This window comes from Candoia aspera, chromosome 4 (assembly GCF_035149785.1).
Source record: "Candoia aspera isolate rCanAsp1 chromosome 4, rCanAsp1.hap2, whole genome shotgun sequence".
Taxonomy (NCBI): domain Eukaryota; kingdom Metazoa; phylum Chordata; class Lepidosauria; order Squamata; family Boidae; genus Candoia; species Candoia aspera.
The window spans coordinates 93,380,919-93,645,362 of record NC_086156.1 but is presented as its reverse complement, the minus strand read 5'-3'; the positions used below and the strand labels follow the sequence as shown (position 1 = coordinate 93,645,362).

The window sequence follows — 264,444 nt, the reverse complement described above, 5'->3', positions numbered from 1 at the left end:
ATTGTAGTCCACACATCATAGAAGTTGCTGAGGTTGGGAAACACTGCCTTAGAGCCGCCTTTCCTCCACGGGCTCCGCGTCGTCCTTGGAAATGCCCAGTTACCCCGCTCCCCCCTGCAATCCAATAAGGACGGTGGGCGACAGGTGTCCCACAATTCCCGCATCTAACCCTGATCGGCCGGCTACAGGGGGCTCTAATTCTCCTAATCCCCAGACTCTGACTCTGCTGTCAGGGCTTGACCGGAGGTGCAGCCCCAAAGGGCTGAAAGACAGCAAGCTGTCGACACATCGAGGGCAAAACGGAGATCTCACGCTGGGTCAGCTTCCCACAACCCGCTTTGTGGCCTCTTGCGGACTAACTCTTCCCTCCCTAACGCCTTTCGCGCGGAGTAATGAGCACAATTTGCTTGTATTTTTTTTCAGAACGACTCTGCATCTTCCTAACCCCACTGATGGTCCGGAGCATTGTGTCACGTTTGCTGAGGAAGCTTAGACGAAAGCTTGTCTCCCTCAGCCAAATGGCTGTGAGAAGTTGTACGAGGGTGTGATAGAACCAGGGTTTGCACATTTGCACCAAAGGAAGTAAAATCGTAATATGATTGGTTCAGTTTGGGTTTGGCAAGGTATGGAAATTCAGTTAGAGAGTAATTGGATTCCCACAACATCTTAAGACAAATCAAATAAAGCATGTGAAGGTTAATAGAATGTGCAAACCCAGCCTATTGTGTGTCATTCAGTAAAGCACAGCTAATCTAATCAAATCTTTATGGCGGTCTTTGACCAAGTCAAGAGGGGTTCAACAGAGAAATGAGAAACAGTCATACTAAAATCCAAATTAAAAACTGTAAGATTAAAATTAGAGTTACATTAATGTTGGGTCCATGCACAGAATAGTGTAGTATTAATCGATGTCTAAAGTAATGGTAGTAATAACATTTACTACATGTTATAACATTTCTAATACATAAAGAGGAAAAAGGATGTAAAAAGTAATACAGATACATAGATATAGCCTTCATCTAACCTACTTAACGGACCAGATATTAAATTATTAAGAATTAGGAGAGTAAAGAAGAGAAAAAATGTGATTGTTGTGCTGTTTATCTTTCCTTAACTCATCTGTGCCATAACTCTCTAGGCCTTTGCTCCAAGTGCCAGTAATGCAATTTTAGCAACAGTATATGTTATTTTATCTCATGAAATATCAAACATAGAATTCATCTGGGTGGCCAGGGAATAGCTGAAGTAAGGGTTCCAATAAAGAGCTTCTGAAATCTCTACAGAAGTTGTAATATAATAGGGTATGAGACAAGGATTCAATGGTCCCTGAGCTACGTGGACAGAATCTTTCTGCATAGGAGAACTTCCTGTATCTGCTTTTGAGAACTGCTGATGGAAAGATATTTGGTTGGAACAATGAAATAGCCGTTTGATATTTGGCAGTCATTAACCCGAACCCTAACCCTAACTGCTATTTTCTCTGGATTCTACATCAAGGATCCTTTTTTTTTTCTTTTTGGAGTGTTAGCATGGCCTAATCTTATCCCAGGGCCAACAGAAGAATAATAGGAAAGAAACTATAATAGTGCATTTTATCTTTAATTTTTTTGGCTCCAAGGGCTAAATGTTTGTTACAAACTCAGCTGGAGCAGAGGGGAGTGAAACAGCAGATATACACTGCCAGACCTCATTCAAGTAGTAGAAATAGAGTCAGAGTCAAAATACCTCCAACTGGATTTCCAAATCTTTTGGATTGGCATGTTTTCCCATTACTTGATCAGTGAGTGTTGAAAAAGATTGATTAATTACTAATCACCCCAAGATACATTATATTCTTTATAGAGTATAAATTAAAAGCAGGACTGTTCTAAGGAACTGCTGAGAGAGAAATGCTATTAGCAATAATGCAGTTCAATCAAAGAAAGTGTGAGATATATAAACAGATGTGATCAATCGGTAACTCTTCTCCAGAGCTTTGCCAAAATTGCTCTCTCTTTTGACAATGCTTTGAATGATGTAGTGTTCTGATCTTCAGAAGTGGTTTGGAGTTTCAGCATATTGGCTTAAAACAGGCGCCCTTTCCCTTAGCTCTCTGGGCAGCCCTTTGCAGCTGTGCACAATTCAGAAAAATGTGCAGCTTCTTTAAAATGTGGTAGAGAGGGGTTGTGTTCACAAACCTGTGCATTGTCAAGGGTTTGGGGAGACTGAATCCAAAGGGCTTCACAGCTCTAAATGTTGTAACACCGTTCATTTTTCAAAACCATGAAAAATGGCAAGAAATAATAATGCTGCTGAAAATGCTTCTTCTTTCTCCTTCATTAATAAAAATGAAACTGGGCTAGGTATTGACTCATCCTGCCGATATTTACAGAGAGGAGGAAACTCTGTGGTTTGAAGTAAAGCTCAAAAGCTGCTGGACTTTTAACCAGGAAAAATGAACAGTGAAAAATGAAAGCAATGGTAATGAGTTAAATATTAATTGGAGTTTACGACTTTCAGTAAATGAAGTCCTGTTATCTGTAATATATATACCACCACCATTTTCTACAAATAAACTACGCCTATCCATTAGGTCAAAGATCAGCAGTTCTGTCTTTGGGTGTCATGTCACTTGTTACCACTAGATGTTGTTATTTATTCATTCAGTCGCTTCCGACTCTTCGTGACTTCATGGGCCAGCCCACGCCAGAGCTTCCTGTCGTCATCAACACCCCCAGCTCCCCCAGGGACCAGTCCGTCACCTCTAGAATATCATCTATCCATCTTGCCCTTGGTCGGCCCCTCTTCCTTTTGCCTTCCACTCTCCCTGGCATCAGCATCTTCTCCAGGGTGTCCTGTCTTCTCATTATGTGGCCAAAGTATTTCAGTTTTGCCTTTAATATCATTCCCTCAAGTGAGCAGTCTGGCTTTATTTCCTGGAGGATGGACTGGTTTGATCTATTTGCAGTCCAAGGCACTCTCAGAATTTTCCTGCAACACCACAGTTCCAAAGCATCGATCTTCCTTCTCTCAGCCTTCCTTCTGGTCCAGCTCTCGCAGCCATATGTTACTACTGGGAATACCATTGCTTTAACTATGCGGACCTTTGTTGTCAGTGTGATGTCTCTGCTCTTAACTATTTTATCGAGATTTGTCATTGCTCTTCTCCCAAGGATTAAGCGTCTTCTGATTTCCTGACTGCAGTCAGCATCTGCAGTAATCTTCGCACCAAGAAATACAAAGTCTTTCACTGCTTCTACATTTTCTCCCTCTATTTGCCAGTGATCAATCAAGCTGGTTGCCATAATCTTGGTTTTTTTGAGGTTTAGCTGCAAGCCAGCTTTTGCACTTTTTGAACAGTTCAGCTGGGATGTCATCTCCTGCTGCCTTGTTATTAGCAATGCTTCTTAAGGCCCATTCAACCTCACTCTTCAGGATGTCTGGCTCTAGCTCACTAACCACACCGTCAAAGCTATCCCCGATATTGTTATCCTTCCTATACAGGTCTTCCGTATATTCTTGCCACCTTTTCTTGATCTCTTCTTCTTCTGTTTGGTCCTTGCCATCTTTGTTTTTGATCATACCCATTTTGGCCTGGAATTTATCTCCAATGTTTCTAATTGTCTGGAAGAGGTCTCTTGTCCTTCCTATTCTATTGTCTTCTTCCACTTCCGCGCATTGCTTGTTTAAAAATAATTCCTTATCTCTTCTGGTTAACCTCTGGAATTTTGCATTTAATTGGGCATGTCTTCCCCTATCACTGTTGCCTTTTGCTTTCCTTCTTTCTTGGGCTACTTCTAGTGTCTCAGCAGACAGCCATTTTGCCTTCTTGGTTTTCTCTTTCTTTGGGATGTATTTTGTTGCTGCCTCCTGAACAATGTTGCAAACTTCTGTCCATAGTTCTTCCAGGACCCTATCTACTAAGTCCAGTCCCTTAAATCTATTCTTCACCTCCACTGCATATTCCTTAGGAATATTAGTGAGCTCATATCTAGCTGATCTGTGGGTCTTCCCTAATCTCTTTAGTCTGATCCTAAATTATGCCATAAGAAGTTTGTGATCTGAACTACAGTCAGCTCCAGGTCTTGTTTTTACCAACTGTATAGATGTCTGCCACCTTTGGCTGCAAAGCATGTAGTCAATCTGATTTCGCTGTTGTCCATCTGGTGAAGTCCATGTATAAAGCCGTCTCTTAGGTTGTTGGAAGAGAGTGTTTGTTATGCAGAGTGAGTTGTCTTGGCAAAATTCTATCAGCCTATGTCCTGCTTCGTTTTGTTCTCCCAGGCCATGCTTACCTGTAATTCCAGGTGTCATTTGACTGCCCACCTTAGCATTCCAGTCTCCTGTGATGAAATAACATCTCTTTTAGGCGTATTGTCCAGTAGGTGCTGCAGATCCTCATAGAACTGCTCTACTTCAGCTTCTTCAGCATCTGTGGTTTGGGCATATATTTGGATCACTGTGATGGCTTGCCCTGAATTCGAATTGAGATCATTCTATGGTTTTTTGGATTGTATTCAAGCACTGCTTTAGCCACTTTACTATTAATTATGAAGGCTACTCCATTTCTTCTGTGGTCCTCTTGTCCACAGTAGTAGATCTGGTGGTCATTTGATGTGAAGTGGCCCATTCCAGTCCATTTCAGTTCACTGATGCTCAAAATGTCTATCTTTAATCTTGACATCTCACCAATAACCACATCCAATTTGCCCTGGCTCATAGATCTTACATTCCAGGTTCCGATGGTGTGTTGATCCTTAGAACATCGGATTCGCCGTTCACCACCAGCACCGTCAGCCGCTAGCCATCCTTTCGCTTTGAGCTAACTGCGTCATCACTCTGGGGCTAGTTGAACTCATCCTCTGTTCCTCCCCAGTAGCATTTTGACCATCTTCCGACCTGGGGGTCTCATCTTCCAATGGTATACCTGTCTCCATCTCCGTTGGTGTCACCGCTCTCGTCCTTTTGGTGATTTGCACGGTCAGAAACAGCGAGGAATACACCGGCTTGGCTGGGGCTGGTGGCGACCCATACAAGGGTCCCTCCGTCTTCTTGACTACCACTGACTTCACTGCCTTCTCTGTATCGCAACTGGAATCCGTTGCCTCGGAGAGGTCATCCAACCCTGGCGTAAGAGTCCCCTCTCTCCGCGGTCCCATGGGCTCTTGTTCCCCACCTCTGGAGAGCTGACTTTCCCCCGAGCCGGTGGTTGAGGTTGGGGCAGTTTCAGTCATCGCTAATTAAACTCCTCACAGGAAACTGGATGGATGCTAGCAGACTGATATTAAAGATTCTCAGCTTTATGTAATGATTGCCTATTCCAATAAAAGGAGTCTCATCAGTAGTTACTAGAGAAAACTAATTTATTGAATGAATAGTATGCAAAGTACGAAGAAAGCTGAGAATGAGCAAAAGCGCGCCAAATGCAAACTTAAAAAGCCTTGCTCCCGTTGCGAACCCTCCCCTCAGGCTAGCATAGCAACCACCCCCCCAGATGCTAGCAACCGTTAGAATCGGCCTGAGAAAGTAACCTTGAACAGCAGAGATAACCCAAACATACATTCCAGAAGATTACAAGTCAGCACAAAGGAAATTTACCAGCGTGGCCAGGCAGGCACACAACTGCAGATATGACATGTGAAACGTTACGAGGAACCATAAACATCGGAACGGGAACATGACATACTGCCCCCCCCACCAAGAAAAAAAAAACTTAATTGTTAAGGCGCAGGTTTATCAGGGTAAGCAGCGTGAAACTGAGCAACCAAGTGGGGAGAGCGCACATGTTGTGCAGGGACCCACTCTGGATGAGAGAAATGCTTCCAGCGAATCAGATATTGCAGAGTGGAATGGAAACGTCTAGAGTCTAGTATTTCCTTGACTTCGAAATGTTGACCCATCAATCATTATGGGGGGAGGTGCAGCTGGCTCAGGATGCCAATGGGTAGACTCCACGAATGGTTTAAGCAAACTGCAATGAAAAACAGGGTGTAAGCGCTTGAGATTGTGAGGTAAGTCCAACTTAAAGGTAACAGGATTAATCTGAGCAACAATAGGAAATGGACCTATGAACTTGGGCGCCAGTTTTTTGGATGGTTGAGGGGATTTGATGTATTTGGTGGAAAGGTATACTCTATCCCCTATTTGAAAAAGAGGTTGTGGTGCCCTTTTTTCGTTGGCATGTCGTTGATAAGTGGCTTGAGCATCGGCTAAAGCTTGCTGTAGTTTTGGCCAGGAATCTGCCAGTTGTGAGGCCCAATCGGTCGGGGAGGTGGGCGAGGTAGACGGTGGCGGCAATTCAGGAATAGGGACAAAGTCATGGCCGAATACAGTACGAAAGGGCACCGCCCCAGTACTTTGATGCAAAGCATTATTGTAAGCAACTTCAGCAAATGGCAGGAGGTCTACCCAGTTGTCTTGTTGATAATTAACAAAAGCACGTAAATATTGCTCCAACGTGGCATTAACCGCCTCAGTATTTCCATCCGTTTGGGGATGAAAAGCCGTAGATAGCGCCTGTTTAGTGCCCAATAGTTTCATAAATTCCCGCCAAAAGCGTGAAGTAAATTGTGGTCCTCTGTCAGTCACCAAGCGGGCGGGGCTACCGTGTAATCTGTACACGTGAACTAGAAAGAGGCGTGCCAGCTGTTGTGCAGATGGTAGAGACGCACAAGGGACGAAATGAGCTTGCTTCGAGAAAAAATCCTTAACAACCCAAATGACAGTCTTTCTCTGGCTAGGAGGTAGATCCACAATAAAATCCATAGAGATTTCCTCCCAGGGGTGGGAGGGATTGGCCACTGGCTGCACAAAGCCCTGAGGTTTCCCCCCTTTTCGTTTTGCAGTAGCACAGACAGGGCAAGACTTGACATAGGCTTTTACATCTCGCCGCAGGGTTGGCCACCAGAACTGTCGACGCACTAGATGAATAGTTTTTGTAAAGCCAAAATGCCCAGCTGTTTTATCGTCATGAGACCTGAATAGCACGGTTTTGCGCAAGGTTACAGGGACATAGAGGCGATCATCTTTCCATGACAAACTTTGCTTCAAAGTAACCTCGCTCTGATTGTTTTGCAACCAAGTATCCGATTTCAACTCTGCCAGAAACCTTTGTTGCAAATCTGCAGGAACGGATACATGTATCGCGCTAGGACCGGCAGGAGTGTCAGGTTGCTGCGCTCGCGTCTGACTGCGAGTGACTGCTGCTACTGCCATTTGGGAATCTGTCCAGAGGGTTCCCACCACATCTGGGGCTGTTCCCGAATCCTGGGGTTGGCGCGACAGTGCATCAGCTAAAAAGTTTTTCTTTCCCGGAATGAATCTGAGTTTAAAATCAAAGCGGCTGAAGTACTGAGCCCATCGCACTTGCTTAGGGCTGAGCTTGCGAGAGGCAGTAAGGGACTCCAAGTTTTTATGATCAGTCCACACTTCAAAAGGGTGTGCCGCCCCCTCCAATAGATGCCTCCAATTCTCCAAAGCGGCTTTCACCGCAAAAGCCTCCTTTTCCCAAACATGCCAGTGTCTCTCTGTCTCAGAGAATTTACGTGACAGATAAGCACAAGGCTTTAATTGTCCTTGCTCATCGCCTTGCAATAAGAGGGCACCAATAGAAAAGTCTGAGGCATCGACTTGCACCACAAATGGTCTGTTAGGATCAGGGTGTTGCAAGATTGGTTCAGAGGTAAACAGTCGCTTGAGTTGGTCAAACGCCTGTTGACAAGCAGGCGTCCATTTTAGGAGTGCCCCTGGATTCTTTGATTTGCGGGTGTCTCCCACACCCTTTGTTTTGAGTAATTCAGTTAGGGGTAAGGCAATCTCAGCAAATTTTTCTAAAAATGGACGATAGAAATTCGCAAGTCCGAGGAAAGATTGTAGTTGTTTGCATGTGCATGGGGGTTCCCATACTAAAATAGCCTCAATTTTGGCAGGATCCATTTCAATGCCTTTATCTGAAATCCTATACCCCAAATAATCAATTTGTGTTTGATGAAATGCACATTTGGATAGCTTGGCATATAATTCAGCATTTCTCAATTTGGTTAGCACCTGCCTAACCAATTGCACATGTTCTTTCATGGTTTTTGAATATATTAACACATCATCTAAATAGACCAAAACCCCATTGAATAAGTGGTCGTGCAAGACCTCATTTATCAATTGCATAAAAACCCCAGGTGCCCCAGCCAATCCAAACGGTAACACTTTATACTGAAAAGCCCCAAATGCACAATTAAAAGCTGTTTTCCATTCATCCCCCTCCCGAATGCGAATGCGATAATACGCCTCCCTTAAGTCCAATTTAGAGAAGATTTCCCCCCCCCCCCCAAGTGGGCTAACATTTCCTTGATGACCGGGAGGGGAGATTTGTTTAATAGGGAGACTGCGTTTAACCCACGGAAATCCGTGCATAGTCTTAAAGTTCCGTCTTTCTTTGATCTAAAGAGTACTGGAGCACCCACTGGTGAATTGGCTGGTTCTATGAAGCCCCGCTGTAAGTTTTTGTCTATGAATTCACGAAGAGTAGCCAATTCCTTTGGGGTTATTGCATATACCTTTGGTCTGGGCAACTTGGCATTGGGAAGAATTTCAATGGCACAGTCAGTTTTCCGATGAGGCGGCAGCCGATCTGCCTCCTTCTCCCCAAACACATCGGCAAAGTCCTGGTATTGGTCCGGTAGCCCTTCCAACGGTACAGCGAGGGTATGCAGCGTTGACACTGCTGCCCTCCCCACATTGGTATCCTCCTCCTCATCATCCCCAGGAGGGGCTTTATAGAACCCATCTGCAAAAGTAACAGTTCGGTGTACCCAGTTTATACTAGGGTACTGTTGAACAAACCAAGGCATCCCCAGAATGACCAAGGGACCACCCACCGGTGCAACCACAAAGGGCAACTTTTCCCAGTGGCTACCCAGTTGCAAAGCCACTAACGCTGTAGACTGGGTGACTGGTTTCCCCCCCGATATAGATCCATCCAATTGGGTGAAAATCATGGGACGTTTCAACGGGAAGGTGTGTAACTCCAAAGCAGCTACGACATCAGGATGCATTAAGGAACGTGAGCATCCAGAATCAATCATAGCCCATAGTTCCACAGTTTTTGTAGGGGAACCGAGCTTAAGTCTCACGGTTAACGTTGGGAAATTTCCACTCACCGAGACATGATCGCGCCCCTCTTCTTCCACCTGCTCCTTGGTGCTTTTTAGAGCAGGTGGCTGGAGTTTTCCACCGGTTGGGAGGCTTCTTTCTCGTCTTGCCCACCATAAAACAAGTCCACATCCTCCACCAGCTCTGCTACTGTCGCTTTCAGCTTCCTCGGTGCCACTGGTGATTTCCCCCCCGATCTGTCTCTCCGTTCCTCTGGTTTCCTGCGGGGACATGCAGCTGCCAGGTGCCCCTCCTTACCACACCGCAGGCACAATCCTTTGGCAAAATGGCTTTCTTTTTCTTCTTGCCACGACCGTCTCACTGGTTTGCTAGCAGTCGCTGCTGGCCTTGTAGGTTTCCCCATCGCTTGTTGTTTGGGACCTCTTTTAGTTTGAGTATACTTAGCTTGGGCTTGCTCAACCTTCGCAGCCAATTGTATCCACTCATACAGCGTTGCTGGGTCGTCCCGTACAACTGCCCATCGTAGTATATCTGGTCTTAGTCCATCTTTGAACATCTCTACAAGGGTGGTGGCAGACCAATCCTCTATTTTGCCGGAGAGTGCTTGAAACTCCAGGGCATAATCCGAGACTGATCTGGAGCCTTGAACCAACTCCCTTAGGGCTACCTTGGCTTTTTCCTCAGCTAGATGATCACCAAAATGCATTTTCATGACAATACCAACATATCTCTGGTTGTACTGATCCATTTAGTTTTCACGGCAAGAATACTGGGGTGGGTTGCCATTACCTTCCCCAGGGATTCCATTTAGTTTGACCTCTCTGTCATGACCTTCCCGTCTTGGGTGGCCCTTCACGGTTTAGCTCATGGCATCATTGAGGTGCTCAAGCTCCAGCACCATGACAAGGTAACAATCCTTTGCTGAAGTACCACTAGATGGACCTCCAAAATTAAATAAAAATGCCCCAGATCTCATGAGACAGCTTAAATCTTGTGAAATATTCATCATTTAAATTTTTAAAAAATATTTTTAAAAGTTTTTTTAAATAACTAGAGTTGTGACCTTGGGTGAAACTGCATATAGGTGACTGCTACTTGAAAAAGCTGGTAACCCTGCATTGACAATGAAATCTTGAAATCATAAATTTCTACACCCACAAAATTTCTTGAGATGTGGGGCATTGAATTCACTAGGTATTAGAGGGGTGGAAAGAAACCACACTTTGTACACTTTCTTCTTAAATATTTCTTTAACTTAAAAAAATAGGTTGTCAAATCCCTTAATGGCTACAAGAATAAGAGAATAACTTATAATGGAAGCATTTTTCCCCAGTACAAATTTATATGGACTGCAATTGCAAGTGCAGATGGGGAAAAAGAATGAAAATATTCTTTGCTTGAAATTTATTTATTTGAAGTCACATGATTGCCACCTGTGGGATTGCCTCTGTTTATCCATAAGAATTAGAGGACGTAATCAGTGCCTACAAGTTCTAAAATGGCACCTGCCCTTTGGAACATCACCCACCCCTCCCTGCACTGATCTGATTTGTCTTGATCCTGCTGGCCTTTCACAAGGCAATGAAAACTTGGCTCTGCCACCGAGCCTGGGGCCCTGATAGTGTGGGTGAGCCTGCTTTTTGGTTATACTGATTGTGAGATGTTGTGATTGTTCTTGATTGCTGTTTTAGGCTGTTTTATGTTATTTATGTTTTTAAATATTGGTTGTGTTTTTACTCTGTTTTTACTCTGTTTTAATTGTTAGCCATCTGGAAACATGTATATGAGATGGGCGGCTCTATGAAATAAATGCACAAACAAACAAACAAACAAACACAGTTACTGGAGAAGCAGGTATCAGCTGCTTTATTGCTGATATTTGAGAGCAAAATCATCGAACATCTACCTGCAGATGTCCACTTTTAGGAAAAAGGCCAGTGGAAGGCATGGGTGGGGCTAGAAAGGCAGCCTAGAGGTTAGTATAGAAAATCAGGGCTGTAGGATTCTCAGTTTTTTTCCTTGGAAATATTCAGGAAAACATGCTCTTTGCTATAAGAATTTCCTCTCAATTCATAATGGAGTTTGATTTTATCCATCCTGCCTCCATCCCATTTTAGTCGCCATTGCAGATGTTCAATTGCCTCCTCTTTTTCAAACACACTCACATCATCTAGATCTGGGAGAGAGAGACAGTAGCAGTACATGTCCTAAAGTAATAACCAAGAGCTCTGATTCTGCTAAATTAATAAAAGGTCTGCAAAGGATGGGGAAGCTCTGAATACGTATCTTGCCATTTTGTAAGCATGATGAGCTGTAAATATTTATTTGATTTATATCTCACCTTCATTTTGTACAACTCAAGATGGCATACTTAATGTTCTTTCCTCCTATTTTCCCCAGAACAGCCATCTTTGAGTGGGTTAGGTTGAGGAAGAGCGATTGGCCCTAATTTTCTCATCTGGCTTCCATGCCTAAGGGTGAAGTAGAATTCTTGGTTTCCTTTCCAGCATCTTTACTACTACACCAGACTGCTGTTACTGTTTCTTTGCAATGAGCTTTTATGAAGAGTTATACAGAAGAGATGATAAAAGTAATTCAAAATGCAGCATGATGGACTATTGAACTGAGAATGAGTGTATACATTTTAAGAATTAAAGAATTAAATTGTAAAGTGGCACTGCAAAAAATGAAAGCCGGCATTCAACTAATTGATATAAATCTATATGTACACATGCTAAAGCCAATAGATGTGGGGGCTTCATGAAGTGTGAAACCTCCATGACTGTCCATCCCTGTTCTGTGGGATTGGGAGCCAAGATCATGCAGCAGCTCTGATCGTATAGAAGGACTGAAGCACTTACGACCCTTCAGATTTTCACTGATGGCAGATATGGGGGCAGAAAGAAAAATAATGTTAGGGATTTAGTCCATGTAGTCAGAGGACTGTTCTTTCCTGTAGCACAGGAAAAAAATGTAAGGAATAAATCAGTAAAGAGTAACTGGGATTTTAGAATTAACTTTCAGTTTAAGCTTCATATAGTTGGTGTTCTAGAAATCAGGATACGATCAAGAAATGTGACATACAAGAAAATGTTATGATTTATCTTTTGCCCTACTCAGTAAGCTTGCTTACTGCTCCTTGGACTGTTTTTGTTTCTCCCTCTTTAGGGTTTGTATATATGCATGTGTAGGGAGGGATGGTCCTACTGTAGATGTTGGAACTCTGCAGAGCCTGGTGGTACATGCATTGCGCCACTTCAGCACTGCAAAAATTGGCACGAAGAACGATGGCATTGAGCAATAAAGGGAATGAGGACCATGCCGTACTATAGGGAAGGAAAATGTAACTCCCTGAGACAGTACTTGATTTTCATGTGGAAATCCTTGGCATTCAATGCACTACAGGTAGACCTCACTTAATGATGGTAATTGGGATGGGAATTTCCATTGCTAAGCAATGCGGTTGTAAAGCGCTATGTCACATGACTGCATTGGTTAGCAACGGCAATCTGGGCAGTCCTCATTGCCATCATTAGCCAAGAGCCATGGGTTGTTAAGCGAGGACCTCCTCACAACTTCCTGCCAGCTTCCAACATCAAGTCAGTGGGGAAGCTGGCATGAAGTTGCAAGTCTCAGGTGGCTCACAAGCAAGCTGGTGGGCAGGTAAATGGCTGCTGCCAGGTGAGACAGGGTGTGCAGGCAGCTGTGGAAGCGACTTTGGGCCAGGGGTGGCTGCTGCCAGGTGAGGGAAGGTGTGCAGGTGGCCACGCTAGCAACTTCAGGCCAGGGGTGGCTACTGCTGGGGGGTGGGGGGGACACTTACCTGAGTGACTTGCGATCTTCCCTGCTGGCTTCCCCATTGACTTTACTTGTGGGAAGCCAGCAGGGAAGGTTGCAAATGGTGATCATGTGACCGTGGAGTGCTGCAACCATCATAAGTGCTAGCTGGTTGCCAAGTGCCCAGGTGGTGATCACGTGACCATGGGGGTGCTGGGATGGCCAAAACCTCAAGGACCGGTCGTATGTAAGCTGTCGTAACTTTGAACGGTCACCAAACAAGTGGCCTTTCACTGAGAACTTTCAATAAATATTTCAGGTAGCAGAACTTTTGAAATGCTGGCTACCTGCTGATAGTTAAGAGTAAAAGTAGCGAAGGCCATTATTCACTTCTGAGTTAGAGAGCTCTTCTGCTATCCTCAAGTCAGCAGAAAACAATCCCAGAATGACAGGTGCCATCCCTATTGTTGATCCCCATTCTGCCTCTCTTGCCTCTGTTCCCAGTCAGGAAATGTAATGCTGAGCTTTCCACCACTAGTTGCTTCTTTCAGTGAAGAAAGAAATCAAGGCCTGTCTGCTTGTGTGTGTGTGTGTGTGTGTGTGTGTGTAAGAAACAGCCTAAGAAAGGACTGGGGGATATAAGAAATGGCAGCAGCTGGCACGCTCTGTGGCTCTTTGGGTAACAGGAAGGGCAACCAGTGATTGGCAGAGCAAAGATAATAGCGAGGACAGAGCTAGATGTCAGCTGTTTGAGGAAGTCCAGACAGGAAACCAGACCTATGGCTAGTAACACTACCTTTTATTGTAAGGTTACAGTAACAGAATCATGCAAGCCTGAAGCACTTCCCCTCCCCCCTGCCTTTACTTTCCAGAAACACTAAGGAGGGTCCCTTCTGAGATGCCTTTGCCACCCCCTTCCCTCCTTTGCACTCAGATTTCTCTTCTCAGACCATTGTCCAGGCTGCGGCTCTTCCTCCTGTCTCCTGAGGTTATTCTCATGGCCCATGACGCTAGTGGATACCCCCAGGAGAGCAAATGGCAAATCTGCTTTGCTTGGTTTCCTTCCTTCCCTCCCCGCCCACATTTCATCCTGAATATCACTGAGGCACTGAGGAATGCCAGAGAAGGGTGAACAAAAACATACATTTAATTGACAAAGAATCATGCAGGTTTAAACAATTAGTTGAGAAATGTTCAAGGGAGTGGGATGATCTTGCGGAAAGGGACGTTTACTATTCCCTTTTTTCATGATGTGCCTTTCCCCATGCTTGACTCTTCTGATTGCTAAACAGCACTGTGGAGTGGGGGGAAAAGGGAGGCATTTCCATGTTGCTCAGACCTTTTCCTTTTGCTCTGCTGATGGGGCCAGGAGCAGGAGAAGAACAAGAGCAGAGCAGCAGGAAAGAATCTTGGCGAATCGGAATGTGTCCTGGAAGGGTGAGCATCATTTAAAGAGACAGTGTATAAATTACTGTCACGAGGAGCATAATGGGGAGCATGATCACTGCAAGCTGAAGTCCCACAAATGCTGGGGACAAGTCACTTGCTGGGGCTTTGCAGGTAGAAAGGATAATGTTGGGGAGGTGGATTCTGAAGATGAGAAAGATCCATCCATACCAGTTCTAACAGGAAAGTATTGTTGGGAAATTATTGTAGGTAAGTCCCCTATACTCAGATCAGAGAAAGCGACACCTGCTACTCAGTTCTGCCAGCAAAACATCCTGCTTAATATTTACTTATGAAACATCAGCAAACATAAAAAAAACCCCATGTGCTGAGAGGGATGAATAACAATCAAGAATTAATACAAGCTATCTCTATCAATCAAAAAGCACAGAACTTTCCAGTGCCGCTGGAAAAAAAATACTGTGGGTAATTAGCATGAACAATCCTAAAGGGACTTGCTTTTGATGTTCTATTCTAGCATGAACAATCCCAAAGGGACTTGCTTTTGATGTTCTATTCTCTTCTGTGCTGTGCATAATGTTGCTTGCCCCAAATTGAGTTGCATCAAGGAGATGTATATATGTTGCTTTCCCCACTGCTGAGTTGGGCTAGCCACTGCTATTAAGTCAGCAGAAAATTATACCAGCAGGAAATTTGCTTCTCCACTGCTGATCCCCATCCTGTCTTTTTGCCACTGAATCAATTCATGGCCAATCACTTGATTTTCATCCAAGGTGATAATGCCTAAGAGATTGTATACACCTTCAAGATGCCCCTGGATGTTGTAATATCATTATTGTTATTGTTATTATATTACTGTAGTTTTGTCTACAGAAGGAAGGAAGGAAGGAAGGAAGGAAGGAAGGAAGGAAGGAAGGAAGGAAGGAAGGAAGGAAGGAAGGAAGGAAGGAAGGGGAAATATCACTTTACCATCTGTACAGTTAAGGCTAGCTCACTCACAAAGTCATACTGATATTGCCTTCATCTTCGCCAAGTGATTGAGTTAGAGACAAGATGAAAGTAACATCATGATGGCAAGCCAAAGCATCTTTGTACTGTGTTAGGGCAATTAGGAATAGGGCCCATGTGAAGCTTATATTACAGGTTACAGTACAGCATTCTTCTCTTTGCCTCAGTTTTCAGCAGCGATATTCTGCAAGTGATCTGAGGGCTGTGAAAGGGGTTTAGGGGATGTATGTGGTATTCTTTGGCTTGGCCATTGTTGGTCTAAAATGTCACCTAGTAGTTTGGATCCAAATTCATACTATCATAAAAGAATTTCTGAATGAAACATGTTTTTTTCACCAAGATCAATAGACAAGAACTGACAGCCTAATTACAGATCTGAAACAGATTTGTTGCCCATAAACTAAGAAATTATGAAGCCACAGAGAGAATAGTTTCATTAAGGGACACATTTACAAAGTGTTCAGTGTTTATAAATCCTACCATCCTGCCAAATTTGCTCCACTGACATTTGTCCTTGGCTTCCAGGTGAGTAGGAACTTGATCATTGCAAGGAATACTTGTTGAGAGCTCCACAGCTGTAAAATCTGAACAGCATTTCACATAAAAGTGGTAGTGATCAGATGAAAGAGTCTTCAGATCTTTTCAGGACTCCTGAATTCCTCCATTATCAATTCCCATTCATGCTGAGGAATCTTCTTGTACAGTGACCAAGGTTTCCAAAGCAACTGTATCATCAAAGTTAAGATGTTTGCGCAGTGGAGCCATAGGCAGATATATATCTTCTGCCATAGGCAGAGATATACCTCCTGCCATAGGCATATATATATCTTCTAAATTCTGGGATGCTGGTTCCTTGGAAGTGAAATTGACAGAAAATAAGTCATCTCAAAACTTGGAAAGCACCACAGAAAGTATTTAACATTTTTAAATTTTATTCTGGCAGTAGAAAAAATTGCACAAAAAACTTCCTGTTCTGAAAGGTGCATTTCAGATAAAGAATGAACCATCCCAGGAACACTTAGATTTTTGATCTATTGTTGCATGGCAATATTGTGACTTTTTTCCCCATCGCTTTTTATGATGCCTGGAAGCCCTCTGAATGAAGAGCAGTTTAGGCATTTTTAAAATACATGTATTGATGCTTATCTCCAAACTTAACAGTTCAGAACTTGAAGTATAACCCTGGATTAGTCAGAAGTTAATAAACTACATTGCTGCAATTTATGCCTATAATATTAATTGAAAGAATTACTCACCAGAGCTTTGCTGAATTTCACAATCTCAGCATCTAAGAAGAACAGTTACCGTGAATATCCACAAAGTATATGACATGTATGAGTAAAGAATTTCAAGCCAAATTTTTGATTAAAGAAAATCCAGAAATTTAGAATTTCTGTTTCAGTTTGCATTGCTTCAGTTCTCTCTAAACGTATGGCAGGTATATGTCTGTAAGTTTTAATTTTTGGATTAGTTATTACTGTGGATGTTTTAATAATTACTGTGGCATTTCTAATTGCATCTTATTGGAAGCTTGCCTGTATGATTTGACAGCACATAAAGCCAATATTTAGATTACTAGCTTGTCTCTAAAATCAAGGGATTTAAAACTTAACCATTTAAGTTGAGAAAAAAAGATGCTCAAAAGTCTATGGCATGTAGGCCCTGTGACATGCTATTGAATTTGATACAGATAACAGGTTTCATTGTCTTAATTGCAAGTAGGGAGAGAATTGCTTTACAATAAATTTGTTCCTCAGAAGCCTCAGTATGTTTCATCTTGATTGGAGCTTCTTCCCTGTGAAAAGTAGGAAACTAATTTCATTTGTGTCACTACAGTATCTCTGTCATTAGAAAGTTCCACTTTTCTTGTTTTGGAGGGAAAGATCAGTTACAAATGCAAACTAATTATTTATAATAATTACAAATGCAGAGTAATGTAGGGCAGGCAAGGAATTGCAGGAAAATATTTTCTAGCTGTTGTGGTCAAAACCTAGCGCACTTAAATCAACCAAATCACTTTGAAGCTACAACATAAATTTGGTAAGCATGCGAACAGTGTACATCTAGCCTGCACCAAAGCATCGGCAGCTTGCTGAGCAGCCCTGAGCAAAAGCAGAACCACAGCTTATATATCTTTGGCCGATTACATTCACAGTGTCAGTTACAGCGTGACTGTTGGGCTGTTCTCAATAAACCCATCTGGATTGACCTAAAGTGTCCATTTATCCCTTCCCACTAGGTCAGCATGACAGTTACACTATCTTTGAGACATGGCCAGTGAATATCAACAATCTGGTTTACTGGGCCACTGGTTCTTATCTGGTTCTTTCTCCTTTCGCCATCAGGGTCAATTAAGCTTGCTGTGAATGTTTTATTGTAAGAGCACTTTAAGCAGTTTTCTTGGGGGGGGGGATTTCATAGGTTTGGTGGTGAATGCAGCTCAAATGTGTCTGGAGGAGTACCGTTTCCTACCACAAATCTAATCCTATCTTTGTGGGTGTGGTGAAACAACATACTAAACTAATTTCTGATCATGTTGTACTAATAGATACAGTCTTGTTCTATATTAATTTATGGTGGTTTGGAGATGATCTAGACTTGTAGCATCAAGTAATCCATAAACATTGTCTACGATTATTAATCTGTGATGGGTATTATGCATCAAAGTACTCAATTAATTGAGTAATCAAGTGATTACATGCATGCCTGATCTAGAATCTCAGTCTTCTCCAATTGTCAGAGTGGCAACAGGTTTTTTTTTTCATTCATTTCAGACCCGCCTTCAAGTAAACTGCAAGAAAAGCCATGAAGTCCACCACCAAATATTTCACAGAATCCCATGAAACAAGATGAGCACTTTTTTTTCCGTACCATGAACATCTCTTGGGCCATGCATCTAAAATGAAAGGAAAGAAAGAAACATGAAGTAATCCCCAGCTCCCTCATCCACACTAAAAAGATTCAACGAGGCAGAGAAATCAAACACAGGAGAGCATTTCAGGAATAAGAAGGTTTTATCCCCCTTCTGTTTCCTGGTAGAAGTAATCCAGCAGGGAAACCAAAGATGTTCCCAGGCCAAACCAGGATCAAACCCCAGGTGGGAAGAAAACAAAGTAATATGTTTCAACTCAGAGCTCCTTTCACTTACATTTTTTAAGCAGGAAACAGAGCAAGAAACCCAGAAATAAAATGATGACGAAAGCTGTAATTCGTGCCAGAACCGGCCTTTTTGTCTCTATGAAAACAAATATTGACCTGAATCAGATTAGGAGGAAAAATTAGCTCCTGACATGGACTGCCTACTTCACAAATCATGCTAAGCCAGATGTTGGCAACTGAATGTCAACATGTGGCATGCAGCCTCCAGCACCCCATTTGTGGCTGCCCAAGACCCTGAGATTGTGCTCCAAAATTTGGCTGATGATGTGATGCCACCATCTACACCCGCTCGTCCTTTCAGGCCAAAATAATTGCTAAAGCATGAAGTGCAGCCCCCAGCCACAAGAAAATGCTCCATAGCTGGTTTTTAGTTTAACATGATGCACGGATGCATCCCAAGAAAGAAAGCCTGGTGTAGAGAGGGTGGGTTTGGACATCATGCTAAGCCAAAAGGAAGCAACACTAAGCTTGATGAAATAAATCTGTGAATCCAGTAGGAAAAGTTCTCAGTCTCTTCAGTGTTATCAAGAAGCAAGTTCGTTGGCCATTTGGTTTCATAAAGTAATAGGCAGGGACAAGGATTGGTCAATGCGGGTCATTGATAAGCAGTTCCTGAGAAGAGTTCTAGAATCTCCCTATCATCCACCAGATTATCACCGTGTACCCTAACAACCATCTACCCTATGTTCCTGACAAAGGCAAAATTAGAATTTGGAACTTCCTTGTGAAAGAAGAGACAGATAGACAGACAGAGATACCCATGCCCAAGAACTCTCCATTTTTTTTTAATGTTACAAACAAACATCCTTTGAATTGTATTTATTTGCAAGCAAGCTCCTTCTTAAGGCCTGAAGCACCTCCTCCTAATTGGATGTGAAGCATACGTAGTCCTAATAAAAAAGATTTAGCTCAATGCACAGCTGAAAGAAGAATCCTCATATATGGTGAGGTGCCTCATATCAGAACATTTAGGATTACGAATTTGGATGGTCTTTTAGGTTACTTTGGTTTAAGATGAGTGGACAAGGTGTAGCTGTGAACTTGCAGCCTGAATCAAATTCTCTACATCCCTTTGCCTAATTTCAAAAGCTCATAAAGAAGTTCATACTGACATTCAGGAAACACTGACTGTTCATTATTTGCAGTTTTGAATGTAGAAAAAAATAGGGAGTCAAAAAGAGAGAAAAAGAGTGTCTGTGAGACAATTGCACACATTTAGCAGTCTTCTGGGGAAAGAATCAACTCTCCTCTCCGCAAGCTAAGATGCCCTTGATTCTTCCCAATTGGATCATTTCAAGATTCTTACCTGATAAGACAATCAGATTCTTGACAGTGCTGTGGGCAAACTTCTTCATCTGGCTCTCCCTGTCCATTCTTTGATACCCACAGCTATACTGGCCTGCACTTTGCTGCGAGATCTGGAGTGACACCTTGTAAATGCCATTATATAAGAAGGCAGTGGGAGTTGAAAGGGGATGCCCATCTTTACAGAAATAAAAGTTTTTCACCTCAAATTCATTACTAAGCAAGCATTGCAAGAGGACCCACTCTCCCTCTTGCACTGGAGTTCCATTCATAACAAAATGTGGGGCTGGAAGTTCACCTAGAACAATAATGGGAGAGAGATAGAATCAGGCAAGAAGAAACACTTAAACTCACTGAAAAATAATGTGGAGCTCTGTAGATTGGATTTCTAATGTCTCTCATGGAGATCATATGCCATTTCATTGTTGGAAACAGCAACGTCTTTCAGCTGATATTACTACTGATTAAAATATGTCATATTTTATGCTGTGATTTCATATATGTGGTCCATGTCTTCCTTTAGAAAGTTGGAACATTTCTTTGATACATGATACCTTCCCAAGTGGCCATTCATATTATAGATGCATCATCATTTTTTTTTCAAGATAATCAATGTCCCAGATACATCTAAGCCCTGGAAAATTCTAACTTAGATGAATTAAACTTAGAATTCCTTGGCCAAGTTTTCCCCCTTGCATTTATAATAAATGTTTTAGTCATCATTAATGGTCTTACATGAACTGCTGCAATAGTGGCAAAATCACACAGAGGAGCATTCATGAGATTTTAAACTCTACTATTAATCAGACTAAGAGCCTCGTGTTGCGCAGAGTGGTAGGCAGCAGTATTGCAACTGAAACTCTCCCCACGACCCGAGTTTGATCCTGGCAGACGCTGGATTCTTGGGTAGCTGGCTCAGGTCGACTCAGCCTTTCATCCTTCCGAGGTCGGTGAAATGAGGACCCAGCTTGCTGGGGAAGGTGATGACTGGGGAAGGCAATGGCAAACCACCCCGCTATAGTCTGCCAAGAAAACATCACAAAAGTGGCGTCCCTCCAAAGGGTCAGACATGACTTGGGGATTGCACAGGGGATCTTTCACACCTTTCACATTAATCAGACTAAGAGGGAGTCCATATAAACTAATCAGGAAGATAAAAATTTAGCAAAATGTGAAACTATATCTCTGAAGGACAGCTAAACAGCCACTGCACTGGGATTAAGCATCTAGGAGACAGGATTTCAGATCAGTATATCATTTTTTAATTTACCCTTTTTAAGAACAAAAGTAGTAAGTGAGCAATATTCCCCTGCCCAAACTTTTAGGATGCTTCCTAGCATGACTAACCAATCAACGAATATTGACCATAATTTTGTTTTGGGGAAAGGATTAAAACAGAAGAAGATAATTAGAAAGCATTACAAACGGAAGATGACATGGTCAGAAGCCTCCAAGTGCTATGAAATTCCGTGAACCAACCAGGAAGATAGTGGAATACATTTGCAAACATCATTTGGAAGTCCGTAATTTCATACTCACCTGGAGACTTACATTGTCTTACATAGTTGCCAGCAACACTTTTGGCGAAACAACAGGGAAATAGAAGCTGAGCCACTGTAATAAAAATGCACGCACTGAGAAAGATTCAAAATTCAGGACGTTCCCCTTTTGAGAAATAAAATCTATCTAAATGAAAGGTTTGGTTCACAAATGAGCACACTGATAAAATCCATGACCCATTTGATTTGATTCTTTATCACACTGGAACTACTAATTCAGATTCCTATTCAGACGTAAACTGTTCCCAGTAAACTGTAGTCATAAGGCTTTGTTCTATCCACATTCGGAATAGATCACACGATGGATTGATGAGTGCCTCAAAATAATGCTATTACAAAAAGCATTGCTTTATCCATCATTGTCAGAAATCACCACTTCAAGTTGAAATAATATCTCATCATTTCTTGGAAAGATCCAATTCTCTAATTCCATACATTTTAGTATGGGGTGGAGGTTACCTGTTCAGGAGGCAAATCCAGATAAACACACACTCACAGACACATACATGCATATACAGCCTCATGGGGAAAATATCCCGTCAAATAACTGGAGAAAGAGATTTTTCTACCCCAAAATATTCATACATAGGCCTTTTCTATAAGAACATGGTTTCTTCCAACTCACAGAGCATCCAAAAGAATTTCATAATTGATGTTTCACTCTTCAAAGTTCCAACATAAGCAGCTATTTCATTCTTTTTCCATCTCTGCTTCATCAGAAAGTCGTCAATTGTGTAATTGTGCATGAGTTTTACATCTCCAAATTAGGAAAGAAAGAAGTTCAGCCAATTTTAATGCTCACCTCAGATGAGTAAACACTTCCATCCTCTGTGGGTTTTTTGATCACTTTAGATGAAGGCAGTTCCGTGTGAACAAACAGAGAGGTTTGTATATACTTATGAGACCCTCCTCAAAGAGTGCCACACACAGAGTCCCACTTGTTAGATTTCTTGACATTTCTGCCCTCAGGAAAAGTAAAACTAGTGGGTACTTTTTTCAAGATGTTCAGCTGACCATGTATGTCCACAGCTATAACAACCTTGATATCAGTTTTGAGGTATCTTATTAATTTATGTGGAGACACATTTAATCCTAATGAAAATCTTTATCTTACATGTGTATAGTTTTGCTTTTGTAGCTTTTTTTTGAAAAACTTTTTTGAACAATTCACCAGAAGTAGATCCTAGACTTGGTTTAGCCTGAGAATTCATTCCTGTTTAGTTTGCTGTATTACTTAAGGCAGCAACCGTCTGACCAAGTTTGCACAGTTCGCATAACTGGGTAAGCTGCCTTTGCAGAATTCACCAAGTTCAGTTAGGTTAATTTGTCTAGGTTTCTTTATGATGCTGTGTGAATCCAGCCTTTTGTTACATTATCACTCAATGTACCGAGGTGGATTAGTGGAATAACCAAGCTGTCTTGTGGCAGTGCAGGCCAAGCTGCTTCAGCAAATGACAGCTTTACAGAGATAAGATGAATGTTAATCAGATTGGTATCTAACGTTCAATAAGGGGAACAGGTAATCATACATACATCATCCCATCTACCAAATTGTTCACCAAATTCATGGTACAGAATATAGAAGAGATCACCTGATTTCCTACTTTCCTTCTCTATTCTACTGTCATTATATACATAAAAGCATTAATGCTGAAACATCAAATGCAAGTCCCTTGGGGACTGTTCATGCTAATTACCACAGTACAGCTTCCAGGGTGCTGGAAAGGTCTGTGCTTTCTGATTGATAGATATAGCTTATATTAATTCTTGATTGTCATTCATCCCTCTCAACACCTAGTTGTTGCTTTTTTATATTTACTGATGTTTAATAAGTAAATATTAAAGCAGGACGTTTTGCTAGCAGAACTGAGTAGCAGGTGTAGCTTTCTCTGATCTGGGTATAGGGAACTTATCCACGGTAATTCCCCAACAATACTTTCCTATTAGAAAAGCAGTTTTGATATAAAGGGTGATTGAACTCCTTACCAAAGATAGGAACAAGGCTGTATTCATATTCAGTAGTAAAGTAAAACACTGCATTCTGAAACAACATTGTGGTGTGATCAGCAAGTGAAGAATAAGATTCCTGATGTTCATTAATGGATGCTTCTTTGATGTTTATTGCCATGTCTGGACAGTACTCCAACATTTTCACATTTTGCCATTGTCCAGTTCCAGAGCAAGAAAATAGCTTTTTAAAACAGAATGGGGACTAGAAAGTATTTTAATTTGAAATACACATTAAAAATGTATTTAGGTATATTTTAAATGATCTCTAGAGGCCAGTAACATACAAATTAATTTTAATATTTTAGTTGGATTTGGGAGACAGGAAAAATTAAAATTCATCATTTAATTGATACATTGAAAGACGACTTCAGAAAAGTCAAACTCAGCTTCTGGTGATTGCAGGTCTGTGTTAGTACAGCCTTAAAAATAAATATATAAATAATGGATATATGCCTAATTTTGCATGTTGTTGCGTATTCAGTGCATCAGAAACTGATGATGCGGTGATAAAACAAGAAGAAATAGGATATAGAATGAAAGGGTGTTGAATAAATGTGGACTGAATACAAAAATGTGGCTAGTATGAAAGAAGCATTTTGAGTTAGTTGGTCATATAGAGAGAAGGAATGAGGATCAGATTGCCAAAGAAATATACAAAGGAAGAGTGAATGAGTTGAGAGGAAGCGGAAAACCAAGAAAAATTTAATTGGATGTAGTTGACAACCTTCAACGTAGAGAAGCCTGAAGTGTGAAGTCAAAAGGCCATATAGGAATTGGTACAGGACATGGTGGAAGCGAGGACAGAGAGGTATGGTGAGATAGTTAATGGTGCTGGTGAAAATGAGACTTAGCTATATTTCCTTTTCCTTTCATTAGGTCGTGCCTTAATTCCTTTGGCTTATTACTTGTTACCCTCTTCTGTGCTGTGCGTAACGTTGCTTTAATCCTTTTATGCACATAATGGCAGTAGAATAGAGAAGGGAAGTAGGAGACCAGGTGACCCCTCCTCTATTCTGCACCATGAATTGGGTGAACATTTTGCTGGAAGGTATGATGTATCCAGCAAGTATGACTTCCTGTTCCTCTTATTGAAAATTATGTATTTAATATAATTTTTATTGAAGGAAGTTTTAACAAGATAAAAACAATACAGATATTAGACAAGAAACAAAGAAAACAAGGAAGAATAGTGAATAAGAAAGAAAATAGAAAAAGAAAGAAAGAGAAAGTGAAAGAAAAGATTATAAAGAAGCGTTTTCTGATCTTTTTGACAGCAGTTCTAAATGCGCTTATATTTTAAATCAAGAAAGCAAATGACTGCAGAGGGATTTATTTTTCAACAGTTTTTGTAGGCAGTTAAGAGAAAGATAAATTTAAGATAGGTTATAGGACATTTGGAACTGAGCAGCAGAGGACAGAACTGAAGTGTGTACAAATGCTTGGTGTGCTTGTAAAAAAGCCAGAAATGTCTGGGTTCATATATATATAATTATACAAAGGATTTTAAAGATTGACGTTCAGTTGAAACGAGAACTTTTCTTGCTGGGATTAATGGACAGTCAATTAGAAAAGAGCCATGGAAGATTATTTTTATGTACAGCATGATTACTGCTGTGAGAAAGAGCTACTACGGTGGGAAAGAGTTTTCTTAGTTCATATTAGCTCTGATCGGTATACAAACCACGGTGTAAAAATAGATTTTGGTTGAAAAATAAGTGTGTACACAAACCTCTCGTGGTTTGTTCACATGCAACTGCCTTCATCTAAAGTGATTGAAAAAAAACCCCCACAGAGGATGGAAGTGTTTACTCATTTGAGGTGAGCATTAGAAATTGGCTGAACTTCTCTCTTTCCTAATTAGGAGATGTGCAACTCATGCACAACTACACAATTGATGATTGTCTGATGTTTTATCTACAATAAACTATAGAATAAGCTTTTTACCAGAACGTGTGACTATTTCCCAAGGACGTGAAGTAGAATTGTTAGCGCATATTGTTCAATGTGAAATTCAGGACAGAATCTTTGAAAATGGAGGAGATGAAACTGAGGAAGGGACTTGCTTGTACCACTCAGGAGGGTCTTTAAGAGTTTACACTTGACAGGCAAATGCAGAGAATACAGCAGATGAACTTGTTCAAGGTTTGTTAACGAACTGCAGGCTGAGTACGGGACAATGGTCTTGTGCCTTACGAAAGAGCTAGTCACTTCCGGCAGTTTGTGACAGAAGCAGAGATGGACAAAAGAATGAACTAGCTGCTTATGCTGGAACTTTGAAGAGTGAGAAACTAATTGGTCGTTCCTTATGGAATTCTTTTGGGTTTTCTGTGAGTTGAAAGAAACATTGTTCTTATGGAGAAGATAGATGATAGATAGATAGATAGATAGATAGATAGATAGATAGATAGAGATGGTAGATAGATCCCTGTAGCATAATCAATGGAAAATGAGAGTTGGCTGTTTGCATACAATGATAAGATATTATGGATAAGATATTATTTCAACTCAGAATGACAAAGATGGATTTTATAATTTGTAATACTGTTTTGGGAGGCTTTCAATCCATGGTGTGATCCGTTCGGAATGAAGACACAGCAAAACTGTATGCATGCACTGGGAATTGTGCGCTTTGGGTTAGCTAACCCAAGATATAAATGACTAGATCTAGGAAGGTAAAGAATAAAAACAAATGCATCATGGGTTTATGCATTTAATCCATTTATTTACTTACAATTTCTTTTTGCAAAAGAGGTGGTTTTAAGCATGCCGAATCTTAAATCTTTCTTGATATGTGAATTTTTAATTGCAGTGGCTCTCCTTGTAACTCCCTGCTGTTTGACTGAAAGTGTTGCTGAGAAATATGTAGGACAATGTAACTCTACAGGTGAGTATGAAATTACAGTCCCTCTAAATTACATTTACATTCTTATTCCACAATCTTCCTAGTTTATTTATGGAATTTTATAGGATATGGACACTTCTGTCATTGTCATCTTCCATTTGCAATATTTTCAAATAAGCTGCTTTTCTTTTTCTTCTTTCTCCTTTTCTCAATAGGAAATTAGATGAAGTGTTCATTGATTTGTTGGTAGGGCTAGGAAGCTTTCCAAGACACTGGGAAGGAAATATTGCTCATTTTCTATTTTAGGTTTTTACAAAAGGGAAATAAAAATAACATGGTGGTCCAAACTTCTGAATGCCAGATGCTTAATTCCAATGCAGTGGTCATGCAGTTGTGCTTTTCAGAAATAGTTTTAAATTTTGCCAAAACATTATCTCCCTGATTATTTTCGATGGGTCTCCCTCCTGGGCTAGTTATTAATATACTTTCATTCTTACAAAGATTTCCTTTGTGTACTTTTGACACTATCATGGCACTCATGTAGGACTTAATAGTCCTGAATGATGACAGATTAATAATAAATGTAAGAAGAAAGCCTGGCTAACAAATTCTTCTTGAAGTTAGAGTTGTTGAAGAGTCACCTGCATCAAGGAGATTGTTTTGAAAATGATATGATACATCTATAATGTTAATGATCACACTGGTAGAATTGAAAATGATTGTTTAGCATCGTGTATTAAAGAGATGTTTAAACTTTCTGACTTTGTTCTGATATAGGCTACATAAGTTAAATAATTTAAGCACTAATATGTGAGCAAAAAAACAACAACACAAATTTTCCTGGAGAGAAGCTAGAAATCCAGTATACAAAGCTCTTTATCACTTTTATTGAGTTCAAATGCTTGTTCTTTTCCTGCTTCTATATCTGTCCCCCATTATCTATATCTCTCCCATTATTGTTCTAGGTGAACTTCCAGCCCCACATTTTTTTATGAATGGAACTTCAGTGCAAGTGGGAGAGTGGGTCCTCTTGCAATGCTGGCTTAGTAATGAATTTGAGGTGAAAAACTTTTATTTCTGTAAAGATGGGCATCCCCTTTCAACTCCCACTGCCTTCTTATATGATGGCATTTACAAGGTGTCACTCCAGATCTCACAGCAAAGTGCAGGCCACTATAGCTGTGGGTATCAAAGAATGGACAGGGAGAGCCAGATGAAGAAGTTTGCCCACAGCGCTGTTCAGAATCTGATTGTCTTATCAGGTAAGAATCTTGAAATGATCCAGTTGGGAAGAATCAAGGGCATCTTAGCCTATGGAGAGGAGACTTGACTATTTTTCCAGGAGATTGGTAAACATGTGCAATTTGCACACATGGTGCCCTGTCCGTGTTTAGTGTGAGTTCAAATTTTTCCGTAACACTCCTGTTCCATAGACAGCGAAGACACGGAGCTCACAACGGACCACAGAAGTCAATCTCCCAGTATGAAATAAATCAACAGTCAAGTCTCTAGTGACATAACTGCCTTCTTAAAGATGAGCTATCGCTCTGACTTTCCCCTAGAAATTAGAGTGGGCTAATTTGGGATAAAACTAATGAGAAAATACCATGAGTGCATTCACTGTTTCACTGATTCTGTAAATATTAGAGTCTTGCTTTTGATATCCTTCAGTATTAATAACATTTGTCACAACACCATTCTTGGTTTGGGAACTTTTTTTTGGTGGTCTTCAAGAGATACCATTGTTGTCTCACAGACACTTCTTCTCTCTCTTTTTGCCTTTGTTTGTTTGTTTGTTTGTTTGTTTATTTTCAGTGTACAAAACTGCAGAGAATGGAAAGTCAGTGTTTCCTGAATGTCAGTATTAACCTCTTTACAAGCTTTTAAAATTAGGCAAAGGGATGTACAGAATTTGATTCAGGGCTGCAAGTTCATAGCTACATCTTGTCCGCCTCATCTTAAACATCTTAACCTTAAAAGCAATCCAAATACATAATCCTAAATACAAATGTCCTGATATGAGGCACCTCACCATATATGAGGATTCTTCTCTCAGCTGTGCACTAAGCTAAATCCTTTTTATTAGGACTACGTATGCTTCAGATATAATTAATAAATAAATATAAATAGGAGGAAGTGCTTCAGGCCTTGAGCAAATACAGTACTTCTAGAAGGAGCTGGCTTGCAAATGAATAGGATTCAAAGAATTTTCTCCAAACCACTAGGTTATGTTCAGTGCATACTTGCACACACACACCACACACACACACATATTTGAATGAATTAACGTCATGCAGAAGGAGTCTCCAAATTGACTGAGTGATTGATTTAACCAGTTTGAATTGCACCTCAATCAGGGAGGCAATTCTGGGTGGCTTACATATTAAGATTAAAAACAATAAGAAGAAAATAAGAAGAAACAATGGCACCCAATGGAAAATTGGGAAAAACCAAACCCAGTCACAACCGTAAGACATAAATCCAGCATCAGGGAGTGAATCATAACCCACCCTCCTGGTCTTCAAAGATGTGCCAAAGCATGGATGCACTGGGGCTGTACAGACTGCTAATTTTTCCTGTCAGGAACTCAGGGTAGTTTGATCAGCAGGATACACAGTGATAATGTGATGATTCATAGAGAATTTATGGGATTGCTTATCAATGACCCACATTATTTGATCCTTGTCTGTTCCTACTACTTTATGAAATCAAATGGCCAACGAACTTGCTTCTTGATAACGCTAAAGAGACTGAGAACTTTTCCTACTGGATTCACAGATTTATTTCAACAAGCTTAGTGTTACTTCCTTTTGGCTTAGCATGATGTCCAAACCCACCCTCTCTACACCAGGCTTTCTTTCTTGGGAAGTGTCCGTGCATCATGTTAAACTAAAAACTATGGAGCATTTTCTTGTGGCTGGACTATTGCAATGCACTCTAGGTGAGCCTACCTTTGGAAACCAATCAAAAGTTGCAAAACATGTAACAAGAATGGATCATGGATGTTGGAAACTGGATGCTATCTTAAATATTAATAGAACAACGATCAATTAGCTGAACATTGTCTAATCTGAATAGTTTGGACTTTGTCTATACCATATTCTTACTCCTCTATCCATAAATTAGCCAGCTATTTCAGGTGCAACGGAAGTCACTGTCCTATTGCCAGTATTAAAATGGCATTTATATGCTAGTCCCCCTTGTCTCTCCTCAGAGACAAGGGGGACTAATTTAGGATAGGAAGTCCCCATCCTTTCCTTTATTTCAAATATCAAAATATCTTGAGAAATTCAGAGGGATCTGCCATACAAACTAAGACTGCATGAAGGGCAATTTGTGGACTTGTACAGTTTTTTCTATTGCCAGAAAAAAAAATATTTATTTATTTATTTATTTTTATCCCACCTTTATTATTTTTGTGAATAACTCAAGGTGGCGAACTACCTAATACTCCTTCCTCCTCCTATTTTCTCCACAACAACAACCCTGTGAGGTGAGTTGGGCTGAGAGAGAGTAACTGGCCCAAGGTCACCCAGCCGGCTTTCATGCCTAATGCGGGACTAGAACTCACGGTCTCAAAATGATTTCTGCTGTGGCCTTAGGGTTTCCAGATGACTCATTTTCTGTAATTTTCACTTCCAAGGAACCCGCATCCCTGAATTTAGAAGGCATATATCTGCCCATAGCTCTACTGATCTAAGAACCTGACTCTTAATGATACACCTACTTCAGAGACTTATGTTGAAGAAGATACCTCAGCATGAATGGGAATTGATAATGGGGGAATTGGGGAGTCCTGAAAAGATCTGAAGACTCTTTCATCTGCTCCATTTCCTCCTTTATATGAAACGCTGTTCAGGTTTTACAGCTGTGGAGCTGTCAACAAGAGTTGAGTCTGCATAACTCTTGCCTTTCTGCTGATATTGTGCAACTATCAAGCTCCCAACTCACATGAAAGCCAAGCACAAATGTCAGTGGATATATCACTGCAGAACATTCTGTAATAAATAGAATTGTAAGTTCTTGTCTATCGTTTCTGAGTGAAATGATCTTAAAAAGCCAAATCAAGTTTCAACCAAATCAAGTTGTATGAACTTTGGATCCAGACTAAGAAGCCACATTTCAGTCCAGTAATGGGCAAGCTAAGGAATTCCATGTGCGTTCTCACAATCCTTTTTTATAGTCTCAGATCCCTTTCAGATTATCATTGCTGAAAGGGGTAAGAAATGCAAGACAACTGTATTGTAATTTATAAGATAAACTTAAATAGGGCCTTTCCCTGATTGCCTAACCATAGCACAAAGGAGGCTTGGCAACATTTTTTTCTGGCTTGTTATCCTGATGTTGCCTTTACCTTGTCACTCACTCTGTGAGTGAGATAGCTGTAGTAATACAGGTAGTAATGTGATATTCCTCCCTCTTACCCTCCTTCCCTCCATTCATAAGCTTCTCCAATCCAGTAGAACACTGAGCAGCTTACATTCTTTTACAGTGAAAAGGTTAACATAATAAAAAGGTATAATAACTGTAATATAATAAAACTACCAATTTAACCCTTAGACATTTTTCCTCTCAAACTATGTTTCAGGAAAGTTTTTGCAGGTAAAAATTGACAATGGGATACCTGAAAAAACTTCCTTGTATTTTACTCTGACTGTCTTTTAGTTGGATTCTAGAGTAAGCATGGGGAACTATAATTGCTGAAATACAGTTCTCTGAATCCCGCCTCATAGGGCATGGTGACTTAGGTTTTTCAGAGTTGTACTTCAGAATCTCTGGTATCTACTGCTCCCTTTTTCATGTTTCTCTTCCCTGCAGATGAATCCTTAGTACAAATACTTCCCCCTTCTCAATTTATTTTACTTGATAAATATAAGAAATAACATTTGGCTCACTTAGAACCATTAGGGCCAATTATGATAAATGGTGCTTTCAGATATGGAATATCATTTTTATTTTTTTAAAATAAGAATTTTATTAAATTTCAGATAAAGATAAAAGATACAGAAAAACAAAAAAACAAAAAAACTAAAAAAGAGTGAAAACACAAGAATATTTCTTTTTAAAGGTTACAGAAAGAGGTGACTTCCAACTTCTAACAGCAAGGATATACAACAATCTCCATAATCAATCCCTTACTCTATATTAAACCAAAATCACATTATTTCTCTAAATCATTCCATTGGCACAATATAAAAATCACTAAATATAATTGCTCCCTCCCCTTATATTAAAAAAAGAAAAAATATATAAGCCTCCTAATCAACTTCCCCTCCCAAGGATAACATTTATTTAATTATTTCCTTCCTATTGCTATTCTATACATTCCTGTCTGCTATAATAAAGATCAAACTAAAAAACTTATAAATTGTCTGCCATTGTAATTAATAATACAGCAATTATAATAATCTTAATCATATTAAACCTAAAACCGAGCATTTATTTTTCTTTTTTTATGTATAGTAAAGGTAAAGGTTTCCCTTGACGTAAAGTCCAGTCGTGTCCGACTCTAGGGGGCGGTGCTCATCTCTGTTTCTAAGCCTTGGAGCCGGCGTTGTCATAGACACTTCCGGGTCATGTGGCCAGCATGACGACTCGGAACGCCGTTACCTTCCCGCCGAAGCGGTACCTATTGATCTACTCACATTTGCATGTTTTCGAACTGCTAGGTGGGCAGGAGCTGGGATTAACAACGGGAGCTCACCCCGCTGCGCGGTTTCGAACCGCCGACCTTCCGATCAACAGCTCAGCGGTTTAACCTGCAGCGCCACCGCGTCCCAAGCTTTTTTATGTATATACCTTAATAATCTTAATCCAAATAAAGATAAGTAAAGTCGACCAAACCTTAGAAGCAATCCAGATAAATATTCTAAAACCCTTACCCAACTTCAAAATAAACCAAAGCATTTACATATCTCCACAAAACACACATAGCTTTTTTCATAAAGAGATCAAACAGCCCAACTGCCCCCCTTAAAAACTCCGACTGCTCTTCAAAAAACCTTCCATACATAATAACCCCTTCTTTTCTATGGCATTGCATCAGAAAGTCAATTTCACTTATAGCTTGTAATTCGATCCCTCCATTTAATTTCTTCAACTTGACTAATTGATCTTCATCCAGCATTTCAACAGAAGCCCCAATCTCACTATTAGAAGAGACATTTCTGTCACTGTTAAGCTTTTCAATTTCTTCCACAACATCTCCAGTCAGATGACACATTTTAAACCTCATGTTTTCCACAATGTCCTGAATACTTTGCATAAAAGCTTGGCAGGAATCAGAAAGCATCTGTTTAAAGTCTTGGTGGAAATCAGAAAAAGTCTGGTTCAACTCTTCCATGTCTCATGAAGTAGATTATGGCACTCTCTAGGTACTTAACCAGTGAAAGTGGGAGATAATAGAAGAATTTCCAGAATGTGTTTACATGTGAAAGTAAGCTAGCCGGCAATTCCCCAGGGAAAGTAGAAAACTGAAAGTTCCAAACAGCAGATTCAACCTGTAGGAAAATGCTAAAATCTTCAAATTTAGTACAAAAATAATTACAGACAGACGATTACAGAGTCTCAACCGTCCTTAATATTTGGATGGAAAGTAAAACCTAAAGCTTAAAAAGAATTTTTAAATTGGGTAATTTAGAAATGGGGTGGCTGGTCTTAATGTCCCTTTAAGGCTACAGCATGGCTTGGAAATGGTGATACCCCAGCCTCCCGGTTGCTCTTTCCACTCAAGCGTGAACTCTGTTTGCAGTATTCTGGCTACAAGCAGCTGTTCTGAGGACAGATGGGGTAATTCCAAATGTTTTCCTTTCTCCAGAAAAATGCTCCTGGGCTTCAGGAAAAACCTGCCTGATCCCCCCCCCCCCCAATCCTGCTGTGTTGTCAGTTCTGCCCACAGAGCCCACAAGCACAGCTGTTCAGACCGCCATATCCCCACTGGAAGTTGGAGTACCATTTTTATCAAGCTTCACTCTCTAGAATAATATATGAAGCTCTGGTAACATTTTATAGTTATTAACACAAAATCACAAAAACACTAGTTAATTTAAAATGCAAAGACAGCCACCATGGTTTAGTTTAACACCTGCTCTTAAATATTTAATAATTCAGCTTTTCTTTCATTGTGGGTTATCTAAATGCTCTTCTGATACTGAGGCTTCTGGGTGGAGGAAAATGGTGGACGAATGTGTCTCTGAAGAGCCAGGACAATGCTGAAGTGGAGAACTGTGACCAGGTGGCAATCCCAGACCAGCGGAGGTTCTCCAGACAAGAAGAAGCCAAAAGTCACCCACATGTGCTTTGGAAGGCAGCTCCTCGTGAGGAAACCTGCAGAGACCCTGCAGGCTACCCATGAGGAAGAGCAACAAAGCCAAGGAAGAAAGATCAAGTTCATAGCCTCAAGTGGAGCTTGTAAAGGACACTGGGTCCACCCAAGCTCCACTTTCTAAAACACATTTGCATTTGCATTATAATTATTTAAAAGCTATAGAGATCTCAGAGCAGCAGAGTAATTTGACCTCCTGGTGAGTGCTCCTATGACCTGGGGCATGAATAAAGGTAAATGGAAAGAAATAAGTACAAGGATTTAAAATAATCTACAGCAAAAAGTTTGCCAAGAATTTGGACTATGGAAAAGGATAAAGGGCTTTATTTTGCTTATTTTAAAGCATTTCCGAATTAAACAAATTAATTAATTAAATAAATAAATAGCACATATCTTTGTGGGAAAGAGGACTGCTTGGGTTCTCAAAGTGAAGTGATTGGTGGATCTTTCCAAACAAAAAGTCAAGGGTTTGTCATTAAAGTGCATAGACTGTAAAATGTGTTGAACGGGACTAAGGAGTTAAGAATATAGAGAAAGGAAAAAGAAAAAGAAAGAAGAAAGGAGAAAGGCTCTCTTTTGGCTGTTGCTTTCCCTTTTTGAACAAATTACGAAAAAAGAGAGAAATGTCTATTATTAGCAGCAGCAAAAGAAGTGGGGAGAGGATTACTAACACAGCCAATACCAGGAAAAGGGATGTTTATTTATTTATTTATCATATTTCTTCCCCATCTCATTACAAAGGATGCTGATGTTTGCAGAATGGGGATAACATATTGTAATGTCAGTGCTACACAGGGTACACAGAATTCGATACAAGATATATAAAGATAAAAAATGTTTTAAGAGATGTATCTGTGTACTCTGTCAGGAAGATGACAACAGATCAAGTTACACAACAATACTTGAACACCAAGTTAATTCTGCCAAAAGAAGATTGCCTCTGAGGAAAGAATACAAAATAGACTTGTCTGATTGAGGTAAAATAATTACATTAATGTAAGATTGAAAACCCTTTATGGACTTTTTGCTGAATATGGTTAACAATGACTGGGCTGATTCCAGCTTTTGTTAATTAAAATGGTTGAATATGGGGAGAGAAGAAACATGTATAACAGTTTAAAAGGGGAGGATAAAAAACTAAGCTTGGTTATAACTGCTGTAAAGAGGATCGGAAGTCACTTATTTTTTCCAATATTCTTTTCTCTTTTCTTTTCTGCACTTTTTCTTTCATCTCTTTTCTTTGCTTTAACCTTATGTTTTATATTTTTTCATGTTTCTTTTATTCATGTAAAAATCTCTTAATAAAAATTATATTAAAATGATATGATATTGATGGTCTTGTGGCTATATTTTCCTCTTCTTTTGTTCCTGTCTGTCCTACGGTCTGCAGAAGTGAATATCACGGGAAATGAGCAGGATTCAACAAACCTGTGCTCCTCCTTACTGTCCCGCAAATAATGTGAAGAGAGTATATTTTCATCACTATTTAAAACAGAAACAAAAACGTGCACGGAGGAACTGGAAAAGGAATTATTTAAGGAAATAAAATATCTTTAAATAATGGAAAATGAATTATTTAAGATTTTAACGGCATACTCTACTCCACGTGAGGCTTCAAGGGAGATTCTTCCATTGCTTCTTTCCTAGGACGTTGATACTAAGCTCCCTAATCCTTGTCTTTTTCCTCTTTCAGGTTTCAAACACACACACACACACACACACACACGGAGTTGCTTGGTGATTAGCAATTTGCTCAAGATTAGCAGACAAGGAAAGTAACATAAATCAGAGTCTGAGATAAGGCTTGCCTGAGTAGTTTCACTTTCCACAGAACATGCAGAAGAACAGTCAATATTAAGTCCGGAGTTCAGAGAGCCAAGATAGGTTTGTCAGCCAGCCCAATGGTCAGAGTTTCAGGTTTCATACACGAGCAGAAGACACAGGAATGATATGCCAGAACAGAAAATCAGACGGTTGTTTCCTTTTTTTAATAAGAACTTTATTCAATTTCAAAATATATAGTTAAAATACAAGATAGAAAATATAGGAAAGCAAGAAGATAAAGCTGAAGAAAAAGAGGAAACTATAAAAGTGAAGAAATGAAAGATGGTTTCTGACTTCTCCAATACAGATAGAAATACAATTTAAAATATAATCTCTTACCAGCACTTAAACCATACTAATATTATTTCTATCGGTGCAAAACATTTAGTCACTAAAACCCACAATTAAAGCTTCATTCCCCCCCCCCCCACAAGCAAGTAGTCTAAAAATGGTAGCCAAGTAGAGACTAACCCAGAGACAGTCGGATAAATATTCTCTCTTATTAACTTCACCATTTGGGCCAAATCCATTGATTTAATAATCCAATCTTCCACTGTAGGTATATGTGGATCTTTCCATCGTTGTGCATATAAAAGTCTTGCAGCTCCAATCATATATAAAAGTAGATTTCCATGTTGTTTCTCTAACTCCTTCTCCATCAAACCCAAGAGAAACATTTCTGTTTTGTGTGTGTGTGTGTGTGTTCACTTTGAGAATCTTTTGAACAATATTACATATTTGGTCCCAAAACTTTTTAGCTTTCTCGCAAGTCCACCAAAGATGATAAAAAGTTCTGTCACCCTGTAAACACTTCCAACAAACATTCGTTACACCATTATACATTTTGGACAACTTATCAGGGGTTAAATACCAATGATACATCATTTTATAAAAATTTTCTTTTACATTATAATTCAGCATAAATTTCAAACCTTTGTTCCACATGTTTTCCCATTGCTCCAGCATAATGTTATATCCAAAGTTCTTAGCCCATTTAATCATATATTCCTTGATGTGTTCATCTTCCAGATTGATCTGTAATAACATCTTATACATCTTAGGAGTAACATGTTCACCATTCATGCAGAGTTCCCTTTCAAATTGGGTTGTTTCATTAACAAATTTATAGTTCTTTTTATCCACTTTAAAACTTTCTGACAATTGCACATAAGTAAACCAATGGCATGTAAAACCCTCCAACTCTAACGTTTCCCTTGTATTAAGTTTCAGTTTCCCCCTTCAAAATTTCACAAATCTTTATACTTTAACCAACTTATTCCTCCCATATTTTCTCTTCTAACAAATGCTTCCTGAGGTGACAGCCATAACAGTACATTAGGAGACAATCTTGCCTTATATTTGTTCCAAACCCTCAATATAGCACACCTGACAAAATGATTTCATTTAAACAATGGCAGAAAGATATTTTGAAGTTTATCTGCACGGCAAGAAACTTAGAATTAAATATAAATTGTTACAAGATGCCAAAGAACAAGGAGATCTGGGTTTACCTAATTTAAAACTGTATTTTGATGCTGGTTGTTTGCTTTGGATGAAGGAATGGATAAGAGATGGGTTTTAAGATTGAAAAAAAGGTTAGATATTTGGGGGTGATTTTGTCAACTGAGAAGAGATGGTTGTTTCCGACAGAGAAACATGCATAGGAAACCTTAAACCAGACTACGGCTAGCTTTCTTTAATTAGGGCGGACATGCCTTTGCTTGGCAGAGAATTCCATTGAGTGTCTTTGCTCTGCTTTCCACTCTAATTGCTGACTTAGAGGGTTTGGGGGCTGCACATCATCATCTGACTGCCCCAGCTATTGTGATGGTGCCTGTGTTTGATTAACCTCAGGTGACTCCTGGTTTGATGTCTCCTGAGGCTAACATTCCACGGGTTCCGCTGGAGCAGCTTTTTCGATTCAGGGTCCTTTGGGCCATGACAGTCCTGAAATGAAGGTGAATGATTCAGCCATTAGAGAACATCCTCAGAAATACCAGGAACAAGTGAATCTTTATGCTGATATTACACATACAGTAAAATAACAGTACTAAATTTAGGGACCTAATATAGATTGCTAAGAATTTGGGTGATTTAAAACTTAAGCCAACATACAAGTACAGTATGTTCACTGCATATCTTTCTTTGAATTAGTTAACACTATATTGGCACCCAGTGGCCAGTTGGGAGCCATTAAGGATTCAAAGGCAATAGTCTCAAACTAGGGTGAAATGCTAAAGAGGATTTTATTGGAAAAATATACTAATCCATGTCCCTTCAGTATTCTAGGGCCCCCAAGAATGGCAGTGGATGGTTGCACAGTACCCTCAAAGGATTTTGGAGCTGCAGTGAGTTGGGATGTGGTGGTTCCACTATACTATGGTGGTTCCACCCCAACTTGGATGGCCATTTCCAAAAAGTAGTTCTAGGGGATTATTCTTCTGTCTCATGGTAGTTGGGCTATGGACTCCATTTTATCCCCTGTGCTCTTAACATCTACATGTAATCAATGGGAGAGGTCATCTGGGGATGATGGCTGAGGTACCTCTCCTTTTCATCTACTACATGTGGAGTGGTTGCTTGGGCAGGGTAATTGACTGTGTGAAGGCCAATAAACTGAAACTCAACCCTGATAAGATGGAAATATTGTTTGTTGGTCTGTGGATCTCATCTGTTCAGTGATGCCCTCCCTGCCCTGGAGGGGTCATCACTCATCCTAAAAGAGCAAGTCTGCACCTCATCTTAGAAGGCTAATTAGTGGAATCTGTCCTTTCCAGAAAAGAGATCTGTTATCAGTGATGAGTGACATCAGTATGAAGCAGTGGTAACTCTCAGTCTGAATTATTGCAGTGTGTTATTTGTGGGATGCATCATGAAGATGACCTAGAAGCTGCAGCTTGAATGCAGTAACAGATAGTGAGTTGCACTCCTAGGATGCCCACATTGCCCCTACTCTTACATTGACAAATAAGGTTTACTGATTGCTCTAAGCCCAACTCAAGATGCTCATTATGGACCCCAAACTAACTTAGTTAACTTTAAAAATGTGCATGATGCCCTACAGAACCACATTTTCCCAGATAATTACCTCATACAGTTTCATAGCTTATGTTCGTTCATTCATTAATTCTTCCACACAGTCTTCCCCATGCTTTAAGTCATCTAATGTGTACCTTTCATAGGTCCTTCCATGGATACATTTGTCACAGAAAATTTATTTCACTTTTTCCATGGTAGGACCTATATTACTGTATATAATAAACTAGTGAAAGCTTCCATCCCAGTTTAGGGGTAAACTTAAAACCCTTTGCTTTATTTATTCATTTATTTGGATTTGAAGGTCACCTGACTGCCAGATGATTCTGGGTGGTTATACAGAAGAAGAAGAACCAATAAAAATATAAAAAAGAACCATGCACATCCAGAAAAAAAACATTATGTGCCAAACAAGACCAACAAAATAACCAAGGACTCAGCAAAAACTCTAATCCTGGGTCTGGAAATAAAGGCAGGTTTTCAAAGATCTCTGGAACAACTGAAGGGTGGAGACATATGGACCTCCAAGCCATTTCAAAGGTTGTAAATTTCATGACAATGAATTTTATAACTGTAATATTTATTATACTATATTATATCAGCTGTCTCTTGCTGGAGGAAACTGGATAGCATATTAATTTATAAATTCATTGACATGCACTGAAAACTTGGTTCACCCTAAATAATGGGAGCTTATTATTTCTTAACAATAATTACTTAAAATAATGAGTTTGTCAGAATGATAAAATCACTCTCTTTCCAGTCCATAACATAACTTTATATTAGAATTATACAATATTTATCTGATTGTGAAGAAATGATTTGCTCCCCAAATAAATATCATTGAATGGTGGGCAAGGTCCATTTTACATTTACTATGAAAAGGAGGTGCTCTTGAAAACAAGTGAATGGGTGAGAGGTGCAAATGACTTGGGACAAGCAGAGTTCATTCCCTCCTTTCTTACAAGGTGAATTTTAACTTAAAAAAAATACTTAAGCAATATATGTCTCTCTTTTGTTTCCTGTCTGTCCAGTTACGACTTCTTGTCCCCTCATTTCCCTCCAGTTGTATTTATTTACCTCTTCTCAATTTATTTTTTTTTCTCCTTTCTTTTTCTTGCAATTCCTGCTTTAATTTTTCTGAAAAAAGAGAAGAAAATATAATTTTTTGTACTATAAGCTTTGGACTTCTGTGTGACAGCCCCAGTACCAGGATCTTAAGTTAGAAATTTTCCAGACAGTCCATTATGAAGCTTAAAGAATTCATTTATTAAAATCCAATTATACAGGGCAGTTGCAAAGCACTGAATAACATTCAAATTAAATCCTTCCCTCTGACATATTCCTTCCTCCCTGTCGCATCTAATAAACAAGCCCATTCTAACTCCTGATCTTCCCCTTCCCATCTCCTTAGACTTAATTAGAATCCAGGTGTCTTATCAGCCTGTCCTTGGCTGCAATGGCTTGTGAAGGAATGTGATTAATGATCCTCTCTGTCTGCAAAACTGTGATAACTGACATGGGTTTGCTTTCGTCCTAGCTGGTTTTTGTAAACTCTGCAGCTGAGGTTGCTTTTTGACAAGTCTTTTCCCCTTCACTAGTCTGCCTGTCTTGTAGCACAAAGGAAAGAAAGAGAGAGAGAGGGAGAGGGAAAGATTGACTCATTTCTTGGTATCAGAAGAGGACAGAAAATCAGAGAGCATAATATAAATGAAAATCCCAAACCTTGCAACAGAAACAAGCCCCCACCCCCAACTATTTATAAGCAATAACAAGTACATGTAATTTTAATATGCAACATATTATTGCAACAGAGAAGCAAAGAAAGAAAGGCTGTCTGTCTGGAAGCACTCATAGTTTCAAACCAGAACTGTGTATGAAGGAACTATATTTATGCTTTGTCAAAAGTAGCAAAAAACGTGACACACAGTTCTATTCTGTTTGGTTTAACTGATTGATCACAAGGTGAAATATTTTATTAGACTTACCATAGTCTTCCTTCAGGTTTCCTGGAAAGAAAAGATCCATACAATTTCCACATAAATACAACATTTCAAAATAAAACATTTGAACAAGGATGTCCTCTAGAAGCCTCCACATACATTCTCAGGATGCTCTGATCTTCTTTATTCTCCCCTCAAAGTTTAATAAATGAATTCTTCATTTATCACCACAAGATGTGTAAAAAAGAATTTGTAGTATATGTGGGATAATTGTCTACAAATATTAAAGTAATTTTATTTTTTGATACAAATGGTGTTTCCCTAGTGTGTACTGCACCATTGAAACTTTCTGAAAATTCCCATGGAAAAATATAGGTTTTGCCCCTTCTTCTATATACTTGGTGGAGACAGAATGTTGCATCAGTGTTGCATCAACTTTTTCAGGCTATTAGCCTCAAGCAATAGCTGCTCATGCATCATACAGCTAACAATTATGTCATTTTGTTATTCAACCATTCCTTGATTTACCTTCTTCTTCTGGTCTATGAATAATAATAAAAATTTGATTTGATTTGATTTAAGACTTACCACGTTCTTCCTTCAGATTTTCTGGAAAGAAAAAAATCATACAATTTTCACATAAATACAACATTTCAAAATAAAACCTTTGAACAAGTTGGTCAACAGGATGTTCTCTAGAAGCTTCCACATACATTGCTAGGGTGCTCTGATCTTTGGTTTTTCTCCCCTCACTTTCCCTCTCCTGTAGCTTTCTACCGAACATTTGTAGGGCTACATTTTAAAGTGCTGTTCCCAGACCATGATGAACCAGACTAACTGATTCAAACTACTCTAAATTATGAGACTTAGTTTTCCATTCAAAACTAAAATCCAGAATTGACTTCCAGTGGGAACATATCCAACTGAGCAGCTGTATCCACGGGCTCTGCAGGCATAGCTGGCAACACACATTTTTTGAGGGGGCTTGACAGGCTTTTTCCTGGAGCCCAAAGCTTTTTCATGTGAAGAAAAAGCTCAGAATCACCCCATCTGCTCTCCAAAATGCCATCTTGCATCCAGAGAATCAGAGCGTTTGCAATGATCCAGTAAGAGATGATGGGAGGCAGGGGATGCCATCATTTCCAAGCCACATTTGTAGCCTTAAAGGGACAGTAGGTTGAGCCATCCCATTTCTAAATCACCCAGTTTATATATTTTTTAAAGTACATGTACCCCGAGAGAGGTTTTCTACATCAAGAAGAAGTGGACTCTCTTGGTACTGATCGTTATTTTTGGATTAAATATTTATTTTCTTTTAAAGTTTGGGCTTGTTTTCCCATTTAAACATTAAGGATGACTGAGAATATATAATTGCCTTCCTGTTATTATTTTTGTACTGAATTTGAAGGATTGAATATTTTCCTACACACTGGATTTGCCATTTTGAATCTTCAGCTTTCTGTTTACTTTTTCTGGGACTTACTCGTTAGAGCACTTTCTCTTGCCAATTTCATTTGGAACTCTTTCATTAACCCATCAACTCCTATCTGCCTGAGTCAAGTATCTAGGGGGTGCCATAATCTACTGCCTGAAAAATGGAGGATTTCAAGGAGATTTTTTTAAAGCTTTGCTATGAGCTTAAGCAGACTTTTAAAGAGACTCTCTCAGAGTGCTGTCAAGCTACTCTGCAGAATATTCAGGACATTGGGGAAGATATTATTTTGGTGTTTTTACTGACAGTGAGATTGAAGTAATGCCAGGTGAAGACTACATTTTGATGTTGAGGGGGTTAAAATGACAATCTGAGCTGCAGACTACACAAAGTTGTTTTTCTGGGGATCGTTATGGCTTTCTGGGGAAATGTTATGGGAGAGAAGAGAACTTGTTTTGTGGGATTTTCTTTGGTGAGAAGGCTGAGTTTTTAGGGGTGGCAGTTGGGCTGCTTGATTCCTGTATGAAAAATGCCTTGTATGTAAAATGGAGATATGTAAATGTTTTGACATATTTCAAAGTGGGGTAAAAATTTAAGAATGCTTAATTGGATTGATAATGAGTTTTTTATGATTGTATGTCTTTCTAATGATTTGGATTAAGATTTATTGGTTTTTTTAATAAAGATTTATAAATTTTAAGATTTATAAGGTATCTATAAGGTATAATAATAATAGTTTGGTTTTTAGGTTTAATAAGGTTAAGATTGTTGTAGTATTATTAATTAGGAAAAAAATAGGAATGTTTAATTGGATTGACAATGAGGTTTTTATGATTGTATGTCTTTCTAATGATTTGGATTAAGATTTATTCATTTCTTTTTAAGGTTTGTTTGATTTTTAAGATTTCTAAGGTATCTATAAAATAATAATTGCTTGGTTTTAGGTTTAATAGGGTTAAGATGGTTGTAATATTATTATTATAAAAGTAGACAATTTATATGTTTTTATAATTTGAATTTTATTATAGTAGACAGAAATACATAGAATAGTATTAGGAAGGAAATAATTGAATAAAGGTTGTGTTTAGCAGAGGGAGGCTGGTTTAGACATTTATACATTTTTTAAAATTTAATATAATGGGAAGGAGCAAGTACTTATTGATTTTTATGTGTGCTGTTGGATTGATTTATAGAAATAATGTGATCTTAGTTTGATATAGAGTAAGGGATTGATTATGGAAATTCCTATTTATTCTTATTGAAAGTCAGAAGTCACTTCTTATGTAATCTTTAAAAACATTTTTTTCCTGTTTCTCACTCTTTTAGTTTTTTAGTTTTTTCTTTTTTTAGTTTTTAGTTTTTTTGTAGTTTTTATCTTTGCTTTAAACTTAATAAAATTCTTATAAAAAAGAACAAAACTAAAAATGAGAATTCTTTGTTTATCACCCCAAGATGGTGCCTTACAATAAAATACAATTAGTTCATCTAATTGTGTTACCCACTTGGTTTACCTAGAAGGGCTAAAATTTGTCTTGCAAGTCTGAAAGTACAGATTTCCTGCTTTGCCTCTGTTCTCCAAGGTTGCCCTCACATTCCATCACAGATTATAACATTTTGTTATTAAGGCATCCCTTGATTTACCTTCTTCTATCTGTGAGAGAAATTACTTTAAGTGACAAGTTTTCAGAGGATCTCCCTTCCTTGGAATATTGAAATTGTTTTTGAACGATTGAGTATATTTAAATAGTTATCCAAGGATTGCCTGTTCTGAAAAGAAAAGGAGTTGTGGCTGTCTACCAGAGAACATGGTGAAAAATGAAGTCACAGAAGTGTGTGTGAAGTAATTATATTTATGTTTCATCACAAGCAGAGAAAACTGCACAGGATTGTTTTATTTGCCTCAGCCAGCTTTTCAGGAACTGAAATGTTTTATGAGATTTTCCATTATGCTGGTCTATGAATAATAATAATAATAATAATAATAATAATAATAATAATAATAATAATAATAATTTGATTTGATTTGATTTTTTTTTTCGGACTTACCATATTCTTCCTTCAGATTTTCTGGAAAGAAAAAGAAATCATACAATTTTCACCTAAATACAATATTTCAAAAGAAATCTTTTGAACAATTTGGTTAAGAGGATGTTCTCCAGAAGCTTCCACACACATTCCTCAGGTGTTCTGATCTTCAGTTTTTCTCCTCTCACTTTTCCTCTTCTGTAGCTTTCTACGGAATACTTGTTGGGCTACATTTTAAAATCCTGTTCCCAGACCAAGATGAACCAGACTATTTGATTCGAACTGCTCTAAATTTTGAGACTTAGTTTTCCATTCAAAACTAAAATCCAGAATTCTCTGTTTATCATCCCAAGATGGATGAAAAAAGATTGTATTATGTGTGGAAAAATTGCCTATAAATATTAAAGTGATTTTTTTTTGGAAAGAAATTGTCTTTTTCCAGTCATCCCATGTCTAATGCACTGATTGAAATTTTTTGAAAATTCCCAGGGAGGAATATAGATTTTCCCCTTCTTCTAAACCCTTGGTGCAGACACAATGTAGTTTCCTCTGTGTTGGGAAGACAACTTTTTTGGCTATGTCCCTGTTAGCCTCATGCAGTGGCTGCTCATATCAAATGCAGGATAGAGCTCAGATCATGTCATTTTGTTATTAGACTATCCCTTGAGTCACCTTCTTCTATTTGTGAGAGAGATAATTTTAACTGACAAGTTTTCCGAAGACCCCCCTTCTTTGGAGTATTGAGATTCTTTTTGGAATACTGAGTGTATTTAAATAGTTATCCAAGGATTGCCTGTTCTGAAAAAGAAAAGGAGTTGTGGCTGTCAACCAGAGAACATGGTGAAAAATGAAGTCACAGAACTGTGTGTGAAGTAATGATATTTATGTTTCATCAGAAGCAAAGGAAGTTGCACAGACTTATTTTTTATTTGCCTCAGCCAGCTGTTTAGCAAGTGAAATGTTTTATGAGATTTTCCACTATGCTGGTCTATGAATAATAATAAAAGTTTGGTTTGATTTGAGACTTACCATGTTTTGTATTCAGATTTTCTGGAAAGAAAAAAAATCATACAAGTTTTACATAAATACAACATTTCAAAAGAAAGCTTTCTAACAAGTTGATCAACAAGATGTCCTCTAGAACATTCCACACACATGCCTAGGGCGCTCTGATCGTTAGTTTTTCTCCCTCCAATTTTCTTCTTCTGTAGCTTTTTACTGAATATTTGTTGGGCTAATTTTAAAGTGATGTTCCCAGACTAAGGTGAACCAGACCAATTGATTCAAACTACTCTAGATTTTGATATCGAGTTTCCATTCAAATCTAAAATCTAGAACTCATCCTTTTTCACCCCAATATGTATAAAAATGGTATTATGTGTAGTAAAATTGTCTATAAACATTAAAGTAATTTTTTGGGGGAAAGAAATTGTCTTTTCCCAATTGTCCAGTGTCTAATGCACTCATTGAAACTTTCTGAAAATCCCCAAAGAAGAATTTAGGTTTTGCCCCTTCTTCGAACCACTTGGTGGAGACACAATGTAGTTTCCTCAGTGTTGGGAAGATGACTTTTTCAACTATGTCCCTATTAGTCTCATGCAGTGGCTGCTCATATCAAATGCAGGATAGAGCTCAGATTATGTCATGTTGTTATTAAGGCATCCCTTAATTCAACTTCTTCAATTTGTGGAAGAGATTACTTTAAGTGACAGGTTTTCAGAAGACCCCCCTTCTTTGGAGTATTGAGATTATTTCTGGAATATTGAGTATATTTAAATAGTTACCCAAGGATTGCCTGTTCTGAAAAGAAAAGGAGTTGTGCCTGTCAACCAGAGAACATGATGAAAAATGAAGCCACAGAACTATGTGTGAAGTAATTATATTTAAGTTTCATCACAAGCAGAGAAAACTGCACAGGGTTATGTTTTATTTGCCTCAGCCAGCTTTTCAGGAACTGAAATGTTTTATGAGATTTTCCACTATGCTGGTCTATGAATAATAATAATAACAATAACAACAACAACAATAATGATTTGATTTGAGACTTACCATATTCTTCCTTCAGATTTTCTGGAAAGAAAAAGAAATCATACAATTTTCACCTAAATACAACATTTCAAAAGAAAACTTTCAAACAATTTGGTTAAGAGGGTATTCTCCAGAAGCTTCCACACACACATTCCTAGGGTGCTCTGATCTTCAGTTTTTCTCCCCTCACTTTCCCTCTTCTGTAGCTTTCTATGGAATACTTGTTGGGCTACATTTTAAAATCCTTTTCCCAGACCAAGATGAACCGGACTAATTGATTCAAACTGCTTTAACTTTTGAGACTGAGTTTTCCATTCAAAACTAAAATCCAGAATTCTTTGTTTATCACCTCAAGATGGATGAAAAAAGATTGTGGCATGTGTGGGAAAATTGTCCATAAATGTTAAGGTAATTTTTTTTTTTTTGATAGAAATTGTCTTTTCCCAGTCATCCAATGTCTAATGCACCCATTGAAACTTTTTGAAAATTCCCAGGGAGGAATATAGATTTCACCCTTTCTTCTAAACCCTTGGTGGATACAAAATATAGTTTTCTCAGTGTTGGGAAGACAACTTTTTTGATTATGTCCCTATTAGCCTCATGCAGTTTTTCCTTATTTTAAAAAATGTGTCCAGGATATAAGTTCATCATCTAAAAGATAATACAATCTGTTGTTATATAGTCTAGATGTAATGATAAGCTTAATGACTGACTTAACTTTTTATATGTAATTACAGTTATTGTATGAATTGTTTTTGTTAATAGGATTCTTTTGGTTAAGTTTCATTTATTTTAATCACAGTAACATATTTAGTTTTCTGTTCTTCATTGTATCATCACTATCTTTTGCTCTGGTGATATAGACTTTTTTGGCATTTCTCCATTAAAAATAATTAAAAAAAACTTACTGTATTTGGTCTGTAATTTTTCTGGAAACCAAGGAAAGCAAAGGAAAAAGTATTAATGCAATCAGCCTCTGAATGTTAAGTAAATGTAAAAATCTGTCTCTTTGGCTTCCTGCATTTTAGTATATGGCAAGACATTTCTATCTTTATATATTTCTGAATAAATTTATTTTTAATAAGTGAATAAATACTGCTTGTACTTCAAATACAATGATTTTCTCTAACTAGCTGCTGATAGCCAGGCTAAGTCAATAATCAGCACCAAGGTAAGTATATTATAAACATTTCTTTAAGTGGGACATTTTGCTGCTTAATTATATGGTATTCTTTCACCACTCTGCTCTGTTGAGTATATTCTCTCACAAGGACTTCATCTGAACGCAAATCCTAATGTCTCCTTACCTTCTGTCCCCTCCATTTCCTATCTTCTGTCTCACTGATCTTTCTTTCCTCTTGCCAAGGTCTATAGCAGGAGGCTTGGCAAGCTTTTATTTGCCCTTTCCCTTAACTTTTAAAAAACGTTGGATGAATTGTTGAGTGAAACTGCAATTGTAGCCTTTTTCAGGGGCCACTGTGAAATGAAGAAGAGAATTTTGCAGTACTGGGTTTGGGAGCCTGACAAGCTGCTGAAAGTGGAGCAGTGGGCAGTCGTCTGATTGTAGGAACAGCTCTATTTGGTGAACATGCAAATCTGCATATTTTGAAATTCAAGATGGATATTTTTGATATCTCTAATTGGAGGGATAGCATTATTGTATTTCATAATTGAAGTAGAGATGATCCAAATATCATCAAATTGATAGAATCAACTACTTGAAACCAGTCATATCCATCTCGACTCTTTTCTGAAATCACTTCCTTTTACTTTGACCTTCCTTTGCTACCGTGCTTCCTTCCTAAAGTAGCTGTAAGCACGTCTAGTTCAGCTTAAACAGGGCCTTGAGTGAGAGAGTTTTGGTTGGATCATATTTCCCAGACTAATATGAAGTCAGGTTAAATATTCTTCATTGCATTCAGTGGCTGACTAGGATAATAGGAAATCTTTGTTTCTGTTTAATCCATGAGAAATGGTTCTCTTTGTTCTTTCTTGGTTCAGCTAGTTTTTGAAATACACTCTGACTGAGGTTGCTGGAATGAAGCTTTAAGCTATGCTATGGTCCTCTCAGCAGACAGAACAGCCAGGTGCTTAGGTAAAAAGCCCTCAAATAATTTTGTAAATATTGGGGGGGGGGGTTCATCTAGATGGTGGTAAAGTGATTGAAAGTAGTACTTCCACACTGTAGCAGGAACATGGCAAACCTACTCTAGAACATAGATCCTGGGAATCTGAAGGTGATGTCACTTGTGTTTAACTGGAAAGGAAGACAGACATAATCCCTCAAGTGATTCTGAAGACTTACATTAGGCACTGGTATTTTGAATGGAAGAATTATAATTGGCATAGATCTACTTACCCAACTGGTCCTGTGTATCTATAAAATATAAACCCGAAACAAAGCAATAAATCAGTTACAATGTTTGAAGTAGATTAAACACATTGATTTTATGGAATTTGGCAGTTAGAAAATGACTAAACCTAATTCAGAATCATCACAATTGTCGTAAGTTCTGGATCAAAGTTTCTGTCTCTTTACATCTATTGTTTGGAGTCCATTGTTATCTCTAGTATCTGACTATATGATGCTGAGTACCAGATCAAGATATGGCGAGTACAAGCCACCCCCTTGCCCCTTTTATTAACTGGATTTGCCTGGAGAGCATCACTATGTAATGAGATTCTTAACAACTAAGACCCTCCTCCTTACAACAGGGAACAAAAATCTGCTTTTCCAAACCTTGAAAATAAGTCAAAGCTACAATTATACTTGTGTTTTTCTTCTTTTTACATCAGACCTTGAAATAACAGGGTAAGTCATGTATTGACTTATTTTAAATGGTCTATTACTTTTTAAAAATCACAGCCAGTATCTAATCATGACAAAGCAAATGTCTTTTTTTTAAAGGTATGCTGCTAAATTCTTAAGAATTAACTGGTTGATTAATTATTATGCTACGACTCCTATTCAGGATCCACCTAGGGATTTTATGATGAGTTTGGTACATTTTAAATTTTGGTGTCCCTAGAAGCATGGAGATATTTCTCCTTTGTTTGTGAGTGATCCTGCTTTCACCCCAGGCCTACTGTATATGCATTCACCATTGAAGTTTTCTTTGGAGAAGTAGGGAATTCGGGTCAAGTTTCGTATGTCTCAACTGTCAACAGTGTCTTAAACAACTGAGGAATAAGCAGCTGAGTTGGAGGATATATGACCAAACAGAGATATTATGTGTGATCGTATTTACATCATGGTTTTGAGGTGCCTATTGTTTGGTTGTGTGGTATATTTTGTTTGGCTTATATGCAGATCATGAATGGCAGGACTCATCATTGTTTGCAGACCTGGTAATATTGTTTGTTGCATGCTCAGCCATGCCATCTTTTTTGGACAAATGCTAAATATATTAATTCTCAAACCTTGTATTTTGAATGGTGAAAGCAGAACTCTGTTTTCTTGGGGTTGTTCTGCAAAGAAAAGGTAGGCAATGATATCAATTTCATTTATTACTGTCACTGTCCAGAATGATAATAAAAATATACAGGTGACAAATAATAAAAGTTCCAGGGCACAAGGAGAGAGTGAAAGAAATGGTAACAGTTTGCGGTTTAGTTTTTCATGGAGCAAAACACCATGTGAAAATATATTTTAATTGGGGAAAGGCTTATTTAAAATTAGAAACATTTCATAAGGTTTACCTTTTTCTAAATGTTGTCAAAAAGGGAAAATACATATGATTTACATTTGAATAATAACACTGTACAAAGGTAAAGCATTGTTTCAACTTTGAAGTTTTGATTAAATCACCCCACTTAAAGAGCTTAGCAAATAAAAATGGAGACTTGCTTCAAATCAGAAAATCAAATCAGCCGCCTATTGTGTCTTTTGCATTATTTCAAAGTTGCTGATTTTTCTTCTGCTTCTGGAGTTGTTACAGATGTAATCCATTGGGTCATCTTCACTTCTATATACAGAGAATGCTGAAGTGGGTGGAGATGTCAGATGGGCTGTTTGACACTGATGAAAGCAGCCAGCCAATGAGTTCTCTCATCTCATTAAACTCTCAACCTATTAGAGCTCTTTTGGGGTACCAAGTCTAAGAGCAGAGTGAGTATTTGAAATAGTATTACTCCAGTGAGGATAAAACCCTGTGACCTTGCCTACCTTGAACTGGGTCCATATATAGGGCAATTCTGTGCTGCAACCCAAGCTGCTTCTCTCTTATACTAGTCCTGGTTGTTTCTTAAGCCAGCTTTAGAAATCCAAGTCCAGATTGCTCTGGGTTGGCAACAGGACTGGGCTGGTGCTCAGTCCAGACTGTTGCCACTGCATGACCTGATTGGTTGTTCCCACACTTCTTTCCCCTGCCATCTATTAAAGGAAGACAAGCCTCATTGAATGACTTCAGTGTGGACCCATCTGCCAGTGCCTGCCTTTTCCCTTAAGGGGTTGTTCCCTCCTCCCTAGTCCCTCTGCCTTTCCTTTCCTTTCCTTTCCTTTCCTTTCCTTTCCTTTCCTTTCCTTTCCTTTCCTTTCCTTTCCCAGAAGATTACACACATGGATGACTTTACCTCTCACTCCTTTCCCAGACTTCCTCATTTGATTGACATTGTGTGGAAATTTATTTTGGCTTTTCCTGACCATCTCTCTGCTTTTTGACCTTTCTTTTTTTTACTAACAGGCTCCAGATTTGACCAATGGAATCCTTCTGATAGGGCCTGTTTCCTCTTCATATTGTGTGACGAATGCTACAGGACAATCATATCCCCAGTCTTGTGAAGAAAGACTCCCTAAATTCAATGGAAGTTACTTTCAGGGAAGCCTGCATAAGACTGCAGAATTAGAGAAAGAGGAAACCGAAGATGGGCAATGATCTATTTCTTTGGGTTTCATACATCTGTGAGGAGCTGAATGTGGGCTTTCTGTAGGCTGCAGGACTGATGCACCATGCAAATTTGCATTCACTGAAATCTGTGGGAGAATTTTTTTTCCTCCTCTGTAATCCCAGAGTAGTTAGATTTCCCCCCAAAAAAACTGGAGCTAAGGCAGCGGGATGTTCCATCTTCAATCAGATTGGATCAAACAGTGGTGCAGATATACTCTCTGAACTCCTTTTCTGCCAAGTATAATTCAACTTTTTAAACATTCATTAGATTTATCCAAGATTTATTTGTTTTTTTCTTTAAGATCTCCAAGCAGATTACATAGAGATCTCCTTCATTTTATCTTTGCAACAAGATCCCTGTGAGGTAGACTGAACCAACAGAGAATGGCTGACTCAAGGCCATGCAGTGAATTTCCACGACTGAGGATAAACCTGAAATTGGGTCTGCAACTTCATCATACTTTTTGAATAATGATAGAGCATTATTTCAGATGATTTCATTCAATTAAGCACTGACGATGTTACCTAGTTGGGTAATGAAATGTCTGCAAGCAAACAACCAAGCTCAGAGAACACCAAGGACTCCACAACTCAGAAATAAGCCATTATTTGTAAATAAGTAAGTAAGTAGCATGCCTGTACAAAGTGTATGTCAGATAAAGTATTTGGTAGCAGGGATAAATCAATGCCTATCAAATTTCATTCCGCAGGACAGGGGGCTAGATGTACATTTATGAACAGTGGTATGTTTTTTGTGTATTACGGCTTGTGTTTATTTTGAAAGAAAAAACCACATCTAAGGCAGACATCTTTACTCATTTGACTCTGATGATCTGTCAAACATAAATCAGAAAGGAAATAAACTCATAATAATTATTCAAATATTTTAGATAATATTATGGAAGTTTGCTAACCTGTATAACAGAGGAGTATTATATTGTTACCTTAATAATGACGACTAAATTTATATTAGAAGCAAAACAGTAATTATAATTCTTTAATGTCTTTAATTGTAGCAGGAACTTACCTACAAGTGGATTTGGATTATTTTCTGAATTTTTCATCTGGGCTTTCATCTGTTTTTCTGAGAGGAAAAACACAACATTCAGTATGTGCTGATAGAGATGCAGAATGTCTAGACATTTTGAAGAATTAGTTTTGGTTTGGGTTGTGATTTTATTTTTTTGGAAAAAAAGAACTGTGATGGTGCGAGACGGTATTAGTAGTACTTTTAACACTTACCAGAAATATATATTTATCACATGTAACTGGGTTTGCTAACAAAAGGATGTTTGGCATATAACATTAAAAACAATAGTAATTTAGACAAGAATTAAAGTGTAGTCATTACCCTTACTTTAAAACTTTTGTTTACTTCAATACTTTTGTATTCATTTTAGTAGTGTTTTTAAAATACATTGCACAAAATACTTTAATTACAATACTTCTTAATCATGCTCCAATTTGCTGTACTCTGACAAACAGCTTTTTTCTTCGTTTTCATCTGTTTAGGAGGATCAGGAAGACAAAAAACTAACACTGAGATTAGAAGACATCAGAATTAGAGCAAAACCCATTAACTATGGATTCTGAATTTTGTCCTCCAGTGAATTGAACATATATTCAAAGTACTGAATTTCAAACAATACTGAGAAAAAGGGAAGAAAACCAAGGCTCATAATGCACATTGCCATGTGAAACAATGTCTGGCCAGTCTGATCGTTCTGACTTTGAATAATTGTCACTGGTAGCAGTTTCTAATTTAATTTGTGTGGTTGTGTATTATTTTATTATTCTAGCAGTTCCAAGGACTGATGATAATTGAAATTTTGCCTATACTCAGTACAGTATTTGCAATTTGCCATTTAAGCTTATTATTTGAAAATTAGCATTTTCAAACAGAAGTTATTTTTTTCATGTTAAGAATTTTTTGTATTAGCAAATGTTTTGTAATGGGGAGAAAGGCAACTACAAAAACAAGAACAGCAAAAAGCCTAGGGGGAAAAAAGGGGGAAAACAGTTTTTTTGCCACCTTTTCTCTGCTTTTATTCCAGGACATTTCATCTCTTTATGCGATGGAGTGGAGTGGCATCAAGGTGTGATTTTGTGATAATGAGTACCTGAACAAAATACGGCAACTGCAGGTCCCTGGATGTATGAATGGGATGTACTATTTCAAAGCCTATATTGGCAGAGGGGTAAAGTAGAGGACAGGATGACAGGATATTCAGTATTTGAAAATCAGGCATTTTATTCTTGAATCAAAGTCAAAGAGTATCAAATTCTTCTTCTGCCACTACTGTATAAATCCAGGGATTGAGTTTGCCGTACCACTGATTCCTTTTTCTTTGGGTTAATAATTGTGATGCAACTATCCACAATAGTGGTGGAAACTTCCCTTTCACCACTCCAAAGAACAGGACCCAAAATTGGCTTTGGAACCCAATGAAGAGTAGGGTGACAATAAAGGGCAGAGGATGTAGTCTTTGGAGGTTACCAATCTTTGAATTGGGGATCTTACCCTGCTGACATAATTTACAGGGAGGGACTGAATATCTAGAAGCACTGTTTTCTTTTACAAATGATCCTGCTAGTACTACTAATCTGATTAGCCCTAGCCCTAGTCCTATCTTGGACCTCATTTCACCTCTATTCAGCCTTCCTCAAAGAGAGCAATCCACTTCCTACCCTGCAACCCCAATACTTTTTGTTTCCAAGGAAAACATTCAGGGCCTTCTCTTTTCTTCTTACTTGTTTGCCTTTAAAGATTTTACATTTTCTGCAAACCTTCAACTTCTTCACCACATGCTGATGTGCTGCCTTGTTTTCCACTGGCTTTGTTTTGCCTACAGTCCTGCCTGAATTCACCACTGAGTTGCTATAAATGAGGGATTTGCACAATACCTTTTCTTTTGCAATAAAAAACAAATCCAGCTATTAGAACAAGAAGTAGTAAAGTTAAGATGCAAAGTAAAGGAAGAGCCCAGTTCAAGCACGATGGTGTTGATGAATTGCCTGAAAAATAGATATAACAAAGATTAAGTCAGGACTGAGGGAAATATTTATAGAATTTGTTCATGAACTTCATGGCCAACCATAGATCACAAGAGCATGTCAGCTGTTATGTTTCATTAAGTTTTGTTTTGATGAAGACTGTATTTTCTCCCATTTGATCCAAAACTAATGTTTAGAGTACTCAGGCACATTCTCACTGGTGGGCCAAAACTTTTTGGTTTTATGTTAATTTTATAAAAGAAAAAGGTAATGAAATATGGTCAGTTCCAGGGAGCTTTGGTCTTGGCATCTATGTGATCAGATGAAGCTATAGCTTCATGTCAGACTGTCAAATCGTGCCAGCAAATCTTTTTAAAAATTCAGAGAATCTGGAACAGGTTCAGAAAAAGGCAAGAAGGATGATCAGGAGACTGGAAACTAAACCTTCCAAGGGGAGCTGGGGTCACTTTTGCCTTGAGAAAAGGGGGTAGAATATGACAACACTTTTTAGTACCTGAAGGGGAGTCACAGAATAGGCTCCAGTGATCTTCTCTCTATCATACCAAAGTGCAGGGCTTATTACAAGGATCCTGAGTTACAGAAAAGCAACTTTGTGTTGAACGGTAGGAAAAACTTCCTAACAGGAAGAGCAGGTTAATAGCAGCCCAGTTCCCTTAAGAGATTATGTGCTTCCCTTTTACTGAATGTTTCAAGTGGACAGCCATCCATCTGGCATGTTTTAATTTTCATTCTTTTCCTTAATTGGAGATTGAATTTCATGGCCTAAATACCCCATTCCAGATCTGATTCTGTATTTCTAACTATCCTAATTCTGTATCATTTACAGATAACTTAGTTAAGATATCATGTAGTTTGATGATGGTAAAAGCTCCTTTAAGGAGAATTTTTTTCTGTCACACAATATATCAAATAATGTATGTATATTAATTTTTGTACAATATAGTATCTATAATTAAGGTAGAGAGTTCTAAGGAAATCCTTCCAGGGTAGAACTGTATCCTTATGGTTTCCCAAAATCTGTGCTATTTCTTCAAAAAGCAAGTGTAAGATGCTGAATTTCAAAAAGCTACCTTTCCTTGACATATTTTGTTTGCTGAATAATTAAGAAATGTTTATGTTTTCCTTCATATTTTGAAAACATATTTTTCTTTAGAACACAATCTGTAATAATGGATTGTTTCCACATATTAGGAGACATTGAGTTTTGAAAAATATCCACAATTTCAAACAGAATTACTTAAAAAATTCTAAAGGCTATGCATATTTAGTGGAGCTGAAGGGAATAATGCTAGAAGGGAAGAGTTGGGGGAATAATTGTGCCTCCCAAATACAGTTTGGGCATTCATGGCCTTTCAAAATTCTCCATCAACCTAGTAAGCAAATCATCTGTGTAAATGTTTGCTGCAAATTTCTCCAGGGAACAGAAATAGGGAGTTTTCAAAGGCAGAGTACTCTTCATAGTGAGCCAATCACTCAGCTACTAATAATTTTAATTTTATTTTATTACAATGTATACCTCCTAACTTTTCCACCTGAAGAACTATTTGGACCTGATCAGCCCAGCCTTCAGATGATTTGACCGAGCAACTGTAGCTTCCTTCATCAAACATCTGGACCTTTTTCAGCTTTAAGGAGACATCTCCAGTGTTCAATCCTTCTTTGGAAACAACTGCTCTGGCTGTATAGTTCTGCCCATAGATAGCCTCACCAACAGATGCTGTAAATTGGTAGATGTTCTCAATGGTACTGTTGACTCTTTTGTTCCATTGAATTGTGGTAAGTTTTGCTTGAGTCTTAAAATTGACATGGCATGGTAGGATGACATCTTGGCCCACATTTCCAATGACAAATAAGGGGGAAATCAATTCAAAATTGTCTGGAAAAAATGGTTACAATTAGTTTTTTTAAAAAAATACCTAATGCAGCAGCATTTTACATTTGAACCTGAAAAGTCTGTCAAAATACTCTAGCTCTGTATAATTAATTACTTTTGTCCCTGTAAATAACTGTGCATATAAGACATTAGAAAAGGAGCATGATGCCTGAATCATCAGTCAGGAACATTTCACAACTTCCTTCCTGTCAAAAGGCTCCTAGCTTTGCTAATTAGTAGCTATTATGTCTTTCCCTCCATAACTGAACTTTGAGATTAAAAAAAAAAGGAAAGAGCAGCTGCAACTTATCAGAAAGTTACAAACAGAAGATACATGTGCTGGGATATCCTATAAAATATCGTGAGTAAGATGTGATGATCGAACAATAAGATGCTTGTCTAGAATCTCCCTTGAACTTCCAAGCCATGTCTTCCACTAGACTGAGCATTCCATTATATGCACAATGCATTAGACGGCTTGGTTAACCCAATAGTCACCACAGAAACTGTTTGGAGGTCTTCTTGCACTAAAGCCCTTCCATTTGCAGGCCTGAAATCTCCTTCTTCATCTTTAAAATTTTGGAATAACAAAAAATATTTCTCTAAGCAACATTTTCTGAATAATGGTAACCCTATATATACATCATGGTTTCTCCCATTGCCAGCAATGGAAAGCGAATGCGGCCAATGACAAATTAAGGTTTCATCTCCTGCAAAGCAATAGGACCATAGAAGCACTAGGAGATGACAGCATGCATATAAATCCTTCCCCCAGAAAAAAACCACACTATTGAAGGTTTTCTTCATATTTTACCTGATAAAGGAATCAATGACAGGATTATGATGCAGGAGTAAACAGGAATGAGATGGAGTATTTCTTTACTTCTATGGACTCTCATATTTTTTCAGCAAGTTCTGATCTGAAACACACATGACCGCAAACAAATAATTTGAGTTGTGAAGCTCTTTGCCTTTGTACTTACAACTTTTCAAATAAAAACCCATGCAATTCAAAATTAAAAGCATATTACTTGGCTCGCTGTATAAAATTTCAATCACAAGTACCATCCATTTCTCTCGCAAAACATCTCAGCAATAACCCATTTTCTTTGAATTCTTGGGACCTCATCATTTATTTAATTTAATTTAATTTAATTTAATTTAATTTAATTTAATTTAATTTAATTTAATTTAATTTAATTTAATTTAATTTAATTTAATTTAATTTAATTTAATTTCATCATTTCATTTCATTTCATTTCATTTCATTTCATTTCATTTCATTCACCTTCTTGGGAATGATCTACCTTGCAGGTTGTGAATTTAAATGCAAATTGACCTGACTGATACTTTCTAGACTAATGTGCAAATTGTAGCATTAAGTATGCAGGCATAAATATAAATAAATTCACAGAATTATAAATAAACATGGTTAAACACTGTTTAGGCTGAAATATAAATAATAAATACGATAGTTTAAAATATAAATGAATACATATAAACACAAAGACAAACGGCTACTGTTTATCTTGCTGAATTTAGCCCTAATAATTCTGGTGCTGTATACTTTGAGGCCAAATTTTGCCTAGGGTAAGCAATAAATCTTCATATATATGTCTGATTTTTTTCTTTTTTTCCTCTTTTTTTGCTTGCTCTGGTCTCTTACTGCAGTCGCCTCATTTATTTATCTTCCTCAGTGCTACTACAGTTATTTCAAGAGAGTGCAGCAGGAGCTGGTTATAATATTCTGTGCATATTCTCCATTTCTGCTTTTCTTTGTCGTTACCAAGATGTTTGCAGTAAGATAAAGGCTCTAATGAGGCAGCATAAAACCTCATTAGAGGCTAGCTATCCTAGGCCTAAAACTAGTACTGCTCTGTCACACCAGAAGACCACATAGGAAAAGGGACTATGCTGGTTAAAAGAGAAATGGCATCAGTTGTAAGAAAGGTCATGAGATTGTTTGTTCATTAACATTCTCACTAACTAAGGGATGTCCTGGCTGTACGATGATTATGGGAATGTAAGCAATTACTTGCATGGCTTGGTCATTTCAGAGGCATTGAGCGATTGCTTGCATGGAAGCTCCCACTTCCCCCAAATTTCCTTTGCATAGAGACAGATAACGTGGCATGCCGAAGGCCCTTTTTTCCTAATAAGTTCATGTTCTACATCTTGGATTTGGGATGTTTTGGAAGAGATGTGTTCTGAGGTGGTTAGAGGACAATAAGTACTTTCTCATACAAAGAAATGGGGCTCTGAAGCAAAACAATAGATGTTTTTAGCTGTAATTAGGAATTCTGCACTTCAGATGACATACGGGCCCTGTCTACCAAGGAATGTCATCTGACAGGACCCAGGAGGAGAGCTTTTCCTGCTGAAGCACCCGCCCTTTGGAACCTGTTAGCTAGTTGTATTGTGAGTCATTGTATGGATTGTGCTCTCCCGCAAATTACGTTTCAACCATTTTAACTGAATTTAATGGTTTTTATTTTAGTTGCCTATTTGTAACTATTTATTATTTTCTGTCTAAGGGTGTGAGCCACCTGGAGTCACATATGTGAATGACTATATAAACTGAATAAATAAACCAAATAACAAAGAAATATTTTTCTTCTTTTTATCAACAATCTGAAACTCTTTCACCTTGTACTAAATCATGCTGAAAACCTCCTTGATTTTCCCCTCCCCTCCCCATCCCAGCCTTTATTTATAACATTATGGAAGAGATTGTAGTTTTTTTGTTTTTTAAGATGCATATTGCAATCTGCTATGGCACTGCTGGAAATCAGCTTAATTTATTTGTTTATACAGACCTTTATAAACTAACTACTTCTGAGAACTCAGGGGGTATTTGCATGTGCCTGTGGTATTTTATGTGAATAATTCCCCTCTGACTTAAAGACGCCATCTTTCTCTTGCAGGAAATCAGCTCCCATCCATGTTTATTCCTCACCAACGCAATACGCGCCAAACAGCTCTTGTCATTTGGAAGCTCCAGAAAGCGGCTGAGCCTGCTACCTCAGTCCTGGTTTGTCATTTTAGACAAGGCATGTAGACATGGTGGTGCTTTTCCAGTTTTTGAGATAGTTAGAAATATAAAGATCTCCCTCCCTCCAGATTTGCCAAATTTAAATTTCCTTTTGAAAACCCTGCTAATTGTTTTAAATTATACCTATTTAAAAGGCAAAAAAAAAAGGCATACCTTTTCATGGAAGAAAGCTGGAAATGCCCTCTTTATGCATATGGGGATTGAATTTGATCTTTGCGTCCTCTTTATTTCAGGAAGTGAAGATATAAGTGAAAGAAACAACAGCACTTTGGCCAGATAAACAAGAGGTATGAGTAACATATTAACCACAAAGCTTTTTATAACGCAAATATGTATACCTGTCCCTGTACAGGTGCCCTGCTACCTGAAGTCATGTACTACAGTATTTGTTCTCTCTCCAGTGGTCCAACGGTTTCATTGTCTTCATTTCCTTAGAACACCAAAGGAGTAAATCTACAACAGGGGCTTCTGAACTTTTTCAGGCTGTGGCACGTGTGTGTTTAAAGAATTCTAAGCCCCCACTGTCTTCTTTCAGGTACACACAGAGATTGTCATGAGTAAAAAAAACCCTGGGTTTGTGGGCTTCTTAATGAGAGCCAATGAGCTCTGATCTTTCTATTCTTAGAAAAACTGCTTCTGATACCTCTTGCTGCATTTGAGGCATAGGGGAAGGGGCTTGGTCTTTCCTGTAACCCCACAGAACAGTCTGAAAAGCCCTGATCTGTTGTATAATAGTGATTTCTGTATATTCAGTGCCTGAATCATTTCTTCATTTCAAGAAGAGGATTGTGATGGGATAGTAAAATTTCTCAGAGCTATTTGGAAACCATTCAAAGTCTTAATTTCCATTAAAGTAGACCACAGTTTCTGCAGAGAGGTAAGAAAATATGTAGTCCAAACCTACTCAGGAATGTATGCAACCCAGATTCATCAGGACCTGGATCAGGGATCAGGACACTAAAAAGTGTCCCACAGATTACTATCTCTCACACCTAGATAGAAATCTGATCTGTTCTATAATCTTTTATCTGCATTGACCCAATAGAATTTGAGGCAGGGTGTTAGGCTTTGACCACAGTGAAACCCCAACCTGCTCCAGATAATTTTAGTGCCTTTGACACAACCTCTAATGCCACTTCTCTCATTCTGAGCAGGGAACAGAAAGCGGGTAAAGTTACATACTAACAGAATCTCAATTTTGTCTTGTGATCGTTATTCTGAATTTAGCAGTTTAAATTCTTACAGTTTAGTTCAGGCCTAATAACAATTATATACAGTTTTGGACAAAAGATGCAAACAAGTAATCCAGCACTGGAAGCCACGATGGAGAAGACTTCCACAGCCACCATACATTTCCCCTTGGTGCTCAGGTAGGTGGGGACAAAAGAGACCCAGACCCTGCAAAAAATGCATAAGCTGAAAGTGATGAACTTGGCTTCATTGAAAGCACTGGGCAAATTCCTCGCAAGGAAAGCCACAACGAACCTAATGAGAGCCAAGAATCCCACATAGCCCAGAACACAGTAAAACAGAATGGGAGATCCTTCATTACATTCCAGCACAGATTCCTCAGCCAAAGAATGAGTGTCCCAATCTGGGAATGGGGGAGCGATATAGAGCCAGACAAAACAAATCACTGCTTGAATTAAAGAACAGAAAAGAACTGTAGAACTGGCCAATCGTTTGTCCATCCTTTTCCTCATCCTACTTCCCAGCCTGGTGGCCATGAAAGTGACAACCACTGTGATGGTTTTTGCCAGTACAGAAGAAACAGCCACAGAGAGGATGATGGCAAAAGATGTTTATAGGAGGTAGAAGGTCACAGCATGTGGCTGACCAAGGAATAGGAGGGGGCAAAGGAAGCAGAGCAAGAGACAGATGAGCAGGGAGTAGGTGAGGTCTCGATTGTTGGCTTTGACAATGTGAGTATTCCTGTGTTTAATAAATTCCTAGCACAAAAACTGTGATCAGAGAAAAAAACAGAGCCAAGAAAACTAATGTGATCCCCAAAGGTTCATGATGAGAAAGAAAGTTTGGGATCTTAGGAAGACATAGATTTCTGTCCTTATTTGGATATTGACATTCTGGGCATCTGTAACGATCATCCAGATCTGAAAAATGGAATACATGGTGTGGAATCAAACCCAGGATCCAAAGCAAATAATCAAGGCTGAACTGCAGTATTTATTAAACAGTGCACACTGGAGGGGTTCTCACTAAGATGGTGGGTGCCTCCCCTGAAAACAAAAGGAATGCACTGATAGAAAAGGATTGCACTTACAGAGAAAGAGATGATGTAAGCATACAAATTCATATGATGATGCAGGCATACATACATATTCATAAGCAATAGATCTCAAGTTACTTTCTGCCCTACTTATCTACTCTGAAGAAAGTCATTGTCTTAGTGAGAAGACGGGAGGGAGCAAACTTGAATATAGAGATTCATGGGTTTCTATGGGGATCCACTGATAAAACTTAGCAAATGCTGCAGAAGCTGCGGTCAGATAGTTTCCAAGGTTGTTTGCCACATTCATTTATGTTTTAATTTGGTTTAAGCGAGACCATTCGTCTGAAAACCCTGAAAAGTTATTTTCTTCACAATGCCATTGTTGTTCCTCGAATATATCACATGGAGATTGGCTAAATAGGTAGAATGGAAATGGAGAAGTGAATGTTTATCCCTCTGCCTTCTTTCCTTTTTGATTAAATAGATCTTCAACAGAGATCAAATTTCTTGGATATATCAAGATCATAAACTAATTGCAGTGAATTCAACCAGTCTCAGGCCAAACATTGTGACTGGGGATGATTTCACAATTTCAGTAGAAAAAATACATTGATTCTTATCAAAGAAACTCCCAGATGGGCAAATTAGATGCAACTGGATATTCATGTACATCTGTGGCCACGTTACTTCCACATATATATCTCTGTTTATCTGCATAGTTTTCCCTTGCTGGATCAACCAGAAGCCCCGAGAGGGATGGTTGCATTTAATGGACACCTTCTGCTTCATTTACAATTTTTAAATTAATATTACTGCAAGTTGCCCAGAGTCATTTTGGAGTCAGGCAGCCATTTAAGTCTTACAAATAATAAATAAATATACAAAATATTAAATGTAAATTGAGAATAGGACTGGGATTAAGAGTGGAAAGTGGCATAAAGGAAGAAAAACAGTTCAGCAAACACTCTTACTTGTCTTTCTTATGCTGAGGACTGTAAGCGTTCATGCTGGAGTTTTACAATGTAGGATTGTAGACATCATTTCACTGTCTCTTACCCTTTTCATGTGATAGCTTCCCTGTTGGGCTCTGGGTACAATCATAGCAACAAAATGGCTTTCCTTCCTTCTTTTTCCTGCTATATCCTGGATGGCATTTATCATTGCACACTGCAAGGGGCAAGACCTACGCATAAAAAATTGAGAGCTTTAGACAGTTTACAAAGAATCAGTATGCCTTGAATTAAGATCAGTGAAAGAATATGGTATATTTTGTTCTCTGAATTGACAGCCCAAAAGTTTGCAAACCAGAACATTGTTTTAATGGCATTTTCTATATTGTTGTTCCCTTGTGCCTTTTACTTTAATGTGACAGTTTCTGTCAATACTGATTTTTTCCCCCTTGATGACCAGTTTTTATCCCTTCTTGTCATGAGTACTGATGGTGAGTAGGAGGGGGCCCCTATCCAGGGGTGAAAATGCATGTGTAGTTTGGATCTAAAAATTCTAGAAATCAAATTACTGTATGGACAAAAATGTTTTAATTATGGTAAATATGCCATTAGGTAAAAAAAAAATGTAGTCAGAAGAGAGAATAACATTTGATATTGTATCCTGGTGAATGTATATGTCATACTTTGCCAGTTAGATTTTTGAACAATATAAGCAATTTTAGAAATGTTACTTTGTACTTGGAAGCATTCCATTTTTTAAAAAGATCATGTTATTTATTGCTAAAACTGAAATGGAGAAGCTCCAACCTTGCAATTATTACATGCTAGTCTAGCTTCATAGAAAAACATCTTCCATTGGTTACTTGCTATATAACATCAATAAAAGCAGATACATCAATAAATGCAGATAACATCAATAAAAGTAATCTCCAGAGAAAATGCTACTCCCTAATGAATACTGTATCTCATTTAGCCATGCTATTTATTGGCGACTTTGGTTCTGCCACTTATTCTCAGCCTAATCAACCTGAATTTATCAAAAGAATGGATAAATATCAAAGAGGGAAGGATTGGTATATCCATCAATTCACACTTCAGTTTCCAATTGACCATGTATTCTTTAAACAATATTAATTTTTCTGGAATATTCACAGCAAAACCTCTTCCACTAGCTGCATGATATATTTGTAGGCATCTTCAGGCCATTTAGAAACACAAGGAATCATCACAGTGACAAACTCCATAGCCAACCAGGTAGTAAGTCAGCCTAGGATGCGTGAGATCAATGTACAAATCCTTACTCATCTTTGAAAATTATTCAGAGACACTGAGCCCTTTACACATCCTCACTTGTTAAACCACAGCATTTTGTGGTGGTAAAAAAAAATGACATGTTTCTACAGTATATACCAACAGGCGCATCTCAGAAGAACTGTGAAATCAAAATGTAATTTAAAGCATCCCTAAAGGTAAAGGTAAAGGTTTCCCTTGACGTAAAGTCCAGTCGTGTCCGACTCTAGGGGGCGGTGCTCATCTCCGTTTCAAAGCCTTGGAGCCGGCGTTGTCCATAGGACACTTCCGGGTCATGTGGCCAGTATGACTCACGGAACGCCGTTACCTTCCCGCCGAAGCGGTACCAATTAATCTACTCACATTTGCATGTTTTCGAACTGCTTGGTGTGCAGAAGCTGGGACGAGCAACGGGAGCTCACCCCGCCGCGCGGTTTCGAACCGCCGACCTTCCGATCGACAGCTCAGCGGTTTAACCCGCAGCGCCACCGCGTCCCACCGCCAAAGCATCCCTAAGTTTCAAAAATTGTTAGTTTCTACTACCACACTTATTTTTTAATATTTATCACTATCAAGCTTGTTGATACATTCCTTCTTTTAATTATCACTTCAGTGACATAATCAAATTTCATTTGATAGTATTTCACCTATCAGTTGATTAAGTCTGTATAACTGTTACATGCCCAAGTATAATCCAAACTTCTATACCAGGATCAATGCTTTCTTAAAGTATTTGACCTACAATGAAAGAGAGATGAACACGGATATTACTGGATCACTTTTCCATTCAATTTAACGTCACCTGGTTAAATTGTCCTTGCCATGTAATGATCTCCTGGGAAATGTTGACCTCTTTGGCTGGTAAAGCTGTGGGATCCATTCTTCCAACTTTTATTCTAAGGATGGTCTGGTTTGGGAAAGTGATCCAGTTGATTATGTCAAATCCAGTTGCTAATTCTCCATTGGCATTAAAATATACTTCCTCTCCAGCACTGTTGTTAAATGAGATGCTTTTCAGAAAAGGATGAAGCTGTGTAAGGAATAAAAAAAGTGAAGTCTCTCTACCATACTGAAAGGTGATGAGTAAGTGTTTCTGAAAATGCTATGACTGGATATGGATATTTATATGGAGAGTAGGGATAAGCAAATATTTCAATCGTTATGGCTTGATTCTCAGTCCCAATTTGATGGCTTTTTCACTTGTGCATATATGAACTTGACTTTGGGGTAAGAAGTGAACTGGCCAAGTTTGAAGAGGATAACAGATTATTCAGGGTGATAAAAATCAAAAGTGTCTGACCTTCTCTCAGCTTGCTAGGTAAGCAAGATACGGTTAGGACACTGAGCAGGACTATTAAGGGATTCCAGGGCTATAGGCCAGATGGGGAGGTTGAGAAAATGTGACAGAAGAAGGCAGAGGCAAACCACTTCTGTTCTCTTGCTAAGAAACTGCATGGTTGCATTGAAGAAGACTTTACTTCTTATTGCAAGTCAGGATGTTTAGGATGCAAGGAGAAAAAGACAAGTAGAGGACATATTCTCTCTCTCTCATTAATAAAAAAGTAACAGTTTGCCAGATATGAAGAACAAATATCTATAAACAGAGAAGAGGAGGAGGAAGGAGAGGAAAGAAGCTCAGAGCGATGGCATATCTCAAATAGTATCATATTCAAACCAGGGGCTGCCAAATGTTTTTGAGAAGCAGGATAACCCCAAAGAACTCAAATCAAAAGACCCAGAATTCAGATCATGACATGGTCAAACAAGGCTACAAGGTCATACATAGCAGACAAGGCAGATGGTATTCTTTCAATAAAAGCAGTACAGATGCCACCCTGAGAAAGCTTTGGAGTCAATGTTTGGATGAAATGTGTTCCTTGGTCATCCTCCCTGGCAATGATCCCAACCCATGTCCATTGAAAATGCAGAAGTAGCTGGACAATCCCCGTGTACTGAAGTGCTTCATTGGGAACCATCTGGTAGATAGAAGGAAACATGGTTTTATAATTCATCCCAGGGGCAAGAAAGGAATATGTGATCTAAGGAAAAAAATAATAGTTTTAAATTTTGGGGGGAGCTTATTTAGTCTTACATGCAAATTTGCAAAACACTACTTGCTAAGGAAAATCAGTAACTTTGTAAAGTAACAAATCTTTGTTATGGTCAAAGACCAGCATAAGGAGATGGGGTACAAGTCAGTTAAAAGCCTAGAAGATACATTAAAATCTAATACAAAAAGCTAAAACACAAATGTAAAAGATACATTAAAATCTAATATAAAAAGCTAAAACAAAGAAGTCTAGGGAAAAAGGAAAAAGAAAAAAAATCTAGAGGGAGGGGTAGGAGCATTAGATGGGTGTAGGGGCACATAAAGGTTAGTATATCTGTAAATACAGTACCCTAGTGTGATAAAATAAATGCTAGTTTATGGCACTGGTCATCATCTGGCGAATTTTAACCACTGCTGCAGAGAAACTGGCAACACTGTATGTTGTAGCAGGGTTGGTATCTGACAGCACCAGGGAGGTGTAAAATCGTCCTGAGCACCCTTGGTATTTTGTAGAATAATGGTAAGATGAGGCTAGTATGAATGTCTCTATAGTACAGGCACTGGAGGAGCACATGCTCTGTTGTTTCTGTGTGACCAGAGTCACAAGGGCATTGTCCATCCAGGTAAGAAATCTTCCTGTACCGGCCTCCAACAACAGCTGAGGGGAGGGCATGATATTATGCCAGAGTAAAGGCCCTCTGATGATTAGGTACCTCCAATAGAAGTCCTTGAAGATATTGCTGTGTCGTCTGCATAGAACAGAACAGAGATGTGTCTTCCAGCACATTTTGGGAAACGTAAGTTAAACAGTTCCTGAATTTAGTGAACCCGTGTCATCAGTCTCCTTGCCTCTTGTTTTTCATTCCATAACTAGGAAGAACAAGTTGCACATTCTTGATGAGGGGAAATTCCTCTAGACAGCTCAGGAATTACTTCTGACTAAATCGTCCCATTTATTCTGTTATGGACTAGAATGTTGGTCTCCCATATGGACAGAACAGAGAGTGGATTATGATTTATATTATCTGGGGACAAGGTGGGAAGGATCAATCACCATGGGGCTATGCAGTAACCACAACATTGGCTCAGACTTCAATTCAATAATTGGAAATCACCCCAGCTCATCTCCAATCACTGAGGAGGCCACTTGGCATGCTATATATGGGCCAAATCTATTCTTTTTCTTTAGAAAACCTGTTTTTCTCTTTCACTGACAGATATTGGGAGTTTACAAAAAGGCATTCCTTTATTTTTTATAGAACTTACTAATCAGTGGGAGGAATGCTGTTGTATTTCATAGAGAAAGGATGTGCCAAATTCCTTTAAATTTTGAACTGTTAAGAAAAAGATCTGCTAATAATGTTTCTACTTTATTTTCTGGTCAGAGAAATTAGCCTTATTTGCAACCTTATTTCTCCATTCTCCCTTTTTCAAGGATGTTGTCTGCCAAATTTAATATGAATAGCTTTAAAGACTTAATTGACACAATTTTATTTTTTTTATTTTTTATTATAAAAATAATAATTGATTATTGTATTTGTAAACTGGCCAGAATCTTGGGATAGGGATGGTGTATAAATAAATGTAATAATTACATTACATATTTATATACATATATATGTACATATGTACATTTATGCACATACACAGACATACACATTCTCCAATGATCAGGACACCTTAAGGGCCATCATTTGATAATGGCTTCTACAGTATTTGGGCTGCAGAGAACTAAGCTTAATTAGCTAATCTTATTGGAAATTGTGATAAGAAAAGTTTTTTTTTTGATCTGCTGAACTATATATTGCTCCTTACTCAAGAAAAGTATCAGAGATCATTAATAATTGGGCTAAGATACAAACAGCTCTGAAGCTGAATGATGAAAAATACAAAAGCATAGTCACAGTTTGAGGACTTAAGTTCACATAGTGCTTTGGAGCATGAAAACAAGTTATTTATCAACCAGAATAACACCCTCACTTGTTACATGACTGAAAATATATTCCAGTTTTATGTGTATTGTTTTGTATAGTAAAAGAGCTTGAATTAAGGATTGGATTTATGTACAGTATATAAATGGCATTTGACAAAAAATGCTATCTATATATCTTAAATAATGAAGGCTAAATCCATTACACTTTTAAAAGGCATATCATTCAGGAAATTAATTTCAAAAGTTCTTTTCTTCAACATCAACATGAGGAGAGATTCCTTCCCTTTGCCTGAATTTGCCTGAATTCTAAAACCTTATTTTCATTGGAGAAATATGTCGTTTTTAAATGACCAAGAACAATACAATCTACTTTGGATCAGTCTTAACTTTCTGTGTTTCTTCTGCCTGTTTTATGACTATAGTTACCTGTGGAACTTTGGAAAGGTTTATGATGTTGGCTCTATGGAAGGTGGTTTCAGAGTTAAGTCCCCCAGCGACAGATACCAGATTCTTCTGAATGCCACAGCTGTAGTTGGGGACAAATCTATGCCAGCTGGACACAAATCCAGGCTGTTCTGATAAGTCATCCTTGCCTCAAAATAGTTGTCACAGATGTGGAATCCTAAACGGATATTAGGCAATATACTGAGGTTCTCACTGATCTCCTTCACAGCAAATACCAAAGACAGGACCTGCTGATAATTCTTCAGGACAGGGCTGAAACAAGTCATATAATGTACACATTGAATTTACTTCTGGGTTTAGATATATGCAGGCTCTATGCTATAAACTGACAAAAAAAGATCATGCGAAGAATGTACTGGTCTCAGGTAACTGTTTTTTTTCCTCCTGTGGCCCACTTATATAAATATGAGGATATAGACAGGTCTGTTACAATAAAGGATGGAATACCTACTCTTTATATCCCATTATTATTTTAGGTACTGGATGCAGGCAGAAGGTTAGCTGACATGTCAGAGGAAACAGTCAATGGAATAAAGAATCATGGGTAGGCAAAGGACGAAAGAAGAAAGAAAGGGAAATTTTAAATTATGTGGGTTTCAAGGAAAAGCAAGGAGATATATAATTTCATATGCCTTTATGCATCCTGTATCATTTTCAATAAAATAAATAGTTTGCTTTCTGGATACATTATAAACAGCTAGATTACTCTGAAATTATAGTTCACCATAATTGCTTTCTCTACAGCTTTCTTTATTTGTTGTATACAATTGTTCTTACATGGGCTTGTCCGTAGACTTTGTTTCTGGGGGTTCATTGAAAGATATAAAGTCACCAGGAGAAAAAAGATGAGAGACAACTCCACCGATGACAAGGTCTCCTGGCTAATAATATTCAGATGGGAAGGAAAGGTCATCTTTCATGCTGCACATAAAACTGTGTGCCTTGGATTCAGCAAGAGGTAGCATCAGCCAAAGACAGAGGAAGAAAGAAAGCACTTTAATGGAATACTAAATCTCCATTTTTAAAACATCATTAAATCCCTGCTTCTTTGTCACTGAATCCAAGTTTCCTATCTAATGAGCAATGCAGTAATCTTTGTATCTATATGTTAGTCCATCAATGTCATCACCCAGGGTGCAGACAGGATTCATTACTTCCCCACCTGAGGTACTTCACTTTTTAAATAACTTGATAAATTTCCTGGTAACCAGAAAGAGAAATAATTAAAGGAATGATGGATTCTATAGGGCCTATACTGTAGGTACTAACCCTAAATCAGGAATTTACTTTATATGTGTTTCAGATTTATTTATATAATAATGGCCACTGAAAATCCACACTGGCTTTGGATAAGATATTTCATTCGAAGTAATTATTTATTTATTTATTTATCAAATTTGTCACTGCCCATCTCCTCCCACTGGAGGGACTCTGGGCGGTTTACAACAAAATCATCAATAAAACAATAAATATATAAAATACACTATAAAATTACAAATTATTAATAATATAGATAAAAATAAAGTCTAGATAGCTATATCTCATTCAGTCTTTATGTGGAAGGGGTGCTTCAAGGCACTAGCCAACCCCAGGCATGACTCCTTTCCTCCCCACCCCAGGCCAGCTGGCAGAGCCAGGTCTTCAAGTTTCTCCAAAAGGCCAGGAGCGATGGGGCTAGCCTCACCTCTGGGGGCAAGATGTTCCAAAGGGTGGGGGCTACTGCAGAGAAGGCCTGCCTCCTGGAATCCGCCAGATGGAGTTCTCTTACTGACGGGGTCCTCAGCATGCCCTCCCTGCAAGATTGGGTGGGGCGGGTAGATGTAACGGGGAAGAGGCAGTCCCTCAGGTAGCCTGGCCCCGTGCCATGTAGGGCTTTAAAGGTGATAACCAACACCTTGAATTGGACCTGGAAGCAAACTGGAACCCAGTGCAGCTCGCGTAGCAAAGGTGTTATATGCACCTTTCTAGGGGTGCCACAAATAACCTGTGCGGCTGCATTTTGGACCAGCTGAAGCTTCTGGATATGCTTCAAGGGTAGCCCCATGTAGAGTGCATTGCAGTAGTCAATATGGGAGATAACGAGGGCATGAGTAACTGTTTGAAGAGCCTCCCGATCCAGGAAGGGGCGTAACTGGCGCACAACACGAAGCTGTGCATAGGCCCTCCCGGCCATGGCTGCCACCTGCTCTTTGAGCAGGAGCTGTGAGTCCAAGAGGACTCCCAAGTTACGCACTGGGTCTGTCTGGGGCAGTGCAACCCTATCCAGAACCAAGGATGACAAAGTCCTGGATACAGAAGAGCCCTTAATCCACAGCCACTCCATCTTATCAGGGTTTGGTTGAAGCCTGTTGTTCCCCATCCAGGCCGCCACAGCCTCCAGGCACCTGGAGGGGGCAGTCACAGCATCACTTACTTCACCTGGGATGGAGATATACAGTTGAGTATCATCAGCATACTGATGATACCTCATCCCATGGTGATGGATGATCTTACCCAGCAGTTTCATGTACATGTTGAATAGGAGAGAACCGAACCCTGCGGCACCCCACAATGGAGGGGTTGAGGGTTGGATCTCTCCCCCACTATCACCACTGACTGGGACCGGCTCTGGAGGAAGGAGGTGATCCAGGGCAAAACCACACCGCCCACCCCCAACTCTCTGAGTCGCCCCAAAAGGATACCATGGTCAATGGTATTGAAAGCCACTGAGAGATCAAGAAGAGCAAGGATGAATGCACTGCCACCATCCCGCTCCCACCAGAGATCATCCATAAGTGCGACCAATGCTGTTTTCATCCTATATCCGGGCCTGAATCCTGACTGAAAGGGGTCTAGATAATTTGTTTCATCCAGAACCCTCTGGAGCTGTAATGCCACCACTTTCTCAACCACTTTCCCCAAAAAGGGGAGGTGGGAGACTGGACGAAAATTGTCCAATATAGTAGGGTCCAGCAATGGTTTCTTGAGAAGGGGCTGTACCAATGCCTCCTTAAAGACAGATGGAAACAACTCCCTCAAGCATGTATTAACCATCGCCTGGACCCATCCACATGTCACCTCCTGAGCAACTTTCACCATCCAGGAGGGACATGGGTCTAGCTGGCAAATGGTGGCATTTACTGTCCAGATGATCCTGTCCACTTCCTCGAGTCCAATGGGATCAAACTGTTCCCAGATAACATGGTAAGTACTCTCCCTTGGTATCTCCACGGACAATGCCTCACGCTTGGAGTCTAGCGTAGAGTGGATCCCAGCGATTTTATCCTGCAGATGCTCTGAGAACTCCTCCACATGACCCTGTAGGTGGGTCACCCAGCCCACCGTCCCCAAAAGGGACTGAATGATTTTAAACAGGGATATCGGGTGGCATTCTGCGGACCTGATTAGGGCGGAGAAGTATTGGTGTTTTGCCGCTCTTATTGCCACCAGGTAGGCCTTAATAGTGGCTCTAACTAGTGTTCAGCCAGATTCAGTCTTTGATTTCCTCCAGCGGTGCTCTAGACGTCTCTTAATCTGCTTCAGAACCCTCAGCTCCTCCATGAACCACAGGAAGTTTTGGGTTCAATGAGGTAAGGGAGGTCGCACAGGTGCAATCCTGTCCAAGGCCCCAGCCACCTCTCTATTCCAAGCAGCAGCCAGGGCCTCTGCTGGACCATGCAGCAGATCCTTGGGTATAACCCCCAGCTCCCTCTGAAACCCTACCAGGTCCATCAGTCACCAGGGGAGGGGGACCAATTGAATGGGTCCAGCCTTCCTGCAGAGGGGGGCAGCATAGGAGAATCTCAGCGCCACCAGGGCATTGTCTGACCATGACAATGAGGACAGCTGTAACTCTCCCCTCAGATCACATTGCCACTGCTCCAACAAGAAAACCAAGTCCGGGGTGAGACCACTGTCTCGAGTTGGGTCCCAAATAATCTGAGACAGGCCCATGGCTTCCATGGTAGCCATGAACTCCCAAGCTGCCTCTGAGGAATGCCTCAGGGATGGCAGATTGAAGTCCCCCAGAACCATAAGCCTGGGGAACTCCACTGCCAACCCTGAGACAGCCTCCAGCAGCTCGGGCAGGGAGTTTGCTATGGAGCAGGAAGGCTGGTACAGTAGCAACACTCCCAACTGTTCTCGGGAGCCCATCTTGAAAAACAGGGTCTCACAGCTGGCCACCTGTGGAGCCGGGCCCCTGAAGGCCACTAGAGACTCTCTGATGACAACTGCCACCCCTCCTCCCCTGCCCTGGGATCTCGGCTGGTGCCATACTGTAAGTCCAGCTGGGCACATTTCCGAAAGGGGCACCCCCCCTTCAGGGCCCAGCCAGGTTTCAGTAATAGACGCCAGGTCTACCGCTTCCTCAGTGATCAAATCACATATGAAGGGGGCTTTGTTGTTAACAGACCTGGCGTTAAGTAGCAGCAGCTGGAGTCCAGGGCCCCTATTTATCTGCTGACCAGGACCTGGGTCTGAGCACAGTGGGCTGGAACATGCCACCGGTAATAAACACTGGGGGTGTCTTCCCCGAAGATGGCCCACCCTTTGGCTCCTGCCGTAACATCCCCTACCTGTCACCACCTCAATTGTATAACCCACCCTACAACCCCCAGAGACTCCCTACAGCCCCACTCCTACACCTCCAGAATCCCCAATCTGAAGTAGGGGGCGTCCATCACTCATACCCTCTCATGCATGCTCAGTTACCCACAAGGTGATGGCAGGCCCTCCGGTGCACCAGTTCCCACTCTTGGGGCCATCAGGCCTCAGCCATCACCAACCCATTCACCATTCACTCTAATACCCCCACCTGCTCGGCCTCTCTCACTTGTCAGCCAGGAGGTTATCTCATGCACTCCTACCCACCTCCTGCCTCTCACTCTGGTGGTGACTACTCTCCCACACCACACCTACATACACTCCCCGACTCCCCCCCTTGTCTCTCACCCCCAGGAGGGAGTCCTCACTCACACTGGGGGGGCCCTACAGCTCTCCACAGTTGCTGGGCAGATAGGGAGGGGATGGCTATGTTTTCAATGCCACGTCCCCCACTCCAGGTCACTGAGGCTTGTCGCGCTGATGTCTTCACCCCTGGGTCTGTCACATCAGCTGGTTGGTTCTCCCAGGCTCTCCCAGCCTGGCTGGTCTTCCATGACTGGTCTACCAATCTGTCCCACTACCAGTCTACCGCACCACCAAGTTACCTCACCGGACCAGCCCTCTGAGGCTGGTCTGCCCCACTATCGGGCTGCTGGTCTGTTGTGCACTGAACTCTCCCAGGCTGGTACTCCGAGGCCGGTTGGCTGGTTGACCACGCCTCTGGTCTGCTGCATTGTCAAACCACCCCACCATTCCTCCAAACCACCGAATCACTTCAGGTCCCCTCCAGGCCATGCTATTCAGGCTCCCCACGCTGTTATGTTCCCCAAGGAGCCGGGGTCCTCACTCAGACTGGGGGGCTGCTGGCACACCGCCCCCTTCCGGGCTTGTTGCATTGCTGGGGTTCACCCAGGCTCACCCAGGTCTGCCATCCCCCACTGCTCCATCCAGGAGGCTCCCTCTGACACAGACCCTTCAAACATGAGGGGCTGGGGGTCCTCAAAAGGTCTGGGGGGGGAGAAAAAGGTGGAAAAATTGGGAGTCTCCCTTACAGCAGCAGTCAGCGTCAGTGTCTGCTCTCGGTCGCCATCTTGGAGCTATAATTATGAATTATATGAATTATATAATTATGAATTATAGGGTTCATAATTATAATTATGTCTCCTATGTATTAGATACTTAGTGGAACCATGAAAGAAAACATATTTGCCAACTGTAATGCTAAAATAAGGAGTAAACTTTCCATGGTTCATATTATTAGTTTATAAAAGCTAAGCAGATAGGAAAAACCTAGTTACTTTAACTGGCTTGTTTTGAATTTGTAACATCTAATGTTGGAATGAAATGGGAAATGTTTAGATACTTGTGCAATATAGCAAGCTGGTTTGAATTGTTATAAATGGAAGTAAATTGAGTATGTATGTATGTATGTTTAGGCTGCTCCTCAAGAAGTTGAATTCAGATGAAGATAGCAACCCTTTGTTCCCTCTAAAATTGGTGGTTATTTAATCATTTTCTCCTTGATTTTAGAGAGGTTTGAGTGCAATCTAGCCCCTCTTTCTTCCTTCAGCTCTGCCACATTGCAACCCATATAATCTGCAACTAATTCACAAAGTGCAATATCCACTTTGTGTCTCTGTTGTCTTAACCTAGATCTCACTTCAGATCTCACTAGGTTTATCTTGCTTTCATCTGTATGCCTGTGAGTCTGCCACTTGTAGCCAGCACCTTCATCCATTTGCTAGTTAACCCAAATTAACTGAGCCCTAAGAATGGGACGCGGTGGCGCTGCGGGTTAAACCGCTGAGCTGCTGAGCTTGCTGATTGGAAGGTTGGCGGTTCGAATCCGCGTGATGGGGTCTGCTCCTGTTACTAGTCCCAGCTCCTGCCAACCTAGCAGTTCGAAAACATGCAAATGTGAGTAGATTAATAGGTACTGCTTCGGCAGGCAGGTAACGGTGTTCTGTGTAGTCATGCTGGCCACATGACCACGGAAGTGTCTATGGACAAACGCCGGCTCTTCGGCTTTGAAACGGAGATGAGCACCGCCCCCTAGAGTCGGACATGACTGGACTTAATGTCAAGGGAAACCTTTACCTTTACCTTTAAGAATGCCTACCCAACCTCTCTGAGATCGTCAGCTACATTAGTGTTGGTGGTGAAGTGTATTTTCTTAATTGCTTTTGGGTACTACAGCTTTCTAATTTTCATGTTAGTGTTACAGTGTTTTCCTCTTGACTTGGCTGGAAGAAAACAAGCAGCTAAGCAGGAGGCATGGTTGGCAATGTTTCTAATCACAAAATGATCACCCATAGATACCAATCATGTATGTTCACCCATAGTGGAAGAGGAGAATGACAGAAAGCTCATTTCCAAGACATGCTCAGGAACTAGAATATTTGAGAAAATACAGTATTGTACAGCCAGTTTGGTGTAGTGCTTAAGGCACCAGGCTAGAAACCAGGAGAGGACCATGAGTTCTAGTCCCACTTCAGGCACAAATCCAGCTGGGTGACCTTGGGTCAGTCATTCTCTTTCAGCCCTAGGAAGGAGGCAATGGCAAAACCACTTTTGAAAAACCTTGCCAAGAAAACTGCAGGGAAGTTGCCAGATTCAAAAACTGACCTTTAGGCACAAAAAACAAAAACAAATAAACAAAACAAAACAAAAACAAAAAACAAAAGCACCCCCCCCCCCAAAACCAGCTCTTCTGCAGCAAGAGATATGTCTTGCATATTTTCCTTTCATGTTCAGGCAGGTAGGGACAAAATAAATACCTTTTGCATCAACTGGGAGAAGAACCAGCTCAGGTCTGGGAACAATTCTAGACACCAAGGCAAGCCTGGCATCCCCCCACACACACTCCAGATATCAGCATACAGAAATTATGGGAGTCAATCAGGTCAATGTCAGATACCAAAAAGTTTAATCAAACTTGTGCCCATTTTTGTCCCCTGGAGGGGATGCTGCTTCTGTCCAAGGCCCTGGACAGGACGTTGCACATCGCATACGGCAATGATCTCCACCCATTCAAGTAATAATTGACATCAGGGATGTTACTGCAGTTGATGGACTTCAAATGCAGCATCAGCTTCTTAGAGCTCAGGATGATCAGATTGCACTCTGCAAATTGGAGCCTCTACTAAATTAGCACTCTCAGCTAGTCTTGACATTAATTAAGCACTGTCCAAGCACACTTCAGTTCAACTGCAGATTGCTCAGCTTTCTCCTCTGGATGCAGGAGGATGGGACCTACACCCACACCTCTTGACAAGATCATTGTGAAGTTCAGCAACCCTTCAGCAGATCTCTTTGCAAACTGAGTCAGTTCATCTCCTGGGCCTTCAGTGGCCATCCTGTGAGTCTTCTTGCCACTCCCCTGTTGACTTGCATTTAGCATAAGCTATACTGAGAGAAAAAAGACATCATCCAGGTAGCTCCCATCCAGCCCAGAAGACTTTGCAAGTCTGAGTTGGTGTAACTGTCCATAACTTCCCATGGCCCTATCCACCAGACTGTACCTCCTAGGTCAGGACATCCAGTGCCACCCAGGCCTAGCTGGTTACATCTGGACACCTAGATGGCAATCACCAGTATTTCATCTGGATGTGGATGGAGCAGGGAGCTGAATTAAAAGATATCCATGGTGTCCTCCAACTCAGGTATTCTATGATTCTTCAGTTTTGTCATCTTTAGCTAGGAAGGTAATATTCAGACCTTCAACATGTTTAGCAGTTATGGAATTTTGTTTATTTGAATTATTCCATTACTTATTTTGCTAGGATACATTATAGCACATATCTTAATTGGTTTTGCAATTAAAAAGTCATTATAAGTTTGTTGTCCCTACTGGGTTGCTGTATTTTGCAGTTTTATTATTCAAATAATTTCTGCTCTGCTGTCTTGCAAGATTTCCAAGTACAGTGGGGGTATAAAATGTGACTGGATATTTGGTGGGGGTGGTGGGGGTGTCTCATCACAATGAGAGAGCATTTTAAAATGCAGAATGGATCTTTTGCCTCTACCCACTTTGGGATAGTTAACACTGAAAGATTATTTGCCTTTCAAACTCCTATGTCTGTCACAGAATGCTCAATGGCTAAACTGACAAGAAAGAAAGTTCATTTATTCTTTATTATTCCCCTGTTGTATATTTGGGGTAAGCTATTTCTGAGATTTGACCAGATGAGATAATTTTAAATTCAGAGAATCCTTATTCCTTCCAATGTAGCAAGAAAAGACTTTACACTAACCCTTTATTTGAAGGATTAATAAAGGGAAGGTGTGATGGTAAAACCAGAATGTCTAATAAATCCAATGGGATTTTATGGAATTGTTGAAGGATTTGATGCATGTATAAAATGGGAATGGGAGAATATATATGACCAAAAGCACACACTGTATTGATAATTTTTGTTCATTATGTGTTAAATTTGCTCAAGCAAGGACTTTAAAATCTGGTTTTACTGTAAACTTGATGATCATAGGCTGGGTCAGAAGAGTTTGCCCATTTGTCTTCTTGAGTTTCCTTGCACATTCATATAACAACTTCAGAATAATACAGTAAACCGCGTGGCGGGGTGAGTTCCCGTTGCTCGTCCCAGCTCCTGCACACCAAGCAGTTCGAAAACATGCAAATGTGAGTAGATTAATTGGTACCGCTTCGGCGGGAAGGTAACGGCGTTCCGTGAGTCATGCTGGCCACATGACCCGGAAGTGTCCTATGGACAACGCCGGCTCCAAGGCTTTGAAACGGAGATGAGCACCGCCCCCTAGAGTCGGACACGACTGGACTTTACGTCAAGGGAAACCTTTACCTTTACCTTACAATTCAACTGTGGCCTCATTACTATTACATACAATTTTGGACAAAAGATGCAAACAAGTAGTCCAGCACTGGAAGCCAAGATGGAGAAGACTTCCACAGCCACCATATATTTCCCCTTGGTGCTCAGGTAGGTGGGGACAAAAGAGGCCCAGACACTGCAAAACATCAGCAAGCTGAAAGTGATGAATTTAGCTTCATTGAAAGTGCTGGGTAAGCCCCTAGCAAGGAAAGCTACAGCAAAGCTAGTGAGAGCCAAGAATCCCATGTACCCTAGGACACAGTAAAACAAGGGGGCTGAGCCTTCATTACATTCAACCACAGTTTCTTCAGCCAAGGAATGATTGTCCAGATCTGGATATGGAGGAGCAGTAGAGAGCCACAAAGAGCAAATCCCCACTTGGATCAAGGAGCAGAAGGTAACTACAGAATTTCCCAGTCTTTTACCCACCCATTTCCTCATCTTACTCCCTGGCTTGGTGGCCATGAAAGCAACAACCACTGTGATGGTTTTTGCCAGTATAGAAGAAACAGCCATGGAGAAGATGATGCCAAAAGACATTTGTCGGAGGTAGCAGGTCACAGCAAGTGGTTGGCCAATGAATAGGAGAGAGCAGAGGAAGCAGAGCATGAGACAGATGAGCAGGGAGTAAGTGAGGTCCCGGTTGTTGGCTTTGACCATGGGGGTATTCCTGTGTTTGATAAAGATTCCCAAGACCAAAGCAGTGATCAGAGCAGAAAGAAGAGCCAGGAAAGCCAAAGCAAATCCCAAAGGCTCTTGATAAGTCAGGAAATTTGGAATTTTAGGGAGGCATTGATTTCTTTCTCTGTTGGCATATTGATTTTCTGGGCAAGCAAAACAATCATCTCTATCTGAAAAAGAGAACAGGTACCATTGTAGATATTCAAATGTGCCCCAGAGTAATTCTTCATAGAAGTGGAATGGAAATTCAGGACTGGAGTTTTACTTTTTTCTTCCCTCTTTTGTGATCTGATAAATACTGAAGTGTGAATGCTATGATCAGTGGGAAAAAATACATCCGTATGCATATAAAATTACTGTAATAAGCATTTCACATTTATTACAAGTGGCACCAAACTTGGTGCAGAAAATCTCATATGAGAATCACTTTAACAATCTTTCTTGGGGGAAGAAGCAGCAGATAAATAAATTGGAATGGAAATGGCTTCAGAAGCATTTTGGAAGCATCATGAAAATGTGGGATGTGCTGTAAAGCTTCCTCCATTCTTTCCCCAGTTAGAATGTCATACACACCCTGGGCCTAGCTAAGGGTTATTCCTTCCTATTAATTTCAATACTGGAAGAGGACAAACAGAATAACAAACCTCATTTTCCACTAATGTTGGCTGCCAGCATGAACCCAACAGATTAATGAATGTAATAAGTGCTGTGGCATCAGAGTTACAAATTTTCTTTTACTGTACTTCATAACCCTTCATTTTACGCCTCTTACCCTTCTGATCTGAAATCTTCCCTTCAGGGCATGGAGCGCAATTATAACAGCAAAATGGCTCCCCTTCTTTTTTTTCCCTGTTGAATCCTGGATGGCAGTTATCGTTGCATGTTGCAAGAGGCAAGACCTGTCCATACATAGCATGAAAATTTATGTGTTTTTTTTCATTTATATCTAATTGGTTAATTTATTATAATTGACATCTTTGAATTAAAATAAATGCCAAGTGACAAGAATACTGATGTTGGGGAGGTCTGTTCTGCATCTTTAATTGCTATCGTCCAAACAATAAATATATCTCACATTAGTACACCATGGATTTGGTGAGTTATTTTTGTAAGGATGCTTGCAAGCTTGAAAACTGTCCTACCTCCACTTTCCTGTGGCTGCACATTCTCTTTCCCTTTATACTTTCTTTTGGCAAAATGGTTCATCTTCTGCAAGAGTATAACTCTCTTTGTCTATCATTACATATTTCCCACTACCAGGTCAAGGTGATTTGTTAATAGTAGAATAAGAGAGACTTATCAAAAGAAGGCCAGCGTTAGTTCTTCAAGTACAATAGCTTCAATATCTGAGAAATATGTGAGCTGCAAGGAATGGACTGACTTTTTTGAACCGATTACCTTTTTTTTCTTATCTCATATCAGATTTCTTGGTTTTTCATAAATACAATTATGAAATTGTACTTATGAAAATTATTAGTATCCATAACTTGATTTTTGATTCCTAAGTAAAGAACGTGGCACAGTGTTCTATTAAATTTAATTCTATTACTTTAGTTCTTTTAGTAACCTCTCAAGATTGCTTAGAAGTTGGTTTCTCTCATCTACTTCTTGGTCATTTGTAGTGTTCATAAACATTTTATACACAATAATACACAAATGCAAGAATAAAGAACCCAGAAGTGAACTTTTGGATATCTCTGTTGGTATTGGATTGTCTTGCAAAGAGCAAGCCACTAAGTTACTATGGTAACAAAACACTTTGGCAGGGTGAACAGGTCAAACTTAAGTATCCTCAGTTTTGGGTGTGAAAAGATGACTGCATAAGATAAAGCTGCTGATTTGCCTGTGAAAGGAACTTGCCTGGCCTTGTTTAGTTTCCTTTTACACAGCCTTCCTTCCAGTCCTACTCAGAGCACGTGTCCCTATGTGTCTGAGCTTGTAAATATAAGCTTGTAAAACTTTTGTGCCTCTCCAGGATATCTGGATATGAACCTGTTTATGTTTTGTGCTTTCTGTAAATACATTATTTTTATAGAAATACCTGGTGTGTGTTTTTTCTGAACTCTTGGGCCAAATGCTTTCCAGCAATCTCTAACAATCTCATTCAATCTTGCTTTCCAGTTTAACCAAGGAGCATTGAGGAACACTCACTGAGTATGACTTTTGAGCCCACTATACATCTATCTGTATCTTTTTTTATTGTTGCTAGCATTATTTGCAAAGTACAGCTCATTTTTAACTGTGGCTTTTCTGACATCTTCTCTACAGTTTCAAACTTTGTCTCTCTACTTTTCCTTTGTGACTTGACCCGCATAAGAAAAGAAGATATCTAAGCAAGAAAAATCAGGAATGAACTTAGGGACTGATATATCCTTTCTATAAGACAGGATTCTTGTCTGCTGTTTTCCATATAGCTTCTCTGTATTCAGGCCTCCCCAGTTCTTTGTAGCTAGATAACTAAGCTTGTGTCTGCTTGGGAATACCAAGCTGAAACAGAGAGTGGGAGAGACAGTATTTGGAATAAAGCCTTGCCAGGGCCTTATTACAGCAACATTCCCACTCTTTTACAGTCCATAAGGTTTTATCTGATGCGTGTGCTTATGTATGGTCCGAACTCCTTGGAGGGAGTATGAAATTAAAACGTAGGGAAATAAATATTTTTTCTCAATAATAATTCTTCCTGTGGTTATCATTCTCATCCAAATTGATGATTATAATCTGCTATTTTATATTACCTTTTCTCTGAAGAAGGTATTGCCATTTGGCAAGAAATAGTTTCAGCAAATTAATTTTCAAAGACCTTCAGTTTGCAATGAGTGATGGATGATCATGGAAGAATACTGGATAACTTTTTAGTTCAGTGGTGTGAGCATATACAGTAATATCTCACCTGATTAAATGCTCTGTGCCAGGAGATGATCTCCTTGTTCAGGGAGATTTCTTTGCCCAGTGAGGCCTGGAAATCCATTGTCCCAACTTTTATTCTATGGATGGATCGGTTTGGAAAAGTAATCCAGTTGATAATGTCAAAGCCAGCTACCAATTCCCCATTGCTGTTAAAAACAACCTTCTCCCCAGCAGTGTTGTTAAATGAGACGTATGTTAGAAAATGGTTAAGCTATGAGGAGTTTAAAATAAAAGGAGAAATAACAATATAAAAAGAGTGTTAGTTTTGTTATTCATAATCTAGAATTTGTTTTTATGTTCATGAATGAATTCAGTTTGCAAACAGCACAAATAGGACTTACACCCTGAATGTATCTAAGAACGGTAGCAAGAGGATTGGGAAGGCATGATAAACTACTTCAAGCAACATAAGATCTAAGACTGAGAATACTTCTTTGAACAATGGAGTCACACTTCTGAACTGTCACATATCAACAGAATGGGTTTGGATATGAGACCTTACCTGCCAGGGTTTTAATTCTAGAGCTTCACATCTTGTTCTGCTTGGCAGGGCTCTACTTTTGGGCCTGGAGGAGCATAGAGCATATAAAGCATGTGCTATGGCCTGAACTGCATTGTAGATGCTATAGCTTTGGCCAGTCATGCTCATTTCAAAAAATGGACCAGGAAGGTTTTCTAACTTCTCATCTCCCCTGCAGGTTTTTGTGTTCTCCTTATTCATATCAGACTCCGGGAAAGAACACTTGAATGCCTGCTTCCAGATGAGTGTGATAAAACCATCTCCTTTTGGATAGAGAGGATCTAAGCTCTGAAGGAAATTTTGGAACTCCAGCTTCTCGAAGGAGTGAATTGCAAAAGATAAAGCACCATGAAAAGTGCTCTCATCCCAACCCATAAAGGTATGTGATGCAAAAGCCCACTCAGAACTCATAACCCACACTTTATATACATCTGTAACTACAGTACTTGTCAACATTGCCATTTGTATTAATCCCGCTATAGCAAACACTGTTTGAGTATGTGCATTTAAAACAATGACATTGGTCAGGTTTAGAAGAGGGTTCATGTTCTCCATGTGATCCATTACATCTGTGATCTCAAACCAGGAACCCATTACAGGTATTTTTTCAGTGAAAGCTGCACAGATGCCATTGGGAGAAAATTTTGTTGTCAATGTTTGGATGAAATGTATTCCTTTATCATCATCCATTGCAATGATCCCAACCCATGTCCACTGGAACTGCAAAAGTAGCTGAACAATCCCAGTATACTGAACCTCTTCATTGGGTACCATCTGGTAGATGGTAGGGAACTTGCTTTTATTATGTACTTCTGGAGGACGGAAAGAGTAGGTGACCTTTATTAAGTAGAGAAAGAAAATGAAATTGTTAAGATGAGTGCCATGAGAATGCTTGTTCTAAAGAATTCTTCAAGATCTCTGCTGAAGAGACTTCTGGTGGGAATATGGCCAACTGAACAGCTGTGTCTCCATGGACAGAACTGTCAGTGGAGGCTTGTTTTGGGCTCAGGCAGGCTTTTTCCCTGAATCCCAGGAGTGCTTTCATGATAAAGAAAATGCTCAGAATCATCCCATCTGCTCTCCAAAATGCCGTCTTGCAGCCAGAGAATTGCAAACAGTGTTCGTGACGATCCGGTAAGAGACGATGGGAGGCAGGGACATTACCATTTCCGTGCTGTGCTGTAGCCTTTCCATGCCATGCTGTAGCCTTAAAGGGACATTAGGTCAAGCCACCCCATTTCTAAACCACATAATTTATCTATTGTTTAAGTTTATATACCCCAAGAGAGGTTTTCTACAGCAAGAAGAAGCAGACTCTCTTGGTGCTTATCGCTATTCCTGGATTAAATTTTTAAAATCTTTTAAAGTTTTGGCTTGTTTCCCATTTAAAGATTAAGGAGGGCTAAGAATAAATAACTGCCTCCCTGTTATTATTTTTGCACTGAATTTGAAGGATTTAATATTTTCCTATACATTGAATTTGCTGTTTTGAATCTCCAACCTTCTGTTCACTTTTCCTGAGAGCTACTTGTTAGCACACTTTCTCTTCTCTCAATTTCATTTGGAAACTTTCAACTAACTCATTAACTGCTATCTGCATGAGTCAAGTATCTAAGGGGTGCCATAATCTACTATATGAAACATGGAGGATTTCAAGGAGATTTTCTCAGAGTTCTGTTGTGAGCTTAAGCAGACCTACAGTACAAACAGATCTTATCAGATTCCTGTCAAGCTATTTTGCAGGATACATCTGCTTTAAAATGTGCCATCTGGCTGAGAACGTTATGGAAGAAGCTGAAGATTTTAACAAAGATAGAGATGTTTCTACCAACAGTGAAACTGAAGTCTTTGTTGAAATGCTAAGCAAAGAGTTCATGCTGGTGCTGAAGGAGTTAAAGGGACAGCCTGAATTGCAGATCACAAACAGAGTTCTTTTTCTGAGGGAATGTTATGGGAAAGAAGAAGCCCTGTTCTGTGGGAGGTTCTTTCCTGAGAAGTCTGAGTTTTTAAGGGAGGCAGTTGGACTGTTTGATTTCTGTATGAAAAATGCCTTGTGTATAATATAGAGATATGTAAATGTCTTGGTATATTACAAAGTGGGCTAAACATTTAAGAATGTTTAATTGCATTGATAATGAAGCTTTTATGATTCCATTTCTCTTTAATGATTTGGGTTAAGACTTATTGGATTCTTTTAAAGATTTGTTTGATTTTTGATACTTATAAGGTATCTATAAGGTATAATAATAATTGTTTGGTTTTTAGGTTTAATAGGGTTAAGATTGTTGTAGTATTATTAATTATAAAAATAGACAATTTATATGTTTTTATAATTTGACTTTTATTATAGTGGACAGAAATATATCGAATAGTGGTAGGAAGGAAATAATTAAATAATTTTTTTGGGGGGGGGAGGAAAGTTGATTTAGAGATCTATATACTTCTTTTCTTAATATAAAGGCAAGTAACAATTGCATTTAGTGATTTATATATGTGCTAATGGAATGATTTATAGAAATAATGTGATCTTTGTTTGATATAGAGTAAGGGATTGATCTTCAGCAAAGGATTGTTATCTTCAGCAAAGGATCATTACCTTGTCGTGTGGCTGGAGCTTGAGCACCTCAGTGATGCCATGAACTAAACCGTGAAGGGCCACCCAAGACGGGAAGGTCGTGACAGAGAGGTCAGACTAAATGCGATCTCTGGGGAAGGTAATGGCAACCCACCCCAGTATTCTTGCCGTGAAAACTAAATAAATCAGTACAACCAGAGATATGTCGGTATACCATCTGTCCTAACTGCCAGGAAACACGCTGAGACAAGGAACTGGTCTCTAATGTTTTATTGCTTGTACATAACAGGAATCCTAACAAACTGAAGAAGCATGGGAAAAACCCAGCCATATAAACCCCAAAGGTTAAGGCAGTCCCGGTCTCTGTCTCTTTGAATGGCTACCTAATTCCTCAGTGCTACGCATGCGCTTAACAGTCTGGATGGGAGCCCCCTGCTCACCATCCTTACTCATGCCACCATCGGAAGATGAGACCCCCAGGTCAGAAGATGGTCAAAATGCTATTGCGGAGGAACAGAGGATGAGTTCAACTAGCCCCAGATGTGATGTCGCAGCTAGCTCAAAGCCGAAAGGATGGCTAGTGGCCGACGGTGCTGGTGGTGAACAGTGAATGCTAATGTTGATCTAAGGATCAACACACCATTGGAACCTGGAATGTAAGATCTATGAGCCAGGGCAAATTGGATGTGGATATTGGTGAGATGTCAAGATTAAAGATAGACATTCTGGGCGTCAGTGAACTGAAATGGACTGGAATGGGCCACTTCACATCAAACGACCACCAGATCTACTACTGTGGACAAGAGGACCACAGAAGAAATGGAGTAGCCTTCATAATTAATAGTCAAGTGGCTAAGGTGGTGCTAGGATACAATGCAAAAAATGATAGAACGATCTCAATTCGAATTCAGGGCAAGCCATCTAACATCACAGTGATCCAAATATATGCCTCAACCACAGATGCTGAAGAAGCTGAAGTAGAGCAGTTCTATGAGGATCTGCAGCACCTACTGAACAACACGCCTAAAAGAGATGTTATTTTCATCACGGGAGACTGGAATGCTAAGGTGGGCAGTCAGATGACACCCGGAATAACAGGTAAGCATGGCCTCGGATAACAAAATGAAGCAGGACATAGGCTGATAGAATTTTGCCAAGACAATTCACTCTGCATAACGAACACTCTCTTCCAACAACCTAAGAGACGGCTTTATACATGGACTTCACCAGATGGACAACACCGAAATCAGATTGACAACACCGAAATCAGATTGACTACATCCTTTGCAGCCAAAGTGATGGACATCTCTACAATCAGTAAAAACAAGACCTGGAGCTGACTGTAGTTCAGATCACAAACTTCTTATTGCACAATTTAGGATCAGACTAAAGAGATTAGGGAAGACACACAGATCAGCTAGATATGAGCTCACTAATATTCCTAAGAAATATGCAGTGGAGGTGAAGAATAGGTTTAAGGGACTGGACTTCGTAGATAGGGTCCCGGAAGAACTCTGGACAGAAGTTTGCAACATTGTTCAGGAGGCCGCAACAAAATACATCCCAAAGAAAGAGAAAACCAAGAAGGCAAAATGGCTGTCTGCTGAGACACTAGAAGTAGCCCAAGAAAGAAGGAAAGCAAAAGGCAACAGTGATAGAGGGAGATATGCCAAATTAAATGCAAAATTCCAGAGGTTAGCCAGAAGAGATAAGGAATTATTTTTAAACAAGCAATGCACAGAAGTGGAAGAAGACAATAGAATAGGAAGGACAAGAGACCTCTTCCAGAAAATTAGAAACAGTGGAGGTAAATTTCAGGCAAAAATGAGTATGATCAAAAACAAAGATGGCAAGGACCTAACAGAAGAAGAAGAGATCAAGAAAAGGTGACAAGAATATACAGAAGACCTGTATAGGAAGGATAACAATATCGAGGATAGCTTTGACGGTGTGGTCAGTGAGCTAGAGCCAGACATACTGAAGAGTGAGGTTGAATGGGCCTTAAGAAGCATTGCTAATAACAAGGCAGCAGGAGATGATGGCATCCCAACTGAACTGTTCAAAATCTTGCAAGATGATGCTGTCAAGGTTTGTTGTTGTTTATTCGTTTGGTCGCTTCCGACTCTTTGTGACTTCATGGACCAGCCCACGCCAGAGCTTCCTGTCGGTCGTCAACACCCCCAGCTCCCCCAGGGACGGGTCCATCACCTCTAGAATATCATCCATCCATCTTGCCCTTGGTCGGCCCCTCTTCCTTTTGCCTTCCACTCTCCCTAGCATCAGCATCTTCTCCAGGGTGTCCTGTCTTCTCATTATGTGGCCAAAGTATTTCAGTTTTGCCTTTAATATCATTCCCTCAAGTGAGCAGTCTGGCTTTATTTCCTGGAGTATGGACTGGTTTGATCTATTTGCAGTCCAAGGCACTCTCAGTATTTTCCTCCAACACCACAGTTCAAAAGCATCGATCTTCCTTCGCTCAGCCTTCCATATGGTCCAGCTCTCGCAGCCATATGTTCCTAGGGGGAACACCATTGCTTTAACTATGCGGGCTTTGTTGTCAGTGTGATGTCTCTGCTCTTAACTATTTTATCGAGATTTGTCATTGCTCTTCTCCCAAGGATTAAGCGTCTTCTGATTTCCTGACTACAGTCAGCATCTGCATAATCTTTGCACCTAGGAATACAAAGTCTTTCACTGTTTCTACATTTTCTCCCTCTATTTGCCAGTGATCAATCAAGCTGGTTGCCATAATCTTGGTTTTTTTGAGGTTGAGCTGCAAGCCAGCTTTTGCACTTTCTTCTTTCACCTTCATCATAAGGCTCCTCAGTTCCTCTTCACTTTCAGCCATCAAAGTGGTATCATCTGCATATCTGAGATTGTTGATGTTTCTTCCAGAGATTTTAACTCCAGCCTTGGATTCCTCAAGGCCAGCTTGTCGCATGATGTGTTCTGCATACAAGTTGAATAGGTAGGGTGAGAGTAAACAGCCCTGCCGTACTCCTTTCCCAATCTTAAACCAGGCCGTTGTTCCATGGTCTGTTCTTACTGTTGCTACTTGGTTGTTATACAGATTCTTCAGGAGGCATACAAGATGACTTGGTATCCCCATACCGCTAAGAACTTGCCACAATTTGTTATGGTCCACACAGTCAAAGGCTTTAGAATAGTCAATAAAACAGAAATAGATGTTTTTCTGAAACTCCCTGGCTTTTTCCATTATCCAGCGGATATTGGCAATTTGGTCTCTAGTTCCTCTGCCTTTTCTAAACCCAGCTTGTACATCTGGCAATTCTCGCTCCATGAAGTGCTGAAGTCTACCTTGCAGGATCTTGAGCATTACCTTACTGGCATGTGAAATGAGTGCCACTGTTCGATAGTTTGAACATTCTTGAGTGTTTCCCTTTTTTGGTATGGGGATATAAGTGGATTTTTTCGAATCTGATGGCCATTCTTGTGTTTTCCAAATTTACTGGCATATAGCATGCATTACCTTGACAGCATCATCTTGCAAGATTTTGAACAGTTCAGCTGGGATGCCGTCGTCTCCTGCTGCCTTGTTCTTAGCAATGCTTCTTAAGGCCCACTCAACCTCACTCTTCAGGATGTCTGGCTCTAGCTCACTGACCATACCGTCAAAGCTATCCCCAATATTGTTATCCTTCCTATGCAGGTCTTCCGTATATTCTTGCCACCTTTTCTTGATCTCTTCTTCTTCTGTTAGGTCCTTGCCATCTTTGTTTTTGATCATACCCATTTTGGCCTGGAATTTACCTCCAATGTTTCTAATTTTCTGGAAGAGGTCTCTTGTCCTTCCTATTCTATTGTCTTCTTCCACTTCTGTGCATTGCTTGTTTAAAAATAATTCCTTATCTCTTCTGGCTAACCTCTGGAATTTTGCATTTAATTGGGCATATCTCCCCCTATCACTGTTGCCTTTTGCTTTCCTTCTTTCTTGGGCTACTTCTAGTGTCTCAGCAGACAGCCATTTTGCTTTCTTGGTTTTCGCTTTCTTTGGGATGTATTTTGTTGCCGCCTCTTGAACAATGTTGCGGATTTCTGTCCATAGTTCTTCCGGGGCCCTATCTACTAAGTCCAGTCCCTTAAATCTATTCTTCACCTCCACTGCATATTCCTTAGGAATATTAGTGAGCTCATATCTAGCTGATCTGTGTGTCTTCCCTAATCTCTTTAGTCTGATCCTAAATTGTGCAAGAAGAAGTTTGTGATCTGAACTACAGTCAGCTCCAGGCCTTGTTTTTACCGACTGTACAGATGTCCGCCACCTTTGGCTGCAAAGGATGTAATCAATCTGATTTCGGTGTTGTCCATCTGGTGAAGTCCATGTATAAAGCCGTCTCTTAGGTTGTTGGAAGAGAGTGTTTGTTATGCAGAGCGAATTGTCTTGGCAAAATTCTATCAGCCTATGTCCTGCTTCATTTTGTTCTCCCAGGCCATACTTACCTGTAATTCGAGGTGTCATTTGATTGCCTACATTAGCATTCCAGTCTCCTGTGATGAAAATAACATCTCTTTTAGGCGTGTTGTCCAGTAGGTACTGCAGATCCTCATAGAACTGATCTACTTCAGCTTCTTCAGCATCTGTGGTTGGGGCGTATATTTGGATCACTGTGATGTTAGATGGCTTGCCCTGAATTCGAATTGAGATCATTCTGTCGTTTTTTGGGTTGTATCCAAGCACTGCTTTAGCCACTTTACTATTAATTATGAAGGCTACTCCATTTCTTCTGTGGTCCTCTTGTCCACAGTAGTAGATCTGGCGGTCATTTGATGTGAAGTGGCCCATTCCAGTCCATTTCAGTTCACTGATGCCCAGAATGTCTATCTTTAATCTTGACATCTCACCAATAACCACATCCAATTTGCCCTGGCTCATAGATCTTACATTCCAGGTTCCAATGGCGTGTTGATCCTTAGAACATCGGATTCACCGTTCACCACCAGCACCATCGGCCGCTAGCCGTCCTTTCGGCTTTGAGCTAGCTGCGTCATCACGTCTGGGGCTAGTTGAGCTCATCCTCTGTTCCTCCCCAGTAGCATTTTGATCATCTTCCGACCTGGGGGTCTCATCTTCCGATGGTATACCAACATATCTCTGGTTGTACTGATCCATTTAGTATTCACGGCAAGAATACTGGGGTGGGTTGCCATTACCTTCCCCAGGGATCGCATTTAGTCTGACCTCTCTGTCATGACCTTCCCATCTTGGGTGGCCCTTCATGGTTTAGCTCATGGCATCATTGAGGTGCTCAAGCTCCAGCACCACGACAAGGTAATGATCCTTTGCTGAAGCTGTCAAGGTAATGCATGCTATATGCCAGCAAATTTGGAAAACACAAGAATGGCCATCAGATTCGAAAAAATCAACTTATATCCCCATACCAAAAAAGGGAAACACTCAAGAATGTTCAAACTATCGAACAGTGGCACTCATTTCACATGCCAGTAAGGTAATGTTCAAGATCCTGCAAGGTAGACTTCAGCTATTCACGGAGCGAGAATTGCTGGATGTACAAGCTGGGTTTCGAAAAGGCAGAGGAACTAGGGACCAAATTGCCAATATCCGCTGGATAATGGAAAAAGCCAGGGAGTTTCAGAAAAACATCTATTTCTGTTTTATTGACTATTCTAAAGCCTTTGACTGTGTGGACCATAACAAATTGTGGCAAGTTCTTAGCGGTATGGGGATACCAAGTCATCTTGTCTGCCTCCTGAAGAATCTGTATAACGACCAAGTAGCAACAGTAAGAACAGACCATGGAACAACAGACTGGTTTAAGATTGGGAAAGGAGTACGGCAGGGCTGTTTACTCTCACCCTACCTATTCAACTTGTATGCAGAACACATCATGCAACATGCTGGGCTTGAGGAATCCAAGGCTGGAGTTAAAATTGCTGGAAGAAACATTAGCAATCTCAGATATGCAGATGATACCACTCTGATGGCTGAAAGCGAAGAGGACCTGAGGAGCCTTATGATGAAGGTGAAAGAAGAAAGTGCAAAAGCTGGCTTGCAGCTCAACCTCAAAAAAGCCAAGATTATGGCAACCAGCTTGATTGATCACTGGCAAATAGAGGGAGAAAATGTAGAAGCAGTTAAAGACTTCGTATTTCTGGGTGTGAAGATTACTGCAGATGCTGACTGTAGTCAGGAAATCAGAAGACGCTTAATCCTTGGGAGAAGAGCAATGACAAAGCTTGATAAAATAGTTAAGAGCAGAGATATCACACTGACAACAAAAGTCCACATAGTTAAAGCAATGGTGTTCCCCCTAGGAACATATGGCTGCAAGAGCTGGACCATAAGGAAGGCTGAGAGAAGGAAGATTGATGCTTTTGAGCTGTGGTTCTGGAGGAGAATTCTGAGAGTGCCTTGGATTGCAAGAAGGTCAAACCAGTCCATCCTCCAGGAAATAAAGCCAGACTGCTCACTTGAGGGAATGATATTAAAGGCAAAACCGAAATACTTTGGCCACATAATGAGAAGACAGGACACCCTGGAGAAGATGCTGATGCTAGGGAAAGTGGAGGGCAAAAGGAAGAGGGGCCGACCAAGGGCAAGGTGGATGGATGTTTTTTCTAGAGGTGATGGAGTTGTTCCTGGGGGAGCTTGGGGTGTAGACGACCGACAGGAAGCTCTGGTATGGGCTGGTCCATGAAGTCACGAAGAGTCGGAAGCGACTAAACAGATAAACAACAACAAAAGGGATTGATAGTTTTTTGCTTTTTTGTAGTTTTTATGTTTGTTTCAAACTTAATAAAGCTCTTATTAAAAAGATGATCTCTGCTGAAGAAAATATTTAATCTAGAGATAAAGCAAACTCTGCATTCTATATCCACTATTTTCTATGAAAGGAATGTTATGATGCAAGTCAGTGTTTTGTCATATAACTTCTTAATGTAAAAGCTGTAAATTCTGGACTAAAAACATCTTTCCTTTTAAACCTATCTTTATATGAACTTCATCTGTTGTTTTCCTTTATGTGACCAAGTGCTTAATATTATTTGTCTAGGCAAATTGTGTCTGTCTCTTCCTAAAAGCCATCTTTATAAAACTGTATTTGAGAATTGCTTCTGAGTAAGTTTTCTAACCTACTTTGTTGAACAACAGACATATTATGCAGTGATTTAGTCTTTTTTACTTTGATAGAGTAGGCTAAGTCAGTTCTTTGTAAAATATAAGGATGTCGATAAACCACAAGTTTTGATTCAAATCTCAACTGGACTATACAAAAGGCAGCTTCATGCCTCTGGGACCAATTTGTAGTGCATCTTATTAGCTGAATAACAGTTTTGGTTCAGGAAGCAAAAGATCCATATATCTGATTGACAATATTTGCATTAATGCAACTTGTAAGTTGTGACAAAGTTGGACAGAATTTGTGGGCTAATAGATTTTATGGGAAAAATGCATCCTAGCAAATTTTAGTTTGATAGATCTACTGAGTTTACTATTAGGCTCTTTACATTTTTTACGTAAAAAGGAAACTGTCTTCTGTTTGAACAACCTTTATAGGTTAGAAATGTCTAGGAAAAAGGAAAGGAAAAGAACAATTGTTTATAAATAGCTATGAAACAATCATATTGAAGTGGTTATCACTAAGAAATTGGTGAATTTCAGAAGACTAGAGAAAGGAATTTTTCTCTTCTTCACATCATGATTATTTTTATTCACCTTATTCTTGAGAGAGATAATTTGAATAACAATGTTGTATAATATAGAGATATCCTTAGGTAAGAAACCATTGGAAGGATAGGTGCAGAGATTAGGGAAGTAATTAAAAGTTAATTACAATCAGTGTTCTATAGTCAATAGAATAAGATACGGAAAACATAAATCAAGGCTTAAAACATTTTAAGCAATCTGACTGAATAGGCATGTCTATTAAGCAACAGCTAGCAACTTAATAAATGACCTCTATGTGCTTGAATGAGAAATCATCATCATCATCATTTGTTCTTTTCTCAGTTGGAACCAAACTCAGAGGAAATGCAACAAGGAGAAGTACTGGAATAATGAACATCTGCAAGAAAGAATAGAATCCCAAAGACTGATAGACTATAAATTTCTTTCAAATGTTTTGTTCCTGGACAGAGAATCATCAAATAAAGGTAGAATTCTGGGTTAGTTCAAAAGGAATTTTTGAATAATTAATAAATGTATAGGATCATTTGGCTTTCAGTCTGGCCCAAGAAACTGCATGTACAGATTCTGGGTATCTTGAAATTATTCTAATTTTATAAATGGCATCATTAGCAAACACGCAGGAGCATGCAGATCTGGATTTGGTCTGCCCGCGTAATTTCTATTTCATTCCAATATCTATTGACTCAGGCCTGAATCAGGCCTGTTTGGTGCTGCCTTAGGGTGCAGCTATTCTGAGGTCTATGTCTGGGAAAGGCATGGTATCAGGTGACACTACTAACCATTTCAAATAGAATCATTTGAATTCTTATATTACCAATATTTTCATTTCAAAGGAAGCAAAATCTGTCTGTAACAAACCCACCGCTCACTCAGACATCTCCCTTCTCTTCTACCTTCAGCAACAGTAAGAATTAATTTAGGATATCATTAAATATATCTAAATTCTGCAGCCTTATGACCATTCCTTACCTGTGAAATCTTATAGGGGCTTAATATGTTGTTTATGTAGATAGTAGTTTCAGAATCAGGTCCCCCAATGACAGCTAGCAGATTCTTCTGAAAGCCACAGTGGTAGTTGAAGATAGGTTTCTGCCAACTGGATAGAAGACCCAAGGTGTTCTGATAAGTCTTCCTAGCATCAAAGTAACTGTCATAGATGTGGAATCCTAAGGAGATATTGGGTAAGATCTTAGGGTTCTCGTTGATCTCCTTCACAGCAAATACCAAAGACAGGACATGCTGGTAGTTTTTCGGCACTGCACTAAAATGACAGTTAAACGCTTTATCAGTTCATTCAGTTCTTCATTGTCTTAAATGAGCAGTTGCCTCAGAATATAAACCTGCCTCTTGGAAGTTACATATGTATGTTTAGAGTCAAAGTAGTTCTGGTTTGGGATGGTGCTGTGAGCGCATGTCTCTTGCCTCTCTCCTGCTTAAAGTGTTTTCAAACTTCTGAATTATTGGACTGTGTGGATAAAAACTTTGATCATCGGGTAAATAAAACTTTTTATTACATATTTTGCTTCCTTCTATTGTGATGGCAACTACACCTAAATGATCAACAGCTAACTTAATTTCAGCTGTGCTATTATCTGCCAAGCCAGGGAAAATAGTGGACGAGGAGTCTTCAACTAATTTGCTAAAAGAAATTTTGGCTTGGGTACAAATCTTGAAGCTGATCCAACAAGATCTGGCAGAGCTTAAAATGATTTATAGCAGATGCAAGAGAAAATGGCTTGCTATGATGTCTGGCTAGCTGCTCAAGAGATTATAATTCAAGCTAATCATAATATTTTGCATAAATGAATTACTTATTTAGAGTCACAATTGCACTGGAAAAATCTATGTGTCATTGTCAATCAAACCTGGCTGAATTTATGGAGGATTTTTTCAGAAAGCTCCTCTCTTTGGGAATGCACCTTCCAGGTGAGATTGAACATATGACTAAAATTCCTTTGAGTTGGAAGACTGGAACTAGTTCCATTATTATTATTGTGCAATTCCTTCTTGTTACTGTAGGAGATGAGATGAGGAATCAGTAAAGTCTTTGTTGAAGTGGTTCCAGCCAAAGTAAGATATCAATCTGTCCTGATTTTACTAAGGAAGTCTCCGAAAAGACAAGGCTTTTCACAAAAGCATTTAGTCTTGCCAGGTCAACACAACTTCAATATGTCATGTGCTTCCCAGCTACATTCTGCATTAATCACCAAGACCAGATTCACAGATCTGATAATCCTTTTAGTGTAGAGGATTTTATCTTATCTTTGAAATTTGCTGATGGACAAGCCTGATTGTCTCTTACTGTATGGAATCTGCTGAGGGAGAAGTTTCAATCTGCCTAAAGATGTGCTGGAAAAGCCTCATTTTAAAAGGCTCTATGTTTTCACTTTTTTTTCTTGTACTCCTTTCTTGTTTTTGTTATTATTCACTTCGTGACAAAAAAGTCTGGGCATATTGCCAACTTTAGTGTCTATCTTTAAACACAGTAGAATTACCTGAAGTAATAAGTTTGAAACTGTTCTGTACATTTCATCTACAAGAAGAGAGACAAAACCACAGTGCTGTCTCAAACAGGATGTCGTGTATTTCTTATTTTTTCATTTTCTTTTAGGGTTCTTTTTAGTTTCTTTAATAATATTACTTGCTTGCTGCTTTAATTTCTTACACATAATCACATTTTTCTTTTTCTTTTCTTATGTATATTCACCGTGTGGGAAATAGATTCTCTCTCTCTATGTAATAGAATTATATTTAAATACTAATTTGAATTTTTATGGCAGTTCTACATCTGTGAGCAATACTAGAAAGCATGGTAAATATTTAAATATGGAAAAGTTCATTTCTAGATATTTGTTAAATGGTACAGGTCAAAAAATAAATTGGTGTTGGGAGAATATTGATAAGAGGGCAAAAATAAAATTAGTGGATGAAGTTAGTCTCGCAAAAGGGTTGCGAGAATCTAAGAAACAAAATTATGGACAGAAGTTGGCAGCATTGTTCAGGAGGTGGCAACAAAATACATCCCAAAGAAAGAGAAAACCAAGAAGGCAAAATGGCTGTCTGCTGAGACACTAGAGGTAGCCCAAGAAAGAAGGAAAGCAAAAGGCAACAGTGATAGGGGGAGATATGCCCAATTAAATGCAAAATTCCAGAGGTTAGCCAGAAGAGATAAGGAATTATTTTTAAACAAGCAATGCGCAGAAGTGGAAGAAGACAATAGAATAGGAAGGACAAGAGACCTCTTCCAGAAAATTAGAAACATTGGAGGTAAATTCCAGGCCAAAATGGGTATGATCAAAAACAAAGATGGCAAGGACCTAACAGAAGAAGAAGAGATCAAGAAAAGGTGGCAAGAATATACAGAAGACCTATATAGGAAGGATAACAATATCGGGGATAGCTTTGACGGTGTGGTCGGTGAGCTAGAGCCAGACATCCTGAAGAGTGAGGTTGAGTGGGCCTTAAGAAGCATTGCTAATAACAAGGCAACAGGAGATGACGGCATCCCAGCTGAACTGTTCAAAATCTTGCAAGATGATGCTGTCAAGGTAATGCATGCTATATGCCAGCAAATTTGGAAAACACAAGAATGGCCATCAGATTCGAAAAAATCCACTTATATCCCCATACCAAAAAAGGGAAACACTCAAGAATGTTCAAACTATCGAACAGTGGCACTCATTTCACATGCCAGTAAGGTAATGCTCAAGATCCTGCAAGGTAGACTTCAGCACTTCATGGAGCGAGAATTGCCAGATGTACAAGCTGGGTTTAGAAAAGGCAGAGGAACTAGAGACCAAATTGCCAATATCCGCTGGATAATGGAAAAAGCCAGGGAGTTTCAGAAAAACATCTATTTCTGTTTTATTGACTATTCTAAAGCCTTTGACTGTGTGGACTATAACAAATTGTGGCAAGTTCTTAGTGGTATGGGGATACCATACCTCCTGAAGAATCTGTATGCCTCCTGAAGAATCTGTATAACGACCAAGTAGCAACAGTAAGAACAGACCACGGAACAACGGACTGGTTTAAGATTGGGAAAGGAGTACGGCAGGGCTGTATACTCTCACCCTACCTATTCAACTTGTATGCAGAACACATCATGCGACAAGCTGACCTTGAGGAATCCAAGGCTGGAGTTAAAATCTCTGGAAGAAACATTAACAATCTCAGATATGCAGATGATACCACTTTGATGGCTGAAAGTGAAGAGGAACTGAGGAGCCTTATGATGAAGGTGAAAGAAGAAAGTGCAAAAGCTGGTTTGCAGCTAAACCTCAAAAAAACCAAGATTATGGCAACCAGCTTGATTGATCACTGGCAAATAGAGGGAGAAAATGTAGAAACAGTGAAAGACTTTGTATTCCTAGGTGCAAAGATTACTGCAGATGCTGACTGCAGTCAGGAAATCAGAAGACGCTTAATCCTTGGGAGAAGAGCAATGACAAATCTCGATAAAATAGTTAAGAGCAGAGACATCACACTGACAACAAAGGCCCGCATAGTTAAAGCAATGGTGTTCCCTGTAGTAACATATGGCTGCGAGAGCTGGACCATAAGGAAGGCTGAGCGAAGGAAGATCGATGCTTTTGAACTGTGGTGTTGGAGGAAAATTCTGAGAGTGCCTTGGACTGCAAGAAGATCAAACCAGTCCATCCTCCAGGAAATAAAGCCAGACTGCTCACTTGAGGGAATGATATTAAAGGCAAAACTGAAATACTTTGGCCACATAATGAGAAGACAGGACATCCTGGAGAAGATGCTGATGCTAGGGAGAGTGGAAGGCAAAAGGAAGAGGGGCCGACCAAGGGCAAGATGGATGGATGATATTCTAGAGGTGACGGACTTGTCCCTGGGGGAGCTGGGTGTGTTGACGACCGACAGGAAGCTCTGGCGTGGGCTGGTCCATGAAGTCACGAAGAGTCGAAAGCGACTAAATGAATAAACAACAAACAACAAGAAACAAAATGTAATCTTAGCATATTTAAAATAATTAAGGGCAGTCATTGCTTATCTACAAGAGATTCATCTAATAGAACAGGATAGATCTTTATTAATGAACAGTTGGGTGGGACAGGTTTACCTCACATATACTTCAACAAAAGCTAAAGGTGTGGCCATTATGGTTCAAAAAGGATTTTCAATTGATGTACAACAGGTTATTACTGATGTAAATGGGTGTTATTTAATTCTGTGTGCTAAAACAGCAGGGATTACGATGGCTATGGTTAATGTTTATGGACCTAACTTAGATTTTCCTATCATGTTTTTTGAATGTTTTTGACACTTGAACGACTGTATTTATGATAAAGTGGTAATAGGAGGAGATTTTAATGAAATATTGGCTCCTGAGCTTGATAAAAATACGCAGGCATGAAAAAAATCATTAATGAGGGAAGGAATTAAATTTATATGGAAGAATTGAAGTTAATAGACCCCTGGCACTTGAGGTATCCAGCTAAAAGAGAATGTACATTTTATTCAAGTATGCACAAGAATTTTTTTAGGCTTGATTATTATTTAATTTCATTGAGTTTATAACACCAAATTCAAGAATGTAATATTGATGTTTGTTATGCATCAGACCATAGTGCAATGATTTTGAAATGTGTGTTTCAGAAACCAGTCAAGATATCAAGAAATTGGTATTTCAATGTCTCCTTATTCAATGATAAAGAATTTGTACAACAAATGCAGGTAAAGGTGTTAAAATACTTCAGTTTGAACTCAGAAACATCATGTCCAAATTTTTGAATGGGAAGCAAATAAAACATATTTCCAAGGTTGAATTATTGCTTATGCATCAAACATAAGATTAAAAATAAAAGGGAAAATAATTTGAAAGATAAACTGAATAATTTACGGGCATAGATGGTTAGATGCCCATCTACTATTTTTGTACATAGAAATACAGAAAGAGAAATATGAACTAAATACTATAATATCACAGCAGACAGGATTCATGCTATCATGTCTATGACAGAGATCCTGGGAGAACAGTGAAAGAGCTGGCAAGATTTTGGCTAACTGTTTAAAGCAAAAGAAAGATAGGGCAATGATTCCAACTACTGGAGGTGAAAGAGATGAAATGTATAAAACTTCAATGGATATAAATGATCAGTTTTTTAACATTTTATTCAGAAATATATACTAAACCAGAGAATATATCAAATGAAGATATAGAGGCCTTTCTAAATAAAGTTAACCTACCTCATTTGGATGACACACAAAAACAACTTTTACTTGCTTTACTATCTGAGGTAGAGATTAGACAAATAACTTTAAAAATGGCAATGGTGAAACACCAGGATTAGATAGATTCCCTACAGAGTGGTAGAAAATATTTACAGACCTTTTAGTGCCAAAACAATGTCAATTGTATGATGAGATACTTGAAAAGGGAACATTATCTGCATCTTTCAAATTATTTCCCCTTTATTTTTAATCTTATGTTTGATGCATAAGCAATAATTCAACCTTGGAAATATGTTTTATACCAAAAGCAGGTAAAGATCACACTCTGTTTACTAGTTATCATCCAATCTCATTGATTAATGTTGACACAAAGTTCTTTACAGAAGTGTTAGCAAATCGATTACAGCAAGTGATATCATGTGTTATTAAGAATGATCAAGCAGGGTTTATAAAAAATAGGCAAGCAGCAGATAACATTAGGTTAGTTGTAGGTTTAATAGATTTGAATAAAAACAAAAATCAGTTTATAATTTTATCATTAGATTATGAAAAAGCCTTGAAAAAATATATAACCAGTACATGTTTGCTGTATTAAACAGGTTTGGGTTTCCTTTGGAATTCATAAAATGGATCAAGATATTATATGAGTTGCCCACATCTAAAGTAAAAGTTAATGGTATGTTGTCTGCTACTTTCCCATTATTTAGAGGAACTAGACGAGGATTGTCCACTTTTACCCTTGCTTTTTAATATCTGTGTGGAACCTTTGGCTTGAGTTATTACACAACACAGGGAGATCTACAGAGTAGATAGTAACAGTACATAACTCAGTTGTGTACTCAATAAAACACAAACTGGTTTTATTTGTTGATTACTAAACCTCACACTACTATTCCAGTGTTGCTGTAAATGATAGATGCCTTTAGTAAAATAGCAGGATTCTGTATTAACTGGTCCAATTTGGAACTGATGCCAATGGGTGAAAATTCGGTTACCCATCCATTTAAGGAATGGCAATATCCCAATGGCAATGTTTACAGCTACACCATTTGTTAACAACATTGTTTGGACCAGCAGCATTTTCAGCTTCTGAGACACCTGAGACACTAGAATAACTTGTTAAATCCTTTAAAACGAAAAGGCCTACTATTAGTTTGTATAGATATTTGCTCTTAATAAATCAATTTGATATGCAGATGTTAAGAAATGAGTGGAATAAAGAATTAGAGGTTCCCACATTGCCTAGACAATGGGAGAGTGTCTTAACTTCTAGAGCAAGAGTGTCAATGGATCTTAAATTACAACTTATACAACAAAAAATAATATTTAGAATTTATTGGACTTCATTTGTATAAAAAAGGACTGACTAAGTCAGCAGTCTGTTGGAGATATAATAAGGATAATGCTTCTTTAAAACACATATTCTTACAATGTCCTATACTTACTAAGTTTTGGGAGAAAGTAGTGGACTATATAAATACGACTGTGTGAGAAAACCTAAAAATTTCAGAGGATAATATTCTCTTCAATTACAAATCTATTACATGGAATTTGAAAACTGGACAGCGTAAATGGATTCTCTCTGCCCTTACTCTGGCCAAAAAACTGATATTAAAGCATTGGAAAGATAAATGTATGGCCCGTTTACTCAATGGATTGAAAAGCTGATTACACTTGCCACCTATGAATGGATAGACTCAGACTTCGTATGGTCAAGTATAATGAAACATGGAACTCATTGATACAAAATACTGTTGGTTAAAAAAGAAAGATAGTTATATAAGTGTATTAGAAATATACGCACTTGAATAATACTTAGATTAGTATATATAGATTTGTAAATGTTAACTGTTATAATGATATATTATACTGTTTCTTTTTTTCATTTTTTAAAAGCACTTTTTATGTGTTTTTTTCCTTTAGAATGTATGTTTTTGCATCATAATTTTCTCTGTGTTTTTTTCTTGTTCTTGTTCGGTTGCTATTCAGTTTAAAATTAAAAAAATAATAAAAAATGTTTAGGGTCAAAGTAGAAGTTTAATATTATTATAAGCTCTTATATGTCTAATGGAGAAAATGAGCTAGGATCCAATATTTAAACAAAGGTGTCTAATTTTGAAGTGAAAGTGAGCCAGGTAGCCAGCTCAGGTCGACTCAACCTTCCACCCTTACGAGGTCAGTAAAATGAGTACCCAGCTTGCTGGGAAAGGTGACGACTGGGGAAGGCAATGGCAAACCAGGGAAGGCAACGGCAAACCACCCCGCTATAGTCTGCCAAGAAAACATCACGAAAGCGGCATCCCCCCAAAGGGTCAGACATGACTCGGTGCTTGCACAGGGGACCTTTCACCTTTCACATTCTTCTTCATAGCAAAATGAAATTTAAATACAAAATTAAAATTGAATTGTTCTTTGACATAATGAAATATCAGATATACTATTTATAAGTTGTATTTAGTCTTTGTTACTCTCTAATAAACTGCCCCAGAATGTGTGAAAAGAATCAGAACTATGTACAGTACATCTTTTGCATCTATGTATACATAATTTTTATACTTAAACTATCTTAAGTAACTGTATTTGATAATATATACTCCTGAATCTCTAGGGAATCTATCTAATAATGTTATTAAGCATGATAATTTCTGATTAGATACTTTGAAGAGGTTGACTGTCATTCAGGATACAAGTTGATATGTCAAATGTCTTTGAAATATAATATGGGAAGACTAATAACTAATGAATAAACAAAAAATAGAAACCCCAATATTTGATTTGAAAAAGGTTGGAACATCTAAGGAAGTCAACTGTAAATGACAAAGTTATTTTAAAGGAAGTTATTTTAAAGAAAGATCATTAAAATTATTTAAGGAAAGTTATTTTAAAAGAAGATCAATTAAAAAAATATGACTCCTGGATAACTTAAATACAAAGAGATTACTTCTTTCATCATATAATTCTTTCAGATCTGTTTAGTTCATTTCTAGTGAGGTAGTTCTGAATGCAGAATGGCAAAACAGGTCCTTACATGGGCTCATCGATAGGTTTTCTTCTAGGGTTTTCCACGTAAGCTAATAGGTCAGCAATGCCCAAAAGCTGAGAAACAATTCCACCAATGACAAAGTCCCCTGGCTGATAGTAGTCATGAAGAGGAAAATGCAGATCATTCATGTGGCATATAGGACTATAAGATTGGGACCCAGGAAGAATCAGCAGCAACAGTTGAAGCTGCAGGAAGAAAGAAAACAGGCATCTAAAGGAAACACTGAATACTTGATTCCATAACAGAGAACACATGATTCTTATCTGAGTTATGTTTCCTGATGTGAAGCCTGGTTGGATCTCACACAGCTCTCAGTGATTTCTTATTTTCCTTCCAAGTGCGTTCTTGGTTTGTAACCCCTATAGTGAGAACTTGGGAACGGATTTCCATTGGTTCATGGGTCCTACACTTATATCAGTAAGTTCACTAGCTATATGATATACGTGTTCAGTGTTGCATTGATTTGAAACACGTGGTTATTAAAAATATATGCCTGTTGTGGAAAGGAAAGTGCTTTATTACAGTCATCTGAGGTAATTATAAGGTTCATAATTATCTCTCAGAGTATTGTCAGAGTGGATTAAAGAAGATTGTGTTGAAAAAAACATATTTATCGGATTTTTGACTAGTGGTGAATGAACTCTCCATGGTCCATGCCATTAAGAGACAATAAAGCCTGGATATCCAAGCAAATATTTATGATTATGGTTGATGAATACTTGCAAAGAACTGGTCACACCATACACTGTGAGAATGGGAAATGCTTCTTAGCTACAATGTATCATAATTCAGGATTGGTTCCTTAATGGTTTCAAAGTGAAGCAAATAAAATAGAATAGTTGATTTATTTACTATACAAATGCCTTACAAACGGTAGAACTAGTGGCCTTGAATTGTTTTGGAATTGACGGAACTTATATTAATTATGACTCACTGATTTCACTAATGTTTTAGTGGAAACAGTTCCTCCCCCCTTCGATCCCTTTCCTTCATGGCTGCTAAGCAAAACTTAGCTACTGAATTTGTAACAACGGTCCAACAGTCTGCCGGGAGGAATAAGATCTGTACCTCATATTCTCTGCCTAGTAAGTCTTTTAGAAGAGGCATGATCACGGCAGCTCCTAAGTCCCCACAGAAATTGCAGTACGGCAAAGTGTGAGCCTATATCCAAGGGATGGGCCTATATCTCTTGCATCAGAACCACAAGGGCAGAAATGCCCAGAATAGGGGTCTTATGGTATCTACTATTAATTACAGCGGAAAGTAAGACATTAATGGTAGAGAAAATGCTCTGGCATGAATCAGAGCCTAACAACCTTTTTTTTTTTTTTTTAAATGTTTTCTACTAGGTCATGGAGCAAGGTGTCTATGATTAGCTCAGCAGCAAGACATCTTGTTTCTCCTTTCGTGTACAATCAGAACAAGACAACATCTGAAATTCCAGTTTTGCTTTTTAGATATGGTAAAAGTTCATGGCTGAATTTAGGATGTTTTCTTCCTTAATTTATGAGTGGCTGCTACTTGCTATCTTTCCTTTTCCACGGCATTTTTCATTTTATTTGAATTTCAGAACATGGCCTGCTGGGGAATTCTGGGAATTAAAGTCCACACATCTTCAAGTTGCCAAGGTTGAGAAACACTGGTCTAAATGATTCCAGGCTTAGGTTAAGATACCATGATCATATCTTTATAAATTCCATGAGCATTCCCTAGACATGTCCCTGCACATGCACATCTTTTTAAAATTTTAATTTTTTATTGAAAGAAAGGTATATTATGATTAAGAAAAAGTAGAATACATAGAAGAAAACTAAAAAAGTCATTAAAAAAAAAAAGAAAAACCTCCCCAGCAATAGTTTGGATGATGGAGGTCTGCCTGACAAGTTCTAGAAACAAAATGAAATAAAAAGACCCAATATATTTAAATCTATCTTTAAAAACTAAGTTTCTCATTTAAAAAAAATATTTGGGGTTCAGTTTCTTTGATGAAGTTAAACTCTACAATTTCCTTAAAAGCCTTCTATGTTCCATTCAGCTGAGACTGACTCCCAACAGGTTGTTATTTCCAGTCATACTTCACACAAAACAAGAAAGATCGGGACCTGATGATGCCAAGTCTTGCTTTCTTTGATTCTGGAATAAGAATAAGTGTGCAGCAGAATTTATTTTCAGACCCAACCCTTTTTCATCTATACCCTCCCTGATATTCAGAGAAGAGTACAAGCAACATGTGATGCAATCTAAAAAGAATTAAATATCTGTACAACAATTTGACAGAGCTGAGCGAGAAATAATCGGACAGTGGTCTGTCTTACTGCTTTTGACAAAGATTATGCCATAGTGGAGGATGGGCTCTGCTCCATCTATCCTTAGTCTGTTTGACATGTAATGGACTTTCAAGTAGAGAATACTGCTTGAAAGATAAGTGAGATAAAGGTGAAGATCTCCTCCTGTCTGAGTAAAATGCTATGACAAAATATTCAGAGCACTTATTCTGAACCTATGGGCCAAGGCAGTCTCCCCACTGGTGGGCACTATGATTCACCTACCCACCAGAAATAAAACACCATGTTTCTTTCCCTTCTTTCTGAAGCCTCTTTGACACACAAGGGATCTGAGATTTGTGCTGCCCTTGTGTGTTCCCATAATGTTACATTTGCAATACCATATGAGCACCATCAAATCCAGGAAGAGGTTCCCCCCCCCCCCAAAGTGCTACAAGCCAAACAAGGCTAAGGAAAGTAAAACACTACTTATTTTGGACCACATGCCACGTTTTCAGCCCATGATTTTTTTCTGTGCTAAAAATGCATGAAACGAGAGTAAATTTTACCACATTTTACTTTTAGTTGCAGCAATCTGTAGCTAGTACCACATGACACAGACTCTAGATGCTCACAGGGCTCCTAAATTAAAAGTTTACTGAACTAAACCAGAATGACTTATTATTGTCCTACCAATAACATGTTTTGACCTCTTTATTTAACTTTAGTGTTTGGTGGTTTTTAAAGTGCTTCAAATGAGGAAATTAACTTTTACTTCCTTCTAGAATTTCAGTTCATGCTGCTTAAAGCTACTTTTATCAGTTAGGTTATTTTTGGTCAAATATTCTAAGGAGATTCTCTCTCTCTCTCTCTCTCTCTCACACATATCTATCATCTAATCTATCTCCTCAATCTACATACACACATAAATATGAAAACCTATACGCTATCCACACTAAGGATATTCGGATCAGTTTAAACTTAGTCTCCTCCTGTAAACGAACAGTGCTAGTACAGCAATATTTTGGTCTCATTTTGGAGCTTTTGAATATACAACTTTCCCTAAAGCATATATTTTACAACATAAATTATTTGTAATTGCTTGTTTATTAGTCTCAGTACCGAAGCTGTACCGACACTGGGTCAGATTTATATTTCAAAAAGGTTTTCATAAAGCCCTATTTTTGCATTTAAACAGGGAAAGTCAAACCAATGGCAGTCCCTATCTACAGTACATGCTTATGTTGGGCATACTCAATACAGACTTTTAGTCTGTAGAGCATTCTACTGTCTGATTCTGGTAGGTTGTACAAGAAACCTACCTATCTTCTAGGAAGATAGAAACCATATTTAAGACAAATGTTATTTTTGTTGTGAAGAGTTCCTTTATGGAGGTTTCCTCAATGTATGTTTCCCCAATGTAAACTCTTTTTTAAAAATAACTTTTTTGTATATACATATAAATTATACTTATATACATATTTAGATGTATATCTGAGAATATGCTTACCATGACCCCTAATGTTAGATTCACCTCTTCTTTACCCCTTCCATGACATCCCCATGACATCAACCCATCCCACCCAATCATGCAGAGGGGGCATGTTACGGACCCTGTCTGTAAGAGAATTCCATTTGGCGGGGTCCAGGAAGTGGGCCTTCTCTGCAGTGGCTTCCACCCTTTGGAACATTCTGCCCTTGGAGTGAGGTTAGCCCCATTGCTCCTGGCCTTCTGGAAGAACCTGAAGCCCTGGCTCTGCCGCCTTGCTTGGTGCAGGGAGGGGAGCAGTTATTCCTGGGGGTGGCTGGCACCTTAGAGCTCTCCTCACTGAATTAGATCTATTATCGCCACTTGGATTTTATATTTATTTTTAAATTTGTGTTTGTATCTGGCAATTGTATTTATATTTTAGATGGTATTTATGGTTACTGTTTTAATGTGCTAGTTTTATTGTAAGCCACCCAGAGTCCCTCTTTTCTTTTTGGGGGAGATGAGTGGTGGCAAAATCTGAAAAATAAATAAATAAATAAATAAATAAATAAAGCATCTGTGGACAGGCTTTTGAAGACTTATGGTTTTCTTGGTAAATTTTTGTATAAGCCTCCTTCCATTGACTCTTCCTTATTCTTGTTAACTTCCCATCAGGTGTGTCTACAGATGGACTGGTAAAAACTCAGTCTTTCACCACTGGTGAACTTGTAATAAAATAATGGGGAAAAATCTCCAGAATTTCACCAGGGTTCAATAGCCGTGGAAGGAGTAATCAGTGACCAAAGAGGAGTAGCGGTCCTGCCACAGTGCATAGTGTCTAACTGGAGTGGAGGCCTTTGGTTACATTGAAATGAAGAGCAGAAGGTGAACCAGGCAGCACTCCTTGAACCCTGAGAAACTGGAAAGTAGAACTGTTGATGTGTAGCAGAAAAAGATGGGTGGAGGTTGCTCCACAGTGGGCTGGGGGCAGGTAGAGGATGACATTGCGCATTCTTACCTTTGAAAAATATTCAAATGCCTCTATGCAGTACTCACACTGGGGAAATCTTGTTGAGTAGATCACATAAAAGTGCATATCCTTATTAAAAATACGCCCTTGTTCTAATAAAACATCACTTTCTTCCAGAGTTACCCTCTATTTCCAAGAGACGCAGCCATCCATTTACATGAGAAGGAAATTCTTCTGTAGAAAAGGAATACTCAGTTGACTAGAATAGGGTACAATATAGCAAGAACATATAATGAGTTAGTTTTCTTGGCCATAGAAGTATAGTTGGGACCTATCTTGGTAGTATTGAATGGCATGTCTTAGAGTGTTGCAGAAACAGAGATGAAATTACTTTCAAGTAGGTAAAAAGAGCACATTACCATCATCATTAGATAAGAAAAGTCCCCATATTCAGGGCAATTAGAGAAAACGTGATAATATCCAGCGTTTGTCTTTCTTACATACACACACACACATTCTTTGTGCATGTTCCAAAGCAACTTACTATAAAATGAAATCTACAGTAAAAATCTAATAATCAGCTAAAATTTACCTGCCCACCAGCCTCTTCATTATGATTACAAGGATACATAGTCCATTCATAGACCATGATGGTGCTTTCTGTTCCTTGGCAGCTCACGCTGGGTTGCCTGGCAGGCTCTGTTCTCTGTCCTGTTACCAAACCAAGCTAACATGACACCACAGCCCATCTGCCTACAGACAACCTCAGCATGCTTCAGGGTCCAACTGTGGTCACATGTGGTCCCCTTGCTCTTTGTTACTGAATTCTTCCATTTCCCTGAGCAGTGACTGAAGCCATTCACCAGCTGAAGTTGTAATAATAGACAGAGTTGAAGGAACACAAGATCACACATCAAAGGAATAAATCATTGGCAAGGTTGTTGAACTCTCATGAGTGCATTTTTTTTTTTAAGCAAGAAGGGTATCTTCTGTCCTTTTCCTTTTGATATTGTCAAGACAGATTAGATTTCTTCCTGTCTAAATTATTGTTTCACAAGGCCCTGAAACCCAAATTCCCTCTACATGATTTGAGTATTGGTCAGATCCCAGCCTTGATGACAGGTGAGCCCCTATTGCTGAAAATACAGCAATGTAGCTCTTCTGTTACAATGATTACTTGTAATCTGACCTCTAGATCAAATGAAATGGTTACAGCCAATAATACTTTCTCACCTTTCATGACGTCTCTTGTGAAAGCTTTGCAGGATATGAGCCTGGGCACACCTTTGACTCTGGCCAGTATATATGTCCTGTTAAACCTTAGTGTGGTTTGTTTACTTCCTGCTTAGTGTAATGTATGAATTACATCGACCCGTCCCACCCAGTCATGCAGAGAAGACATGTTACAGACCCTGTCCATGAGAGAATGTCAATTGGCGGGCTTCTCTGCCGTGGCCCCCACCCTTTGGAATACCCTTCCCCCAGAGGTGAAGCTAGCCCTCTCTCTCCTCGCCTTCTGGAAAAAGTTAAAGACCTGTCTCTGCCATCTCACTTGGGGTGGGAAGTGGGGTAGTCAATCCTGGGGGTGGCTAGTGCCTTTAAGTGGTCCCCATGTATTTATGAATCCGAATCAGAACTTTTATATCTTGTTTTTACTGTATTTTCATCTTTTTTAGCTTTATTGTAAACTGCCCAGAGTCCCTCTTTTGAGGGAGATGGGCGGTGACAAAATTTGATAAATAAATAAATAAATAATAAATAAATAAATGAATATAGTCAGGGAATTAATCATGATTTGTTTTAAGATAGTAAACCATTGCTAAATTTACTATTTGTTCTTGCTTACAAGGTATAGTTAAAGCAAACCAAGGCTTAGCACGATGTAGGAAAACATTGAAATGGGCATGTAGTCACTGGAGGTCAAGACTACACATTTTACTTCCTAGTGTAATTGAACAGCCCTGGAATTTTCTGGTGCTGTACCATTCAGAACCGATTAGATCTGACACTGCTGCACTTTGTTAAGATCAGCCAAGATAGGCTTTCTACATATTTTCATGCATTATCGGCATGGGTGACAATCTTGTATGACAAAATGAACTTTGAGGCCAAATTTAAGTATTGTCTTTCCAGAGCAGCCAGTGCTCTGATTATTTGGATTGCCTCCAAGTTCCATTTGGGGTTTGTACCCAAAGTTCCTTCTTTCTAGTTGTCAGCTCGGTACTCATAAGCAAACACAGAGAGATGGTGTAGACTTTAAAGTCATGGAGATACGACAGTTTTGGAATGCAGAATAGAACAATTTAGTCTCTTATTGAATGTGATGTAGAGAGAGCTTTGTTCCAAACTCACATGCAAATAAAAGACATGAGAACTGGGGATTAGCTTGTGTCATGAGTGCCGTTGAGCTGAAGACATCAGCACAATGGCACACATGACAATACCTAGGAAGCAGAGGAAGGAACTTAAGACAAGCAAAGCTTGCACAACAACAGACACAGACCCCGGCCGGATGATTCAGCCATCAAGACACAAAAGAGGAAGAAGGAAAGACAAAGACAGGGCGGATCACGAGGCACACCTGAAGCTGTCAGCAAAGCGCAACGGAGATCGCCCAGCTGACAGCAATCACCGGCCGAAGGAAGAAACTGATTATGGGCAATCCCGGGGCACCAGCAGGGGCCCCGCAACCCTTCACCTACCGGCACAGAAGCATGCAGGACAAAGGGGGGGTGACGCAACCCAAAGTGAGGGGGCGCTGACCGGCGCGGGGTATTTAAACCCCGCACCGGCGCGCTCCCTTCACTCTCAGCTTTTTTCTGATCCAGCACTACGCTGAAATAAACCTGAACCTGATTTCCCTGAAACAGTGTCTGTGTTTTACTCAGCGGTAGGCAGCGCATGACATAAAGCTGAGAGTCATAAACTCAGCCTCGCCAAGCCCCACCGGACGCCAACGAGCCGTGGGAGGAACAGACGGCGAGAAGAACACGAGCGGAGGGCGATGAAGCCGATGCGTCGAGGCCAGGGCGGCCGAGCCGCACGGCGAGAAGAGGAGGAGGACCGACCGAGGCCAGAGACAACGCGGACCCCAGGAGCCACGGACACCCTCCCGGCCCACCCCGAGCCTCAGCTCCAACCCCGGAGGGAGGCGGAGGCGGAGGCGTCCCGGCCACGGGAGGGAGCAACATACCTCCCGGGACCCGCGGAAACCTCCCCGCCCCACATCGCACCCCAGCCACAGGCGTGGAGCTTCAGCCCGACTGCAGCAAGCGTGGTGGAGGACGGAGAGGCAAACCAGCCGAATCACTTCCGAACCGAGGAAGCTGACCAGCGGAACGCCTGAACCCCACCGGTGGCTCAACTGTCCGGAAACGCCGACAGGTCCGGCCACAGCTGCGGCACGGATCTCGGACCGAGAAAGGCAAGCCAGACTTGCGGCCATGGAGGCCCAACTGAGGGACCTCGGGACCACACTGCAGTCGCTGATGTCCTCCATACCTCACAACTACGTCCCCGTGCAGGTACACACCCCGATCCAAACCCCGAGCAGGCCTGAGCACCCCCATAGGCCCAATGCTAACCAGCAAGCGCCCCAGGTGGACGACGCCATGGATCGGGGAGCGAGAAGAGGGGACTCACTGAACACCCGGGCCCCAAAAGACTTCCCCATTTTCTTCGACGGGAACCCCGCGAAACTGTCGTTCTTCATCACGAACGCCAGGGAGTTCATGGGGCGGCACGGACACTCCTTTAACTCAGAAGGGGACAAGATCGCAGCCGTGGCGATCAAACTACAAGACAGGGTGGCGGACTGGTACGTCCAAATGTACGAGTCCAACTCCCCCGCCCTCTCTGACTTCCATGCCTTCATCACCACGATGAAGCACTACTTTGAGGACCCGCTACCCAAAGAGAGGGCTAAAAGCGCACTCCAAAGCCTCAAACAGGGCGCACGAACTGTCCCGGACTACGCCCTCGAATTTAAAGCCCTCGCAGGGAAGGTCAACGACTGGTCCGAGACCACCCTGCTAGAAATGTTCAAAAGGGGCCTCAACCGCGAGGTACTCCAATGGGCTCTCTACCGGGACGACCCGGAGACTCTGCAAGGCTGGATCCACCTCGCGGGGAGAGCGGAACACGCGCACCACACCTTCCTAATGGCGACGACAGAAGACAAAACCAACACCAGCCCAAAGGTACCCGCGCCACACATGCGGCCGGCCGGCCCCACATATCAAAAGAAGAGGTTTACTCGCGGGCCCTGCAGGAGGTGCGGAAAAATGGGGCACAAAATGGCAGATTGCTTCTCCAACCGAACCCTAGCTAGCGCTCCCAAACCCGCACTGAAACCTAGCCTCAAACCAACTAACCCGCCGCCGCCCCCCCACTGCCGGATGACCAGAGCCACAGCGACACCGAACGAAGGATGGGACGCTTACTTGGGGGGGGAGGACGCCGAAGGCCCAGACCAGCCGGCGGGAAACGCTCCCTGCCTGCCCTAAAACGCACCGCGAGGCAGGTGGTGGAACAGGGGCGCGAATCACTTCGACAGAGCGACGAAAGCTCCATAATAATGGCGGCAATCAAGCTCTCCGTGGGCAACAGAGCCACCACGACCGCGGCACTAGTGGACTCGGGGTGCTCCAAAAACCTGATCCACCCCGACATAGTCGCCAAGCTTGACCTACCTTGCCTCCCCCTCCCCACGCTGCTGGCATTCCACCAGCTGGACGGCTCAACAGCGGGAGGGAAACCAGCCACGATGCAGACTGAGCCGGTCACCCTACAAATGGGCACCCACACCGAACGAACATCGTTTGTGGTAACCCACATCGGGCGGCCCATTGTAGTCTTGGGAATACCATGGCTCGCGACAAACAACCCGCGCATCAACTGTAAGACCCGCACCTTCCAATTCGACGATGGCGCGTACTGGGCGCCAGTTCCGGCGGGCAGGACCAACCTCACTGTGGGACGGGCAGAGGCGGCAACCCAGGACAACATAGCTACCCCAGAAGACCTACCTGAGCAATACGCTGACTTCTCAGAGGTCTTCGGAGAGGCGGAGGCTGATCAACTACCCCCCCACCGCAAGACGGACTGTAGGATCGACCTGCTGCCCAATGTCCCCTTACCTAGGCCGAAGATTTACTCAATGACCCCGAAGGAGATGACAACCCTCCAGGAGTTCATCGATAAAAACCTGGAGAGGGGCTTCATCGAGCCGGCATGCTCACCGGTCGGAGCGCCCGTCTTATTCCGGGAGAAAAGAGATGGCACACTACGGCTCTGCACCAACTACCGGGGCCTCAACGCAGCTTCCCTATCCAATAAGTACCCCCTACCCCTCATGAAAGACATGCTCGCCCACCTGTCCACGGGCAGAGTATTCTCCAAGCTGGATCTTCACGAGGCGTACTACCGAATCCGAATCAGGGAGGGGGACGAATGGAAAACTGCGTTCAACTGCCCCCTAGGCGCCTTTCAGTACAAAGTGCTGCCATTCGGACTAGCAGGGGCCCCGGGGGTGTTCATGCAGCTCATCAATGAGGTTCTGCATGAACACCTGTTCAAAGGGGTCCTGGTCTACATAGACGACGTCCTCATCTACACACAGACGCACGAGGAGCACGTGACCCTAGTCAGACAAGTCCTTGAGAAGCTAAAAAGGGCGAAACTCTATGCCAAACCCTCAAAGTGCGAATTCCATAAAGCACGCCTAGACTACCTGGGGTACCGAATCTCCGGGGAAGGCATAGAGATGGACCCTGCAAAAGTCGAGGCAGTGGTGAATTGGGAACGCCCCCATAACAGGCGCCAACTCCAGAGCTTCCTCGGCTTCGCGAATTTTTACAGGTCATTCGCACAGGGGTTCGCAGAGATAGCCCTCCCCCTAACAGACCTCCTCAAAACTAAAGGGGTGGGGGACACACGGCGCGCCAAGAACCCAGGGACAGTACTAAATTGGACTCCCGCGTGTCAAACATTCAACAGGCTGAAAGCGCTCTTCACCACGGAGCCAATCCTAGCGCACCCGGACCCAGAACGGCCGTTCGTGGTCCAAGCCGACGCCTCAGACTTCTCCCTGGGGGCCATCCTACTCCAAAAGGACCCCACAGGAGTCCTGAAACCATGTGCCTACCTGTCGCGGAAATTCTCAGAGACAGAAAGGCGTTGGCACGTGTGGGAGAAGGAAGCCTTCGCAGTAAAATCGGCACTAGAAACATGGAGGCACCTACTGGAAGGAGCCACCCAACCATTCGAGGTCTGGACAGACCACCGGAACCTCGAGGCCCTCCGGACGCCCAGACGCCTCAGCCCAAAACAGGTCAGATGGGCCCAATTCTTCAGCCGCTTTAACTTTCAGCTGAAGTTCATGCCGGGCAAAAAGAACTTCCTGGCTGACGCCCTCTCCCGACTGCCCCAAGATGAAGAGCCCGCCCCAGATATGATCGGGACGGTCCTATCTGCTTCCCAGCTGGGGATGGCTGTGATCACCCGGAGCAGCACTCGGAGGCAGCCCAACTCCACGGCGCAACCGACGGGGGGGCAACCAGGGACCAGACGGCGCCACCCGCAACTGCCAGGGAGTATGCGCGCGGACCTCACCGCCGCCCTCAAAACCGACCCCTGGCTACTGGCAAACCCCGACAAGGTGACGATGGCACAGGACCTGGCATGGGGGGAAGGCAGAATATATGTCCCGGACTCGCAACGCCAGGCGATCTTGTGCAGATCACACGACACCAAGCAAGCGGGACACTTCAGGTTCCTAAAGACCCTGCATCTAACACGACGTCAATTCTGGTGGCCCGTGCTGAGACGGGACGTGAAAGCCTATGTAGTGTCCTGCCCGACATGCGCCAGGGCCAAACGGGCACCAGGTAAGCCCCCGGGACTTCTACAAACGGTGGCGGAGCCCTCCTGCCCATGGGAGGAAATCTCCATGGATTTCATAGTAGATCTCCCGCCCAGCCAGAAGAAAACGGCCATTGGGGTGGTGAAAGACTACTTTTCGAAACAGGCCCACTTCATCCCCTGCTCATCGGTCCCGTCCGCCCAGCAACTAGCCAAACTCTTCCTTATACACGTGTACAGGTTACACAGATGTCCTGCACGCGTGGTGACCGACAGGGGCACACAATTCACCTCGAAATTCTGGCGGGCCTTCCTAAAACTGACGGGGACCCAACAAGCCCTATCCACGGCCTGGCACCCCCAGACAGACGGAGCCACGGAGGTCCTCAATGCCACCCTAGAACAATTCATATGCTCATACACCAACTACCACCAAGACGACTGGGTCGAACTGCTCCCGTTCGCAGAAGTCGCATACAATAACGCCGTCCACACGAGCACGGGGAAAACCCCGTTCAAAGTAGTCTCGGGGCGCGACTTCGTACCCATACCGGAGCTACCGCAACCCCCGGGACCCCAAGTGGACGCTAGTGACTGGGGACGGAAGATTGCGGAATCGTGGCCAATAATCACGGCAGCGCTGAAGGAAGCACAGGCGGCCTACAAAGAGCAGGCCGACAAGCACCGGCACCAGCAACCGACGTTCCAGGCAGGGGATATGGTCTACCTATCCACCAAATTCCTGATGTCACCTCAACCCTCGAAAAAACTGGGGCCTAAGTATATCGGGCCGCTTCGAGTGACACAGATAGTGAACCCGGTGGCAATACGCCTGGACCTGCCGCACAACCTACGGAGACTCCACCTGGTATTCCACACCAGCCTCCTGAAACCTGCAACCACCTCTCGATGGCACCCAAGCACGCCACTGCCCTCCCCAGTGATGATCGATGGCCAACAACATTTTGAAGTAAGAGACATACTCGACTCTCGCCATCAACGGGGAACACTACACTACCTAGTAAGGTGGAAACACTTCCCCCACCCAGAATGGGTGGCAGCGCAACACGTCAAGGCACCAGACCTGACCCGGGCATTCCACAGGACGTACCCTGACAAGCCAAAGGGGCGCCAAGCCGAACCAGCCCCTGAACACCCTTTCCCCGCGCCCCCCCACCCGCCGCGCCCCAGGGGAAAGGGCCCCCCAAGCCCGCGACTTGAGTAGACCTCCTCCCCCCCGGGACTCACCCTCCCCCTGCCCCGGGCCCACGAGGGAGTGACGATTGGTCACCAATGCATGCCTGGGGTCAACGCCCAGGATGCACACATGACAATGGCGATCGCACAATGCAAAAAGATAAGGTTCCTACCTGGAGCTGAAAAGCACCCAACCAGCCACGCCTCTTCCCACGACGAACTGAGCCAAACAAGCAGGGTGTGGCCGGGGCATGTGCACTCCCAGGGTGTGGTTGAGGCATGCGCACTCGGAACACACCCAAAAGATGGACACGAGGTAGAGGGCGGAACACGGGAGGGGTGAAAACACTCCGGCGGGGAATTTAAAAAAAAAATAAAAATTGACAGCTCTCCCGGAAAAAACCGGATGGCCGGGGGGGGGCACTATTCGGACGGGGGGCAGTATGTCATGAGTGCCGTTGAGCTGAAGACATCAGCACAACGGCACACATGACAATACCTAGGAAGCAGAGGAAGGAACTTAAGATAAGCAAAGCTCGCACAACAACAGACAGAGACCCCGGCCGGATGATTCAGCCATCAAGACACAAAAGAGGAAGAAGGAAAGACAAAGACAGGGCGGATCACGAGGCACACCTGAAGCTGTCAGCAAAGCGCAACGGAGATCTCCCAGCTGACAGCAATCACCGGCCGAAGGAAGAAACCAATTATGGGCAATCCCGGGGCACCAGCAGGGGCCCCGCAACCCTTCACCTACCGGCACAGAAGCATGCAGGACAAAGGGGGGGTGACGCAACCCAAAGTGAGGGGGCGCTGACCGGCGCGGGGTATTTAAACCCCGCACCGGCGCGCTCCCTTCACTCTCAGCTTTTTTCTGATCCAGCACTACGCTGAAATAAACCTGAACCTGATTTCCCTGAAACAGTGTCTGTGTTTTACTCAGCGGTAGGCAGAGCATGACAGCTTGATAACTAAAATGCAGATGTTTCAAAGGTGCAAAATAAATGAAGCAGAACAAAAAGTTCGGAATGGGATTTAGTAAACTGGCAGACCTCTAGGTTCTTCACAGCTTCTCAGAATTTTCATTTAATACTGGCATTAGATGTTGTGTCTGATCATCTTGTATGATAAAATTCAATATTGTGCCAAATGCAGAACTTGTGTTCCTATTTATATATGTTTTGGAGAATTCATTTCAGGCAAATAATCTCAGTTTCTTCTCGGAGGTTTTCAGATGATTATCAAAAGCTGTTGTACAAAAAAAGTTAATCATGATAAATTACTGAGGGGTATTTAAAGGGGAAGTCATAGAGATTGAACAAATAGGGTAGTGTATACATATTTTGTGATACTGAGATATATAAAAACATTTTTTCTCATTAAGTGAAGTGAGAGTAGACCTCAGTTTTGTCCTTACATGCAGATAAGGAACTAGAAACTAAACACCAACAGCAGATGATATTTAAGTGAAGTAGAAGTAACCTTACCAGTTTAAAGGTAGAATGTCGATGCCTACATTTGCAATGATCCGGTTGCTGGGTCTCTGTCTTTGTTGTGAGTATAATAAAGATTAATAATGTGTCATTTGAGCGATTGGGCAGTTTATACTATGAATGAATAAGAGTTTTCATCCAGTGAATTAACTCTTGGGTCCTGCTATAAAATGTATTTATATGACATAAGTAAGAGGAGTAGCTGTATCACACGTTCTTCTACAGCTGCGGAATTCCCTTTTAAACTTGGATGTGTCTATTCACCATCCAAATATTTTCCATGTTTTGCATTATTTTTTCCCCCATCTCTGACCCACAAACTATGGCATAACATTGGGGAGCACAAAATAGGAAAGAAAAGCAAGGATATTGACAACTAGATTTCCCCCCCCCCTCTATTGAGCACACAACTCCTGCTGCAATGGAGAAAGATTTTATTGTGTTTCATTATTCCTCTGCCTTGTCTCTAGACAGGCCGACTCAGTGGGATTGGTTCTAAATGAAGTGGATTTAGGATTACAGCACAGCTCTTTTTTATTTTTAAGGGACTTTGCTATAAAACAACAATTAAATGAGTGATCAGTTCAGGAAACATGTCAAAAGCTGAGGTTTAATTGGAGAGGTTTAATATGAGGGACAGCAGTGTGCATCAATGTATGTGCACAATTCTGCCACATGCAGTTTATGTTTAAGAATCAGTCTTGGTAAAACTTCAATACTATATTTTATGCAATTATGTTATGCATTATGCATTTATTTATGATATAAATTATATAACAATGTGGCTCTGTTGATTTTAAAAGAATGACTATATATTTCTTTTTCAATTATTTTTTCAATGATATAAGAATTGTTTTTAATTATTCTTGCTGTTATACACCATTAATAGTCTTAAGAAAGCATTTTTCAATGAACCTTAAGAATCAGAGTTAAAATTAATCACCAGAATAATTTATGCACAACTTCATAATCACCATTATTTAAAAGGGAAAAATAGTTTTATTGCACTTATATCACTAGGCCATAAATTCTTGTTTAGTATAATTAATCCTGTTATTATAAAAGTGAATATATTCATTATTATTATTAACTTTACTTTTAACCTTTAATGATAAAAATAGAAATTTATTCTGAGGATATGTCTATTTCTACCAAACTATAGTATCTCACCATTCATAGGGTTATGGGGTACAGAAAAATTAAAATATTTAATTATGCCAAAATAAATATTCTCAAGGATGGCATGACTAACTTTGCTGATTTTCAAATGGAACAAAAATAACATCAATAAAAAATTAACTTCTCTTAATTTTAAAGGCATTCGGCTAACGAGACAAGAGAGCTGTAGTTCTCCAGGTATGTTTTGCTTCCATTATATGTCCTTATTGTGGGAAAGCTTGCTCTTTCCCATAAATGTCTATGCCTTCTCCACTTAATTGCCATTTCCACACATCAGGTTTCATGATTAACTCCCCGTTAGTAGAGGAAGGCTGAATCTGTAAATGCTACTCAGGCTGCAATGTTAGCTGAAAGAGGATACGGGTAATTTAAAATGTACAAAGATCCAAGTGATGCTGTCCAAATAGCTTCAGAACTATACGGATGACTTACTTTACAGAGACATTCTTCTAAACAGCAGTTCATAGACCTCCCAATGGGTAGGAATTCCAAATGGGATTCTGCCCATTGAAATTAGAAACAGAGTTGGAAAGAATGTTTTGAATATTTTTGAATATTAAGATGGCAGCCAAGTTTCTTCTCTTGAATAAAGAAGGTTGTCCATTACTTAAGTAGAAGCACGAGAGACATTGATATTTGTCCATTCTATATGATGTACAGTACATTTGGGAAAACTGCTAGTTCCAGCTTGCTATGTTTCTAGACAGAAGGGAGGGTGATATTATCATCTTCTGAGGGGTGAGTTAGATATAGATGTATGTCATGAGTACTGACGGTGAGCAGGAGGGGGCCCCTATCCAGGGGGGAAAACGCATGCGTAGTTTAGAGACTTTGAGCTGTCATTCAAAGAAACCCAGAACAGACCTGCCTTGACTTTTGGGGTTTATCTGTCTGGGTTTTCCCACACTTCTTCAGTTTGGTAGGATTTTCTGTCTACAATAGCATTTATAAAACACTAGAGGCTTCTTCCTCATCTTGGTGTGGTTCTTGCTTAGTCAGGACAATATAGATATATATGCTGATTTGTGAAATCAGTGTATTTATGATATGCAAGAAGGAATTGCCCTTTCCTAAAAAAAGTTAAAGTAGTTCTTAGGGATGCTAGAGTCCAGGCCCTAGTCATCCAACTTTCCCACACTAATTAAAACCTATACAATTAGTAAAAGTATCAATGTAATTTTGTTTCTTCAATCCACAGGTAATCTTCCCTCACCTCATATATATCAAAACACTTCATCAAGAGGTGAAGGAGATACGATTTGGCTTAAATGTCAAATACCTCCACTCTTGCATTTTACCCGGGTTATTTTATGTAAAGATGGGAAAGAGATGCAAAGTTATCCACAACAGAAGAGTATATTTGCATATAACTTTCATTACAAAATATCACAAGAGGACACAGGGACAATTTCCTGCATGTATCAATTCAAGGACCATAAAAACCACTTCAATAATTCTGGGCTAAGCAATGCTACATATCTTCAGCAAGTTTTGGGTAAGAATGTTTTTTAAATCAAAATTGAGTTTCTTAATTGGTGAATTAAAAATGGCAACTTGCTGCTACTTAAGAGTAGATCTGAATTTCATTCTATTGACACCTTTCAATCCTAAACTTCAGGGGTGCACTTTTCTGGGTCAAGAGGCACATTTCTCTGGGACCCACTTGAATAATTAGTAGGCATGCCCTGAACAAAAGTTACATTGTTTTCATCTCATGTACATTTAATTTTTTTAAAAAAACACAGTTAATAAGATTGCTGTCCAATTAATTATTGTCTCCTATCATAATAAAAATGATACAATTCTAACAAAACTTGTAATGCATTCAAAGACCATATCTTTCTTTGCATGTTTGAAAAATTACATCTGACAAATGGGTAAGAATTTTTGTGCAGTTTTTAAAAAAGAAATTTATGAACTGATATGAATTGAATATACAACTGGGAAAAATGAGGAAGTGAATAATGAGCAGATTCATTTTTTTTTTTTTACAAAAGTATGCTTGTTAAAATTGCCTTAATTTCCTTCAGAATTCAGCTGATTTTAAACTGGAACAGACCCAAGAGGACTTGCAACAAAATGTTGTCATACAGAGTGCTTCTTTCTTGTTTTAAGTCTTACAAATGGATACTGTAACTTCTTGTGTGTTAACAGTCATCTTTCAACCTGAATGCACATCCATTAATTGAGGAACAATGGTTACAGCTAAGTTCCTTGTTAGTAGTAGTAGAGCCTTTTTGCTCTAACAGAGAAGCTCTTTTCAAAGCATCAATCAGTCTGAGATAGAGCCTTATAATATTATTGGAAAGGAAAATTGATAGCACTAGATGTAAGGGCTGGCCACCAAAACCAAGCCTGAGTGCTTTATTGGCGTTTGCAATGGAACTGTCTTTCTAGAGCAGCAGAAAAGGCTTATGGCTTCATTCCATGAAGCACTTAAAAAATCTGCAAGCAATCTCTTCAAGACTTTAGCAAGTGTAGTCTGACCCAGTCCTTTAGCATTTTACATGGGGAAGAAGGGAACACATGAGAAAAGGGAGCAAGTTCTAAGAGCCTGGGATTGTTCCCATCTCGACTCACCTTTTTCTAGCTCTTTCCTCACCATTAGACATTTGAGCTCCATTCACTATTGGCCAGCTGCCACTGAGATGACCTGTAAGTGACACCCTTAACGTTCCATCATTCTAAAATCCACTGAACATATTCAATGCTCACTGGTGCTTTGCTTTGCTTTTTATTAGATACTTCTGCAAATCTTGGAGGACCTCTGAGTCTGCTAAAACCACTATTGTTTCACTTCCATATGGATGGGCAATGTATAAGGATAGTGACTATTCCAATCCATAATGGTGGTGATATGGGCAGTACGTTTAACTAGTACTTTAGAAAAGGCATGAACTTCCATGTGTAGAAAACGGCACTAATGAAAATGAAGGCTGTGCTTTAAATGTAGCTGTTTCATTCAACCCTGTTCTCTTAGAACTGATCTCTGCCAAAAGGCTAATTTAGAAATGAAGCAACAGAAAGTTAACAGAGTAGATTTGGAGCGGTCACATTTTCTTTTCCTTACAAAGTTATGTATTAAATTGTTTTTAATTGTATTTGTGGTAATTAAAAAGTAGTTAGCAGTTTGGGATTATCTGTAAGGAAAAGCAGTATAAAATACTGAATATGGATGTTTAAAGGCAGCAGGGCAATTAACTAAGCATAGTCTTGGGAGATCAGGCTCAGAGGTTTGCTTGTTTGTTTTTTAAAGGCTTTACTTCTAATTAAAGCTTGTAGGGTTTGCACTAATGAAGCTGGTGACCATTGACTGAATAATGTGTTTTTTCTAGTAATTTTGCAAACATTCAGTACAATTTGAAAAGAAAGAAAAAAATATAAATGCATCTCTAATTTTTATCTAATTTGCAGAAGACGAACATAATACACCTTTTGTAGGTGAGTATGTTTTTCATAAGCTATTATTTGGATGTTACCCAAATGTTGCTTGAGGTTTTACTAACCCTAGCTCCACCCCTTTTTCATCAGTGTTAAAATAGCACAAGGGCTAAGAGCTTTATCTAGCATGTAAAGGGTTGCTGGTTTGAAATTCACCAGAAACATTTTTATTACTCTTTGCTTTCCTTTAGCTAACTAGGAAACCTGTTTCTGCTGGGTTTGTGGGTTTTGGATCTTTTATTTATGAGGTAAAATTCTTTGCTACTCTGTGATATTACTAATTTGCAGATGGGATTAATTAGTCTGTAAGTAAAGTAAAATGGAGAAAAGTTGTTGAGATGACATAAAAGGAAATGATGTTCTGCAGCAAGAAAACATGCCTGAAGGTCAAGTTTGTAATGGCTGGAGATGAGTAAAGAACGATGTCCATTCCTGCCCTTAAAAAATGGTTGCTGTTCTGGTGATGGATCAGTTTTGCAGTGCAGATAAGCCCTTACTTTGCATGTCTCTTACTGGTTAGACTGATATTCTCAGGGCTTTCAACACTTCCTTCCTCTCTCAGCATAGCCCTTGTTTTCTCTTCTCTCTTTGACTTGTGCTGTGCAGGTACTTATTGGACTTGCCTGCTCTCTGTAGCAGAGAACAGCATACCTCAAACTCATAGCTGTAGATAGATTTCAGTAAACCAGGTTTTCTTGTCAGCCTGTTATTTCCTGAAGAAACATTAACTTTATTTTTCCTTCCTTCAAGGACCAATCTCAAGCAGGCTTTCCTATAAAGGCTGTACTCCTAATTTTAGTGCTCCCCCCCCATGCATTCTTTCTGCTGTATAAAGCTACCTGCTACCCAACCAAATGTTATACAGAATTTGTAGCAGCGGAGCCATCTGACTGTAATTCTTGGAGATTGGGATACTAGCTAAGAAAACAGCAGTGTGGATTGTTATTATGGAACAAAGGGCAACAAAATAAGTGCTGTGGGAACAGAATTTGCCATATTGGCTTGAACTAACCAGCCTATACATTGGATACATGTTTGTTTCATTGATCTAGCTGCACAGGCTTTGCATATGATTTAAGCCTTTTTGGGAGAGGTGATAGAAATTTGAAATATAAATAAATGAATGAATAAAACCTTTTTACACCCCTTAATATCTCTGTAGATGTTTAATTTTCCTCTGAACTGATTGAATATTTTAATTATTCTGTAATTTACTCAAATTTGATTCTGTAATTTACTTTCTGCATTATAGAAACCAACTTCAGAGTGGAGAAGCGAAGCTTAATTTGTCTGAGTATACATAATATGCAATTTTTCATTTCCCTCTATCTTTATTTTAGAGCCGCCCCCCCCATTTTTATCCTACTTTTAATACTGTTCTTTGCTTTCCAAATCTGCTTGTAGTTTTAAGTTAAGTGTACTTAATAATGAAAATAGCACAATTTTCATAAATATATAAAAAACCCTGCAGATAAACCCTAAAGAAAAGAATGACCTGCTATTCTCTATGTATCTGAATTATTTAAGCTTAAGATGATTGGAATGATGATGCTCCATTCTAGGTTTTACACAGCTGAGCAAATCATATTAATTCTAATAACATTTTCAACTGTTCACCTTAAATTTAAAAACAATAAACTATAAAAGTGTTCTCTACTATTGGTACTACAAAGCCTGACAATAGCTGCCATTATTTTTTCTCTTTCTTTGCTCTACCGCTCCCCGCATTTCCTCTTGAATATGTTGTTTAATCCCTATTTTTCTTTTCCTGCTTTTAGGTTTAGGAATTGGAATTACAGCTGCTATTTTAATCTTCGCTGTAATATCTTACATGATGAAGAAAAAAGGTAATATTTAAGTGGATAGTTATGTTTAAAACTAGATGTTAACATCTGATGCTCAGTTTTAAGGAGCAGCACATGTTGATTGGCAGCTGAGATTTTCCTTTCTGTTGATTGACCACCTGACCCAGGAGTATTACTATGCCTCATGACTATTGTGGCTTATGACTATTGAGGACCTTTAGGCAACTATTAAGGGTTGCACTCCAAAATTAGCAGGGGAAGGTCCAATTTTTGAGAGGTTTAAAGGAATAAAACACATGGTTGAAGATGCCCTTTGGCTCCTTCAAATATTTCATTTTTTTAATAGGCCAAAATTTCAGCTCCACCCACCCTGAGGGGCTGTGAAAAAGTTGATGGTAGTCTACATGAAGAGAGCCAGTTGGCGTGGTGGTAGTGAAGTCACCAGGCTAGTTCTTATCCTGCCTTAGGCACAAAGCCAGCTGGATGACTTTGGGCCAGTCACTCTCTCTCAGCTCTAGGAAGGGCAAATCACTTCTGAAATCTTGCCAAGAAAACTGTGGGGACTTGTCCAGGAGTCAACACTGACTCAAAGGCGTACACACACACACACACACACACACACACACACACACACACACACACAAACACAAACATACAGGTCTATATGAAGTCCCCAGACCATACTTTTCTGCACCCTGCTCTATGCTTTATTGTGAAAGACAGATCTCAGATCATGCAAAGTGATGATCTCTTTCCCTCTCTGTCTGTCTCAGGTATATTAAAATGGAGGACAACTGGGTAAGCATATTTGAGATCCAATGGTCACAGGAGATTTAAGTAATATACATGATATTCTTAAGGGGTTAAGTGACAGTGATGTAAAATCTTTAAGTTGCTGTTCTTGTAAGTGAAGGTGAAAGGATAGCCATGTATTATTCTCCATGTGCTTTCCCAAATCTGTTTCCCACCCTTCTTTGAAGCCAGAAGTCAAGGTAACCATTTATATTTTTAACAAAGCGTTATAGAGTTTAATCATTGTGCTTTGGGCATCTAAAGCTTGAGTAACAACTTCTCAAAGTCTAGAGGAGGACAGTCAGCTAAATCTTTTATTCTTTTGATTTGTAAGAACAAATTTACTTGATTCTACTGGAGTGTGTTACTCTTGTAATATGTTGCCTAACTATTGTTTTGTCTCTGCCTTAGTATGAGATGACAGAATTTCTTTTCTCCTTTTTTCTAAAAATGTCTTATTCTGATAATCCTTTGCCTTTCTATTCTAAAAATTTGCTGTTCTGTCTTGATTATAAAACCAATGATGTATCTGAAAATTTATTTCAATGCTCAGGTAAAACCATTATTCATTTTTTTTAATTTTATGGAGCTCTACTTTTTTTTTAAAAGGTAGAACTTAGAACTTAAAGTTTTATTAACATTTTGGAGATGTTCAGTATCAATCCACTGTCATTCTTCAACAACTGGTATTTCATGTAGAGTATGCTGCCTCTGGCTTAGGAGACAATATATAGACATCAAGAATAGTAACTGTCAGAGCCTGATCCTCCATGGATTTCCTTGTCCCTTTTAAATTACTATTCAAATTGGTGTCCATTCCATCAGGCAACAAAGACTTCCATAGCTGTGGTATATAAAGACCTATTTATTTTTGTTAGTCCTGAATTTCCTTGCATTTCAGCGGATGATCCAGCTTCTAATGTGTAAGAGACAGGAGAAAAGAAAAAGCTTTCTATCCACACTTTTCATACCATACTTGTTTTTCTTTGTTCCTCAAATCAACCTAGTTACTTAGACTAGGAAGTAACACTTCCAGTTCATTTATTAGATAGTAATGGAATAGCCATTGTCATTGTGTATCAGGGCATTCATATAGCATCATACGAAAGAGAGAGTGAAAGAAAGCATACAGTGACACACTATACCAGAGGTACTAAATTGCCAACCAAACCAAATTGAGTAATATAGATAATTTCCTAGGCAGAACAAACAGGTGAAATGGAAAACTACCTTGATTAGAGAAATTGGTTGAAAATAACAGAATCAGTACAAAGATAAGTACAAAATTCTTCACTTGTAAATCAAATGTAAAGGAACAAAATGTGGGATATCTCACTTGGCCATGGTATTTGTGAACAATGTCTCAGAGCAATACTGAGTACTTACTGGATATGAGTCCCCAGTGTGATATGCAGTGTGCTTTCCTTGTTGGCAGCACCTGCCTTATGGAATGCCCTTCCCCTGAGATCCAGGGATGTGTCCCTCTTGGCTTCCAGAAGGTTACAAAGATCTGGTTTTTACCACGGGCAACAATAAAACACACACACACACACACAACCCCAACAAACAACAACAAATGCAATTTTGCACTGTCAACAGAAGTGTAGTTTCCAAATAATGAGAAGTAATAGTTCTGCTTAATTCTCCATTGATCAGACATCATCTTGAACATTACCTCCAGTTTCTGGCACCACACTTGAGGGATTAAGACAAATTAGTTCACAGAAGGGCATGAAACTGATCAAGGCCTAAAAATGGGCTTCTATAAATAGAGATTAAAGGAAGTGTGGGATGTTTACTCTTGAGAAGAGAAGGCTGAGGGATGGCATTATAGCATTCTTCAAGCAGCTGAAGAAATTTCACACAGAAGGTCAAGACTTAGTCTCTGTTCTCCCAGAGGGGAGATTATAGAATAATTGATTTAAGGGACAGGAAAGCAGATTCCAACAGAACATCAGGATAGGCTGCCACCACTACCACAAAATACCTTCCTAAGAGCAGTAAGAGCAGTTCAATGGTGAAACGAATTACCCAGCAAGTTGGTGAGCTCCCTTTTGCTGAAAGTGTTCAATAGAAGGGTAGATAGCCATTTATCAGGTATATATCTGGATTCCTGCACTAAGGGGAGGGTTGGACCCACTGCACTAAATGGCCTCTTCCGGCTCAATGAGTTTATGATTCAATTTGTTTATTATACAGTAAACTGATCCTCTTTACATGCTGAGACTGTGTGTGTGTGTGTAATGAGAGAGGATATAGAAATGTTACATACATTTGTGGCAATCAATTTTGTTGTATCTTTTTGTAATGCTTTATGAGTAGAATGGCCAGGAACAGATTTCAAGGTGGACAGGCCACTCCTGAAGCAAAGGGTGTTCTGTTTTTATGTGTTGTTACCTCTGGAATGTTGTGATAAACAGAACACGTAACATCATCTAGCCTGTTATATCAGCAAAGCACGATGTTTATGTTCACATGCAATCTGAAGTTCAAAATTTGAGAATTTTCCTACCAGCCCATTTTCACTGCAGCGTCCTTATCTAATCTTTACTTTCAGAGAGCAACATATACCCAGTGCTCACACAGACATGGAAAGCCAACCAAGTAAGGATATCCAGTTCAATCGTTTCTTTCTGTGCTGTTCAGATTTTTAAGTGAACTTAGATCGTTCACACACCACGCAAGAAATGGAATGTATTATGTTTCCTTTCTGCAGGGCTGCAACTACGGTCTGTGTCACCCGGGGTAAACATGGATTCCACACCCATTTTGGCACTGCCAAGTGCTCATTTTGGCAACCCCCCAGCATGGCTCCTGGGGCACATGTCCCGCTTGCCCTCCCCCAGTTGCGGCCCTGCCTTTCTGTCCTTATTATAGGAAAATAGAAATAGATCCTGTAGCTCTATACTGTTAGGCATGATTTCATTTTTTACTCAGTCTGCAAGGAGAAGAGTGGCCTCATCATTCAGGTTCAGATAGGACTTCAGCTACTTGAAACATGAAAAAAATTATAGAAACTCCTAGTTTGATTCAAAAAATTACTTTGTGGACAGAAATCTTTCAAGATGAAAAAAGTTGATGGGCAAACATTTCCAGGCACGCCTGAAATAATGAAGCTGCCTTTAGTACAGGCAAAGCACAACAATGATGTTAAGTAGATTAGTTTCCCCTTATATACAAAAAGTTGGACACCAGGGAATGTGGTTTCCAACCCACTTTTTAAAAGAAGCCCTAGAAGAGAACCACGATTGATCTTTGAGCTGTCCTTTCTCCTCCTCCCTCCATAATTCAAAAATGATAGCTTATAGTGGGGAAGAATGTTCCCTGCTGAACCTTGTCATAAAAATATAAAGGGGTAGAAAACTCCCTGAATATTTTCTTTTTTGGTCAGCCATGAGGATGATATGAAGACATTAAAATGGCTGCATTGAACCTAGATCATTTCTAATTAAAGAGGGGTGGCTGTTTAAATTCAGGCATGACTGTTCAGTGGAACTGGGGAAGGAGTCCAAGGCCTCTTAGATCAACACCCAGGTAGTGGGTGGCAAGTACCTGCTACTAGTGCCTTTGTGTTCACATACGATTAATTTAAAATAATTGACAACTTGAAAAGCTTCAGAAAACAATGTATGCATGGGACAGATAGAGCTTAATATCTTCCCACTGGAAGAGAGAAAAATCTTTCAAGCTTATATATTTTAATTTAACAAGTCTATAGGCTAAATTTTTAAATGTTCATCAAAATGATTGCTGCTCCCTATAGATGCAGACTCTTTTATCCAAGAGAACCAACAAATCCATTCACTTGATGAAGGTGGTTCAGCTGATAATGCTCTGCACCTCTATTTAGAAGTGACTTCCAATCACTTCAGCAGGACACTTTCTCCGGTAAGTGTCAAAGAATTGCATCCAGGTTATGCTTGGGGGAGCAAGCATCATGTATATTGGGAACAACAACAACAAAACATAATGGCCAGTTGATCCAGTTAATCAACTCATGGAAGTTTAAATTTACCCCAAATAGTGTCACTTAGTCATGTGGGAATATCTTGATCCAGTCAATTAACCTGTTTGGCTTACCTAGTTCTCCAGGAAAAAAGAGCTGGAAAGAAGAGAAGGAATGGCTGAAAAAGAATGCCTTTCATTGTCAAGGCATGGCAGCATAGAACACATCTTCCAAACACCGATGAGCCGTAGAGGTCAAATGGTGCTCGTTATTTCCTCTCCGGTGGTCAGTGATGTAATGAAGCATTGCCATCTGTGAAGACTGGATGTTTTGATTGGAGGCATGGCAATACAAGGGGCCTTCTCCCAGATTATGTTCTAGAAGGAGGAGGAAATGAGAAGAGAGGGGATTTGGGAGGTGTATGTGGAAGGACAGGACTGAGGAGCCTCAGAATCCAAACCTAGGAATACCTATATTTGTTAGGGAGGCAAAGTTAGGAATATACAGTACTTAGTGCTACGGTGGCCAAGGATTGACTGGTTATTAGATACACTGTAGAATTAAGTGTATCTATTTATAAACCAATTTAAGTTTTCAATAAAAGTCAATTTCTTTTTTTCAAAATTAAGTGACTGTGCAATTCTATTTCTTTCTCACATCCCACCTAGTCATGTTACTTCAAAGACGTAAAAAAAGAAAAGGAAAAAAGAAAATAATTTCTAAACCAGAACAAGGGTTTAGTGGTGGCAACGGAACAAATAGATCTTGTAGAGAGCTCCCAGAGATGATGAGATTTGGCTTAATCGTAAATCACACACACATACACACACCCACAAAACCCCCACCCACAATAAGGATTGTACATAACACCATCACTCTTCGGTTTCTGGGGCTTATGGGATATGGTATACCTTCTGGAGAAGTAGGTATGAGGGATTTTGGGTTTGTGATTTTGATCCACCGGATGTGACTGTTTCTTGTCAGAACCATTAGGAATCTGATTGGGTTAGTGACTGAGTTAAAGGGGTTTTGAGAACAGGGCCACTGTGTCAGTTTTCATCAAAAAATGGATCACCCATTGCTTTAGATATGGCAATATTCTTAGTCTGTTCTCACTTTCATTTTTGGTATTAGAGTTAGGTGAGAGTTAAAGAAAAACTTAAAGGTCTTCAGGCAAGGAAGTGACAGCTGAGGCAACTTTGCACATTGTTGATGTAACAAGTAGACACTTACCTATTCCTCCTTTAGGAGGGCATGATGAACATCAAAGGCACTGCTCCAAACAATACTGAAGGCCAGTGGGATTGCAGTCAAGGGGATGGTTTCCTACTTCTAATTATTATATGCAAATCATACTTTCGGTCCAGAGGTTTTTTTGTTTTTTGCACCTGTTGGTTTTCAGAGGCTAAACTACAGGGAGCAAATGTTAATTTGTCAGCACCTCATTTTATTAATTTTAAGGAGGAAGAAACCCAAGTGGTTCTGTACCCAGTCTATAGCTGTGTGAAAATTAAGAGAAAAGGAGAAACTCATTATGTGCCAAGCTTCTGTGAGGTGAGTGTATTGCACTATAGCCTTGAACTTGGGTTGTTGGACAGAACACCATCTAACTGGTGTGATCCTGATGTTGAAATAATAGATCTTCTTTGTTATTTCATATGTGGAATGCATTATGTACTTTTGTTTGTTACCTAGAAAGAACTATGATTTCCAGCTACCTGGGTTCAATGACCACAAACAGTCTTGTGGAAGAAAGCAATAGCAAACTGCTTCTGCTGTCCCCAAACCAGATGAACATGTTCATGAATCACCAGGAACTGAACTCAGCTCAGGAGATATTCACTTTAAACTATTAATATATTCTGGAAGCCAGATTTGTTACTTGGTGACAAATGGAGCAGAACATAAGGAATGTAAAAATATTGGACAATATCAGTAGAATTGAAAAAAATCAAATGATTCCTAGTTAAAGCAAATGGCTTTGATATGTGTATACACATATGTGATTCTTTTATTTTCTTGTGTAATTAATTGTTACATATTATGACAATCCTTCTTTTGTCCTGTATATTCTAAATGAATTTAAGGTACAATTCTCTTCATATTTATCTGGGAATAAGATGCTTGTGGGATTATTTCTATATACTGTAATAATACATGGAATTGTGCTGTAAATCTGTAAGCATTTATGTTTCTATGCTCTGGGTGGCAAGATCAGAAAGTTTCTTATATTATTATAAACAATAATATTTCACTGGTAATTAAATCTCTTTTAAGAGCAGAAAACTGAACAGGTAATTAATCCAATGTGAAGCCATGTGAAATAGGGAGCCCTTCGTGAGATCAGAAAATATATTACACTCTTGAATTTGAATTGTTGGGCAGAATAATTTCCTCAGATGCTGAAATCTAGATTGAAGTGGATATTGCTGATTCTCAAAAGTTTATCACAATGAAAAGTTGAATTTGTACAGTTTGGTCTAGTGGTTAAGGTACCAGGCCAGAAACCAGAAGACTGAGAGTTCTAGTCTCGCCTTGGGCATGAAGCCAGCTGAGTGATCTTGGGCCAGTCACCCTCTCTCAGCCCAACTCACCGCATAGGGTTGTTGTTGTTGGGAAAATAGGAGGAGGAAGGAGTATTAGGTATGTTCACCACCTTGAGTTATTTATAAAAATAATAAAGGTGGAATAAAAAATAATAAAGTCTTATATATTAATAAAATAATTTGCAATAAACCATAGATGTACCTTGGTACCTTGTACTCTGTGCTACTCACTCAGTGAAATTATGCCAGAAGAAATCTGTTTTAGGTGCCATCAAATCCACAATGCCACAGACTAACATAGATTTTTCTGTTGGAATATAGATGTCATAAACAATCACCCGTTGATCCCCGCCCATGTAGTATAGTAGTTAAGGTTTCAAATGTGGACTTCCAGTCCCTGTCCCACTACAGGGCTCACTGGCTAACATTGGTCCAGTAATTTTTCTCTTGGCCCAATCTACCTCACAGAGATATTATTCTGTGGGAATATACATACCTTGAAAAAATCAGTGATATAAATGCAATAATAAATACTTTTATCAATCAGAATGTTCATGAAATTACAACTCTGCCTTATAGCTTTGTTATTTTTCTGACTGCATGGAAGTATTTTCAGTTTTAACCCCACACTGGAAGGATGAGGAAGTTAATCCAATCTTTTATATTCATGCAGTACTGGCTTAATCTTATGACATAAGAACCCAAGAGCAACCCTGCTAGATCTGGTCAAAATTCATTCTGGTGTAGGACTTCCAGTGGGAAAATGGTGGCATGAACTGCATCCTCCACAATCTCTGTGGTAGACTGGCCAGTGTGGCAATTTCTCTGGGTTCAGGCAGGCTTCCTTAGAGCCCAGAAGTGTTCTCTGGAGAAAGGAGAACCCCAGGAAATCACCCCATGTGTCCTCGGGATGGCTGGTCGCAGCCACAAGATTACAAAATGGCATTTTGTGATCAACTGGTGAGCGATCAGCTGAGAGGTGGAGCTGTCATCTTTTTCCCAAGCCCCACTGAAGCCAAAAATGGACTCTAAAGTTGCCCACCCCATTTCTATAACACCAAGATTTTTTTTTTGATTTTTACCAAAGAGAGGCTTTTTACAACAAAAAAATGTGGAATCTCTTGGTGACTTTCATCATTTTTGGAATTTATTAATTTGGTGATTTGGCCTTTCTAATATATAATTTGTAATGTTGAGATTTAAGAATTTTTGCTTTTTTATTGCTTTCTTTATTAAAGTGAGTTTTGAGGAATATTTTTTTTTTCTTTGTTCTATCTGTGGATTGGAATTCTGACCTATTTGCTTTCACTTTTATGTGGGAATGCTATTTGTTATTACGTTCCATTTTTTCAGTTGGCTACACTGGAGATAAAAGGGCTGGAGAGAATGTTCAAGTATACTTTACCTTCCTGAGGCAGCAGAGGGTGCTATAATCTCCTCTGGAGACATATGGAGGAAATTAAAGTGATATTCAAAGATTTCTACAATGCAGTTACCCAAGATTTGGATCATTTCCCAGAAGGTGTGGAGTCCAAATTTTCTTAAAAATTGAGGGAAGCTGATAAGGCTGAAAATTATCCTAAGAATAAGTGGCGTCTCCAAAGAAGAAGATGAGAATTGGTAACTTGCATTTAAACAGTCAATGGAAAACTGAGTTGTGGAAAGTTGAAGATAGAGGGACTGGAAAGATTGTGCTGCCATCACACCATGATCAAGAAAGAGAATTAAGCTTCAAAGGCCGGAAGATTTCTGAGGAATATTTGGACTTTTTAAGACTGGTTGTAAAATTTGAAATTGACAAGAAGAAAGTTCTGGGCATAATATTGAGATATGTAAATGCCTTGGTTTACTCTGAAGTGGGATAACTGTCGAAATGTGCTTATCAGGATGGTCTCTTAAAGGTTTAGATAAATGTTTACGCTGTTTGGAGAATTCTTACGTTTTTGGTTAAAGGGTATTAATCATGTTACTTTTTAAATTATATAATAGTAATAAGTTGGTAGGTTATTTTGTTTCAGTTTAAATGCTTCACTTTGTCTTGATAATTGTTTAAATTTGTTTATTGGATGATTTTTTAAAAGTGTTAGATGACTGTTTTTATTTTTGAATGATATTCTTATAAACAAATAATAGCAATAAGATATAGTTAGGTTATTTGTTGTTTAGTTGGCAGATAGGAGCAAATTATAGTGAAAAAGTATATTGTTCGTTAGTATATTAGGTGATAAATTATGTTTGAAGGGTTTTTTGTGTTTCTTCACTGGGAAGGAAAATTTGTTTTAGAAGGGAATGTTATAATGAGAATTCAAATGCTTTCTAGAAATAATGCTTATTATAGTACAAACTGGAGTAAGAGATTGGAATTGATTTGGGACATCTTTGTTGTAAGAAGCCAGAAGTCGCTCTTTAATGAAGCTTTTTAAAAAAGATCCATTTTGGTGTAGTATTTTGCTTCCCACAGTGGCCAGCCAGAGGGTTTTGGGTGGCCTATGAACGAGAGTTGGAAGTGCAGCTCTCCTCTGCCCTCGTCTCCCTGCAGCTCAGCTTCGGAGAGATGCTGCCTCGAAGCTGGAGATAATATCGCGCTTGTTCTAACGGCAAGGGGGGCGAACTCACTGAAATTCCTTGTCAGATGCCTGTGGCTTTCACTTGTATCTTTTGTGGTAATGACTTCATTGCTGCATAGCACTCAGAGTCATTATGGAGTTGGGTGGCCTTAGATGTTTCATAAATGAGTAATTAAAGAGGGAAGAAAACAGTTTTGCAGATATGAAGTAGTGCAGAATTAAAGTTTGAAACACCGAAGCCCATCAGCATATATACAAACAGACATACTAAAGTAGCAGTGCAAAAAGTGTGCCCTGCCAACATCTTTTCTGTGGTCCTCAGAGACTTTCCAGAGTGAATGAGATAAAAAAAAAAGACTTTTTTTTGCATTTGGAGGTTAGGTAAAGGTAAAGGTTTCCCTTGACGTAAAGTCCAGTCATGTCTGACTCTAGGGGGCGGTGCTCATCTCTGTTTCTAAGCCTTGGAGCCGGCGTTGTCCATAGGACACTTCCGGGTCATGTGGCCAGCATGACGACACGGAATGCCGTTACCTTCCCGCCGAAGCGGTACCTATTGATCTACTCACATTTGAATGTTTTCGAACTGCTAGGTGAGCAGGAGCTGGGATTAACAATGGGAGCTCACCCCGCCGCGCGGTTTCGAACCGCCGACCTTCCGATCGACAGCTCAGTGGTTTAACCCGCAGCGCCACCGCATCCCTTTGGAGGTTAGGGTGCTTAAAAAGACGGTGGCCTTAAGCCTTGCAGGAGATTTTTGTTTTTGTTTTATTTTTATTTTTGGTGGGAGGGACTCTCCAAAAGTTCTGCACTACATACAACAATACCCACTATGCTGCATCAGTGTGTATGCAGCCCTGTGAACAATTTAGGTCACTTGTTTATTATTGAGTGCTCCTCAGAACAGAAAGGTGGGACTTCAATCAATCAATCAATGAATCCAATCAATCACCATGTGTGTTAATTGCATCCTTTAACTGATATATTATTACATTTTACTTGTTTTATTAATCCATTGTGTCTTGTTTTTATGGCTTGTAATCTACCACAAAATCCTATAGATAATAGGAAGGTTATCCTATAGATAATACAAACATTTTAGTAAAAGGTAGGCAGATAGATAGATTTGAATAGAATAGCTAAACAGAAGGAGAAGAAAACACATCGACAAAGCACGTATAAGCTCTGCGAATTGGACCAACTTCAGAAGTATCTGCTGAACTTACAGGCTAAATGAATAGTGCAACCTTTGTCCTTCAGAGGGATGGGTGTGGAATGCTATAACAATCAGCTGCCAGGTATTCTGCTGTTACTTTATATGGAGCATTGGAAAATGAAAGTCACGAAGGCTAGGGACAAAGGTCTAGGAGAAATGGGAATAAAGTAGAGAATCTAAAGGATATATCTTGGAAGTCTTATCAGGTAAGGAAACTGTTTTTAAAAATCAGAAATATAGCTCATGCTTTTAATTACTGAAATATGTTTAAGTTTAATGATGAATTGGTAATTTAAATCAAAGAGATCTTCTTCCCCAACCTTGGTTTACCTTACAGAATGACATTGTCTTTGTGAAGGTACAACAATAAATGCATACTTTTAATATATGCTTTGACATGAGATTTTCAAGGAAAAGATAGATAAATGTAGTTGGAATAGGGATATCACTATGAGATATTTCATTAAGCAGACTTCCTTGTTAGTGAAGTAAAAGGTTATTTACTACTGCCGCTTTCATTTTAAATGTGCTTGAAATGGCTGCTTCTTGACTTCTTTTCACGCAGAGTTTATGCTGCCAGGGAAGACAGGTTACCCAGCCTTGGTGGATGGGTGAATTTTCATTTACAATGAATAATATTTCTTGATCCATTTGATTGATTCCCCCACCTTCCTTCCCCAACCCATAAATAAGTAACAACCCCTTTAGAAGTATTGAACTGACAGGCTAAATTAATAGTGCAACCTTTGGGTCTCTAGGCATTTTTTTTATTGTGCTAGTATTGGGAATATTCGACACAAAAAGATAGACAATCAGGGAAGCAGTGGTGGGAAGCAAGCTAACCTATATTGAGTACAGCAAGATATACAGTGCAATTAAGAACTTCGCAGAAGTAGATTCTAGAAACACCTTTGATACTACCAATGTCTGTGTGTATCTTCTCAACACCCTCCACCAGTTCCTGCTAATTTATTCCACTATATGGCACACTGCAAAATGAACCAGAAAGAAATAATTGAGAATGTATCTATTTTCACATGATATATCATATGTTCACACATGTTGGCAAGAGTCTTTGTGCCTGGATAAAAGTATGATAAATAAACAAATAAAATATTTGGGTATCAGGTGAAGGATACCCCAAAATACCCATTTTTATTGGCAAAAAATGAAAAATCCAAAGCTGATCATCTGTAGTTAGATCCTGGAGAATAGAGTTAATTAAACTAAATTAGTACAGTTGTTATTCTATTATTACTTTTGAATTAATTCAAATATAAGTTGCTTTCAAATTTACAATGTCAATATATAAAATTCCATGATTGATTTGTGGGTGTGTGTTTAAATAATGATTGTCTCACCAAAACAACAAATGCAACTTGAAATGCGGTGTTTTCCTTTCCAGAGTCTCGTCCTTCTATCTCCAGCTCCATGTGGTCCTTCTTTTCTCCTGTTTGGATCTTCATACTTCTGCAGCTCTCACATGTAGCAGGTAAAGTATTGTTCCGAGGAAAGTCTATGGCAATGACTCATTTGGTTTCAGGGTAATAGCATGTGAATGCAGAGCAAGATCCATCTCCTGCGTCTTATTGTACTGCTTTGAAGAGTAAATATGGCAGCCACAGCAAGTAGTTGCTGGCATGACCACAATCATATCAAAATTCATTCTAGAGCCTACTCTTGATGGTGTCCCACTCTGATAGCCCAATACAGAAATTCATGTCCTACAAACAGGACAATGACATTAGGGAGAAATGTGGGACATGCTACAAAGCTACAATTTCTGCATTCTAATGACCATCTTGATTTGTTCTACTTTTTAAAGGTCACTTTTCAATCAAACCACCAAAAAATCCTATAATTGGATACCTTGGAATGGAAGTAATTCTCCCATGTCAAATAGAAACCTCGGGGCCACTCACAGACACCAATATCAATGTTCAGTGGATCTTGGATAAATCATTCCAAAAAATTGAAGTGAAAAACTATAAAGCTGCAACGGAGCATAAAAGATACCAAGGTCGAACACAGCTCTTTGATTCTGAGTTTAATAAAGGGAACATGTCCCTGCTGCTGAGGAACATTAGTCTCTCTGACCAAGGAAAATATACCTGTATCATATCCTCTCAAAACTGGTATGATGAAGCAGTGGTTGAGTTGCTTTTAACAGGTAAGGTGATTTAGTCTGTTCTTGAAATAACCCAAAGTTATGATTCTGATAACATGGGATTTTGCAAGGGTCACATTGTAGACATAGCAATGGAAAGAAGATAAGGTGAGAAATTTGCTTTCCATTGGCATGTCACTGGTCTCAAAGTTGGTGAAACCTGATTGTGTCCTGTTCTGCATCAAACCGCACAGGCAGCTCCCAAGACTTTTTATGTCTTCTGTGTTTTTTAGCAATTTGATGGAAAAATGCCTTTTCTTCTAATAAGCACATTTCACTGGAAGGCTTATAAATGAGTTGCATGGCTCTGGTACTTACCTTACCTATGAGATGGTCACAATACCTTGCACCGTAAGATACTTGTCTCTACTTCCATGGCTTCCAGACTAAAATTAAAAGCAAAGAAAGAGAATGGAATTTGTGCATGTCGCAAATCTGAGAGTAAAAATACCATCTCATCCACAACGAGCAAGTAAACTTGAAATAAACAGCTAAAGAACTTCTAAAGCATCCAAAATTTGAAGTAGAAAAAACAGAGGAAGAATATGCTCAGGAAGTTGAAGGAGGGATTTTGACAAAGTCTTGGGCCATTTTGGAGAAATTGTTGTCTTCTCTAAGAGCTTGTCCTGGGTTTGCTTGGTTTCATCACCTTCAAAGCTTTTCACTTTTAAAACTGTGCTGTTTTGGTAGAAGGTCTTTGTGCATGTGCAATTCTAATCTTGAAGTTCCTTATTTTTTAAGTGAAAAAGTGTACAGGAGGTTCTCTCTGTTTTTTTTTTTAACTGTATATCTTTGTGAATCCAGAGTCTCCCTCGTGTATTCAGAAATCCAATGCATTTATTGGATTTATTAGATTTTTTTAAAATCCCACCTTCATTATGTTTATAAATAACTCAAGGTGGCAAACATACCGAATGCTCCTTCCTCTTCCTCTTTTCCCCACAACAACAACCCTGTGAGGTGAGTTGGGCTGAGAGAGAGTGACTGGCCCAAAGTCACCAGACGGCTTTCATGTCTAAGGTGTGAAGTGTCCTGTACTTATTAATTTGATTGATTAATCAATTTCCCTCAATTAATACAAGACAATAAATAATAATAATAATAATAATTAAATAATAATTAATTTTCCTGTACTTATTAATAGAGGGGCATTAAATATTCTGGTATAGGAAATAACAAGAAGTGTTACCCTTTTCAAAGCTTGAGTTGGTTGTGCTGTAATGGGCTGAGTGCTCAGGCACTTTTTGATGAATTTGCATGGGTCTCCATTTTGCTGGAAGATGTTGTATAGGTAGCCTGTTTCCTTTTTCTGGTGTTCTGGGTTGCTGCAGTGCATTTTTGCTCATCTGAGTAAAGTCCTTACACAACTCCTCTTGTGGGAGGTTGGATTGTGTGATGGTTGCCTAACCTAACAAAGCCAGACTCACAAGTGGGCTCTAGGAAATCTGGTTTATTGAAGGATTAGTATGCAAGTACAGAGAAAGCTGAGAATGAGCAAAAGCGCGCCAAATACAAATTAAGAACCCTCGGCTCAAAACGTAAGACCTCCCCCCACCCAGCCGTTCTAACCGCCCCCCTCCCAGGTGCCAGTAACTGTCTTCACCAGTCCTGGGAAAGCAACCTTGAGCATTTGAGAAAACCCAAACACATTCCATTCCCTCAACCAAGAGATAACAGTCCTGGCTAAGGCAGCCTCCCTTTCCTGCAAATCAACCACGCAATTAACAACTGACACGTGAAGTGTTACAAATCAAATAACTGACACGTGAAGTGTTACAAATCAAATACGTGGTTAGCAAATGACATGTGAAGTGTTACGATGTATCAGGCACATTGAAACAGTGAACATGACATACCGCCCCCCCAAAGAATACTATGGCGCAGGTTTCATAGGATAAGCAGAATGAAATCATGTAATTAAAAGGGGAGAGCGCACATCGCATGCAGCCACCCACTCGGTGGGAAAAATGCTTCCATCGAATGAGGTACTGTAGTGTGCCACGAAGTCGGCGAGAATCCAGGACCTCCTTCACTTCGAAGTGCTTCTGGCCATCAATCATGATTGGCGCGGGAGGAGCAGGCTGAGGGTGCCAGTGAGCGGAGTGGGTAACGGGTTTGAGCAAGCTGCAATGAAAAACGGTGTAAACGGCGAAGATTGTGAGTCAGGTCTAACTTAAACGTGACAGGATTCACAACAGCAACAATAGGAAAAGGGCCAACAAATTTAGGTGCCAACTTCTTAGAAGGTTGAGAAGATTTGATGTAGTTGGTAGACAGGTACACGTTATCCCCCACCTTAAAAGGGGGCTGAGGTGCACGTTTTTTTATCAGCATGGAGCTTATAAGCCAAGCGGGCGTCAGCCAACGCTTCCTGGATCACCGGCCAGGAATCTGCCAAGTGCGCAGCCCAATCCGAAGGAGAGGAAGGTGGAACGGTGGGCTGAGGAAGGTCAGGAATGGGCACAAAGTCCCTCCCAAATACAGTACTGAAAGGTGTGCGCCCAGTGCTTTGATGAACGGAGTTGTTGTATGCCACTTCAGCGAAGGGGAGGAGATCTACCCAATTGTCTTGTTGGTAGTTTACAAATGAGTGGAGGAACTGCTCAAGGGTGGCATTAAGAGCCTCCGTGGCTCCGTCAGTCTCAGGATGCCACGCCGTGGATAAGGCTTGTTTAGTGCCAACAAGTTTTAAAAATGCCCTCCAGAAGTGGGAGGTAAACTGTGTCCTGTGATTCGTGACCAAACGGGAGGGGCTCCCGTGGATCCTGTAGATGTGGATTAGGAAAAGGTGGGCTAATTGCTGTGCCGACGGAATGGAGGCACATGGAATGAAATGGGCTTGCTTAGAGAAATAATCTTTCACCACCCAAATCACAGTCTTTCTTTGGCTGGGAGGCAAATCGACGATAAAATCCATGGAGACCTCCTCCCAAGGGCAGCATGGACTGGCGACAGGTTGCAGTAAGCCCTGAGGTTTACCCCCCTTCCGTTTTGACATGGCACAAATTGGACAAGAAGCAACATAATCCTTGACATCACGTCTTAAGGAGGGCCACCAAAATTGCCTGCGGATCAGGTGTAGAGTCTTTACAACTCCAAAATGACCCGCCAGCTTATCATCATGAGACCCCCTTAAGATTTCCTTTCGCAGAGTGTCAGGCACATAGAGGCAATTTTGCCTCCAAGCAAAGCCTTTGTCAAAAGAAACCTTGTCCCTATTTGCTTGCAGCCAGGTGTCAGATTTCAGCTCAGAGAGAAACTTTTGTTGCAATTGGGAAGGAACAGCCGGCGCTCTAGCAGCCAGTGAAATTGACACTGAGGGCCCCCCCCCCCACGGGTCTGGCTGCGTGTGACAGCTTGCATCCCCAATTGGGGTTCTGTCCAAAGCGTCCCCACGACTTCAGGTGCCCGGGCTGAATCTTGAGGCAAGCATGAAAGCGCATCGGCCAGGAAGTTTTTCTTCCCTGGAATGAACTTTAACTGGAAATCAAAACGGCTAAAGAATTGAGCCCAACGAACCTGCTTAGGGCTGAGTTTACGAGGTGTGCTAAGGGCTTCCAAATTCTTATGGTCAGTCCACACTTCAAATGGACATTTAGCCCCCTCTAAAAGGTGGTGCCAAGTGTCTAAAGCTGCTTTCACAGCAAAAGCCTCTTTTTCCCAGACATGCCACTGTCTCTCTGTTTCAGCGAACTTTCGGGATAAGTACGCACAAGACTTGAGGCAACCGGCAGCATCGGCTTGCATCAAGAGAGCCCCAATGGAAAAATCCGAAGCATCCACCTGAACCACAAAGGGTTTATCGGGATCAGGATGTTGCAGAATAAGTTCAGCAGTGAAGAACCCCTTAAGCTTGTCAAACGCCGCCTGGCATTGAGGCGTCCAATTGAGCACCGCCCCCGGGTTTTTCACCCTGCATGTATCACCCCGCCCCTTGGTTTTCAGTAAATCAGTTAGAGGCAATGCAATCTCAGCGAACCCCTGGATGAATGGGCGATAATAGTTGCAAAATCCCAGGAAACTTTGGAGCTGCCTGCACGTGCGCGGGCGCTCCCAATCCCAAATGGCTTGCACCTTGGCAGGGTCCATTTCCACCCCAGCATCTGAGATTCTGTACCCTAAGTCCAGTTGTGTTTTGTGAAATTCACATTTAGAGAGCTTGGCATACAACTCTGCCTTCCGTAGTTTGCTGAGCACCTGTTTCACCAAACGCTCATGCTCTTCCATCGTTTCAGTGTAAATGAGCACATCATCCAAATACACCAAAACCCCCTTAAACAAATGATCATGTAATACCTCATTAATTAGCTGCATAAACACCCCAGGTGCCCCTGCCAACCCAAACGGCAACATCTTGTACTGGAAGGAGCCCAGCGGGCAATTGAAAGCAGTCTTCCATTCATCTCCTTCCCATATATGGATACAGAAGTATGCCTCCCTCAAGTCCAGTTTAGAGAATATTTTCCCTTTGGACAGATGTGCCAGCATGTCTTTTAGGATCGGTAACGGGTATTTATTTAGGACCGAGACCGCATTGAGCCCGCGGTAATCCGTGCACAGTCTCAAAGTCCCATCCTTCTTGGCTCAGAACAAGACTGGAGCGCCCACCGTCGAATTAGCTGGCTCAATAAAACCCCTGGCTAGATTTTTGTCCACAAACTCCCGTAACGTTGCCAGCTCCTTTTGCGTCATGGCATAGATTTTAGGTTTGGGCAGCTGTGCATTAGGGACCAATTTAATCGCACAGTCAGTTCTCCAGTGAGGGGGGAGTTGATCCACCTCCTTTTCTCCAAAGACATCTGCAAAACTCTGGTACTATTCTGGCAGGCCCTCCAGGGGGCCGGCTGCAAGATGCGGTGTCACCGCCGCCACCCTCCCCACCGCAGCCTGCGGGGTGTCTTCTTCCATAGGGATTTGGTAGAACCCATCCCCAAATGTCAAAGTTCGGGGCACCCACTTTATGTGTGGGTTTTGCTGGACCAACCAGGGCATCCCCAGAATGACCAACGGTCCTCCCACCAGGGCCACAATAAACGGCAGCCTTTCCCTGTGGCTACCCATCTGCAATGCCACCAAATCTGTAAAATGGGTGACTGGCTTCCCCCCCACTGTAGAACCATCCAGCTGGGTAAAAATCATAGGGTGTTTTAGGGGGAACGTGGGTAATTCCAACGCATCCACCACGTCTGGGTGCATCAAGCAGCGGGAACACCCCGAATCGACCAACGCCCATGCTTCAACAGTTCGGGTGCGGGAGTCCAGCTTAACTTTCACTGCCAACGTAGGAAAGTTTCCACTCACCTAGGGGTAGTCGCTCCCTCCCTCTTCCACCTGCCCAGCGGCGCCCTTTAGAGCAGGTGGCTGGCGTTTCCCGCCGGCTGGAGCAGTTCGGGCTCCCCCTCCTCTCCGAAATACGGGACTCCTTCTTCTTCGCCCTCAGCTACAGCCGCCTTCATCTTTCTGGGGAAGGTGGGCGACTTCCCTGACGATCTCCCCTGGCACTCCTCAGGCCTCCTTTTTGGGCATGCTGCCACTCGGTGGCCCTCCTTCCCACATCGAAGGCACTGCCCTTTCAAGTAGCGGCTCTCCCTTTCCTCCTGCCACGCCATTCTTCCTGCTCTGGCCGCGGTGCCCATGGGTTTGGCAGCTCTCATCATGGCCATTTGCTTGGGACCCCTCTTGCTTTGCGCAAACTTCACGTGGGCCTGCTCCACATTCCCTGCTAGCTGTATCCAATCATATAGAGTGGTTGGGTCTGCCCTCCCCAAAGACCACCTCAACAATTCAGGTCGCAGACCATCCTTGAACATTTCTATCAGGGTTGTCTGTGACCAATCATCCACCTTGGCAGCTAAAGCTTGGAACTCTAAGGCGTAGTCTGCCACCGACCTTGATCCCTGGATTAAGTCCCTCAGGGCCACTTTGGCTTTTTCTTTTGCCAACGGGTCAGCAAAATGTAACTTGAGCGCCCACAAGAACTCCTCGAAATCGATCAATTCTAGGGCCTCCATCTCAGTCAATTGCACGAACCAATCAGCTGCCCTGCCTTCTAGCTTGGTGGCCACCACATTTACCTTAGCCCTCTCCGAAGGAAACAGCGCCCCAAACTCCTCCATATAGCTCTTTGCATTTGTCAGGAAAAATGACAACTTTGTGGGGTCCCCATCAAACTTAACCATAAACTCCCGGTATCTAGACCCAGCGGGCTCTTCTTCTTCTCCTTCTGTCCAGTCTTTTGCTTGGCACCCATCAACTTTTCATCTGGGGGGGGGGGGAATCCGAAATCCTGACTTTGGGATGTCTCTTCTCCCCCCTTTCCATTTTCCTTCCTCGGTTGTCCGAACGCCGTGGGGGCAATGGGGATGATCGGCTGGGGCTGCTGGATGGTGAACCCGCCCAATGTCTCCTCTGACCTTTCATCCTCGCCCCCGGGGAGGAGGGAGGAGAGGGGGACGACTGGCGGGAATGGTGCTCCCTTCTCTCCTCGACTGGGTCCCACAAAGCCAATGATATTTTCAGCACCATTGCCTCTAGGGATTGCAACCTGGCGTCCCACCCTTGTGCCTTCACAGGGCTTGCAGAGTCCTCCGACCCTCTTTCACCGGCCACAGTCACAGTCGGGGACAGCGGGTACCTCAGCTTCCAAGACGTCCTCAATGTCCCTGGTAGAGGTCCCTGCTCCTCATCCCACATCACCTGCTTGGTCGGCGCCTCATCTGCCTTCTTCACCACCTTGGACTTCACAGTCTTTTGGATCGCAGGACTGGGACTCGACACTCCCGACAGATCCTCCAATTCCGGAGTGGGTTGTCTCCCACCTCCTCTAGCCGTGGAATCCGGCTCCCCAGCATCTGAGTACTCGCTCTCCCCCGAGTACGGAGTGGGCTCAGTCATCGCTAACTCTAGTTCCTCACAGATTGCTCTGGATAGAAGTTAGTGGTAAGGGTTTAAGATTCTCAGCTTTATGTAATGGTTGCCTAACCTAACAAAGCCAGACTCACAAGTGGGCTCTAGGAAATCTGGTTTATTGAAGGGTTAGTATGCAAGTACAGAGAAAGCTGAGAATGAGCAAAAGCGCGCCAAATACAAATTAAGAACCCTCTTCTCAAAACGTAAGACCTCCCCCCACCCAGCCGTTCTAACCGCCCCCCTCCCAGGTGCCAGTAACTGTCTTCACCAGTCCTGGGAAAGCAACCTTGAGCATTTGAGAAAACCCAAACACATTCCATTCCCTCAACCAAGAGATAACAGTCCGGGCTAAGGCAGCCTCCCTTTCCTGCAAATCAACCACGCAATTAACAACTGACACGTGAAGTGTTACAAATCAAATAACTGACACGTGAAGTGTTACAAATCAAATATGTGGTTAGCAAATGACATGTGAAGTGTTACGATGTACCAGGCACATTGAAACAGTGAACATGACAGATTGTTACTTTGGTAATAGTTAACTTGGTTAGTGTGGGTCATTTTCCGATAGACTTTTGTTTCTAATTTGCCATCATTTCCTGTTTTCTTCTTCTCTTGTGAATTTTATCCTTTTGAAGATGTTGTTGATTGTTTAATGTGTCTTCTCTAGTTGTTCCTTTTTTTATTATGATGAAGGTGTTGTCTACATACTGGATCCATACTTTTTGTTGTATGCTGAGATCCATGAAGTTTTCAGGCACAGTCTGGGTTTAGATCTATTCCATATTCTCAGTATGGCACGTCTAATAAAATAGTTTTTAAATCCACATTAACTTTATCATACCATAAATATCCATGCCCTCCAAACCTCAGGTTGTGAACTTCTAACACTAGTAGTCTTTTGTTTCTCAGCAACATCCATTCTTTCATCCAAACTAAACAACGAGTTGCAAAATACTATTTCAAATCTAGTAATACCATTGCTCAAATGGTACATTAGTTGTCAGTACTGGTATTGTCTGTAACAAAAACATCATTCTTGGCAAAACATTCATTTTTTTTTCACAGAAATTCTCCCCAACAGTGACAATTTTAATTTCTTCCAACTTAACATGTCTTCTTAATTTCATTCCATGTGTTAACATAATTATTTTGAAATAACATGAAATTTATATTTGTCATAATAATGCCCAAGTATTTTACTTTTTTCTCAATCTTAAAACCAGTTTTCTCCATCAGTTCTATTTGATCTTCTATTTTTATATTTTTTGTTAACATTTTCATCTTCTGATGATTCATCTTAAAACCTGCTAGCATACCAGATTCCCTCTGGTGGGAGGAGAAGGGCGATAACAAATTAAATAAATGAATAAATAAATAAAATACCAAAGTCCTTTTATTTTCCCATTAATGTTTCTACTCCCTCTAACGGATCCTCCAAAACTCCCACAAGGTCATCAATGCTTATAAGTTTCTTTTTAAAACTTTACTCCCATGATTCTCTCACCTTGGCTTATGTCTCACTTCAGTACCTCAAGAACTAAAATGAACAAGAGTGGAGACAGAGGGCATCCTTGTCTTGTCTCTTTTTGAATCTCACAAAGTTTTGTTAATTCTCCATTAACAATTATTTGTGCTTTCTGTGAAGTATAAGTCAATCTTACTCATTTAAAAAAATTATCTCCAAAGTTCCTATCTTCCAGAACTCTAAACAAGAAAATCCAGGTCAAATTATCAAAGGCCTTCCTGCATCTAAGAAGATCAATGCAGCTTGCTTTTCACTGTGTTGCTCCAAATACTCCAGAATATCCCACACATTTCTAATATTATCTCATGGTAAAAACCCACAGTGATCTTCATGAATAAGTCCTGTAAAATTATTGTTCAACCTTTCAGCCAAAATCATTGCTAAGTGTCAGTTTCTAAGTTTCTTCAGAGTAAGGATACACTAGACCAGCAATTATCTACAGGGGGCCATATAGCCTCATGGGGGCCCTAGGATACTTCAAGGGGGCCACAGGTGAAAAACATGTAACATGGGGGCCATGGCACATGCCAAGGGGGCATAGAAAAACAAAGTGTATTATACTACAAGTGCTATCTCGTTGATGCCAAAAAAATGCACCAGTTACTGTTTCATCTCCATATCTGTCTGGAAGGGAGCCATGGTTGAAGAAAAGTTGAGAAACACTGCTTTAGACATATTCTGTACTTCCTGTGGCCATGGAAACTAAAGGCATTGTATTTCTGTGCAGCAAATGGAGGCAACCCCACCATTACCTTGGCGGATTACACAGGCACAGGTATTGGACTCACCTGCAGCTCTGAGGGGTGGTACCCAAGACCACAGGCTCTCTGGCTGGGCAGCAATGGGAAAAACCGGACAGAGAAGTCGGGCATAGCAAACACGGAGGCCACAGCAGGGATCTTTTGGGTTTGGGGTTCCATTACACTCGAGCCAGGAGTGGATAGCGAAGTCTCCTGCAAAATCATCAACGGCCTGGTAAAGAGCGAGAGAGAATCCCGAATCCTCGTTTCTGGTGAGTGGGGGATGGACTAGGGGCTGTATTTTAATAGTGAAGCTTACTTGGAATATACTGTTGGAGAATTATATATCTACTCATTGTTTTAAAAAGGTAGGCTCTTGTTCAACTTCTATTTGTCAGTGTACCTTATACAATAATTAAAAAATTAGTTATGACAATATTTGTTTCAAAGAAAAACATCAAGCTGCAAATCTACGCAGCCAGAATACATTTCCTGGGTTCAGTACCACATATGCATTTTCTTGGAATTCAGGACAGTGCTCACCTATTTTAAGAGTGACTCTACAGGTACGTTTTCTTCCCCTACAGCCCCATCTTTGATCCGCGGCACATTCACACGTGAAAAGCAGAAGGAAAGAGACAAAGGGTTGGTGCTGTTTCCATGGTCTTGGATGCAGGAGGAGAGGGAGGAGAGGAACCTTGGGCAGAGAACCTCAGTCCTGCTGGTGCCCAACTCCTTGCACATCCAAGAGCTGAAAATATGACAATATTTACAAAAAGATCTTGTTTCTGGATAGATGGAAAGAATGGCTTCTGTGTGCCTTTATCCCATCTCTGGAAGCCATTCTTCCCAATTTCAGGAAACAATTTTCACTTCTTTATTGGATCTGTAGATTAAGCCTATTGTGAACTTAACATGTATTTTGCTACTTATTTTGGGGACAAGAAGCATGCAGGAAAATCCCTGCAGTTGGTAGGTTGCTGCTGAATTTTGGCAGCACAGACTTGAGGACCTGCAAAGGTCACAAAATAGGGCCTGGGAGTCTGCGTATTTTGTCCGTTAAGTACTTAATGGCCTTGTGGTTACCATTACTACATAATTAAACGGAACCATATTCTTATTATCAGTGTGATGTACAGAAAGAATAGAGTCCCTTTTTGGGGAAGATGGGCAGTGATGGAAATTTGAAATATAAATAAATAGAATAAATAAATAACAGGATAATATGTGTACCATGAAGAGGAAATTCTTCCATTTTGAATTTGATTTTGGTCACTGCAGAATCACATGGTGTACTTGGAAATCTTTTCCTTAAAGTCCAAATTAATGGCACTTAAAATCATATTTAATTTAAAGAAATTAGGTTTTAGACTAAATTTAAATAAATGAAATTGACTTAATTTAATTAATTAAACTAAATTAGACTAAATTGAACCAAATGTTTCCATTCCCCATGTTGTAGTCTTACCCATATTCATCTTGAATGCTAGAAAAAATTTAGCTAACTTTTTTTTTGTTTGGCAATTTTGAATTTCTTCTGAAATACTACTACTACTACTACTACTCCAACTAAAATCTATGTAATATTTCAATGTGTCTTTCAGATGCTTTTTATCCAACTTCTTCCCCTTGGATTGCACCCTTTGTAATCATTTTAGTGCTTTTCGGTTGCCTCACTGCTTTTTTGGCATATAAATGGAGACGTAAGTATTATAAATTTGTTATTAGGAGAATTTGTGAAATTATGTCCACAACATATTTTAGGAAAAGCCTCTTCTTCTCTGTCTGTGCTAATAAATGTGTCATATGTGGTATAAAAACAGAATACACTCAATTACATTGTACATATCTACTCTAATTTCTCTCCAAAAAGCATGGAAGCCTTGGTCTAACTGTATTCTCTTAACAGTAAATAGTAGATTCATTTAATGACAGCCATTTCCCAAACATGCAGTTGGCAGGTCCTGGGAATACTGTACAGTAGAAATTATGTGTTGTGTTTGAAGGATTTGACCAAGACCTTTCAGCCCAACAGCAAAACATGCTGCTTCCTTGGCCAAGGAATGATAGAAGGCCGGGCTCCTAAGACTTCTACCAGGGTCAACCAATGCAAACCTGTTCTCACCTGCTCCTGCCCACACAGGCTGCTTTTCCACCATCCCAGTTCACTCCTGTGACTGAAGAAGATTCCAAAATCTTGAAATCTTGTTCTCTGTAAAACAATTGGGGTCCTCCAGAAGTGGATTTTTGAAAAAAGAATGTTACAGAGTGTTTTGAAGTCTGATGGGTTTGCATGTATTTCTCTGCTTTGTTTCAGGGAGCTTGCAGGAAGTATCTCAGTTTGGTAAGTAATGTCCAGTCATAGTTTTTACACTGTAACAGTGCCTAAAATGACATAGGTAGATTATTAAAAAAGAGGGCAATGCCTCCTTAAAAATGTCTTCTTTTCTTTCCAAAGAGACCCCCCTATAAAGAGATGAATCAATAAAGTTTAGCTTCACCTTTATGTTTATTTTTGTATCCACAATTTTTAAAACACCTGACACAATGCATGTTGCTCCCTAAATCTGCATTGTTATGTGCAGTTTCCCCAATATACCACAGAAAACAAAGGATAAGAAGTTGTTAATTTTTTGGAAGATGGTATGAAAGTTTGCTTGTAGTTTTCAGTAGAAGGGGAATTATTTGCTAATACTGGTGTCCATTTAGAAGCATATGCAGCTCTCGTCCTGATGGTAGCACATTGAATGTAATATGTCATTCCAGTTTTAAGAAATAGTAATTGTATTACTTTCTGCAGAAAAAGAAACAAATGAAGTGAAAAGTGGTGAGTGCATTTTTAAAGTATACATTCTATAATAGTATACCAAATTGTCAGTATATCGATCCAGATCTCCAATCAGTTTAAGAACAGCATTCTAATTTAAAAGTTTAAAGAAGGAATAAATAAAATAAATAGATCCATGAAAAATGCTATAACTAAAAGAGCAGCAAGTATTTGATTATAGAATATTAGAAGTCTGGGGAAAAAATCACTCCACCCTTATGTGTTTTGAATCCCAGCAACCTGATTGGCATTCTCTGGAGCCGATTGCTTTGTCCTGCCTGGAAGCACATGGATGGATGGATGGATGGATGGATGGATGGATGGATGGATGGATGGAGAGGGAAAGATACAGATAGAGGATAAATAGATAGATAGATGATAGATGATTTAGTGTTCTGATAAAGGATATGGCTGTTATAGTAGCTGTAACAATTGAGATTGCTAGAGCAGCTACAGGTGTTGAAGCTGATACTTTGGAGATGAATCTACCAGAGATGGGCAAAAATCATCTAGCTTATCTCAGGACTGGACTGAATATGTAGAGGTAGGATTTAGGATCCAAGAGTAATGAAGAAACACAAAGGCATATATGAACTCAGATATTTTAATTTTAGTATCCAGAAGAATTCATTGGCTACTCTAGCTGGGTGGACCCAGGCCACATTTGGGAGATTTTCACTGGGAGGTCAAGGATCATCACGTGGGACAGAGATTAGCAGTCTCTGATAGAGGCATCTTAAGGAGGTCTGGTACATTTTGTGCAAACTTTACAGACTTGTGATTTTGTCTGATAACATTTCACTTCTGCTCTTTTTAGAATGTGATCGTGAAAAAAATGCTATTGGTAAGACAGGAATATTTTACTTTCTTTTATACATGTGGATAGGATTGGCTTATTGGTTTAACTTTATATCTAGAGAATTTCTCTGGTGAGAGATACCAACGATACATCATTTTATAAAAAAAAGTCTTATGCTACATTCTGTTCTTAGAACATAATGTACATTTCGGACCTTAGACACTTATTGAGGGTTACCACAATTTAACCTATTAGCAAATTATAACTTGATTACTAACGCATTCCAAAAAGTGCATTCATGTGTGTGAAGGCAATAACTCTAATAAATGTAACCTTTGTTGTAGAAACGGAGAATTCAATGTTTCAAGCAAGTAAGTATTCCTTTAAATAATGACTAATCACAGTATGTGTGCGGTATTCACTAAATATGGACATGCTGCACACACATGTGAGCTACAGTTACTAGGATTACTAATCTATAATCTTTAAAAACACTCTTGGAAAGTGGAAGAAAGCAATCCTATTCCGGTGAGAACCAAACAGTACAATCAAAAGATAACAAGCAAATGTTATAGGAGGATAGCTTAAAACCACAGATTTATTTCTTTAATATTTAACTATCTCTTCCATTCATAATATCATAGGTTTTCAGCAAATTACATCCATTCCAGTTAAAAGTAACATAATTTATACACATTTGACAGATGTTTGCTCCTGGAGACCATACAGGTAGTCCTCGGGTTACAATGGCAATTGGGTCTGGAATTTCCATTGCTAAGCAATGCGGTCATAAAGCACAATGTCACGTGACCACATTGCTTAATGAGAGCAATTCCAGAAGTCCCTGTTGCTGTTGTTAAGTGAGGATTGCAGGTCATTAAGTGAGGACCTCATGTGTCTGGGACTTGTGATTTCCTGCTGGCTTCCAACAAGCAAAGCCAATGGCAGGAAGTTGCAAATCCCAGTCATGAGAAGCCTTTCCTTAGGTGGCCGGAAAGCAGGTCAGTGGGTGGGTAAGTTCTATGGAGTGCAGCCAGGTGGGGTGGGAGGGTTGATGCTGTAGCCTGGCACAAGTGCAGCCAGGTAGGGGGTGCTGCAGAGTGTGGGCAGGTGCACAGGTGGATGCTACAGCCTGGCATGAGTGTGGCCAGGCAGGGGTAGTGCTGTGGCATAGTGCAAGCATGAGTGTGGGGTGCTGGGTGCTGCTGTGCAGCACAGGTGTGAGCAGGTGAAGGGTGGGTCTTATGTCCTGGTGTGAGTGTGGCCAGGTGGATGGGCATGTGCTACGGAGTGTGGGTGGGTGCTGCAGGCAGGCTCATGCTATGTGGTGCGAGATCTCCGAGATACTCTATAATGGGGCTCCTTGGGAGAGAAAGCGGTGGGAGCAGGAGAGACTTATGGGAGTGACTTATAACCTTCCATATGGGCTTCTCCATTGACCATGAGATGCTGCAACCGTCATAAATGTGAGACAGTTGATGAGCACCTGAATCACAATCACATGACTGTGGGAATGCTGCAACAGCTGCAACTTTGTCATAAGTCCCCCTCGTTCAGTGCCCTCGTAACTTTGAAAGGCATGAACAAGCGGTCATAACTCAAGAACTACCCGTATTGGATAAAATTGCCCTGTGAATATGGATCCAATCTCCAAAGTTGATCAGATGTCTCTAAACCTGTAGCCTTCAGGATCCCAAATGGACTTTAGTGCCACTGGTGCCCTTTTTATCTGAACAGAATGTGCTGGAAATCGAAATGCGTGATGCTTCTTAGCTATAGATGCACCGATGCACGTTAGTCTGGTGGGAATGATTCACTGCATCACAATGGCAAAGGAGGTCTCTGTCTGTTGGGTGGGTGGCATAATTTGCCACCAGATAAATTCCTCCTCTCCCCCCCCCCCCCCCCATATGTGAAGGCTCATTGCACAACCATATGAACTATCAAACTGAAGTTGTGGCGAAATCCAAGTCTGGCCTTTTTCCAGACTAGTTAATTTACTGAATACTTTTTACGTGGGAAAAAAAATCTGAACATAAGCTGGAAACCTTATTAATTTTCAGGAAGTCTTTTTAGTTCATCCATCTGTGAACTGCTTGTGGGAAAAGGTGTATGCAGCTCAGAGGGAATTAAAGTAGGTTCTGGAATTAGAAGCCATTTGAGAGTTATCCATGAGGAAGACCAGCACCAGAAGGGTTTCCTCGAACCACCTGTAACCTGGGAACTCAGGGCAACTGAACATTTGTCAGGATTAAATCTTGCAAAATCTTGTCAGATGAGGCAGGTAAAATTTGGAAAGGTTATCTTGAGGGTTTGTCTGCAGGGCCTGGGAACCAATGTGCCTGAACAGCAGAACGGTCCATCCATTTTTTATAATCCAATATTGGTATTACCAGGTTTTCAAATTTCGAGCTCAGACTGTATGTAAGAAGCTATATATAGACTGGATTGCCAATATATTTGCTAAGCCAGAATGACCTGAATCCTCCATTAAGCTTCTAACCTACTCACATTCCTGGCTGTAAATGAATGAAGTTATGCTAAACTTTAATCTAGGAATAAGCAACTTGCCACTATGACCATGGGCCAAAAATTAATGGATTTCCACATTAAAGAATCTGGAGGGTATTAATAGTGTTCCCTTGTTATAATCTCTTCAAATCTTGTTAAAAATATTACATAGCCAGGATTGCTTATTTGTTTTATAAATGGGATAGAGTCTTCTCTGAGGCATTAACTTCCTTTGTTCAGTTATCTCAAAGATTCATTATACTAATTCAAATAATTGCTTTATAGGTTCTACTGAAATCCAGGAGCGTCAAGGTAAGAGAAGACATCATATATACATATGGACTAAGGGCTGAATTCAGGGATAAGAAGGAATAAGGGTATAATCGCAGCATCCACCATGGCAGTAGATTTTATAAGAGTTCATTTTCTTAATTTATGTCAAATTTAGTTCGAATAACAAGCCTGTAGTTATACATAACACCACAACTTTATCCTGTGCTTCTTTTTAAGTATAACCAATTTTAATACCTTTCTATTCCAGAACGACTCAAATGTGAACTAGGTAAGCTCAAATACCTTTGATGAAGCATTTCAAAGACAATTATTGATTTCTATTGGAAAAGGATTCATTAGAACTTACTAAGGTACCATCTTTTTGGTTGAGCAATGTTTCTCAGAAAACAACGCTATACCAAATGTTCTGAGAACATTGCACAGTCGCCGGAATTTGGGACAATTTTAACCTGTCTCCCTGGAGCACATTCAATAATCCCAAACCCTTCTATTTAAGGTAGAACATTAAACCATCCCCATTTCCTCTTGGGCTTCAAAACCCAGGAACGTGGAATGTTAGAGAGAGAGAATATTTTGGACAACATAACATGCAAAGACTTCATTCAGATTCATATGAAATGAGGGATTTACCAATCAAGGCATCATCAATAGTTTGCTTTCATCTTTCAGATCAACCTTGTACTTGAGAGAGATGTCACAGAGTGTCACATGCAGCAGTGACACCAAAATGATGTCAATCACATAGTGACATCAGCATGCAAACACCACTGTTATAACCTTGTGCTTTGACACCTCATCCGAGTACATAAACATTTGTGAGATGACATTACCATGTGTGTTTCATCTCCCCCCTCCCCCAATTGCCTGTCATGTGGACACCCATGAATCTGAATTCATGTCTCTTGCGTAATAATGTAGACTTAGTTTACAGCTGTCTTCTTCAGTCTGGCATATCAGAGATTCAAAAGCAGCACAAATAAGAATGGAATTATGATGTTGATTTTGTAGTTGGCATTATGGACAGTTTTCTTTGCCAGATATCTTAAAATACAATATTTTTTTTTAATATTTTGGACAGCAGGGATTCAAACCATTTGGAGCTATAAAGTCTTGATGCCTACAGTTATCTATTGCCTCTTACACATGTTCTGTTTAATTACAGAATGAGAGGGAGGAATCCCCACATTCTTCTCAACCCCTTCAATACAATAGTGACCTTTAGATGTAGCAGAAACAACACAACTCAGGACTGAATATCTATACTAACTGCTGCTTACCATTCTCTCCACTCAGATTTTCTTGCTGCCAGGCTCTGTATATATCTTTAAATATATGCATCTTTTAAAATTATCTTTTGGTTTATATAGGTTAAATACAGTAGCTGTGTAAGCTACATAACACCCTTACTTTTTTCAACCCAGAGTTTTGTACATTAAAAAAACCCCATAGTTCTGTTGTGCAGCAACCTTCCTCCACCTACTTCTTCCAACATCCCAGGACAGCATGCCATGGAAGATGTGCATGGGATGATGGAAGCACTCTAGATGCAAATCAGGTGAGGCAAGGCTTATAGCCATGGATTCCAACTGAAGTGTAACTTGTTCAGAAACTGACCTTGCACCCGTCCCTCCCTCCCTCCCTCCCTCCCTGTCTTGGAACAATGCTTTTACTCATATTTAATCTGCCCGGGGTTTAGTCTGAGGAAAGTCAGTACTGATCTTCACCAAATTTGGAATGCTCCTGAAGGTGCTCCAGCATCACAGGTGCAGCACATTTCATAAACCTGAAATGTATCATAATATTTTATGAGGAATGAAGTGTTCTGAAAATGAATACCAGAATGTAAGCCCTCAGCTTTGAATTAAAACACAGAGCTATTCCTGAAAAACCTGTAATCGAGTCAAATTGTCTCACAGAATATGTCAGGATCCATATTAAGAATTGTTCAATAATATTTTAATATTATTATAGGACACAATGACCTTGGCCTTTATTATTTCAAATCATTTTCCTTTCTTCTAAATCTTGAATTTCAAAGCCATTTTTTTCGGAATAAATTTGGATGTTGTTTATCTATTTTACTCTGACCAGCTGCTGATTGATTTTCTTTTCCTTTTGTAGAGCTTAGAAGAGTTCAGAGTCATGTAGGTAAGAGTCTGTTGGATGTAATACATACATGCATGCATGCACTCTATGTCAAAGTTCCATGAACTTATTAATAGTTGAGGAAATGCATCCAAGGGAAATGTATACCTCCAGGACTCATTTTATTGTAGCATTGTTTTTCTGTGATGCATTTCACTTAATCAAAGTTGTCATTATATTATAATAAATGTACTTCAAAATATGTTTTTTTTTTGAATGAATGTACCTCAGAATGAATCAGTTTGCCTAGGAGGGTCCTTGAAATGAATCAAGTTGCTTCTGAAATGCTTCAAATTCATTTGACCGGTTGCTTTGTTTACTTCCTGACCCATTGCAATCAGTTATCAGGAAGATACAAATTGATTTACTCATAAACAACCCTAGTTTTATGATTCTCAAGGGCCCTGACTGGATGGAAAGAGAGTGACCAGTAAATGAATCAACATGACTACTAAACAAATAAACAACATACATGGCAATTGTAGTAGCATGGGTGGACTTAAAGAGTAAAAGATTACAGGTCCCAAAGCTCCTGTCCCAGAATTCCTCTGTATTTACACCCCCGGTTCCACCTTCCTGACTTGGTGTCACTGCTTGCTAGTTCTCACTGCCATCACCTGCCTTCTAGACAGTGCCCCCTGGTGCCATTGCCCTAACCCCAATTTGTGAGAGAAATAAGGCCCCCCTACCCTGCAGTCTGAACTGTCTTATGGCAAGTAAGAGGTAATCATGGGGAGAAAATGAAATATTTTTTGTAATATAATCTCCCAGTCTTGTAGCATTAAGTTTTATGGCTAGAGTTTTCAGATATTCTTCCTTCATTCAGGGATAAATCAATGTCACATGAGATAAACAAAATGTAACTTTATTAAAAATTAATAACTGAAAACATTATATGAAACTTGATAAGCAAAAATACCTACAGTGCTTTGCTTTCAGCAGACTATATGATGATGCTGGCCTGCTATCATTAGTAGGTCAGGTTTTTCAGTTTATAAGAAATTAATACAGAAATAAGTCTTCTGGAAAAGTCCAAAATTACACAGCATGTCCAAGTTGTGCAGAGAAATACGAATGAAAGAGAATAAGGTTTCCAACACACATAGACTAAAGAAATTAAACTTACATAATATTTAACTACAGTAGCTAAATCCTGAGCAAAGTACTCTGCTTCTTTGTCCTTGGACATCCCCGTACCCCTGGCTTCTTGAAATAATCTCAGCTGTTTTTTCAGCAAACAGAGAAACTTCTTTGGAATTCTGCCTGTCATCTTCCAGAAGTACAATGCCTCCTCCACCTGGAAAGGGAGGGGTTTGGGGGAAATCTGCCTTTTGCTTAAGTGTGAGAGCTCCTGCTTGAGAGAAGATGTGTATTGGATGTATGTGAGCCTGTCCTGAGACTGCAGATGCCAGCCTTGAGACCTACCTTTCATAACAGCAGTATACACTGGTGATACATAAATGACAACTTAGGTTAGATCTAGTCTTAAAGGAAAAAAAAATCTACAACCAAAATCTCTGTGGCTAGTGAACAGAGTGTAATTAGAAAAACTACTCAGAATGTATTCAGATGGAGAATATCAGGTTGGGGGATGCCTGTCTAATCACACAGGAAATATAAGGCATCCCAAAATGTCAGGCCAAGGCTGTGGGCTATTTCCATGTGAGCAGATAAACTGCCTGGAATCCCAGAAAGGTGGTTTGTTTGGTTTAGAAGAGAAAATTGGTTATCCCAAGCTTCTAGAATGGAATGGCAGAAGGATGAGAAACAGAGAAGTTACAAATATTTATAGGAAGCTTTTGCCCAGCAGAGAGAGAAAAATGAACATGTGGTTGATCATGTCCAAACGTCCTTCCTGAAGAAATACCAGTGAAGGAAAGTCTTGATTCAGTTGATGGCATTATACTCTTATTAGTAGGAGCACGTATAAATTAAAATATTGTATCCATAATGCTTTATGTTTTTCACTGAATATTGACCATTATTTGGGACACCTTGAAAAAACACTGTTGCTTTAGCTCCAGTTTTGGTGCTTTGAACTATGAGCAAAAAAAAAATAATCTAGGATGTATCAGAGATGCAATCTAGTTCATTTATAAAATTAAACACTTGTAGTGAAGCTAACTTATATATTTACTTTTCTGAAAACTATTTCCCTCTGCCACTGCTTTTTCCTTTTTCTTTGTAGTTGCAGTTTATTTGGATTCAGACTGCAAGCATCCAGACATTGCCATCAGCGAAGATGGGAAAAGAGCCACCCTTAAGGCTTTTGGAGAAGCAAAACCTGCTGGGGGTTCTCTGGTGGTTGTGGGGAAAAAGGATTATGTTGCTGGGAAGCATTACTGGGAGGTGAAGGTGGGGGACCGGCTGGACTGGGAGCTGGGGGTGCTGACTCAGGCTGAAAGGGACAGAACCAGAAAGGAGAAGTTCTCTGTGCCCCTTGGAGAAGAATGCTGGGCACTGAAAAGTGTCAGAGGAGATTTGTTTTCTAGTCAAAAGGAGGAACAGATTGAAAAAAATCAAAATGTCCCTTATTCAAATATTGGCTTGTTCCTGGATCAAGAATCAGGAAAAATAGATTTCTATGCTGCCTGGATGCGTGCACCATTCCTTATAACCACCATTACCTTTCAGTCAACTGAAAAATTGTTCCCGTTTTTAAGTTTTGGTGAGTGTGGCCTAGATTGTGCTCAAGAACCTTTAGAAGTCATCCATATGCAAACCCCACTTCCTTTTCAGAAATTCTGAAAAAGTGGGAAGAGCTTCCTCAGATTTTCATGAGAAACATCTCAACCTACCACAAAGAAAGCAAAATACAGTATTTAGCATCAAACATTCTGTAAAAATTCATCCAAGTGTATGTTTTGCTTTGGTTTACAATTTCAAGAAGTATTGACTATATCTTGACATGGCTGTAACCTGAGCCCCTTCAGCACAGGCAGAGCTCTTTCCTGTGGCTTCAGGCCCTCAGCTAGGCAAAGCATTCTGAAATTTTGTCCCTCATATACAAATTAGTCCTGGTGAAAAAGGGATAATTTATGCCTTCGTTGTATATTGTCATTTAAGCATTCCATGGTATGGATTTATAAATTCATTTTGTTTATACTGTGTTACAGATCAAATAAAATAAAAATAGTGAAGAATATATTATTGCTAATACTAGAGATTTTTATTCCCCCTGAATTTCAAGAGCCAGACTGAAAATTGGTTCATCTGGCAGCTGTGTTCTAGAGACAGAGAGACTTACTGTTCACTTTCAAGCAAAAAAAAAAAAATGCCCAGATATTTTTTTAAATAATAAATTTATTAAAATTTTAAAAAATACAAAGATCAAAGACTAATACAAACTAAAAGAAATACAGAAAATAAAAAAGAAGTGGAAAGAGAGAAAAGAAAGTACGAGAGAGAGAGAGAGGAATGAAAAGGCACATATACTGTCATGTAAAAAAGAAAGAACACCCTCTCTGAGTTCAGATGAACAACAACACACGACATATTACACTGTGTCATTATTTATTTTATGTTCAATTTTATTTATTACATAAATAAAACTGGATAAAACAGAAATAAAAGGGGCGGGGGGAAAGGAGTCATAAGAGATAAACACAAATTGGCATGCACAGCAATCCATCTAAAATCTTACAACAGAAACCCTGCCGGAAACTTGAGGCTAGATAACAAAACTTTGCAAGGTTGTTGGTTATATTAAAAAAAACAAACAACTTATTAGTGTCCAGGAAATCAACATAGAAACGGTTTAATTGTCTGAAGATTGCTGCTGGAAGGGGAAGAATAAAATTTTGATGCAATGTTGCATAAAACCTCCATATATGTTATTGATTTTATCGCCTGTATGTCACAAGGGCAGAGATGATGAGCCGTGGGCAGTTTACAATATCTTCTTTGTAACAGTGCTGAAGGAAGGGCATCATTACAGTGGTCCATAGAGAAAACCTACTGATTGTTGGAACGGAGAAGGGAGTAAATGTAGGGAGTCTTTGGTTGTTTTTAATAATCTACAAAAAGCGAGCAGTTGGTTCAAATTATACCCAGCTCAGTTTTGAATAATCATTGGGCAACCAATTTGTTAAATTTTTCACATTGGCCTGTGTGACCACAGCGTCTAAGTTTGCTGACAGAAAGAACACCTATCCCTTGTAGGTTGAAGCTCTTGTATTAACAATGGGGAGGGGGAGAGGTAAAACAGCATCTACTGTGCTCGTTCTGCATGGGAGATCCCAAAATAGAATACCCAAACAGGGATAGTCCAAGACAACCATCTTCCCCCCAGTTGCTCAGGTTCCAAAATCCAGGTAGTGGCTGAAACAAAACAAATGCGTTTTTTTCCTAAAAACTAAATGTAGAGATACAAAGGTTGACTTATCATAAGTGAATAAAATGGTCTGTTTGGCCCACGATGAGTGACAAGTGTAGGGCAGTGGGCATCCTTAAGGATCTGATAGCAATTTGGGGCAAAGTGGCCCAGGTTCACCTTTTTACACCACCCTCCCCGAAACAGCCCACTCTAACCCAAGGCATCAGGCAAGTCCATCCCAAAAGGCACTTCAGAGCAAAACATGCTCTCCCATCGAATGTGGGGAGAGGTACGGATGTCCCAATGGAGGGGCTTCCTTCTGTAACATCAAAATTCAAACACGGAACAATAGAAGCCTGATGGACAGCAATGGCACCTGTCATGGCAGCAGGATCCCTCAGGAGGGCAGGAGGAAAAACGAATTGGGACTGAATGGTTGAGACCCATTCTGTCATTCATCTGCAAATATAAGATCAAGGGAGCCTGATGTATTCAGGTATACACACGGATTAACGACTTGATTTTTTCTTGAAGATTCTACATGATGAAGTGGCTTATCTTGGTGACTTCCTTTTGCTGTATTATTTTGTCTGGTGACCATGTGAATCTGATGCCCTAATACACTGGTGTTAGAGTCGTCCGTCTTAGGTTCTGTAATCCTAGGGATCTGGAAGTCACCAGAGTTAGTTTGAATTTGTTGGGGTATTACTGCTGTTGGACTGGAGCACCTTCTTTTTTATTTTTTGGAAATGTTAAGCACTCAGAGGATGAACTAGACAGCATTTCAATAGGAGGACAACTGGAGGGCAATAGGGTATTGAGAGATTCAGTTGCAGCAGTCACCTACTGAAGCACTGATTTAACTACCTCAAGTTTTCTTATAATCGATTGTTGTTCTTCTGTGGGAAGGGTGCCAAACAGCTGGACTAACTCTTCCTCATCCTCCAGAGGATCATCTGATATTTGAATCTTCTCTTTAATTAAATCAAGGGTATTGTGCCTCCTTTGCTTATCTGGTCCTGACCTTGGAGATAGTAGAGTACTCTGCTGCGTAGGGAGTTGCTGGCTGAAATTGTGAACTCTGGTGCTTATACTGACCTCCCTCGCAGGCTTGACTCTCCTTCCAGGAGTTAGCAGTGGCTGTGTGCTGCTATTGTGAAAAACACATATAGAAGTAATTTGGAATCCCCTTAAAAAGTATTTGAGATTAAGAATCATTGAAGGGAGGGCTGAATGCTTAAGTCAATCATATTCTTTCATGCCCATGCCATCTGGGAAGCCAGGAGATCTCTGCAAGCTCACTGGAATATACTCTATGGTGAAGAAGTTGAGAGAGGGAGTGAAGAACTGCTTGTCTATTATGCCACCTGCCTTCATTAAAAGGGTTGATTGCAACCTGGAGTAGACTCCTGTGTTGCTGCAACACTACCTCAACCCTGGCAGCCTCCATACGTGTGGGAGTCTGTGCAGCATATGGATTTTGAATAAGTTCTGGAACAATTAAGTTGCTGGCTGACTCCATAACAGGATTAATGGTATGCTTTTCCATTACAGCCTTAAGTTCATCAATTTTCTGATTAGCATCTAGCAGCTGATCAAAGATTGCAATGACCATTTCGGCAGTTAAAAGGCAATTTTTAGCAACCAAGTCCACATCTATGTTGAACTTGCTTGTGGCTTTAGAAGCATCCTCCCCTCTACCTCCTGCTAAGTTTTAGCTGTCTGGAGGTTGCCACAGCCTTGGAGTGTTTGGTATGCTTGGAATTTTCTCTTTTCAACATCTCAGGCTTGTTCTTCCCTTTGATCTTTCCCTTTGAATTCTTTTTTGTTCCAGTCTTGTGGCCATTGCTGCCTTGCTTCATGGTCACACGTCCGAGGCTATTGGCTTCCAGACTCTAAAATCCTAATCCCATCTAATCCTAGTTCTAAAATTCTAAAATTACTAATCCTAATACAGAAAACTAAAATTACTAATTAATATTAAGTAAAATCACTGATGAAACTATCTTAAAACTAAATAAAAGAGTAGGTAAAATAAAAAGTTAAGAGCACACTAAAAGTGCTGTTACTCTGTGGCAATCTTGCTCCGCCTCCCTTTATTTTACAAAAATAAAGCCAACATGGAGAAGCCATTTTGTCCAGAAAGGGGTACCGAGGAGCCAGTCAGTTCTCGGCTCCTCTTTCTGCTGTGGCCATCAGCTCCCCTTCTTACAGAGCCATGTTCAGTCCTCTATATCTTCCCCGGAAGTCAAAAAAATGCCCAGATATTGATAGGAGTTCTATGGTGTACCTCTCCCACTTGACCTTTCCCAGTTTACACAGACAGTTTTTAACTTGGGAGTAATGATCTATCCCTAACCTGTTCTAATGGTCTCTGAAAGATGGATGTGGGGTGGGCAGTTCTATCCCTAAATAAACAGAGAGGGAAAAAAACCCTTTGTTTCTGCTTCCCTGTTTTCTTGAATTCTACAGAAATAAGGCAGATATTACAGCAGATGAGCCAATTACAGAAATTATTTTATTTCCAAAATAAAAGAGGTGAAACATGAACTAAATGAAACACACCAACATATGATAGGAAATTCAAAAGTTCAAGGGTTCCTATCTTAATTTTCATTTAAACCCCATTCTTCTTATACATTTACAATCTTGAGTGTTAGGTTATCCTCCTGTACAGTTCCTGAGCCGACAGAGAAGAATGGATACAACTTTTCAGAACAAGGAATACTAAAAGTGTGAAGTTTCTTTTTTGTGTTGACATCATAAAAAGACAGGCTTTTGTCTGCCGACATATCTAGGAATATCCCTATCCTTGTAGGTTTCCCAGTCACTTTCAGAAGGGTCCATGGGTCTGTCCGAGCCCAGTAATCTTTCCCACCCTCAAGCCCTATCACCCAAAACCCATTTTGAGGAGACAATGTGATTGTCCCTTTTCTACAAATGGATCCAGATGCAACCCCCAAGTCCCATTTCTTTTTCTGGCTAACATCTACTTCCCAGTAATATTTTCCTCTGGAATAACCCTTTTGTGCCAGGATGAATGCATGGGAATCAAACCTCTCCTCAGTATCAGAAACTGCAGAAATATTTCCTGTGTCTCTCACACATTTCCCAGCTTCAGACACTTCCAGTCTTGGGTGAGCTGTCTTGGAGTCAAAGGTCACATCAACTGCGAAGGAAAGGAAAGGAAAGATTTTACTGCAAAAACAGATCTAAGAGTAGTTTTATTAGTTTATTGTTCAGTGAAACCCTTTTCATCTTAGGCATGAAAGTGAGTGTTATAATTCACCTCATTTACTCAGTTGACCGATTCATTGTGAAAAATTAAAAGAATGGACATATGGTGTAATATGAAAAGTTGGTTCACTTTAAAAAGGAGGCATTAAAAACATTAAAATGACTTTCTAGTTTGGCCCAAAGACAACAATTGTGGTTTCTGTTTTATATATATATTAATCTCCTTTCCCCTGCTTTTATTCTGTCCAACTGTCCACTGCCTCTCCCTTTTCATATCTTAAGTTCTGGCTCCTTTCGAAATAAATAGCCAGTTAATGTTTTACTTGCATTGCCATAAAGCAACCAACTCTCCTTTCATCCCAGCTACATTACCTAAATAAACAAATAAATGAAATAGAAAAAACCACCGGTGTCTGTATGAAAGATCTTTCTCCCATGCATGTGAGATTTCCACATCCAGATATGAATCTTATGAGATTGGAAGAAACCTTGTATGATATGTCCTTCCTGCTTCCTGCAGAATGAGGTCTAGAAAAAGATTTTCTACATTGCTGTTCCCTCCTGTGAAAGAATATGCACGTATTCACTGAAGAAGGCTGAGTGGTGCATCTGGATAAGTTTAGAACCTGGATTTGACAATCTTATGACAACAGAGAACCAACGTTTCTTGCTCTCCTATCATATCTAACCATTCCATGTTTTATCATTGGATTTATATTCTTTATATGTTGGCAGGGGAAAGGGAATTGTCTTTTATCAAGCAAAGTTCCAGAATCTTACTGAAACACTGGAGTGGGAGTTAAATATCAATTACCAGATCTGTAGCTCAATCAACCAAAGGATTTTATTCAGATGGGCTTCTGTTTTCTCCTTGGATTTTGATATTTCACTGGCTGAAATGCTGTAAGTTATAGATTTTCCCCAGATCTCCCCCTGTGATTATGGGCTGCAACTGCTTGTTGGAACCTGCCATACTCATTGGTGCCATGACTTGCTGGACCATGTCTTGTTCCAAAGTAAGCCATTTAATATGGTTACTTCTCATGATATGATCTTTCATTGAATTTTCTTTGTTTTCATTAACTTGAACTTTCTCTTCTGTGCCTACTAGAACCATGCTTATAGTCTTTGCGTATATTTGCATGGGTTTTGACAATAAAATGTTATCATATGTATTTATTTGTCACATTTATACCTGCCACATCCATGAGACTAGCTGGTTTGCAATAATTACTTATCAGATGTTCAATTTGTGTTAAGCTTAAAATGTAATTACTAATAAAAATGAAACTATTTATAAATATTACAGTGTGATCACCAGTTAGTACAATGGGAAGGAACTTAGCATTCAATGCTGTTTTTATTGGTTTTTAAAAATTATTTATTTTTCATTTTCACCTTTTTTATTTTTACAAGATCATGTGCATTTATTTTAGGAAAAATGACAAATAGTGGTGATATCAATATTAAAGTTAATGAGAATGTTAATGATTAGACTTTTGTAATGATTTCCAATTATTTCTTAAGAAGATATAGTGAGTCTAGTTTTATATATTCCATTAATCAATGAAATAATGAATATTCAATTTTATGACAATTGTAAATTTGGTTTTTTTTTAGTATCCATCCATTTTTTATTTCTTCAAAATCTTTTTTATGTAGTCATTTATTTTGTTTCTTAAATGTTTTAAAATAAATAAAATGGCCAAAAAAGAAAAAGAAAAAAAGGGAATAGCCACCCATGGAATGTGCATGTTTTCATCCACCTCTCTCTTAAGTGGCTCATAATTCCTCCTTGTATTGGAAGAAGAAGCCGTAATTAGTATGGAAATGAAATTGAGATGCCTTGAAAGATACTTACTTTTCTTGGAATAAATACCACATTGTTTAAAAAACGATGTGGAGAATTATTACAATATCCAAGAATACAATGAGATTGCTAGCCCATTTACTATCTATATAATTTGTCTCAAGCTGTTTCTATCAGACCAATCCCATTTTACTTCATAGACCATAGCTAAATATTGCTCTATAATTTGTACAGTACGATGCAATATCTCTTCTGATTTTTCTTAGAATTGTTTAGAATTTTAAGTGTTTTTCTTTTATTCTAATTAGATGTGAATTTTCTGATTTAATTGCTGGTCTATGACCAAATAAAAATTGATTTTATTTTATAATATAAGCTAGCATAGTTTTACATTCTCATAGTGTTTTACAAATTTTAGTATTACTTATTTCCTTTTATAGTTATTTGCCCTAGTTATTTACAGTATTTATATTATACATGGTAAAATTAATTGTAATTTTATAGGATTCTTTTGCTTTTTAATACCTGCACTCTGTAAAGGTAAAGGTAAAGGTTTCCCTTGACGTAAAGTCCAGTCGTGTCCGACTCTAGGGGGCGGTGCTCATCTCCGTTTCAAAGCCTTGGAGCCGGCGTTGTCCATAGGACACTTCCGGGTCATGTGGCCAGCATGACTCACGGAACGCCGTTACCTTCCCGCCGAAGCGGTACCAATTAATCTACTCACATTTGCATGTTTTCGAACTGCTTGGTGTGCAGGAGCTGGGACGAGCAACGGGAGCTCACTCCGCTGCGCGGTTTCGAACCGCCGACCTTCCGATCGACAGCTCAGCGGTTTAACCTGCAGCGCCACCGCGTCCCTGCACTCTGTAATTTTGGCTTAATAATTTCATCTTTACCTTATTTTATGCTATCAATATGACTTTTTATTTGTATTTTTATTTTAGTGTAATTGTTATGTTACTAGTTGTATGTTGGTCTATGACTGAAATAAAATAGATTGATTAATTGATTGATTGATATAATTGATGCTAAAATGAGCACCTTGATCCATAGAGGGTCCTTAGACTATCTAGGAGCTAGAAATTTCATTGTTGGGGATGACTACATTGCTGAATTCAGATAACAGCAGGGAATGCAGGCACAAGATGCTTAAAAGGTAGCAAAGAGTGCAGCACATTTTCAAAATAAAAGCACATACATTTTCTCCCCCCCCCCCAAATAAATACTAACAGATGTCTGACCTTTTGCTGCCTCTGCTTGTTCTGCAAAAGAAAAGAAAAATGTTCTCCAGATGAAGAAGAAATCCTAACAGGAAACTTCCTATGATACTTGAAAAGTATTTTAAAGACATTCCATGAAAACAGAGACTTTGTGTTAATCTGGCAATCTTGAATCTATTATATACTTCGTGACTTTTATAAAGCAGCTCCAGAAAGAATAACGTAGTATTTGCTTCATATAAACAATTGACATTAGCACAAATTATGACAACTATATGATAGGAACAAATCATATAATTTAATCTTCCAGTTCTTGAATATTCTCACATGACATATTCTCTGAGACGTCCCATGTACCTGAATCCTTTTTTTTAAAATTAAGTTAATTTTAAGTTCATAGGACCTTAATTGCACATTATTTGCAAGAATAGAACATTAAAGCTTGCTATTCCAGAAATCACATAACTATAGAAAAAACAACCAATTGATAGAACAAAATACCAAAACAAAACCAAAGCAGATCATAACAAACCAAACCAACACAAAAAGGCAAAAAAGGGGCTATACAATCATCTTGTCTCCAAGGTGTGGAAGAACAACTGGATCAGAAAGTTTACACACAGGTTTAAGAGGAATAAACTGCCAAGAAGCCCTCTGTGGTGCATCAAAGCAATTTTTAAAAAAAATCCTGCAAACATTTAAAGCAAGGCATCCTCAGAAATGAGTTGATTGAAAGTAATAATGTCATGGGCTTATGTCTTACAGCATCAGATACAATAGGATTTTATTTCATAGGTGTTTGATTTTGAGTTAACCAGACAAAATCTCAAAGTCATATGTATTTATGAAATTTGATGAAGAATAGTCTAAGTCTTGCTATTCAGTAAGAGTAGAACCATGCAGGCAACGGTAATAGCTGAAATAAAGGTATGCCGCAACTGTGGGAGACTTTTCACCAATTGATACGTAATTTCCATGGCTGCTAAACAGTATCTTGCTACAGTCTCAGTTATAAACAGTTTATAATCTGAGAAAACAATGACTATGTAGGTATTGTCAGATTGCCCAGACACTGATGTTAAAAGGAAAAGAGAAAGAAACCATCTCAACATAAAGTATCAAAGGATATACCATTAGTAACCAAAGGATATTTTAGAGGACTTACCCATTTCAAATTTTAGTTCCTCTAGGAAAAAAAGAAGAGAGAGATTTCACATCAACAAATTTCTAGATCAGAGCAAGTATTTATCTTGGATACTGTCTGGAAGTAATATGTGTTAGAAAAATAATAAACACAAACTATAAACAAAAACAAAAACAAAGTGAAAAACAAGGAGATATGTGATATAAACAGTGTGGGGAAAATATTTTGTATTGGAGAACCAATATGAGAAATGAAAATCTGATGAAGTGTAGGAGCAACTTGGATGAGGTCTTCTGTGTGAGAATCAGAGATAGGTTCTCTGGATCTGTTGCCTAGTAGCACTGCTTTGCTCCACACGTCCTATTTCAAAGAAATATTGAACAAGCAGCATGTGTTTCTTCTCAAATGAGACAAACCAGGCCCAAGTAATTCTGTCTCCGGAATTCCTGACATAATTGTTCCATCGTTTCCTATTCCTAAAGTGTCACCCAGTACAATGGAAACGATTGCTGAGATGTACCAAGAAATCCCACTGGAGCAACAGTTCAGTTTATGGAACCAACCCAACTTGAAGATGCCAAAAGCTCTTATGAGACTTACCAATTTCTGTCCTTAATTGATCTGAAAAGAAAGATACATTGGTTTTCATATGAATGGACTAATTTTGAATAATTCCATCACAAACAGTATAAGAATAAGGCCCTTAATATCAATGACATCAACTTTTTTCATTTTCCATATAAAAGGCGTTACTGGTTTAGGAGCTGTAGATGATTCCTCCAGAACCTCTACATGCTATGGAACTTCACAGAAGTCATAGAATCTCAACTAAAAGTAAATGCTAAGAGACTACAAATCCTTATTAATCAGTACATTGTCCTGGGTTTTCATATTCACACTCTCCCAGAAGTGATGGTTGGAGGTACCCAGGAATCCCCTCTGAGCAAATGTTCTGTCCAGGTTTCCAGTCCAAACTTAAGTTGCCAAAATTGTTCATGGGACTTACCATTTTCTGCATTAATTGGATCTGAAAAGAAACATGAGTACTTCGTATGAATAAACATTTGGATTAATGAATGGATTAAACTTTGATTTTGGATTATAAGAACTGGTAGTTTAAAATGACTTTTTCTTACTAACAGGCTCCAGATTTGACCAATGGAGTCCTGCTGATAGGGCCTGTCTCCTCTTCATATTGTGTGACTAATGCTACAGGACAATCTTATCCCCAGTCTTGTGAAGAAAGACCCCCTAAATTCAAAGGAAGTTGCTTGCAGGGAAGCCTGCATAAGACTGCAGAATTAGAGAAAGAGGAAACCGAAGATGGGCAATGATGTATTACTTTGGGTTTCATACAGCTGTGAGGAGCTGAATGTGGGCTTTCTGTAGGCTGCAGGACTGATGCACCATGCAAATTTGCATTTACTGAAATCTGTGGAGAATTTTTTTTCCTCCTCTGTAATCCCACAGTAGTTAGATTTTTTTTTTCCAAAACTGGAGCTAAGGCAGTGGGATGTTCCATCTTCAATCAGATTGGATCAAACAGTAGTACAGATATACTCTCTGGACTCCTTTTCTGCCAAGTATAATTCAACTTTTAAAAAAATCATTAGATTTTATCCAAGATGTATTTGTTTTTTTCTTTAAGATCTCCAAGCAGATTATATAGAGATCTCCTTCATTTTATCTCCACAACAAGATCCCTGTGAGGTAGACTGGACCAATAGAGAATGGCTGGCTCAAGGCCATGCAGTGAGTTTCCACGACTGAGGATAAAACTGAAACTGGGTCTGCCACTAGTAGTTCATACTTTTTGAATAATTATAGAGCAGTATTTCAGATGATTTCGTCCAATTCAGCACTGATGATGTTACCTATTTGGGTAATGAAATGTCTGCAAGCAAACAGCCAAGTGCAGAGAGCACCAAGGACTCCTCAATTCAGAAATAAGCCATTATTCGTACATAAGTAAGTAAGTAGCATGCCTGTAGAAAGTGTATGTCAGATAAAGTATTTGGTAGCAGGGATAAACAAACGCCTATCAAGTTTCATTCCTCAGGACAGGGGGTTAGATGTACATTCATGAACAGCGGTATGTTTTTTTGTGTATTATGGCTTGGGTTTATTTTGAAAGAAAAAGCCACATCTAATGCAGACATCTTCACTCATTTGACTCTGATGATCTGTCAAACATAAATCAGAAAGGACAATAATAATTGTCTAAAATAATTCTTTCGTTTCCTTAATTGTAGCAGGAACTTACCTTTAAGCAGACTTTCTGAATGTCTTATTAGGGCCTTCATCTGTTTTTCTGAGAGGAAAAACACAACATTCAGTATGTTCTGATAGAGATGCAGAATGTCTAGACATTTTGAAGAATTAGTTTTGGTTTGGGTTGTGATTTTATTTTTTGTTTTGGAAAAACAGAACTGTGATGGTGCAAGATGGTTATATTAGTAGTACTTTTAACACTTACCAGAAATATATATTCATCACATGTAACTGGGTTTGCTAACAAAAGGATGTTTGGCATATAACATTAAAAACAATAGCTATTTAAACAAGAATTAAAGTGTAGTCATTACCCTTACTTTAAAACTTTTGTTTACTTCAATACTTTTGTATTCATTTTAATAGTGTTTTTAAAATACATTGCACAAAATACTTTAGTTACAATACTTCCTAATCATGCTCCAATTTGCTGAACCCTAACAAACAGCTTTTTTCTTCTTTTTCATCTGTTTAGGAGGATCAGGAAGACAAAAAACTAACACTGAGATTAGAAGACCTCAGAATTAGAGGAAAACCAATTAACTATGGATTCTGAATTTTGTTCTCCAGTGAATTGAACATATATTCAAAGTACTGAATTTCAAACAATACTGAGAAAAAGGGAAGAAAACCAAGGCTCATAATGCACATTGCCATGTGAAACAATGTCTGGCCAGTCTGATCGTTCTGACTTTGAATAATTGTCACTGGTAGCAGTTTCTAATTTAATTTGTGTGGTTGTGTATTATTTTATTATTCTAGCAGTTCCAAGGACTGATGATAATTGAAATTTTGCCTATACTCAGTACAGTATTTGCAATTTGCCATTTAAGCTTATTATTTGAAAATAAGCATTTTCAAACAGAAGTTATTTTTTTCATGTTAAGAATTTTTTGTATTAGCAAATGTTTTGTAATGGGGAGAAAGGCAACTACAAAAACAAGAACAGCAAAAGCCTAGAGGGAAAAAAGGGGGAAAACAGTTTTTTTGCCACCTTTTCCCTGCTTTTATTCCAGGACATTTCATCTCTTTATGCGATGGAGTGGAGTGGCATCAAGGTGTGATTTTGTGATAATGAGTACCTGGACAAAATACGGCAACTGCAGGTCCCTGGATGTATGAATGGGATGTACTATTTCAAAGCCTGTATTGGCAGAGGAGTAAAGTAGAGGACAGGATGACAGGATATTCAGTATTTGAAAACCAGGCATTCTATTCTTGAATCAAAGTCAAAGAGTATCAAACTCTTCTTCTGCCACTACTGTAAAAATCCAGGGATTGAGTTTGCCATACCATTGACTCCTTTTTCTTTGGGTTTATAATTGTGATGCGTCTAACCACAATAGTGGTGGAAACTTCCCTTTCACCACTCCAAAGAACAGGACCCCAAATTGGCTTTGGAACCCAATGAAGAGTAGGGTGACAATAAAGGGCAGAGGATGTAGTCTTTGGAGGTTACCAAGCTTTGAATTGGGGATCTTACCCTGCTGACATAATTTACAGGGAGCGACTGAATATCTGGAAGCACTGTTTTCTTTTATAAATGATCCTGGTAGTATTACTAATCTGATTAGCCCTACCCTAGTCCTATCTCGGACCTCATTTCACCTCTATTCAGCCTTCCTCAAAGAGAGCAATCCACTTCCTATCCTGCAACCCCAATACTTTGTTTTGTTTCCAAGGAAAACATTCAGGGCCTTCTCTTTTCCTCTTACTTGTTTGCCTTTAACAATTTTACGTTTTCTGAAAACCTTCAACTTTCTCACCCATGCTGATGGGCTGCCTTGTTTTCCACTGGCTTTGTTTTACCTACAGTCCTGCCTGAATTCACCACTGAGTTGCTATAAATGAGGGATTTGCACAATACCTTTTCTTTTGCAATAAAAAACCAATCCAGCTATTAGAAGCGGAAGTAGGACACTTAAGATGCAAAGTAAAGGAAGAGCCCAGTTCAAGCATGATGGTGTTGATGAATTGCCTGAAAAATAGATGTAACAAAGAGTAAGTCAGGACTGAGGGAAATATTTACAGAATTTGTTCATGAACTTCATGGCCAACCATAGATCACAAGAGCATGTCAGCTATTATGTTTCATTAAGTTTTGTTTTGATGAGTATTTTCTCCCATTTGATCCAAAACTAATGTTTAGAGTACTCAGGCACATTCTCACTGGTGGGCCAAAACCTTTTGGTTTTATGTTAATTTTATAAAAGAAAAAGGTAATGAAATATGGTCAGTTCCAGGGAGCTTTGGTCTTGGCATCTATGTGATCAGATGAAGCTATAGCTTCATGTCAGACTGTAAAATCATGCCAGCAAATCTTTTTAAAAATTCAGAGAATCTGGAACAGGTTCAGAAAAAGGCAAGAAGGATGATCAGGGGACTGGAAACTAAACCTTCCAAGGGGAGCTGGGGTCACTTTTGCCTTGAGAAAAGGGGGTAGAATATGACAACACTTTTTCAGTACCTGAAGGGGTGTCACAGAATAGGTTCCAGTGATCTTCTCTCTATCATACCAAAGTGCAGGGCTTATTACAAGGATCCTGAGTTACAGAAGACCAACTTTGTGTTGAATGGTAGGAAAAACTTCCCAACAGGAAGAGCAGGTTAATAGTAGCCCAGTTCCCTTAAGAGATTATGTGCTTCCCTTTTACTGAATGTTTCAAGTGGACAGCCATCCATCTGGCATGTTTTAATTTTCATTCTTTTCCTTATTTGGAGATTGAATTTCATGGCCTAAATACTCCATTCCAGATCTGATTCTGTATTTCTAACTATCCTAATTCTGTTTCATTTACAGATAACTTAGTTAAGATATCATGTAGTTTGATGATGGTAAAAGCTCCTTTAAGGAGAGTTTTTTTTCTGTCACACAATATATCAAATAACGTATGCATATTAATTTTTGTACAATATAGTATCCATAATTCAGGCAGAGAGTTCTAAGGAAATCCTTCCAGGGTGGAACTGTATCCTTATGGTTTCCCAAAATCTGGGCTATTTCTTCAAAAAGTAAGTGTAAGATGCTGAATTTCAAAAAGCTACCTTTCCTTGACGTATTTTGTTTGCTGAATAATTAAGAAATGTTTGTGTTTTCCTTCATATTTTGGAAACATATTTTTCTTTAGAACACAATCTGTAATAATGGATTGTTTCCACATATTAGGAGACATTGGGTTTTGAAAACTATCCACAATTTCAAACAGGATGTCTTAAAAAATTCTAATGGCTATGCATATTTAGTGGAGCTGAAGGGAATAATGCTAGAATGGGAGAGTTGGGGGAATAATTGTGCCTCCCAAATACAGTTTGGGCATTCATAGCCTTTCAAAATTCTCCATTTTATCTCCAATTCTCCACATTTTAGAGGACTTACCCTTTTCACATTTTAGTTCCTCTAGGAAAAAAAGAAGAGAGATTTCACATCAACAAATTTCTAGATCAGAGCAAGTATTTATCTTGGATACTGTCTGGAAGTAATATGTGTTAGAAAAATAATAAACACAAACTATAAACAAAAACAAAGTGAAAAACAAGGAGATATGTGATATAAACAATGTGGGGTAAATCTTTTGAATTGGAGAACCAATATGAGAAATGAAAATCTGATGAAGTGTAGGAGCAACTTGGCTGAGGTCTTCTGTGTGAGAATCAGAGATAGGTTCTCTGGATCTGTTGCCTAGGAGCACTGCTTTGCTCCACACATCCTATTTCAAAGAAATATTGAACAAGCAGCATGTGTTTCTTCTCAAATGAGACAAACCAGGCCCAAGTAATTCTGTCTCCGGAATTCCTGACATAATTGTTCCATCGTTTCCTAGTCCTAAAGTGTCACCCAGCACAATGGAAACGATTCCTGAGATGTACCAAGAAATCCCACTGGAGCAACAGTTCAGTTTATGGAATCTACCCAACTTGAAGATGCCGAAAGCTCTTATGGGACTTACCATTTTCAGTCCTTGATTGATCTGAAAAGAAAGATACATTGGTTTTCATATGAAGGGACTACTTTTGAATAATTCCATCACAAACAGTATAGAAATAAAGCCCTTAATATCAATTACATCAACATTTTTCATTTTCCCTATAAAAGGCATGACTGGTTTTGGAGCTGTAGGTTATTCCGCCAAAACCTCTACATGCTATGCACCTTCACAGCAGTGAAAGAATCTCAACTAAAAGTAAATGCTAAGAGACCTAAAATCCCTATTAATCAGTACATTGTCCTGCGTTTTCCTCTTCACCCTCTCCCAAATGTGAAGGTTGGAGGTACCCAGGAATTCGATCGGAGCAAATCTCCTGTCCAGGTTTCCAGTCCAAACTTTGTTGTTGTTTATTCGTTTAGTCGCTTCCGACTCTTCGTGACTTCATGGACCAGCCCACGACAGAGCTTCCTGTCGGTCGTCAACACCCCCAGCTCCCCCAGGGATGAGTCCGTCACCTCTAGAATATCATCCATCCATCTTGCCCTTGGTCGGCCCCTCTTCCTTTTGCCTTCCACTCTCCCTAGCATCAGCATCTTCTCCAGGGTGTCCTGTCTTTTCATTATGTGGCCAAAGTATTTCAGTTTTGCCTTTAATATCATTCCCTCAAGTGAGCAGTCTGGCTTTATTTCCTGGAGGATGGACTGGTTGGATCTTCTTGCAGTCCAAGGCACTCTCAGAATTTTCCTCCAACACCACAGTTCAAAAGCATTGATCTTCCTTCTCTCAGCCTTCCTTATGGTCCAGCTCTCGCAGCCATATGTTACTACGGGGAACACCATTGCTTTAACTATGCGGGCCTTTGTTGTCAGTGTGATGTCTCTGCTCTTAACTCTTTTATCGAGATTTGTCATTGCTCTTCTCCCAAGGATTAAGCGTCTTCTGATTTCCTGACTGCAGTCAGCATCTGCAGTAATCTTTGCACCTAGGAATACAAAGGCTTTCACTGCTTCTCCATTTTCTCCCTCTATTTGCCAGTTATCAATCAAGCTGGTTGCCATAATCTTGGTTTTTTTGAGGTTTAGCTGCAAGCCAGCTTTTGCACTTTCTTCTTTCACCTTCATCATAAGGCTCCTCACTTCCTCTTCGCTTTCAGCCATCAAAGTGGTATCATCTGCATATCTGAGATTGTTAATGTTTCTTCCAGCGATCTTAACTCCAGCCTTGGATTCCTCAAGCCCAGCTTGTCGCATGATGTGTTCTGCATACAAGTTGAATAGGTAGGGTGAGAGTATACAGCCCTGCTGTACTCCTTTCCCAATCTTAAACCAGTCCGTTGTTCCATGGTCTGTTCTTACTGTTGCTACTTGGTCGTTATACAGATTCTTCAGGAGGCAGACAAGATGACTTGGTATCCCCATACCGCTAAGAACTTGCCACAATTTGTTATGGTCCACAAAGTCAAAGGCTTTAGAATAGTCAATAAAACAGAAATAGATGTTTTTCTGAAACTCGCTGGCTTTTTCCATTATCCAGCGGATATTGGCAATTTGGTCTCTAGTTCCTCTGCCTTTTCTAAAGCCAGCTTGTACATCTGGCAATTCTCGCTCCATGAATTGCTGAAGTCTACCTTGCAGGATCTTGAGCATTACCTTACTGGCATGTGAAATGAGTGCCACTGTTCGATAGTTTGAACATTCTTTAGTGTTTCCCTTTTTTGGTATGCGGATATAAGTTGATTTTTTCCAATCTGATGGCCATTCTTGTGTTTTCCAATTTTGCTGGCATATAGCATGCATTACCTTGACAGCATCATCTTGCAAGATTTTGAACAGTTCAGCTGGGATGCCATCGTCTCCTGCTGCCTTGTTATTAGCAATGCTTCTTAAGGCCCACTCAACCTCACTCTTCAGGATGTCTGGCTCTAGCTCACTGACCACACCGTCAAAGCTATCCCCGATATTGTTATCCTTCCTATACAGGTCTTCTGTATATTCTTGCCATCTTTTCTTGATCTCTTCTTCTTCTGTTAGGTCCTTGCCATCTTTGTTTTTGATCATACCCATTTTTGCCTGGAATTTACCTCCAATGTTTCTAATTTTCTGGAAGAGGTCTCTTGTCCTTCCTATTCTATTGTCATCTTCCACTTCCGCACATTGCTTGTTTAAAAATAATTCCTTATCTCTTCTGGCTAACCTCTGGAATTTTGCATTTAATTGGGCATATCTCCCCCTATCACTGTTGCCTTTTGCTTTCCTTCTTTCTTGGGCTACTTCTAGTGTCTCAGCAGACAGCCATTTTGCCTTCTTGGTTTTCTCTTTCTTTGGGATGTATTTTGTTGCCGCCTCCTGAACAATGCTGCCAACTTCTGTCCATAATTCTTCCGGGACCCTATCTACTAAGTCCAGTCCCTTAAATCGATTCCTCACCTCCACTGCATATTCCTTAGGAATATTAGTGAGCTCATATCTAGCTGATCTGTGGGTCTTCCGTAATCTCTTGAGTCTGATCCTAAATTGTGCAAGAAGAAGTTCGTGATCTGAACTACAGTCAGCTCCAGGCCTTATTTTTACCGACTGTACAGATGTCCGCCACCTTTGGCAGCAAAGGATGTAATCAATCTGATTTCGGTGTTGTCCATCTGGTGAAGTCCATGTATAAAGCCGTCTCTTAGGTTGTTGGAAGAGAGTGTTTGTTATGCAGAGCGAATTGTCTTGGCAAAATTCTATCAGCCTATGTCCTGCTTCATTTTGTTCTCCCAGGCCATACTTACCTGTAATTCGAGGTGTCATTTGACTGTCCACCTTAGCATTCCAGTCTCCCGTGATGAAAATAACATCTCTTTTAGGCGTGTTGTCCAGTAGGTGCTGCAGATCCTCATAGAACTGCTCTACTTCAGCTTCTTCAGCATTTGTGGTTGGGGCGTATATCTGGATCACTGTGATGTTAGATGGCTTGCCCTGAATTCGAATTGAGATCATTCTGTCGTTTTTTGGGTTGTATGCAAGCACTGCTTTAGCCACTTTACTATTAATTATGAAGGCTACTCCATTTCTTCTGTGGTCCTCTTGTCCACAGTAGTAGATCTGGTGGTCATTTGATGTGAAGTGGCCCATTCCAGTCCATTTCAGTTCACTGACGCCTAGGATGTCTATCTTTAATCTTGACATCTCACCAATAACCACATCCAATTTGCCCTGGCTCATAGATCTTACATTCCAGGTTCCAATGGTGTGTTGATCCTTAGAACATCGGATTCGCCGTTCACCACCAGCACCGTCGGCCGCTAGCCGTCCTTTCGGCTTTGAGCTAGCTGCATCATCACGTCTGGGGCTAGTTGAACTCATCCTCTGTTCCTCCCAGTAGCATTTTGACCATCTTCCGACCTGGGGGTCTCATCTTCCGATGGTATACCGACATATCTCTGGTTGTACTGATCCATTCAGTTTTCACGGCAAGAATACTGGGGTGGGTTGCCATTACCTTCCCCAGGGATCGCATTTAGTCTGACCTCTCTGTCATGACCTTCCCGTCTTGGGTGGCCCTTCACGGTTTAGCTCATGGCATCAGTCCAAACGGTTTAGCTCATGGCATCAGTCCAAACTTAGGTTGCCAAAATTGTTCATGGAACTTACCAATTTCTCCATTAAATGGATCTGAAAAGAAACATGAGTACTTTGTATGAGTAAACATTTGGATTAATGAATGGATTAAACTTTGATTTTGGATTATAAGAAACGGTCGTTGAAAATGACTTTTTCTTACTAACAGGCTCCAGTTGTGACCAATGGAATCCTGCTGATAGGGCCAGTCTCCTCTTCATATTGTGTGACTAATGCTACAGGACACTCATATCCCCAGTCTTGTGAAGAAAGACTCCCTAAATTCAATGGACGTTACTTTCAGGGAAGCCTGCATATGACTGCAGAATGAGAGAAAGAGGAAACCGAAGATGGGCAATGATCTATTTCTTTGGGTTTCATACATCTGTGAGGAGCTGAATGTGGGCTTTCTGTAGGCTGCAGGACTGATGCACCATGCACATTTGCATTTACTGAAATCTGTCGGAGCATTTATTTTCCCCCTCTGAAACCGCCGAGGAGTTAAATTTCTTTTTTCCAAAACTGGATGTAAGGCAGCAGTATTGCCAGACTATCCAGATAGTGATGTTAAAATGAAAAGAGAAAGAAACCATCTCAGCATAAACTCTTGAAGGATATACCATTGCTAACACATTTTAGAAGACTTACCCTTTTCAAATGTTAGTTGCTCTAGGAAAAAAGAAGGGAGAGATTTCACATCAACAAATGTCTAGATCAGAGTGAGTATTTATCTTGCATACTGTCTGGAAGTAGTATGCGTTAGAAAAATGGTAAACACAAACTAAAAACAACACAAAGTGGAAAAAGAAGAACATGTGTGATATAAAAAGTGTGGGGAAAATATTCTGAATTGGAGAACCAATACGAAAAATGGAAATCTGATGAGGTGTCGGAGCAACTTGCATGAGGTCCTCTCTGTGAGAATCAGTGATAGGTTCTCTGGATCTGTTGCCTAGGAGCACTGCTTTGCTCCACACGTCCTATTTCAAAGAACTATGGAACAAGCAGCATGTGTTTCTTCTCAACCAGACAAACCAGGCCCAAGTAATTCTGTGTACGGAATTCCTGACATAATTGTTCCATCCTTTGCTATTCCTAAAGTGTCACCCAGCACAATGGAAATGATTGCTGAGATGTACCAAGAAATCCCCCTGGAGCAACAGTTCAGTTTATGGAACCAACCCAACTTAAAGATGCCGAAAGCTCTTATGGGACTTACCATTTTCAGTCCTTGATTGATCTGAAAAGAAAGATACATTGGTTTTCATATGAAGGGACTAATTTTGAATAATTCCATCACAAACAGTATAGAAATAAGGCCCTTAATATCAATGACATGACTAAATGAATAAACAACAACAGGAGAATCAGGAAGACAAAAAACTAATCATTTACATTTGAATAATAACCCTGTGCAAAGGTAAAGCATTGTTTCAACTTAGAAGAGGTTTGATTTAATCACTCCACTGAAAGAGCTTAGCACATATTCCTTTGGGTTTCAAACAGCTGTGAGGGACTGAATATGGGCTTTCTATAGGCTGGAGGATTGATGCACCATGCAAATTTGCGTTTACTGAAATCTGTGGGAGAATTTATTTGCCTCCTCTGTAATCCCCGAGTAGTTAAGTTTTTTTTTTTTTTCTCCAACACTGGATGTAAGGCAGCGGGATGTTCCATCTTCAATCAGATTGGATCAAACAGTAGTGCAGATATACTCTCTGAACTCCTTTTCTGCCAAGTATAATTCAACTTTTAAAAGTTTCATTAGATTTTATCCAATATTTATTTCTTGTTGTTTTTTAAGATCTCCATGCAGATTATCTAGAGATCTCCTTCATTTTATCTCCACAACAAGACCCCTGTGAGGTAGACTGGACAAATAGGGAATGGCTGGCTCAAGGCCATGCAGTGAGTTTCCACGACTGAGCATAAAACTGAAACTGGGTCTGCCACTAGTAGTTCATACTTTTGGAATAATTATCGAGCATTATTTCAGATGACTTCATCCAATTCAGCACTGATGAGGTTACCTAGTTGGGTAATGAAATGTCTGCAAGCAAACCACCAAGCTGAGAGAGCACCAAGGACTCCTCAATTCAGAAATAAGCCACAATTCGTAAATAAGTAAGTAGAATGCCTTTCGAAAGTGGAGGTCAGATAAAGGACTTGGTAGCAGGGATAAATAAATGCCTATCAAGTTTCGTTCCGCAGCACAGGGAGTTAGATGTACATTCATGAACAGCGGTATGTTTTTTTGTGTATTACTGCTTGCGTTTATTTTGAAAGAAAAAGCTCTGTTGTGGGCTGGTCCACGAAGTCATAAAGAGTCGGAAGTGACTAAACGAATGAACTACAGAACCATGCAGGTAACGGTACTGGTTGAAATAAAGGCATGCCACAACTGTGCGAGACCTTCAACCAATTGATACCTAATTTCCCTATCTGCATTACTGTATTTTGTTACAGCCTGAGTTATAAACATTTTATCATCTGAGAAATCCATGAGCATGTAGGTATTGCCAGATGATCCAGATATTGATGTTAAAATGAAAAGAGAAAGAAACCATCTCAGCATAAACTCTTGAAGGATATACCATTGCTAACACATTTTAGAAGACTTACCCTTTTCAAATGTTAGTTGCTCTAGGAAAAAAGAAGAGAGAGATTTCACATCAACAAATGTCTAGATCAGAGTGAGTATTTATCTTGCATACTGTCTGGAAGTAGTATGCGTTAGAAAAATGGTAAACACAAACTAAAAACAACACAAAGTGGAAAAAGAAGAACATGTGTGATATAAAAAGTGTGGGGAAAATATTCTGAATTGGAGAACCAATACGAAAAATGGAAATCTGATGAGGTGTAGGAGCAACTTGGATGAGGTCCTCTGTGTGAGAATCAGTGATAGGTTCTCTGGATCTGTTGCCTAGGAGCACTGCTCTGCTCCACACATCCTATTTCAAAGAACTATGGAACAAGCAGCATGTGTTTCTTCTCAATCAGACAAACCAGGCCCAAGTAATTCTGTCTCCGGAATTCCTGACATAATTGTTCCATCCTTTCCTATTCCTAAAGTGTCACCCAGCACAATGGAAACGATTGCTGAGATGTACCAAGAAATCTCCCTGGAGCAACAGTTCAGTTTACGGAACCAACCCAACTTGAAGATGGCGAAAGCTCTTATGGGACTTACCATTTTCAGTCCTTGATTGATCTGAAAAGAAAGATACATTGGTTTTCATATGAAGGGACTAATCTTGAATAATTCCATCACAAACAGTATAAGAATAACGCCCTGAATATCAATTACTTCTACTGTTTTCATTTCTCATCTAAGAGGCATTACTGGCAAACGATAAGTGTTTGATTTTGAGTGAACCAGACAGGATCTCAAAGTCATATCTGTTAATGAAATGAGATAAGGAATAGTCTAAGTCTTGCTATTAAGTAAAAGTAGAACCATGAAGGCAATGGTAAGAGTTGAAATAAAGGTATGCCAGAACTGTGGGGGACTTTTCACCAATTGATTTCCATGGCCGCTAAACAGTATCTTGCTACAGTCTCAGTTATAAACAGTTTATAATCTGAGAAAACCGTGAGCATGTAGGTATTGCCAGATTATCCAGATAGTGATGTTAAAATGAAAAGAGAAAGAAACCATCTCAGCATAAACTATTGAAGGATATATCATTGCTAACACATTTTAGAGGACTTACCATTTTCAGATTTTAGTTCCGCTAGGAAAAAAAGAAGAGAGAGATTTCACATCAACGAATTTCTAGATCAGAGCGAGTATTTATCTTGGATACTGTCTGGAAGTAATATTTGGGGTTGAAGGTGGGGGATGTTACCCTTGTGATGATCAGATCACTCTTTGATACCCTTGGTCTTCTCTGCAACCATTCCCCACCACAGGGAGTTAGGATCTATTCAACTGGTCCCTCCAACAATCCCAATGGTCCCTGTTGGATTTCAGAGCGAGCTCTCTGTAGAGAGTAAGGAAGGTGGCCTTGACCATGAGGCATGCAGGAGCTGTTGCCTAGGCAAAAGGGCAGAAGCATTTTTAAAGTCCAAAACAGTGAGATAGCATTTGGAAGCAGTTCAGAGAGATGCCTCTCTAGTACGTTTAACTAAAAGGGGGAGGAGGGGGAGGTACAGCACAATCAGAACTGCAAGATTCTGTTTTAATAGCCAATCTCAATAAAAATAGTTTTAGCCTTCTCATGGAGTAGATTTCCTGGTCTGACCAATCTCGTGGGGCTGACAGATCCACTGAGACTTTGTCACTGCTTGGAATGAGCAGGAGATGAAAGTCATTAGAGATGAGATTGCAGAAGAGACACCTAGAGTGTTATTGGAGGAAAACAAAGAGTAAATCTGATCACACATGGGTAAGAGCTTTTATTAAGGATTGCCTAGGGGCAGTAGGAGAGACAACATGTAGTAATTTTTTCCATTCTACTACATCTGCAGATAGCTAGCTGGTGGCATTGCTCAAGTGCTGAAAGTGAACTCGTCCAGAGGAACATTTTTGGGACCACTGTTAGGAACTCCAATTGTTTTTGTCTGCTGCACAAAAACTGACAGGTAGGCATGCTATGGATCCCACTTATGAAACAGTCAGCTGATGGGACCCTTGAGGCATGCCTCCCCGGTTGTAGCTCCTATCCCGTGGAACAGTATGCTCCCTGTGATTTAGATGGCCCCCCACCTTGTTTTCATTAGGGGGATAAAACCTGGCTCTTCCACAGGGCATTGGGCCAGGCATGTCTGTTAGGATTAGGAGCTGATAGAGATAGAGGTAGATGATATAGTGGTGATATTGATTTTTCATTTATTTATTTGATTTATTGATCAAATTTTGCCATGGCCCATCTCCCCCCAGGAGAAGGGATTCCAGGCAGCTTTTTTAAACCTGAGGTTAGCTGCCCAGAGTTGCATTTGCAAGTTGGGCAGTCATATAAATCAAATGAATAAATAAATAGTATTAGAAAAATGATACACACAAACTATAAATGAAAACAAAGTGAAAAACAAGGAGATATGTGATATAAACAGTGTAGGGAAAATATTTTGAATTGGAGAACCAATACGAGAAATGGAAATCTGATGAGGTGTAGGAGCAACTTGGATGAGGTCCTCTGTGTGAGAATCAGTGATAGGTTCTCTGGGTCTGTTGCCTAGTAGCACTGCTTTTCTCCACACGTCCTATTTCAAAGAAATATGGAACAAGGAGCATGTGTTTCTTCTCAATCAGACAAACCAGGCCCAAGTAATTCTGTCTCCAGATTTCCTGACATAATTGTTCCATCGTTTGCTATTCCTAAAGTGTCACCCAGCACAATGGAAACGATTGCTGAGATGTACCAAGAAATCCCCCTGGAGCAACAGTTCAGTTTATGGAATCTACCCAACTTGAAGATGCCGAAAGCTCTTATGGGACTTACCATTTTCAGTCCTTAATTGATCTGAAAAGAAAGATATATTGGTTCTCATTTGAAGGGACTAATCTTGAATAATTCCATCACAAACAGTATAAGAATAACGCCCTGAATATCAATTACTTCTACTGTTTTCATTTCTCATATAAGAGGCATTACTGGCAAAGGATAAGTGTTTGATTTTGAGTGAACCAGACAGGATCTCAAAGTCATATCTGTTAATGAAATGAGATAAGGAATAGTCTAAGTCTTGCTATTAAGTAACAGTAGAACCATGAAGGCAATGGTAAGAGTTGAAATAAAGGTATGCCAGAACTGTGGGAGACTTTTCACCAATTGATTTCCACGGCCGCTAAACAGTATCTTGCTACAGTCTCAGTTATAAACAGTTTATAATCTGAGAAAACCGTGAGCATGTAGGTATTGCCAGATTATCCAGATAGTGATGTTAAAATGAAAAGAGAAAGAAACCATCTCAGCATAAACTATTGAAGGATATATCATTGCTAACACATTTTAGAGGACTTACCATTTTCAGATTTTAGTTCCGCTAGGAAAAAAAGAAGAGAGAGATTTCACATCAACGAATTTCTAGATCAGAGCGAGTATTTATCTTGGATACTGTCTGGAAGTAATATTTGGGGTTGAAGGTGGGGGATGTTACCCTTGTGATGATCAGATCACTCTTTGATACCCTTGGTCTTCTCTGCAACCATTCCCCACCACAGGGAGTTAGGATCTATTCAACTGGTCCCTCCAACAATCCCAATGGTCCCTGTTGGATTTCAGAGCGAGCTCTCTGTAGAGAGTAAGGAAGGTGGCCTTGACCATGAGGCATGCAGGAGCTGTTGCCTAGGCAAAAGGGCAGAAGCATTTTTAAAGTCCAAAACAGTGAGATAGCATTTGGAAGCAGTTCAGAGAGATCTGAACTCTAGTACGTTTAACTAAAAGGGGGAGGAGGGGGAGGTACAGCACAATCAGAACTGCAAGATTCTGTTTTAATAGCCAATCTCAATAAAAATGGTTTTAGCCTTCTCATGGAGTAGATTTCCTGGTCTGACCAATCTCGTGGGGCTGACAGATCCACTGAGACTTTGTCACTGCTTGGAATGAGCAGGAGATGAAAGTCATTAGAGATGAGATTGCAGAAGAGACACCTAGAGTGTTATTGGAGGAAAACAAAGAGTAAATCTGATCACACATGGGTAAGAGCTTTTATTAAGGATTGCCTAGGGGCAGTAGGAGAGACAACATGTAGTAATTTTTTCCATTCTACTACATCTGCAGATAGCTAGCTGGTGGCATTGCTCAAGTGCTGAAAGTGAACTCGTCCAGAGGAACATTTTTGGGACCACTGTTAGGAACTCCAATTGTTTTTGTCTGCTGCACAAAAACTGACAGGTAGGCATGCTATGGATCCCACTTATGAAACAGTCAGCTGATGGGACCCTTGAGGCATGCCTTCCCGGTTGTAGCTCCTATCCTGTGGAACAGTATGCTCCCTGTGATTTAGATGGCCCCCCACCTTGTTTTCATTAGGGGGATAAACCTGGCTCTTCCACAGGGCATTGGGCCAGGCATGTCTGTTAGGATTAGGAGCTGATAGAGATAGAGGTAGATGATATAGTGGTGATATTGATTTTTCATTTATTTATTTGATTTATTGATCAAATTTTGCCATGGCCCATCTCCCCCCAGGAGAAGGGATTCCAGGCAGCTTTTTTAAACCTGAGGTTAGCTGCCCAGAGTTGCATTTGCAAGTTGGGCAGTCATATAAATCAAATGAATAAATAAATAGTATTAGAAAAATGATACACACAAACTATAAATGAAAACAAAGTGAAAAACAAGGAGATATGTGATATAAACAGTGTAGGGAAAATATTTTGAATTGGAGAACCAATACGAGAAATGGAAATCTGATGAGGTGTAGGAGCAACTTGGATGAGGTCCTCTGTGTGAGAATCAGTGATAGGTTCTCTGGGTCTGTTGCCTAGTAGCACTGCTTTTCTCCACATGTCCTATTTCAAAGAAATATGGAACAAGGAGCATGTGTTTCTTCTCAATCAGACAAACCAGGCCCAAGTAATTCTGTCTCCAGATTTCCTGACATAATTGTTCCATCGTTTGCTATTCCTAAAGTGTCACCCAGCACAATGGAAACGATTGCTGAGATGTACCAAGAAATCCCCCTGGAGCAACAGTTCAGTTTATGGAATCTACCCAACTTGAAGATGCCGAAAGCTCTTATGGGACTTACCATTTTCAGTCCTTAATTGATCTGAAAAGAAAGATATATTGGTTCTCATTTGAAGGGACTAATCTTGAATAATTCCATCACAAACAGTATAAGAATAACGCCCTGAATATCAATTACTTCTACTGTTTTCATTTCTCATATAAGAGGCATTACTGGCAAAGGATAAGTGTTTGATTTTGAGTGAACCAGACAGGATCTCAAAGTCATATCTGTTAATGAAATGAGATAAGGAATAGTCTAAGTCTTGCTATTAAGTAACAGTAGAACCATGAAGGCAATGGTAAGAGTTGAAATAAAGGTATGCCAGAACTGTGGGAGACTTTTCACCAATTGATTTCCATGGCCGCTAAACAGTATCTTGCTACAGTCTCAGTTATAAACAGTTTATAATCTGAGAAAACCGTGAGCATGTAGGTATTGCCAGATTATCCAGATAGTGATGTTAAAATGAAAAGAGAAAGAAACCATCTCAGCGTAAACTATTGAAGGATATATCATTGCTAACACATTTTAGAGGACTTACCATTTTCAGATTTTAGTTCCGCTAGGAAAAAAAGAAGAGAGAGATTTCACATCAACGAATTTCTAGATCAGAGCGAGTATTTATCTTGGATACTGTCTGGAAGTAATATTTGGGGTTGAAGGTGGGGGATGTTACCCTTGTGATGATCAGATCACTCTTTGATACCCTTGGTCTTCTCTGCAACCATTCCCCACCACAGGGAGTTAGGATCTATTCAACTGGTCCCTCCAACAATCCCAATGGTCCCTGTTGGATTTCAGAGCGAGCTCTCTGTAGAGAGTAAGGAAGGTGGCCTTGACCATGAGGCATGCAGGAGCTGTTGCCTAGGCAAAAGGGCAGAAGCATTTTTAAAGTCCAAAACAGTGAGATAGCATTTGGAAGCAGTTCAGAGAGATGCCTCTCTAGTACGTTTAACTAAAAGGGGGAGGAGGGGGAGGTACAGCACAATCAGAACTGCAAGATTCTGTTTTAATAGCCAATCTCAATAAAAATAGTTTTAGCCTTCTCATGGAGTAGATTTCCTGGTCTGACCAATCTCGTGGGGCTGACAGATCCACTGAGACTTTGTCACTGCTTGGAATGAGCAGGAGATGAAAGTCATTAGAGATGAGATTGCAGAAGAGACACCTAGAGTGTTATTGGAGGAAAACAAAGAGTAAATCTGATCACACATGGGTAAGAGCTTTTATTAAGGATTGCCTAGGGGCAGTAGGAGAGACAACATGTAGTAATTTTTTCCATTCTACTACATCTGCAGATAGCTAGCTGGTGGCATTGCTCAAGTGCTGAAAGTGAACTCGTCCAGAGGAACATTTTTGGGACCACTGTTAGGAACTCCAATTGTTTTTGTCTGCTGCACAAAAACTGACAGGTAGGCATGCTATGGATCCCACTTATGAAACAGTCAGCTGATGGGACCCTTGAGGCATGCCTCCCCGGTTGTAGCTCCTATCCTGTGGAACAGTATGCTCCCTGTGATTTAGATGGCCCCCCACCTTGTTTTCATTAGGGGGATAAAACCTGGCTCTTCCACAGGGCATTGGGCCAGGCATGTCTGTTAGGATTAGGAGCTGATAGAGATAGAGGTAGATGATATAGTGGTGATATTGATTTTTCATTTATTTATTTGATTTATTGATCAAATTTTGCCATGGCCCATCTCCCCCCAGGAGAAGGGACTCCAGGCAGCTTTTTTAAACCTGAGGTTAGCTGCCCAGAGTTGCATTTGCAAGTTGGGCAGTCATATAAATCAAATGAATAAATAAATAGTATTAGAAAAATGATACACACAAACTATAAATGAAAACAAAGTGAAAAACAAGGAGATATGTGATATAAACAGTGTAGGGAAAATATTTTGAATTGGAGAACCAATACGAGAAATGGAAATCTGATGAGGTGTAGGAGCAACTTGGATGAGGTCCTCTGTGTGAGAATCAGTGATAGGTTCTCTGGATCTGTTGCCTAGTAGCACTGCTTTGCTCCACACATCCTATTTCAAAGAAATATGGAACAAGCAGCATGTCCTCATAAGACTGCAGAATTAGAGAAAGAGGAAACCGAAGATGGGCAATGATGTATTAACTCCATTATCCTAGTAAGCAAATCATCTGTGTAAATGTTTGCTGCAAAGTTCTCCTGGGAATAGAAATAGGGATTTTTCAAAGGTAGAGTTCTCTTCATAGTGGGCCAATCACTAAGCTACTAATAATTTTAATTTTATTTTATTACAATGTATACCTCCTAACTTTTCCACCTGAAGAACTATTTGGACCTGATCTACCCAGTCTTCAGATGATTTGACTGAGCAACTGTAATTTCCTTCATCAAACATCTGGACCTTTTTCAGCTTTAAGGAGACATCTCCAGTGTCCAATCCTTCTTTGGAAACAACTGCTCTGGCCTTATAGTTCTGTCCATAGATAGCCTCACCAACAGATGCTGTAAATTGGTAGATGTTCTCAATGGTACTGTTGACTCTTTTGTTCCATTGAATTGTGGTAAGTTTTGCTTGTGTCTTAAAATTGACATGGCATGGTAGGATTACATCTTGGCCCACATTTCCAATGACAAATAAGGGGGAACTCAATTCAAAATTGTCTGGAAAAAATGGTTCTAATTAGTTTTTTTAAATACCTAACAAACTAATGCAGCAGCATTTCACATTTGAACCTGAAAAGTCTGTTAAAATACTCTAGCTCTGTATAATTAATTACTTTTGTCCCTGGAAATAACTGTGCATATAAGACATTAGAAAATGAGCATGATGCCTGAATCATCAGTCAGGAACATTTCACAACTTCCTTCTGGGCAAAAGGCTCCTAGCTTTGCTAAGTAGTAGCTATTATGTCCTTCAGCAAAGGATCGTTACCTTGTCGTGGTGCTGGAGCTTGAGCACCTCAATGATGCCATGAGCTAAACCGTGAAGGGCCACCCAAGACGGGAAGGTCATGACAGAGAGGTCAGACTAAATGCGATCCCTGGGGAAGGTAATGGCAACCCACCCCAGTATTCTTGCCGTGAAAACTAAATGGATCAGTACAACCAGAGATATGTCGGTATACCATCGGAAGATGAGACCCCCAGGTCGGAAGATGGTCAAAATGCTACTGGGGAGGAACAGAGGATGAGCTCAACTAGCCCCAGACGTGATGACGCAGCTAGCTCAAAGCCGAAAGGACGGCTAGTGGCCGACGGTGCTGGTGGTGAACGGCGAATCCGATGTTCTAAGGATCAACACACCATTGGAACCTGGAATGTAAGATCTATGAGCCAGGGCAAATTGGATGTGGTTATTGGTGAGATGTCAAGATTAAAGATAGACATCCTGGGCGTCAGTGAACTGAAATGGACTGGAATGGGCCACTTCACATCAAATGACCACCAGATCTACTACTGTGGACAAGAGGACCACAGAAGAAATGGAGTAGCCTTCATAATTAATAGTAAAGTGGCTAAAGCAGTGCTTGGATACAACCCAAAAAACGACAGAATGATCTCAATTCGAATTCAGGGCAAGCCATCTAACATCACAGTGATCCAAATATACGCCCCAACCACAAATGCTGAAGAAGCTGAAGTAGAGCAGTTCTATGAGGATCTGCAGCACCTACTGGACAACACACCTAAAAGAGATGTTATTTTCATCACAGGAGACTGGAATGCTAAGGTGGGCAGTCAAATGACACCTCGAATTACAGGTAAGTATGGTCTGGGAGAACAAAATGAAGCAGGACATAGGCTGATAGAATTTTGCCAAGACAACTCACTCTGCATAACAAACACTCTCTTCCAACAACCTAAGAGACAGCTTTATACATGGACTTCACCAGATGGACAACACCGAAATCAGATTGATTACATCCTTTGCAGCCAAAGGTGGCGGACATCCGTACAGTCGGTAAAAACAAGGCCTGGAGCTGACTGTAGTTCAGATCACGAACTTCTTCTTGCACAATTTAGGATCAGACTAAAGAGATTAGGGAAGACCCACAGATCAGCTAGATATGAGCTCACTAATATTCCTAAGGAATATGCAGTGGAGGTGAAGAATTGATTTAAGGGACTGGACTTAGTAGATAGGGTCCCAGAAGAATTATGGACAGAAGTTGGCAGCATTGTTCAGGAGGCGGCAACAAAATACATCCCAAAGAAAGAGAAAACCAAGAAGGCAAAATGGCTGTCTGCTGAGACACTAGAAGTAGCCCAAGAAAGAAGGAAAGCAAAAGGCAACAGTGATAGGGGGAGATATGCCCAATTAAATGCAAAATTCCAGAGGTTAGCCAGAAGAGATAAGGAATTATTTTTAAACAAGCAATGCGCGGAAGTGGAAGAAGACAATAGAATAGGAAGGACAAGAGACCTCTTCCAGAAAATTAGAAACATTGGAGGTAAATTCCAGGCCAAAATGGGTATGATCAAAAACAAAGATGGCAAGGACCTAACAGAAGAAGAAGAGATCAAGAAAAGGTGGCAAGAATATACAGAAGACCTGTATAGGAAGGATAACAATATCGGGGATAGCTTTGACGGTGTGGTCAGTGAGCTAGAGCCAGACATCCTAAAGAGTGAGGTTGAGTGGGCCTTAAGAAGCATTGCTAATAACAAGGCAGCAGGAGACGACGGCATCCCAGCTGAACTGTTCAAAATCTTGCAAGATGATGCTGTCAAGGTAATGCATGCTATATGCCAGCAAATTTGGAAAACACAAGAATGGCCATCAGATTGGAAAAAATCAACTTATATCCCCATACCAAAAAAGGGAAACACTCAAGAATGTTCAAACTATCGAACAGTGGCACTCATTTCACATGCCAGTAAGGTAATGCTCAAGATCCTGCAAGGTAGACTTCAGCAATTCATGGAGCGAGAATTGCCAGATGTACAAGCTGGGTTTAGAAAAGGCAGAGGAACTAGGGACCAAATTGCCAATATCCCCTGGATAATGGAAAAAGCCAGGGAGTTTCAGAAAAACATCTATTTCTGTTTTATTGACTATTCTAAAGCCTTTGACTGTCTGGACTATAACAAATTGTGGCAAGTTCTTAGCGGTATGGGGATACCAAGTCATCTTGTCTGCCTCCTGAAGAATCTGTATAACGACCAAGTAGCAACAGTAAGAACAGACCACGGAACAACGGACTGGTTTAAGATTGGGAAAGGAGTACGGCAGGGCTGTATCCTCTCACCCTACCTATTCAACTTGTATGCAGAACACATCATGCGACAAGCTGGCCTTGAGGAATCCAAGGCTGGAGTTAAAATCTCTGGAAGAAACATTAACAATCTCAGATATGCAGATGATACCACTTTGATGGCTGAAAATGAAGAGGAACTGAGGAGCCTTATGATGAAGGTGAAAGAAGAAAGTGCAAAAGCTGGCTTGCAGCTAAACCTCAAAAAAACCAAGATTATGGCAACCAGCTTGATTGATAACTGGCAAATAGAGGGAGAAAATGTAGAAGCAGTGAAAGACTTTGTATTCCTAGGTGCAAAGATTACTGCAGATGCTGACTGCAGTCAGGAAATCAGAAGACGCTTAATCCTTGGGAGAAGAGCAATGACCAATCTCGATAAAATAGTTAAGAGCAGAGACATCACACTGACAACAAAGGCCCGCATAGTTAAAGCAATGGTGTTCCCTGTAGTAACATATGGCTGCGAGAGCTGGACCATAAGGAAGGCGGAGAGAAGGAAGATCGATGCTTTTGAACTCTGGTGTTGGAGGAAAATTCTGAGAGTGCCTTGGACTGCAAGAAGATCAAACCAGTCCATCCTCCAGGAAATCAAGCCAGACTGCTCACTTGAGGGAATGATATTAAAGGCAAAACTGAAATACTTTGGCCACATAATGAGAAGACAGGACACCCTGGAGAAGATGCTGATGCTAGGGAGAGTGGAAGGCAAAAGGAAGAGGGGCCGACCAAGGGCAAGATGGATGGATGATATTCTAGAGGTGACGGACTCATCCCTGGGGGAGCTGGGGGTGTTGACGACGGACAGGAAGCTCTGGCGTGGGCTGGTCCATGAAGTCACGAAGAGTCGGAAGTGACTAAACGAATAAACAACAACAGCTATTATGTCTTTCCCTCCATAACTGAACTTTGAGATTAAAAAAAAAAGGAAAGAGCAGCTGCAACTTATCAGAAAGTTACAAACAGAAGATACATGTGCTGGGATATCCTATAAAATATCGTGAGTAAGATGTGATGATTGAACAATAAGATGCTTGTCTAGAATCTCCCTTGAACTTCCAAGCCATGTCTTCCGATAGACTGAGCATTCCATTATATGCACAATGCATTAGACGGCTTGGTTAACCCAATAGTCACCACAGAAACTGTTTGGAGGTCTTCTTGCACTAAAGTCCTTCCATTTGCAGGCCTGAAATCTTCTTCATCTTTAAAATTTTGGAATAAGAAAAAATATTTCTCTAAGCAACATTTTCTGAATAATGGTAACCCTATATATACATCAAGGCTTCTCCCATTGCCAGCAATGGAAAGCAAATGCGGCCAATGACAAATTAAGGTTTCATCTCCTGCAAAGCAATAGGACCACAGAAGCACTAGGAGATGACAACATGCATATAAATCCTTCCCCCAGAAAAAAACACATTATTGAAGGTTTTCTTCATATTTTACCTGATAAAGGAATCAATGACAGGATTATGATGCAGGAGTAAACAAGAATGAGATGGAGTATTTCTTTACTTCTATGGACTCTCATATTTTTTCAGCAAGTTCTGATCTGAAACACACATGACCCCAAACAAATAATTTGAGTTTTGAAGCTCTTTGCCTTTGTACTTACAACTTTTCAAATAAAAAGCCATGCAATTCAAAATTAAAAGCATATTACTTGGCTCGCTGTATAAAATTTGAATCACAAGTACCATCCGTTTCTCTCGCAAAACATCTCAGTGATAACCCATTTTCTTTGAATTCTTGGGACCTCATCATTTAATTTAATTTAATTTAATTTAATTTAATTTAATTTAATTTAATTTAATTTAATTTAATTTAATTTAATTAATTTCATTTCATTTCATTTCATTTCATTCACCTTCTTGAGAAATATCTGCCTTGCAGGTTGTGAATTTAGATGCAAATTGACCTGATTGATACTTTCTAAACTAATGTGCAGATTGCAGCATAAGTATGCAGGCATAAATATAAATAAATTCACAGGGTTATAAATAAGCATGGTTAAACACTGTTTAGGCTGAAATATAAATAATAAATACGTATAGTTTAAAATAGAAATGAATACATATAAACACAAAGACAAATGGCTACTGTTTATCTTATTGAATTTAGCCCTAATAATTCTGGTGCTGTATACTTTGAGGCACCAATTTTGCCTAGGGTAAGCAATACATCTTCATGTATATGTCTGGTTTCCCCCCTCCCCTTTTTCCTCTTTTTTTGCTTGCTTTGGTCTCTTACTGCAGTTGCCTAATTTATCTGTCTTTCTCAATGCTACTACAGTTATTTCAAGAGAGTGCAGCAGGAGCTGGTTATAATATTCTGTGCATATTCTCCATTTCTGCTTTTCTCTGTAGTTACCACGATGTTTGCAGTAAGATTAAGTCTCTAATGAGGCAGCATAAAACCTCATTAGAGGCTAGCTATCCTAGCCCTAAAACTAGTACTGCTCTGTCACACCAGAAGACCACATAGGAAAAGGGACTATGCTGGTTAAAAGAGAAATGGCATCAGTTGTAAGAAAGGTCATGAGATTGTTTGTTCATTAACATTCTCACTAACTAAGGGATGTCCTGGCTGTACGATGATTATGGGAATGTAAGCAATTACTTGCATGGCTTGGTCATTTCAGAGGCCTTGAGCGATTGCTTGCATGGAAGCTCCCACTTCTCCCAAATTTCCTTTGCATAGAGACAGATAATGTGTCATGCAGAAGGCCCTTTTTTCCTAATAAGTTCATGTTCTACATCTTGGATTTGGGATGTTTTGGAAGAGATGTGTTCTGAGGTGGTTAGAGGACAAGAAGTACTTTCTCATACAAATAAATTAGGTTCTGAAACAAAACAATAGATGTTTTTAGCTGTAGTTAGGAATTGTGCACTTCAGATGACATACGGGCCCTGTCTACCAAGGAACGTCATCGGACAGGACCCAGGAGGAGAGCTTTTTCTGCTGAAGCACCCGCCCTTTGGAACCTGTTAGCTAGTTGTATTGTGAGTCATTGTATGGATTGTGCTCTCCCGCAAATTACGTTTCAACCATTTTAACTGAATTTAATGGTTTTTATTTTAGTTGCCTATTTGTAACTATTTATTATTTTCTGTCTAAGGGTGTGAGCCACCTGGAGTCACATATGTGAATGACTATATAAACTGAATAAATAAACCAAATAACAAAGAAATATTTTTCTTCTTTTTATCAACAATCTGAAACTCTTTCACCTTGTACTAAATCATGCTGAAAACCTCCTTGATTTTCCCCTCCCCTCCCCATCCCAGCCTTTATTTATAACATTATGGAAGAAATTTTAGTTTTTTTGTTTTTTAAGAAAAGATAATGCATATTGCAATCTGCTATGGAACTGCTGGAAAACAGCTAAATTTATTTATTTGTTTATACAGACCTTTATAAACTAACTACTTCTGCGAACTCAGGGGGTATTTGCATGTGCCTGTGGTATTTTATGTGAATAATTCCCCTCTGACTTAAAGACGCCAACTTTCTCTTGCAGGAAATCAGCTCCCATCCATGTTTATTCCTCACCAACGCAATACGCGCCAAACAGCTCTTGTCATTTGGAAGCTCCAGAAAGCGGCTGAGCCTGCTACCTCAGTCCTGGTTTGTCATTTTAGACAAGGCATGTAGACATGTCAGGTGCTATTCCAGTTTTTGAGATAAAGTTAGAAATATAAGATCTCCCTCCCTCCAGATTTGACAAATTTACCTTTCCTTCTGAAAACCCTAATTGTTTGAAATTATACCTTTTTAAAAGGCAAAAAAAAAAGGCATACCTTTTCATGGAAGAAAGCTGGAAATGCCCTCTTTATGCATATGGGGATTGAATTTGATCTCTGCGTCCTCTATATTTCAGGAAGTGAAGACATAAGTGAGGGAAACGACAGCACTTTGGCCAGATAAACAAGAGATATGAGTTGCATATTAACCACAAAGCTTTTTATAACGCAAATATGTATACCTGTCCCTGTACAGGTGCCCTGCTACCTGAAGTCATGTACTACAGTATTTGTTCTCTCTCCAGTGGTCCAACAGTTTCATTGTCTTCATTTCCGTAGAACATCAAAGGAGTAAATCTACAACAGGGGCTTCTGAACTTTTTCAGGCTGTGGCACGTGTGTGTTTAAAGAATTCTAAGCCCCCACTGTCTTCTTTCAGGTACACACACAGACTGTCATGAGTAAAAAAAACCCCTGGGTTTGTGGGCTTCTTAATGCGAGCCGATGAGCTCTGATCTTTCTATTCTTAAAAAAACTGCTTCTGATACCTCTTGCTGCATTTGAGGCATTGGGGAAGGGGCTTAGTCTTTCCTGTAACCCCACAGAACAGTCTGAAAAGCCCTGATCTGTTGTATAATAGTGATTTCTGTATATTCATTGCCTGAATCATTTCTTCATTTCAAGAAGAGGATTGTGATGGGATAGGAAAATTCTCACTTCTCTCATTCTGAGCAGGGAACAGAAAGCGGGTAAAGTTACATACTAACAGAATCTCAATTTTGTCTTGTGATCATTATTCTGAATTTTGCAGTTTGAGTTCTTTTGCTTTTGAATACTGCCTGGATTGTTTTTAGGTTCCCTTCTTTCCAGTTGGTTTCTGTAACTATGTCTCTCTGGGGGAAAGCCTAATTAGTACTGAGATGTAGTTGTCTTAAAATGCCTGGCTTCTAAAGTCTAATGTCTTGCTTTTTGCTTGCACCCTGTAATCTCAGAAACCCAGCCTTTGAGTACTACCTGGAGAGAGGACAACCAGCGAGTTCTAAGCAAGATGTTTATTAGGTGTCCATAAATGCTACCAAACATGGAGAAAGACCATATCTAGTGAATTATAATTTTTCTCCATCTTGGCCTCTGGTTAACCTGTCACAAGATTAATCTTTCACAAGGACCTTAGGAATCTTACCTTCTGTGCTGTGAGTTGCAGTTCATGGTTGGCTATCTGCAAAGGAGGGAAACCTTACTACTGAACTTTGGGGAAGAGAAAGTCTCTTCCCTGATGTAAACCTGGGGAAGACATTGGTCATCACCCTGTGAGTTCAGAAGCTTGCAAAGTACCCATTGGTGATCCCTGTAATAAGGTGAGATTTACTTGCTGTGATAGAATTATGAACACTGTAAAAATTGTTCTTAAAATAAGCAAGATCTGTCTGTATTACACTCACCCCTCTTCATTTCTCTCTTTCTCATTTCTCTTCCTTACTCCTAAATGGTTGGAATCTGGGAGAACTGCATACTTATAGCAACCTTTACCTGTGGAATTTGTAGGTGCCTGCGATGGTGGCTATGTAGAAGGAGGGTAGTAGGCTATGTGGTAGTTTGGGCCTCTATATTTTGTCCCTTATTGCCTGTTTATTTTCTTTAGTAGTTGCTTCTTACAGTCTAGTTCAGGCCTAATAACAATTATATACTGTTTTGGACAAAAGATGCAAACAAGTAATCCAGCACTGGAAGCCAAGATGGAGAAGACTTCCACAGCCACCATATATTTCCCCTTGGTGCTCAGGTAGGTGGGGACAAAAGAGACCCAGACACTGCAAAAAATGAATAAGCTGAAAGTGATGAACTTGGCTTCATGGCAAGCACTGGGCAAATTCCTCACAAGGAAATTCACAATGAACCTAATGAGAGCCAGGAATCCCAGATAGCCCAGAACACATTAAAACAGAATGGGAGATCCTTCATTACATTCCAGCACAGATTCCTCAGCCAAAGAATGAGTGTCCCAATCTGGGAATGGGGGAGCGATATAGAGCCAGACAAAACAAATCACTGCTTGAATTAAAGAACAGAAAAGAACTGCAGAACTGGCCAATTGTTTGTCCATCCTTTTCCTCATCCTACTTCCCGGCTTGGTGGCCATGAAAGCGACAACCACTGTGATGTTTTTCGCCAGTACAGAAGAAACAGCCACAGAGAAGATAATGGCAAAAGATGTTTATCGGAGGTAGCAGGTCACAGCATGTGGCTGACCAAGGAATAGGAGGGGACAAAGGAAGCAGAGCAAGAGACAGATGAGCAGGGAGTAGGTGAGGTCTTGATTGTTGGCTTTGACAATGTGAGTATTCCTGTGTTTAATAAAGATTCCTAGCACAAAAACTGTGATCAGAGAAAAAAACAGAGCCAAGAAAACTAATGTGATCACCAAAGGTTCATGATGAGAAAGAAAGTTTGGGATCATAGGAAGACATAGATTTTTGTCCTTATTTGGATATTGACATTCTGGGCATCTGTAACGATCGTCCAGATCTGAAAAATGGAATACATGGTGTGGAATCAAATCCAGGATCCAAAGCAAATAATCAAGGCTGAACTGCAGTATTTATTAAACAGTGCACACTGGAGGGGTTCTCATTAAGATGGTGGGTGCCTTCCCTGAAAACAAAAGGAATGCACTGATAGAAAAGGAATGCACTTACAGAGAAAGAGATGATGTAAGCATACAAATTCATACGATGATGCAGGCATGCATACGTATTCATAAGCAATAGATCTCAAGTTACTTTCTGCCCTACTTACCTACTCTGAAGAAAGTCATTGTCTTAGTGAGAAGATGGATGGGAGCAAACCTCTTGAATATAGAGATTCATGGGTAGCAATGGGGATCCACTGATAAAACTTAGCAAATGCTGCAGAAGCTGCGGTCAGATAGTTTCCAAGTTGTTTGCCACATTCATTTATTTTTTAATTTGGTTTAAGCAAGACCATTTGTCTGAAAACTCTGAAAAGTTATTTTCTTCACAATGCCATTGTTGTTCCTCAAATATATCACATGGAGATTGGCTAAATAGGTAGAATGGAAATGGGGAAGTGAATGTTTATCCCTCTGCCTTCTTTCCTTTTTGATTAAATAGATCTTCAACAGAGATCAAATTTCTTGGATATATCAAGACCATAAACTAATTGCAGTGAATTCAACCAGTCTCAGGCCAAACATTGTGACTGGGGATAATTTCACAATTTCGGTATAAAAAATACATTGATTCTTATCAAAGAAACTCCCAGATGGGCAAATTAGATGCAACTACATATTCATGTACATCTGTGGCCGCGTTACTTCCACATATATATCTCTGTTTATCTGCAAAGTTTTCCCTTGCTGGATCAACCAGAAGCCCCGAGAGGGATGGTTGCATTTAATGGACACCTTCTGCTTCATTTACAATTTTTAAATTAATATTACTGCAAGTTGCCCAGAGTCATTTTGGAGTCAGGCAGCCGTTTAAGTCTTACGAATAATAAATAAATATAAAAATATTAAATGTAAATTGAGAATAGAATTGGGATCAAGAGTGGAAAGTGACATAAAGGAAGAAAAACAGTTCAGCAAACACTCTTACTTTTCTTTCTTATGCTGAGGACTGTAATTTTTCATGCTGGAGTTTTACAAGGTAGAATTGTAGACATCATTTCACTGTCTCTTACCCTTTTCATGTGATAGCTTCCCTGTTGGGCTCTGGGTACAATCATAGCAACAAAATGGCTTTCCTTTCTTCTTTTTCCTGCTATAACCTGGATGGCATTTATCATTGCGCACTGCAAGGGGCAAGACCTACGGATAAAAAATTGAGAGCTTTAGACAGTTTACAAAGAATCAGTATGCCTTGAATTAAGATCAGTGAAAGAATATGGTATACTTTGTACTCTGAATTGACCGCCCAATCAATAATATTTCTTTTAAGGAAGTTTGCAAACCAGAACATTGTTTTAATGGCATTTTCTGTATTGTTGTTCCCTTGTACCTTTTACTTTAATGTGAGAGTTTCTGTTAACATTAATTTTTTCCCCCTTGATGACCAGTTTTTATCCCTTCTTGTCATGAGTACTGATGGTGAGTAGGAGGGGGCCCCTATCCAGGGGGGAAAACGCATGTGTAGTTTGGAATTAATAATTCTAGAAATCAAATTACTGTCTGGACAAAAATGTTTTAATTATGGTAAATATGCCATTAAGTAAAAAAATGTAGTCAGAAAGAGAGAATAACATTTGATATTGTATCCTGGGGAATGCACATGTCATACTTTGCCAGTTAGATTTTTGAACAATATAAGCAATTTTAGAAAAGTTACTTTGTACTTGGAAGCATTCCATTTTTTAAAAAGATGATGTTATTTATTACTAAAACTGAAATGGAGAAGCTCCAGCCTTGCAATTATTACATGCTAGTCTAGCTTCATAGAAAAACATCTTCCATTGGTTACTTGCTATATAACATCAATAAAAGCAGATACATCAATAAATGCAGATAACATCAGTAAAAGTAATCTCCAGAGAAAATGCTACTCCCTAATGAATACTGTATCTCATTTAGCCATGCTATTTATTGGCGACTTTGTTTCTGCCACTTATTCTCAGCCTAATCAACCTGAATTTATCAAAAGAATGGATAAATATCAAAGAGGGAAGGATTGGTATATCCATCAATTCACACTTCAGTTTCCAATTGACCATGTATTCTTTAAACAATATTAATTTTTCTGGAATATTCACAGCAAAACCTCTTCCACTAGCTGCATGATATATTGGTAGGCATCTTCAGGCCATTTAGAAACACAAGGAATCATCACAGTGACAAACTCCATAGCCAATCAGGTAGTAAGTCAGCCTAGGATGTGTGTGATCAATGTACAAATCCTCACTCATCTTTGGAAATTATTATGAGACATTGAGCGTTTTATACATCCTCACTTGTTAAACCACAGCTTTTTGTGGTGGTAAAAACAAAATGACATGTTTCTATAGTATATACCAACAGGAGCATCTCAGAAGAACTGTGAAATCAAAATGTAATTTAAAGAATCCCTAAGTTTCAAAAACTGTTATTTTCTACTACCACACTTATTTTTTTAATAATTATCACTATCAAGCTTGTAGATATGTTCCTTCTTTTGGTTATCACTTTAGTGAAGTAATTAAATTTCATTTGATAGTATTTGACCTATCAGTTGATTAAGTTTGTATAACTGTTACATGCCCAAGTATAATCCAAACGTCTATACCAGGATCAATGCTTTCTCCAAGTGTTTGACCTACAATGTAAGAGAGATGAACACGGATATTACTGAATCACTTTTCCATTCAATTTAATGTCACCTGGTTAAATTGTCCTTGTTGTGTAATGATCTCCTGGGAAATGTTGACCTCTTTGCCTGGTAAAGCTGTGGGACCCATTCTTCCAACTTTTATTCTAATGATGGTTTGGTTTGGGAAAGTGATCCAGTTGATTATGTCAAATCCATAAAATATACTTCCTCTCCAGCATTGTTGTTAAATGAGATGCTTTTCAGAAAAGGATGAAACTGTGTAAGGAATAAAAAAAGGGAAGTCTCTCTACCATACTGAAAAGTGATGAGTAAGTGTTTCTGAAAATGCTATGACTGGATACGGATATTTATATGGAGAGTAGGGATAAGCAAATATTTCAAACGTTATGGCTTGATTCTCAGTCCCAATTTGATGGCTTTTTCACTTGTTACATATGAACTTGACTTTGGGGTAAGAAGTGAACTGGCCAAGTCTGAAGAGGATAACAGATTATTCAGGGTGATAAAAATCGAAAGTGTCTGACCTTCTCTCAGCTTGCTAGGTAAGCAAGATATGGTTAGGACACTGAGCAGGACTATTAAGGGATTCCAGGGCTATAGGCCAGATGGAGAGGTTGAGAAAATGTGGCAGAAGAAGGCAGAGGCAAACCACTTCTGTTCTGTTGCTAAGAAACTGCATGGTTGCATTGAAGAAGACTTTACTTCTTATTGCAAGTCAGGATGTTTAGGATGCAAGGGAAAAAAGACAAGTAGAGGACATATTCTCTCTCTGTCTTTAATAAAAAAGTAACAGTTTGCCAGATATGAAGAACAAATACCTATAAACAGAGAAGAGGAGGAGGAAGGAGAGGCAAGAAGCTCAGAGCGATGGCATATCTCAAATAGCATCAATTCAAACCAGGGGCAGCCAAGTGTTTTTGAGAAGCAGGGAAGACCCCAAAGAACTCAAATCAAAAGACCCAGAATTCAGATCATGACATGGTCAAACAAGGCTACAAGGTCATACATAGCAGACAAGGCGGCTGGCATTCTTTCAATAAAAGCAGTACAGATGCCACCCTGAGAAAGCTTTGGAGTCAATGTTTGGATGAAATGTGTTCCTTGGTCATCCTCCCTCGCAATGATCCCAACCCATGTCCATTGAAAATGCAGAAGTAGCTGGACAATCTCAGTATACTGAAGTGCTTCATTGGGAACCATCTGGTAGATAGAAGGAAACATGGCTTTATAATTCATCCCAGGGGCAAGAAAGGAATATGTGATCTACGGAAAAAAAACAGTTTTAAATTTAGGGGGGAGTTTATTTAGTCTTACATGCAGATTTGCAAAACACTATTTGCTAAGGAAAATCAGTAACTTTGTAAGGTAAGAAACAAATATTTATTAAGATTTATCTTTATTAAAGACCAGCACAAGGAAAGTAGGTACAGTCAATTGAAAGCCTACAAGATACATTAAAATTTAATATAAAAAGCGAAAACATAGAAGTCTAGAGAAAAAGGAAAAAGGAAGAAAAAGCTCACATTGCTCTGGCAAAATCTGAAGCCTGCAAGAATAGAACAAGACATATCGATATTAGATATCAATATATCAAAGAGTTGAGGGTTCTGAAGAGGGTTAAGAGATGCCTAGAGCACCGCTGGAGGAAGACAAAGACTGAATTTGACCAAACACAGGTAAGAGCCGCTATTAAGGCCTACCTTGTGATAAAAGGGTCAAAATGTCAATATTTCTCCACTCTTATTGCGTCCGCAAAATGCTGCCCAACAGCCCTGTTAAAGATCACTCGATCCCTTTTGGGGAAGGTGGGTTCAGTGACCCAACTACAGGGCGATGCAGAGGAATTTGCTGAGCATCTGCAGGACAAAATCGCTCGGATCTGCTCCAAGTTGGACTCCAGGCATGAGGCGTGGTCTGGAGAGATACCAGGGTCATGGGCTAACCCAGTTATCTCGGAGCAGTTTGATCCTGTTGGACCTGAGGAAGTGGACAGATCCTATGGGCAGTAAATGCCACCACATGCCATCTAGACCTGTGCCCCTCCTGGCTAGTAAAAGCAGGCCGGGAGGTAACATGTGGTTAGGTCCATGCGATGGTTTATACATCCTTGGGAGAGGGGGTGTTTCGGGTGACCTTTAAAGAGACATTGGTACACGCCCTCCTCAAGAAGCCATCACTGGACCCTACTGTTCTGGACAATTTTTGTCCAGTCTCCCACCTCCTGTTTTTGGGGAAGGTGGTTGAGAAAGTGGTGGCTTTGCAGCTCCAGAGGGTCCTGGAGGAAATGGATTATCTAGACCCCTTTCAGTCAGGTTTCAGGCCCAGTTATGGGATGGAAACAGAATTGGTCGCACTTATGGATGATCTCTGGTGGGAGTGGGATGGAGGCAGTGCATCCATCCTCGCTGTCCTTGACCTCTCAGCAGCCTTTGATACCATCAACCATGGTATCCTTTTGGGGCGGCTCAGGGAGTTGGGGGTGGGTGGTGTAGTCTTACACTGGTTCACCTCCTTTCTCCAGGGCTGATCCAAGTCAGTGTTGATAGGGGAGGAGAGATCGGCCCCATAGCAGAGCAGGTGGCAGCCATGGCCAGGAGAGCCTTTGTGAAGCTATGTGCTGTGCACCAGTTATGCCTCTTCCTGGACCGGGAGGCCCTTCGAACAGTCACTCATACCCTTCTTATCTCTCATATAGACTATTGCAATATGGTCTACAAGGGGCTAAAAGTATCTGGAAGCTCCAACTGATCCAGAATGCAGATGTGTGAGCTGTTTTTGGTGCCCCTAAAAGGGCACATGTAACACCACTGCTGCACGAGCTGCATTGGGTACCAGTTTGCTTCTGGGTCCAATTCAGTAACAGTGTTTTACTGTTTAAAGCCCTACATGGCATGGAACCAGGTTACCTGAGGGACCACCTCTCCCCCATTACATCAACCTGTCCCACCCGATCGTGCAGAGAGGGCATGCTGCAGACCCTGTCTGTAAGAGAATTTCATCTGGTGGGTGTCCAGGAAGCAGGCCTTCTCCACAGTAGCTCCCACCCTTTGGAACATGCTGCCCCTGGAGGTGAGATTGGCTCCATCACTCCTGGCCCTTCAGCACAGTCTGAAGACCTGGTTCTGCCACCTTGCTTGGGGTGGAGAGGGAAATAGATCTACATGGGGATGCTTGCTATAGACCACTCCTCCCACACTTGGACTGTTTTAGATTCTTCACCACTTGGATTCTTTATTTTTATCTCTATTTATATTATTTATTACTGGATTTTATTCTCTGTATTTATGGTTATGGTTTTTAATTGATTGTTGTAAACTGCCCAGAGTCCCCTGAATTTTGGAAATGGGCGTTGATAAATTAGACAAACAAACAAACAAATAAATAAATAAACAAATAAATAAATAAATAAAGTGGGCTTGTTTAGAAAATGTCTTTGACAGTCCAAATAACTGTTTTCTTTTGGCTGGGAGGTAAATCAACAATACAATCCATAGAAATTTGCTCCCAGGGTCTGGAGGGTTCAGCCACTTTTTGCAAAAGCCCCTGTGGTCTACCATCTTTGTGTTTAGACATGGCACAAGTAAGGCAAGTGGAAACATAATATTTTACATCCTTATGAAACATGGACCACCAAAACTGACATCTAATTAGATGTAAGGTTTTGACAAACACAAAATGCCCAGCTGTTTTGTCATCATGAGGTCATTGCAAAATCTTCAGGCACAATAGTTCAGGTACATAGAGTCTACCATCAGTCCAACACAAGCCTTCTGAGAAAGTTACTTTGTCTCTATGAGCTTGCAACCAAATATTGGATTTCAAAGCGTGAATGAACTCAGCATATAATTGACCAAATACTTTTGCTTTCTGTGGCTCTGGAGCTTTCTGTTGCACATGAGATTGACTTCTAGATATGGCAGCCAAGCCTAGTTGGGTTTTGTTAAAAGAGTGTCAATAATTTCAGATTGCTGACTGTCATTTTGAGGTAAATGAGATAAAGCATCAGCGAAATTTTTTTTCTTCCCCAGGAAATATTTCAATTGGAAATTAAAATGGCTGAAAACAGTGCCCAGAAAACTCGTTTAGGGCTAAGCCTCCTGGGCATGCAAAGCGCTTCTAAATTTCTGTGATCAGTCCAAACCTCAAAGGGAAATTTGGCGCCTTCTAATAAATGGCACCAACTCTCTAGAGCTGCTTTAACAGTGAAAGCTTCCTTTTCCCATACATGCCAGTGGCGCTCCAAATCAGAAAATGTTCTAGATAAATACGCACAGGAGTGTAATCTGCCTTGCAAGTCCTTTTGAAACAAAATAGCACCAATAGAAGTGTCTGAAGCATCAACTTGCACCACAAAAGAGCGATTGGGATCTGGCTGCTGTAATACGGGTTCAGCAGTAAACAATTGTTTAAGTCTATCAAACACAGCTTGACAGCTGTCCATTGTAAAATAGGGCCCGGGGTTTTTACTTTCTGGGTTTTGCCTTGACCTTTGGTTTTCAACAAATCAGTGAGAGGCAATGCAATTTCGGCAAATCTCAGAATAAATTGGTGATAGAAATTGGCGAACCCAAGGAAACTTGGCAACTGTCACTTGGTGTGTGGGTGTTCCCAAGTGATGACCGCTTGCACCTTGGCTGGATCCATTTCAATTCCCCTCACCGAGACTCAATAACCCAAGTAGTTGAGCTGAGTTTTATGAAATTCACACTTTGACAGCTTTGCATACAGCTTCACCTCCGGAGACTTGGCTAACACCTTTTTCAATAGTCATTCATGTTCCTCCTCTGTTTTGGTATAAATGAGAACATCATCTAAATAGATGAATACCCCTTTAAATAAGTAGTCATACAACACTTCATTGATTAATTGCATGAAGACTCCAAGAGCCCCAGACAGCCCAAATGGGAGGACTTTATATTGAAAAGACCCCAAGGGACAGTTGAAAGTGGTTTTCCATTCATCTCCTTCCTTGATGCAGATGCAAAAATATGCCACCTGCAAATCTAGTTTGGAAAAGATCTCGCCTTTGCAAAGATGGGCCAAAATGTCCTTCATCAAGGGAAGGGGTATTTATTTGTGGTGGAAATTGCATTGTGGACATGATAGTAAGTACAAAGACTTAAAGTGCCATCCTTTTAAGCACAAAACAGCACAGCTGCCACCAATGGGGAGTTCGTGGGCTTACTGAATCCGCACACCAAATTCTTATCTAGGAATTTCCTCAACATGTCCAGTTCCTTTTGAGTCATGGAATATATTTTTGGTTTCAGAAATTTAGCTTTGGGGTTCAATTCAACTGTACAATCAGTTTTTCAGTGAGAAGACAATTGATCTGCTTCCATTTCCCCCAAAACATCAGCAAATTCCTGATACTGAAGCAGCAACCCCTCTACCCCTGCCACTGCCAGAACCGTCTGGCAGACACCAACCTTACAATCTCTGGTAACTATCGACACCAACTCCATGGGACCATCATAAAATCCATCTTTAAAAGTCACAGTTCTATGGTCCCAATCTATGTAAGGATTCCTGTATTTGAGCCAAGGCATCCCCAGGATCACCAAGGGGCTTCCAGCTGGGGCTACAATGAATTTTAAAGTCTCTTTGTGGCTACCCACTTGCATTGCTACAGTCTCGGTAAAGTGAGTAGCCGGACCACCCCCAGCCTCAGAAGCATCCAGTTGGATAAATATCAAAGGATGTTGAAGAGGAAAAACTTTAAGGTCCAAAGCTGTTACCACGTTTGGATGAATTAAACATCTCAAGCTACCAGAATCAACTAAGGCCCAAACCTCAGTATTTTCCATTTGAGAAGTGAGTTTAACTTTTAACATCAAGGTGGGACAATCATCACTTTCCATGAAATCTTTGCGCCCATCATCCTCTTCCTGCTCACTGGCACCCTTCACAGCAGGTGACTGGTGTTTCCCACTGTCTCTTTCACTTTGCCCTCTGATTCTCCATAGAAATACACAAAACCCTCTGGCTCTATTTCTCCTTTTGCTGCAATGGCATTATGTATAGCCGGTGATGACTTTGTAGGCTTCTTCCCATACTTGGAATCAGATTTAGGCTTAGAGAATTCAAAAGCTCTGTGTTGCTCTTTTCCACACTGTAAACACAGTCCTCTGGAATAGTGACATTCTCTCTCCTCATCCCAGGATTTGGTGCCCTGCTTGACAGCTGTGAACTCACTTCTGGTGCTTTTCCTACTCATGGAGGTTCTTTCTGGCTTGTGGGTTTGTTGAAAGGTATACCTAGCATTTTCAGCTTTCCTGGCCAAGCAAATCCAATTGTATAGGGAGCTAGGGTCATCTCTACCTAATGCCCACCTTAAAATGTCTCTTTGAAGGCCCTCTTTAAAATATTCAATCAGGGTGGACTCCAACCAGTCAGTTATTTTGCCAGCTAATGCTTTGAATTCCAGAGCATAGTCAGCAACCAACATCTGGCCCTGGGAGAGCTCTCGTAAAGCCTTTTTGGCTCATTTGTTTGCTAATGGGTCTTCAAAATATAATTTCAAAGCCCAAATAAAATCTTCAAAATTATCCAAAGCAGGCGAGTCAGCATCATGTAATTGGATGTACCAATCAGCCTAGATCTTTGAGCTTGGTGGCTATCACATTAATCTTGGACTCCTTGTTGGGAAATATGCCCCAAACTCTTACATATAGCTTCTCACATTGGTTAGAAAAAATGACAGCTTGGCCAGATCCCCATTAAATTCCACTGAAAATTCTCTGATTCCTCCCCTCGGCATACTAAGTCCTGCATGGCTTTGTGTGCTGTCACCCCAAGTAACGGATGGTCTGCTCCTGCGAGTTGCAAACCTGTCCCTAACAGGCTTCCATCCCAAATCTGCTGCCTGTCTTGCTAAGGGTATGGAAGAGGGTTGATCTGATAGGTTTCATTCCCTTGCCTCCCCAAGTTCTCTAGGGACATGGATAGGTTCTTCAGCAAGCTCTCTAAAGATTCCATTTTAGCTTCCAGTACTCGTAGTCTCTGAGGGGTGGGTGAGTGCCCTCTCACTTGCTCTCCACACACTCCGCCTATTGACATCATCGTGGATTCCCTCTCTGGTGTTAGTGGGACTCAATATTTCCAGGATGGCATCAGCTGTGGATCTCCAATGTCATCCAACACAATAAGTGCACCTGTGGATTCTATGGGAGCCTTCCCCTCTCCTGATGCCTCACTAGACCCTGCCTCATCCGAGTCAGATTCCACATTGGCAGCCTCGTGTTGGGTTTTAGTGGCACTGGACAGTTCTGAGGTTATGGCTTGCCTTTCACTCCCATTTACAGGTTCAGGGGCTAAGCTAGTGGGTTCCTCAGGACATTTGATACCCTGTTGCAGATCAGCCATCAATAACTGTAATCCCTCTCAAGAATTGATTCTTGGTAGGAGTTAATGTTTTATGATTCTTAGTTTATGTAATGACTGCCTATCCAAAACAACAATCAGAATCACATAGGACTTCTATGGAAATCTAATTTAATGATGAATAGTATGCAGGATCACAGGTGAAGTTGAGAATACCAAAAGTGTGGGATTTCTCCCAATTAACCTACAAGCAATCCCAACCCCTACACCTAAAGTCAGTACAATAATTTTTGCATATCTGGGTGTTGATTGCTGGCAAGGGAGTGTACTGGTCTTTGGGGTTTTCTATTGTCTCTTTTGAATGGTATGTAAATGTCGTTTACCTCTATGTGCCTGTTGATGGCTGCTTTGTCTGAGTGCCAGTCTTCCAGGAATTCTTTGGCATTTTTGGATTTGGCTTGGTTTAGGATGCTCACAGTTTCCCAGTTGAAACTATGGTTGAGTCTGTCCATGTGTTGTGAGAGTAAGGAGTTCTCATTGTGTCTTCTCACTGCTAGTGGGTGTTCATGGATGCGCTCTGCTAGTCTTCTGCCTGTCTGTCCCACATAGTGGCTATTACAGTCTTTACATTGTATGTTGCAAATAACTCCTGTTTTTTCTTCTTGGGCTATTGGATCTTTTGGCTTGCTTCATATGTTTTGCTTCAGAAAAGGATCATTACCTTGTCGTGGTGCTGGAGCTTGAGCACCTCAATGATGCCATGAGATAAACCGTGAAAAGCCACCCAGGTTGGGAAGGTCATGACAGAGAGGTCAGTCTAAATGAGATCCCTGGGGAAGGTAATGGCAACCCACCCCAGTATTCTTGCCATGAAAACTAAATGGATCAGTACAACCAGAGATATGTCAGTATACCATCTGAAGATGAGACTCCCAGGTTGGAAGATGGTCAAAATGCTACTGGGGAGGAACAGAGGATGAGTTCAACTAGTGCCAGATGTGATGACGCAGCTAGCTAAAAGCCCAAAGGACAGCTAGCAGCCGACAGTGCAGGTGGTGAACGGCGAATCCGATGTTCTAAGGATCAACACACCATTGGAACCTGGAATGTAAGATCTATGAGCCAGGACAAATTGGATGTGGTTCTTGGTGAGATGTCAAGATTAAAGATCAACATTTTGGGCGTCAGTGAACTGAAATGGACTGGAATGGGAAAATTCACATCAAATGACCACCAGATCTACTACTGTGGAAAAGAGGGCCACAGAAGAAATAGAATAGCCTTCATAATTAATACTAAAGTGGCTAAAGCAGTGCTTGGATACAACCCAAAAAACGATAGAATGATCTCAATTCGAATTCAGGGTAAGCCATCTATCATCACAGTGTTCCAAATATATGGTGCTGAAGAAGCTGAAGTAGATTGGTTCTATGAGGATATGCAGTACCTACTGGACAACATGCCTAAAAGAGATGTTATCATCATCACAGGAGACTGGAATGCTAAGGTGGGCAGTCAAATGACACCTCGAATTACAGGTAAGTATGGCCTGGGAGAACAAAACGAAGCAGGACATAGGCTGATAGAATTTTGCCAAGACAACTCACTCTGCATAACAAACACTCTCTTCCAACAACATAAGAGACAGCTTTATATATGGACTTCACCAGTTGGACAACAACAAAATCAGATTGACTACATCCTTTGCAGCCAAAGGTGGCGGACATCTCTACAGTCTGTAAAACAAGACCTGGAGCTGACTGTAGTTCAGATCATGAACTTCTTGAACAATTTAGGATCAGACTAAAGAGATTACGGAAGACCCACAGATCAGCTAGATATGAGCTCACTAATATTCCTAAGGAATATGCAGTGGAGGTGAAGAATCGATTTAAGGGACTGGACTTAGTAGATAGGGTCCTGGAAGAACTACGGACATAAGTTCACAACATTGTCCAGGAGGTGGCAACAAAATACATCCCAAAGAAAGAGAAAACCAAGTAGGCAAAATGGCTGTCTGCTGAGACACTAGAAATAGCCCAAGAAAGAAGGAAAGCAAAAGGCAACAGTGATAGGGGGAGATATGCCCAATTACATGCAAAATTCCAGAGGTTAGCCAGAAGAGATAAGGAATTATTTTTAAACAAGCAATGCACAGAAGTGGAAGAAGACAATAGAATAGGAAGGACAAGAGACCTCTTCCAGAAAATTCTAAACATTAGAGGTAAATTCCAGGCCAAAATGGGTATGATCAAAAACAAAGATGGCAAGGACCTAACAGAAGAAGAAGAGATCAAGAAAAGGTGGCAAGAATATACAGAAGACCTGTATAGGAAGGATAAGAATATCGGGGATAGCTTTGATGGTGTGGTCAGTGAGCTAGAGCCAGACATCCTGAAGAGTGAGGTTGAATGGGCCTTAAGAAGCATTGCTAATAACAAGGCAGCACAAGACAAAGGCATCCCAGCTGAACTTTCAAAATCTTGCAAGATGATGCGGTCAAGGTAATGCATGCTATATGCCAGCAAATTTGGAAAACACAAGATTGGCCATCAGATTGGAAAAAAATCAACTTATATTCCCATACCAAAAAAGGGAAACACTAAAGAATGTTCGAACTATCGAACAGTAGCACTCATTTCACATGCCAGTAAGGTAATGCTCAAGATCCTGCAAGGTAGACTTCAGCAATTCATGGAGCAAGAATTGCCAGATGATCAAGCTGGATTTAGAAAAGGCAGAGGAACTAGGGACCAAATTGCCAATATGCGCTGGATAAGAGAAAAAGCCAGGGAGTTTCAGAAAAACATCTATTTCTGTTTTATTGATTATTCCAAAGCCTTTGACTGTGTGGACCATAAGAAATTGTGGCAAGTTCTTAGCGGAATGGGGATGCCAGGTCATCTTGTCTGCCTCCTGAAGAATCTGTATAACGACCAAGTAGCAACAGTAAGAACAGACCACGGAACAACGGACTGGTTTAAGATTGGGAAAGTGGTACGGCAGGGCTGTATACTCTCACCCTACTTATTCAACTTGTATGCAGAACACATCATGTGACATGCTGGGCTTGAGAAATCCAAGGCTGGAGTTAAAATCGCTGGAAGAAACATTAACAATCTCAGATATGCAGATGATACCACTTTGATGGCTGAAAGCGAAGAGGAACTGAGGAGCCTTATGATGAAGGTGAAAGAAGAAAGTGCAAAAGCTGGCTTGCAGCTAAACCTCAAAAAAACCAAGATTATAGCAACCAGCTTGATTGATAACTGGCAAACAGAGGGAGAAAACCTAGAGGCAGTGAAAGACTTTGTATTTCTATGTGCAAAGATTATTCCAGATGCTGCCTGCAGTCAGGAAATCAGAAGACGCTTAATCCTTGGGAGAAGAGCAATGACCAATCTCGATAAAATAGTTAAGAGCAGAGACATCACACTGACAACAAAGGTCCGCATAGTTAAAGCAATGGTGTTCCCAGTAGTAACATATGTATGTGAGAGCTGGACCATAAGGAAGGCTTAGAGAAGGAAGAAAGATCCCTTGGAACTGTGGTGTTGGAGGAAAATTCTGAGAGCGCCTTGGACTGCAAGAAGATCAAACCAGTCCATACTCCAGGAAATAAAGCCAGACTGCTCACTTGAGGGAATGATATTAAAGGCAAAATTGAAATACTTTAGCTGCATAATGAGAAGACAGGACACCCTGGAGAAGATCCTGATGCTAGGGAGAGTGGAAGGCAAACGGAAGAGGGGCCGACGAAGGGCAAGATGGATGGATGATATTCTAGAGGTGACGGACTTGTCCCTGGGGGAGCTGGGGGTGTTGACGACTGACAGGAAGCTCTGGCATGGGTTGGTCCATGAAGTCACGAAGAGTTGGAAGCGACTGAATGAATAAACAACAAAATATGTTTTGAAGAGTTTTAGTTGGTTTATGTGCTACAGTGATGCCATGTGGTTGTAACAGTCTGCTCGTGGTTTCTGAGATGTTTCTGATGTATGGCAGTTTATCCTTTTCATAGTTTCCATCGGTTGGGTTGTAGTGGGTTGGGTGGTGAGGCACTTTTTGATAAAGTTGAGTGGGTATCCATTTTGTTAGAAGATGCTGTGTAGATGTTCTTTTTCTTTTTTCTGTTGTTCTGGTTTGCTGCAGTGTGTAAGTGCTCATCTGAATAATGTTGTTACACAGCGTCTCTTGTGGGAGGTTGGACTGTTACTTTGGTAATGGAGCACTTGGTTGGTGTGGGTAGCTCTCCTGAAGACTTGTGTTTCTAACTTACCATCATTTCCTCTACTGATGAGGATGTCCAGGAATGGTAGTGAGTTGTTTTCTTCCTCCCTTGTGAATTTTATTCCATTAAAGATATTGTTGATGTTCTTGTGGGTTTCTTCCAGTTATTTCTTTTGTATTATGACAAAAGTGTCATCTACATACCAGATCCATACTTTGGGTTGTATGTGTCTGAGTGCTATCCTTTCCAGACGCTGCATTATGATCTCTGCTATAAGTCCTGAAATCGGTGATCCCATGGGTTTACATTCCCCTGCCAGCAATCAACACCCAGATATGCAAAAATCAACACTAGGATTAACACCAGATGAACCATCAAACAGCACAATACACCCTAATCAAGGAACTATTAACTCAGGCAATCAACCAAGCAGCAAATAACAGCCCAATCAAAGAACTCCCAAGGAGAGACCAACACCCCTACCAACACAAGCAGGGCAAGCTTATAAACTGAGAGCAAGGCCCTCTCCCTCTTTGCACTGAAGATGTTGCCTAGTCTGACAATGAAATGTCTGCAAGAAAACAACAAGGCTCAGAGAGCACCAAGTACTCCCCATACTGGACTAGGCTGAATACTCTGGACTAGGAACATGGAACAAGGCTGAAAACCTGATTCATGACAAGATAGATGTGAAACTCCTGAACAATGACAGGTGACTGGGGCATGGCTCAGCTGGGCTGAAGATTCAAGCAAGGTTGAGAACTTGAAGCCTGATGAAGCTGGAGACTCTGGACCTGGATGGAAGCTCAAAGCAAGGCGGGAAGCATGACTGGAATGCACATGATGGTGAGAACGAGATGTGAAGCTGGATGCAAGGCTGAGGTTACTGGGTTTGGCAGGGAGAAGATCCTCTGTGGCAGTGGTTGCAGGATCCAATTCCTCCCTGATAGGAAACACAGGCACTGATTCACCTCTGGCTACAGATGATGTTTCCAATGCAGGTAAGGATTCTTCTGCTGGAACTGTGAGCTTGAAGGATCAGTTATCTCGAGCAATGTCATGCTCCCTGATCAAATGCACCCAGAACATTTGCATCCATTTTGGTGCAAAGCCTGTCAACCTGCGAGTCAACCAGCAGGGAGAGGGAGCCTGGTTGGAGTGTGAACCATCTTGTTTGGACTATCTTTCAGCACCAAGGTCATCCATGGAGAACTGTTACAGCCATCTGCTGGCACGAGAAGGAGGGGTCCATACCTAAGGTGGCAGTGGGGGGGAATTTGACTTCACTGATACTTTTAATTTTAGAAATGTATGGGAATTTTCACTGGCAACTTTTTCTCTGTACTGAATGCTTTGCACCATTAAAGTAGATTTCTAAGCAAAAGCTTATGAGTTATCATTAAATGGGAAGTAGAGCATTCCAGTCATCACAGGCAACTTGTTCTTCACATGTCTGCCTTTTATGTCAATCCTGTTCTGACTCCCAGGAACACTCTGAGACAGGGAACTGGTCTCTAATGTTTTATTGCTAATACATAACAGTAATCCTAACAAACTGAACAAACGTGGGAAAACCCAGCCATATAAACCCCGCAGGTTAAGGCAGTCCCAATCTGTGCCTCTTGGAATGGCTCACCAATTCCTCAGTGCTACGCATGCACTTAACAGTCTGGAAGGGAGCCCCCTGCTCTCCATCCTTACTCATGACATCACCCTCCCCTCCAGATTCACATTCCATTTCAGCTCCCTCCCCTCCAGAGTCTTGATAAGATTCGCCGTCGACTTCTAAGGTCCCATGGGAACTGGGCAACGATGGAAAGTCTTCAAAGGAAAACTCCTCCAAGGATGAAGCAGTACTGCTCTCCAAGTCAGATAACGCCTCTGGGCCAGGTGGCTGCTGCTGGAAAACATCTAGAGAGTTAGAAAAGTCAGCCCCCCTCCCCCCTGGGAACTGTAAGCCCGAGGTGGAGGGCTGTGGTTCCCCCACCTCCTCTGTAACTGGAGTCAAGGCTTCAGGCGGGGGGGGGGGGGAAGGTACACACTCACAAACTCCTCAGCTTGGGCTTCTTCGGCCTGCTCAGCCGAAAGAGGAATCTCGGGTAAAATGCGAGGCTTGGGTTTGTGAGGGAAAAGCTGATGAAAACGATGAACCAGTGCTGGAGCATGTACATCCCTGGCATTCTCCCACGTGCGCTCTTCCTCGGGGTACCCTTTCCAGTGTATGAAATATTGGATGCCCCTTCCCCTCCTCCTAGAGTCCAGAATGTCCTCAACCTCGTATTCCTCCTCCCCCTGCACAATTACTGGAGGTGGGGGGGCAGTTGCGATCGTAAGGCACTTGGGGGAGGGTCCTTGGCTAGCAATGATCTGTGAAAGACTGGATGGACTTTCATGGATGCTGGTAGCTGTAAACGATAAGCCACTGGATTTATCTGCTTTACTACAGTGAAAGGCCCCACAAACTTAGAGTCAAATTTCTTGGATGGTCTAGTAGATTTCAAAAATTTGGTAGAGAGCCACACCTTGTCTCCTACCACAATCGCTGGCCCCTCTTGTCTGTGAGCATCTGCAGTCCTCTTGTAAGCACTCTTTGCCCTGTTCAGCTGCTCCTTTAACAACTCCTGTGCAGCTTGTTGCTCTTTAAGAAAATCAGCCGCGGCTGGGACAGTTCCCTGCTGGGAGGAGGTGGGCAACACCTGAGGGTTAACCCCGTAGAGTGCTTGGAATGGAGACATCTGGGTAGATGACTGTACAGAGTTGTTATAAGTAAATTCTGCCATGGGTAGAAGGGCTGGCCAATTGTCTTGCCGATAAGTGGTGTAACACCTGAGATACTGCTGTAACCATTGGTTAATTTTCTCTGCTTGCCCATTACTGGCAGGATGATGCGCTGATGACAGGTGGATCTGGACCTCTAATGACTGGAAAAGGGCCCTCCAGAACCTGGAAGAGAACTGTGGGCCTGGGTCGCTCACCACATGATTAACCATGCCTCTATACCTGAAGACATGGTCCGTAAACAACTGTGCTGTGGCTGGTGCAGACGGGAGGCCCTTGCAAGGAATAAAATGTGCCACCTTTGTGAAAAGGTCCACTACCACCAGTATGGAAGTCAGCCCTTGGACCGGTGGTAAATCAGTGATGAAATCCATGGAGACAGTATCCCAAGGCTGACTGGGGGTGGGTAGGGGTTGCAAAAGGCCCGTGGGCCTCCCTGGGAGAGGTTTGGCTCATCTGCAAGTGTGACAAGAGGCAACATAACCCTTTATGTCTGCAACCATCTTGAGCCACCAGTAGTCTCTCAGAGTTCTATGGAGAGTCTTGAAAACGCCTCCATGGCCAGCCGTTTGGTGGTCATGGCAAAGTCTCAGTACTTCTTCCCTTAATGAAGGCGGAATATACAACCGCCCACTATGCCAGAATATTCCTGCCTCCACATTGAATGGTGAGGCATTGTCTTGCGGGGCCCTCTGGAGGTCATCCATCCAGGCCCTGGCGTATGGGTCCTGTTGCTGCTGAGCTCTGGCTCTTGTAAATAGGTCCTCTGCTTGTCTGCCTGCTGCTAAAATCTCTGTCTGGCTCCCCCTCATAGACTGATCAAAGTTGTGAGGTTGTAATATGGTAGCCTGTACCGCCTGGTGAGTGGTGGGGCTTGCCTGAAAGGATCGAGACAGGGCGTCTGCCAAGCGGTTTTGTGACCCGGGCACATAAGAAATAACAAAATTGAAACGAGAGAAATACTGGCTCCATCTGATTTGGCGTGGGGTGAGGGATCTGGTGTTTTGTAGAAGCTGTAAATTTTTGTGATCAGTACAAACTTTCACAGGAAAGGTTGCCCCTTCGAGCCAGTGCCTCCACTCTTGGAATGCTGCTTTAATTGCCAGCAACTCCTTGTTAAAAACATCATAGTTTCTCTCTGCTGGTAAGAGCAGGCGTGAAAAAAATGCACAAGGCAGCAATGTATTCTCGGCTTTGTTTGTATATTGCAATAACACCGCCCCAATGGCAATATCTGAAGCATCTGAATACATTATGAATTGCTTCGTGGGATCAGGGTGCCTTAAGAGCGGCTGCGATGCAAAGAGCTGCTTAAATTCCTGGAAGGCTGCTTGCTGTCTCTCCCCCCAGATGAATTTTGAGCCTTTCTTCAAAAGCTGTGTGAGGGGTGTAGTACGGTCACTGTAATTTTTTATAAAACGGTGATAAAAATTACAGAATCCTAACAATCTTTGTACATCTTTAACATTTCGGGGAGGTGGCCAAGAGAGAATTGCCTGGACCTTAGCAGGATCCATGGATATGCCTTCTGTTGATACTATATAGCCCAGGAAATGTACTTCAGTTAAATCAAAGGCACACTTCTCTAGCTTGGCGAACAACCTGTTCTCTCTCAGTCTTTTCAAAACATTACGTACATGGGTTACGTGAGTTGTGGCATCCTCAGAGAAAATTAATATGTCATCTAGATAAATGACCAGATACTTATCTAATAACTCAGCAAAAACGTGATTCATAAATCTGGAAAATATGGCTCCTGCATAGAAGAGCCAAAGGGCATAACAAGGTACTCAAATTTGCCAAACCTGGTGTCGAAGGCAGTCAGGTATTTGTGGCTGTCATGTTCCCATTTCAATGTGCTGTTAACATTGTAACGTTTCACATGTCATCTTCTGTTCCGTGTTCCTTCACCCTGGGTTTTTCCATTCCTTCCCCCTCCGCTGTTTTGAGGGCTTGGAATGTATGTTTGGGTTTGCACTCCTGCTCAAGGTTACTTTCCCAGGCGCGTCTAACGGCTTCTAGCACCTGGGAGGGGGAGCGCCCTGACGGGATGGGGCGGAACTTGCTCACAGGCAAGGCTTTTAAGTTTGTATTTGGCGCGCTTTTGCTCATTCTCAGCTTTCTCTGTATTTGCATACTATTCCTTTAATAAATCAGTTATCTTTAAGCCCGAGCTTGTGAGACTGAGTATTTGGGATTAGGCAACCGTTACATAAAGCTGAGAATCATTTCATCCATTTTCCGCTAGCCCCATCCAATCGTTGGATAAGAGGGAACGCTAGCGATGACCGAACATCAGCTTCGCGCAAGTGATGGAAGCGAGGAGGAGCGGGAGGCGGCAAGGATCCAGCCAGCTCTAACCTCGAGAGCGCAAAGAGCAGCACGTCGGGAGTTGCGGGATGTCCAACTAGATGAGCTGCTGATATCCATGCAGGAGAGCCTCAGGAGTGAACATAAAACTGTTATGGAAAGAGCACCGGGGAGGGGGTCTCCACAATTATCCTGGGAGCCCGAAGTCCCCTTGTCACCGAGGGTGGTGGTAACCAACCAACCCCTGGAAGAGCCGGTCACTCCAGCGCGTATGAGGGCATTAGAGGATAAAATGGATCTAATAGTGACAATCCTTAAGGATCTACCCAGAGATGCAGAGCCCACCCTGGAGGATTGGGAGGAAGAGCCGTCACAGTACCCCAGGCACAGTACCCTACCAACCAGGGGGAGAAGCAAGACTCGATCAGCCCGTCAGGCGGGGGGGCGAGAGGCAAGACCCCCTAGGGATCGGCCACCCATGGGGGCTCGGCGTACGCTGACATTCGCGGAACCACCACAGCCAGCTGAGCCGGCAAGAAACTTCCCACCATTTGGAGTAAAGTTTGATGGGGATCCCACTACGCTCTCCTTCTTTATCACTAATGCCAAGCATTATATGGAAGATTGGGGCCGGAACTTTCGGTCAGAACATGGCAAAATCAATTTCATTGCCAACAAACTGAGAGGAAGGGCAGCTGATTGGTATGTGCAACTGTGCCAGGCTGAGGCAACTGAGTTAGAGGACTTCGAGGACTTTTTGTGGGCACTTAAACAGCATTTCGAAGACCCTCTAGCCCAAGAAACAGCTAAAAATGCCCTGAGGAAACTCTACCAAGGGTCCCTCTCAGTTGCCAATTATGCGTTGGAATTTAAAGCTTTGTCGGGGAAAGTAGAAGACTGGTCTGAGCCAACCTTAATTGAAATGTTTAAGCAGGGGCTAGAACCAGAAATCCTTCGCTGGGCACTAGGAAGAGATGATCCCAAAACGCTGTATGGGTGGATTCAGTTGGCGGGCAGCGCAGAAAATGCCCTGCAAACCTATGCCCATACCAAAGAGCTTAGACAATCGCGTCTTGCTAGAGGAGCGCGCACATCTGGAATTGCCAGCCGCCCCAAACCGAAAACCTGGGAAGAAGAAAGGGAACGACGATTCTCCAAAGGTCAGTGCCTGAGATGTGGGAAAGAAGGGCATCGAGCCACGTCGTGCCCGAGACGCCGGTCAGAGGAACGACAGACGAAACCTACAGTAAAGTCGCCTGCTCCTGCTTCACCGCGGAAACTGAAAGCGGCCGTCGCAGAACTGGACCCCCCAGAACTACCCTTCGGAGAAGAGGAAGAAGAGTTGCAATTCGAGCAGCCGGCGGGAAAAGCCTACCACCTGCCCTGAAGGGCGCCCTAGGGCAGGTGGAAGAAACCGGGCGTAACCACGATTCGGTGAGTGGAAATTTCCCCACACTGACTGTTAAAGTTAAACTGAGCTCAAAAACCAAAACTGTGGAAGTTTGGGCCATGCTAGACTCGGGCTGCTCCCGTTCCCTTATGCACCCTGATGTCGTAGCGGCTCTGGAACTGCCCACGTTTCCTTTGCCAAGACCTATGATCTTCACCCAATTGGATGGAACTATGGCGGGAGGGAAAGCAGTCAATCATTCCACGGGACTGGTCGCCTTGCAGATGGGCTCCCATCAGGAAAAGCTGCCATTTGTGGTAGCTCCAGTGGGGGGTCCTCTGGTTATCTTGGGGATGCCTTGGTTTGTGCAACAAAACCCTTTTATCAACTGGCTACATAGAACTGTGACTTTTGCAGATGGATTTTACAAAGTACCCGAAAAAGACCTACTGGAAGACATGGAGGGTGGAGGGGTAGCGTATACTACTGTGCAAACGCTTCAACCTCTTGAGGGACTACCCAATCAGTATCAGGATTTTGCTGAGGTATTTGGGGAAAAGGAAGCAGATCGCTTGCCACCCCACCGAAAAACGGACTGTGCCATTGAATTTTTACCAAACGTAAAATTGCCTCACCCAAAAATATACCCCATGTCTCCCAAAGAGCTCACTACGCTAAGGGAGTTCATTGACAAAAACCTGGCTAGGGGTTTCATTGAGCCTGCTAATTCCCCGGTAGGAGCCCCTGTCCTATTCAGGCCAAAAAAGGATGGGTCATTAAGGCTTTGTACCGATTTCCGCGGGCTCAATGCGGTCTCAATATTAAATAAATATCCTTTGCCCCTGATCAAAGTTATGTTATCACATCTGGCCAGAGGCAAAATCTTCTCAAAACTGGATTTGAGAGAAGCCTATTTTCGTATTCGCATAAGGGAAGGGGATGAGTGGAAAACAGCCTTTAACTGTCCTCTTGGGGCTTTCCAATACAAAGTCTTACCCTTTGGTTTATCCGGAGCACCTGGGGTCTTTATGCAACTAATCAATGAGGTCTTGCATGACCACCTATTTAAGGGAGTACTGGTATACTTAGATGATGTATTGATTTATACTGAAACCATGTCAGAACATATCCACTTGGTGCGTCAGGTACTGGCTAAATTGAAAAAAGCAGAGTTGTACGCTAAACTGTCAAAATGTGCCTTTCATCAGTCACAAATTGATTACCTCGGCTATCGAATTTCAGCTAAGGGCATTGAAATGGACCCTGCAAAAGTAGAAGCTATTGTGGCATGGGAGCCTCCCCGTACCAGGAGACAATTACAAAGTTTCCTTGGATTCGCTAATTTTTATCGGGCATTCGCCCAAAATTTTGCTGAAATTGCCCTCCCCCTTACTGAACTGTTAAAAACCAAAGGACAGGGGGATACGCGACGTTCAAAAAACCCAGGCGCACTCCTTAAATGGACTCCTGCCTGTCAGCAAGCGTTCGAAGCGCTCAAACAAATCTTTACCACAGAGCCAATTTTACAGCATCCAGACCCCTCTAAACCCTTCGTTGTACAAGTCGATGCTTCTGATTTCTCCATAGGAGCAATCTTGTTACAATCTGACCACTCTGGCGCCTTGAAACCCTGTGCTTACCTCTCTCGCAAATTCACTGAAACTGAGAGGAGATGGCACATTTGGGAAAAAGAGGCTTTTGCTGTAAAAACGGCTTTAGAAACATGGCGACACCTATTGGAAGGCACTTCCAACCCTTTTGAAGTCTGGACTGACCATAAAAACCTGGAAGCTCTAAGCACCAGTCGAAAACTCAGTCCCAAACAGCTGCGCTGGGCTGAGTTTTTCAGCCGCGTCGACTTCACCCTTAAGTTCATACCAGGCAAGAAAAACTTTTTAGCTGATGCACTCTCCCGCAGACCCCAAGATGCTGGCCCAGGGCCAACGGTCCAAGGCACCGTCTGGACCGACAAACAATTAAGTTTGGCAGCGGTGACTCGCAGCCAGACCCGAGCGCAATCAACGCAACCTCCAGCCGCTCTGCCTTCCAGCCACTCGCCGCGCTTGTCAATTCCCTCCGATTTGCAACAACAGTTGCTTTTCCACCTTAAAACAGATACTTGGTTACAAACCAATAGAAACAGTTTAACCTTCACTGACGATCTTGCCTGGCACAACGATCGCCTCTATGTACCCGATGCGATGCGAAAAACCATACTCCAGCGTTGCCACGATGACAAGCTGGCTGGACATTTTGGCTATGTAAAAACTCTGCACCTTGTTCACTGGCAATTCTGGTGGCCAACTTTACTCAAAGACCTGAAGGCATATATTACCGCTTGCCCTGTTTGTGCAGCGATAAAGCGCAAAACAGGCAAACCCCAAGGTCTCCTTCAACCCGTTGCCACCCCATCTGTCCCCTGGCAGGACATTTCCATGGACTTTATCGTTGATCTACCCCCTAGTCAACGCAAAACTGTCATTTGGGTGGTCAAAGACTTTTTCTCCAAACAAGCCCACTTCATCCCATGCGCTTCTATCCCCACCGCACAACAGCTGGCACGCCTCTTCCTCATCCACGTGTACCGCCTCCACGGTATCCCCGCCCGTTTGGTGAGTGACAGAGGCACACAATTTACCTCACAATTCTGGCGGGCATTTTTAAAACTTTTGGGCACCAAACAGTCACTTTCCACCGCGTGGCATCCGGAAACGGACGGATCTACAGAGGCGGTTAATTCTACACTGGAACAATATCTCAGGGCTTTTGTTAACTACCAACAGGACAATTGGGTCGACCTACTCCCATTTGCAGAGGTCGCCTACAACAATGCCGTTCATCAAACCACTGGTCAAGTTCCTTTTAAAACAGTTTTTGGACGTGAGTTTGTTCCTATTCCTGAACTTCCCCATCCACAACCGCTGCCAGCTTCCCTTACTGACTGGGCGGACTCTCTTAAGCACTCATGGATTAATATTCAACAAGCTCTCCTCCATGCCCAGGCTACTTATAAACGCCATGCCGATGCAAAGCGTTCCCCAGAACCATCTTTTACTGTCGGAGATAAAGTCTACTTGTCAACTAAGTTTATCAAATCCCCACAACCCTCCAAGAAACTTGGCCCTAAATTTGTCGGACCTTTCCCAATTATCGCCCAAATTAACCCTGTTACGTTTAAACTTGATTTGCCTCACAACCTTAAACGTTTACATCCTGTTTTCCATTGTAGTTTACTCAAGCCCTACCTGCCGTCGGACCGCTGGCATCCCCAACCCATTCCACCACCTCCACTCATGATCGACAACCAGCAACACTTCGAGGTGACATCCATCCTCGACTCCCGACGCCAGCGCTCCGCTTTGCAGTACCTCGTCCGCTGGAAACATTTCCCCCATCCTGAATGGGTTGCTGCTCCAGACGTGCTTTCCCCTCGTCTGGTAGCCCAATTTCACTCTGCCTATCCTGACAAACCTGGTCCATAGTTTTTTTTTGGGGGGGCAATATGTCATGTTCCCATTTCAATGTGCTGTTAACATTGTAACGTTTCACATGTCATCTTCTGTTCCGTGTTCCTTCACCCTGGGTTTTTCCATTCCTTCCCCCTCCGCTGTTTTGAGGGCTTGGAATGTATGTTTGGGTTTGCACTCCTGCTCAAGGTTACTTTCCCAGGCGCGTCTAACGGCTTCTAGCACCTGGGAGGGGGAGCGCCCTGACGGGATGGGGCGGAACTTGCTCACAGGCAAGGCTTTTAAGTTTGTATTTGGCGCGCTTTTGCTCATTCTCAGCTTTCTCTGTATTTGCATACTATTCCTTTAATAAATCAGTTATCTTTAAGCCCGAGCTTGTGAGACTGAGTATTTGGGATTGGGCAACCATTACAGTGGCCCTCTTTCACCCGGATGAGATTGTACGCACTCCTGAGATCCAACTTGGTAAAAATGCATGCCCTCTGTAAGTGATCTAGCAGATCTGAGATTAATGGCAGAGGATAGGATTCTCTCTTGGTTACTTTACTGAGGGGACTGAAATCGTGGACCACTCTCATGGGTGTCTCCTGGGGTGCAGGTGCCAACGGGTCAGGCTTCTTTGGTACGAAGAAGGTCGGAGCAGACGCTGGGGAAGTAGATGGTCAGATAAATCCCTTTTGGAGATTGGAGTCTAAGTAATCCTTTAAGGTGGCGAGTTCCCTGGGAGACATGGAATATTGTTTCTTTGCTGGAACTTTGGCTCCTGGTAGTAACTCAATGGTACAGTCACAGTCCCTATGGGCGGGGTAGTGCTGTGGCCTCCTGTTCACTGAAAATGTCTGCAAAATCCGCATACTTGGCTAGCAACTGGACCCCCCCTGCTTCATTGACTGTGTTGGTTGCTGGAGAGCGTGGGGTGGCTTGAATCTTCTGGTGCTGGCATTCCTCAGCTGGGAAGGTGATTGCTCCTGTAGTCCAGTTCAGCAATGGGTTGTGGATCCTCAGCCAAGGTGTGCCTAGGATTACCGGCACATTAAGCAATGCAGTAACATAAAGCTGGATCCACTCAGTGTGGTCTCCCATTGTCAGTTGCACCGGTTCTGTGAGCCTTCTAATCGGCCCTGCCTTGAGGGGCTGGCCATCAATGGTCTCCACTTCTATGGGGCATGGTAATTCTCTGGTCGGGATGTTGCAGTCTTGTACGGTCTGTGCATCAATAAAATTAGTTGAAGCTCCGGAATCCACGAGGGCCTCTAGCTTGACCTGGTGCTCTGGGTTGACATGGATTATTACTGGTAAGTAGTAAAAAGCTTGTCTGGAATCCTTGGAATGAGCCCTTCTTAATTGATTGATGGTCTCCCTGCTGAGCTCTGCGGAGGGAGACTGACGGAGTTTCCCTGATTGGAAACAGAGGCGGGGATGGGTCTTGTTTCAGCTGCCTGCCCTGGGGGTTTTACTAAGGCTGCTTGGCCTCTCGCTGGGCAAGCTCTCACCATGTGCCCCTGGGCTCCGCAGTAGAAAAAAAGGGCTCTCTCTCTCCTTCTCTGCCTCTCAGCTTTGGAAATCAGTCTCCTGCTTGCCCCAATCTGCATTGGCTGCTCTTGTGTTGAGTGAGCGGCTGCTACGGGGAGAGTTGGAAATCCTGAAAATGCTCTGAGGGTTCTGTTTCTCCCCGGTTGCATCTGCCTAAGCTCCTCTAGTCTGGCATCTATGACCACCCATAACTGATATAGGGCTTCTAGCATAGCTGGTGTTCCTTGGCACACTAATTCATTCTTAATCTCTTCATCCAGCCCCTGTTTGAATTGGTCTTTTAATGCACTCTCATTCCAGTCCAGATTTCCTGCTAATAACTTGAAATCCACAATGTAGATTCCCACCCTCTTATTACCTTGCTTGAGCTTCCGAATTTCCCGGCTGGCCATGGCTTCTCTGATTGGGTCGTCAAAGTGTGCTCGGAAGCCTGCCAAAAAGTTCTGGTAGTCGTTGAGAATCAGGTCGTTTTTCTCCACCATGGGAATAGCCCATTTGGCAGCTGGTCCCTTTAGCAGGCCTAGGATGAAAGTGACTCTGGTTCTGTCTGTGGGAAACTCTGCGGGTCTGCTGTCGAAGAACATAGTACACTGTGTGAGAAAGGTTCTCAGCTGTCCTGCTTCTCCTCCAAATTTCTCTGGTAGACTGCCCTGGGATCTCAAGACTATTGGCGGGGCTGCTGCTGCTGCTGCTGCTGCTGCTGGTGCCGGTTGTGGGTTAATCGGAGCTGGTTGTTGTAACTGCTGTAGCATGGCAGCTTGTAATGTGTTGATCTGGAGATCTACTTGTTGTTGGTGTTGTTGTAGGGCTGCTGCCAATTGCTGGATGGCGAGCTGCATTTCTTGGTTTTCTGAAGACATTTTTAAAAATCTCTCCTTAATTTCTTGTTCCTCCCTCTTTCGATGGGAGTAGCAGTTTGTTAGGATTGATGTCCTGACTCCCAGGAACACGCTGAGACAAGGAACTGGTCTCTAATGTTTTATTGCTAGTACATAACAGGAATCCTAGCAAACTAAAGAAGCGTGAGAAAAACCCAGACATATAAACCCCAAAGGTTAAGGCGGTCCCGATCTGTGTCTCTTTGAATGGCTGCCCAATTCCTCAGTGCTACGCATGCGCTTAACAGTCTGGAAGGGAGCCCCCTGCTCGCCATCCTTACTCATGACAAATCCTTTGCATGCCTATTCCCTTCTGCAGCCAATTGGGCTGCCTTCTCCTTCGAGCACTTTTTGGCATGTCGTTCACACGCACTGATTGGAGGATTCAAATCCTCCTCCAAACACTGACCAATCAGCTTCTGTGACTTTTCCTGCACTGCTGACTCATCTCTGGGTTTTGGTTTCCTGCTTTCAGCCCAGTGAGTTTCTGTTTCTCCCTCTGACTCAGAAAGAGTTTCATTTTCTGAGTCAGAGGCTGGCTGGAATCTCACAGCAAGAAACCAAGAATTAAATATAAGTTGCTACAAGATGCCAAAGAACGAGGAGGTTTGGGTCTGCCTAATCTGAAATTGTATTTTGATGCCTGTTGTTTACTTTGGATGAAGGAATGGATCACTTTGGAGAACAGGAAATTACAAGTTGAAGGACATGAATTAAAATTCAGGTGGCATGCCTATCTATGGTATGATAAAGTTAAAATTAACAAGGATTTCAAAAATCATTTTGTCAGGAATGCCATTCTGAGAATATGGAATAAATATAAAGTAAGACTGTCTCCAAATGTACCACTATGGTTGTCACCTCAAGAAGCATTTGTTAGAAGAGAAAACGTAGGAGGATTAAGCTAGTTAAAATATAAAGATTTGTTAAAGTTTGAGGAGGGTGAACCAAAATTAAAACTAGGGAAATGCTAGAGTTGGATGGTTTTACATGTCATTGGTTCACCTTTGTACAATTGGTAGAACATTTTAAACTAGACAGAAAGAACTACAAATTTGTTAATGAAAAAACTCTGTTTGAAATGGATCTTTGCATAACTGATGATCATGTTATTACTAAGATGTATAAATTTTTGTTGCAGATGAATATGGAGGATGAACATGTCAAGGACTGCATGATTAAATGGGCTAAGGATTTTGGATATAATATCATGTTGGACCAATGGGAAAATATGTGGACAAAAAGTCTGAAATTTACGTTGAATTATAATTTGAAAGAAAATTTTTATAAGATGATGTATCATTGGTACATAACTCCTGATAAGTTGTCAAAAATGTATAATGGCATTACTAACATCTGTGGGAACCTTTTATCATCTTTGGTAGACTTGTGAGAAGGCTAAAAAGTTCTGGGATCAAATATGTGTTATTATTCAAAAGATTCTTAAAGTAAATATACAAAGAAAACCAGAACTTTTTCTCCTGGGATGGATGGAAAAGGAGCTAGAGAAACAACATGGAGTTTTGCTGTTAGACATGATTACAGCTGTAAGATTGTTATATGCACAATGTTGGAAAGATCAACAAATACCTACGGTTGAAGATTGGAATGTTAAATTAATGGACTTACCTCGAATGGCTAAATTAACAGCTTTAATAAGAGAACGTTCTGTTTCTGGATTTACTGTATATCTGTTTGGCAACCGCTTTTAGAGTACTTGCTTGTAATGGGAAAAAATGATGTTTTGACTTTGGGTTTTACTGATTAAATGGTTAGCTGGAATAGAAATAATGTTATGATAGGTTAATTAATTGTAAGAGATTGAATTTCTAAATTTTTCTATATCTGTATCAGAGGAAGTCAGAAGTCACCTTTTGTCTTTTTTTCTGTCTATTGACACTTTTTTTTTCGTTAGTCCCATTTTCTATTTTCTATTTCCTTTTTTGTATCTTAACTATACTTTGAAAATAATAAAGCTTTATTTTTAAAAAAAGGATCTCTGCAGGTATCTTGTCCAAGCCAGCTGCCTTGTTGCTTTTAAGCCTCTGATCACAATTTCGACTTCTCCAATAGTAATCCCACCAGTGTCCACCTGGAGCTCTTGTTGGGCATTCTCTTCATTGAAATCTGGTTGATTGAGGGTCTCCTGGAAGTTGTCCTAACAGTCAGGAATCACGCTGAGATGAGGAGTAGGTCTCTAGTGTTTATTGCTGCTACATAGGACAGAAAATCCTAACAAACTGAAGAAGCGCGGGAAAAACCCAGACAGATAAACCCCAAGAGCTAAGGCGGGTCTGATCTGTGTCTCTTTGAATGGCTGCTTAACTCCTCAGTATTACGCATGCGTTTTCCCCCCTGGATAGAGGACCCCTCCTGCTCGCCATCAGTACTCATGACAGAAGTATTTGACCCATCTTCTGTTTTGTTCTTCCTGGGTGACCAGAAGCTTCCCGTTCTTATCCTTGATTGGGACACTGATGCTCTTCCTCATTCCAGTCAATTCCTTAATGATACAATAAAGAGTCTTGGAGTTGTTTTGGTCAGCCACTTCTTGTGCTTCTTTGCAGCTAGAGAACTAAGCTTGTGTCTGCCTGGAAATACCAAGCTGAAACAGGGCGTGGGAGAGACAGCTTTATTGATGTATTTGGAATAAAGCCTTGCCAAGGCCTTATTACAGCAACATTCCCACTATTTTACAGTCCATAAGGTTTTATCTGATGCGTGTGCTTATGTCTGGTCCGAACTCCTTGGAGGGAGTATGAAATTAAAATGTAGGGAAATAAATACTTTTTTCTCAATAATAATTCTTCTTGTGGTTATCATTCCCATCCAGATTGATGATTATAATCTGATATTTTATATTACCTTTTCTTTGAAAAAGGTATTGCCATTTGGCAAGAAATAGTTTCAGCAAATTAATTTTCAAAGGCCTTCAGTTTGCAATGACTGATGGATGATCATGGAAGAATACTGCATAACTTTTTAGTTCAGTGGTGTGAGAATATAAAGTAATATCTCACCTGATTAAATTGATGAGATATCATCAATATGCTGATGATACTCAGCTATACATTTCCATCCTAGGGGAAGTAAGTGATGCTGTGGCTGCCCTTTCCAGGTGCCTGGGGGCTGTTGGGGTCTGGATGGGGAAAACAGGCTTCAGCTGAACCCTGGTAAGACAGAGTGGCTGTGGGTCAGTTGCCCCTTGGTTCCCAGGAATTTGCCATCTTTAGTTCTGGATGGGGTTGCACTGCCCCAGACAGACTTGGTGCATAACTTGGGGGTCCTCTTGGACTCACAACTCCTGCCCAAAGAGCAGGTGGCAGTCATGGCAAGAAGGGCCTTTGCTCAACTTCATGTTGTGCATCAGTTACGTCCCTTCCTGGAGCAAGAGGCCCTTTGAATGGTCACTCATGCCCTAGTCATCTCCCATATAGACTACTGTAATGCGCTGTACATGGGGCTATCCTTGAAGAGAATCTGGAAGCTATAGCTGGTCCAAAATGCGGCTGCATGGATGATTTTAGGTGCTTCAAGATCAGCACATATAACTTCCATGCTCCGCGAGCTGCATTGGGTGCCAGTTCTTCCGGGTCCAATTCAAGGTGTTGGTTATCACCTTTAAAGACCAACAAGGCATGGGTCCAGGTTACCTAAGGGACCATCTCATCCCCGTCACATCAACCTGTCCCGCCCGGTCATGCAGAGAGGGCATGCTGCGAACCCTGTCTGCAAGAGATTTCCATCTGGTGGGGTCCAGGAGGTGGGCCTTCTCTGCAGCAGCTCCCACCCTTTGGAACATCCTTTTCCCAGAAATGCAGTTAGCCCCCTCTCTTCTGGACTTCAGAAAACAGCTGAAAACCTGGTTTTGTCACCATGCTTGGACTGGGGAGAGGAAGAGCTGTTCTTGGGGCTGGTTAGTTCCCTAGGCCTGCAGGCACCAGTCTTATCCCTTTTTGGGGTGAATTTGATCTGCCCTTATTTGGATTTTATTGTATTTTATATTTATTGAAATATTGGTATTATTTATAATTTTATTGAATTTTAAATTGTTTTTACTGTGAACCGCCCAGAGTCCCCCATGTGGGGGAGATCTTCCTTGTTCAGGGAGATTTCTTTGCCCAGTGAGGCCTGGAAATCCATTGTCCCAATTACAACTTTTTTTTAATTTTATGGAGCTCCACTTTTTTTTAAAGGTAGAACTTAAAGTTTTATTAAAATTTTGGAAATGTTCAGTATCAACCCACTGTCATTCCTCAACAGCTGTTATTTCATGTGTGCTGTCTCTGGCTTAGGAAATAATATACAGTCATCAAGAATAGTAACTTTCAGAGCCTGATCCTCCATGGATTTCCTTGTCCCTTTTAAATTACTATCCAGATTGGTATCCATTCCATCAGGCAACAATGACTTCCATAGTTGTGGTATATAAAGGTGTATTTATTTTTTATTAGTCCTGAATTTCCTTGCATTTAGATTCAGTGGATGACCCATCTTCTAATATTGTCAGAGACAGGAAAAAGAAAAAGCTTTCTGTCTACACTTTTCATACCATACTTGTTTTTTCTTTGTTCCTCAAATCAGCCTAGCTACTTAGTATCAGACTAGGAATTAACATTTTCAGTTCATTTATTAGATAGTAATGAAATATCCTTTATCATTTTGTATCAGGGCATTCATATAACATCAAACTAAAGAGGGAGTGAAAAAAGGCATACAATGATGTACTATACCAGAGGTACTAAATTGCCATCCAAACCAAATTGAGTGAGATGTATAACTCCCTAGGCAGAACAAACAAACAAGTAAAAGGAAAACTACCTTGATTAGAGAAATTGGTTGAAAGTAACAAAATCAATGCAAAGATAAATGCAATTTTTTTTACTTAAGAACAGAAATCAAATGTAAAGGAACAGAATATGGGATATCTCATTTGGCCATGGTATTTGTGATGCACACACCTCTCAGAACAATAATGAGTATTGAGATTCACTCCTTGTCTGCACTGTCCACAGAATGGAATAAAAATCAGTTATTTAACGTAGGGAAGGCCATAGGTCATTTTTTCTCTCACCCAATGGGACCTTAGCTAATGGCAAATTCAGGAGCAAAATGCAGGAATGAGAAGCAATATTTTAAAACCTATTTCATCTATTCCCTTGAACAGTGAAACATTTCATTTTGGGGAGCTGGGCCTCCATGATCTATCCATGCTGTTTTAACTAGCCTTAAGTGATATATCTAATTTGCCTTTAGGTTTGAATTTGTATTTGGCAAATATACAGAACAAAGCAAGGATGATGAAGATAGGAAAGACCAGGGAGAAAACGTCTGAGGACCTGCTGCCTAAAAGAGAAAACAGAAAAGAGGAAATGCCTGAAATAGCCATATCACAAAGGCCCCTGGAATTGAGCTCAGCTTGTGGGAGTCTTTACCCTTATCCTAACACCTAATTAGCATAAACTAATATAAATTGTCCCAAGGTTCAACATTCCTAAAAGGTCACAATATGTAACAGAAGTGTTTGAAAGAAGGTACCAAAACATTCTACTGGTCTATGCAACCAAACAAAATGATACAAAAAGTTTCATGACACTTATCATTCTCTGTCCTTAACTGATCTGAAAAGAAAAATGCATTGGTTTTCACATGGATGAACCAATTCAGAATCAGTCCATCAAGAAAATTATAAAATTTGTGAAGAATCATTTTCTATTTGCCTTTTGAGTGACACTAATTGGGATTTAAAAGTGATAGACTAATGAGATTTATTCTTAGTGAGAGTCTCACTGAGAATGTATCCACCCAAACAATGAAGCTTAGTTTAATCATAATTGTCTCACTGATTTCAAAAACTCTTCTGAATGAATCTGTATCCATCCCGTGATCTTAAACTGATTAACTGATCAAAAGCTTTCATAACACCTACCATTTTCTGTCCTTAACTAATTTGAAAAGAGTCAGGAAATCAGAAGATGCTTAATCCTTGGGAGAAGAGCAATGACAAATCTCGATAAAATAGTTAAGAGCAGAGACATCACACTGACAACAAAGGTCCGCATAGTTAAAGCAATGGTGTTCCCTGTAGTAACATATGGCTGCGAGAGCTGGACCATAAGGAAGGCTGAGAGAAGGAAGATCTATTTCTGTTTTATTGACTATTCTAAAGCCTTTGACTGCATGGACCATAACAAATTGTGGCAAGTTCTTAGCGGAATGGGGATACCAAGTCATCTTGTATGCCTCCTGAAGAATCTGTAGAACGACCAAGTAGCAACAGTAAGAACAGACCACGGAACAACAGACTGGGTTAAGATTGGGAAAGGAGTACGGCAGGGCTGTATACTCTCACCCTACCTATTCAACTTGTATGCAGAACACATCATGCGACATGCTGGGCTTGAGGAATCCAAGGCTGGAGTTAAAATCGCTGGAAGAAACATTAACAATCTCAGATATGCAGATGATACCACTTTGATGGCTGAAAGTGAAGAGGAACTGAGGAGCCTTATGATGAAGGTGAAAGAAGAAAGTGCAAAAGCTGGCTTTCAGCTAAACCTCAAAAAAACCAAGATTATGGCAACCAGCTTGATTGATAACTGGCAAATAGAGGGAGAAAATGTAGAAGCAATGAAAGACTTTGTATTTCTAGGTGCGAAGATTACTGCAGATGCTGACTGCAGTCAGGAAATCAGAAGACGCTTAATCCTTGGGAGAAGAGCAATGACAAATCTCGATAAAATAGTTAAGAGCAGAGACATCACACTGACAACAAAGGTCTTCATTGTTAAAGCAATGGTGTTCCCCATAGTAACATATGGCTGCGAGAACTGGACCATAAGGAAGGCTGAGAGAAGGAAGATCGATGCTTTTGAACTGTGGTGTTGGAGGAAAATTCTGAGAGTGCCTTGGACTGCAAGAAGATCAAACCAGTCCATCCTCCAGGAAATCAAGCCAGACTGCTCACTTGAGGGAATGATATTCAAGGCAAAACTGAAATACTTTGGCCACACAATGAGAAGACAGGACACCCTGGAGAAGATGCTGATGCTAGGAAGAGTGGAGGGCAAAAGGAAGAGGGGCCAACCAAGGGCATGATATTCTAGAGGTGACGGACTCGTCCCTGGGGGAGCTGGGGGTGTTGATGACTGACAGGAAGCTCTGGCGTGGGCTGGTCCATGAAGTCACAAAGAGTCGGAAGCGACTGAATGAATAAACAACAACAAACATTGAATGATTTATCCTTTCAATCTTCAATGTATCCTTTCAAGCTCATGTTCACTCACCTAAGCACTGAGATACCCACAACTAGTTTTTTCTACTGCAGAAAAATGGGTGAGATATAGGGCAGCACTGTCACCTGATTAACATTCAACAAAGATATGAATATCATTTTCAAAAATAAAATGAGTTACAAACAAATTCAGTCAGTCCTACAGTGGATCTGTAATCAGTCAATACGTGGCTACTCAGGTGCTATATCCTAACTCCCTACTTCTACAAGCACAGGGACAGTGTCACCCTGCCGGATGATAGCGCTGTTTGCCTTACCATAGAGAAAGTATTCTCACTCCAAAGAAACATTATTGTTCTGCTAAGTGGAAAACAGACTTCCACAGGAATTTCCTTCCCTCCCTCCCTTCTGAATCGTCTACTTTTCTTTTCAATTCTTTAACACCCAATTTATTGTTTACTTCAAAACACATAAATTACTTAATCTTTGTTAAAAAAAAGTCTTCTCTTTTTTATAGAAGAGACAGAAGTATGCAAATGGATATTTTACATCCATTGTCTCAGTTGAGACAGTGACCTCAAATAGAGAAATGACTTATACCTGTTTGGGTATAAGGGATTGGCATGAATTTATCACCTCTGTGTCAGTTACCAGTCTATCTCTGGCCTGAATTTAACATATCGATCTGAAGTTTCAAAGTGCTTTGTAATCCACACATTCTCAGGGAGACTCTTTGTACCAGAGGTTAACAATCAAACTCCTTATTCCAACTGCCACTTTTTCAATAACTGATATTAGTTGCCAGCAGAATAGAGTAATTTTATCATGGTATTTTTGAACTTTGGAATACTCTCCTTTAAGCAATTTATTTATGATGCTCTTTGAACTTTTTTTGGAAACATGCCAATGTGTTTTTTCAGTTACATTTTGAATTTGTGCAATGATGTTGTTCCCTCCCTCCCGACTCATCTACTTTTCTTTTCAATTATTTAACACTCAATTTATTGTTTACTTCAAATCACATAAATTATGTAATCTTTGTTATCTTACACAAGAATATAATTTTTAAAAAATGGCTCATAAATTAAATAGTATTCATTTCCCACCTTCCTTCTCCCACCAATTGACAGGTTTTTCAATTACCGGATCAGCTAACCCACCAATCGCAAAGCTTGGACAAAAAGTGATACTGTCCTGTGAAATGGGAGGATGCATGTCTTCCAACCTTCAGATGCACTTGTATAAATGGGAATCCTGCAAAAATCAAACACTGTTTATCCACAATAGCACAAAGCAACACAATATTCAAGAAAACCGTCCAGAAGAGAGAGAGAAGGATGGCTCACCCAGAGGACAGTACAAGAATGGGCTTCTCTCTGTGACACTTGATCAAGTGCAACTAGCAAACAGTGGCCAGTATGTCTGTGCTGGGATGTGTGACGATGTCTATAAAGAATCTAAAATAGAGTTGGAAGTAGAAGGTAAATAACATTGTTCAAATTTATTTCCTTTGAATGAGAAAAATGGAACCTTACTGAATTTTGCAGATTGCATATGGAATTTAATTTACTTAAGTTTCAAAGTCCTACGTAACCTACCCATTTTCAGGGAACCACTCTTCCAGCATAACTTAACAATCAAATGAGAGCTCTGTATTCCAGCTCCTAACTTTTCAGTAACTGATATTAGTTGCCAGCAGAAACAAGTCAGTTTAGGTGTTATTATCCGAAATTTGGAATACCTTCCTCCAAGGGACTTATTTGTGAAATTCTTGGAAGTTTGAAACATGGAACCTGTCAACTTGTTTTCCATGCTTCCCAGCCTGCCACTCTCATACGAGTTGCTATGATTACCAGGTTGATGGAATCAGTATTGTGGAGGGTGGGGGAATAGTTCAGGACCTTTTTCTTCACTCTGTACCTGGACTGTGTCAATGTGGGTTTGCAGTATTGATATTTATTTATTTATTTTTATTCATCAAATTTGTCACCGCCTATCTCCTCCCAACAGAGGGACTCTGGGAGCTTTACAACACAGGTAATTAATAAAAACAATAAATATAAAATACTATGCAATATATAAAAATATAAAAACCATTAATACATAACTCTAAAGATAAGAGCAAAAATAAAGTCCAAGTGGCAAGATCTAACACAGTCCATGTATGTGGGGAGGGCTGTAAGGTCCCAGCCATCCCTAAGTGGAGGTCCTCCCTTCTCCGCCCCAGGCAAGATGGCATAACCAAGTCTTCAGGTTCTTCCAAAAGGCCAGAAGTGATGGGGCTAACCTCACCTCCAGGGGTAGCAGGTTCCACAGGGCGGGAGCTACTGCAGAGAAGTCCTGCTTCTTGGACCCTGCCAAACGAAATTCTCTTGTAGACAGGGTGCACAATATGCCCTCCCTGCATGATCAGGTGGGAGGGGTTGATGTAATGGGGAAGAGGTGGTCCCTCAGGTAACCTGGCCCATGCCATGTAGGGCTTTAAAGGGGATAAGCAACACCTGGAATTGGACCCAGAAGTAGACTGGTACCTAGTGCAGCTTGCGCAGTAGAGATGTTATGGGTGCCAATCTAGGGGCACCAAAAATAACCGGTGCAGCTGTGTTCTGGGTCAGTGTTCCGGATACTCTTCAAGGGTAGCCCCATGTATAGCACATTGCAATAGTCTATGTGGGAGATAACAAGGGCATGAGTGACTGTACGAAGGGCCTCCCTATACAGGAAATGGCATAACTGGCACACAACATGAAGCTGCTCAAAGGACCTCCCGGCCAAGGCTGCCACCTGCTCTTCGAGCAGGAGCCATGAGCCCATGAGGACCCCCAGATTACACACTGGGTCTGTTTGGGGCAGTGCAACCCCATCCAGAACCAAAGATGACAAAGTCCTGGATATGGAACCCCCATTAACCCACAGCTACTCCGTCTTACCAGGGTCCAGCTGAAGCCTGCTGTTCCACATCCAGACCCCTACAGCCTTCAGGCACTGAGAGAGGGCAGTCACAGCATCACTTACCTCACACAGAATGGAGGTGTACAATTGAGTATCATCAGCATATTGATGATACCTCATCCTGTGGTGACGGATGATCTCACCCACTGGTTTCATGTAGATGTTCAAGAGGAGAGGGGAGAGAACTGAGCCCTGTGGCACCCCACACAAAGGGGTCAAGGGTTGGATCTCTCATCTCCTATCACCACTGATTGGGACCCACCCTGGAGGAAGGAGGTGAACCAATGCAGAACCATGCTGCCCACCCCCAACTCCGTGAGCCGCCCCAAAAAGATACCATGGTTGATGGTATCAAAAGCCGCTGAGAGGTCACGAAGAGCAAGGATGGATGCCCTCCCTCCATCCTGCTCCCACCAGAGGTCATTGATAAGTGTGACCAATGCTGTTTCTGTCCCATATCTGGGCCTGGAACCTGGCTGGATCTAAATAATCCGTTTCATCCAGGATCCTCTGGAGCTGCAATGCCAATACTTTCTCAACCACATTCCCTAAAAAGGGGAGGTGGGAGACTAGACAAAAATGTCCAGAACAATAGGGTCCAGTGGTGGTTTCTTGAGGAGGGGGTGAACCAACACCTCCTTAAAGGCAGTTGGAAGCATTCCCTCTCTCAAGGATGTGTTAACCATCACCTGGACCCAACCACGTATTACCTCCTGAGCTGCTTTTACCAGCCAGGAGGGACATGGATCTGGATGGCAAGTGGTGGCATTTACCGTCTGGAGGATCCTGTCTACTTCCTCAGGTCCAAGAGAATCAAAGTATTCCCAGATAACTGGGCAAGTACGCTCCCCTAGTATCTCCCCGAACCAAGCCTCATGCTTAGAGTCTAACTTGGAGTGGATCCGAGCAATTTTATCCTGCAGCTCTTCAGCAGATTCCTCTGCACGGCCCTGCAGGTGGGTCACCGAGGCCACCTTCCCCAAAAGAGATAGAATAATTTTAAACAGGGCTGTTGGGTGGCATTCTGTGGACACAATAAGAGCGGAGAAGTAAGAGATATCCAGTAAACTGAGAGAACAGTCATCACCCCCAATCCCCTCCCAGAGATCAACCTCTGTCCTCCAACTGTGAGTCTCCCCCTCTAACTCTCTCCCCTTCTCGCTCTCTGTCACACACACCCCAACAGATACATAGACACAGAACAGCTCATTGATACCATTACCTGAGTGTGGAATGGGGAGAGCCTGGAAGAAGTCTTGGGTTTATCAGGCCACTTTGCCTGGGCAATTAAAGCTATCTCCTGCAGTTCTGCTAGCTCTCTTAATCCTCTAACTTCCAAGCATTTCAGGGCTTTAAGTGGCACTCATAGGACACCAATGTTAACTTAAAATAACATGAATGTTTGCTCGGTTTCCTCAAGGACCCTCACTGTATGCTGGACTACAACTCACATAATCATTGCCAAGAAATATGATGGATAAGGAAATGAATTTTGCTTTTTACTTATATGTTGGTACCTCTCCCCTGAGCAGTGTTAACATAACTGTGAATTGCAGTGATGTAGAATGCAGTTCAGTCATTATTGGCATAATTTAATATTTTCCAGAAGAAATTACAGCTGGTATTGGGGAAGTTGCTGTTTTCACCTTCCAGCCACTTGAGACATGCAGTCTCTCCCATCTGAAACTGCTTTGGAGAAGAGCAGATTCTGGGAAAAGCCAGCAAATCTATTCTTATCTGCATCAGGAAGCCTGCCCAATTATTTATTCTGAAGACACCCTTGGTGACAGGTGCTTTTCTTCACATGGACCCGTCAGTAAAGAATGGTTTGGAAAGAAATATCAACAAAGGATTGAGATCTCCAAAAGTCAGATGCTTATGAGAAATGTTACTTTATTTAAAGTAAGCAACATTCAGAGAGAAGATGCAGGGCAGTATCTGATTTCAGTGGAATCTCAGGAGCTTCGCAAAGCAGTCATCTTCACCCTTTCTGTGACAGGTAATGAAGAAGAGATGCAGTTCCTTCTGCTGCCCTTGGCAGAAATCAGTCCAAGACATGAGGGTCCATTCAGGTTGATAATAAAAATTTTAAAGAGTACTTTTGCATATCCATGATTAAGCAATACTCTAGAAGCAATTAAGATCATCTGTAGTAGATTCCTGAGGTAGTAACCAAATATATGGATATTTAGGGAGCTAAAGGTAAAGGTAAACAGCTCAGAGTCCCTTTTGGGTTATGTCACAACCTTTGTGATATGGCTATTTCAGGCATTTCCTCTTTTCTGTTTTTTCCTTTAGGCATCAGGTCTTCTGAGGTTTTCTCCTGGGTGTTTCCTATCTTCATCATCCTTGACTTGGTCTTTATAGCTGCAAAATACAATTTCAAACATAAAGGTAAATTAGATAATCACTTAAGGCTAGTTAATCCAAATGGATAGATCATGGAGGCCCAGTTCCCCAAAATGAAATGTTTCACTGCTCAAGGGAATAGATGAAATAGGTTTTAAAATATTACCTGCCATTCCTGCATTCCTGCTCCTGAACTTGCCATTAGCTAAGATCCCACTGAGTGAGAGAAAGATGGCCCTTCCCTATGTTAAATAATTGTGAGTTTTATTCCATTCTTTACACTATTTAATGATTATTGTGTTGAATTGCATTTCTATCCGTTTGTTTTGTGAAGATTTTTTTGCTTTGAGAAAAAATCTCAAAGGTAGATTTTCATAGTGTTTAGGATTGTTAGTGATGGGTGGGCCTGTAAATTTAACTTGCACTGAGTTTCTTTTTTTTCATGTATTCATTTAAGTTCCATTTCCTCTCCAATTTATAACCCAGTTGTGTGTATATACACACACACTTTTACCTTTATCTATTTTTATCCTTAATTTGCACAAGCAAATATTTTTGTACATATCTTTTCTCTACAACAGAAATCATAAACTTTCCCCATTTTCTGGGTTTTTTCTTTCAAAGTATTTGTTAATAAAGTAAAGGAATATAGATTTGGATTCATTCAAAGGAGGTGTTCAAATCAATAGGACAGCCAACTTTCATCAGTTTCACTGCATAGACAATAAGCCCTCAAGTTAAGCCACCTCTGTTTAGTGGACTTGAATGGGCCAAATCTGTTGTATCTGGATCTGGAGTGTTTCCATGGTTGGCCTTGCCCAGTGCCTAATCCAGCATTACTTTTGCTGCCCCTAGAAGATCTTCAGGACCAGCCCAGTCCATAAGACTCAGTTTCTCTCAAACACTACCAGGTTCTGATCCTTAGCTCCAAATGGCCTCTTGGCTGTGACTTCTCTTCAGTGCACCAATCTGCCTTGCTTGCAATTCTGGGAATCATCTCAGAACACATTCTGGTATTCAAACACACACAGATCCTGCTGCCTTTTGCTCTTTGATCAGAGTTCCAATTCCATTTTTTCCCTCAGCCCATAAGATTGAGCTGAGAAACAAGCAAATGCTTCTCCCTACAAAGCCAAGTGAAAGACTGAATGGGAAGGGTTTCTTCAACTGAACAGGAAGAAGAGTTAAGCCTTGCATTTTAGCCAGAAGAGGAAAGGATTAATCCATTCCTTCTGCTTTTTGTGACCAAGAACTGCTGGATCCAGGTTTTCTGTCAAACTCTATTTTGACAGAAGTTTGCACCAAACAGGCAAAATTCATTGTTTGCAGATGAGTCCAGACAACATTGACTACTTCTGCTAAAAATGGATATTCATTTATACTTATTAAGGATTAATGTCACCATCTATCACCAGCTAATGGAATCCAGTTCACAGTGGAATCCATTCTTTCTAAGAAATAAACACTCTGCAAATGTTATTTCCTTGTTAGAGTTATTTTGAACATGTTTACACATCTGAAGATCAAATATATCTTTCTTTTCAGATCCATCAAGGGCCGAAAATGGTAAGTCTACATACCAAAAACCTTCACTTTTTGGTACCCTCAGCGTTCCCTTCTGGGAGTGTGTGAATAAGAACATTTAGCATCTTTTACATGAATTGTTGTTAATTAAATATTAGGCTGTCTGATATTCCAGGAATTATTCCACAAAGGCATATGCTTCCAGATGCCTCAGGGTATCACAAATGCCTCAGGATATCACAAATGCTGATTAAAAAAGATTAGCATTCATCATCATCATCATCATCATCATAATAATAATAATAATAATAATAAATGATTAATGAAAATAATCAAAAGAAGAAATTAGTGAACCATTTGATTGTTAGTAGCTAATTGGGACTTACTATCTGTTAATGAGATGCATATATAATATCTGAAATGGAGCTTTTGTTGAAGATAAGCCAAGGTCTCCCAAAGGAAGGGAGCTTCTTTTTTTCAGCTCAGTTCTGAGGAAGCTATTTTGAAATAAGAGACTCTGCAGAATTTTAAAGAAAGAAAACTGGATTTATTTCAGAGTCCTTCTTGGCAGAAGAGTCAACTGAACTGTTAATTATCTCATGATTTGATGACATGCTGTCACTTCTTTGAACTTCCACAGGGTTTAGAGGTTTTGAAAGAACCAATGGCAGCTCCGAAGACAGTCATCTCTCAGGCTCTGATCCCCAGCCTCTACATGGCAAGTGTGAGTTTTCTTCAGTGCACAATCTTCCATAATCATGATTCTTGGAGTCACCTCTGAATGCAGAGCTGATGCTAAAATGTTCCTAGCTAGGCCTGCCTCTTGTTCCTCGGCTAGAACCAAAATTCTTTTTCTTTTTTGTCTTCAGTCCACAAGATGGAGCAAAGCAAACGCTTCTCTCTAGAAAGTACAGGTAAAGACTGAAAATACAGTTAACCCCTTTACTATAGCTAGATTTTACCCAATCCTTCCATGTTTGTATCAATTATTTTATGACTTAGAACTCCTGAATTCAACTTTTACCTAAATGTCGGTCAAGAATGGTTTTGACACCAAACAGCAATGTTTTTGTTGGGAATCAATCCAGACAATGTTCAGTGCCCCCATTCAAAATGGGCATTCATATACTCTAATGAAGGATAGATTTCATTAGTCTATCATTTTAAACTACCAGTTCTTATAATCCCAAATCGAAGTTTAAAACACTGTTCTTTTCCTGATGGCATTATTTCAAATGTTTACTCATACAAAGTACTCATGCTTCTTTTCAGATCCATTAAATGCAGAAATTGGTAAGTCCCATGAACAATTTTGGCAACTTCAGTTTGGACTGGAAACCTGGACAGAACATCCACTCCGATGGGATTCCTGGGTACCTCTAACCATCACTTCTGGGAGAGTGTGAATATGAAAACCCAGGACAATGTACTGATTAATAAGGATTTGTGGCCTCTTAGCATTTACATTTAGTTGAGAGTCTATCACTTCTGTGAAGTGCTATAGCATGTAGAGGTTTTGGAGGAATCATCTACAGCTCCTAAACCAGTAATGCCTTTTTATGGAAAGCAAAAGAAGTTGATGTAATTGATATTAAGGGCCTTATTCTTATACTGTTTGTGATGGAATTATTCAAAATTTGTCCCTACATATGAAAACCAATGTATCTTTCTTTTCAGATCGATTAAGGACTGAAAATGGTAAGTCCCATAAGAGCTTTCGGCATCTTCAAGTTGGGTAGATTCCATAAACTGAACTGTTGCTCCAGTGGGATTTATTGGTACATCTCAGCAATCGTTTCCATTGTACTGGGTGACACTTTAGGAATAGGAAACGATGGAACAATTATGTCAGGAATTCCGGAGACAGAATTACTTGGGCCTGGTTTGTCTCATTTGAGAAGAAGCACATGCTGCTTGTTCAATATTTCTTTGAGAAATGTACAAATAGGATGTGTGGAGAAAAGCAGTGCTACTAGGCAACAGATCCAGAGATCCTATCACTGATTCTCATACAGAAGACCTCATCCAAGTTGCTCCTACACCTCATCAGATTTCCATTTCTCGTATTGGTTCTCCAATTCAAAATATTTTCCCTACACTGTTTATATCACATATCTCCTTGTTTTTTACTTTGTTTTGTTTTTAGTTTGTGTTTATCATTTTTCTAATACTATTTATGTATTCATTTGATTTATATGGCTGCCCAACTTGCAAATGCAACTCTGGGCAGCTAACTTCAGGTTTAAAAAAAACTGCCTGGAGTCCCTCCTTCTCAGGGGAGATGGGCAGTGGCAAAATTTGATCAATAAATAAAATAAATAAATAAAAACCAAATAATATCAATATTTCATTTACCTCTCTCTCTCTCTCTCTCTCTCTCTCTCTCTCTCTCTCTGATATCTTAATCCTAACAGATGGGCCTGGCCCAATGCCCTCTGGAAGAGCCAGGTTTTCTCCCCCTAATGAAAGCTGGGTTGGGGGCCATCTGAATCACAGGGAGCATACTGTTCCACAGGATAGGAGCTACAACAGGGAAGGCATGCCTCCTGGGTCCCATCAGGTGACTGTTTCATAAATGGGATCCATAGCATGCCTACCTGTCAGATTTTATGCAGCAGACAAAAACATTTGGAGTTCCTAACAGTGGTCCCAAAAATGTTCCTCTGGACCAGTTCACTTTCAGCACTTGAGCAATGCCACCAGCTAGCTATCTGCAGATGTAGTAGAATGGAAAAAATTACTACATGTTGTCACTCTTACTGCCCCTAGGCAATCCTTAATAGAAGCTCTTACCCATGTGTGATCAGATTTACTCTTTGTTTTCCTCCAGTAACACTCTAGGTGTCTCTTCTGCAATCTCATGTCTTGTGACTTTCATCTCTTAGTCATTCCAAGCAGTGACAAAGTCTCAGTGGATCTGTCAGCCCCACAAGAAGGATCAAACCAGGAAATCTACTCCATAAGAAGGCTAAAACTATTTTTATTGAGACTGGTTATTATAACAGAATCTTGCAGGCCTGATTGTGTTGTTCCTCCTCCTCATCCTCCTTATAGTTAAATGAATTAGGGAGGCATCTCTCTGAACTGCTTCCAAATGCTATCTCACTGTTTTGGACTTTAAAAATGCTTCTGCCCTTTTGCCTAGGCAACAGCTCCTGCATGCCTCAAGGTCAAGGCCATCTTCCTTACTCTCTACAGAGAGTTCCCTCTGAAATCCAACAGGGACCATTGGGTTCCTTGGAGGGACCAGTTGAATAGGTCCTAACTCCCTGTGGTGGAGAACAATTGCAGAGAACACCAAGGGTATCAAAGAGTGATCTGATTGTCACAAGGGTAACATCCCCCACCTTCAACCCCACGTATTACTTCCAGACAGTATCCAAGATAAATACTTGCTCTGATCTAGAAACTTGCTAAGGTGAAATTTCTCTCTTCTTTTTTTCCCAGAACGACTAAAATTTGAAAAGGGTAAGTCCTCTAAACTGTGTTAGCAATGATATATCCTTCAATAGTTTATGTTGAGATGGTTTCTTTCTCTTTTCCTTTTAACATCAGTGTCTGGGCAATCTGACAATACCTACATGGTCATTGTTTTCTCAGATTATAAACTGTTTATAACTCAGATTGTAGCAAGATACTGTTCAGAAGCCATGGAAATTAGGTATCAATTGGTGAGGTCTCCTACAGTTGTGGCATGCCTTTATTTCAACTATTACCGTTGTCTGCATGGTTCCACTTTTACTTGATAATTTTTAGACTATTCTTCATCTAATTTCATTAATACATATGACTTTCAGATCCTGTCTGGTTAACTCAAAATCAAACACCTATGATTTGCCCCCACTAAAATCCTATTGATGCTGTAATACATAAACTCACAACATTATTACTTTCAATCAACTTATTTCTGAGGATGCCTTACTTCAAATGTTTGCAGGATTTTAAAACAAATACTTTGATGTACCACAGAGGGCTTCTTGGCAGTTGATTCATCTTAAACCTTTGTGTGAACTTTTTGATCCAGTTGTTCTTCCACACCTTGGAGACAAGGTGATTGTAGAGCCCCCTTTTTGCCTTTTTGTGTTCTGAATGCAAAACAATTGCATTCAGAAGAGGGTAAGTCTTCCAAAGTGTCTCTCTTTGTATTCAACCTCATTCAATAAAACATGCATTTATTAGTATCATTATTATGTACCTTCTCCCATTGCACAGTGGAAACTCACTATTCCTTTTTCATTCATCTTGTTGAGAGAAGACCAGACCTACGAAGAGTACTGGGATAAGTAAATTGGCGTTGAAAAGTCCTATTCATTTCTATTCATCTCCTCTATTCTAATGTAGATGAAATTTGCCTGACATAGCAATTTAAATTTCAAAATAAATAGAAAAAGTAGAAAGAAAAGGGCATGTCCTGGAATGTCTTCTAAAGAACCAGAATGTGTTGTGCCTTTGTAATAAATCATGGCATTAACACTCATGCCTTAGTCACTTCGTGCTTAGAGTACTGCAGTGTGCTCTACCTGGGGCTGCACTTGAAGACCATTTGGGAAGTCCAGCTGGGGGAATATGAGGAGGCTAAGGGAAACAGGGATGTCACAATGAGTGCATAGGACACTGCTATTCAAGAGCTGCCCTGGTTGCCTGTTGACCTTGTTGGCAGAGTGCTAGAAAGCATTTGGCCCAGGAGAGATCAGAAAAGTCACACACCAGGCATTTCTATAAAAATAAGTTTATTTACAGAAAGCACAAAAACGTATTTATAGGCTTCTGCATTCTCACAGGCTCTCTGAGAGCTGCTTACTCTCTAGAAGCTGAAAGAGAAGAAAAAAAAAAACCAAGCAAACTGCCCTCGCTTCAGGCTATTAACACCTGAAAAGAGGACAATTAAATTCAACCTCTTCACCCGCCAAAATCATTAGTTGCCACAGGAACCTTAATCTCTGGCAGAAAACAATATACCAAACAGACTTCTGGGTGCAAGCCCCCTTTAAAAGCCCTTCAGTTCACAGGACCTGGTTAAAGTAGGGAGAATTCCTTTATACTTAAAAAGGAAGAGTTTCAATTAATATATCTTTATTCAGCAATAAAGAATGAATGAAGAAATAATTATATACATAAATAGCATATGGATGGATTTCGATTCATTAAAAGCAGGCTGGCTGAAATTTTTAAGACAATAATGGTTAAATCAAGCCTTAGGGGTTTTGCGGCAAATGGTCCTCCTATTTCTAATGGCAGGCGTCTCCAATTTTTAACTGTCAGTGGATATAAATCCTGATCAGAAGATAATCCATTCTTTCTTGAAAATACATAGTCCAGCAGTCTGATGCTTGTTTGATGGAATTGTTCTAATTCATTCATTCTTATAAAACTTGAATGTATCTCTTTTTCAGATAAGTTCAGGAGAAAAAGTGGTAGATGTTTTGAAAGCTTTTAATCAGTTAATTCATTCACCATCAAGGGATGGATACAGATTCATTCAGAACAGTTTTGGCAATCACTGGGACAATTATGATTAAATTACGCTTTGTTGTTTTAGTGGATACACCCTTACTAAAACTCTAGGGATAAATCCCATAAGCATATCACATTTAACACCCCATTAATGTACTCCAAATCACAAATGGGAATCAATTCTCCAGGAATGTTTGTCATGAGTGCCGTTGAGCTAAAGTCATCAGCGCAATGGCACTCATGACAATGACAAGGAAATAGGTGAAGGGGTACAAGTTAAGTAGCCATCAACCCACAACGACTAACGGCTAACAAACAATAGCTAAACGGATCACGGAGCCACCCAAGCCATCAGCGGCAATACAACGGGGATCGCCCAGCTGAAAGCAATCAGCAGAAGAATGAAAACCTGAGGATGGGCGATCCTGGAAACCCTCAACCAATGGCAGGGCAACGCATGGGACAAAGGGGGGTGACGTGACCGAGAGCGAGGGGGCGCTGACCGGCGCGGGGTATTTAAACCCCGCACCGGCGCGCTCCTGTCACTCTCAGCTTTTTTCTACCAACGTTGTACCTACCCTGAAATAAACCAGAGCCTGCTTTGCAAACCAGTGTCTGAACGTTATTCAGAGGTAGGCAGCGCATGACATAAAGCTGAGAGTCATAAACTCAGCCTCGCCGAGCCCCACCGGACGACAACGAGCCGCGGGAGGAGTAGACGGCGAGAAGACCAGCAAGATGAGGCCGGAACGACGCGGGCAAGGAGGGCGAGCCGCGCGGCAAGAGACAGAGGAGGACCGACCGAGGCCAGAGGCACCGCGGACTCCCGGAGCCATGGACGCCCACCCCACCCGACCCGAGCCTCAGCTCCAACCCCAAGGGGAGATGGCGACGGAGGCAACCCGACCGCGGGAGGGAGCAGCACGACTTCCGAAACCAGCGGAGGACCCCGCGCCCCACATCGCACCCCAGCAACGGGCGTGGAGGGACAGCCCCACGATGCTCGACACGGAGGAGGACGACGGAGACACCCATCAGACGGAGGAGGAAGCGGACCCGCGGCGGAGGGACGATGAACCCCACCGGCAACCCACCCCCGAGGACGCGCCAACGGAACCGGCCCCAGCGGCGGCGCGGGCTGTGGACGAGGAGGCACGAGCTGAACTCGCGGCCATGCGGGCTCAGCTGACGGAACTCCGGACCATGCTCCAGGCGCTCATGCCCCCCGCGCCACCCAACGACGTCCCCGCACAAGCCCACACCCCGAGCGAAGCACCGAACCCACACGGGCCAGCGGAGAGCCAGCAGACGGCACAGGCGGCCGACACCACACCCCGGGAAGCGAGAGGCGGGGCCGCACAAAACGCCCGGGCCCCAAAGGACTTCCCCATCTTCTTCGATGGGACCCCCTCAAAACTCTCGTTTTTCGTGACCAACGCTAGGGAGTTCATGGGGAGGCACGGACACTCCTATGACTCCGAGGCCGACAAGATCGCCGCCGTGGCGATCAAACTCCAAGACAGGGCGGCGGACTGGTACGTCCAACTGTACGAGTCCAGCTCCCCCGCCCTCGCCACCTTCCCTGCTTTCATCAAAGAGATGAAAACCTACTTCGAAGACCCCCTAGCTAAAGTACGGGCGAAAAGCGCACTCCAGAGACTTAAACAGGGCACACGCACGGTCCCTGACTACGCCCTGGAGTTCAAAGCCCTCGCGGGAAAGGTCTGCGACTGGTCTGAGACCACCCTGCTGGAAATCTTCAAAAGGGGGCTCAACCGCGACGTTCTCCAATGGGCCCTCTACCGCGACGACCCAGAAACGTTACACGGGTGGATCCACCTCGCGGGGAAAGCCGAACACGCGCACCGCACCTTCCTGATGACAACCACGGAAGACACAAACTATGTCGGGAAAAAGGTACCCGCACCACACGGGGGGATGGCCGGCCCCATATACCCAAAAAAGAAGTTCAACCGGGAGCCCTGCGGGAGGTGTGGCAAATTAGGGCACAAGACGGCGGATTGCTTCGCCAACCGACCGCCGACCAGCGCGCCCAAGCCCGCCCCGAAAATTAGCCCCAAACCACCCAACCCGGGGCCGCCCCCTCACCGCCGAATGACCGTGGCCACAGCGACACCGGAAGAGGGCTGGGACGCTTACTGGGGGGAAGAGGACAATACCGACCCCGACCAGCCGGCGGGAAATGCTCCCCGCTTGCTCTGAGACGCGTGGCGAGGCAGGCGGTGGGACAACAACGCGGACCACCTCAACGAAACGACAAAAGCTCCGTAATATTGGCAGCAATTCAACTCTCTGCCGGCAACGGAGCCACCACGGCCGCGGCACTAGTGGACTCGGGGTGCTCAAAAAACCTCATCCACCCCGACCTAGTCGCCAAACTCGACCTCCGCTGCTTCCCCCTCCCCACGCCGCTGGCATTCCACCAGCTGGACGGCTCTACAGCGGGAGGGAAACCAGCCACGCTACAAACCGAGCCGGTCACCCTGCAAATGGGCACTCACACCGAGCGCACATCGTTCGTAGTCACGCCCATCGGACGGCCCATTGCAGTCCTGGGGATGCCATGGCTCGCGAAAAACAACCCGCGGATCAACTGGGCGACCCGCACCTTCACATTCGGCGACGGCGAGTATCGAGCACCAGTACCAGCTGGCAAAAGCAACCCCACGGTAGGACGAGCGGAGGCGACCACACAAGACAATGCCGCTACCACAGCAGACCTACCAGAACAATACGCCGACTTCTCCGAAGTCTTCGGAGAGGCAGAAGCCGACCAACTACCCCCCCACCGCAAGACGGATTGCCGGATTGACCTACTGCCCGACGTCCCCTTACCTAGACCAAAGATTTATTCGATGACCCCGAAGGAGATGGCAACCCTCCGGGAGTTCATCGATAAAAACCTAGACAGGGGATTCATAGAGCCAGCATGCTCACCGGTCGGAGCCCCCGTCTTATTCCGGGAGAAGAAAGACGGGACCCTACGGCTCTGCACCGACTACCGGGGCCTAAACGCGGCTTCCCTGTCCAACAAATACCCCTTACCCCTGGTGAAGGACATGCTCGCCCACCTGTCCACGGGCAAAGTCTTTTCCAAATTGGACCTTCGCGAGGCGTACTATCGCATCCGAATCAGGGAGGGGGACGAATGGAAGACGGCGTTTAACTGCCCCCTAGGCGCGTTCCAGTACAAGGTACTGCCCTTCGGACTCGCGGGGGCCCCTGGGGTGTTCATGCAGCTCATCAATGAGGTACTGCATGAACATCTGTTTAAAGGGGTCCTGGTCTACATCGACGACGTCCTCATTTACACAAAAACGCACGAGGAACACGTAACCTTAGTCAGGCAAGTCCTCGACAAGCTCAGAAGGGCGCAGCTCTATGCAAAGCCTACAAAGTGCGAGTTTCACAAAGAGCGCCTAGACTATTTGGGGTATCGAATCTCCGGGGACGGCATCGAAATGGACCCCGCAAAAGTCGAAGCGGTGCTAAACTGGGAGCGGCCCCGCAACAGACGGCAACTACAGAGCTTCCTGGGATTCGCGAATTTCTACAGGTCATTCGCCCGGGGGTTCGCTGAGATAGCCCTCCCCTTAACGGACCTCCTCAAAACCAAAGGGGTGGGGGACACCCGACGCGCCAAGAACCCAGGCACAGTGCTGAATTGGACTCCCGCGTGCCAGACCGCATTCGACAAGCTGAAAGCGCTGTTCACGACGGAGCCAATCCTCGCGCACCCGGACCCAGAACGGCCGTTCGTGGTCCAAGCCGACGCCTCAGACTTCTCCCTGGGAGCCATCCTGCTACAAAAAGACTCCACGGGGCTCCTGAAACCATGCGCCTACCTGTCAAGGAAGTTCTCCGAGACAGAGAGGCGATGGCACGTCTGGGAGAAAGAAGCCTTCGCGGTGAAATCGGCACTAGAGACGTGGCGACACCTACTCGAGGGAACCACCCAACCATTCGAGGTCTGGACGGACCACCGGAACCTCGAGGCCCTACGAACGCCTAGACGCCTTAGCCCAAAACAGGTCCGATGGGCCCAATTCTTCAGCCGCTTTGATTTCCAACTGAAGTTCATGCCGGGCAAGAAGAACTTCCTGGCCGACGCCCTCTCCCGGCTGCCCCAAGACGAAGAGCCCGCCCCAGATACCATTGGGACGGTCCTATCCGCCTCGCAACTGGGGATGGCCGTGACCACCCGAAGCGGCGCACGGAGGCAGCTCGACGCTACGGCGCAGCCAACGGCGGGACAACCGGCGACGGAAAGAAGCCAACCGCAACTACCAGGGGGAATGCGCAAGGACCTCGCCGCCGCCCTCAAAACCGACCCCTGGTTCCTGGCAAACCCCGACAAGGTAACGATGGCGCAAGACCTAGCATGGGGGGAAGGCAGAATCTACGTCCCGGACTCGCAACGCCAGGCGATCTTGCATAGGTCACACGACGCCAAGCAAGCGGGACACTTTGGGTTCCTCAAGACCCTACACCTCACACGGCGCCAATTCTGGTGGCCCGCGCTCAGGCGAGACGTAAAAACCTACGTGGCGTCCTGCCCAACGTGCGCTAGGGCCAAACGGGCACCAGGCAAACCCGCGGGGCTACTGCAACGGGTGGCAGAACCCTCCCGCCCATGGGAGGAAATCTCTATGGATTTTATAGTGGACCTCCCACCCAGCCAGAAGAAAACGGCTATTTGGGTGGTGAAGGACTACTTCTCAAAGCAGGCCCACTTCATCCCCTGCACGTCGGTCCCATCCTCACAACAACTAGCCAAACTCTTCCTCATCCACGTGTACAGGCTACACGGATGTCCCGCACGTGTGGTGACCGACAGGGGCACACAGTTCACCTCCAAATTCTGGCGGGCCTTCCTGAAGCTGACGGGGACCCAACAGGCCCTATCTACGGCTTGGCATCCGCAGACGGACGGAGCCACTGAGGTTCTTAATGCCACCTTAGAGCAATTTATACGATCATATACGAACTACCACCAAGACGACTGGGCTGAACTGCTCCCGTTCGCCGAAGTCGCATACAATAACGCCGTCCACACGAGCACGGGGAAAACCCCATTCGAAGTAGTCTCGGGGCGCGACTTCGTCCCCATCCCGGAGCTACCTCAACCCCCGGAACCCCAGGTGGACGCCAGCGACTGGGGACGGAAGATCGCGGAAGCATGGCCAGTAATCACGGCGGCGCTAAAGGAGGCACAGGCTGCTTACAAAGAGCAGGCCGACAAGCACCGGCGCCTACAACCGACGTTCCAGGCGGGGGATATGGCCTATCTCTCCACCAAGTTCCTAAAGTCAACCCAACCCTCGAAAAAACTGGGGCCTAAGTACATCGGGCCGTTCCGAGTCACGCAAATAGTGAACCCGGTAGCAATACGCCTGGACCTGCCACACAACCTCCGGAGGCTCCACCCGGTGTTCCACACCAGCCTCCTAAAACCGGCAACCACCTCCCGATGGCACCCAAGCACGCCACAGCCCGCACCGCTCATGATCGACGGGCAACACCACTTCGAGATAAGGGACATCCTCGACTCCCGCAAGCAACGAGGAACCCTACACTATCTGGTCAGGTGGAAACACTTCCCCCACCCGGAATGGGTGGCGGCGCACAACGTTAACGCGCCTGACCTGACCAGAGCATTTCACCGGGCATACCCCGACAAACCGCAACCAAGGTCAGCAAAACCAAACCCCCCCCCGCAGGCCTCCCCCCGCCTCCCGTGCCCCAAGGGAAAGGGCCCCCCCCAAGCCCGCGACTTGGGTGGACCTTCCCCCCCCCGGGACTCACTCCCCCCGCCCCGGGCCCACGGGGTGGTGACAAACGATCGCCAGCACCCTCCCCCCGCCCCCCGGCCGCGGGGGAGTGGCAAGCAAGTCAACAGGGCAACCTGGGGGCAACGCCCAAGAGACACAACAAAGGCGACGCACTCTAAATAAGAAAAGAAGGGCCCTACCTGGAGCTGAGAAGCACCCGACCAGCCACGCCTCTCGCCTCGCCGAACTGAGCCAAACAAACAGGGTGTGGCTGGAGCATGCGCACGCCAGGTCAGAACCCGAGCGTGCGCACCATGGACACACCCTGGGAAGGCACGTGGTAGAGGGAGGAGCAAAGGGAGGGGCGACAACTACTCCGGCGGGAACTTTGAGAAAAAAAAAAAAAAAAAAAAAAAAGGGGCCTTTTGACAGCTCTATGGGGAAAACCCAGAAACCCGGGGGAGAACACTATTCGGAAAGGGGGCAGTATGTCATGAGTGCCGTTGAGCTAAAGTCATCAGCGCAATGGCACTCATGACAATGACAAGGAAATAGGTGAAGGGGTACAAGTTAAGTAGCCATCAACCCACAACGACTAACGGCTAACAAACAATAGCTAAACGGATCACGGAGCCACCCAAGCCATCAGCGGCAATACAACGGGGATCGCCCAGCTGAAAGCAATCAGCAGAAGAATGAAAACCTGAGGATGGGCGATCCTGGAAACCCTCAACCAATGGCAGGGCAACGCATGGGACAAAGGGGGGTGACGTGACCGAGAGCGAGGGGGCGCTGACCGGCGCGGGGTATTTAAACCCCGCACCGGCGCGCTCCTGTCACTCTCAGCTTTTTTCTACCAACGTTGTACCTACCCTGAAATAAACCAGAGCCTGCTTTGCAAACCAGTGTCTGAACGTTATTCAGAGGTAGGCAGCGCATGACAATGTTATACTTTTGTTCATGCAATGTTTCTGAATTGATTCATTCATCTGAAAACCAATGCATCTCTATTTTCAGATCCGTTAAGGAAAGAACATGGTAAGTGTCATGAAGGCTTTTACCACCTTTCTTTGGGTTGGTTGCAGATAGTTAACTTTTCTTCATCTGAGATTTCTTCACAGCCCCAACAATCATTTCTATTGTACAATGTATTATGGTAGATATTTGAAAACTTGGGATAATTTATAGGAATTGACCTAGAGCAGATATTAGGCTCTCCCAGTTGGTCTGAAATTAAGCATAGCCATGTGCCCTGAAACCTTTATATTCCAAAGCCCTGACTAACATGTAATTTAAGCATCAGTCAGTCAGTGACTCATTCGGTCAATGAATCACGAATTAGCTAACTGGGACTGAGTGCTTCTTACTGAACTCCATGCTTCATAGTTAGAACTTTGTGAATCTGAGCTCTCACTGAAGATAAGCCAAACTCTGCCAAAAGTATGGAGATTTCAGCAGGAAAAGATTTCAGCTGGAAGTGGAATAGTCACTTGAAAGGTATTATCCTGTATAATTTGCAGATTTAATATCTGAACTACGTAAAATCTTGCTCTGATAGGAAACTTGTGATAGAGGCATAACTCTTTGTATTTTCATTTGCAGAAAAGTTGCGTTCTGAAATCGGTAAGTCTTCCAAAGTGTTTCTCTTTGTATTCAACCTCATTCAATAAAACATGCATTTATGAGTATCATTATTATGTACCTTCTCCAATTGCACTGAGGAAACTCACTATTCCTTTTTGATTCATCTTGTTGAGAGAAGACCACAGCCATGAAGATTATTGGGAGAAGGAAAGAGTGGTTAAAAGCCCTGCTCATTTCCATTCATCTCTATTCTAAGAAAGGTGAAATTTTCCCACACATGGCTTGAAATTTCAAAATTCATAGATAAAGCAGAAAGAAAAGGGCATGTCCTGGAATGTCTTCTAAAGAAACTGACTGTGTTGTGCCTTTTTGTTTGCTGTGTAATAAATCATGGCGTTAACACTCATGCCTTAGTCACTTCACTGTATCATTATTATGTACCTCCTCCAATTGCATAGTGGAAATTCACTATTCCTTTTTTATTCATCTTTCTGAGAGAAGACCAGACCTATGAAGATTACTGGGATAAGCAAATTGGGGTTGAAAAGCCCTGTTCATTTCCATTCATCTCCTCTATTCTAAGAATGATGTAATTTTCTCCCACATGGATTTCAGTTTCAAAATTCATATATAAACCAGACAGGAAAGGGCATGTCCTGAAATGCCTTTTCATTTGCTTTGTAACAAATAGTGACATTACCAGTCATGCATTAGTCACTGCTTACTTGGACTACTGCAATGTGCTCTACCTGGGGCTGCAGTTGAAGACTATTTGGAAAGTGCAGCTGGTCCCGACTGCAGAGGCTCAGGCAACCACAGGCTTTTCACAATGTGTTCGTAGGACACTTTCTTTAAAAAGAAAGAGTTTTAATTAAGATATCTTCATTCATACCATGCATTGCACATACATTAAAAGAGAGAGTGCTTTGACTGCAGGATCATAGCCTCCATGTTGACTCTTTTGACCTTCCTTGCAGATGGCCATTTTCTGGCACAATGATCACAGTAACAAATTCAGATTCTTCCTAAAATGAATACTTTAATTTTTATATATATATTAAAAAAAAAAAAACCTGGCATCCTTCATGGCTTCTTTAAAATTCAAGTCCCCCACAACGGATTTAACTTAAAACTCCAAGAGACATCAGGCATGAGCATAAGTGCTTTTGGGCCTTTTAAACCGCACTTATTCTTGTTACATAAACACTACTTTTTCTTATTTCCAGGTAAATTTAAAGAAGAAATGGGCAAGCCGCTTAGTACCTTTTGGCTTTGACACAAAGTATTGAGCTAAACAAAATACAAATACTGATCTATGCCTGTTTCTAGGAGATCATAATTATAGATATATATCATTTTTTTAAATTTCTTTCGCCTTTTGAACAAGTTGGTGTGCCAGTCAGATAACTTACTTCAGCTGTAATCCTAAACATCATTATAACTTTAAGCTTAGTGAAGCATCTCAAACCTTGGATGCCCCCTTCCTTGTTTCTGTGGGAATCTTTGCAGGCCTTTCTTTCCCAACATCCAAGTTTTGACAGAGTTTCACCCTGATTGTGGAATAGCCTTCCCAGAGAGGCTAGATGTACCCTTACATTGCTAACCCTTTGGAAGCTGGCAAGACAGAACTGTTCCAGAGGGCTCTTCACTTTATTTAGAGGGGATATTATTATCAGTTGATGGAAAGTGTATGCTGCTCTATTTTTATGAGTGTTAACTTTTTTGTTATTATTTATTACTTTTTACTCTGGATGTTTGTTTCCATAATATTAGTATATTACTAAGACTCTTCTGACTTCAATGGTATAGGAAATTAGTACCAAATAAATACCTGTGTCTCAGATACAGACCTATCTGGCAGACTGTTTGTAGAACAAAACTGGAAGAGAAGTGCTTTTATCTGCATGCATGCTTTTATTTTTCAAAATTCAATTTTTTCCATAATCAATCTGGTATTTGTTAGCCCAAAGCAATTTAATTGCATTTTGTGTATATAGATCCAAGCCAGAAGTACATCCAGAGATTTTTATATATTGAGAATATTTAACAAGTCGGCAACATTCATAATAGTATCTAACCCAACCCCCCTGAGTATAGAATCAAGAGGTAAATCAAAAGGTGTTCTGAGTAATTTTTTTTCATTTGCTTTCTCTATCTCCTTTATAAGAGTTAATCTGCAGCTTTATGTGGTTTATGGATTCAGTATTGTCAGATTTGCACAGGCAAAATCTTTGGACTAATGAACTATCTTTAGATGGCTTTCCAGGACCACACAAGTATTTTTATGTTTCTATTACACCTTAATCTGAAAACAAACAAACAAACATCTTTTCTTTCCAGAACAATTAAAGGCAGCAAAAGGTGAGTCTTCTGTTATGTATTTCAGTTTATGAGGGAAATATTGGGGCTTTAATCAAAAAAAATATTCTTTAAACATTTTTTTTCACAATGGAAATAGAATGGTAGAGTATTGCTGCCTCAGTAATTTCTATTTGAACCTCTTGTTTCTGCATCACTTGTTATTACCTGAATCCTCCTTGCTCACAATAATCTTTTCTCTTCACTGCTTTACTCACAGAATTCTCTGATGTCCGTTTTTATAGAGGTGAGAAAAGAGGCTTTCAAAAAGAAAATGAAAACTGAATGAATGTTTTAAACTTTAAGAAGTAGAAAACAAGCAAACAAAGATGCACACTGGAGTAAAGTCATCTCCATTTTCTGCACTGGTTCATATTGGTTATCTTTGTTCTTTAAAGTGCACCACAAAATTCTGATGTACGGTGTCAGTGCAAAAATAGGCATCCCAGAGGATGTAACTTCAAGGCCTTTTAGCTGCTAGTTCTGAAAAGTGGGAAGGGAAACTGACCTCTTTCAAACAAGTAAATTTGAGATGATGTCCTGGACAGAGAGCATGTTAGTTTTAGGTTTAAAAAAAAAAAAAAAGACCAACCCCATAATGTGTCCATAACCGAAAAAGAGTTATACATGAATGTAAATGCAATTACAAAACCTAGAATGATTGGTCAGGGTTAGAGGACAACAAGTGCTGTTTAACGGGGAAGCAAAATGTCTATTAAATCCAGATTTAAAAATTAAGTAGCTACACCACTGCAGTTGTTAAAGGAATATCTGTGTGCCCTATCTTGGGAGTGCTGCAGGACAACTTTAGAAACTTCAAGAATAACTAGGCTTCTGAATAAGTAAGAGGCAAACTATCATACCACTGCACCCCTTATCTAAGATGCTGCACTACCAGAAAAAGAGACGGTAAGTGAGGAGATAATATCAGAAACACAAATAAATTTGAAGCTCAGCATGTGTACTTTATATATCTAATTTGAGGTTGATGGTATTGAGATTTTAAAGGACCATTTAAACCATTTCTTTATTACCCAACTAACAATCTATTAGAAATCAGTTTTACTGCTGGATATAAGATCCTGAACTGCAGTTAATAACACACACATATACAGTAGATGCAGAAAATATATGGTGAATAATGGTGGCAAAATAGCCTTCTGCAATAGCAAATTGCATTTTGTGATCCAAGTACTGGATGAAGAAAATATTTCTGGATTTTCCCCATTCTGGATGGGCAAAACATGTCTGGATCATCCCTTTAAAATATTAGAGAGATAAACCTTAATTGTGCTATAAAGTCCATTGGGGAAGGCTCCATGAATTATCCATTTAATGGGAAAGGCATACTCTTTGAAATAAGATTTGTTTACTATTCCTAGAAAGTTGCATTCTGTATTATTGCCATGGTAGATCTAACCAAAGGCATGGATACAGTTCACCAAGGTTCACAGATTTCTTTACAGAACAATATAAACTCACTATTAGGTCTGCATCTTTATGATATAATGTCTCCCCTTTGCAGTTGATGTGACCTTGGACTCCAAGACAGCTCACCCAAGACTAGAAGTGTCTGAAGATGGGAAGAGTGTGAAAGACACAGGAAATATTTCTAAGATTTCTAACAGTTTGGACATTCCTAACCATATGGGGATCCTGGCAAGACAGGGATATTCCAAAGGCAAATATTACTGGGAAGTAGATGTTAGCCAGAAAAAGAAATGGGACTTGGGGGTTGCATCTGAATCCATTTGTAGAAAAGGGAAAATCATATTGTCTCCTCCAAATGGGTATTGGGTCATAGGCCTTGATGGTGGGAAAGAGTACTGGGCTCGGACAGACCCATGGACCCTTCTAAAGGTGACTGGGAAACCTACAAGGATAGGGATATTCCTAGATATGTCAGCAGACAAAAGCCTGTCTTTTTATGATGTCAACACAAAAAAGAAACTTCACACTTTTAGTATTCATTGTTCTGAAAAGATGTATCCATTCTTCTCTCTTGGAATAATCTCTGAAAAGGAATATAACCAGCCAGTCAAAATTGTTAAATCTTTGGAAGAAGAAGGGACTCTGTAATGAAAAAAATACATAGAGGGGGTAACTCCTTTGAAAAATGCATTGTTAATATAGATCTCTTAAATATTGTGTGATTCTTTATGTTTATTTGGAAATAAATCCATTCTGTTCCTCCTTAATGTTAATGGGTGCCAGATATAGCCACATACTGCATAGGAAAAAAATGAATACGATGGATCTTTTTGGCACTGGTTCACCAGCTTCTAAATGCTCATTTCAGAGAGGTCTGCTTGTCATCTACTCTGATTTCATTGTAGTATCTCAAACCTTTTATAAATAATTAGAATGCACTAATTTGATTCATTTTTATCAGTGTTCTATATTTTTATTTTAGTTATGTAGATCTGGTCTTTGGGCAGTTCAATCCAACTTTCCGCCTTTGGAGTACCCCAAACCTTGAGCCCCCAAGATTTCCCAGAATTTGGAAATGAAGAAGTCTTAATGTCTTCCAAACTCCTGCTACAAACAAGCAAACAATTCAAGAATTTCATCTTGCAATGAAATGTATTAGCTACAGGGCTTTTACAGCTTATTTCTTTAATCACATTTGTATAGCTCCCCATCTCACATAGTGACTCTGGGCAGTGTACATAATTAAACAATAAAAATACATTAAAAAACATTAAAACAACCAATTTACATTAAAAAATACAAACGACTAAAAAACAAGCAAGGAACAGAATGGTGGCAACACACGTAAAGGGTGCTTTCCATTAACTGTCATACAGCCATTTAGCAGGCTTCACTCTGCCATAGGATCCCCAAGCTAGTTGACAGAATCATGTTTTAAGGGCCTTCCAGAAGGTCAACAGGGTTGGGGCCAGCCTCACCTTGTGCGGAATGATGTTCCACAGGGCTGGGGCCATGGCAAAAAAGGCTTTCCTCTCAGGTCCCTCTGAGAAAATTCCCTGGCCAGTGGCACCCGCAACATGCCTCTCCTGCCAGACCTGATGGGACAGGTAGATGTAACTGGGAACAGGCAGTCCCTCAAATATCCTGATCCCATGCCATGTAGGGCTTTAATGCTTATAACCAGCACCTAGAGTTGGACCCAGAAGCAAACTGGCAACCAATGCAGCTCACAGAACAGAGGTGTAACATGTGCAGATCTTGGAGCACACCTAACTGCCCACACCATTGCATTTTGCACCAGATACCAGATTTCCAGATACTCTTCAAGGGCATCCCCATATAGAGTGCATTACAGTAGTCCATTTGGGAAGTGACTAGGCTATGAGTGACTGAAAGTAGAGCCTCCTGAATCAAGAATGAGTGCAACTAGTGCACAACACAAAGCTGTGCAAAGGTCCTTCTAGCCATGACTCTTTGAGCAGGAGTCATGAGTCCAGAAGAAACCCCAGTTGCACATTGGGTCTGTTTGGGGCACTGCAACCCATCCAGCACCAAAGAGGGTAAACCCCCAGATACAGAAGGCCCTAAAACCCAAAGCCACTCAGCCTTGCCAGGGTTCAGCTGAAGCCTGTTGTTCCCCATCCAGACCCCCACAGCCTTCAGGCACTGAGAGAGCATCACTCAGCTCACCACGCGGTGGCGCTGCGGGTTAAACCGCTGAGCTGTCGATCGGAAGGTCGGCGGTTCGAAACCGCGCGGCGGGGTGAGCTCCCGTTGCTCGTCCCAGCTTCTGCACACCAAGCAGTTCGAAAACATGCAAATGTGAGTAGATTAATTGGTACCGCTTCGGCGGGAAGGTAACGGCGTTCCGTGAGTCATACTGGCCACATGACCCGGAAGTGTCCTATGGACAACGCCGGCTCCAAGGCTTTGAAACGGAGATGAGCACCGCCCCCTAGAGTCGGACACGACTGGACTTTACGTCAAGGGAAACCTTTACCTGGGAAAGAAACCTTGAACACACAAGATAACCCAAACACATTCCAATCCAGTGTTAAACAGATAACAAACCCATGAGACAGAATCCTCCTCCTCTCCCAACCAAACATGTATCAGCCAAATGACATGCGAAACGTTACAATGCACCTTTACATTGAAGCAGTGAACATGGCATTTTCTTTCTTTCTTTCTTTCTTTCTTTCTTTCTTTCTTTCTTTCTTTCTTTCTTTCTTCCATTCAAAAAAAAAAATAAAAACTGTGGGGAAAGCACCAGTTGTTTTCTATAACCTAAAGCTATAGATAAAAATCTTGCCACCACTCTTGATGCATCTAAAAGTTGGTCACTTATAAGGAGAGTAGTGATTCCCTCTTCTAGTGATTCCCTCTTCATGAGGGAGCTTAAATTTTCTTATGCCTGGGCTTAATGAGTTCTGATCACCATTATGTATAAAGTAGACACTTTAATAGGACATAGGATATGGATTCAACTTCTCTACTTGAACAAATACAAACAGAATGGGGATGGGGAAATTCTGCTATAATAAGGATGGGAAATTCTGGCTCTGTCTGACTGAATATCTAAGTCCCAGACCCTCTGCTTGGATTCTTCTAAGGTTTTATTGAGGCCAAAGGTAAGTAGAGCTGGTATTGGTGGACTACAATACATCTGACCCTTGCTATTGGTGGGTAGTTGCTGTTGGAAGTTCTGGCAAATCCAGCAAGCCTCATTTGCAAGTGAATTAACATGTAAATTAAGTCATCCCACAATGCAACTCTGAGGAAGCTGTTTGTTGCCACTTCCACTTCCTTTCCTTCTCTTCCTTCTTCTCCACCAGAAGCAAGCACAGGGATGTGTGCTGCTCTCCTCCATTCTGGGCACCATGTGGTGGGCCTGGAATTCCCCTTACTTCCATGCAGCTCTTGGCAGCTGTAGGGCTGAGAGTTTAGGGCAAAGCTAAGTATTTAGAAAGAAAAGAAGAATAAAGGAACTTCATCTTTTCCACCAAGATGGATGTAACAGAAGCAACAATAAACTCAGTAAGAAGTTCTTTTTCTTATCTTAACCTAATCTGTCTAAGCATGTGATTCTTTATGCTCGGGAGGGCTGAGTATGTAAGATCAATAACCTGTGTTTCTCTGGCCTACTTACTGAAGCTATTTTAAAGGTAATTCTTTTTCTGTGCAGCTTCTCAGCTGTGTTATAAGCTGTGCTCCATTTCAGTGGTTCTAGCAGGCCACTAAATTGGCTTCAGTTGCTGGTTCCAGGATCAGCTGCATTTGGCTCAGAATTTGGGAACCCATATTGGACAAGGGCCAGTCTGGCCCTTTCCAAAGTTCTCTAGCTGGTCGTCATGAGAAAAGGGACACTGGATTCAGTAGGTTTTCGCTCTGATCCATTTCATTCTCTTGCAAATTGAAACAATTGAGACAATGGTGTTTGGAATTGTTGGCAAGAAGGAATTCAGAGTTTTGAAGACATGAAGATGAAGGAAGTAGAGACTGAATATTTACTTCAAGACCTGAAGACAAAGATGTTATAAAAGTTAATAACTGAAAGGGAGCAAAGTATGATGCGCAACACACAGTAATATTTCTATTTTATATTTCTCTCTGATCTGTGCTGATACCATAGTATTTTTACTGCAGTTTCATGTACTTCAGGTAATATAATACAAAAGAATTTCTGTGAACACCTGAGAAATAAATTTACTGCTGTGATTGCAAAGAGCTATTCCTTTTCTCATTCTACTACCTAATGAAAAAAATTGCTTTTTTCTTTTTTAATTTGCCAAAGGGATAGACATGGTCAATAGTGCTTGGTATTCCAGGGTTTTTTTAAAAAACAAGACAGATCTAAGTATTTTTGTATATACAGTTTTAAGATAGAGAATTTTGAAGGATTTAGGTAGATCAAGATCATCTAGATGGATTATGCAACCAAATAGTTTATAGCGGGATTCACCTGCAAAAGATATAAAATTGAGATCTAACCATGAGTAAAAGTAAAATCAATCTACAATTATGTAAAAGATGCTTTTGTCTTATAATGTATTTTAATTCTGTAACTCAAGGCTGACATTTAATATTTTGGTGATGGAAAGGAGAGTGATATGTTCCTGACTGAGAAACCCTGATCTCAAACATACATTTCAATACACTGTATGTACATTTAAATTGTAAACATCACTGAATTTAAAAATAAATATAACACTTAGAATTGCACATAATATGAAATAACAGCTTAGAAAATTATTCTACCATCTCTGCACCTATTGGTTGATGAAACCAATATTTTATTCTGGGATAAAAATTCCTGCTTCATAAATGCTGACCTGAGACTTTTTTTTTAAAAAAAATATATATCTCCAAATGATAAATGTCAAAAAAATTCCAAGCAGCTGCTTAGGTGGGCACTATGCTTTGGCAGCCATACAAGCAAATCTTTTTGATGAATGAGTTTTCATGAAAGAGTGGAGTAGAATACTTTCCTCCCTTGGAAGGTAAGAGAGTCTAAGGAGCTGCCTGTCCTAAGATATAATGATCTCTGGAGGGTGGATTCCAAGGATGGCAGTTCAGAGTGTCTCCAATTTCTCTTGAGATTCTCAAACAGATCCAGAGACCAAATGGCACCTCCCATTTCAATCAGGGATTTCAAACTAGTCAGAGCCTCCTGGTCTCATGACTGCATTCTTGATGAAAGAATTTTACTCATCGAAGTGAATATTTGTAGCTCAGGGTTGAACTGTAGAGTCCTTGGTGCTCTCTGAGCCTTGTTGTTTTCTTGCAGACATTTCATTGCAGGACTAGGCAACATCTTCAGTGTGAAGAGGGAGTGGGCCTTGCTCTCAGTTTATATACCATGGCTTGCCCTGCTTGTGTTGGTAGGGGTGTTGTTCTCTCCTTGGGAGTTCTTTGATTGGGCTGTTGTTTGCTGCTTGGTTGATTGACTGAGTTAATAGTTCCTTGATTCGGATGTATTGTGCTGTTTGATGGTTCATCTGGTGTTAATCCTAGTGTTGATTATTTATCCAGTCGGCTACAGAGGAGTCAGGCAGGGGTTGCAATTAAAGTTCAGGCCATATGAAGTCCTGGCCATAAACAATGTGAAAAGGGGGAAATCCAGTGCTTTGGTGAACTGCATTATTATAAGCAACCTCAGCAAAAGGGAGGAGGTCCACCCAGTCGTCCTGTTGGAAGCTAATGTAGTAGCATAAGAATTGCTCTAGAGTAGACTGAGCTCGTTCAGTCGCTCTATCAGTGGCCAGATGGCTCGATGAGCTGAGGGATTGCTGGACCCCAATTAATTTCAAGAATGCATGCCAAAATTTGGAGGTAAATTGGACACCTCTATCAGAAATTACATGTGTGGGACACCCGTGAATTTTAGAGATATGTGTGAAGAAGAGCTTGCCTAATTGCTGAGCAGTTGAGATTTTAGTCAAAGGTATAAAATGAGCCTGCTTGGAAAACAAGTCAATGACAGTCCAAATTACAGTCTTGTTTTTACTCTCAGGTAAATTCACAATAAAATCCATGGCTATTTCCTTCCATGGAGCCTTGGGGGAGGCTACGGGTTGTAACAGTCCTTGCGGCTTCCCCCCCTTCCTCTTTGCTTGGGCACAGACGTGGCATGATGTGATGTAGGACTGCACATCAGCACGAAGGGAAGGCCACCAAAATTGGTGCCTCACCAAGTAGAGAGTTTTTGTGAAGGCAAAATGATTTAATCTGCACAAAAACCTGCAGATTAAATATCATGAGAGCGCTGCAGAATTGTCTGGCGAAGAGACTCAGATTTTGCCTGAGATTTTGCCAGATGTTGTCAATTTCAGTTAATTGGGCTTTGTTACATTGTAGCCAGGGATCGTTAGGCAGTGCCTGAAGCAGTTCCTCTTTTTAAATCAGCCTGCACTTTCACTTTCCTGGCTACTATTTGTTTGCGCATTACGCAAGCCATTCCAAGCTGCTTCTGAGAGAAAACTGTGTCTGCAACTTGAGTTTGTGCTGTGTGATACTGCGGGAGGCAAGAAAGCACATCAGCAAGCAAGTTCCTCTTTCCTGGAAGGAAGATGAGGGTAAAATTAAAACGGTTAAAAAATTGAGCCCAACGAATTTGTTTGCCGTTCAGTTTCCTGGGAGTTTGCAAAGCTTGGAGGTTTTTATGATCAGTCCAAACCTCAAAGGGATAGAGAGCACCCTCAGGTAAATGCCTCCAGTGTGTGAGAGCAGTTTTTACAGCAAAAGCCTTTTTCCCAAATGGGCCAGTTGCGCTCAAAGTCAGAAAATTTCCGTGAGAGGTAAGCGCAGGGGCAGGGGAATCCTGTTTCATCCCTTTGAACCAAAACTGCCCCAACAGCTGAGTCAGAAGCATCTGCTTGTACAATAAGGGGGCGAGTTGGGTCTGGGTGGGCTGGAATGGGTTCCCTAGTAAAAAGCCATTTTAAACTGTAAAAAGCTGCTTGACACTCAGATGTCCAGGCAAGTTTGGCCCCAGGGGAGGTAACTTTCTGGGTTTCCCCCCTCCCTCTAGTTTTTAACAAGTCAGTGAGAGGCAAAGCAATTTGAGCAAATTGGGGTATGAAATTTCTGCAAAAGTTTGTGAAACCTAGAAAAGGTTGAAGTTGGTGGCTGGTGCGAGGGGGTTCCCACCCCATGAGGTCTTGTACTTTGGCAGGGTCCACTCAGAAAAGCAGCCCACCTTTTTTCCTGTGAGGTGTCTTTTTAAAAACTCAAGCCTCTGAAATTCTTCTGTGATTAAAAGATATTCAACTTAGTTTGTCTGGGACAGTACAATTTCTACCTGCTGGTCCACTTTTACCTATCATACCACCCTACACAAATCAGGTTCTTCCTATGCCTCTGATACAGCCTACATAGGCTGAAGCCCTGGCAAGGGTCTCCTGGATTTGCAGGCCTCAAGGGAACTGCTTTCTCTGCCTCCACTAAATGTATGAAGCCATTAGCTAAGTAATATCTGGTAAATTATGACTCATTAAATACAAACATTGCTGTGTATAATTCGGAAGAAGCAAATCAGCACAATTTATGAATATTGCATCAATATGATAGATAGACATAGGGACGCGGTGGCGCTGCAGGTTAAACCGCTGAGCTGTCGATCGGAAGGTCGGCGGTTCGAAATCATGCGGCGGGTTGAGCTCCTGTTGCTAGTCCCAGCTCCTGCTCACCTAGCAGTTCGAAAACATGCAAATGTGAGTAGATCAATAGGTACCGCTTCGGCGGGAAGGTAATGGCGTTCTGTGTCGTCATGCTGGCCACATGACCCGGAAGTGTCCTATGGACAACGCCGGCTCTAAAGGCTTAGAAACGGAGATGAGCACCGCCCCCTAGAGTCGGACACAACTGGACTTTACGTCAAGGGAAACCTTTACCTTTACCTATGATAGATAGACAGACAGACAGATAGATTTCACATTAAATCAACTTCCTCTGTCTTCAGGTATCAGGAGCCCACTGATTATGCTTCAGCAATATGAGGGCAGTGGGATCAAACTCATCTGCAAATCTGTAGTAGAGGAGTCACCTGAGCTTTTGCAGCTTTCATGGATGGACAGCAAAGGACAGAAACTTGCTTCTGCTCAGCCACTCTTGGCAACACCAGTCTGGATATTCTTCTAGAGCCAGGGGCTGGCAGCACTTTCTCCTGCAGGATCATCAGAAAATCTTCAAGTCTAGTATTGGGATCAACATCACTTGTCATTGAAGGTGAATAAGAAACGGTATTGTTTAAAAGTAAGAAGGTATTCCTATGAACAGGTTTTTGCATTATTTTCTATCTGCTACGTGAGCTGCTTGGGGATAGCATTAGATGAATTGTCCTGCATACTGTATGTATACTGAATACAGTATATGTATGTATATATACCCTTATATGACTAAGGTTCATGTGGATATGGTTTTCCTACCTGATGAAGCTTAAATGGGAAAATATAATATCAAGACATGAAATAGGAAATGCTAATGTCAGGAACCATGCTATTTTTCGATCTTACAGATTGACTCATGGTTTTCTTTTTTAATATCCAATTAGAAATTGCTCAGGTTTTATTCCCTGCAGTTCCCTAATGTTGACCCTAACCCTAACCTTTAAGAAATAAATTCAGGAGCTGAATATTTATTTGACAGTGATCTTCAGCTTGAATAAATGCTCAGTATTTTAGGGCCATACTTAAAAGATGTTGGGTTGATTCCAGTTTTAGTTACACTTACATTAGATGGGACCCTAGTGTAGTGGTTAAGGAATCAGGCTAGAAACTGGGAGACTGTGAGTTCTAGTCCCACCTTAGGCACAAAGCCAGCTGGGTGACCTTGGGCCAGTCGTTCTCTCTCAGCCCTAGGAAGGAGGCAATGGCAAACACTGCCAAAAAACCTTGCCAAGAAAACTGCAGGGACTGGTCCAAGCAGTCATTGGGAGCAATCTGACTTGAAGGCACAACATACAGTATGTATACACAATATACATACATAAACATACACATGGAGACCTAAGTATGCATGTGGAAATTAACATGACACATAAATCTTGGCTAATGTAAATCCCATTTATTTCAAGGGTTATTCAGCAGAGATAGGCATTTTGCTTCCTTCCAGGTACTGTGGACAAATTCAGCAGTTGTCCATTTGTCAGTGGGTCTGGTACCACTGTATCACCGAAAGTGCCAGACTATGAAACTTGGTTCTGTAGTAGTTGGTCCAGATCCAACCCCTTAATTGTGTTGTTTGTTCTGTTCCATAGAATAGACTCTTTTACATCTGTCTTACATACAGCCTAATGCTTGTATCATAGGGTATTGACCTAAATTTAGACACAATCAGATGGACAGCTCTACAGAGATGGATAATAGTCGTTGTGTGGAGCATCCTAGAACACTTTCCGAATTCTGCACCATTTGCTAAATCTCTGCTTTCATTTTTCCTTTTGTCAACACTAGTTTAACCCAGTTCAAAGTGTTGTCATATTAAAGATATCCATTAATTAACTTCCCAGTTAATAAATGGTGGGCATCAAATGGTGAGAGAATGCTGGGATCACTGAGGGGAAAGTATGCATAATTGCTTATATGAACTGAAACTGAAGGTGAAGGTCAGATTCATAGTTGATGAGGTTGAGCAATCCCCAGATTGAAAACATTAAGTCTCTTAACTATGTTTCTCTCTCTCTCTCTCTCTGACTGCTTTTTATTTCTTTAGCCTTCCAGTCATGAAACAACTCAAAAATCAAGATTATGTAGTTTAATGGTAATTTCTTTCGATTTGCAGATGCCTTTTTCCCTGCCACATCTGGGTACATGGTTGGCTTTTTTCTGATTGCAGTACTTGGTGGTCTTCTCATAATTGGCACTGTTTTTAAACTAAAAAGTAAGTTTTATCACAAATACTATCAGAATATGACAAGTACATGTACCTATGCACAACTGTATAGGCAAACAATATACCAGCCTGCACATTTTAATAACCTTCTGTCTCACTTGAAAATGAAGTTTTTAAAAAGCTCATAACCATTTGGCAATACGTAGGATCTAGTTATTTACCATCAGCTAAAAAAGAAAATTTATCATAAAAATGATACTAGAATTTGGAGTTCACCTCTAGGAATTTTATGTACACACCAAAAGTCTCAAGGATGATAAACCTCTCTTGAATTTGTCAAAATGCTTGTCGGACAAGGGCGTTGATTATTCCATGACGCTTCGAATGCTTTACTCTTCTACATGCACATCCTCTGTCCATATACACTTGCATTAAGAGTCACGTTTTTGTGTTTCCTTCTAGGAGACAACCTGAAGATTGCCCAGGCAGGTCAGTCATGGTATCATCTCACAAGGGTGACATATGGGGTGAGAGCAATAGGAAGTCATGATAAAAGGTGGTGGTAGTGGCTCTAGGCAAAGCTGTGTACAATGTCAGATGGAGCACACTGGACACACTGAAGCTCTCGGGTGTAGATGGAACTTGGGTGGCAAGTTTAATTTTATGTTATAAAGTTTAAAGTCGCTTAAAAGATATGAATCGTCATGTTCTGATTGCTGTTCTTACCCTTCATGTGCAGTAAACGAAAAGAATGCTCTACAGGATGGTAACTATGGATTTTTCCCCTTCTTCCCATTGTTGCTGTTTTTTATTGTTATGATAGCCATACATATGCATATACTTTTAAAAACATAGACATTTGTATGGGGATGAGTGATGTTACGCATGTCATGATGTCATTGCACAAATAACTTGAATTATGTAATTTGCATAATTTTCTCAATTGTTATCAGCCCTTTAAGGTAGGCCAGACTAGTACTACATTTATTGTAGAGCTGTAGTAACAGAATCTTGGAAGTCTGAATACACTTCCTCCCTCCCTCCCTTTATCTTTGTGTGGACTAGGAAGGGGCTTATCTGAGATGTTTGCTCACATTACTTCCTTGGCCTGGGCTCAAGTCCCTTTTATCTGACCATTGCCTTGGTAGCCGTGCTTTCTTTCGTCCTTCAAGGCCATTTCCTTTGCCTTCTACCATAATGCCACAATACACATGAACTCACCATGACTTTTACAGGACTGTTATGCATACAAAGTATCTTTTTGAGGCTAAGTTTGTACTGTGGAGAAAATGGCATTTATTCAAAGCTTCCCCTACTTCCCAATTTAAAGCTAAAAGTGTTTATTGAACAGTCCTCTAATATTTAGGACATCCTCCTATAAAAACATGCATGTATAGGGAAAACAGAAGTGTAGTCCAATTAGGCTTGTCTATGAATTATTTCCTTCCCTATTATGATGAAACACATGTATAATCTGTTTTGAATATCCACCTGATATCAACTGATGATGTTTTAGCAGATGATGTTTTGTATCTTCATGTGTATTTTCTCCTGTTATCGACGTGTAACAAATATCTTATTTCTTGTAGAAATACTAAGCCTTAAAAATGTTCGAGGTAAGAGCATTCTTCGGTTCTGAAGGTTGAATAACCCAGTTTACTGCATAATATATTTCAGGGTCTCATAGCAGTACCATGCAGTTTCTTTTTTTAGAAACTGAGATCGAATAGGGTATAAAAATATTCAATATGGAAAACAAAAATCCCAACTGTCATGTTTTGAAATTTTATTCTGAGTATGTGATAAATGGATATAGGACAAAAGGGGGCACTGTGTTCCAAAAGGGATCATACTATGCCTGCAAGCTAACAGTTAGCTGAAATAACTGTAATGTTACTCAGCCAATTGCTGACATGAACTCTAAGTTCCTTGGTGCAGACCAAAATTGAAGGAAGGCCTCAATGCGTGGTACATGTTCCATAACAACCAGGGTGGAGAATTTTGTTTCAAGGTCCTTGTTTGCTTAATTATCTCCTTGAGCTTTACCTGCTGGAAAGCTAGTTTATTATAGGAACTGTAGGTTGTGTGGTAGGTCACATGGATTATCACCCCAACTATATTTATGGCCTTAGAACAAAAAAAATGAATGAGTAACAGGCTTGCTTTAAATTCCCTTTGTCCATAATGTGTAACATTCAAAATATTTCATTTTTTTTCTTCTTGAACACAACACACACAAACAACCTGTTCTGGCAAATTATTCCAAATGGGGCTGTTTTATTCAGAATGTGAAATAACATTTTAACAATGCTCATCCCTAGGATGGAATTGAATTTTACATGGCTATTTGAATCATATGAAGTTTAGACTATGACCTGATTATCTATTTAAAAGATTAATGCTATACCCGCCAGGTGGCTAACTCTGCTCCATTTTTCCTCAGAAAGTGAAAAAAAACGCTGTGAAAAAGGTAATTCCATAGCTGCTTAGTTTTTCTTATTTAATGTATGCACCACCTTACTCTTTTTGCCAACCCTCAAAACAGCTTACAATAGTAAGAAAATGGATATAAAAGAATAAACCAGACTTATTAAATTGTTTAATATTTAAAAGTTGGGTGATATGGGTCTGTTTTTATTATTTTCTTAAATGGGGTGGGGGAAGGGGAACCAAGTAAATGTCTTTAGGCTGCAGATTTCATATCCCTGGAACCACATAGGAGAAGACAGTTTCCTGAATAATCAATACTTCAGCGTCCGGCAGTTTGAATACCTTCAGAATGGCCTCACCTGCTCATTTGAATAAAAGGAAGGTTCATAGTGGAAGAGACAATGCTCAGATAATCATGGCCTATGCCAGAATTTTAAATGTCAACAGTAGCACCATAAACTGTGCCCAACAGACAGTTGCAGCCACTCCAGGTCTTTTAATAGGGGCATGATATGATCCTTCTACCCCATGCTGATCAGCAACTTGGGTGCCTCATTTTGCACTAACTGCAATTTCTGGACACTTTCTAGGGTAGCCCACATAAAACAACATTGAAATAATAAAGGTGCCTTGTAACCAAAGTTGGCTTATTGTCACTAAAAAAGGGTCAGGAAGGAAGGGCTTCAGTTAACAAATATGCTTGTCACCATTGGTGCTATTTGCAAATCCAGTGGTAGCTGGGGGGCCAGAAAACATTCCCAAATTGTGAATCTGCTTCTTCGGAGAATGTAACCTCAATCACAGGGTCTATCATTTACCTTAATAACAGCACCTCCATTCTGTCTGGATTTAATTTTGTTTTCCCTTATCCAGCCCATTGTTGAGATTAGGAAGTGTTCAAGGTGATCATTTCCTTAGAATGAGAAGTTGGAAAGCAGAAGAGATGGGTATAATCAGCATACCGAATCAAACTTTAAAGATCCTTCTGCAGCACTATCAAGGGGAAGTTAAACAGCATAGGAAATTGATAGAACCCTGTACAACACCCTAAGTCAATGCCTGGAGTGTTGAACAGTAGTCCTCAACACTACCTTCTGGGCATATCAGAAAGGCCCAGATCTGCCAGGTGGTCTTGATGGTACTGAAAGCCCCTGAGAGGTCCTAGAGGAATGGAAAGGTCGCAGTATCTGTATTCCACAGAGCTGCCAGGCCTGCAGCAGTATTGCTAACAGGCAAACAGGGAATGCCTAAGTTCCATCAAATGTCTCATTTCAACCATTTTAATCAGTCCTCCACCTCTACAGATGTTTAGAAAACTACCAATGTAAAACTGATATAAGGGGGTTTCCCTAAATCTTTCACTGATTCCTCAGTTTTTTTGTTTATAGACCTGCAAGAAGCACAAGAGAAATTTGGTAAGGAGATGAATTCCAGTATGATTTTCTGTTGTTGGTGAATGAAGGTATGAATGAAATTACGTCCAGCTATTTCCAGACTTCACCTTAAACGATGCTCAGCTTAGCTCCATTATAACTTAAACTCTTTGGGATATGAACAGCACTAATACTTAGGGAAAAGGTGAAAGGAAACCCCAAATACACTTATGTGAAAATAAGATAAGTGTCTTCGTGTGTGCATGCGTTCATGTGTGCACACAAAATACTAGACCCTAGGGCTGACTGTATGTATGGCTGTTCTTCCAAACTGATTTTCCAAGAACAGAAATGATGACACTCGTTTACTCAGCACTGGTCTTAACAATGGCTGGGACAGACCAGGGAAGAAAGAGCTCTCTCTCTCGTGGATCTATTCTGGAAGTTTAAGGATGCATTTTAATGCATCATGTAGCATTGATGTTTCATATGGCAAGCTCTACTCCCTTTGTTGCTGAA

At 40.9% G+C, this 264,444-nt stretch overlaps 6 protein-coding genes and 2 long non-coding RNA genes across 11 annotated transcripts; 4 read left to right on the top strand and 4 right to left on the bottom strand.

Moving 5' to 3' along the window:
- Positions 1-15,504: 15,504 nt before the first annotated feature.
- LOC134495517 (uncharacterized) lies at positions 15,505-22,180 on the bottom strand. The gene is made up of 8 exons (XM_063301013.1): positions 21,928-22,180; positions 21,283-21,357; positions 19,745-20,041; positions 18,428-18,514; positions 18,151-18,175; positions 17,019-17,074; positions 16,536-16,567; positions 15,505-16,131 (listed from the first exon to the last, which is right to left on the bottom strand). Exons 1-8 carry the CDS (start codon positions 22,046-22,048, stop codon positions 15,958-15,960), a joined length of 867 nt encoding a protein of 288 aa, XP_063157083.1. The 5' UTR covers positions 22,049-22,180; the 3' UTR covers positions 15,505-15,957.
- A 3,933-nt stretch (positions 22,181-26,113) lies between these two features.
- LOC134497371 (uncharacterized) lies at positions 26,114-27,416 on the top strand. Its single transcript, XR_010067911.1, has 2 exons — positions 26,114-26,196; positions 27,120-27,416. It is a non-coding gene; the product is annotated as an uncharacterized LOC134497371 (long non-coding RNA).
- Positions 27,417-47,883: 20,467 nt separating this feature from the next.
- LOC134495537 (V-set domain containing T-cell activation inhibitor 1-like) lies at positions 47,884-190,547 on the bottom strand. Of its 3 annotated transcripts, none has more exons than XM_063301049.1 (7): positions 190,440-190,547; positions 188,086-188,191; positions 183,683-184,042; positions 168,061-168,171; positions 51,680-51,736; positions 49,187-49,234; positions 47,884-48,143 (listed from the first exon to the last, which is right to left on the bottom strand). In XM_063301049.1, exons 2-7 carry the CDS (start codon positions 188,168-188,170, stop codon positions 48,118-48,120), a joined length of 687 nt encoding a protein of 228 aa, XP_063157119.1. In that variant the 5' UTR covers positions 188,171-188,191; positions 190,440-190,547; the 3' UTR covers positions 47,884-48,117. The 3 variants fall into 3 exon arrangements, 2 of the variants coding, with proteins under 2 accessions (XP_063157119.1, XP_063157120.1); XM_063301050.1 differs by lacking the exons at positions 168,061-168,171; positions 183,683-184,042; positions 188,086-188,191; positions 190,440-190,547 and adding exons at positions 53,557-53,667; positions 55,184-55,543; positions 56,355-56,460; positions 58,746-58,859 and having other exon boundaries at positions 48,100-48,143; XR_010067822.1 differs by lacking the exons at positions 47,884-48,143; positions 49,187-49,234; positions 51,680-51,736 and adding an exon at positions 166,186-166,233.
- LOC134496090 (vomeronasal type-2 receptor 26-like) lies at positions 73,000-92,629 on the bottom strand. Its single transcript, XM_063301848.1, has 5 exons — positions 92,260-92,629; positions 80,513-80,606; positions 78,395-78,521; positions 76,918-77,792; positions 73,000-73,191 (listed from the first exon to the last, which is right to left on the bottom strand). The coding sequence occupies exons 2-5, from the start codon at positions 80,588-80,590 to the stop codon at positions 73,000-73,002; spliced, it is 1,272 nt and encodes a 423-aa protein (XP_063157918.1). The 5' UTR covers positions 80,591-80,606; positions 92,260-92,629.
- Positions 133,688-146,092, top strand: LOC134495532 (butyrophilin subfamily 3 member A2-like). 2 transcript variants are annotated; one of them, XM_063301043.1, is made up of 5 exons: positions 133,688-133,768; positions 134,102-134,446; positions 143,608-143,892; positions 145,225-145,323; positions 145,938-146,092. In XM_063301043.1, exons 1-5 carry the CDS (start codon positions 133,708-133,710, stop codon positions 145,970-145,972), a joined length of 825 nt encoding a protein of 274 aa, XP_063157113.1. In that variant the 5' UTR covers positions 133,688-133,707; the 3' UTR covers positions 145,973-146,092. The 2 variants fall into 2 exon arrangements, with proteins under 2 accessions (XP_063157113.1, XP_063157112.1); XM_063301042.1 differs by lacking the exon at positions 145,938-146,092 and having other exon boundaries at positions 145,225-145,915.
- LOC134495543 (uncharacterized) lies at positions 174,367-181,964 on the bottom strand. The gene is made up of 7 exons (XR_010067826.1): positions 181,943-181,964; positions 181,420-181,440; positions 179,689-179,709; positions 179,166-179,186; positions 176,341-176,361; positions 174,938-174,958; positions 174,367-174,387 (listed from the first exon to the last, which is right to left on the bottom strand). It is a non-coding gene; the product is annotated as an uncharacterized LOC134495543 (long non-coding RNA).
- A 37,418-nt stretch (positions 190,548-227,965) lies between the features above and the next one.
- Positions 227,966-234,607, top strand: LOC134495535 (uncharacterized). The gene is made up of 4 exons (XM_063301046.1): positions 227,966-228,328; positions 231,406-231,798; positions 232,098-232,193; positions 234,313-234,607. Exons 1-4 carry the CDS (start codon positions 228,049-228,051, stop codon positions 234,426-234,428), a joined length of 885 nt encoding a protein of 294 aa, XP_063157116.1. The 5' UTR covers positions 227,966-228,048; the 3' UTR covers positions 234,429-234,607.
- On the top strand, positions 234,550-251,038 carry LOC134496674 (E3 ubiquitin-protein ligase TRIM39-like). Its single transcript, XM_063302384.1, has 9 exons — positions 234,550-234,586; positions 235,350-235,370; positions 237,120-237,140; positions 237,228-237,343; positions 246,521-246,541; positions 247,729-247,784; positions 248,811-248,863; positions 249,081-249,107; positions 250,386-251,038. The coding sequence occupies exons 1-9, from the start codon at positions 234,550-234,552 to the stop codon at positions 250,937-250,939; spliced, it is 906 nt and encodes a 301-aa protein (XP_063158454.1). The 3' UTR covers positions 250,940-251,038.
- The last annotated feature ends 13,406 nt before the right edge of the window (positions 251,039-264,444 follow it).

Coding starts and splice junctions, on each gene's coding strand:
- LOC134495517 (XM_063301013.1), bottom strand. CDS start 22,048: ATGCACAATTACACAATTGACGACTTTCTGATGAAGCAGAGATGGAAA. Junction 21,358..21,927: donor GAAATTCTTTTGGATGCTCT/GTGAGTTGGAAG, acceptor TTTTTATTACAG/TGGCTCAGCTTCTATTTCCC. Junction 20,042..21,282: donor AAGACAATGTAAGTCTCCAG/GTGAGTATGAAA, acceptor TTATTGTTCTAG/GTGAACTTCCAGCCCCACAT.
- LOC134496090 (XM_063301848.1), bottom strand. CDS start 80,590: ATGGATTTCCAGGCCTCACTGGGCAAAGAAATCTCCCTGAACAAGGAG. Junction 78,522..80,512: donor GGCACAGAGCATTTAATCAG/GTGAGATATTAC, acceptor ATGTATGGACAG/GTCTTGCCTCTTGCAACATG. Junction 77,793..78,394: donor GAAGATTTCAGATCAGAAGG/GTAAGAGGCGTA, acceptor TCTCTTTTTCAG/ATAGAGATGATTGTTTTGCT.
- LOC134495532 (XM_063301042.1), top strand. CDS start 133,708: ATGTGGTCCTTCTTTTCTCCTGTTTGGATCTTCATACTTCTGCAGCTC. Junction 134,447..143,607: donor GGTTGAGTTGCTTTTAACAG/GTAAGGTGATTT, acceptor ATTTCTGTGCAG/CAAATGGAGGCAACCCCACC. Junction 143,893..145,224: donor ATCCCGAATCCTCGTTTCTG/GTGAGTGGGGGA, acceptor TGTGTCTTTCAG/ATGCTTTTTATCCAACTTCT.
- LOC134495537 (XM_063301049.1), bottom strand. CDS start 188,170: ATGAGAGTCCATAGAAGTAAAGAAATACTCCATCTCATTCTTGTTTAC. Junction 168,172..183,682: donor TCAGGTGGAAAAGTTAGGAG/GTATACATTGTA, acceptor TCTATTTTTCAG/GCAATTCATCAACACCATCA. Junction 49,235..51,679: donor TAATCCAAATCCACTTGTAG/GTAAGTTCCTGC, acceptor TTTTCTTTGCAG/AACAACCCCAAGAAAACAGA.
- LOC134495535 (XM_063301046.1), top strand. CDS start 228,049: ATGGGAGGATGCATGTCTTCCAACCTTCAGATGCACTTGTATAAATGG. Junction 231,799..232,097: donor CTTCACCCTTTCTGTGACAG/GTAATGAAGAAG, acceptor TTTTTCCTTTAG/GCATCAGGTCTTCTGAGGTT. Junction 232,194..234,312: donor ATACAATTTCAAACATAAAG/GTAAATTAGATA, acceptor GAACTTCCACAG/GGTTTAGAGGTTTTGAAAGA.
- LOC134496674 (XM_063302384.1), top strand. CDS start 234,550: ATGGAGCAAAGCAAACGCTTCTCTCTAGAAAGTACAG. Junction 246,542..247,728: donor AAAGTTGCGTTCTGAAATCG/GTAAGTCTTCCA, acceptor TCTTATTTCCAG/GTAAATTTAAAGAAGAAATG. Junction 248,864..249,080: donor ACAATTAAAGGCAGCAAAAG/GTGAGTCTTCTG, acceptor CTTTACTCACAG/AATTCTCTGATGTCCGTTTT.